The sequence below is a fragment of the Misgurnus anguillicaudatus genome, chromosome 6 (assembly GCF_027580225.2).
Source record: "Misgurnus anguillicaudatus chromosome 6, ASM2758022v2, whole genome shotgun sequence".
Lineage (NCBI taxonomy): Eukaryota > Metazoa > Chordata > Actinopteri > Cypriniformes > Cobitidae > Misgurnus > Misgurnus anguillicaudatus.
The window spans coordinates 14,211,679-14,500,036 of NC_073342.2; the positions used below are offsets into that span (position 1 = coordinate 14,211,679).

At 37.5% G+C, this 288,358-nt stretch overlaps 19 protein-coding genes and 1 long non-coding RNA gene across 30 annotated transcripts in view; 13 read left to right on the forward strand and 7 right to left on the reverse strand.

Annotated features, from left to right (window-relative positions):
- The window catches only part of ehf (ets homologous factor), a 14,128-nt gene extending 9,969 nt beyond the window's left edge, over positions 1-4,159 (forward strand). The window contains exons 6-9 of the mRNA XM_073868541.1: positions 1,269-1,337; positions 2,061-2,105; positions 2,302-2,497; positions 2,587-4,159. Of these exons, the coding sequence (XP_073724642.1) occupies positions 1,269-1,337; positions 2,061-2,105; positions 2,302-2,497; positions 2,587-2,686 (410 nt within the window). The 3' untranslated portion in view covers positions 2,687-4,159. The remainder of the gene's footprint in view (positions 1-1,268; positions 1,338-2,060; positions 2,106-2,301; positions 2,498-2,586) is intronic.
- Positions 4,160-19,032: 14,873 nt separating this feature from the next.
- On the forward strand, positions 19,033-34,367 carry ric8a (RIC8 guanine nucleotide exchange factor A). The gene is made up of 10 exons (XM_055193066.2): positions 19,033-19,259; positions 23,309-23,356; positions 26,433-27,059; positions 27,164-27,258; positions 27,505-27,655; positions 30,223-30,318; positions 30,394-30,538; positions 30,655-30,799; positions 32,953-33,072; positions 33,442-34,367. The coding sequence occupies exons 1-10, from the start codon at positions 19,170-19,172 to the stop codon at positions 33,575-33,577; spliced, it is 1,653 nt and encodes a 550-aa protein (XP_055049041.2). The 5' UTR covers positions 19,033-19,169; the 3' UTR covers positions 33,578-34,367.
- Positions 34,368-35,630: 1,263 nt separating this feature from the next.
- On the forward strand, positions 35,631-43,516 carry psmd13 (proteasome 26S subunit, non-ATPase 13). Its single transcript, XM_055192288.2, has 13 exons — positions 35,631-35,830; positions 37,713-37,791; positions 38,638-38,672; positions 39,336-39,391; positions 39,535-39,578; positions 39,668-39,754; positions 39,841-40,012; positions 41,040-41,119; positions 41,250-41,375; positions 41,477-41,539; positions 42,199-42,279; positions 43,141-43,257; positions 43,338-43,516. The coding sequence occupies exons 1-13, from the start codon at positions 35,730-35,732 to the stop codon at positions 43,431-43,433; spliced, it is 1,137 nt and encodes a 378-aa protein (XP_055048263.1). The 5' UTR covers positions 35,631-35,729; the 3' UTR covers positions 43,434-43,516.
- A 1,306-nt stretch (positions 43,517-44,822) lies between these two features.
- cox8b (cytochrome c oxidase subunit 8B) lies at positions 44,823-46,053 on the reverse strand. Its single transcript, XM_055192287.2, has 2 exons — positions 45,829-46,053; positions 44,823-44,999 (listed from the first exon to the last, which is right to left on the reverse strand). The coding sequence occupies exons 1-2, from the start codon at positions 45,937-45,939 to the stop codon at positions 44,892-44,894; spliced, it is 219 nt and encodes a 72-aa protein (XP_055048262.1). The 5' UTR covers positions 45,940-46,053; the 3' UTR covers positions 44,823-44,891.
- Positions 46,054-50,236: 4,183 nt separating this feature from the next.
- Positions 50,237-51,354, reverse strand: LOC129433635 (spexin prohormone 2-like). Of its 2 annotated transcripts, none has more exons than XM_055192286.2 (5): positions 51,217-51,354; positions 51,061-51,138; positions 50,917-50,971; positions 50,669-50,746; positions 50,237-50,576 (listed from the first exon to the last, which is right to left on the reverse strand). In XM_055192286.2, exons 1-5 carry the CDS (start codon positions 51,217-51,219, stop codon positions 50,509-50,511), a joined length of 282 nt encoding a protein of 93 aa, XP_055048261.2. In that variant the 5' UTR covers positions 51,220-51,354; the 3' UTR covers positions 50,237-50,508. The 2 variants fall into 2 exon arrangements, with proteins under 2 accessions (XP_055048261.2, XP_055048260.2); XM_055192285.2 differs by having other exon boundaries at positions 50,917-50,974.
- A 249-nt stretch (positions 51,355-51,603) lies between these two features.
- On the reverse strand, positions 51,604-63,760 carry tesmin (testis expressed metallothionein like protein). 4 transcript variants are annotated; one of them, XM_073868542.1, is made up of 11 exons: positions 63,634-63,760; positions 58,821-59,203; positions 58,643-58,741; positions 58,093-58,246; positions 55,891-55,988; positions 55,189-55,250; positions 55,040-55,099; positions 54,753-54,855; positions 54,516-54,653; positions 52,839-52,951; positions 51,604-52,199 (listed from the first exon to the last, which is right to left on the reverse strand). In XM_073868542.1, the coding sequence occupies exons 2-11, from the start codon at positions 59,175-59,177 to the stop codon at positions 51,998-52,000; spliced, it is 1,386 nt and encodes a 461-aa protein (XP_073724643.1). In that variant the 5' UTR covers positions 59,178-59,203; positions 63,634-63,760; the 3' UTR covers positions 51,604-51,997. The 4 variants fall into 4 exon arrangements, with proteins under 4 accessions (XP_073724643.1, XP_073724645.1, XP_055048253.2 ...); XM_073868544.1 differs by having other exon boundaries at positions 58,821-59,179; positions 63,634-63,713; XM_055192278.2 differs by lacking the exon at positions 63,634-63,760 and adding an exon at positions 59,425-59,584.
- LOC129433632 (C-signal) lies at positions 60,132-63,312 on the forward strand. The gene is made up of 6 exons (XM_073868545.1): positions 60,132-60,373; positions 60,466-60,517; positions 62,125-62,312; positions 62,424-62,579; positions 62,663-62,773; positions 62,958-63,312. Exons 1-6 carry the CDS (start codon positions 60,230-60,232, stop codon positions 63,069-63,071), a joined length of 765 nt encoding a protein of 254 aa, XP_073724646.1. The 5' UTR covers positions 60,132-60,229; the 3' UTR covers positions 63,072-63,312.
- A 345-nt stretch (positions 63,761-64,105) lies between the features above and the next one.
- LOC129433633 (C-signal) lies at positions 64,106-68,919 on the forward strand. The gene is made up of 6 exons (XM_055192282.2): positions 64,106-64,996; positions 65,084-65,135; positions 66,182-66,369; positions 67,918-68,073; positions 68,158-68,268; positions 68,558-68,919. Exons 1-6 carry the CDS (start codon positions 64,853-64,855, stop codon positions 68,669-68,671), a joined length of 765 nt encoding a protein of 254 aa, XP_055048257.2. The 5' UTR covers positions 64,106-64,852; the 3' UTR covers positions 68,672-68,919.
- A 2,813-nt stretch (positions 68,920-71,732) lies between these two features.
- LOC129433631 (C-signal-like) lies at positions 71,733-75,055 on the forward strand. Its single transcript, XM_055192279.2, has 6 exons — positions 71,733-71,916; positions 72,004-72,055; positions 72,741-72,928; positions 73,567-73,725; positions 73,805-73,915; positions 74,715-75,055. The coding sequence occupies exons 1-6, from the start codon at positions 71,773-71,775 to the stop codon at positions 74,826-74,828; spliced, it is 768 nt and encodes a 255-aa protein (XP_055048254.2). The 5' UTR covers positions 71,733-71,772; the 3' UTR covers positions 74,829-75,055.
- Positions 75,056-75,117: 62 nt separating this feature from the next.
- gal (galanin/GMAP prepropeptide) lies at positions 75,118-78,269 on the reverse strand. Of its 2 annotated transcripts, XM_055192283.2 has the most exons (7): positions 78,039-78,269; positions 77,884-77,964; positions 77,292-77,346; positions 76,845-76,916; positions 75,997-76,083; positions 75,845-75,916; positions 75,118-75,390 (listed from the first exon to the last, which is right to left on the reverse strand). In XM_055192283.2, the coding sequence occupies exons 2-7, from the start codon at positions 77,962-77,964 to the stop codon at positions 75,329-75,331; spliced, it is 429 nt and encodes a 142-aa protein (XP_055048258.2). In that variant the 5' UTR covers positions 78,039-78,269; the 3' UTR covers positions 75,118-75,328. The 2 variants fall into 2 exon arrangements, with proteins under 2 accessions (XP_055048258.2, XP_055048259.2); XM_055192284.2 differs by lacking the exon at positions 76,845-76,916 and having other exon boundaries at positions 78,039-78,235.
- Positions 78,270-93,866: 15,597 nt separating this feature from the next.
- ppp6r3 (protein phosphatase 6, regulatory subunit 3) lies at positions 93,867-114,535 on the reverse strand. 3 transcript variants are annotated; one of them, XM_055192459.2, is made up of 25 exons: positions 114,322-114,534; positions 111,964-112,141; positions 110,493-110,726; positions 110,057-110,243; positions 109,804-109,941; positions 109,553-109,618; positions 109,196-109,308; positions 108,949-109,062; positions 108,738-108,867; positions 104,726-104,878; positions 104,479-104,637; positions 104,325-104,389; positions 104,120-104,235; positions 103,959-104,044; positions 102,720-102,806; positions 102,416-102,462; positions 102,016-102,070; positions 100,500-100,630; positions 100,305-100,426; positions 100,035-100,215; positions 98,862-98,959; positions 98,599-98,779; positions 97,403-97,510; positions 95,023-95,109; positions 93,867-94,937 (listed from the first exon to the last, which is right to left on the reverse strand). In XM_055192459.2, the coding sequence occupies exons 3-25, from the start codon at positions 110,717-110,719 to the stop codon at positions 94,886-94,888; spliced, it is 2,703 nt and encodes a 900-aa protein (XP_055048434.1). In that variant the 5' UTR covers positions 110,720-110,726; positions 111,964-112,141; positions 114,322-114,534; the 3' UTR covers positions 93,867-94,885. The 3 variants fall into 3 exon arrangements, with proteins under 3 accessions (XP_055048434.1, XP_055048435.1, XP_073724648.1); XM_055192460.2 differs by having other exon boundaries at positions 102,416-102,495; XM_073868547.1 differs by having other exon boundaries at positions 102,416-102,513; positions 103,959-104,235; positions 114,322-114,535.
- Positions 114,536-119,498: 4,963 nt separating this feature from the next.
- Positions 119,499-194,918, reverse strand: lrp5 (low density lipoprotein receptor-related protein 5). The gene is made up of 24 exons (XM_055192036.2): positions 194,688-194,918; positions 182,938-183,138; positions 182,271-182,490; positions 175,146-175,343; positions 169,769-169,965; positions 165,946-166,077; positions 162,280-162,676; positions 161,561-161,732; positions 138,295-138,511; positions 137,913-138,202; positions 137,165-137,391; positions 136,007-136,191; positions 135,608-135,931; positions 133,255-133,451; positions 132,888-133,090; positions 129,852-130,042; positions 129,081-129,290; positions 127,812-127,937; positions 126,911-127,147; positions 126,637-126,747; positions 126,296-126,529; positions 126,082-126,224; positions 125,853-125,950; positions 119,499-121,183 (listed from the first exon to the last, which is right to left on the reverse strand). The coding sequence occupies exons 1-24, from the start codon at positions 194,767-194,769 to the stop codon at positions 120,922-120,924; spliced, it is 4,854 nt and encodes a 1,617-aa protein (XP_055048011.2). The 5' UTR covers positions 194,770-194,918; the 3' UTR covers positions 119,499-120,921.
- Positions 194,919-198,620: 3,702 nt separating this feature from the next.
- Positions 198,621-207,954, reverse strand: c6h11orf24 (chromosome 6 C11orf24 homolog). The gene is made up of 5 exons (XM_055192991.2): positions 207,725-207,954; positions 207,262-207,306; positions 205,847-206,041; positions 201,631-201,759; positions 198,621-200,069 (listed from the first exon to the last, which is right to left on the reverse strand). The coding sequence occupies exons 3-5, from the start codon at positions 206,010-206,012 to the stop codon at positions 199,267-199,269; spliced, it is 1,098 nt and encodes a 365-aa protein (XP_055048966.2). The 5' UTR covers positions 206,013-206,041; positions 207,262-207,306; positions 207,725-207,954; the 3' UTR covers positions 198,621-199,266.
- A 1,257-nt stretch (positions 207,955-209,211) lies between these two features.
- On the forward strand, positions 209,212-217,359 carry ap3s2 (adaptor related protein complex 3 subunit sigma 2). The gene is made up of 6 exons (XM_073868548.1): positions 209,212-209,376; positions 209,893-209,984; positions 210,250-210,361; positions 211,292-211,363; positions 214,667-214,772; positions 216,865-217,359. The coding sequence occupies exons 1-6, from the start codon at positions 209,308-209,310 to the stop codon at positions 216,990-216,992; spliced, it is 579 nt and encodes a 192-aa protein (XP_073724649.1). The 5' UTR covers positions 209,212-209,307; the 3' UTR covers positions 216,993-217,359.
- Positions 217,360-223,235: 5,876 nt separating this feature from the next.
- Positions 223,236-231,408, forward strand: anpepb.1 (alanyl (membrane) aminopeptidase b, tandem duplicate 1). The gene is made up of 20 exons (XM_073868549.1): positions 223,236-223,883; positions 224,236-224,378; positions 224,485-224,621; positions 224,708-224,828; positions 224,964-225,124; positions 225,665-225,778; positions 225,876-226,019; positions 226,136-226,201; positions 226,303-226,368; positions 226,590-226,757; positions 226,986-227,067; positions 227,180-227,313; positions 227,421-227,476; positions 227,561-227,708; positions 227,795-227,883; positions 227,971-228,081; positions 229,055-229,222; positions 229,300-229,440; positions 229,524-229,605; positions 231,253-231,408. The coding sequence occupies exons 1-20, from the start codon at positions 223,237-223,239 to the stop codon at positions 231,400-231,402; spliced, it is 2,928 nt and encodes a 975-aa protein (XP_073724650.1). The 5' UTR covers position 223,236; the 3' UTR covers positions 231,403-231,408.
- Positions 231,409-234,289: 2,881 nt separating this feature from the next.
- On the forward strand, positions 234,290-248,523 carry LOC129434319 (aminopeptidase N). 2 transcript variants are annotated; one of them, XM_055193251.2, is made up of 20 exons: positions 234,290-234,997; positions 236,707-236,849; positions 238,714-238,847; positions 239,028-239,154; positions 240,629-240,783; positions 241,082-241,195; positions 241,900-242,043; positions 242,159-242,224; positions 242,315-242,380; positions 243,638-243,813; positions 243,896-243,972; positions 244,061-244,194; positions 244,823-244,878; positions 244,972-245,119; positions 246,142-246,233; positions 246,356-246,466; positions 246,850-247,017; positions 247,112-247,252; positions 247,667-247,748; positions 247,923-248,523. In XM_055193251.2, exons 1-20 carry the CDS (start codon positions 234,468-234,470, stop codon positions 248,073-248,075), a joined length of 2,817 nt encoding a protein of 938 aa, XP_055049226.2. In that variant the 5' UTR covers positions 234,290-234,467; the 3' UTR covers positions 248,076-248,523. The 2 variants fall into 2 exon arrangements, with proteins under 2 accessions (XP_055049226.2, XP_073724651.1); XM_073868550.1 differs by lacking the exon at positions 234,290-234,997 and having other exon boundaries at positions 236,710-236,849; positions 238,716-238,847.
- A 1,482-nt stretch (positions 248,524-250,005) lies between these two features.
- Positions 250,006-253,339, forward strand: LOC129434176 (T-cell surface glycoprotein CD1b3-like). Its single transcript, XM_055193059.2, has 6 exons — positions 250,006-250,351; positions 251,649-251,927; positions 252,010-252,300; positions 252,408-252,524; positions 252,657-252,709; positions 252,796-253,339. Exons 1-6 carry the CDS (start codon positions 250,099-250,101, stop codon positions 252,850-252,852), a joined length of 1,050 nt encoding a protein of 349 aa, XP_055049034.2. The 5' UTR covers positions 250,006-250,098; the 3' UTR covers positions 252,853-253,339.
- A 2,763-nt stretch (positions 253,340-256,102) lies between these two features.
- On the forward strand, positions 256,103-260,184 carry LOC129434200 (major histocompatibility complex class I-related gene protein). Of its 3 annotated transcripts, none has more exons than XM_073868558.1 (4): positions 256,139-256,215; positions 256,336-256,506; positions 257,095-257,370; positions 259,487-260,184. In XM_073868558.1, the coding sequence occupies exons 2-4, from the start codon at positions 256,452-256,454 to the stop codon at positions 259,861-259,863; spliced, it is 708 nt and encodes a 235-aa protein (XP_073724659.1). In that variant the 5' UTR covers positions 256,139-256,215; positions 256,336-256,451; the 3' UTR covers positions 259,864-260,184. The 3 variants fall into 3 exon arrangements, with proteins under 3 accessions (XP_073724656.1, XP_073724659.1, XP_073724657.1); XM_073868556.1 differs by having other exon boundaries at positions 256,153-256,215; positions 256,324-256,506; XM_073868555.1 differs by having other exon boundaries at positions 256,103-256,506.
- Positions 260,185-269,797: 9,613 nt separating this feature from the next.
- Positions 269,798-281,988, forward strand: LOC129434199 (BOLA class I histocompatibility antigen, alpha chain BL3-7-like). The gene is made up of 8 exons (XM_073868554.1): positions 269,798-269,977; positions 270,692-270,757; positions 275,224-275,418; positions 275,624-275,896; positions 280,568-280,852; positions 280,929-281,039; positions 281,183-281,215; positions 281,404-281,988. Exons 1-8 carry the CDS (start codon positions 269,917-269,919, stop codon positions 281,433-281,435), a joined length of 1,056 nt encoding a protein of 351 aa, XP_073724655.1. The 5' UTR covers positions 269,798-269,916; the 3' UTR covers positions 281,436-281,988.
- Positions 270,765-274,998, forward strand: LOC129415768 (uncharacterized). The gene is made up of 5 exons (XR_012370022.1): positions 270,765-271,054; positions 271,312-271,393; positions 272,173-272,238; positions 273,220-273,396; positions 274,365-274,998. It is a non-coding gene; the product is annotated as an uncharacterized lncRNA (long non-coding RNA).
- Positions 281,989-288,358: the final 6,370 nt, after the last annotated feature.

Below are 288,358 nucleotides of genomic sequence, written 5' to 3' on the forward strand. Positions count from 1 at the left end.
GCGCTTCATTCTGGAAGTAAACAGTTTGTCTAGAGCGCTGTATACAAACTATGTATAACAACCACATGTCCACAGTGTCTGCTGTATTTTCCTCCTTTTTGTTTGCTTCGGGGGTTTCGTTGGAATTTCGCGCACGTTGATTTTGACCAATCGAGAAGCAGTTTAGGAAATACGTTCAAATACATGTGGCCAATGAGTGATGTGGATATTATCACATGACTGAATTTTGGTTCGTTTCAACGGGTGCAGACCAGAGCAATCAGTGTGGTGTGAAAAGGAAGCAAAACTTCTAAAAAAGCTACAATGAATAATTTTTTGCTTTTGGTCCGGACCAAATGAAGCGAACTACAGATGTGAAAACACCCTTAGACTGTATTAATCTGATCTATTTTAACTGAAGGTGATCACTGTCTGTTTGTAAGGAAGTGAGGAGCTGTAGCTCATTTGCATTTAAAGGTACAGACACTAAAACAGCGCATTTTTAATACAAATGCACCCAAATTGGGGCATTTTGGACATGCTATAATAAATGATCTGTGGGGTATTATGTGCTGAAACTTTACAGACACATTCTGGGCACACCTGAGACTTATATTACATATTTTAAAAAGGCCATAATAGGTGCCCTTTGAAAAACTAAGTTACCTGGTTGCCTTAAAATTTTGAGTTCATTTAACTTAAAATATTAGCTGACTAAAAAAAATGTATAAAAATAATTGTGTCGTCGGAGCCGATGGTGTAGTGGACAGTGCTCCGACATATAGTGCAGACGCACTTCCGGCAACTCGAGTTCGAATCCCGGCTCGAGGTCCTTTGCCGATCCCATACCCCTCTCTCCACCCTGTACTTTCCTGTCACCTCGTAATTACTGTCTATCAAATAAAGGCAAAATGGGCCAAAAAAATTATATTTAAAAATAGTCAATTAAAGGCGGAGTGCACAATGTTTGAAAAACGCTTTGGAAAAGGGAGTCGAGCCGACTACCAAAACACACTTGTAGCCAATCAGCAGTGAGGGGCGTGTCTACTAACCGACATCCTTGGCGGGGTTGCGTATGTGTGGGGCGGGTCAATCAAAAGAAGGTCCAGATTCTATTGGGGTTAGGGGCAACATTGTTTCAAATGATGATTTCATGATTTCAAATGTCAACATTGGCTTTTAACCATTGTGCACTCCGCCTTTAAGGCACTTTTTTCAACTTTTCTTTACAGTGTAGAGCTAATTTCCACTGACATACCAAAATTACTTTATATTATTTCTTTTTTCAGACCTGTTTGATATCAAAAGCTCATTCCAGCCCAACACCATGTTGGCCTCACCAGCACCTTCGAGCCCAGGTGAATTATCCAAACTTACACTGTAAAAACGATGAGTTGGTTCAACTCACGGTTGGATAAAATATGGAGAAACCCAACCGCTGGGTTGAATTAACCAAGAAAAATCAATATTTGCCCCAACCGTAGGTGGATGCCGGTTGGGTTTGTTCATATTTTACCAGTCACTATAGCTGTCACTGGGGCGATACCCTTTCACAAAGAACTCATTGGCACCTAAAGAGTTCATTTTAGTACCTCTGAGATACATACTGGTACCAAATGTATACGTATTTGTACCCAAATGGTAAATACTAGGACCTTTTTAAAAGGGTCCTGCGTCAGTGACAGCTAGAGACCATTTTTAAATTCTTAATTTTGTTAATTCTTTAATGCTAAATACATCAATTTTACTATAATTTAGTGATCATTGGCTTATCATCTTACTACAAATTTTCCCTTGGTACACTTTCAAAATTGATTGTATTAACATTATGAGCTTTTATTCTTTGTAATTGTCAGTGAGGGGTTGGCTTGAGGTTGGATTTACATTTAAGCATTTGGCACAACCTTTTACAAAAGTGACTTACGGTGCATTCAATCTATACATTTTTATCAGTTTGCATGTCTTAGGGATTTTCTATTGCTGATGCAATGCTCCATAAGCTGAGCTACAGAAACAAGATAAACGATGATAACAATTTTATTAATTGGCTTTATTTAATCATTCTTTTTTCTTCCTTTTAGATCCCAAGCGGCCACACAGTCGTCCTCATCAGGTTAAAAGACACAGTGAGTTGATATATTTTTCATATTTCTCCACCCTACCTTTCACCCTGTGTTACAAACCACTACATACCAAAACCCTGAAGCCTCGAAACTGCTTTAGATTCTTTCTCGCTCTTAAAATCTTCTAAACATTAAATGTTGTGTCTTTGTATAAGATCATCTGCTAAATGAATAAATGTCAATGTAAATGTTTCGTCAGACCCTCGTGGAACGCACCTGTGGGAGTTTATCCGAGACATCCTGCTGAACCCGGAACGTAACCCCGGCCTGATCAAATGGGAAGATCGTTCAGAGGGAGTTTTCCGTTTTCTCAAATCTGAAGCTGTAGCTCAGCTATGGGGAAAGAAGAAAAATAATAGCAGTATGACCTACGAAAAGCTTAGCAGAGCAATGAGGTACCTTTCTTTTTTTCATTTATTCCATAAAATAATTCCCCAAATCTGCTCAAGATCCATCATCTAAGATGTGTTTCTGTCTGTTGAAGGTATTATTATAAGCGGGAGATCCTGGAGCGAGTTGATGGACGCAGACTCGTCTATAAGTTTGGCAGGAACGCTCGAGGATGGAGAGAGTCGGAAAAGTGAAAGACTTACACATAACTTCCATGTAAAAACCTTTATTTATAACAATGTGGCCATTTGAGTTATGTTTTTTTTTTTTAAGAATTGTCTGTCAGTTTTCTGTAACTTTTGATTGTTTGAATTCATCGTCTTGTTTCTTCTGCCTGAACGGAAATGAAAATGAAGACGCTTTACCATTTTGTTTACATTACATGTTTTTGACATGTATCACTTTTATATGAATTTGACTGTGGATGCAAAATGCAAAATGTTTTTATATAAATATAAATATATACATACTGTGCAACTGTTTAATCAAACTGAAAATGTGTGGTCATCCAAAGACCACGGTTTGACTTGAACATGACCTGTTTATAGAGGAAATTAAACTTTTACATTACCGTAAACATACTGTACCTACAAACCAGACAGAGATGTTTAATGGGAGAAAGACATAGTTCTGGCTTAAAGGATCAGTCCATTTTCTTTAAAGGATACAGATGGTTTGCTCACCACCATGTCATCCAGGATGTTGTCTTTCTTTGTTCAGTCGAGAAGAAATTGTGTTTTGTGGGGAAAAACATTCCAGGATTTTTTGAATTTTAATGGACTTTAATGGACCCCAACAATTAATAGTTTTAATGCCGTTTAAAATTGCAGCTTCAAATGACTCTAAACGATCTCAGGCGAGGCATAGGGGTCTTGTCTGGCGAAACGATTGTCATTTTTGACAATAAAAATAAAAATATGCACTTTTAAACCACAACTTCTCTTCTTCCTCCGGTCCTGCGACGCACCAGCACGACCTCACACAATTGCGTAATGACGTGGAAAGGTCACATGTTACATATATGAAACGCACATTTGCCGACCATTTTAAAAAATAAACAAAGGCATTAATTAATATCATTCAACATACAACAACGTCGGAACGGTCCTCTTTTTCCACACTTGTAAACACTGTGGCATAGTTTTGCATACGTCATCTGTGACCTCTTGATGTGATGACGTATTACGTGAGGTCGTGCTGGCGCGTCGCAGGGACGGAGATAGACGGGAAGTTGTGGTTTAAAAGTGCATACTTTTTGTTTTTCTTCCCAAGGATGACGGTCGTTTCGCTGGATTGGACCCTTGTGCCTCGTTTGGGATCGTTTAGAGTCCTTTGAATAAGTGTTGGGGTCCATTGGAGTCCATTGGGATGAGAAAAATCCTGGAATGTTTTCCTCGGAAAACATAGTTTCTTCTCGGCTGAGCGGGGAGGGACATCGGCATTTTGGATGACATGGTGGTGAGTAAATTATCTGGATTTTTTTAAGAAAATTGACTAATCCTTTAAAGGAGTTCAAATGAAGGTTATTGTCTTATTTATAAATAAAAGGTTTTGATGGCCTGTCTGTAAACCTATGACGAACCACAAGCCACAAAGTTTTTTGTATGCTGTACATATGTTTGACAAGTAACATTTTAAAAGCACTAATAAAACCATTTCTAAATTCAGTTTGCTTTTTTATTTATTTTTTATGGCTTTTGATGACATTTTGAAGAAAATGACACATTTTTAAATAAAATAAATACATTTATTTTGCTTTCTGGCAACTTTTGCATTACTATTTACTAGTGATGAATTCCATGTCACAAGTTGCGTGAGATTTTTCAAACTAAGCACGAAAAATCATTTAATCCTCAAAGAAAAGTATCAGTCCGCTTGACTGAATCAGTGGTTAATATTATCCAGGAGTGATGGGGGACACAATCCTCAAAGACACGGGACAATGCCTATGTCAAGCATGTCTTTAATTTTCTTTCTTTTTGTTGCTGGGATGGCACGATAGCCAATGATTTTCAGCCGGTGTGGTCACAGATGTTGTCGGTCTTGAGTTATGTCAGATAAGACGAAATGCCAGCCAGTTAATTGTTCCACCATGTGTGTCACGTTCACAACGCTGACACCTCCGGACAACAGATAACCGGATGCCTGCTGCTCCGAGAGATAAGAGCCGGTGACACTCTCCGGCTTTGCTTTTTGTCTTGCTGTCAGATTTTTTGTAGGCAAATTATTCTCTCTATTATCTCCTGTGTCCACCTACCAAGCTTTTTGTTGCTCTCTGGAATTTTATGAAGATGATTTTACTTGATTTTTTTAATGCTTTTCTTTATTCAAAGCAACAAATTTGCCCCTCTGTTATTTACTTGTTTCCTACTGTATCCCCAGCTAGGAAAAACAGCTCCTATCGCAGTTTTTATACAGTGACCTGTATAACAAAATACAGGGCCGGAGTGGGGCCACTTTTCAGCCCGGGAGTTTCAGGCCCAAGACCGGCCCACTTTTTCCATAGTGTTATTCCAAATTAGCACTTTTTTCAAATTGGATAAATAAAGCAACAGTTCAGCTCTTACTATAGTTTTTATTAATATCATGGTTAAACAAATAAGGTAAAGGCCTGCAAATATGAGTATAAGTTAAAGGAATAGTTCAGCACAAAACGAAAAGGCAGCAGCTATTTACAATAAGTAAAAATATAGAGATATTTTCTATTTACACTAAGTGACAATATCAGCATTTTCTTAGTGATATACTATTTACAGTTCACGAGTTCGCATTAACATGTAATCGATAAGGAATTAAATAAAGCATATTATTTGGCGTGCTGTCTGATGGGAGGGCTCTGAGCTCGGAATTTTAGCCCGGACCCAAAGTATCCCCCTCTTTAAATGGGATAGATGAAACTAGATGAGAGTGAGGTGATGGGGTGGAGGAGGGATGCAGCAAAAAAAGGGACAGAAGTGAAGGACACCTCCTATACATCTGTACCTCATCATGCTGATTGGTTGGATCCAACCCAGTATCACAAAATTTTCTTTGAGTCTTTTCCGTGACACTGACACGTTTTTCCGCCTTTTTGCGTGAAGATGTCACTTACTTCTGTTTGCCTGTCATTGTCACGTGTTTGTTGCTCAACTGTTTTGTCCTATTTTCTTGCCATTGTCACTTCGGTTTAGGGTTAGATTTACATAAAATGATATTCTTACCCAAACCCAACCCCAACCCTAATGCCAGGTTACAATGGTTTAAAAATCATAAAATATATTAAAAAAAATCATCAAAAAATGTATTAACCAATACTTAAAGTGACTTCCTAACGCAAACACCAAGCAAACCCTAAACTGAAGCGAAAATGGTTTGAAAATAGAACAAAACAGTTGAGTAACAAATACGTGACAGTGACACGTAAACAAAAATGCATGACATGTTCACGCGAAAAGGCGGAAAAGCATGTCAGTGTCACCGAAAAGACTTTGCGACCTTTTGCGAGTCGACGTCACAGTTACGTCACGCGCAGAATGTGGTGGCAGAAAAACAGTGGAAATGAATGAGACACGAGTGAAATGAACAATATAACTCACTAGAAAATGTTTTGTTGTGCTGTTAAGTGTCAGAATAGGAATGCCAAAATAGATGACCTTCATTTATATAATATACTGTCGTCGAAGACACCATTTGAAGATAAACGTAGGTGTTTATGGTTGCAATAAAAGCCCTCAACCGGACAGACTGGAATGATGAAATCATCTGAAAATCTTTTAATAATTTGAATAGAAAATAATTAGAGACGATATCCGGAGTTCTGTCGAAGTCTGATCCCTCCATGTGTCTCTTATAGCGTTTTTATCACGTTATGTTTATAATTTATTTAAAAAGATTAAAGATTTAAATGAGTTCATAATATCAATAATATTACCATTTATTAAAGTTTTTAAATATTTTTTTTGTTTTCTATTACTTTTTACCTTATATCTTAGCCTATGTCTTCTTCCTGTTTGTTCTAAATTATAATGTTTACTAATAAATATATAAACATAGCACACACACACGATGTAAAGTGTTAATAATATATAAACAGGCCTTTACAAATTAATTTGTATATAAACATGATAGTTTTAGAACAAACACGTAGGCTAAAAATATAAGGAAGAAACTGAAAACAGGAAATTATGAAATATTTAATAAATGATATTATACAGAATACATGATAGTATTGCTCTTATAAGTACTTCAGCGATTCATACTGTAAAAATAATTGATTTACCAATAGAGAACAATACATATACATTACATACATGCACACATATCAGTAGCCAAGCCATTTAAACTTTTAATTTATTTAAAAAATAAACGTAACTTGGTGTAAACGTGTAAGAAACATTACACTTAAGAGAAATATAGGGGAAACAGACTTCTACAGAACACCGCATCCATAAAAATCACAGTTTAGCCCTAAAACACTTCAACCTCTATTGCAGAGCTGTCACTTTCGGCTCCGCCCACAAAAAAGTAATCTCTGTTTGCAAACAGGCAAAAGGTCTATAGGTACATAATTTCGTGATACAGGGTTGTTGGATCACATGACCATGCTTCTCCCGAACTTAGTTAAATAAACTTCATTAGTGGACTTGCGTGGAAACCTGTTGCACTAAATCATTTTAGTTTTTACACAGGGTGAAACTAAACAGGTTATGTTGTATTAACATAGAATAATTTAATCTTTTTTATAAACATGCTGTAGAAAAAGACATTACTGGTGTGTATATTGAGACAAATGCAGTGGCACTGGCATATTTTAGTATCTGTCATTGTTGAAACAGCTCAAACTTGTGTTTTTATCTAGTACTGGCCTTAAGGCTTTCCTGTAAAACTGGGGGTTGGTGTTATAAATGGTATTATAAAACAAAATTTATAAGTCAACCATTGAATAAACTTGATTCTCCACAGAAACACACAAAACTGCATGTTTGACATGCATTGTCATAAAATGTGCTGAACAGGGTTCATGTAAGTAAACACTGATCACCTGAACGTTCCCAAAATTACAGCAACAATATCAATGATATAAAAGCTTAAACCTTTTTGACATTTTATTAAAGGAACACTCGTTTTGGAACCTATTCACCCGATCTCCGGGTCTGGCGCTACCACTTTTAGCATAGCTTAGTACAATCCATTGAATCTGATTAGACCATTAGCATGATATTACGCATACGGTTGCCAACTTTCTCACTCTGAAATAAGGAACAAAATGTGGCCTGTCGCAGCAGTGCGTATATGGTTTTGTATACAGTGTATTTGAGCCATTTGTCAAAATGATAGCTAATCTCCTAATTAAATATTAATTTAAAAATCATATGCCCTGGGAACATACATTTTACAGCAGGTAGCCTACTTTTAACACAGTAGGGCTACTATTTAACCATTAAGTAAACTTTACCTGTCTAAAACAAAACACTTGTGACTCCCGCAATAAAGGTAAATAAAACCTTATCCCGTTCATTTTAATCTTGTGACAAACTAAACTAACAGAGATTCTATAAGATGTGGTCTTGCAGGGTCAACTTCAAAAACACTTAACAGTATGTGAATCAGAAGCGCCAAAATGTCCTAGTAAAGTTGAAAATGATTAAATCCTTCAGATTGATGCGTTTTAGGCAGGTCTGGATCAGCAATCTCTTCAGAATTGAGAGCAAACTTTGTAACTATGCCGATCTTATACAAACAGCTAAGCAACCGACTAATAAAAAAAGCAAACATAAAATCTTATTATTTGACCCTCTTAAATGTGTGCTGGGGATCTGTGATTGGATAAAAGGTGTCGTGATCAGCACTGCTGCTGCTTGTGGCACCGCAAGAACTGACAGTGGATGACATCAAAGTACCGCGAGAGCTTTTCGATAGTGGCTTCTGTAGGATTTGTTGAATCCCTCTCGCTGCATTTTGATGTTATCTGCCTGACATTGTTGCGCCACATGAAGTCGAAGCCTGTTGAATCAGTTAAATCAAGCGTAGCAGTCAAAAAATGGGACGCTGGTCATCCCGTATGGGACAAATAAATTAGGTTGAAAATACGGGACATCCCGGCTAATCCGGGACAGTTGGCAACCCTTATTAAGCAGCACATGAAAATAGTCCCCTTGGTAACTTTCAATAGCAGGGGACTATTTTCAGAGTTACGCCCAGAGTTAAAGTCCATTTGTACATTTGCCTGCAGGCCAAAGGAACTCCGTGCTCGTCCCTTATACTTACTGTGTTGCATACTTATCTGTGACTCCAAGTAAAATATAGGGCCTGGCCGCCTATCGAGTACACGGCCCCGTTATACTGACCTGTCTGCTCCATTGTAGATCTAGTAGTTTCCCTTCCGAAGCGCCTACCTGCACCTCTACCCGTTGACCAGTTGATACACCCACAGCGGAAATCCTCCATATACCCACCTGGATGGGCGGAGTTGGATCACGGCAGCGGAGATACTGCCTCATCGGTAGCAGAACAGTCAGGAGTGCACCCTGCGGGGCCATCTTGGAACTCGGCTCGTACGGATACAGGTACCCATTCGACGATTAGAATCTTAAAAACTTACCATCTGTCCTCCTTGCGCCCAGGAAAGGAGAGGGCCCCGGACCAGTCCCATGCAAGCCAGAACACAAAGGAGCCTTGTGAATAAGCTGATTGTCGTCGCATAGTCAGGAGACAAGAAGAGAAAGGACCCACCTGAGAATTACCTGCGACGGAGTCCGAGAGACTCGAGACTGTGCCCTCCCAGCCAGAGGGTTGGATTTAAGCCTCCCTTTCCCCTTCCCTATATTTTTTAAGTAATTTAATAAAATTTTGTTTTAATTATACTTACGCTCTTTGTGTGGTGTTCTTGGGACCTCCTTGAGGTGGAAACTAGGAAGGGGCGTGACTTACGACGTCAGTGGTCCGCTCCGACCTGTGACAATAGTTCCTAACTATATCTGCCTTGAAAATCGCAACTTTTATTTTTCTGTCGGTCTTAGTACACGATGTAACTACAGAAGAGTCAAGTTTTAAATATAGGAAAAATATTAAAACTCTTTGGTTAGTTTTGAGCGTGATGCTAATGGTCTAATCAGATTCAATGGATTATGCTAAGCTATGCTAAAAGTGGTAGCGCCAGATCCAGAGATCGGCTGAATGGATTCCAAAACTGTAAAAATCAAATGTTTAACTCTAGGGGAGCTGGTGAATTAGCATATTTTAGAAACATTTTTAAGTTCCGTTCCTATTCTGTGATAAACCATAAATAAGCAAAATATTGAGGGATGAAGGATTATGGGTATTCCTCAAGTTTGTTTTACTTACATTTTGTACGCTTAAAAGTTTAATAAACCATATTTTTTAAGCATAGGTCCAAAACACAAAATATTAAGTGACGTTTACTTCAGTGTTTAAGTAAAGACAAAATCTGGGTTAACAGTATAATATTTTGATGCTATTTATATAGATCGATACAGTTTGCACGTCAGTATTTTTATAGTTTAACGTGATGCAATAATAATAATATAATATTATTATATTTATTAAAATAATTAAATGGTTGTTGCATTATGGGGGGACTAAAAACTTTTTATATCCTAAACAACAGTTTTCTACAAAGACATTTTGTGAATTAGAAAAGTTTTTTAAGATTTAGAATTTTTTAAGAAACCATTCAGCCAAAAATAGTTTTTCTATTTTAAGTTTTTCTAAAAATAGTTCTTCTGGCATCTTTTAGCACCTTTATTTTTAAGAATGTAAGCAGTCTGAGTGATACTGATTTACTGCACCAAAACAACTATTTCCGATACTATATGATGATTATTAAATACATTACAAAATGCATGGAGCATTACACAATGACAAAATCTATAAATTGTCCAACGCGCTCTCACAACAATTTGTACATATTTTACAATTTGGCTAATTCCTATTACTTCATACGACCACATTCGTAAGTTTTGGTACGATTTGCCTTGACCTCTGTGACGTTGGGGTTAGGTGCAGGGTTAGGGATTCGGTTTCGCTGTTGTTTTTTCACGACAATCGTACGATTTTGCATGATTAACTTCGTATGAATGGATACGAATTAGCCAACTCATAAAATATGTACGATTTCTCGTGAGTTCAGGCTGAAGTTGTCATACATTTCCTTCAAACACTCATTCCAGTACAATCAAAGGTCATAACCTAGAAGCATACTGTAGACTAATGTAGATAAAATGAGTGGCATGTACAACAGAAAATGTAAAAATGAAAGACAACCTGTTGGTTTTTCACGTTGCAACATGCTCCTCCATAACGTTCACATGATGAGCCATTTGCTAAAAATGCATGCAGGGTTGGATTGAGGGTCACACCACATATCCAAATGTTTGGCCCAAAAAAACCTTGTTGTACTTACATTTTTAAGTTTAATTAATTTGAAATGACAATTCATTTGCCTAGTGAGAAGTTGCTCTAAATCAGGGGTGTCAAACTCAATTTCATCCCGGGCCACATCAGCATTACGGTTACTCTCAAAGGGCCGGTTGTTTTTGAACGACTGTATGAATGTATCAACTCTTTTATTACTGTACATTGCATAATTTTCTCTGCATTTGCTTACTATTGGTTTTGTTAATAACTCAATTAATACCTAGCTTTGAAAGTAGAAGCCCATGCAAATAATAACAAAGTGTATAGAGTACAACCATTCTACAGATTATTTAAAAATATTTGTGGTGACAAAAACACATGTAGTATGTGAGTACACTTAAAATGTTTTGTTATCCTTCATTGTGGAGGTAAGAAAATGAGAGAAATTTTAAGATAAAGAGTTTTACAATATCCATCACAATATGCATTTATTAGGCACATCATATACTCGCTTGTCATTTCTTGCCCTCTTTACAAAAAAGCTGTGATTTTTTTTACCTGGCTTTGAGTGTCTGATTGACTGACGTCTCATGAGTTCAGTGTAGGCTACAGATCAATAGTTTCAATCGTTTATTAAAAGTAATCAGTTCAGATGAGTCATTAGTTCGCATATTTATCAGGAGTAGACGCGTTTAAACTAATCCCAGCTGGACATCGCGAAACATTTCTGTAAACGAGACGGAAAACATTTTTTCGCTGGATACGCGTGTGCGTGCGCGAGAGAGGGAACGAAAGAACGAGCAGATACCTGTACTGTCCGTTTCTATATCCAAAGGCTGCAGCCTGCGGAGGTCGCATATGCAGCGTCATCAAGCCTGGTTTATTTAAGTTAACTAACCATTACATTCGCACGTCATACGCATATTACAACAATTTACTATAAACAAAGAATAATATTTAACTTTATAATTGTTAATATATTGAAACAAGACAGTCTTGATGACGTATGCAGCCTGAAAATGCGACCTCCGGATGCTGCAGCCTTCGCATTAAGACACGCCCACTCTAGTAGTGCGCGCGTGGGGGGCACTGCTCGTTCTCTGTCATGCAATCTTCAACATTATCAATATAATTATATTACAAAAAGACTTTGGCGGGACAAAAATTAGTTTTGGTGGCTGCCAAAAAAAAATCAATGTAGGAAATAACCTGCAAAAAATAAAACTTATAAAAACAATAAAATAATCTGTAAACTCTCGCGGGCCACATAATTAACATAATTTGTAAACTCTCGCGGGCCAGATGAAATGAGAGGGCGGGCCGGATTTGGCCCGCGGGCCTTGAGTTTGACACCCCTGCTCTAAATTGTAAAAAAAAATTGAAATAACTTAAGGTAATTTAACTTTATTTTTTATAATTAAAAAAACTCCTCACTAAGAAAGTTAAAATGAATTGTAAATTCAAGTTGATTAAACTTAAAAACGTAAGTACAACAAGGATTTTCTTTTTAAGTGTAGATCAGTGGTTCTTAACATTTTTTGGGCTAGCGCCCCCCTCCCCCATCCATTATTCTGGTCCCTTACCACCACCACCCCACCCCCCACCAAACATTTTCTATATTTTTTTCCTATAATGAATAATACTCTGTCTTAATAATAATAATAATATGCATGACATTGTTATTTTTCTTCTTTTTACTATTACACAGATTGATTAACAGATAAAAAGATATTTCATATAATGTATGTAATGGAGATCATAGATCAGTATGTTTTCCAATTTAGATTCAAGTGAATTATAAAGTTTATTTGTTTCCTACACCACTGGCAATGTTTTTATACTATAGTATATACTCTCACAATTTTTGCTTAAATTTTAATAAGAATTTATTTTATGTTATGGTTGTTTAAAGGGACACTCCACGTTTTTTGAAAATATGCTCAATTTCCAGCTCCCCTAGAGTTGAACATTTGATTTTTACCATTTTGGAATCTATTCAGCTGATCTCCGGGTCTGGCGGTACCACTTTTAGCATAGCTTAGCACAATCCATTGAATCTGATTAGACCATTAGCATTGCGCTAAAAAAACAAAGAGTTTTAATATTTTTCCTATGTAAAACTTGACTCTTTTGTAGTTACATTGTGTACTTATGCAAGAATGAGACTATAGTCCTAGCCATATCTGCCTAGAAAATTACAACTTTTAATTTTCTGTCGGTCTCAGTACACGATGTAACTACAGAAGACCATTTTTTTAGCATGATGCTAATGGTCTAATCAGATTCAATGGATTATGCTAATGTCACAGGGGGACGTTTTTGTGGGGGCGGAACCAAAAGTAGGGAAGATGGGTTCCGCCCGACGATGAGTTCCGCCCGGAAGACATACTGAAAACGCCGGAACTTCCGGGTTTCCCCCGAAAACAAATCAGGCCGTATTGGATGCAGGTGTGATTATAAAAGAAAGCGATCACTGATAGGATACTGAAGGAGAGGAGCTGGATATAAAAAGAGCTCTGAAAACACAAACGGGGTGCTTATTGTTGTGCTCTGTTGTGCGTTTGGTGCGCTCTGTTTTGCTGCTTTGCAGGCTGGTGTGTGACGGAACCGTTCCCTTGGGGAAAGAAGTGGAAGCTTGCAAATAGTTCTAGCTAGGAGAAACCCCTATTGAAGGCGACTGGGTGAAGGAAAGACCGATGCACTATGCGACTGGGTTGAGTAGAGAAGGATAAACAGTGTTGATTCACGGAGGTGCTGACATGTGAGTAACGTTTGGAGAACTATACAAACATTGAGAAGGAAGAATTGCTTGAAGTGTGTTGTGAGTGTTGTTATACAGTTTCGGCCACACTGGTGAGAGAAGCGTGGGCGAGCCGAACAACGTGTAATAGAAACAGACAGGAGATCCATCGACGACCTCCAAACACCTTTCCCTTTGTGCTGTAAACCACGCCCGACGAGTCACACGAGAGACCTGGGACAGAGCAGGCCAAATCCTTATTTCACGTAGTGTGTACGAGATGCTGTGGGTGAGTTTTGATCTTTATTTTGTGTGTGTACACTAAAGCTTGCAGTGTGGTGCTGTGCTTTTAGAGACAGAAGCCGCTCTCAGTCCAGTGAATCCGTGAGAGGATATCCACACTTTGGGGTCAGACCAGTGCAAGCAAAGTGGATCAAATATTAGGATCTCCAGTGTGGCAACGTTGACCCTCGCCGATCCTGAGAGAGGGCGGTGGTGAATCATACTTGTGCACCCGCGTGAGTAAGCGACTGATATCTACTGTTTGGGCCGAAGGCCACTGTTTGTGTACAGCTACTTATACTAACCATCGGCGTGCGGAGCCTCTTCAAGGAGTTCGCCCCAGTTCAGCACCCCTGGAACCAGATAGGAGGGGGGGAGCTAGGGAAGCGTTCGGCCCCGTACGCCCAGCCAGCCGTTGCCCTGTAAGTCCACTGGCCCCGGGAGAAGCGTTGGGTGAGATACGATCAAACTTATGTCTGTGATGTGTAACTTACCTCTGCTTAGAGCACGCCTGTGAAGAAGAACGAAAAGCCCCAGTCTGTGTAAAGCTTGTGTCTGTGATGTGTAACTTACCTCTGCTTAGAGCACGCCTGTGAAGAAGAACGAAAAGCCCCGGTCTGTGTAAAACTTATGTCTATGAAGTGTAACTTACCTCTGCTTTCAGAACGCCTGTGAAGACAACGAAAAGCCCCAGTCTGTGTATCACTTGTGCTTGTGAAGTGTAACTTACCTCTGCTTTCAGCACGCCTGTGAAGAGAACGAAAAGCCCCAGTCTGTGTAAAGCTTATGTCTGTGAAGTGAACTTACCTCTGCTTAGAGCACGCATGTGAAGAAGAACGAAAAGCCCCAGTCTGTGTATCACTTGTGCCGATGAAGTGTAACTTACCTCTGCTTTCAGCACGCCTGTGAGGAAGAACGAAAAAGCCCCAGTGTACGAAGAACCTCTATCTTGCAGTGAAACTCTGAAGAAGGACGAGAGGTCCTGGAACACAGATCCTCGACCCCTGCTCCAACACGATCCTGAAGAGGACCCTAAGGGCGAGAAGAGAAAACACCACCTTAGACACGACCTCCCTGAACACAAGTAGCAAGTAGCCGAAAAACACGGAACCAAATACTCATTGCATTTCCTTTGTTCTGCCTCCAGGAAAGCGGAGGGCGCCACGGATCACAGAGAGCCCCTAGACAGGAGTCCTGCCCTCTGCTCCACGCAGGGTCCAGTCCTGGGAGCAAGAAGAGAGTTGTTTTAAGTTGCCTTTTCCCCTTTCCCCTAACTTTTAAATATTTAAATAAAGATTCATTTTAAACGTAGTATACTCTGTTTGTCTGGTCATTGGGGTGGCTTTGGGAACCTCCTCGAGGTGGAAACTAGGAAGGGGCGTGACCCTTTAGCTATCTCGGGTCCGCTCCGACCTGTGTGACACTAAGGTTGTTTTCACATATGTTGGTGCGCACCGTGGTGCGGCCTCGGAGCGCACCAAAATACATTGTATCATTTTTCAGTTAGTGCGGTCCGTGTTCACATATATATATATTTTACTTTACTCGAAATGCCGCACCGTACACCACGTGACAACGGTCAGCGCTGTCATTGGTCTCTGACAGCTCTTACCGTCTCATGACCACCCCCACGTTTCCACGACAACCAGCCTGACAGAGAGAGCGAAGCTATCAAGATGTGGAGATAAACGATGCACGTCTTTGTGAAGTTTCTTTGCTTTAACGCGAAATTGCGTAGCTGTTCTATTAAAGCCTTTCTCACGGAGCCGTTTGCCAAAAAGCCCTTAATGTCACTATTTGTGTGTGGAGGACAGCTATGCATTTATAAAATCATCAGCTCAAACGTAAAGGAGACAGCGAATCTCTATGCAACGGACCAGGATTGGCTTGTTTGTTGTTAACCCACAATATAACACCCGGCTCACGTCACAACGGAAGCCCAGTGGCTCAAACATGTGGAGAACTTCCTGTATTTGGTTCGGCCCGAGGTCCAGCAGTGTTCACACCACAGGTGGGCCGCCCCAGAGTTCGGCAACAGCCGCTCCGAGACCACCTGTTTAGAGCGGTCTCGGAGCGGCCGTTTAGTGCGCACCCAAGTGCGGCTGTTGTGTTCACACTGACCCAAACGCACCGTACTCGGAGCGACACGTCATTTGGGCCGACCTAAACAGTGTATATGTGAAAACACCCTAAGCTATGCTAAAAGTGGTAGCGCCAGACCCGGAGATCAGCTGAATGGATTCCAGAAAGGTAAAACTCTAATGTTTAACCCTACGGGAGCTGGAAAATAAGTGTATGTTCAAAAAAACGGTTCAACGGTTCAACACATCTTTATCCTTACTATGAGATATGAGTTTTACATGCAACCGTTAGACCAATCACCATTGCAATATCTCCAAACACTACACTGATTATGAACCTATTTGAATGTAACATAGGTGTCGCTTTATTATTTAAAACAAGCCGATCGCAGCAATCAGATGTGTAGCTAGAACAGGGAAGAGATGCTAGATAACTGCAGCTATAAAGACATACTCAATCTATCAGCTGATCTCTGGTCAGTGCAGGCCTTATGTTTGTTCACTTCAGACTGGATCAATCTTATCTCTTTGCTCCGAAATAGCTTTAAGTGTAGCTGACTGTCAATCAAGTCGTATTATTTCAAACCTTGCCAGTGTTAATGCCATTCTCCACTAGTCCAGTTAAGTAAAAATACACCTTGTGTAATTTACGTTGGGGTATCCGGTTGGTATTGAATTAATTCTACAAAATGTTGTAAAATATGGGAAATTATTTCATTCATGGATGAGGAAAATATGGAAAAACCCAAACACTTGGTTTAAATAGGTCTATGCTGGGTTGTTTCAACCAAAAAATTTATCAACACTGTAAAAAATGCAGCATGAAGTTAAACTTTTTTACATAACTTATAAAAACAAGTAACTTAATTTGTTGAGTTAAAGTGACATATGTAAAAAGTAAAATATATGTTGATTAGAAAACATTTTGTACAGGGTTTATTCAAATTTTACCCAAACATAAAAACAACCCATCATTTTTGTGTGTGTGTGTAAAGACGGAAACCTAATAGTAAAAGTATTTGTATTGTAAACCCCCTGCCCGGACACATTTACATACAGATTATATTTACTCATGTAGTGGACAAATGTGCTTTTCAGCCATGTGTAAAACAATAATACTTCCTGCATTAGCATCATTCTTTTTAAATATTTTCTTTTTTAGCTCAAGCTTAATATGAAGTTGTAAGTTTGTTGCAAAAAGTTTGTTTTCACCTAAAACTCTACATTAAATTTTTGTAACATAAATCATGATGGCAAATGATTACACCCTAAACAGGAGTAACCTGTGCATGTTGGCAAAGAATTTTGTTTTTCTGGAAAAGACTTTGTCACATACCAATGAAAGGGATTTTCCCTTCATTCCGTACCCACACACCATGCAAATTTCAGCGGCAACACCATGTCGTACTTATTTCCTGCTCCCAAATCTTAAAATGTTAAAAAGAATATTTGTTAAATTGAAACATGTCAAAATAAAACACCAACCGGAAATGTGTCTTTTGAAATAAACACAAGGTTTGATGTTTATGTTTAGAAGGACGTTTTTTGTTATCAGGAAATGATGTTAATTTGGGCATACCATTTGGAGATGGTTTTTTTTTTCAATAGATAAATAAAATAAAAAGTAAAAAAGAGTATTATGTTAGTGGCTGACAGCTAGAGTTTATCGTTGACTTTCACTGCATATTTTCGGTGTCAAACAAGTTCAAATTAATGTTCCATATGTAACCACTAGAGGTCACTGTAACAAAATACATTGAGATGAATGAGATTACTGTAATAATCTGGTTTTTGATTGTGAGGTTTCCCTTTGACATTTTTCCTTTTTATTTTTCACCCATATTTTATTTTTAGAAAGCTTTTTTTATTTCGAATTATGCAAAAAGAACATCAAATAAGAAAATAAATTTAAGTATACAAATCACACAAAACATAAAATCATAATATTAAACAAATTATTATTTTTTTACTACATTAAATGTCCTTTGCCTATTCGAAAAGGAGTGAGAAGAAAAAAACGTATTTAATCCCACCCCTTCTCCACAACAAGCTTCTTGAAAACTTTATTATATCTGAAATACACATAAAATTGGCGTTTTGTGATTTAAGATCACATCATATGTTTAAGATTTTTAATCTGATTTTCTTTTTCATCTTTTTCACTGCAAATCTCCCATTTGGATTTACACACATTTACACTTTTAATGGTTGTTTATTTGTCGACATTTCAATATTTATAATTTCTGATCATACAGCTTCAGCCACATAAAACCAAATTCAATCCGGCAAACTGATAATGAGTCGTGTCTGCCCATGTTTAGAGGTAGATTAAACAAACACAGTTACAACTAAAAGTAAATACAGTATAAACAAATAGAGATTAAAACTACGTCACGGAATAACTTACTGTACTGCAGGTGCATCTCTTCTGAGTAGAGCGCCCTCTAGTGTACTTCATGAGCTCGTGCACACATTACACCCTTTGACTCTTACATTTATATTTTTTAATTAATCAGAGTAGTTTTTCCATAGCGATATATATTTATTCACAAAATATTTATTTACTCAATATAATATAGCTTATATTATATTTAGCTATAAGTAGGAATAATAAAGTTGATAAATATTAATAAATTATTAGCTGTGTTAAACAGTTAATGATTAGTAAAGTTTTGAAACGGTCCATAGTAAGAAATAAATTAATAGTAACTTTAGTGTTGGTTGAATGATTAGTCAAGTCTTGATTGGGTCCAGGGCGAAGAATTGTATTAAATTTATACTAGCCCATTAAAGCAATAAGCTTCTGCATGTTGACACTTTAGGATGTTTATTTAGTTTTGATGAACAAGATTTGTTTATGAATTATAATAACCGCATTTTTGTGCAATTTTGAAAAAGCGATGCGGTTTTCCAGGACTATATTTCCCATGTTTCTCTGCTGCAAGACAACTCTCACCTCTTGTTACAGTTAGCCGAGTTCTGTTATTAGACCGCAGAGACGTCATTTACACGTCCGCACCAATCAAAGCGAGATACAACGGGTCAGAGGCGGGACTTGTTCCGGACTACGTACCCCATAATTCTTTGCGGTGGTTTTTGCAATCCTCCCTTAATCGTATCATCCAGGAGCTTCTGGATCTCTAGAATAAATCTGGAGGATTCAAACTGAATGTTTACATGGTTTTTGGCTCTTCCTAAAAGCAGAAGGCCGGAATAGCGATGAAAATGGACTTAAATGCCATCATAGAAAAGATGGAAACGGGCGATCAGGACGCCGCACTGAAAGCTTTACAGATCTATAATAAAGAGGTACAATATATCTATATTTATATAACAGTTACCTCATGTGTTGGGAGGATTTTCTTGTCCATAAATGAGCGTTTACTAATTTAATAATATATGTATTTTTTAAGATTGTTGTGTTGCACATATATCTTTAAAAAAAAATGATAAACATAATTGCTCAGAACGTACATTATGTACAGAATACATTATGTTTTGTAGGGATGTTGTAAATGCAGATGTGTAATAATTGCACTTGTATCGAAAAATAAATGTGATATTATATATTTTTAGATTTTTTAGGAAACATTAATAAAATAGAAAGTAAATCTGTTTTTATGCAAGAGAAATAATTAATAATATATTAAAATATATTAATAGAATAAAATAGATATAGATAGACTAGAATTGATTTAATCTATAAAGTCATTAAAGGCGGGGTGCATGATCTCTGAAAGCCAATGGTGACATTTGAAATCACCTAAACGAACACGCCCCTACCCCAATAGAATCTGGACCTTCTTTTGATAGACCCGCCCCACACGTACGCAACCCAGGTAACAATAACAATTAGTAGACACGTCCCTGCTGATTAGCTACAAGTGTGTTTTGGTGCTCGGCCCGATTCCCTTTTCCAAAGTGTTTTTCAAAAATTATGCACCCCGCCTTTAAATGGTTTGTCAAGCATCATAATGTTTTCCTGACATTCAGAAAACAATTACATAATTTCTTTAGACTAGTAAAACAACTGCTGGTTTTATATGTCTCATCCAGTCAGGCTCATACAGTATAGGAGAGAAAACCTTTTAGTTTTAGACAATTTTACTAACAGAGTATTATTGTAATAATTTCAGCAACTACTTTAGATGTCCAAACTATCAGCTGAATTTGTCATGTACTGTTGTTATTTGGGCCTTCAGATCTTCCTCTTTCTTCATCACATCAAAGGATTTAAAATGCATGAAATTCCTAACAAATGTTATACATAGGAAACAGGTTAATGTATAATACCAGTCGGTGAGATAAAGTCTTACCGAAAAGTCATAGGTTGAAGAAGTTTGTTTGACTCAGGTGGGATTAGGACTCAAACACTAGTTGGATTTCTCAGGTTGATCTTGTTTCTTTGCAACTAAGTGCTTTAATCTTACTTTAAACAGAATTAATAATTCTATCAGTGATAAGAGAGGTTATTCATAAATTCAATAAATACAGTTTGTTGTCTTTTTTTTAATAATACAAACACACAATAGCAACATATTTGGCTGATTCTCACGAAAACTTGGTTTTAAAATTGTCACGCATGAAAATGTAAAAATTGCTTAAATTTACTTTTTTTCCCACCAGACATTGAAAAACAAAGTCTGGAGTAAATGGGAACATTAATTTAAAACTTTTACTTATCATTTAACACTTTTTGTAACATAATTTAAAAAATTAGTCCTAAAAAGTCTCATTACCGCAACAGTCAGAAAACATCAACACTGACATATTTTCAAAATGACATGACAAACCTGAAAGAACATAATTTGGAGATTCACATGCATTTAAAATCAAAGTATTATGCTTCTATTAATTAAATTAACATTTAATAAGCATCTGTTGCGGTAATGATAATCAAAATGTCGTGTAAGCATTCTGACAAGACAATATTTCAAATTAACTGTAAAAAAATGATCTTACCTGGTAGCCATCTTGAAGTAACTGGTCCATGTGCTTGGTCACTCAAAATCAAACTTTATTAAAATTCTGTATGTGTGCTTAAACTGTTCTCAAAAAGTGTTGCGGAGGATGAGAACATCAGGCATGGACACATAATTTTCCTAATTGGTCTTCATTATTATTATACATGAATCGTCAGTAAATAGTTTTTTCTGTCATCTAAAGTAGTCTAGCAAAACATCCATTTATTTATTTTTCTTAATACTTTTGTGTTAATTTGATTAAATTACAACATAACGCATGTTCAAACACAGCCGGACACATTGCGGTAATGAGAATTTCAGCAGAAAATGAGATAAAATTTCCAATTATAAATTCTTATGTTGAAATCACACATTGTGCAAGGTAGAACACAGTATTGTGTTAATTCTGATGCTTTTTAATGTTACTATATTACACATTTTAAAGCTAAAATCATTAGTGCCGTGGTGTTTCAATGGTTTCGATAGAATCACCCATTTGTCTGTGCGGGTGAATAGTCATGTTTGACTACTAAAAGATTAAATTTAAAAGTGTATTTCGTATTTGTTAAAATATTTAACACGTCCTGATCTGTATGTGATTGTGACATGGATTGATTTTAGCATAAAGTGTGATGTTTAGAAATGATGTGATCCAATAAAGTTTCCTTTAATTGAAGAGTATTCATAAATATATATATATATATATATATATACAGTCTTGTTCAAAATAATAGCAGTACAATGTGACTAACCAGAATAATCAAGGTTTTTAGTATATTTTTTATTGCTACGTGGCAAACAAGTTACCAGTAGGTTCAGTAGATTCTCAGAAAACAAACAAGACCCAGCATTCATGACATGCACGCTCCCAAGGCTGTGCAATTGGGCAATTAGTTAAAAGGGGTGTGTTCAAAAAAACAGCAGTGTCTACCTTTGACTGTACAAACTCAAAACTATTTTGTACAAACATTTTTTTTTCTGGGATTTAGCAATCCTGTGAATCACTAAACTAATATTTAGTTGTATGACCACAGTTTTTTAAAACTGCTTGACATCTGTGTGGCATGGAGTCAACCAACTTGTGGCACCTCTCAGCTGTTATTCCACTCCATGATTCTTTAACAACATTCCACAATTCATTCACATTTCTTGGTTTTGCTTCAGAAACAGCATTTTTGATATCACCCCACAAGTTCTCAATTGGATTAAGGTCTGGAGATTGGGCTGGCCACTCCATAACATTAATTTTGTTGGTTTGGAACCAAGACTTTGCCCGTTTACTAGTGTGTTTTGGGTCATTGTCTTGTTGAAACAACCATTTCAAGGGCATGTCCTCTTCAGCATAGGGCAACATGACCTCTTCAAGTATTTTAACATATGCAAACTTATCCATGATCCCTGGTATGCGATAAATAGGCCCAACACCATAGTAGGAGAAACATGCCCATATCATGATGCTTGCACCTCCATGCTTCACTGTCTTCACTGTGTACCGTGGCTTGAATTCAGAGTTTGGGGGTCTTCTCACAAACTGCCTGTGGCCCTTGGACCCAAAAAGAACAATTTTACTCTCATCAGTCCACAAAATGTTCCTCCATTTCTCTTTAGGCCAGTTGAGGTGTTCTTTGGCAAATTGTAACCTCTTCTGCACATGCCTTTTTTTTAACAGAGGGACTTTGCGGGGGATTCTTGAAAATAGATTAGCTTCACACAGACGTCTTTTAACTGTCACAGTGCTTACAGGTAACTCCAGACTGTCTTTGATCATCCTGGAGTTGATCATTGGCTGAGCCTTTGCCATTCTGGTTATTCTTCTATCCATTTTGATGGTTGTCTTCCGTTTTCTTCCACGTCTCTCTGGTTTTGCTCTCCATTTTAAGGCATTGGAGATCATTTTAGCTGAACAGCCTATCATTTTTTGCACCTCTTTATAGGTTTTCCCCTCTCCAATCAACTTTTTAATCAAAGTATGCTGTTCTTCTGAACAATGTCTTGAACGACCCATTTTCCTCAGCTTTCAAATGCATGTTCAACAAGTGTTGGCTTCATCCTTAAATAGGGGCCACCTGATTCACACCTGTTTCTTCACAAAATTGATGACCTCAGTGATTGAATGCCACACTGCTATTTTTTTGAACACACCCCTTTCAACTAATTCAACTAATTGCCCAATTGCACAGCCTTGGGAGCGTGCATGTCATGAGTGCTGGGTCTCGTTTGTTTTCTGGGAGTCTACTGAACCTGCTGGTGGCTTGTTTGCCACGTGGCAGTGGAAGATGTGCTAGAAACCTTGATTATTCTGGTTAGTCACATTGTACTGCTATTGTTTTGAACAAGACTGTACATTTCACAATTGTATTGATGAAACGCTTTTTCACTGTTTTTCTTTTTTAGAAATCCCAGTGTTTTTCGTTTAACTCCGGGGAAGAGGACGACAGAGAGGTAGGCCTTATCGACATAATGAAAGCTGTGGTTGATGTAGCCTAAAATCTTGTATTGCTTTCTTTAGCCATTATTGTGTATATAAACAATGCCCATTATTCCACATTTTTGTAATTAGTTTACAGTAAATATAAGCTTGTTTTCTCTCTTATAATGATTCGATTTTTCATAGCACTGCTATTTGTGACCATGGACCACTAAACCAGTCAAAAATCGCACTGGAAAACTTGTAGCAATACGCTTTATTTAGCCTGCCGCCATGTTGATTCCAAACCGAGGCTGAGAGGCATGGACGTCCTTAGCGTGCGCATTAAACCTGTTGTTTTGTAGTGGCATACTGGTCATTCAGCCATTAAAACACAGAAAAAACATTGTTTCACAAAATTCCACAGGAAAAAGAATCTAAATAATCATATAATTGTTAAAATGAGAAGGGGCATATGACCTCATTTTGAGATAAGAGCAGTGCAATGTGTACATAAAATCTGTTTTGTTATTAGCCTGTTGGCTAATCACTCATTTCTAATGTTGTAAGCATGCTTACTTTTCTTTAAAACACTAATATAGTCCTATAACTAAGTACATATCTCCAATGCGTACAGATTACCGAAAACGCAAGGCACTTAGATGATAATACCTATCTTTGTTCAATGCGTGCACTTAATCTTTGTACAGCGCGTTGTGAATGTGTTGGCATTTGGCCTAGCCCCATTCATTTCTTAGGATCCAAACAGAGATGAATTTAGAAGTCACCAAACACTTTCATGTTTTCCCTATTTAAAGCCTGAGTAGTTCCACGAGTAAGTATGGTGGCACAAAATAAAACTTTTGTTTGGAGCCATGGGCATGGGTGGGGCTGGGCTAAGTGCTGAGGCGTTCACAAAGCGCTGTAGAAAGATTAATTCATCTAAGTTGAGGTAAGAACATAGTAAAATATTGAAAAACAGTGGTGTTTTCCTTTAAGTTGGTCTAGCTGGACTTAGTTGGTCAGACTGGAAGACCAGCGATGTATTTCTTTAAAAAAATCTCATATTATGACCCCTTTAAACCAGCTAAAACCAGCTACTGGCTTGTGCTGGTCTTAGTTGGATTTTTCAGTAGGGCAAATACATTAAAAACTTTTCTCCTGTAAGTTTTTTAAGCACATTGAGACCGGGGTCAATAGAAGCAGGATTAATTTCTAACTAAATAACATTTGTACACAACTTTGGGGGTTCGTATGGGGTTTTACCTCTAACATCCCTACTGAAAAAAAAGCATAAGCTGGTGAGCTGGTTTTAGCTGGTCTCCCAGCTTGATTTTAGCTGGTATTGCTTGCTGGTGTTGCAAGCTGGTCTAGATATGTTTTGGTCACTTTTTTGCCAGGCTGGGAGGACCAGCTTAGACCAGCTACTGCCACCTTAAACCAGCTAAAACCAGCTATGTCAATCACGTAAATAGCTTGTTATCAAGTCAATCATAGGTTATGAGGTCAATGTTCATGTCTTAAAAAAACATAACAGAGAAAATACATGAAACAAACTGTTTTCATTTAAACTGGAGATGTGTACTTAGTTGTTGTCATAAAATATTGCATTGTTGCTCTAAATTAAAGCGTAACTAAACCCCTGGTCAGAGCCTGACTCCACCCACGGGCAATATTTGAAAAATGCAAGAAAAGTGGGCAGATCCCAACGGAAATAACGGGGAGGAACTAAGCTCGTACCAAGTGTGTGGTAAGATCGTAACAAGGACGTGGTGAGCTTGAACATGCTTACGTCACGAGGTATTTTTTGGACCCAACATTCAATAGGAAAATTCAACTGCAGTAGCCACCGTTCAACCTGAAGAGGGCAGCACTCAGACGTTTTTACACCATATATTCTAGTACTGAAACACTTTATATCCAATGTCAAAAAACTTACTAAAATCAATGAACAGCACTAATAAAGCCCCATTCTTACAGATCATTAACTAAAAAAAGTTGGTTTAGTGTTTAGTTACGCTTTAAAGAAAAGTAAACATACTTACAACATGAGAAAATAGGAATTAGCCAACAGGCTAATATCTAAAACATATTATGTACACAATGCGCTATACTCATCTCAAATTAGGTATGCCCCTTCTAATTTTAACAATCCACTTTTTTTAAGGTTTTTTGTCCTGTGGAAATTTGTAAAACAATTTATTTTCGGTGTTTTGATGGCTGAATGACTGACCAACACCCTGATACAAAGCAATAGGTTTAAAGCACTCGCTCTGAGTCCCCTGCTGAAAAAAAACAGCATACCAGCAAGACCAGCATATGTTGTGTTTTGGTGCTGGTTTGCTAGTGAACACCAGCTAAACCAGCATCACCACCAGCATTAGCACCAGCTAAACCAGCATCAAACCAGCATTTGCACCAGCATCCCATGCTGGTCATACCAGCATATGTTGTGTTTTGGTGCTGGTATGCTGGTGACCACCAGCTAAACCAGCATAGACCAGCATAATTCCCATGCTTGTTTGATGCTGTTTTTTTCAGCAGGGTCTGGACGTCCATCCCTCACAGCCTCAGTTTGGAATCAACATGGCGGCGAACTGAATAAGGCGTAAATTTCCTACCGTAAATGTATTCATCATTAGTTAGCGATATGTGTTGCTAAGTACTTAATTTGAACAACCTTAAATCCAAATAGCTGAAAGCTTACTTATTCAGCAAAAATTTACCCTTGTGACTGGTTTTGTGTTCCAGGGGAACATATGATGTGTCTTTGGTTTCACTTGATGTTCACTTGTTTTTTTGCATGCGTTTTGTAATAGGATGGACATTTGTCAAAGGTACATTTGTAGCTCAATGTTTTAGATAGCATTACATGATAACATTGCAATAGTGTTACAGTACATAGTTAGTTATCGCTCTGTGATATTGTGCCATTGGCACATACAAATTTTAAGGTTTTATTTTTTGTTTGTATATTAGCCTACTGTTGTCATTGTTGTACATCACTGGATGCTGGAATGGCATAAAGAATAAAGAAAGAAAGAAAGAAAACTGGATGTATTAGAATTGTGCTTATAAATAAAACAAACAAACATTTATCTCTCATTTCAGAGGCTGGGCGAGCTAGTGCTCGGCTTCCTGGAGCGAGACCTCCAACCGTCCTGTCAACTAGCATGCCTGGAAACCATTCGCATCCTGTCCCGCGATAAGAAGAGCCTGGCTCCATTTGCCACTCGCCAGGCCGTGCAGGTACTGATCCGACATGCCGGGCTCGGTCAGGGGGAGGGCGTGACGCCCGAGATCCCAGATTTGGAGGTAATCGTGGAGGCCCTGAAATGTCTTTGCAACATCATCTTCAACAGCGAGGCGGCACAGCAGGCGGCGGCAGAGCTTCAGCTCATCACGGGATTGGCCGAGAGACTGAAACAGTGCCGCGAGCCGCAGTGGAACCACGACGTGCGATTCTTCGACCTACGACTCATGTTTTTGATCACCGCCCTGCGCGTGGACGTCAGAGCCCAGCTCGCACGAGAGCTGCGAGGTGTCAGCCTTTTATCGGATGCTCTGGATGCCACGCTCGGCCTCTATTGGCCCGACATGTATGAGGTGGCCCGTGCGGGTTTCGATGGGTCCTCGGACCTCCCCCCGCTCGGGAGGCAGGAGACGGAGCGAGCCATGGAGATCTTAAAGATTCTCTTTAATGTCACCTTCGATTCCAACCGCCGTGATGTGGATGAGGTAAGGCGGATACGTTTGCCTGTTTGTAATTTTAAAAAGTGAAATGTTTTTGGGTGTAACAACACAAACCTTATCTTTACGTTATGCTGATGTGTACGGTACAGGAGGAGGCGGCCACTTACAGACACCTGGTTGCCATCCTAAGACATTGTATCATGAGCACTTCAGACGGGGAGGAACGCACTGATGAGATGCACAGGTGTGAGCGCACAAACATACACAGCACAGCATGGATGCAACACAGCTGTAGAAGGGATACAGTGTTTCTGTAGCTCAGTTGGATACATTAAGTTGGTCTTGCAAAGGTCGTGGTTTCAATCCACATACTGCACTGTAAATGGCTTTGGATAAAGGCTTCTGCCAAATGCAGAAATGTTTCTGTGCCCCAGTGAAAGATTTCCCATAATTCATCAATAGTTCAAACTGATATGAACTTGTGTTACAGCCACACGGTGAACCTGCTTGGGAATCTGCCTCTTCCATGTCTCGACGTCTTGCTCATGCCCAAAGTCCAGCAGGGGTCAATCGAGTACATGGGTGTCAACATGGACGCCGTTAAAGTTCTGCTGGAGTTTATGGAGAAACGGCTCGACAGGGTGAGCACACCGAACCCATTTTTTATTTAAAACCGAACTCAGTTACATAAAAATGTAAGACTAATTAGGCCCTAACTAATTGCTAGTTGGTTAGACTAGTTCTTAAAGGAATAGTCTACTCATTTTCAATATTAAAATATGTTATTACCTTAACTAAGAATTGTTGATACATCCCTCTATCATCTGTGTGTGTGCACGTAAGCGCTGGAGCGCGCTGCAACGCTTCGATAGCATTTAGCTTAGCCCCATTCATTCAATGGTATCATTTAGAGATAAAGTTAGAAGTGACCAAACACATCAACGTTTTTCCTATTTAAGACGAGTAGTTATACGAGCAAGTTTGGTGGTACAAAATAAAACGTAGCGCTTTTCTAAGCGGATTTAAAAGAGGAACTATATTTTATGGCATAATGGCACTTTTGGGAGTACTTCAACTCGGCGCAGTAACACCCTCCCTCTCCCATTATGAGAGTGAGAAGGGGAGCGGACTTTTCAGGCGAGTCAAAGTACTCCCAAAAGTGATATTACGCCATAAAATATAGTTCCTCTTTTTAAATCCGCTTTATCGCGAATCATTTTCTTGGTGCACCCCTAAACAATGTTCAATGTTACTTATATTCGACTATACTTAAGCTGGTTTTAGAGGGCCACTTTTTAGCTGGTCTTAGCTGGTCAGGCTGCAAGACCAGCTAACCCACCAGCTTGAACCAGCTTTACCAGGCTCATTAGATCACTAGCTATATTAAAATCAAAACCGTCAAGCACATTTGGTTTTGAGACACTCGATTACCAACATGTTCAATGTTACTTACATCTGACTATACTAAGTGTATGTTCACACCGCTGCCGGTAAGAGCGTCAAAAAACTCCCTGCCAACGCCGCTATAGACCAAAAGTGGTGGACACTCTGACGCTCAAATTCTCTGGAATCCTTTTTCTCATTCCGATTGGTTGCCGCCAAACATTTCCGCCTTCTGATTGGTTGCCGCCGAACCACGTCATAGCCCATTACCACAAAGTTGAGTTGATTTCAACTCTCCTCGACGCTCACGGTACATTCACACAGGGCGAAAGCGTTAACGCTTGACGGAAGGCTTGTCTGAAGTGTGCCAACTGCCAATCACAGTGGCCGCAACACATGCTCCGGTCTTGCATAAACGTAATTGGCTGGCTCTGCGCTAGGTTATTTGCATAAGGCGATCTGATTGGCTGACGCACGCGTTGGTGCTTGAAAAGTTAAGAAATGTTCAACTTAGTGCTGCACAATTAATCGCATCGCAATCGCGATGTCAGCCTGTGCAATTATATGACAGCAAAATGTTGCAATTATATTAAATAAATAAACGTGTGGACTTGTTAACACAAACTTTCTGATAACAGTTTGATGATTCCTTGCTGTTTAAAAAAAGAAAGAAAAATGAACAAAAAAGGCAGTGCACGTGTGGCATGCACGTGTGTGGTGTGCGTCGTCACTTATACCAGAGCGAAGATGGATGCAGAGGAGGTTGACGGTGATCTGGTAGCTAAAAAGAACGTCTGTTGTATGGCGGTATTTTGGATTTAGGATTACTGACACTGAGCAGTTGCTACATCACGTGGCAATACGAAAACATATCTAGTGTTACAAATACACATTTTAGCATTATCACTAAACTGTGTGTGGATTTTCCTTAAAACCCATCAAGTTGACTCATGATACCATTTTATTATAATCGCACATCGCAATATTAGCATCAATAACCGCAATGGGAAAAATTACCCAAATCGTGCAGCCCTAGTTCAACTTCTGCCGCAAGCAATGGCATCTAGAAATCAGTTTGGCAACGCATGACGTCACCCATTAAAAGTAAATGAGAAGCGCTAACGCTTACACCCCCCGCGTGAATGTACCGTCACACCGTCCAAGACACGGCGCGCCGCTGCTCGCCGTAACTCAGATCCGGCTCTCATTGAAAATTAATATCTTCTGGACACTTTGACGCTCTCGCCGGTGATGGTGTGAATGCACAGTTATAGCAGAAGACCAGCTAACCCACCAGCTTGACCAGCTAAAAAGTGGCCCTCTAAAACCAGCCTGCTATAAGAATAGTCGGATGTAAGTAACATTGAACATTGTTTGTTATCGAGTGTCTCAAAACCAAACAATGTGCATGATTGTTTTTGCAACATTTTAATAATAAAAGTGGTTTTAGTGTTGTGTTTTGAAACCGTATAATTTGTTTTGGAGCTGATAGTCAAAACAGTATAGCTCAACTTCTCCTTCGGCGACCCGAGTTGGATTTATGTATACTGTTCTGATATATAATAAAGGCATAAATAGGCCAATAAAAATATAACTTTGTTGTTTTGTTTCCAGTGAGGTTCAGATGTAACACCTGTGATTCATTTATTTGTGCTATCTCTGTTCTGGGAGCCGCTCTGCACCTGTTTTGCTGCCGATTCGTTTGTTATTGTTTTAGAAGCGCTTCAGGGAATTTCTCCGCCAGGACCCAGCTGGTGCTCAGAAGTTTAACCGTATGTCACCTTAATGTCTTCTCATGTGGCCTGGTGATGTGTTCTGGTTCTAGGGAAACAAGCTGAAGGAGACCCTGCTGCCCTCATTAAACCTCCTGACAGAGAGCGCCCGCATTCACAGAGAGACGAGGAAATTCCTACGAATGAAAGTGGGTTTCGATTAAGATTATTGTTCGGATAAATTGTTTGGATAAATGTACACTTACACTTCTGCGCGTTCCCAGGTTCTTCCTCCGTTACGTGATGTTAAAAACAGACCTGAGGTCGGTAACGCCCTGCGGAACAAACTGGTGCGTCTGATGACCCACATTGACACGGATGTTAAACACTGCGCCGCAGAGCTCTTGTTTGTGCTGTGCAAAGAAAGCGGTATGTTACTGTATATCATCATGTTATGACTTGTCATCATAATAAAACCAAGCTATTGATTTGATTCAATACGTTGGAGAGATGGAGTGTAATTGCCATTTGTTGTTATATATCAGTTTCCAGGTTTATCAAGTATACAGGTTACGGTAATGCGGCCGGACTGTTGGCTGCTCGGGGGCTCATGAGAGGGGGGCGAGACCCCGGTCACTATTCAGAAGATGAGGACAGCGATACAGAGGAATACAGAGAGGCGAAACCTCAGTATGTCACAATAAACATAGCAAAACCATTCATCTAGTGAAAAACATATACTGTGACTATAAACACATTATTTTATTAACGCTACTTTGAAGTAAACAAGTCTTTAATCAATAGATTGTGATGTGAAACAGAAGATGAGAGTTATAAATACACACAGACAGTAGGTGGCAGTATGTGGTCTTGACACCTGCATGCCTTTAAAAAATACAAGAACATCAACAGCTTCTGTTCAACCCTTTCGATATGAACCCAAGTTTAACATAACTAATGAACAATAAAAAACATACAAATGAAAGATGATCCAAAAAAAGACGATCTGAGATGGTGGGAGTGGGAAGTAAAACATTATTTCATCCCCTGGAGAGTCCGCCACCATTGGCTTAGCTTAATACTTAACTGTATACGTTACATTATTACTACGCTCGCTTTTCTATGCTTTTCCTACATCTATTAATGTAAAGCTGCTTTTAAACAATTAACAATTGTGAAAAGCGCTATATAAATAAAATTGAATTGAATTGAATTGAATTCATACATGAAAAACTATATTATAGTAAACTGTAGTAATATTTCATGACAAACATATTAAATGTGGTTCTATCAAAGGATTTTAGTAGTAGAATACAAGTATTCATAGTCGAGGTCAGTGTTGAGCTAGTTACTCAAAATTAGTAGTCCTTTCAAAAGTAACATTATTACTTTACTCATTAATCCCAGCCAACATCAATTAGTTACATTACTTTTCCATTAAACCTCAAAAAAATGTGTAATTGCACAAATTTTGCTGTCTGTAATTTAACTCATTCCCCGCCAGCATTTTTTGTGATTTTCACAAAAATGCTTTCCAGGAAAATTTTCTTCTATAAATATATAAACATACAAATATATCAAATAAACAAACAAACGAAAAAAAAAATGTTTCATCCTATCTTGTTCTCTTTTTATAACCTCTCAAATACAAAAATACCAAATTTTTTGCAAAAAGCTGAGATGGTTGCATTTTTGTAAAGGACTTTGTTAGAGGTCAGTTTCAGAACGATGATCAAAACATATATGGAGTTTACAATGTTAACTGAATTAGTTGATGCTTCAGTTTTTTATAAATTGGGTAAAAGCGCCACCTAGTGGATAATAGATTACCAAAAAAACTTGCAGAGGAAGGCAGCGAAACGTTTTCTCTTAAAGGAATATTCAATTTTCTTAAAAGAAAAATCCAGATAATTTACTCACCACCATGTCGTCCAAAATGTTGATGTCTTTCTTTGTTCAGTCGAGAAGAAATTATGTTTTTTGAGGAAAACATTCCAGGATTTTTCTCATTTTAATGGACTTTAATTGACACCAACAACCAATACTTAACTCAACACTTAACAGTTTTTTTCAAAGGACTATAAACAATCCCAAACGAGGCACAAGGGTCTTATCTAGCAAAACGATTGTCATTTTTGACAATAAAAATAAAAAATATGCTCTTTTAAACCACAACTTTTCGTCTAAGTCTGGTCCAGCGCGACCTAACGTAAATGTGTAGTGACGTAGGGAGGTCACGTGTTACATATATAAAACGCACATTTGCGGACCATTCTAAACAATAAACTGACACAAAGATATTAATTAGTATCAGTTGACATACAACATCGTAGGAACGGTCCTCTTTCAAGACGCTTGTAAACACTGGGGCGGAGTTTCGCGTTCGTCCTCTGTGACCTCTTGACGTGATGACGTATTGCGTGAGGTCACGCTGACGCTTTCAGGACCGGATCTAGACGAGAAATTGTGGTTTAAGAGTGTTTATTTGTTATTTTTGTTGTTAGAAATGACAATTGTTTTGCTGGATAGGACCCTAATGCCTCGTTTGGGATCGTTTATAGTCCTTTGAAACTCTGTTGAAAAAACTGTTACGTGTTGAGTTAAGTATTAATTGTTGGTGTCTATTAAAGTCCATTAAAATTAGAAAAATCCTGCATTGTTTTCCTCAAAAAACATAATTTCTTCTCGACTGAACAAAGAAAGACATCAACATTTTGGATGACATGGTGGTGAGTAAATTATCTGGATTTTTCTTTTAAGAAAATTGACTGTTCCTTTAATGTTTTTTAATGGCCAACTCTAAAAGTAATGTAAGAACACTGTTTGTTTTTTATGCCCTACAGTATTAATCCAGTAACCGGACGTGTGGAGGAAGAGCAGCCCAATCCTATGGATGGAATGACAGAGGAACAGAAAGAATATGAGGCCATGAAGTTAGTCAACATGTTTGATAAACTCTCCAGGTAATCATTTTACATATTACTATTCGTGTGTTATATATTTTCGTTCATACATCCATATAACACCCATGCTGATATAGAGCACTTGTGTGATACTTCCTTATTTAACAAAGATTTAAGCATTTCAGAAAACCTAATATACAAGGTGTATTACTTTAGTTTTTTATGATGTAAACACTACACTGTCCCTGTAATTTAACTAGTAAAGCATTGTGCAAAACATCTGGGTTTGACTCCCAAGGTGATAAAATTATGTGGTTACTTTGGATAAAAACGCCTACCAGTTGAATAAATGTAAGATGTCAAACATGAATTTATCATTGTGGCTTTAAAATTGTTTTGAAATGATACAAAATTTTTTTTTTTTTTCAGAGAGCAGGTGATCCAGCCAATGAAAATTGGAGCCGATGGTAAAATGACTTCAATGGAAACACATGAACTCCAATATTTAGCCCAGCAACAACTCGGAGAGTCTACAAATTCAGACAGTGATAGTGATACAAACTAGCGGGGTATCCTGGAATTTCTACGGTGGGATATTTGGAATGTTGCAGTGCATAGGGAGCACTCGAGTCCTTTAACAAGAGGGACAGGATTGCTGATTTAAATGTAAATAGAAACTTTTGCTGAATCATAATAAAGAATCAAATCATGTTAGGATTTAAGCGCTTTATTTTATGTATAAGAAAAACAGTGATTGTTCTTTTTAGTTTATTTCAGGTTTATTGTGTTACCCTGCCAGTAATGCATTATGTACAATGACAGTAAAAACATGGTTTGGTTTTACAGTGCAAGCATTTATTAAAAATAGAATTTATTTATTGAGCACAGATTTTATTTCATATAGTGGCCTAAAAACGTGTTAAACTGAATGAAGAAGAAAGTGAAAGAGTAACTGATATTTATTTCGTTGTTTATTTATTTATTCTTTGATTTGGTTTAAAGATGAACTGAAGGAAACCTTTTTGGGTTATTATTTTTTTTCTTGAGATGTTATATTTTATGAAGAATATTCTTCCTTTTATGGAAATCTTTTAGTTTGCCCAGGAGGATATGAAACCTCATGTGGTCATTTCTGTTCTGTGGAAAGATGCTTATTATTAAATCGACTCTTCAGTACCAATAGTGATTTTTGTTCAGTGTGGTAAGAAAATGAATTGCTATATATTGTCGTCAGTGGCCACAGTGCTTGTTTGTGTGGTATTTATGAAAGACTCAAGGGAAAATATTTCAAATTTCTATCGCATTGTGTTTCAAAAACTTTATTGTGAGATAAATAATAAAAGAAGTGAATTTGTCATTATGTCTTGTCTCTCTCACACATACAAGAATTTACTCTTCATATGGGCGTCGGTTTATATTTAGTGTAAATTTTTTATTTATTTGTTTGGTGTTGCTTTGCTTTGGCCCTTGATCTCTAAAAGAGTAAAAGAGAAATATGACAAAATCTGCATAGTTTTGCAGTAAGCAAAACCTGTCAATCTAATATATATATATATATATATATATATATATATATATATATATATATATATATATATATATATATATATATATATATTATTACATGATTGGGCTTTATTTTGTATCATAAAAAATTGTACAATAAAAGCAACATTGTAAGCTTAAAGGATATAACTCAAATAACATTTAAAGTAAAAAAAATACACTTTAAAGAGAAAAAATAAAATAAATAAAAAATAAAATAAAAATAAAGAGATTATAAAATACAATTCTTTCAAAATTAGGAATTTAACGCATTGTAATATGCCATATTCTTGGTAGCTTTAGGATTTGAAAGTCCTTTCAATGTTTCAAAATAAATCTTCATCTGAACCTTAAATTGGGTAATATTGGGCTTAATCCGAGCCCATTTGCATTTATGAATGTAAAATTTACCATATAAGATAATAAGATTAAAAAAAGATATGACCTTTAAAGAAATCGTTTCCTCCATAAAAGAAAACAACATATTTTTTTCTGTGTTTTGATTTTCTCTCCACAGAATAATTCTAACAAATTTTCAATATCAATCCAAAGAAATTTTTTATATATGCAATCAAAGAAAAGATGTAAATTAGTTTCATTGTTAATATTACAAAATACACAAGAGTCTGAAAGATCCTTTTTGAATTTTTGCAGAAATTGGTTCGTCGGGTAATGTATAATTTTAAAATAAACTTTGTTAGTAATACAGTACTTATTATTGTAAGTCCAAACTAAAGGTCAATTCAAATTCCCAAAAATTTTTCCCAATATTGTTTGCTTCTACATGTTACAGGATGATGAATCAAGCTTTAAAAAAATCTATTATTACATTTCAAATCTTTAAAATTAATCCCATCTAAGAGAAGTTCTTTTTGAAAGGTCAATTTCTTATCAGAATCTGTATTACCCTGTAATAGTCTTAAAAACCATCTGGAATAGCATCAAATACAATACTATATTCTTTTGGCAATATTGGGAATATATAATAACAATGACTAGCTGTGTAATGTCCCCATTGACAACCGCCTGTGTCCTCCGCTCCTCCGGGTGGCGCTAGCGCTGTGTTAGTTCTTGTATTCAGTTTACTTGTGGTGGTGAAGATAAAGTGGTGACAGCAGCGAGCATCGCTTCATTTTTCTCACTGAAACACGGAACACTGATCAGCAGTAAACATGAAAGATGTTTTGGGATATCTCAAACAGCAGCAGAGCAGGAGCCCAACACCCGAGATGGCGGCAGAGTGGCATTCGCTCGAGGATCTTTACAACAGAAAGTATGAAGCATCTCAATGTGCGCTAGCTGAGTCATGTAGCATGCTAGGCTAAAGCTGCTTTTTCATACAAACTTCACATGTCTGCTCCGCTTTATTAATGTTTAATCAAGTTTTTAGACAGCCTCGGTGTTTTGTTTGTTTAACGTTTGTGTTTTATTATTGCAGTTTAATGTTAAAATCTTCATTTTTAGTTTGTAAGTGTAACGGTTAGTTAGCAAGGCATTAATGAACTGTAACATCACTTATTCGTTCACTGTTGTTGTTCAGATTCGCTTAGTGTTCAGAAACGTATAGCATGAAGTGAGAATGTCCGGGTGTAAATGTTCGAGTCAGAAATGTTGTGGCTTTTTAAAATACAAAGGAAAACATGTCTAAACCGCTTGATTCATCTTTATTGAGGATGAAATGTCAACCATTGATAGATCTACACATAGACATATAACGTTAGAGGGATAGAACTCATACTTCAATGACAGATAGACAGACAAAGGATAGGTGGACGGACAGAGGATAGACAGATAGATAGATGGGCAGAAGAGATATTGACGGACAGACAGAGGATAGATAGACAGATAGATGGGCAGAAGAGATATTGACAGACATGCTAGATAGACAGACAGACAGACAGAAGATATATTGACAGACCGACTGACAGATAGATAGATGGGCAGAAGAGATATTGACAGACAGACAGAGGATGGATAGATGGATGGATGGATAGAAAGATGGTAGATAGATAGATGGATAGACTGACAGAGGATGATAGATAGACCGACAGAGGATGGATGGATAGACAGACAGAGGATAGATGGACAGAAGAGATATTGACAGACAGAGGATAGATACTATAGATAGATAGACAGACAGACAAAGGATAGATAGACAGACAGAGGATAGATGGACAGATAGATAGACCCACAGAGGAGCATGGATGGATAGACAGACAGACAGAAGAGATATTGACAGACAGATAGATAGATGGGCAGAAGAGATATTGACAGACAAACAGACAGAGGATGTATGGATGGATGGGTAGATAGATAGACCGACAGAGGATGGATGGATAGACAGACAGACAGACAGAGGATAGATGGACAGAAGAGATATTGACAGACAGAGGATAGATACTATAGATAGATAGACAAACAGACAAAGGATAGATAGACAGACATATAGACGGACAGATAGATAGAGGATAGATGGACAGATAGACAGATAGACAGATAGATAGATAGATAGATAGATAGACAGACAAATAGACAGAGGATAGATGGACAGATAGATAGACCCACAGAGGAGGATGGATGGATAGACAGACAGACAGAAGAGATATTGACAGACAGATGATAGATAGATAGACAGACAAACAGACAGACATACAGATAGATAGATAGATGGGCACAAGAGATATTGACAGACATGCTAGATAGATAGACATACAGACAGAAGAGATATTGACAGACAGATGATAGACAGACCAACAGATAGATCAATGGGCAGAAGAGATATTGACAGACAGACAGAGGATGGATGGATGGATAGATGGGTAGATAGATAGATGGATAGACCGACAGAGGATGGATGGGTAGACAGACAGACAGAGGATAGATACTATAGATAGATAGACAGACAGACAGAAAAAGGATGGATAGATAGATAGACAGAGGATAGAGGGACAGATAGATAGACCCACAGAGGAGGATGGATGGATCGATAGATAGATAGATTGATAGATAGATAGACCTACAGAGGATGGATGGATAGACAGACAGAGGATAGATAAATAGATAGATTCAGAAAGTGTTTTACAGGTTAAGACAGTATTAATGCGTCTTGGCCCTGATGTACAGTTTCTGTATTAAATTATTTTCTCTTTTTAAAGATTGTGGCACCAGTTGACTCTGAAGTTGACCGTCTTTGTCCAGGACCCATATTTAGCCAAAGGGGACAGTCTTATTCAGGTGTGTATCAAATCTGGATTAGACTTATGCATAACGCTGCTATACACAGGAAAGAAGACCAGAAGCCGTTTTGAAAATAAACGGATTAAAATGTAAAACTTAAATTCTGGGAAGAAACTAAAATGTAAACTGTAACTGACTGTCGTTACACTCTGAATGCCCGCAACATATATCATTGATCATCACTATTGACTGACTGAGGCGCTACACGCTAAACACTGTTGCGGGTTTTTCTAACGGAAGGTTAAAATCTTCATAATATCAGCATCTTTGCTGAAAGTACGCCGCAGGTCTAAAGCTGAGGTGACGACGGGAAAAGTGCCCTTCGTGTGCTTCTTGGATATAATTACAACAAACTGTGTATCAACGACTCAGAAAGCTAGGTGAACAAATAGTAAAATAACATTTGATGATAATATAAAACTTTTATTTTGTCATGGACGCACAGACTGTCATCCGACTGTGCGGAGTGCCCATGTGAGGTGGAGTTATACACAGTCTCTATTAGTAATTATATTTCATTACGAGATTAAATTGATGATTTTTATCAAACACAAACTACATTTACTAATTTTTCGGTCCCACTAGCATGTTATTTAGACAAAATAAAATCTTTCAATTCGCGTGAGGAAGCTCGCATTATTACACACACTTTTATGTCATTGGCTATATGCCACTGCTGTAATGGCTTATTGCACTATTACTGTTAACGATTATCCAATTGATTGATCGTTAATTTAAATGATCATCGAATATGGGAAATTGCATCATTTGACATCCCTAATATGCATGATTTAAAAATGTGATGGGATCCTTTTTGAACTCCTATTCTCCTTTATTCTGCAGCTCTATGAAAACTTCCTCAGTGACTTTGAACACAGGTGAGATGCGTCTCTTCGTAGCCTTGCCTTCGCACATAAAATCTCTCAGTCAACGTCAATAATCATGGATCTTGTAACTGCACCCATATTTTTTATTTTTGTTATGACAACAAAGCAGTTTATCAGTATATTAAAGGAATTCTCCGCTTTCATAAGCAATTTTTCTGATAATTTACTCACCCCCATGTCATCCAAGATGTTTATGTTTAAAAAAAATGTTTTTTGAGGAAAACATTCCAGGATTTTTCTCCATATAATGGACTTCAATTGTCCAAAGGTCCAAATTGCAGTTTCATTGCAGCTTCAAAGGGCTCTTAACAATCTCAACCAAAGCATAAAGGTCTAATTTAGTGAAACAATCGTTATTTTCACAAAAAAAGTGAACTTTAACAGTAGCTTCTCGCTATTTTGGGATGCGAGTGTGTTACCTTGCGTATTACATAATCACATTGAAAGGTCACTGCAATTTGAACTTTTAATTGAAGTCCACTATGTGGAGAAAATTCCTGCAATATTTTCCTCAAAAAAAGACATCTTGGATAACATGGGGTAAGAAAATTATCAGCAAATTCTCTTATGAAAGTGAAGTAATCCTTTAATGTCAGCTTGTACTCATAACTGTTATCTATCACCAGTTTCATTCAAGTTAAAACTTTTTTACAGAATCAACCCGTTGTCCTTAGTAGAAATCATTCTTCATGTTACCAGACAAATGCCAGGTAACGGTTGCTCTTGATCTTGCACATTTTCTATTTGTGGTTAGTTTGTATCTTTATATACAGTGGCCTATAAAGAGTACACAGAATTAGGCCTTACAAGTCAGTTTGGATTAAAATGTGTAATGTAATCTGTTTTTCAACAGATCCAAATACAGCCATCACCTTTCTTGAAAAAACAAAAGAGAAGGTAAGATCTTGTTCTCCTATGTTCAGAAGTTCTTGTTGAACATGAGACAAGCCATATTTAAGCCCTTGTTGTTGATTTCGACCAATCAGGTGAAAGCCAGTGAAGAGGCCGTCATCCTCTGCAAAACCTCCATTGGCAGTCTTAAGCTCGACATCAACGATCTTCCGGCAACCAAGGTATCCATTACATCCACACCACATTTATTTGAGCTGGTGGTGGTCTTTAAATGGTCAGGTTTAAAATGAAACATCTTTTTATGCAGCAATTAATAGAGGAAGTAGAGGAGATCCTGAACAATCTGCCAGGTGTGACGTCAGTACACGGGCGCTTTTATGATCTGTCGAGCAAGTATTACCGCATCATTGGGAACCATGCCCTGTACTACAGAGATGCCCTGCGGTACTTGGGTTGTGTGGAGGCTAAAGACTTGCCAGGTAAATAGTTTTGACGTTGACTGCTATATATTAATTGCATTCAATGCCATTTAAAGATGCATTGTGTAACTTTAAAAAGGATCTCTTGACAGAAATGCATTATAATAAATATAACTATATTATCAGTGGTGTATAAAGACCTTACATAATATACTGTATTCATTTTATCACCTGAAAATAAGCCATTTTTATCTACATACACCGTGGGTCTCCTTGCATATAAGTCGCCATCATGTTTCTACAGTAGCCCTAAATGGACAAACTGCTCTATAGAGCGCATTTTGTTACTATGTTGTCTAAGACGACGACATGTTTGCCCTGCACTGCAAAAAATGATTTTCAAGAAAAAGTTTTCTTAGTACTTTTGTCTTGTTTTCAGTAAAAATATCTAAAAATTCTTAAATTAAGATGCTTTTTCTTGATGAGCAAAATGACCCAAGAAAATAAGTCTAGTTTTTAGACCAAAAATATCAAATTTAAGTGATTTTGTGCATAAAACAAGCAAAAAAATCTGCCAATGAGGTAAGCTAATTTTTCTTGCATATTTCTTGAATTTAGCGTTTAAGAAAAATTTTCAAGATTTTTTTGCTTACCCCATTGGCAGTTTTTTTTCTTGTTTATGCACAAAATCACTTAAATTTGATATTTTTATTCTAAAAACTAGACTTATTTTCTTGGGTTGTTTTGCTCATCAAGAAAAAGCATCTTAATTTAAGAATTTTTAGATATTTTTACTGAAAACAAGACAAAAATACTACGATTTCATCTAAGATCGTCATACTAAGATCATTTTTTTGCAGTGTGTGGACTGTGCTATTAGTTGCAATTCACAATCTTACCACTAGATGTCACTAAAAATCTACACAGTGGATCTTTAATTTGATTTAAAAACTTAAAAATTTAAAGCATGGCTCAGCGGTGACTCAGCTCTCTCACATAAATAAATGACTGTAGGTCTAAATCAATGCATGTAGAAATATAATCAGATTCTGTTTTTTAACTCTTTGTATTTTTCCTCTCACAACAGAAGCAGAGCAACAGGAAAGAGCCTTTACACTGGGTTTGGCAGGCTTGCTTGGAGAGGGTGTGTACAACTTTGGAGAATTGGTAGGTGACTGAAGCGTGTACTGCCTTGCGGCTATATTTGTTTAATTGTTTTGAAACGGTTAACATAAACTGCCTGTTTGGCACATGACGCGGTTTTGTGTGCTGTAACAGCATTATTTGTGTTTTAAAGCTGATGCACCCTGTCCTGGAGTCTCTGAGGAAGACAGACAAACAGTGGCTTATAGACACGCTCTATGCATTTAATGCCGGCAACGTGGAGAGATTTCAAGCCCTGAAGACCGCCTGGGGCCAACAGGTTACAGAAAAATTTATATTGAACGTTCAAAAATGTCAGGTGGTGTTTAAATGTAATAGTGTGGTATGACTTTTAAAAGGTAATTTTCTTTCTGTCCAAAGCCTGATCTTGCAGCTCACGAGGCTAAACTAATGCAGAAGATCCAGTTACTTTGTGTAATGGAGGTATGAAACGCATACATTTTGAATTTGAATACATTTATTTGTTATTAAATCACAAGTTATCTAATTTCTGTGTAAATAAATATACATCAAAAACAATTTATTTGATACTGCAATTTTATGTTTATTTTTAATTTAATGAACATGTGGTTTGTCATAGATATATACACTAGATGTCGCCTTGTGGTTCTAAGCATGCGTCAAAACTGGTGCCATCTTGAAACAGGGGTCTTATCATAGGATGTAGCTAGGTAAAGCTGCTATCTCCGCCTGTACTTCGAATTCATGGATGTTGCCGGACTTTTGTGCTGCGTATGGATGTTAGGGCTACTAGCACTATGCAATATAGTTAGAAAAAAGTAGATTTTCGTAATATCAAAGCTTTAATTTTTTTTAAACAAACCAAAAGAAAACCGCATTCATGACGATTTATGGTGATTTTATTTCCGTTACACCATTGCCTACAATGACGCTGATGCGGGGTTCCCCTGTTTCAAGATGGCGGCTCTATTTGACGCATTCAGTCCAATGAACTGCCGTGTCCAAGGCGACATCTAGTGTACATATCTATGGTGGTTTGTAAGCACAGATGATAATGAACTGTTTTAGACTTTAATAAGCATCAGTAGTAACAAAAAGTGAATAATTGTCTTGACTTATAGATGACTTTCACAAGGCCGGCCAACCACAGGCAGCTGACCTTCCAGGAAATCGCTGATAGTGCCAAAATTCAAGTGAACGAGGTTTGTATCTTCTCTTTAAAGGGACATTCCACTTTTTTTTTAAATATGCTCATTTTCCAGCTCCCCTATTTTAAACATTAGATTTTTACCATTTTGGAATCCATTTAGCCGATCTCCGGGTCTGGCGGTACCACTTTTAGCATAGCTTAGCATGATGCATTGAATCTGATTAGACCATTAGCATCGTGCTAAAAAATAACCAAAGAGTTTCAATATTTTTCCCATTTAAAACTTGACTCTTCAGTCGTTACATTGTGTACTAAGACCGACAGAAAATTAAAAGTTGAGATTTTCTAGGCAGATATGTCTAGGAACTATACTCTCATTCTGCGGTAACAACCAAGGACTTTGCTGCCATAACATGGCTGCAGGAGGCGCAATGATATTACGTAGCGCTCGAAAATAGTCCCTTTGGTAACTTTTAATAGCAGGGGACTATTTTTGGGCACTGGGTAATATCATTAATAAAATATCGGAACTTTTTGGACATTTATAAGCGCGATGCTAATGGTCTAATCAGATTCAATGAATTATGCTAAGCTATGCTAAAAGTGGTACCACCAGACCCGAAGATCGGTTGAATGAATTCCAAAACGGTAAAAAATCAAATGTTTAATTCTAGGGGAGCTGGAAAATTAGCATATTTTCAAAAAAAAGTGGAGTGTCCCTTTAAACAATGTAGTTTTTTAATAAACAATTTTATACTGTATTATGGTGCACATCAGTTGCCCGTTCTTCTCTAATCATCTGATTCTAGACAGATTCAATTATTACGTATCGTGAAGGATATTTAAGTGCTGTTTAATCCTAGACTAGTCCTAATCCATGTCTAATAAATCTGTCTGGTTGTCCCATTTTCAGGTGGAGCTGTTGGTGATGAAAGCTCTCTCTGTGGGACTGATCAAGGGAAGCATCGACGAGGTGGACAAGAAAGTTCACATGACCTGGGTCCAGCCCAGAGTATTAGACTTGCAACAGGTACGTCCACCTCAACCTTGCTTAATTATAATCGCCACCTTTCATTTTTGTCTTACCGAGTGTTATTCCTGTTTCTACAGATTAAAGGCATGAAAGATCGGTTGGACACGTGGTGCGGAGATGTTAAGAACATGGCTATGCTGGTGGAACAGCAGGCACATGACGTCCTTACTTAAAAACATTAACAAGATTTGATTCTCTGTGCGTCTCGGTTATGTCTGTATCTTCATTATGCTATTAAAACAGCAGTTTGTTTATACGATCGTGTTTCGATTTTATGTGAATTCACCCATATTTTGAGTTTGATTCAATCCTCAACGAACATTTGGTACTTCTGACTATACCTGAACTACTACAGGGCTCCAGACTGCTACCAAATGTGCGACCAGTAAATTTGACCTTTTTTTGATGTGACCCTGAATTTGAAAACACATTATATTTTCTGCATCTATCATAAGTATTTATTAGTAATACAGTAGTAGAAATGTGAATATTTGCTTAGCATGTTGATTTACGGTGTGTACCCCTAAATTTTCTGGTTGCCCCCTAAAATTTTAGTTGGGGGGCCACTGTGCTCCTAGTGAAAAAAGTTAGTCTGGAGCCCTGTACTATACCTAACAGTATTGCACCAGAGTACTGCCAAAAAAATACACATTTGACAGAAAGCAGTCTTATGTGTGCTCTGCTTGATCTCCTCTTAAAATTTAATCGAAAAAGCAGTTACTCCCACTGTGGCCACATCCTGTTCTGGAAACAATGAATGCTTGCTATAAGCAAGTTTAGCTTCATTTTTGTATCTTGGCACCATATCTGGTTTCTTGGTTACAAATATTCTGCTTGGCTCACAGTATCATTCATTGGCACGCCGCAATAACAACATTTATCATTTCTTGTCTAATTGAAATATGTAACTATTTGCTTTCACAGTACTGTACCAACTTGATGCATCCTGTTGCCTCTACACTGCAAAAAATGATCTCCAAGAAGAAAAAAATCTTTGTATTTCTGTCTTGTTTTCAGCAAAAACATCCAAAGATTCCCAAATTAAGATGCTTTATCTTGATAAGCAAGAAAATAAGTCTAGTCTTTAGACCAAAAACGTCAAATTCAAGTGATCTTGTGCACAAAACAAGCAAAAAATCTGCCAATGGGGTAAGCAAATTTCTCTTGAATTTAGTGTTTAAGAAAAATGTTCAAGATTATTTTGCTTACCCCATTGGCAGATTTTTTTGCTTGTTTTATGCACAAAATCACTTAAATTTGATATTTCCGGTCCAAAAACTAGACTTATTTTCTTGGGTCGTTTTGCTCTTTAAGAAAAAGCATCTTATTTTAAGAATTTTTAGATATTTTTACTGAAAACAAGACAAAAATACTAAGAATCATTTTTTTGCAGTGTATAGAGGCTTTCTGTTTGTGCGTGCCGTCTGTCGATAGACTAAAACGATTTAAATGATTTTGGTAAAGAAGCTAAAAGTGGCAACTATAAATGCAAGAAGCTGCTATTTAATACACAACAATCATGTTTATTTTAAACACTACTAGATTGCATTGATTCAGACCAGTTGAGGCATCAAATACATTCATTTATTTATGAAAGGTTAAATAGGTTTGGTGAAGAGGAATGCTTCAGGTTATTCTGCTGCGCCGGGACCTTTCTTGTAATTCTCAAGATTTGCCAGGACCCATCCAGAAGGCACCAGGATTGTCACAAACATCGTCACCATTGCAATCGTTTTCTCCTGCATAAAAAAACTCATGGTTAGATATACACGTTGTATTGTTATTCAATGAGTGCACTTTTACATAAAACTTTTATTATTGTAAGTTGAACAGGTGTAAAGTAAGACACCTTTAAATTAGTTTTACTAACAAAACCTTGTGTCATATTTCATCCAACTTAAAATATTTGACACTACAGTGCTTTTATGTATATATGCATATGACTGAGGAATAAAGAAACAAAAACAAAGCAACAGGGTGTAGGCAAGGGTAAATATTTGGTAATACAGTCACATTTTTCATGCATTGCATATTTATAATAGATATTCCTAAAAAAAAAAATGCTGGTTATATTATTATTGGCTTTTACTGCTGAGGCTATACTGCCATTTCTACCAGTGCATGGCTATTTGACTTTATACCAACAAGGTCATAAAACTGGCTGTTCTCCAGGAAAAGCACAGGCCTTCTCATAAGGACATATAGTGTAGCTAACGCATTTATTCAAAAGTGTAAATTTCTTATTGCTTCATTATATCAGTGTATAGATAACACATAAATATTGCAAAAACCTCTACACGCGCCATATACGCATAAAAACACGCACCTTCCCTCTGTACGTGAGCGCGCAAACAGGATCAATGGCGTTAATCGTATTAGTCCCCTTTCACTTTTAATTATTACATGAACCAGCTTCACTTTATATAAAATTGATCATAAACAAATTGTTACTGTTTCATGTGAGCATTTTAGAAAAAAACAAACATTATTTGCGCAAACACACGGCGCGCGCGCTCTTCCTCAGTCACTCGGGTTAAAGTGCGCAGCAACTTGTCAGCTCATACTCACCGCAGTGGTTAACACATGTTTGGCCGGTTTCGCTGTAATGTTCGCTTTAGGTGTGATCTGGTGCCTCATCGTACCCCTCAGCAGGTTGAAAGAGCGACTTAAGCCCGACATCGTCTTTTTTGGGGTGGTTTGCGGGTTGGGTGTATCCAAAGCGCGCGGCTCGAGCGGTCTGCTGTGAAAGTATGCCAAACGGAGAAAGAGAGAGCTGCTATATCTTGATCACCTGCCAAGAGTAGCCTACTATTTAAGTTCGTGAAGTAGAAAAAAGGAAAAGAAAGAAAGGAAGGATGTGTGCGTATACCAATCCGCTGTGCCTTTGATAAGCGCACTGTATTTAATTGGCTGTCAGGAGCAGACGCGTAGCCTCGGTGGTTCTGTTAGGCTATGCCTCTCTCTTGAAATAAACACCAGCCCACCAGTCATAAAAAAGACCCTCTGTCAATGAAAAGTTTTTATCCACTTGAAAAAATACATAGTCTTTATGAATGTTATTAGTTTACAGTAAAAACTAAAGTGTTTTTGAACCTTATATTAAAGTATAATACAGCATTTATCATTCGACTACTATACTAGTAAATTTTAAAGTATACTACAGTGTTTACTATTGTTTATTAATTTAGCATACTACAGTGAACTAGTAACATTCCAAAATACTAAAAAGTTTGTGAACCTTAAAGGGGACTTATCATGAAAATGTGACTTTTTCCATATTTAAGTGCTATAATTGGGTCCCCAGTGCTTCTATCAACCTAGAAAATGTTGAAAAGATCAACCCAGTAGCTTAGTTTTGGTAAACTAAATAGGGGTTTTTTTGGACAACAAAGACAATTAAATGTTTGTGTAATAATGTGTTGATTGTAGCCAAATTTTATCTACACAAATGTAGATTTGTTAAAGTTTCTCCTTTTTTTAAGACACTTAAAAATATGACTTTATAATTTTATTTAATTCCATAAAACTACTAAAAATGAGGAGTGCCTTAAAATTCTCTAAATTACTGGCAAAAAAAAGATTAACCCCCCTGGAACTTAATTTACTCAGTTATAATATGCCTTTCATGTTTTATTTATTTTTCATAATTTTTTAGTGAATCATATATATATATGATTCAATTAAAAAAAGATTTAAAAAAACGTGCACCAAAAAAAAGTTTTGGTAAATCATTCTCTGCAAGCACGTGAAAAAATAGGTTATTGAAATTTTTTCTCCCCTTGTGATGTCATAAGGGGATCTTATTATAATAATACTGACCCTTAATCTGCACTACCCAACCACGGCACTGCCATTTGTACAGAGAGAAAAAGAAAGAGAGAGAAAGAATAATTGACAGCAACAGTTTCAATTTCAACAAACCACCATCATTGTGATCAGTGTTTGCATTTCATCCGCTCATTTGCATTTTAAAGGACACACCCAGAACGGCATTTTAACATGTTATAATAAATTATCTTATAGTATTATGGTATTTTGAGCTAAAAGTTCACATACGTACTGGGAACACCAAAGATTTATTTAGCATCTTAAAAAAGTCTTGAGAAATGGCCCCTTTAACATAGTAAATATTACAAACATTTTGATCAACTCCTTATAGTTAGTATACAGAATGTTATAGTATACAGTACATTAATAAAGTGTTGTTAAATAAAGTACAGTAGGCTACAGTTTACAGTAATACATTGTAAAGTACACTACACTACAAAATATGACACTGGAATGGTACCCTGTTAAACAGTTCCCAGCGGTTTAAAAGGTCCTAATATGAATTAGGGTACAGATATGTATAGATTTGGTACCAATATGCAGTCTTTAGGTACAATGGTGTGCTGTTTAAAAGGGTACAACTCGAGTGAATGCATGTGTACTCTTTACCGAATTTTTCATTGGCATGAAATTTGAATCACCTGCTGTTTCTTCTGCTTTGACACTAATGCACCAGAAGGTGGAGCTATTGAAATGTATCTATGTACATCTGTCAAAGTCTGTTGTCATCCTGAAAAAATGAAATTATCTAGCAGGCGTAACCCTTTAGCCATAGTTTGGCAGAATGAATGGTGGGATATGCACATTTTCTGTGCTCATTTCTGAGCCTTTTGTTGTTTAAGATGATTCACACTGAAGGGAGTGCAGAAGCTATTATTAATATGACAGATTAAACTCTCTATACATATCGATAAGTTACAATAAATTAATTAGGATAATATTTAAAGTCAGAATTTAAAAACAAGGATTTGACTCACTTTCACTTCCTGAAGTGTTATTTTAAGTGTTAAACGTTGTAAAATATTTGCTTTATAACCTGACACTTAATTTAACAAGTCATGTTAGATATTAAATTTCAAGGTTAGATGATATGCAGTGGCCATGAAGATATACTGAACTCATTTAAGCACGCGTTGTGTATGTGAGGAGACTACAGGAAGCCATTTCTCTCGGAGCAAATGACACGTCTGGCTCACATGATCTGATCTCTCCTTTTGCAGCTGTTGGACTTTGGCCGTGAGTTTCAGACATTTAAGGTCGTCTAAACCACCTCAGCTGCCTTGCACGACTTCTATATGTGCACACAATCATCTCTATTGATTAGGAAATAACCTTAAACCTTAAGATAATTTTTAGCTTTATTTATAAAACATGACTTATGCATTTTTAGAACATTAAAAAGCATCACGATACTGTATATCATCTAAACTATGAATTGCTAATACAACTTACAGGTATTACACTATAGCAGGGGTCTTCAACCTTTATGTGAGCAAGGGATACCACAATGGATAAAACAATCTGGAGGGCAAATTGTTTGATACACTGTAAAAAATACTTTGCTGCCTTAAAATTTTTTGTTAAATCAACTCGGATTTACAAGCCATTTCAACTTACTATTATTTATCTTGACTAGAGATGAGTTGTTATAACTACTGGGGAGTTGTTATAACTTATACAATTAAGTTGACTTTTCTCAACTATATTTTATAAGTTGTGACAACTCATCTCTGTTGGCATGACTTGTAAATCTGAGTTGATTTAACAAACAATTTTAAGGCAGCAAAGTTTTTTTTAGTCTACTCAAAACTTTTGTTTTACTTGTTGATTTTATTTTATGCACAATAAAAAAACTTTTTGCACTTAAATTTTTAAGTTTAATCAACTAGTATTTACAAGTCATTTCAACTATTTTGACAAGTGATGAATTGCTGTAATTTAAAAAAAATCAAGTTGAATTTGCTTTAGTTATATTAACTTTATTTTATAAGTTATAGCAACTCATCACTAGTCAATACAGTTGAAATGACTTGTAAATCCTAGTTGATTAAACTTAAAAATTTAAGTGCAAATTTTTTTTAACCCTTAATCAGTGTTCAAAAAGGATAATGTTTTTGGTGTTTGGGGTCTGATAGATAATAAACTTTTAAAGAGCGAATGTATAAGCAAATATACATTTTTCAAATATACATTTTTTAAAAATTGTATACATATGAAAACTATATATAATTTTTTAAATTTACTTAATTTTTGTCTCATAAAAAAACTTTTTTTTAAAGAAAAAATCACTTAAATGTCAATCCTAATTAAATCTAAATTGTTTTTGGACAATGTGTTAGGGATAGAATACTGACATCTGCTGGTTTGTGGAAAAACTTTAGAAATTATAATTATAGAAAGAAAGTGCAATGACCACATTCAGTATATCCAATAGAGGTCCATAGGGGCTCATTTCATTTTCACTTAATTCTTGATGCTTCAACTTCTCCTCACAACTTTATGATATATATTTTTGTAAAATAATAAAATGTTTTATTTAATAAAAGTAAACAAAACAACAGCACCAATAAACTGTTTATCTGCCTTTTATCTTTCTTTTATATGCCAATTTCCCTATCTTTTTCTGTGTGCGTGTGTGCGTGTGCGCGCACGCGTGTGAAACAGAAAGTTCATTCCGCTTTTTATTTATGCTCCAGGACCAGACCTTGGTTTATATGTAGAAATTTCAGATTTATAATGGATTTACTTAAATTTTTGACAAATTGAAAAAAGTATTTTTTTTTCATTTTCCCATTAATTTTCAATGTGGGGTCATTTTGACCCCAAACACCTTAAACAGTCATGTATTTTACACATCATGCCCAGTTTTTTGTGCATGTTTAGACAGATTATTTAGGAGTTGTACACCCCTGAGATAAAGGTAACACTTAAAAATGAAGGAGTCCCCTGGGACCCCAAACACTGATTAAGGGTTAAAGTGTATCAACAAGTAAAATAAAATAAAATCAACAAGTCGAAAAAAGTTTTAAGTAGACTATATCAAAAAAATTGCCCTCCAGATTGTTTTATTGTGGAACTCCAAGTTGATTAAACATAAAAAATTAAGTGCAAAAATATTTTTACAGTGTGTTTTATCATTGTTAAAAAGTTAACATACACAAAAAAGCCAAGCTAATATAAAATATGTAATAAATAAATATTAAATGGAGGCTATTAATAGATTGTGTTTTGGCGGGCAACTCACAGACCATTTTGGAGACCACGGCACTATAGATCACAGTCCTGTTTAAGTTAAGTTGACAACAGCTCTAATGTACACACAACAGAGAAAAAACAAATAACTTTTTTTCCCAAATATGACATAAATAAATTTATTTTAAAGCATAAACAATATACAAAAATCATACATCAGTCAACGAATTACAAGTTTTGTGTTGTGAATATTTCTGATGGTTTCCTTGCATTTAATGACTTCAGTTTCTGAAACCCTTGGACAGAACAAAACAGTCAAGATTGTTAAAAACCTCAAGGACTCAATTTAACCGTATAATTTAATTGAAACAAAAATATTAATTCGTACCTCTGAGAACTGCATACCAGCTTTTCAACCCTGAATCTGTAATAAAGTCTTCAATGTCAGGAACAAACCGCCTTCCATCTAGGGAAAAAAACAAAACATTGCATTATGTAATTATGTGTAATATTGGATCAATAATGCTCTTTAATACATTTTCAAAGTAAAGTTATCATCCAGTGAATCAAAGACACTTAAGATCGGCTATTGATTTGATTACTCTGTGTTTATGAAGGAAGCCAGACAACACTCACGTTTTCCCTTTAGGTAAAGCATTGACTGTGGTCCCCAGTTCTTAGATAACGCAGTCTGCTATTCAAACACAAGTAAACGAATATAAATGAGACATTTAACACATAATACATAACTTAGTCAGTATTATAAAAAACAAAACATACCTTTCTAATGCAATCACAGTCGATCACCAGCAAAAGTATCACAACAGAACAAGTCCATATGATCCATATTCTTGATATCTACAAAGAGAAGTATCAGTTTAGAAAAAAAATATGATAGCTTTGGTCAAAGTATTTACCGAAAATATGCATATTTACCATTTTTGTAGGATCAAGAATGTATTTTGATGAGACGAAACAAACTGAACCATCCAGTTCTCTTCTCCTCTATTTATGTCCTTCTTTAACAACAGGACCCAAGGTTCGATACAACCCCCCGCAAGACATCACTCGCTTGTACCCTGTCCTATCATGAAAACGCCCCCTAGGTTAACCTGCACCAAAAGCTTGACGTCAAGAGCACAAGTGCCATAATGAAGATCAATACGGTGAGGTTTTCCCTACAACTATTCCTAAAAATCAACGTTTGTCGAGTGCATTTCTATTTGCATTCAACCTTGAAACCGAATTGATGCCGCTTGTATGAAAGAGTGGTGATGCTAAATTGACCTTTTTACAAATTCAGACAGGTTTAAAAAGCGAGGCTTATGCAATATCAATCTTTTTATATACCATATAGCATTTAAATAGAAACACAACAAAGTCATACAGTATATACACAACTGTGTGACCCCTCCATTACTGAAAAAAACACAATGTTAAACTAAAGGCCATGTTTATAAATAAGAAAGATTTTAAACCATCCAAACATTGCAGGCCAAACAGTTGACTTTTAAGAGAAAGGGTTTTGTTAAATTATAGCTATTTATAACTTATGACCCATATAAAAACAGCTTTTGATATAAATAAATGTGTTTTCATGACTCTCAACGGAGGATATAAATAGACATCTTTAAAATACAAACACCTTTGTTGACATACCATTGACATGCATTTCAAAACAAATCTGGCGCACTACATCGAGCATGTTGTTTTTGAGCTACGCCTGCGAACTTAACTGCGCATTGGCGGATTTGAATATCGATTGGACAATTTGCGTCATACACTGGCCGAACTCCTCCAAAATCATTTTCTCAGCGTGAAGCAATATGTACCCTTCCTTCTCTGCTTCTTCAGCCCGAGTAAAGAGACAGCCGCATGTGGCTTCCACCACTTCGGGCGTGATGCCCGCCAGAGGAGACCTATCAACAGAGACATCCTAAGTGACCAGAAAGAATAACAAAAACCTTTCTAACAAAAGCTCTCATTTAGTACCATTTGATAAATAACAAACAAAGCACGCCAGAAACGAAGGCTTGTAACCTCAATCTGGTTGGGCTAGTACATAGTGGCTCTACAGATGTAACCGCGCTTGGAAATCCATATCCAATCTGACGCTGGAGACTACTGGATTCCCATGGCCTACCCAGAAACCATTTAAGGAGATCTCAAAATATAATCAGTTTGTCCCCTCACATAAATACGTATGTGTTTGCCGTGTCACTCCAGAGGTCGTGGAGATGGGAGGAAACGCCTACTAAAAAGGGGATGTTGTCAAGTGCATGTTGTCCAATAGATTATAATGTCCTTTAAGGATGCATGTTGCTTTTGTGATGAAATAGGGGATTGTGATTGGATGAGCTCCCAATACTCTGATTTAACCAAGAGCATGAATGGTTCAGGATACGCTGAGTACATTTTTATCAAATTTCAAAAGATCAATAACTTTAAGTAAGACAGCTGTGCACCAGGCAGCACTTTGTGCCAAACCATGACCGAGTGACAAGAAGGAATAATACTACTTTAGTACTGCTGTTTTTATCAAATCATCTCATGCATACCTGGTTGGGTAGTAAATGATGGAGTCAGGGACGTCCCGGATCTTTTTCTTAGGACTTTCTTCATAGTTTCGACAGCCCACACATTTACAGGTGGATGTACACATGATATTGGCCTGTGAAGGATTGCGGTGATATTAAGTATTTCAAATAACTTTAAAAGGACTTTTTTTTTAAATGCTCATTTTTCAGCTCCTATACAGTTAAACATTTGATTTTTACCATTTTGGAATCCATTCAGCTGATCTCCGGTTCTAGCGGTAGCACTTTTTGCATAGCTTAGCATAATCCATTGAATCTGATTAGACCATTAGCATCACGTTAAAAAATAACCAAAGAGTTTGGATATTTTTCCTATTTGAAGCTTGACTCTTCTGTAGTTACATCGTGTACTAAGACCGACAGAAGGTTAGAAGTTGCAGTTTTCTGGGCGGGTATGGCTGTGAACTGTGCTCTCATTCTTGCGTAATAATCAAGGACTTTACTGCTGTAACATGGCTGCAGGAGGCGCAATGATGTTGCGCAGTGCCCAAAAATAGTCCCCTTGGTTACTTTCAATTAGAGCTGTAATCGGGCCTTAAAAGTTAGGCCCGAAATGACCGAAGCCCGACAGAATTCAGCCCGAACCCGAAAGTACATTTTGATTGACAGCTTTTTAAAAGCCCGAACCCGTTAACAGCCCGACATTATTTAAATGTGCGCACAGCTTTTGTCAAGAATGAGTAATTTACACAGGTTTTAACATTATTTATTTATGACTAACTAGGCTACGCAACTTGGAAGTTAAAACAAAGAAATAAAATAAGTAATCTGTAACACCGTAACAGCTCACTCTAAATAGGCCTGTGCAATACAATATAAATAGGCCAACATGCCAATAAAAATAATTATTTCTTAACGAATTAAATAAAGATAATACATTCTGAATTAAGATGGGTATTTGGCAATAATGAAATTAAGATAAAGGCTCCGCTTCTGAACTTCTCTCCTTTAATGCCAACATTAGTCTACATCCTCTGTCTAAATTATGTATTTAAGACTCAATTAATATTTAATTATGCATTGAAAAACCTTTACTCACCAAGATTAGGCTACATGTTTTTGTTGAGGAAAATTATTAAATCCACCGTAAATGGCTTCAGTGCGGTCCTGCGCTTACTCATAGTGCATCCAGCAGCATTGAACTTGACTGCTCATTTACTACGCAAAGCCAGAGCGCAAGCCAGAGCCTGGCCCGGTCCCGTCGGGTTCGGGTAAAGATCTTCAGCTCTACTTTTAATAGCAAGGGACTATTTCTGGGCACTGAGCCATATAACCGCGCCTCCTGCAGCCATGTTACAGCAGCAAAGTCCATGATTATTACGCCAGAATGAGAGTATAGTTCATAGCCATATCTGCCTAGAAAATCGCAACTTTTAATTTTCCATCTGTCTAAGTACACGATGTAACTACAGAAGAGTCTTAAATATGAAAAATATTTAAACTTTTTGTTTATTTTTTAGATGCTAATGGTCTAATCAAATTCAATGGATTGTGCTAAGCTATGCTAAAAGTGATACCGCCAGATCCGTAAATCGGCTGAATGGATTCCAAAACCGTAAAAATCAAATGTTTAACTCTAGGGGAGCTGAAAAAAGTGGAGTGTCCCTTTAACTCAAGGTTAGGCTAAAACTAAGTTACCTCATAACACTCGCAGTAGTTCTTCAGGCAGCCCGACCTCCTGCAGTTACAACCTTTAGCGTGACGACTCTTCACATTCCCAGATTTCCTGCTTCCAATTTTGGGTCGGAAGGCTCCTGGATTCTTGTCCAAACAGGCCTTGAAAACAAAGAAAAGAAACTATTAATAATTGAACAAACGTATTAGTGGAATCTGAGTCAATGGCATTAAATTATAGGTTTACGCGACGTCTTTTACCTTTATAGCCTGACACCTCTCTGACTCATGGTCTGTGTTATTAAAGCAGTTGACACATTTGCAGTTTTTGCAGATCTCACCGTTGGCAAAACATTCACAGTAACTGTCAGAGAAATTGTTTAGTAAGAGGCGATCTGTTACGCACAGGACATGCTAGGTTTTACTGCACAGAGGCATCAGTCATCAAGTGTTAATCCAATTTAATGGCATATAAAACACAGCTATGATTAAGTAGAGGTCACCAAATCCACATTTATTTGTTTAGAAACAATAATGGAAATACGTACAGCTTCAGGCACTGAGATTTTGTGCAGTTGCAGGGTCGCTTTGATTTTTCCATGTTCACACTAAAAAAACAAAAACAGTTTGTTGTCAAAGCTGTAAAAGCTGCAGGTTAGTTGTAGGAGAGCTGGTTTAACAGTAAAGACACACATACCACTTGCTCCCTTCTGTCTGTCCTACAGTCTCAGTATATGTAGGGCGAAGAGTTTGATGAAACTGGAAAAAATATTAAATGTATTTTAACAAAAATAAAAAAAAATAATGGCAAATCACTGTAGAAAACCAGTTTATTCCTAGGGGTTCACATACTTTTTCTTGTCACTGTATATGAAAATTTGAATCACAAAAACAGACTTTTAAAGTGGGGAGCCTTTTAACAAATATTAAAATAAAAAAGATTTCTCTCATAAATGTTTATAAAAATAACATTGCATAAATTGTAATGGTTATAACGGTCCTAAAAAGGCTTTATTTTCTTTATGCAAATATAATTTCTGGTCTTTTTGGGTTTTGGGATGAGTTATTATCAAGACACTGATTTGAAATTCACCCATTTACAACTAATTTTCATGACAACTGTGAGGGGGTGTGAATTGTTTGAATAAATACGTTTTAAAGGTCTGCATATTTAAGGGCGTGGCCACTTGAGTGACAGGTGGATTGCCGCTGCTGTCACTACCGTCGAGCTAGATGGGCGTGGTTTCAGCAACCAGGCACCTCAGCTTCACCCACATTCCACCTCTTTGCCCATGTTTGGTTATCTGGGAGTGACGTGCAGTGAAACACTGCAAAGATTGCGACAGCCGGCTCCGCCCACTTAAAAAAAAAGCTCTTGAGAAACCTACGAGGTCATTACCTGTGAGGCATGAGGTCCTGGCAGAAGGTTAAATGTTACACCAGACGATGGCAGTTGGGTCTGATGGGATCCATGGGACATCGTCTCCACTCTACATCCTGATGGAAACCAGAAAGTTGATCACTGTTTTGAAAAACACTTTGGAAAAGGGAGTCGAACCGTCTACCAAAACACTTGTAGCCATTCAGCAGTAAGGGGCGTGTCTACTAACCGTCATCATTGCCTGGCTTGTGTAATTGTGGGGCGGGTCTAACAAATACAGGTCCAGATTCTATTGGGGTAGGGGGGTTTTTGTTTATATGATTTCAAATTTTAACATTGGCTTTTAGAGATCATGCACCCCGCCTTTAATCAACATTAATACATCATTGCATACAGTGGCGGGCCGGGGACTTCTCTTCCGAGGGGCGCAAATTCAAAATATGTGTTTGGAGTGTCGTGTGAATTTATGTGCATCATGTCAAAATACGTGCCGGCGGCACACTTCTTGAAAGAGTTTAGGATAAAAGAGATGTTATGTTTACAAAATACTCACAAGACACTCACTTAACACTAAACTCTGATTACACATGAGATTAAGCGAGTATCTGACAAACGCAAGTGTCTTTTTTCCAGCGTGAGAGATGTTTAGGCCAGTAAACAGTATTGTCACTGGCTGCTTTGCATTTGTCTGTATGCAGTCTTACTATCAAAACACAGTTTAAGCGTCGCAAACTACTCAGCAATATCATGATGTTTTCTTATTGGATGTTTTAGACACTGTTGCATGTGTTGAGTGTTACGTCAGCTGGTAGAGCAAAGAGACGTTGAGATGGCGGCGACACCCTCTGATTATGAGGCCAAACGAAAATATAATTATTTAACATCTTGGAAGCAGACATTTACTTGGGTAAAACACGACAAAAGAAACAATGTGATGTTATGCACAGTCTGCAGGTAAAGCAGACAAGTCGGGAGCCTTTTTCGTTGGAACAAGGCACATAGGGTGCGTGGTGTCTAAAAGGGTTGCCGATAACTCTTTATCTGGTCCACTGAACTTAATGGCGAGACGTATGAATGAAAAGAATTTTAAGCGCATCGAGAGACAACAACACAGCATATTAAAGGTATAGTTCATCTGAAATATTGAACCTGATAAGAGTTTTGTGAAATTTCAGAATTAGATTTTACATTTAAAATTGCCAGCTGTCTTAACAAATGATAAATCAAATGTATATGTATAAAATTAGATTTGACTTTTGAATTATTATTTTAAATATGTGACCTTGAAATATTTTTTGGTGGGGCCAATGAAAACCTGAACCACTGGCCCGACTGGGCCAGTATAAAAAATTCTTTGCATTGAACCCTGAGGCACGTATTTTGACCCGTGATGCACATAGGTTCACACGACAGGCCGAACACATATTTTCACATGACAAGCCACACACATGACAGGCTAAATAGGCACACCCGAAAAAGAAGTCACCAACCACCACTGATTGTATACTACTAGTGGGCAGGCATTTTCAAAAAGGTTGAAAGTATGTCATTATTTCTCATTTTTGAAGGGGCTATATTATAAAAATTAACATGCTTTCTTTAAAATAAATCATTTGATAATAAAATTGTAAAATGTTACAATTTTTTTGGGCAAAGTCTTAAAAAAGTAGGCCAAACAGAAATCTAAAAGAGCGAGTAAATGCAAAACTGGTTCCCTGCATTCCTGTTTAAACCGGTGTGACAGAAAACAGTACGTTTTAAAAAAAGGTGAGAAATGCTTTTCAAGTTGAAAGGTTTGAATGTCTGTCAGATGACAGATGTAGCAAAAAACAGTACCACAAAAACACTATTGCCAGGACTAAAAACTAGGGGTGAGCCGATCCAAACCTTTTTTGCTGGATGGGGTATCGGACTAATGGGGCCGATCCAAACCCTAAAACTGTCATGCTATACACCATATGCACCATAAAAATTTTTACTGTATACACTATATTCAAAGCCTTCCTAATATATTCAAAACCTTTATGCAAAAAACAAATATGAAGATATTTAGGGTCACAAAAACAGAATGGTGTGGTTAATGCACTGGAGTAGCGGTGAATTAAACACAGAATTTTTAGGTGTGAAGAGGGATAAAGTATGACTGTTCTGACACAAAATACCCTGACTAACGTTATTAGTATATTTGTGCACTTTTTGTGAACTATTTGTGAACTTTACCTTTATCTTCAGGTGAGCAGTGTTCGATGTTCAGTTCGGGTGCGTGAAGTAGAGATTCTGTGCTGTGATTGGCCATCACGGTGTAATTAATTTGAGTGGGGCTGCAGTGGTTCAGCATGACGACCTGTCCTCCACGATTCACGTCACACATCATCTGCACAGACCATCACATCTCAATAAACAAGGGTTTTATTTATCAATTAAAAAATTCTGTTGAATACATACATATACATAATTGAGTGCTGTCAGTGTCCTGTTAAACCAAGGGGTCAAAGTTTGGCTGGCTAGTGTGGTCCAATTGATAACTACCATATATCTGCATAAAGCATTTTTCACTGTCCTTCAAAAGAAGCCAGGTATTCTCATAAAATAACAATTAAACTATTTTAAGACATTATAATACATTTTTGCAGGGATCGATGTTTTGAACACACACACACACACACACACACACACACACACACACACACACACACACACACACACACACACATGCGCTCACAAACAAACACATATTTAGACACAAAAGAGTCTTCAAATGTGACATTACATTCTGATGTATGAACGTTTGGTGTGTCGAATAAGCCTCCAGACCGTAACCCTCGGTCCCACCAGAGCTGATGCTGGACACCGCACGGCAGATTTCTCCCTGTGAGACAAATGGAGAATTGAGCAAAGCAGAAAATAGATATAAATGTATGCATTTATCAATGCTAGTTTGCACTCACTGATGTCATCCCATAATGATAAGCTTCCTGTGATGGCCACGGGCCACTAATGGAGCCATATGACTGGCCCACTACATGTTGATAATGGCTAGATTGAGCAACCACGTATTCAGGATAGGATCTGGAGCTTAGATGAGAAACTGGAGGTAACCGATCACATGTCAATGGATGGATAAACCTGTAAGTGCCATAGTCTTCAGCCCTGAGGGATTCCTCCATCCTGGAATATTCTGTGTGCATCCCGTGATTGAATGAATCTGTCATCCTGGGACTTTCATGGGTGTGGTGTAAGGGAATGTGAGAGTTTGGGGATAAGTCTCTTCTGTAGCTGTACTCTTGCCCCTCGAGCTGACTCATTGCTTTAATATAGACAGTAGAGGGCGCTGCAGTCAGAAAGGCGTAAAGGTACAAAATTAAAACACAAATATGTACATTTTGTATGAAAAAAGCTGTTTTCTTTTTGCTAGTCAATACTGTACCTAATAACTAAGTAATAGTAATACGTTTGACATAGTACGTAGCAACTAGCTACGTAGCTACTTGTTTGTTTACCTCAAATTATTATATAAATATAGGCTATAACGAACTTTGACTAAACACTTACCAGATATCAAGAAAATTAATTAGGACGGTTTAAATAATCAAAACGAGCTATCCGAGATGGATGACGAATTGCCTGGATGTGTTATTTTAACTTTACAGATAAATGACCGCGAAAGTGGCATTTGCTCGTGACAGTTTTCACGCGCACACAGACTGACAGCGCGAGCGGTCGTCTACGTTTTTTTTACATAATAATTTTGTTTCTTGTCAAATTTATTTATGTGTTTTAACCACGCCAGTTTAAATCTACTATAATTTGAATCAAAATTCAAATATTGTGGTTTCAAACAAAATTAAACATAATATTCGCATTTGCACTGGTATTATTAAATCTGAGGGACAAACGTTAATTAATTCATTTCCTCTCCCCTTCATTTTTAATGCAGATATTAATTGCCATGCTGAAAGAATTTTTTTAAGTTTTACAAATATTCATATGAATCATCAAATGTAGCATATGTAATTTATTTTTCGTCTTATTTCAGTAATATTTAATCTGGTGGTTCCAATCCGCCAGATAACATCCCACATATAGAAATAATAAATTAATAAAATAAAACAGTACAGCTCCCATTACAATTTCAGTATTGTTTTTTTCCGGTGGGTTTTAGGTAAACTCTAGTACGGTTATCTATCAATCATCATGATGTAGTAGACCTACCCACTAGCCAGCCTACACCCAGAGTCTGGCTACACCTGCATGCCTGCATACGAAACTTTAGCCCAGCCTCCTCCAGTTGCATTGATTAGACAAACACCTTAAAAGAGTGAGCGCACAATCCGCACAAAGCTCTGGTGTGTTAAAGATGTTAAACTTCAGCAAGTGTCATTCAATACTCATCACGGGAGCGAGCAGAGGGCTCGGACTGCAGATGGTCCGGCAGTTGCTCAGTACCCCGGAAAGACCCAAAAAGATCATCGCAACCGCCCGGAATCCAGACGCCGCAGAGGTACTGTGGACTGATCTGAAGTCAGATAGCAACATTGTAACACATTACAGTTTAAGACATTAACGAGTGATTATCATTTGATTTTATTGCAGGATCTGCAAGCACTTGCCAAATCTCATCCAGAGGTCCATGTAGTAACTCTTGGTAAGTTAGTTTTCTGCTACATGTATCAGATGTGAATAAAAAGTAAGGACTTGCTTTAAACATTATTGCATTTCAAACAAAAACTTTTAAAAGGTTAAGTTCTTGGTAAAGCGCGTGCACAGTCCAGCAGGTAAAGACAAAGGACAAGAGTTTGTCATTTGTATTGATGCTAATTGGAAAAAACACTAGCAAACACGTTTTTGTTCATTTTTGTATTATTATTGTAAACTATTTTAATACAGCTGTGCCTAATATTTAAATACCAACGTGCAGTTACATTTATATCATATGACATGTATGCATTTTGTTAATCACTTTTTAATACAAGTCCAAAGGATGTCTTTAGTATGAATTTAACCCTTGTGGGTTGTTAAAATTCATTACCTTTTCGGGTTGTTCATGAACAAAAAAGGCACTAAATTAAACGGCTGTAAAAAAATATCAAATTTTATTGCATAAATCTGTTAATTCATCTCAGTACTGATCAAAACTACCAAATGTTTACAAACATTCCATGACTTTTTACACTTTAATTGCCAAGTTCATAAGTGGTGTCACTGATTTGGGGCAAAACACACAAAATGACAGATTTTCAATATAAAAATTGATTGTAGACTGGATGCAACCTTTTTAAAGTCTTGGGCATGTCAAAGATTAAAAACATTTGCTTTGATGCTTTGCTTTTTAGTTTTTGTGCGGCATCAGATTTTATTTTTTTCTCCTTAAATAGTTGTTCATGGCTATGTTTGCCTCATTGACTTTATATCAACATTTTTTTGATTGCAAAGCCATGACACAGTATAAACATGCATTCTTGATTGTTGGTGGTTTTTCCTTTTGCTAAGAGGTAAAATTTGTCATTTTTACTGTTGATCATGTGGCACCATTTACCCTTTACCAGGCCTTTGCAAAAAACAGAGCTTAATTTCTGGCTTGTACATTGAATTTAAAGGGCCGCATGGTCACAAAAATCACCAACAATCAAGAATGCATGATTATACGGTGTCGTGGCTTTAAAATAAAAAAAATTGTTATAATGGAAGTCAATGGGGCAAAAAACATCCAAGAATAAGGGAGAAAAAAATAATATTTGATGCTGCAAAAACTAAAAATGCATCAAAGTCAATGTTTTTACAAATCTTTGACCTGCCCAAGACTGTGATAAAGGAAAAAATGCAATCCACACCCACTTTTTTTATTGAAATTCGGTCATTTTGTGTTTTTTATTCCCAAATTCGTGACATCACTTATAAACTTAGCAATTAAAGAGTTAAAATTATGGAATTTGTGTAAACATTTGGTAGTTTTGATAAGTACTGAGATGAATTAACAGGTTTATGCAAAACAAATTGCCCACGGTATATTGAGTTTTGGAAAAATTTTAAAGCATTTTCTCAAAATTTATCAAATATAAGATTTGTCACCAAAATTCATTCCATTTGCTGAACGCAAAGAAAGTTGTGGCCAAATTAAGACTCTAAAAAACCAAAGATGGCCAAAAATGACCCAACAATTAATGTAATTATTAAAAACTGAATTAAGATTTTTAAATTCAAAACTGTACTAAAACACTTACACTACCCTAAAAAAAAATTTTGTATCCCCAGATGTAACCAGTGATGGAAGCGTGAATGACGCAGTTCAAGCAGTGAAGTCTATTGTGGGTGCTGATGGGTTAAATTGTTTAATTAATAATGCAGCTATTAACATCCACTGTGATTTGGACACCGTCACCCGAGATGCCATGATGAAAACATATGAGAGTAACACAGTGGCTCCTCTTTTTGTAACCAAGGTACTTTTTTTGTTTTATTATAGTCAAAGTAAAAGGTTAACTAACCAGGATTATACATGGATGTACTGAAGAAAACAGTTTTTTAATTGAATTATTTATGGGGTCTTGCAGGCTTTTCTGCCATTGTTGAGAGAGGCGGCGGGTCAGGGCAGTGGAATGGGAATTCACAGATCGGCTGTGATCAATGTGTCATCTACCTTGGCGTCTGTTCAGCTCAACTGGGGCAAGATGGGAGCATTCAAGCTTTACGCTTACAGGCCAACTAAGGTGAGTTTTTATTGTAATGCATTTATTTGGTTGCAGTTAAAAGTAGGTTTACATGCATAATTTTGTGGTTTCTTTCAATTAAGTGTGCACTAAACATGATTACAAGAAGTTTGGCAGTTGATCTGGAAGCAGAGGGGATTTTATGCGTCGCCCTGCACCCTGGTTGGGTGCGCACTGATATGGGCGGAGCAAATGTGAGTATTTTTATATATATATATATATATATAATATAAATATAGAAATGCAAATGGTTCTCAAACTTTTTTACATGCTTTTAGACAAAAGTACAGAATGTCACATTTTAATTTTACAATTTAAAGATTTTTAAAGGAAATGACTGCATTTAAACCAATCTTTCTATTTATTTATTATAAACAGGCAGATATGAGTGTAGAAGAGAGCATATCATCATTGTTGCCTGTTATTTGTGGATTAACCGAGAAAGATCATGGTGGATTTTTGAGCTACAATGGGGAAACATTGCCCTGGTGATCTCCACACAGTGTCCAAGTGCCAATTTTTGGCGACCACTGATGAAGGAATATTTGGATTAAATATTCATGAATTTCCTCTTTCCACTTGTTTCTATATACCTGTATGCGTGCGAGTCAATGGTTGTGGGAGTAGTGTTACGTAAATTAGGTTATATAGAAAACGTTATTGTTATGAGCCTATTATGAAATGTTATGGTGCGTTTAAACTGTCTTTAAAATAAATACTGTTTTCTGCTTAAGTAATAGCCTGTCACGGTTTTTACTTTTCATGAATATAATTGTAACTTCTGTAACTATATCTGTACTCTTGCCCATCCAGCTGACTCACTGCTTTAATATAGTATTGGCATGAGATGGCGCTGTAGTCACAAAGGCGTAAAGGTATAAAATTAAAACATAAATAGCCTATGTACATTTTGTATGTCTGTTTTGTGCTAGTCAAAACTGTACATAACTAACTAATAGTAATACGTTTGACAGAGTACTTAGCAGCTAATTGTTTGTTTACCTCAAAATTATTATACAAATATATGCTGTAACTTTGAGTATATTACACTTACCAGATAACTAAGAAAATTAATTAGGACGGTTTAAATGTTCAAATCGAGCTATCCGAGGTGGATGACGAATGTCCCAGATAGCAAAAAAATATCTGTATGGCTTCTTTATGCCGCCAGCCCCAAGCTGTCAGCTATGGGTGCGCCGCGCGTCCCGCTGGCGGGGATAAAACTTTTGCCGCCGAATACGTCACTCCCATTTGTTGCGAGATGCCGCCAGCATGCAGCCGGCGGACCGACTGCTTAATTTATGCAAAAGCGGTCCGCCGTCAGACCTGTTTGCGATTACACCCTTATGACGCTTACTGCCTCCAGAGCTGCTGCTATTTTAACGTTACAGATAATAGACCGCGAAAGTGGCATTTGCGCTCGTGACAACTTTCACGAGCACACCGGAAACTGACAGCGCGAGCTGTCATCTAAGTTTTATTTTTACATAATAATTTTTGCTGCTTGTAAAATTTATTTGGGTGTTTTAACCACACCAGTTTAAATGCACTATGATTCTTACTTAAACTCAAATGTTGTGGTTTCCCTCAAAATTACACGTAATATTCGCGTTTGCATGGTTTATTAACCATAAAAGTATGATTAAATATGAAGGGCAAACGTTGTTTAATCCATTTCCTTTCCTCCCCTTCTGAAAAAGTCCATAAGACCAGCATAAGCTTGTAGCTGGTTAACAGTGGCAGTAGCTGGATTAAGATGGTCCTCTCAGCCTGGCAAAACTGACCATCTAAAAAGTGACCAAAACACAGCTAAAACCAAGCTGGGAGACCAGCTAAAACCAGCTCACCAAATATGCTGGTCTTAGCTGGAGTTTTCAGTAGGGTCTTCATTTAATGCATTTATTGCCATGCTGAAAGAAAATGCAAATATCATTGTAAATTATCAGATGATTACAAAATTTCTATGTGTTTTGGGTCTTATTCCCGTAGGAGGATTTAATGGTGTTCTGATGGTTCCAATACGACCAGATAATATCCCGCATATAGAAAAAAATAAAATAAAACCAGTACAGCTCCCATGAAACCCATACTTTCAGTATTGTTTTTTCTGTGGCTTTTGTGTTAACTCTATGGTTATCTATCTCTCATCATGACATGTACTTACATGATGTTGAAATGCCATGCTTACGAAACTTTAGCCCCGCCCCCTCCAGTTGCATTAAAGTTTTTGTCTAATCAAAAGAGGGAGCGCACAACTTTCTGGTGTATTAAAGATGTTAAACTTCAGCAATTGTCATTCAATGCTCATCACGGGAGCGAGCAAAGGGCTCGGACTGCAGATGGTCCGACAGTTGCTCAGTACCACGGAAAGACCCAAAAAGATCATCGCAACCGCCCGGAATCCAGACGCTGCAGAGGTACTGTATGCCTGATCTGAAGTCAGATAGCAACATTGTAAAATATTACAGTTTAAGACATTAACGAGTGATTATTATGATTATTAGGAACTACAAGCACTTGCCAAATCCCATCCAGAGGTCCATGTATTAACTCTTGGTTAGTAAGTTTTCTGCTACATGTATCACATAAAACAATTGCTTGTTAAATTAAATATAAGGACTCGTTTTAAACATTATTGTATTTTAAACGAGAACTTTTAAAAGATCTTTTAAAAACTTAAAAGTTCACGGTAGATGTCCAGCAGATGGAGACAAAGGACAGCAGTTTTTCATTTGTAGAGAGTATGCACGTGACGTCTTCGGCGAAAGTGACTGCGGTTACGCCCACTGAGTGGCAAAAAGTCTGAGCGACAACATTAGCACAGCGTGAAAAACGCGTCTAAAATGGGAAAAGTAGTTGTGTGATCGACTTTGCTAACAGATTCAACAAAAATTTGGAGCGGTCTTTTTTCAGACTGCAAAAAAACAATAAAAGGAGAAGCAAATCAATAGCAGTAGACATTTGTCAGGTATGTACAATTTTGGAATAAAAAAATCCTATAAAAATACACCAATGAATACTCTTATTTTGTGTAATTGCAAAGTTTTGTCAGTGAACCTTCATTAAAAACATTGATTATGATGAGCCTTGTGTTCTACAATGGTGAGATGGTGTTAGGCAAGACAAACATGTCAGGAAAAGCAATGTCAATAAGCCACAGACTACTGGATGTTTGGCAAGTTGTTGGGGTCACTGTTAAGGCCAACTTAATTCAATTTAAGCTGATAATAGTCAGTTTTACTTGCATTTCTGCAGCAGCCGCTATGAAAACCAGCCAACAACAGGGCGAGCTCCGGCGTGGTCACGTGTAAAAGTGACGTCGTTGCAAAAAAGCAAACACGTTTTTCTAAATTTTTGGTGATCTATCGTAAACTATTTTTATACATCAGTGCCTTCAAATACTAGAAATTAAGACCTAATATTTAAATACCAAAGTCCAGTTACATTATATCATATGACATGTATGCCTTTTGTTAATCACTGTGTTTTTTAATATAAGTCCGAAGATGTCTTTAGTATGAATTTAATGTAATTATAAGAAAATTTAAATTCAAAACTGTACTAGGACACTTAAACTAACCTAAAATTGTTTTTATCCCCAGATGTAACCAGTGATGTAAGCGTGAATGACGCAGTTCAAGCAGTGAAGTCTATTGTGGGTGCTGATGGGTTAAATTGTTTAATTAATAATGCAGCTATTAACATCCACTGTTATTTGGACACCGTCACCCGAGATGCCATGATGAAAACATATGAGACTAACACAGTGGCTCCTCTTTTTGTGACCAAGGTACTTTTTTGTTTACAATAGTACCAATAAAGTCAAATTGTAACTAACCAGGATTATGCATGCAAGGATGGATGGATGCATGCAAGGATGGATGGATGCATGCAAGGATGGATGGATGCATGCATGGATGGATGGATGGATGCAAGGATGGATGCAAGGATGGATGGATGGATGCATGGATGGATGGATGGATGGATGCAAGGATGGATGGATGGATGCATGCAAGGATGGATGGATGGATGGATGCATGCAAGGATGGATGGATGGATGCATGCAAGAATGGATGGATGGATGGATGCATGCATGCAAGGATGGATGCAAGGATGGGAATGGATGCATGCAAGGATGGATGGATGCATGCATGCATGCATGCAAGGATGGATGGATGCATGCATGCATGGATGGATGCATGCAAGGATGGATGGATGCATGCATGCATGCAAGGATGGATGGATGGATGCATGCATGCATGCAAGGATGGATGGATGGATGCATGCATGCAAGGATGGATGGATGGATGGATGGATGGATGCATGCATGCAAGGATGGATGGATGGATGGATGGATGGATGCATGCATGCAAGGATGGATGGATGGATGGATGCATGCATGCAAGGATGGATGGATGGATGCATGCAAGTATGGATGGATGGATGGATGCATGCATGCAAGGATGGATGGATGGATGGATGCATGCATGCATGCAAGGATGGATGGATGGATGGATGCATGCATGCAAGGATGGATGGATGGATGGATGCATGCATGCAAGGATGGATGGATGGATGGATGCATGCAAGGATGGATGGATGGATGGATGCCTGCATGCAAGGATGGATGGATGGATGGATGCAAGGATGGATGGATGCAAGGATGGATGGATGCAAGGATGGATAGATGCAAGGATGGATGCAAGGAAGGATGCAAGGAAGGATGCAAGGATGGATGCACGGATGGATGGATGCAAGGATGGATGCAAGGATGGAAGGATGGATGGATGGATGGAAGGATGGATGCAAGGATGGATGGATGGATGCAAGGATGGATCGATGCAAAAATGCAAGGATGGATGGATGCAATAGTACACAATAGACACAGCAACAAAATATTGTTTGGCATCTACCAGAAGTACAAATAATAGGGCCGTGCAAATTGGCAAGTGCAATTGAATATATATGTGTAAATATGTACAATAATAAATAAATAGTAGGCTATGGCAGAGTATGTCCATGTAATGGGGTTATTATGTAGCGACTATATAAATACTAAATATGCAGGCCTACAAGGACGTATGTGCAACTGTGTGCAATAGTAACACAGTGAAGTACAGATACGCAAGCTCTGAGACTGGGGCATATTGTACATTACAATATAATACAGATTATGATAATGTCATTGTAATGATATGGAGAATGTATATTTATTAGCGTGTTTTCATTTTTTACTCATAGTGCTATGGGCAGTGCAAAAGTAAGGTGTGGACATACTGATGTGTACACATTTAAGAAAACTGATTTTTTTTATTGAATTATTTGTGGTCTCTTGCAGGCTTTTCTGCCATTGTTGAGAGAGGCTGCGGGTCAGGGCAGTGGAATGGGAATTCACAGATCCGCCGTGATCAATGTGTCATCTCTCTTGGGGTCCATTCAACTCAACTTGGGCGAGATACCATTTTTTAAGATTTACCCTTACAGGGCATCTAAGGTGACTTTTTATTGTAATGCATTTATTTGGTTGCAGTTAAAATGTAGGTTTACATGCATGATTTTGTGGTTTCTTTCAATTAAGTGTGCACTAAACATGATTACAAGATGTTTGGCAGTTGATCTGGAAGCAGAGGGAATTTTATGCGTCGCCCTGCACCCTGGTTGGGTGCGCACTGATATGGGCGGAGCAAATGTGAGTAGAATTTTTTATATGCAAATGGTTCTTAAACTTTTTTGGCATGCCCCCCCACCTTCGTGTACAGTGGATCCTTTTGCCCCCCAAAATAAATTGTATGATATAAAACATACTAAAACTTACAATTTTAATTAAACAAAACATTTAAGTATACAACAAATTGCTGTTGGTTAGTACCCTTATTCTTAAAGGTGAACTTTAGAACTAAGTACAGAATTTCACATTTTAAAGATTTTTAAAGGATAATGACTGCATTTTAACCAATCTTTTTTTTTCTTATAAACAGGCAAATATGAGTGTAGAAGAGAGCATATCATCATTGTTGCCTGTTATTTGTGGATTAACCGAGAAAGATCATGGTGGATTTTTGAGCTACAATGGGGAAACATTGCCCTGGTGATCTCCACACAGTGTGCAAGTGCCAATTTTTGGTGACAACTGATAAGCAAATATTTGGATTAAATATTCATGAATTTCCTCTTTCCACCTGTTTCTATATCCCTGTATGCATGCGAGTCAATGGTTGTGGGTACATAAATGTTATACATTTAAGGTTATATAGAAAATGTTATTGTTATGACCCTATGATGAAATGTTATGGTGCGTTTATATTGTCTTTAAAATAAATACTGTTTGCTGCTTAAGTAATAGCCTGTCACGGTTTTTGATTTTCATGAATATAAACCATGAGCCAGACAGATTGAGTCAAATGCCATTTATCAGCCATCATGTTATTCTGATATATATTAAAATCTGATATTATACTAATGGAGCCATATGACTGGCCCACTACATGTTGATAATGGCTAGATTGAGCAACCAAGTATTTAGGAACTGTACTCTTGCCCATCCAGCTGACTCACTGCATTAATATAGTATTGACATGAGAGGGCGCTGTAGTCACAAAGGCGTACAAAATTAAAACAAAAATAGCCTATGTACATTTTGTATGAGGTTTGCTAGTCAAAAATTTACCGTATAACTAAGTAATAGTAATACGTTTGACAGAGTACTTAGCAGCTATTGCTTCGCTAATTCTTGTTTGTTTACCTCAAATTATTATATAAATATGCTATAACTTTGAGTAACACTTACCAGATAACTAATTAATTAAATTAATTAGGACGGTTTAAATGTTCAAATCGACCTATCCGAGATGGATGACGAATTGCCTGGATGCGTTATTTTAACGTTACAGATAATAGACCGCGAAAGTGGCATTTGCGCTCGTGACAGCTTTCACGAGCACACCGGAAACTGACAGCGCGAGCGGTCGTCTATGTTTTATTTTTACATCATAATTTTTGCTTGTTGTAAAATTTATTTGGGTGTTTTAACCACACCAGTTTAAATGCACTATATGATTCTTACTTAAAATCAAATGTTGTGGTTTCCCTCAAAATTACGTTATTCGCGTTTGCGCTGGTTTATTAACCATAAAAGTATTATTAAATATGAAAGCAATTGTTTAGTTTTTTTTTTATTCGCTTTGGTACTATTTTCACAAGTAGCATGTGGTAAAACCTCACAACTGTTAGTACAAAACCCAAGCAGATCATCAAAAAGTCAGTTTTTTTCAAACATGTAATCACATTTTCAACTGACTTACAACACGCAAAACTATACATTCACTTTTTCACCACACCTAATCATTGTGTCATCAAATAAATACCTTTTACATTAAGCAATACACTTACATTACCCAACATTAATATAATCTATTATATCCAAAATATCCATCCTATGTGTAATCAAGTGAAGGATCAATGAAGACATCCTCTACAATCATTTGGACAAATTACATTTTGTTCAAATGTTCGTACAAACACACCTTTATATTTCTGTAGTTCTCAAAATCCATATAGGCCTACTGTTTATTGCTGAAATGAAAATATATAGGTTTACCAAATGGTTCAGATAACCATAAGATCAGTTGGATTTAGTGCTGGTCAAATCATGTATTTACGCAAATCAGATGAGAAGGAAAAGTATTTTGAACATTGCATTGTGAAAGACAATTTCTTCATATGAAAGGTATTTCTTTGATGACACAATGATTAGGTGTGGTGAAAAAGTGAATGTATAATTTTGTGTGTTGTACTAAGTCAATTGAAAATGTTATCACATGTTTGAACATCAACAGATGTTACTGACAGGGAAGAAAACTGACTATTTGATTATCTGCTTTGAGTTTTGTACTAACAGTACAAAAAATTATTCATTGGATAAACTCAATAAAATTGTGGGCAGGATTTCCATCCAGTATGAATACCCCTAACTCATAAAAAACTGCTTTACACAATAAAAATATATTGAGTTAGTCCAACTTAATTTAAAGTAAATGGCAATACTCAATTAGTTGCCTAACTCAATTTAGTGTAGTCTGAATAACTCAATTCTGTTATTTTATATAAAATAGTACCAAAGCGAATAAAAAAAAACTGTATAGTACTGTTAGCATATTAATTTCAGCACTTCTAAGGCTGATTTGAAACATGTATGTTGCATTGTTTGCTGTTGGATGAACTAATTGTTAAAAGCACTAAACTAAAAGAAGATCATACTGTTGTGTTTCAGTGATTAAACCAAATGTTCTCATTACATATTACAATAATCTTGTATTTGTGGACTGAAAACATGTGCAACTTACTGAAAGCATTACATCAGGTTTTGAAAGAATAACCAGCTGCGTTACAAGTATGATCAGTTTGGATTTTTGTACCAAGAGTTTTGAAAACGTACACCTTGAAAATAGTACCAAAGCGAATAAAAAAAAAACTGTAATCAATTTCCTTTCCTCCCCTTCAGAAAAAATCCATCTGAGACCAGCAGCTGGTTTACAGTGGCAGTAGCTAGTTTAAGATGGTCCTCCTAGCCTGGCAAAACTGGTCAGCTGGTGGGTCAGCTGGTCATCCAGCCTTACCTGCTACTTCCATAATACCATTTAAAAAAAAAAGACCAAAAGACAGCTAGACCAGCTTAAAAAGTGACAAAAACACAGCTTGCTACACCAGCAATAACAGCTAAAACCAAGCTGGGAGACCACCTAAAACCAGCTCATGCTGGTCTTAGCTGGAATTTTCAGTAGGGTTCATTTAATGCATTTAATTGCTGAAAGAAAATGCAAATATCATTGTAAATTATCAGATGTTTAGCATGACAAAATGTCTATGTGCTTTGTGTCTTATTCCTGTATACATTTAATGGTGTTCTGATGGTTTCAATACGACCATATAATATCCCACATATAGAAAATAAATAAACTAATAAAATAAAACCAGTACAGCTCCCATGAAAACCATAAGACTTTCAGAATTGATTTTTTTTTGGTGGTTTTATGTTAACTCTCTGGTTATCGTTCTCTCATCATAACATGATGTACTATATGATGTTGAAATGCCATGCTTACGAAACTTTAGCCCAGCCTCCTCCAGTTGCAGTGATTACAAACACTTTAAAAGAGTGAGCGCGCATTCCGCTCAAAGCTCTGGTGTGTTAAAGATGTTAAACTTCAGCAAGTGTCATTCAATACTCATCACTGGAGCCAACAGAGGGCTCGGACTGGAGATGGTCCGACAGTTGATTAGTACCCCAGAAAGACCCCAAAAGATCATCGCAACTGCCCGGAATCCAGACATTGCAGAGGTACTGTTACTGTATGCCTGATCTGAAGTCAAATGGTAACATATTACATTTTAAGACATTAGTGATTATTATTTGATTTTATTGCAGGAACTGCAAGCACTTTCCAAATCTCATCCAGAGGTCCATGTAGTAACTCTTGGTAAGTACCTTACCTTCTACAGTGTATCACATAAAATGTTTACGTGTTAAATTAAATATTAGGACTTATTAAACGATAACGATAACTTTTAAAAGGTCTTTAAAAAGTTTATGGTAAGTGTGTGCAGGTGGAGACAAAGGACAGGAGTTTGTCATTTGTATTGCTGCTTATCAGTGGTTTTCAAACTGGGGGCCGCGAGATGGTGCCAGGGGGGGCCTTTTCTGAAATACATTAATTTATCATGAAGTTTGTGTAATTAAACCTAAAAAATAAGGATACTAACCAAAATCACTACTTTTTTGTACAATTTAATGTGTTTTTTTTTTTAATTATTAAAATGTTGAGTTTTAGAACAGTTTTTTGTCACAAATTTTCTTTGGGGGGGCCGCACACTGAAAAAGTTTGGGAACCACTGGCTTAGATGACCACTTATGTTTACATTTTTGTTAATTTTTGGTAATTTTATCTATTTTATCTATTTTAACTATTTTAATACATATGTGCCTTTAAATGCCACACTAGAAATGAATGCCTTATATTTAAATACCAAAGTGCAGTTACATTTATATCGTATGACATGTATGTATTTGTTAATCACTGTTTTTTAATATTAGTCCTAAGGATGCGATAATTCAAAGCTGTACTAAGACAATTAAACTACCCGAAAATTGTTTTTTATCTCCAGATGTAACCAGTGATGTAAGCGTGAATGACGCAGTTCAAGCAGTGAAGTCTATTGTGGGTGCTGATGGGTTAAATTGTTTAATTAATAATGCAGCTATTAACATCCACTGTTATTTGGACACCGTCACCCGAGATGCCATGATGAAAACATATGAGACTAACACAGTGGCTCCTCTTTTTCTGACAAAGGTTCTTTTTTGTTTATTATAGTACCAATAAAGTCAAATTTAAACTGACCAGAATTATAAAAAAAACTCACCAGGATTAGATAGATGGATAGATAGATAGATAGATAGATAGATAGATAGATAGATAGATAGATAGATAGATAGATAGATAGATAGATAGATAGATAGATAGATAGATGGCATCTCAGAAGTGCAAATAGTAGGACTGTGCAAATTGGCATGTGCAATTGAATATTGAAAATATATGTGTAAATATATGTGTAAATATGTATGTATAATGAATAATGAATAAATAGCAGGCTATGGCAAAAGAGTATGTACATGTAATGGAGTAAGTATGTAAAGAAGCTGTAAGAGGATTGAATACTGCATATGTACAATGAAGTATGTGCAATATTGAAGTAGTAACGCAGTGAAGTACATGCAAGTTTAGAGACTAGAGCATATTGTACATTACAATATAATACAGGTTATGATAATGTCATTGTAATGATATGTAGAAGAATAAAAAAAGGAAAACACGCTAATAAATATGCATGGGCATGTTATGGGCAGTGCAGAAGATATGGATGGACTGATGTGTATGCATATAAGACAACGCATCGTTTTTAAAATTTAATTATTTGTGGTCTTTTGCAGGCTTTGTTGCCATTGTTGAGAGAGGCTGCGGGCCAGGGCAGTGGAATGGGAATTCACAGATCGGCCGTGATCAATGTGTCATCTCTCTTGGGGTCTGTTGAGCTCAACACGAGCCTTCAAATACCGTTCTTCAAGATTTACCCCTACAGGGCATCTAAGGTGACTTTTTATTGTAATGCAGTTATTTGTTTGCAGTTAAAATGTAGGTTTACATGCATGATTTTGTGGTTTCTTTAAGAGTGCGCTAAACATGATTACAAGAAGTTTGGCAGTTGATCTGGAAGCAGAGGGGATTTTATGCGTCGCCCTGCACCCTGGTTGGGTGCGCACTGATATGGGCGGAGAAAATGTGAGTATAAATGTGTTCGGTTGTTTTTTATGAATGCAATTGGTTCTCAAACATTTTTTTGGCATGCGCCCCCACCCTTGTGTACAGGGCATCCCTTTGCCCCCCCCAAAGAAAATGTATGACATAAAACTTATACAATGTATTGCTGTTGGTTAGTAGCCTACACAGAATTTATGATAAATTAAGGTATTTTATAAAATGTCAATAAAATGGGGCCCCCCTGGCACCATCTCGCAGCCCCCAGTTTGAGAATATATACATAAGTATTAGGACAACAAAGGCAAAATTTTGCCTTGGAGTCAAGAAATGTCTAAATGTTTAAAGGTGAATATGAGAACAAAATGTCACATTTTATTTTTACAATTTAAAGATTTTTAAAGGTGCAGTGTGTAATTTGTAGAAGGATCTCTTGACAGAAATGCTAAATATTATACAAAACTATATTATCAGGGGTGTATAAAGACCTTTCATAATGAACCGTTATTTGTTTATTACCTTAGATCGAGACCTTTTTATTTACATACGCCGAGGGTCCCCTTACATGGAAGTCGCCATTTTGTGCCGAAATGTTTCTACAGAAACCCTTAACAGATAATTTTTTTTACTAAGTTGTCTCCGACAATGACATGTTTGTCCGGTGGCTACCGTAGCTTCTCTATGCATTTCAAAAGCGAGGGGTGAGCAGCGGACTAAGCTGTTGGTTGCAATTCGCAACCTCACCACTAGATGCCGCTAAAATGTACACACTGCACCTTTAAAGGAAAATGATTGCATTTTAACCTTTTTTTTTCATAAATAGGGAGAATTAAGTGTTGAAGAGAGCATATCATCAGTGTTGTCTGTCATTTGTGGATTAACCGAGAAAGATCATGGTGGATTTGTGAGCTACAAAGGAGAAACAATGCCCTGGTGATATCCACCCGCGTGCAAGTGCCAATTTTCGGCGAAATATTTGGATTAAATATTCATGAATTTCCTCTTTCCATCTGTTTCTATATTCCTGTATGCATTTGATCAATTATTTGGGGTGTAGTGTTACATAAATTATATACATTTGTAAGGTTCTATAAAAAGATTATCATTATGATCCAACGATGAAATGTTATGGTGTCTTTTAAAATAAATACTGTTTGTGCTTTAGTACTAGCCTGTCACGGTTTTTGACTCTTCATGAATATAAAAAATGAAGCATACAGATTGAGTCAAATGCCATTTATGAATTTATTTCTGAATCCATCTCCACATCAGCCATCATGTTATTCTGATATATATATATATTTATTAAAGGTATGTGGTTATATTGACAGATTAGCATGTTGAGAACAGTGACCATGAATATAATACAGCCTTTTGGAGAGAGTTCAGCCGGACGAAGTGGAGGTCACGATGTATAAGTGCTCAATTTGGTGATGGTTAGGGTTGACTTATTTCCTCTGACGTGAAAGAGGACGGCAGACTGTCGAGAGCCCCGATTTCTGCGTAATGACACAAATTGTTACAATCAAATTAAATTAGGACAAAAAGCATTACCAATTTATTTGCCTAAACCTACATATGGTTATTACCACAGATCTAAAGCACCAATCATTTACATATTTGCACAAATTTTCCACTTTTTGTTTGCATAAGAGTGCAGTACTCCCAGCTTCCCTTAACACATTTTAGCACATTAAATTTAAATGAGCACAGTAAATGTGATAAGACTGCATATGGTTTCATTTCAAAATTGTGACCATGTCTTAGAATCAAATTAGGTGCATTAAAGTTTTAATTGACTCATTGTTAATCTTTGACATCACTTTACTTGGTCAGTATTAAAGATAGCATGTTCTTTACATTAAAGGAACAGTACCGTTCTCAATTTCCCAAGAGTCATAATTAAACTTCGATTTACATGCAAATACTCTAAAACGTTGCCATTGCACTTACCTTTTAATTTGAGATATGAAAGAAAGTCTATGATGGTATGGACAACATCTTCATCTGATATTCTTAAAGCACCTAACAACAAACAAATGCACAGCACATCTTTAGCACAACATTCGTGACTGTAAATAATGCAATGCATCATGAAGACCTACCCGTCTTGAAATCCTCTTCCATGGGCATTTCTCTCTTGCCTGCCAGTCCGTGCTTGTCGCCAAGGCTCCTGTGATTATCTATGGCATCTGATCACAAATATAATAACATCTTTTAATTATACTACAAAGTGTTAAAACACATTGACGCCTATATTCCTGCCTATGCCATTATCTGAAGAATATTATATTGATGCATTTAGCAGACGCTTTTAAAAGTGCATTCATTCTATACATTTATTAGTATGTCGAACCCATGACATTTACTTTGCTTTACCCATTGAGCCACAGAAACAATATATTTTGTTTGTTTTTGTTTTGTTTTTTCAGATTAGTGGAGCAACCTGCAGGTTTTGAGTTGTGGAATTGCTTTTTGTTGCTATGCGAAGCACAGGGTCACAGCCAATGCAAATATGAGCAAAGCAGCAATGCATAAACCAAGACAATGCAACAGTCTAGCATGATCCAGACGTACAGACAAAAAATGAAAGCAAAACACACAGGCTCTTAAAAAAGCCAAAACTTCTCTTTAAGAATTTAGATTAATATGCATTTTGCTATAGGTGAATGTCGCGTTTAAACTGACTTTAGTTTAAAAAGTATGATTATGGTAGTATGTCACCCTTTCGAAAAATGTATACTTCATGCACATACAAAGTATTTTTTCAATACAGGCATTCGACTTTTGTGGTATTACGAATCAATATATGTTTGGTAAAGAATGCCTTCCAAAATGTAAAGTAATTTAGGATGCACATCTCAAGCTGCGTTTGTAAGCAATGCAAAAAAGAAACGATACACCACAGAGCAATTCCTCATGTGACTTCAATAACCTGCAGGAGCTTTCTTACATTGACCAAGCAGATCCTCTCTCCCCCTTGCACTGGGAGTATCCTTAATCTGTATAAGGTGATCAATACGACCTGAAACACATGAGTTTATATATATGACCTACACAGTACCTTTGTGTACCTTTATGAGAGCTCAACATCAGAGCATCATCAATGCTGAAATTTCATCGAAAAGACCGAACGGGCAGGTGCACATACACACTGGCACACATTGGCTACAAAAAATCGGATTAACTGGTGAAACACAGAAATTAGGATGGGATGATTTATTTTAAGGTGGACCTGAAAGCTCTCTTTATTTTTTAAGGTAAGAAATCAATGAAATAATCTGTGGTGTTAAATATCAAACTTGTTACATCCATTGAAATGTTGTATGGAGAAATAGGCTAAAGAATGGAGTCACAAAATAAATAAGGTGAAAAGGTGACTTTGAAATGGAGGACTTACGAGGACCGAGGAGATATCCAGCGCTGTTAAGCGTCCATCCTCTTTTCTCTTTTGCCTGTTTTATAGACAGGACAGCAAAATATAGCACATACACATACAAGTAAACAGAAATATAGCAATATCTCATCTCTAAATATTAATTATTTTAGTAGTCAAGGCTTATAATTTTAGGTAACACTTTACAACATATGTTAATGCTTTAGTATAAACATTAACAAATAAGCAATATACTATTTAGCATTTATTAATCTTTGTTAATATTATTAATACATGAAGTTGTTCATTGTTTGTTTATGTTATTTATTAGCGTAATACATCTTGAAATTAGCATTAACTAAGGAAAATAAATCCTAGAAGTATTGTATATTGTTAGAAACTTATCAAAGTTAACAAACTTATGAAGAGTTAGCAAAGTTATAAAGAACATGTAAACATGAAAAAAAATGAAATTTTGAATGAGATCTTCTTTATCTTTTAGTACAGCACATTTATATTTAATATTAATATTTTAAATGTGGTTTGCACTGAATGCATTCATTGATTTATTTGCATTAAAGCACACAACAGTAAATGATTAAAATTTAAGTCTTACCGCAATGACCATACCGATTGTCTCCGTGAGAAGTGCGCAAAATATAAGAGACGCACAAACTCCGCCGATACACTTTTGCATCTGAAAAAGCATAATGTTTTTGAGGTAAAACATAGAAATCATACAGGTAAAAATCATATAAAACGAAAACTTACCCTGAGTATCAGTTTCTTCTTTGCGGAATAAACAAGAATTATAAATATATTCCGTCTTCTTGTGGCTCCTTTTCCTCTGACGCGATTCTGGAATCGGGCGCCTTTTATTGAAACTGTGGATGGTTCACCTCTACGTGTTCACGTCAACAGATGACATCAGCCCATTCATCAGTGACGTCAGAGTACAGTAAATTAGCAATGATTGGGTATATTAAGCTCATCAGTCGTCCATAAGATCGATTATCGTATTGTAATAATACTTTCAGTTTGGGATACAAATTATTGATTTTGATTTAATTCACCTGAACTTATAGTTTAAACGTTACCACTTGCATGGCATTTACACCTATTGTTCTTAAACTTAAAGAAAAGTCTTTTTTAGGTTTAACAATCATACTTTATTATAGTAAACTGTAACAAGGTTGTATATTGTATATTAATTACTATGACTTGTTGGTTTATAATAGCTTATTATAGTATTTTGTACTATTAACTGTATTGAATTAATGTAGGCTATACCATATAGTTTATTCTTATATTATTTACAATAGTAATGTTTAAAAACACAGTATCTAAATTAAACTACGATACTATATTTTTATAGGATAAGGGGGCTTATGTTTACCACTGTTTACTGAGATTTATTCATACATTACTTTGATATAACATAAGAAACTTAAGAAATATCATAGTTAGGTCAAATACATGGCATGTATTGCTTGTTTAAGTAATTGGGATCTCATCTATAGTATGGATGCCGAGGTTAATGTGTATTGATATATGAAAAACCTTTGACTGCACTTCACACGTTTTTTTCTGTGTTTATTTGTTTGAACATTATTGATATGTTAACACACATCATTAGGCTATTAACAGCCATTAACTAAGTACATTACCTGTACTGATTTTCTACAACTTGCCAATACCGTGTGGATCCTGTTACAATATTTTACCCTTAGTATGTGTCTATGGCAGTATTACTTTAAAGGTGATGATACTTTTAGTACGGTGAATGTTTGATTTAGTATATGAACATTGACGTAACACTGACAGTATAGCTCATAGTCTTTATTCCCTGTACTTTCTGTGTAACTCTATAACTAAGATTGCTGTGTTTCCACTGAAAAAAATGATTAATTCAATTTACTACATTTTTTTAAAGTAAGCGGTTGTACTTATTGTGGTCATGCATTATTGTGTCTCTGTGACCTGTACAAATTGTATGATGTCACAAGTGTACCCTGCGTTTGCTGTGTAAGTGACAAACAAATTACTATAATAATAAGCGCACATTTTGAAATGCTTTATTGAGTGCAACAACCACAGCCGTTCATATGGGTGGACTACACTTTCTGGTAAAGCGCAGTTTTGGGATCCCTAGGTCCAATGACCTTGCAATGCCCTTCAGATCCAAGTAAACGTACTGGATGCCAATCAGGATGATGTAAAATATACAAAAAATAATGAACAGGGTGATAATAAATCTGATGGCTCTTCTGAAATGGCTTTGTTCTGATTGTAAGAGAGGACTCTTAGGTTCCTTATTTTCTATATCTGTGAATTTGGTTTTAGACCGTATGGGGGTTTCAAACATCCGATTTTCAGTTTGTCGAGAGCTTTCTTGAGCATCTGTGCAACAGCTTTCCGGATGATCATGATGTTCTTCAGCAATTGGATTGATGAAAGATGAGGTTTGAACCAGAGCCCTTGATGAAATGAAACAGAATGCATACAATTCATCTTTCTTTTAATGAGATTACAATCTATGTATTGCTATACATATGAGTCTATCATTTAGGTTTTGTATTCTCCATGTATAACTTTCCGAAAATTAAAGGTTCACTCAAAAATGAAAATTCTGCCATCATTTACTCACTCTCATGTAGTTACAAACCTGTATAAATTTCTTTGTTCTGATGAACATGTAGGAAGATATTTTGAGGAATGTTTATAATCAAACCGTCCATAAGCCCTATTAACTTCCATAGTATTCTTTGATCCTACTATGGAAGTGAATGGGGCTCACGAACGGTTTGGTAACAAACATTCCTCAAAATATCTTCCTTCACGTTCATCAGATAAAAGAAATTCATACAGGTTTGTTAATTACAACATGAAAGTGAGTAAATTATGACAGAATTTTTATTTTGGGGGGAACTATCCCTTTAACCGCGTGTGTGTGTGTGTGTGTGTGTGTGTGTGTGTGTGTGTGTGTGTGTATGTGTGTGTGTATTTTCGTTTAAACATTGAAGCATATTTTAGATTGACAAACTGAAATACATGTGGACAAATAAAAAATACCGTATGATAATACACTGTAGTTTTATATACTGTAAATGTTTATGTTAATGTAATTATTATGAAGCTCACCTGTGGTCATTTGCAAAACGGTCCGGTTTCAAATCTTGTTGAGAGCTTCCGGGTAGATTAATGCGTAATCTAAAAAATGGTCGAGGACTGGAAATTGGAGGGGCAGGATTTCCTCTTTTCTCTAAATTCACAAACATTTTGGAGTTGAAGGTGGAAGGTGGGCTCTCGATGACCTGCAAAAAACCCCCATTAAATTCAATGTTTTGTCCTTCAATACAGTTAGTAAGTTTCGAATCTAAACAAAAACACGATTGAGAAACTAACCTCTTGCTTTTTAAAAACATTATCCTGCTCGTCCATTTCTGTACTCATCGCTAGAAAATTAAAAACGGTTTGATGAATGATCCTGAAGGAAATAAATTCAAAATCAAATCAAGCTCGCGGTTTTAAGTCTTCATAATAACAATAAAATCGATGCTTATTGGTTCTCCGTGAGATAAATAACCAAGTCTGACGCACGCATTTAAACCGCGTGCAAGTAAGTTAACGTTAAAAGTTCATTAGGGGGCGACATACGTCTGAATAATACCTCTTTTTAGTTCAAAGCATACGTACAATATAAAATCAAATAACATTCAGATTTTTTTGTTGTTCAAAGTAATATAATATTATGTAAATGTATAATAAATGTAAGAATAACAAAAATACCTAAGCGCTCAAGCGGATTGATGTTGCTATGGAAACCTCCTCAGATGAACTGACGTCAACAACAGTGTGTTCGCAACCGGGTAAAAATCCGATCCAAAATAAACTTCAAATCACTTGAATAAAAGTTACAATATTTAATTAAATTTAATTATATTTAATTGTTGCATTGTATATAGAACTACTGTATACACTAAAAAAAATGCTGGGTTATTTTCAAGCATTGGGGCAAAAAGGGACGATTCCAGCCTTTTGGGTTGTAATTTAACCTATATTCTGGGTTGTTTCAACACATAGGCTACTGCTGGGTTGTTTAACCCATTGTAGGGTCAAATATAAACATTTTCTGGGTTAATTCAAAGGAGCGGTGAATCAAACAACCAATTTTAACTTGATAATTTGTTATATAAGAGGTCATCATACTGAAATGAACATCCTGCAAGTTTAAAATCTGAAAACGTCCATGCTACTGAAATATAAGAGTTTTGAAATATAACCATTTCTCCAGAGAAATTCGCCAGTAATCCATGTTACAAAATAGCCTATTACTTATTGCTTTTGATGTTTTTGAATGTAAAACCCATGCAAACATCATAAGTATACCTCAGACAACAGTATAAAACAATAAAATCTACAGATTCATTGCCCCTTTAACCCAACGGCTGGGCGTGTCCCTTTTTTGACCCAATGAAAATAACCCAGCATTTTTAGAGTGTAATTATTACCGAAACATTTGAATATCCTTAAGGGGTAATGAGAGGTATCCATGTAATTTGTACACTTTTAATAATAGGCAGCCTATTTTAGTAACTAAAAAAGAATCTTATCAAAACATTTTGATGACCAACAACCAAAAAATGAACTTGCTTGAGTGGCCATCTTGTAATTTTCAGAATAATTTTCACCTTGAACTTGAGTGTTGGTTTTTTGTAAGTGCCACAAGTGGACAACGCATGTATTTTCAGTTCCCAGTCATTGTTTTTGGTTGTGTGTCTTAGTCAGTCAGCTCTATTATTACTAAACCCTAAACATCAAATAAAACCGTGTATTGGCTCATTATGACGCAGGATGTTCTGAACCATCATGATCACAGCTGACTCATGTCTACTGCACCTCTATGTTTCCCTTCAACATTTTTTCTGAATATTTCTGTGTATCCGTTTCCCTAAGTGTGTCAAATCCAACATTCATGTCCTAAGGTTACATTTAGTGCTTTAAAAATTACAACTAAACAAATTCATCATACAGTACTTGATGCTTTTGTTATGCACACTTATTGTGTATTTAGATGTGTTTCAAAGACAACCATTCTAGAGGGTACCATAAACCTTTTCTATTGTCTTTTATTTGCACCATTAAACATTACTGTTGTTGCTTTTGGATAGAGTTCGTAGTTTCACACACCTGTCCACCTCTCATCAAGGCGGCTTTAAGTAAATGTACACATTTTAGATGTAACCAGAGATACCTTCCGCTTAAATATCACCTTCGATGTGTTTTGTGCTGAAAGATGAGGAAAAATGACGTGCAAGACAAGGAAATAGGATTGTTATGTAATGCATCAAAGTAGGTGCAATTGGAGGCTAATGTAGAAGTTAGTGCTCAGGTTTTTTTAATCTTGTCCTTGCTAGATTTTAGACCACACATTCACTGAAACAAATTTCTAGATTTTTTTAAGCCAACCTTATCTATTTAATTTGTTTAGAGAGATATGCTAGTTCATTTAACCGTGGTATGTGCATTCAACAACGGTGTTGTACATTAAATAACTTCTGTGGTTTGTTTAATCTTCTGGCTCTTAAAGAGAACATGGCCCAGATTTTACTTATAACTCAAGTTTATGAAATTATAACTTCCAGATGGCTATTATAAGGCTGTATATTTCTTTACCAAATTGACTTTGATTTGATCAGGTTGGTCTGATTTGGTTCAGGGGAAGACTACCGAATTTAACGAAACAGAATAACTTGCACAATTTGGTTAACTGTGAAAAATGGCAGGTTAAGCAAAGAGCGTACTCCACCATATTTTTTCACCAAGGCAGAAGTGCTTAACAACAACAGGGGTCTTCCACTTTTTCCACAGAATGGATAACTAACAATAGTACTCATTTCTGACTTTGATAGTTTTATTGTATTCCCAGTCTCTAGTATCCTCTCAGTATCCTCCTATTAGTTTAAAGAGCACCCATTTCATTGTTAAAAAACACTATTTTGTGTATTTGGTCTAATACAATGTATTCATGTGGTTTATGGTTAAAAAACACAATATTTTCCACATACCATACATTTTGGTAGCTCCACATATCCTGATTCCTCAAACGCACTGATTTTGTACACAACTCATCGATAGGAAAAGCGATGTGTCCTTGATTGGCCAGCTAATCTGTACGTTGTGATTGGCCTGAATACCTCTGACATGAGCCGGAAATGTGACGCTCCTTACCATGTTTGAAAGATTCGCTCACAATGCAATGCTAACAGGAGTTAACTTACAGGCTGTGAGTCCGAAGTGGGAGGAATTATGATAATGTCGGTCTTGTCTACATCACCAATCCAAGGAAGTAAACTGTTGCCTACAATCCGTGTGTTTACATGTAGTCCAAGAAAAGAGATTTACATTGGAGATGATAACTCACGTCGTCATTTACTTTTTGAGGTTTGTACCTTTTGCATATCGTTGACATGTACTAATACACACTTACACACTGAAGAAAACGTAAAATCGTGAATCGGACCATTGGTGCTCTTTAATAAATAAAAACGTTCACCTGACAATCATCAAAACATAAGGTTTTTGTTTCGTATCGACTGAGAATGATGATGATAATAGGCATTTTTCAACTTATATGGAAGTATACTTTTCTCCGTTAAGATATCATGACGACCACAAAAGATCCGAGCCGTGTCAGGTCACACTATCTCACAGAATCAGATCTCACACACAGTTCTCCGATAACAAGCAAAAGCCTGCTGACTTTTAGTGCTTTTAGAGCAATCTCCACTGTCGCTACCATCAAAGGAAATAGGACACATCACAAAATATAAAATGATTAGGTCTAATATGAGGCTTAAGATCAGGAGGGGCTGGGTAGATGTACCAGCCCCATTGTCAGAAGTGAAAAACAGTGTGAAAGACAGAGACAGATCTCAAATCACTGGATTACATGAGCGTGGTGGGAGACATTACTTTAAAGCCCCATTTCACTCGGGTTCCAAGAAGAGCGTATCTTTTCTGAAGGGACATAACATCGAATTAGCATTTCAATGGTAGATTTGTGCTAATCCCTGCAGGAAGGCTATTTCAATAATGGAGTGGGATTAAATATTTGAAATATGTATTGGAAAAACTTTACCTCAGCGAATGGTTGTACTGAAACAGACAAAGAAATTCATGCAAATTGTTTTTTTTTACATTGTAGATTTCACTCTCAAATAAAATATGTTTAAAAATATAAATGATATAAAATAGATGTAAAAGAAAAACTATCTCAGTACAAACAAATATAATTTTTTAACATGAATAAACTTCCTTTCAGCTTTCTGTAAAATGTATATCATTTAAATCACTGTAAAGGGATATTTAAACTGATTCACTTCATATTTCATTAAAATCTATACAAATAGAAAGTTAAAACAGCACCTGGAAGCACCTGCTACCTTTTAACACCCTGTGAGTTAGCCTCCCTTTACGTGAGTTTTTGCTGGGCCGCCATCATAAGGATCCTACACATAATTTAACCCAATATCTAAAGGAAAACACCACAATTCTTCAACACTTTACTACGTTCTTACCTCAACTTGGATGAATAAATACATACCTATCTTTTTTCAATGCATGCACTTTATCTTTGTACAGAGCGTTGTGAATGTGTTAGCATTTAGCCGAGCCCCATTCATTCTTTAGGATCCAAACAGGGATGTTTGCAGTACTTCGACCTCGGCGCGCAGTTACATCATCACTCCTCCCCCTCTCGCTCAAACTTCCGTCAATATTACTGCACCCAAGTGCTGCAAACTAAGTGCTCTTCCGCCATACAATATAGTTCTCATTTTTATCTGCTTAAAAAATCGCCACGTTTTAGTGCCACCATTCTTACTTGTGTAACTACTCATGTAACAGTCTTTAAATAGGGAAAACATGGAAGTATTTGGTGGCTTCTAAATTCATCCCTGTTTGGATCCTAAGGAATGAATGGGGCTAGGCTAAATGCTAACACATTCACAATGCGCTGTACAAAGATTAAGTGCACACATTTAAAAAAGATAGGTATGTATTAATTCGTCTATGTTGAGGTAAGAACATAGTAAAATATTGAAAAACGGTGGTGTTTTCCTTTAAGATGCATTTTTTGCAACGTAAAAATCAGCATGCAACCAACAGTTGCAAATGCAAATGCAAGTTTATGTACAGAAAATATTTTTGCATAAATTATAATCAATCTATAGGCCTAGTTAATTTTATAATAATTATACATAGCCAGTTTTGTATAAAATACGTTTTTAAATAAAGATGAACATATGCAAATAACCTGTTTGGTGTACGTTTAAAGTTGGGGTACCATATGGCCTGAAAACAGAATATGAGGATTAAAATCTTTAGTCATACAGTCATTGACTGTATGTTGTGGAGTCACTCAATGAAATGTTTATTGTGTTTAGTTAGACAGTAATTCTGATGAATACCAAAAATGTGCTCTCTGCCTACTGTAAGTGACCTAATGTAATATAAGCTTCTGACTACATGGATTTTTAGAGGTTAAAAGTACAAGACAAACATACAAAATGAAAAAAATGAAACTTTGTTAATTCAAGATTCTACAAAACATGTCACAGATTTTCACATACTGTACAAAAGATAAAATAAATAAAATAAAAAAGACATCACAAACATATAACACATTCATTTAAAAGAGAAGTTTTTTTTTGTTCTTTACAAACTTTTTGCTGTTTGGCTGTTTGAAAACGAGCAAAATTGGGTTCTGGGTTACTCTATTTGTTCTTTGGAAAAGTCATATTCACATGAATAAAGTACCACTGAAGACAAATTTAAGATTGCAATTCAATTCAACACTTAAAAATTGTGACATCTTATACGAAATGAAGGATGAGCATGGATGCTAAAGGCCAAAGTATATTCTATTGTTTACGCAGACACAAATTTCGTCATCAGAAGCCAGATTTTTACAACCCCTTTTTACAGTGTACTAGTATGTAACCCAGAAGATGCATTGCATTTTGTCGCAATACGCATGGGTCGAACGTCTGTGTACAAATAAACAATACTTTGCAAGACTGTGCATTCGACCTTGAACGTACATTCGCGTAAACAGACTATACTCCAGCCTTTACACATAAAGGTGCTTAAAGCTCACGTATAACACACGCTGTTTCTGCATTTCTGATATTAATCTGGAGTACCTATAGAGTCGTATTGCATCCTTTATATAGAGTCTTTAGTTTAATCAGATTTATAAAAGAAAGATTAGCTTTACCGAATCTTTCCGATAACGCACAAAAACATGAAGGAGGAGTTACTACCGCGGGAGGAGTGAGTACGAGTCTTGCAACACTCTACAACACTTATAACTTGTATGATTCATTACATGTTCGTGTCATTTATATAATATGCACGCGCCTATTTCCAACATAAGACAGAAGTCTTACTTACCGCATGCAACTCAGGACCCGGTTGGGAAAATCCAAACACACACGCAAAACTCTCCTGCTACCCCGGATAATAAATTATATCCATTGTTTCCATAAGTCTGGCTTTCTTCTCCTTACATCCAAAAACACACTTCTTCTTTCGTGCCATTGTTGAGTTTTGAAATTAAACAAAGTTGTGTCGCGTAATATGATGTTTGCAAGTTCTAGCGTCTCCCGCTGATTGACGGGTGGGCGGGGTTTTCCGGGGGAAGTGTCCATATAAAGAAGTGAAACGTAAACCCCTGAAACGTCAGCTGGGTAATCGAAAAAAACTTTCCGAAACTTGTACGAACCCTGGCGAAGTGCATTCGGCACAGAAATACTCTGTAACACGCCCAACTGCTTTTTTGATACTTTGCCTACGTTTAGCATGAGGAAATAAGTCAGAATGCTTGAAATACCATTGAACCACCCCTTTAAAAGGTTGCCACAGAAGAACCACTTTTGGATCTAAAAAACTTTAGTGAAACAGAAAGGCTTTTTGGGTGTTAAAGGTTCTCTATAGAAGGTTAAATCGGACACACGCATTGCCACGGTAAAACTTCTGGCCTAAAGTTACACTGTAAAAAAATTCTGTCGAAATTACAGTATTACTGGGTATTACTGGCAACTAGCTGCCAGTAACTTAATGTAGATTTTACATTTATGTTATGGCAACAGTTTGTTCAAAGTTGAATGAACATTAAACTTTTTTAGTCTTTGTCTTCTACAGTAAGTTACTGGCAACCAGCTGCATAATTACAGCAAATTTTTTACAGTGTATTTTCCGGTCTGTGCTTGTTTATCGTGCTAGCGACTAAACTGACTTCTGTAACAAATACCTTTTGTGGCTAATTATTTTTTTTGGCTTCCAAAAGATAAGGGGAGATAGTGAGGATGGATCATCGCTGTGCAGATTTGGCAACTTGGCAAGAATTTTAGAATGTTAGATAAGTGTATGATTTGAACTAAGGTATTTTACTGGTTATGTATTTTGCTAGACTATAAGTACTCTGTTGTCATTGAATCTATGCAAACATCTGGAAGTTAAGTTTGGTCAACAAAAGCCATTTGTTAATGTTGTTGCTGCTGAAACCGTCTACTATAGAAGCATACAGCCAGACAAAAATCTTTTACGAACCTTCATTTTTAAGAGTAGCACCTTTTGCTTGCAAAAATACGAGTGTGCCAAATTTTAACCACAGAACTAATCTTTGGTTTAAATGTATCGTCTCCATTATCTCCACCTCGCACACTGAACCTCGAGTACAAGAGGAATAAATCCATTGACACGCACAAATGACACTTCATTCATCAGTTATTACAACCTTATAATAGAGCATAACAAGAGCAATTTTAAAACATTATACTGTCACACTGCAATTATGGGTTATTTGGAAAGATAAGGGATAATAGTACACACACTCTCCTAACACGTTTACGTGCCTTGTGATGTGCTTTACGCTAAGGAAATGCTGTTTTCTCTCTTATCAACTTTTCTGCGGTGACATAACTTGTATGATAGTATTATTCCTGTATAAAGGTCCGGTAGCGTTGTTCTTAATATAACCCACGTTTCTTTTCACATACACTTAATATAGATGAGTCCATTAGTAAAGATTTGCTTAGTGAACCTGATGTCCTCAAATCCTACAGTATTATAGCGTATTTAAAAAATGTGAGGATTTGAGGTGTGTTCTCATTTGATAACACACACACCGGCTTGTTCACTGACACATACATCAAAGAGATTTGGACGCCCTCCCTCGGACTTGCAGTGATGGCAGGCGGCGACTCACTCTTGAAAGGAAATAAATACGTCTTTAATGGTATCAACTCTGCGTCTTATACTGTAGAAGGCATGTCTTGTCCCTTTGATACATTTTGTGCTCTACAGGAACAGTACCAGGAAATTCGGTGCATCTACAAAAAGCAATTTCTGATGCGTGGCATGAGCTGACAGTGGAACATCATACATGTTTATGTCTAGTAAGTTTTAGTGAGAAGAAAAAGCCTTTGTTTGGAACAGGCAAAATGATTGACTTTGGATAAACTCTTTTTTTTATAATGTATCATCAGGCTTGCCACATGACTGATGTTTCACTTCAGATTATTTTTCTTATTTAAAATATTTATTACCTAACTATGCAAATTGTCACAAAATGTTTCTTCACCCTGAGGACAAATGTATTTTTCAGTTGTTAAAAGTAAAACATAAAAATAGTATGATATGTTTTTAAAGCCCGTCTAAGTCGTCAATTAAAATGATCATTATAAAATTATTATTAAATACCAAAAGAAAAGTGCATTTTAGTATCGGTACAGCTGTGTAAACAGGAAATAAATGATGACTTAAATGAGTAGACATGAAGTAACAATTGATTTCATATAATGATACCTATCTTCCTCGAAAGAAAGACGGAAAGGTTGATGGTCCCCATTATAATCAACCAATCTACACTCCATGTGCTCGATTATAATGGGAGGTGATTTAAAACATTGCTCATTTTTCTGCACGATTATCATTCATGACCAAGCTGTCCAGTGTCCACGTAAGCACCTACTTATATTTGCTGAAACTAAAACGGCCAAAACTCTCTCATAGAGTAACATTAGAAAGTACACTGGTCTAACTCCAACAAACCCCAACATTTTAAAGTCTTGTTTACTTAGATTCAACGACTGCCAACAGGGGTTTCACAATGACCCAACAGATGCATTTGTTGAGCCCTTTTCGCACAGACATTACGGAAAAAACATCTTGGATTTGTCTGGGATTGTCTGACTTTTGTTCATTCACACAGCCAACGATTTTCCGGATCTGAGTGTGCGTTCACACACACTGTTAACCCAGATATTGTCTTTACTTAAACAATCAAGTAAACATCACTTAATATTTTCTGTTTTGAAGCCAAAGCTTATAAAGTTTAGTTGATTTAACTTTTAAGCTTACAAAATCTATTAAACTAAAGCATTCAAGTAAAATAAACTTAAAATTATTAGTTCATGTTGTGAGGAATACCCATAATCCTTTACGCCTGAATATTTCGATTATTTTCTGTTTATTTACAGAATAAAAACTGATACGAACTTGCACTACTCAAATATTTGTTAATAAAATGTCATAGGTTCAAGCTCTTATATTATTGATGTTGTTTTGTTGTAAATTATAATTTTGTGATCCCGTACATGAACCATGTTCAGAACATTTTATTGTATTTCTCTCCACAGTACTGACAATGTATGTCAAAAACACAGTTTTTTTGTGTGTTTTTTTTGTGGAGAACACATTTATTTAATGATTTACTTAAAGTCAGTCATTAATTTTGTGTTATAATACCATTTATAACATCAAAAGTAATATAAAGTGATAAAAACTAAAGTTATATGCAACGTTTTCCTCACAAATTTCTAGTAAAGTCAACTAATCCGGGTTAAGAGTACAGGAATATTGGAAAAAATTCTATTCAACTTAAAATTGTTGTTAGAACAACTTATATGTTTAAGTAAACTTCACTTAAAGTTTCATTACTTAAATTTTTTAGGGCAACAACGAGTTACCTTCGTTTTTTTAAGTAAACTCAACTTATCCGGGCTTACAGTGCAGATACCGCATGATGTGTTTAAAGTCCTGCAATTGCTAGTTTTTTCTCTGCAGCATCTGAATTTTGCTGCTTATCCTTTATTTTTCTTTCCAGAAACCACTCGCGTGCATTTTTGTTTATGATATAAGACTATAAAGGAGCGTGTGATGCGCCGTTCTAGTATACTGGTGAATGATATCAGCTTCAGCGCGGATAGTGACAAGCTCCCTGATCTCTGGGGCTGTTTACACTTGGTATTAAGATGTGTTTTCATCGATCGGATCACAAGTGGACGAGAGAGACACATCACGTTTAAACCTTGTATTTAAATCTGTCTCTTCTGTCCACTTTTGACCGTTTCTGTCCTGAATACTGTGAGGGGGTGGTCTTCGAGACTGTGGTGGGTGAGTCACTCTGTTGTCATTTAAACGCAAGCGGGAGTAATGACGAGTTTATATGGACGCAAACTAATATTATGGCGGAGTCTGCTGCTTGTGTTGTAAGTAAACATGCTGCACAGTGTTTTGTACATGTATATGTTCAGCTTTCTCTGAATTTTCAGTGCAATTCATGAAATAAGTTCTTTCACAAGCTTGCAAACTGAAACCGCGGAGATCAGCCACTTTAGTTTTATCAATGAAAGGCTAAAAATAGCGCTGTACACCGTGTGTTCGCGCCAGAAGTCAGAAAAGATGTAAAACATTGTGTTCAGTACCTCAGATTAGATAAATGGGCGGAGAGAAGGCGGTCCGTGTGGCTGTTCGAACACATTCAACCACATGTGCGTTTAGTTTACACTACAAAGGCAATCCGATCGAAAGGGGTTTCGACTACCTCTGAATGTGGTAAGTGGTCGAAAGTGGACAAGCAACAAACGTTTTGAACACCGTTTACACCTGGCATTAACGTCGTCCACTTGTGATTCGTTCGACAAAAACGCATGTTAATGCCAAGTGTAAACAGCCTCTCTGAGATGCAGTCCAGTTGCCGACATTTCTCGTCGTGAATGTTTATCTGAATGTAAATCCATCCTGAACCATAACTTCATGTTGCCATGAAACACATGTCCTCAGCACGGCCTTTTTCCGGGGGCAATCACATAAAATTTATGAGAAGTGTTTGCGTTCACACAGAAGCCTGTCTGCCAATTTCACTGGTATTTTCTGGGACCAAAGTGCTGTGTGAATGAGGTTTTGGAGTCTGTTGGATCAGTGTGAATTGGCCTTTACACGTTACAGTTGACAGGGTGAAGATAAAATTTGACTAAAATGGCCAAAACTCTGCCATAGAGTAAAGTATACCTTTTACAGTAAAGTATACCTTGGATAGCCTCACCTGAAACTTGATTCTGATTGGACTGGACATCCGAGTACTGTGACTTTTGACCGTATCTACTTTAATGGCAAAATACACCCCCCCCCCGGCAGTGTGATAGAAGTCAGATTTATTTTGCGATAGCAGCTTGGCGGATGTACGTCGTTATCCCTTACACAAAGCTAGTATGTTGTTTTTCCTGGTACCTGTTACATTTTCTACATGTTTTCCCCATGAGATTTACTGAAAGTAAAAAAGTAATCCGGTTACATACATTAAACAAGCAAAAATGATTCAGTACATTGGACATACCACACTCGAGGCACCAATTTATTTCCCTGATGAAAGAAACTAGCCTACGCTGATTGGCTGGTTTGAGAGGGATTTTGGACACTTAAAGCAGGAAGACCAACTTAAACCAGCTACTTCCAACTTAAAGCAGGAAGACCAACATAAATCATCTACTTCCATCCCAAACCAGCAAAGACCACCTCATAGCCTGACCAGCTAAAAAAAGTGGCCTAAACCCAGACTCGGAGACCAGTTTTCAGTATTTCTATACAAAGGATTTTGGGTTGATCTAAAGATATAGGTTTACTGATGATTTGAACAGCATGATGCACTGCTTGTGTCCACACTAGATAGCGTGAAACCAATAAATGCCTTTCATTTCATTAGGATCAAACTACGTGAGTTAAAGTAAATAACCATGAATAGACCCATTGATATTCAATGTATACTGACAGTGTGGTTTTTAGCCTTAATCCTCAATTTTGAAACGCAAAATGAAGCTACAGTAGCTGTCACAGGAAAAACATGTCGCCATCTGAGACATTGGCCCTGTCCCAAATGGCACACTCCGAACCTGTGGACCTCCCCAGAGTCCACACCTTGATGGCAGTGGCTCAGTGGTTCATGTAGGTCAGGGTTCCCCAAATCTTACCCTGGAGGGATCTGGGAAACCCTGATTTAGGTTGTCTACAAATCGCAAGGTTGGTGGTTCAATCCATGGCTCCGCCTGACCAAGTGTCGAGGTGTCCTTGAGTAAGACACCTAACCCCAGCTGCTCCCAACGAGCTGGTTGGCGCCTTGCATGGCTGATACCGCCATCGGAGTATGAATGGGTGAATGTGAGCCAATATGTAAAGCGCTTTAAATGGCCTCAGTGGTCTATGAAAGCGCCTTATAAATGCAGTCCATATACCATTTACCATCATGTAGTGCATACCATAGGGACCCCTTCGACGAAGACCGCAACAAGGGTGCAAAGGGGGCGCTAATGAGCACATTTCGGACATAAAAAAGACAGATGGAATACCCTACGGACTCGTAGACTAAGCGAGCATGCACAATTTAAGTTTGTACATTTAGGGCTACTGTAGAAACATGGCTGCGACTTTCACGTAAGGTGCTGTCCCAAATGGCGCACTTCATGTGCCTTAAATCGCACGTGCTCACCCAGTCCACGAGTCCGTAGGGCAGGGTTCCCCAAATCCTACCCCGGAGGGCCAGAGCACCACAGAGTCCAGGTGCAACCCTAATCAAACGTTTCCCACCTGTGATTTTCTAGTGATCATGAAGACCTTGATCAGGGTTGGAGCCAAACCCTGCAGAGCTCCAGCCCTCCAAGGCAAGACCCGGGGAACCCCGCTATAGCGTGTCCCATCTGTCCCCCATGCTACAAAGTGTACTCTCATCAGCGCCCCCTTTATGCTGTATTCATCGAAGCCCGCACTGCTGCAGGCTCCACACACTTTACCAACCCCGATGTCCTTGCAAAATGGCAATCAGACAACGGATTGGAGGAGTTTACACACTTCTCTACTTATTTCCAGTGTGACGCTCAAAATACAACTCTGGTGCGCCCTCGTGGACTCGCGTCAAGGGTCCCTAAAGTCTGCATTACATCATGTCACCAAAGTGTGTGGCCTGAGGAAGTCCACAAGTCCAGAGTGTGTCATTTGGGACAGGGCCTAAGAAGACCCACAGTGTATTTACTAGATAAAAACTGCTCTCGGGTAACAAAAACCATACAGTTTAACATGTAAGGTCTTTATACAGAACTAATAATATAGTTATGTATCTTATATTGCATTTCTGTCAAGAGATCCTTCTAAAATTACACCTTTAAGATTAAAAAATGCTGTAGGAAATACTGTTGTAGATAACCAAGTAGATAAAAAAATACTTTTCTAAGGCTCTGCATCACAAGTACAAGTCATTCTCAAAAAAAAAAAAGAATTTATATTGATTCAACTTACAGAAAGAACATGTGTTACTTTTCTTAATTGCTGGCACAGGTAGCGTTTTATTACAAAAGAAAAAGTCGATGCATGATCATTGTAGCATTACCAGGAATACGTTACATTCCCATTACTTTTCAGGTAGAAAGGTTGAGGTGTGTGGAGAGGATAACAGTTACAAAAGTCGGGCTTTTCGTAATGCACGCCCACAGGTAAGAATCACTCCTAATATCTACATGCAAAATTGAGACCCATCTGTTCATTCACACTCCAGCTCTGAATTCATCAAGGGAGAGGCATGTATGGCTCGTAGTAACATACCACTATCTCTCTGAGAATAAATTAAGTTAAAAACTATAGCAAAAAAGTCCAAATCTTGCTCGATTTGTCGAAAGGATACAAGAAACATTTACAAATAATACCTGTGGCAAAATAAACCATATCTAAAATTTGTTTCCGTAACAACAAGCTCAAGAATAAAATAGACCAAATAGATGTGGGTTGCCAATTTAAGCGGTATCAGTTGCTTTTACTTGAAAATTAAATATCAGATTTTGTGCAAGAGGAAAATCCTATCAAAAAGACAAGCTTATGTTTTGGTCACACCTTGATGTTCCAATCGGTATATTTCAGTTTATCAATCCTCTTTCTCTGTATACATTTGTCTTTTTATAAAATATTTTATTCATACAATCATTATTAACTATAGCAACATTACTATTCACTTTAAGTGGCAAGATGTCACACAGATCACCTCATAAGAACAATAGTATATAAACGAATGCAAAAAAATCATTAGAGTATGTTTCTCTTCATACAGTTCAAACTTTCTGTACAACTGTCTAATATGAATATTGCTGGTCCTGATCTGGTGGCGTCAGTGCAGTGCTGGAGTAAGAAACCGCAGCAGCAGCAAAGGAGGAGGTGATGGTGGTTCTTTTCGGGCTCCGGTCGAGGCGTCGGCCTCTTCCGGTGACAGGAGCCGGATGACGGGGCTTCTCTCATCACGCTGGACCGTTCACCGTCGCCTCTGGGTTGGCAGTGCGCTGCTCTGATCTGAAAAGGGAAAGAGGAGGGGGTGGCTATATGTCGTTGAGCTCGAAAACACGAGTCAGGGAAATGTGGGCGGGGCTTCACTTACTTGGCTTCGTCCATAGTGGCCTCGTCCTCTAGAGGTCCATTTAGAGCTTCGCAAGTGGCGTTTGCTTTTTCATCTAAGTGCTTTAAACTGAAACAAAGTGCAAATAAGTGTTATAAGAGTTAGCTATTCATTTATTCCCCTCAGTGTGAGAAAAACAAAAAGCACGCACGAAAAAAATTCATATGGAAAAATACATCTGCACACCAAAGGTCCAAAGATTTAATAACAGATTTTCACACAGCGTTTGTAATTTCTCTTTCTTTCTAGCATCTATGGCTATATTCAAGGCAAGAACCTGTTAATCCATACACAAGTTGATCCGCACACAGGTTAGGGGAGGGGGGCAAACTCCACACAGAAAGGCCACCTGACCTAGCCGGGGTTCGAACGGGGACCTTCTTACTGTGATGCAGCAGTGCTACCCACTGAGCCACACCAACTTAAAGGGTTAGTTCACCCAAAAATGAAAACAATGTCACCAATGACCCACCCAAACTCGCAAGACCTCCATCCATCCTCGGGAAACAGTTTTAGATTCAGTCCGACAGCCCGCCGACCCTTCATTGAAAATCCATGTACGGTACACTGTCCATGTCCAGAAAGGCAACAAAAACACCACCAAAGTAGTCCACATGTGACATCAGTGGGTCAGCAAAACGTGTCAAAGCATCGAAAATACATTTTGGTGCAAAAATAAAAAAAATTACGACTTTGCATTGTCTTCTCTGTTGTTAAGTGCATGTGCGAGAAAAAATATTTTTTTCCAAACGTACAGCGTGCGTCTCCCTCAGACAAAAAAACAGGTGGGGTGCACCAGATAACACGTCAGCCGCGTCACTGCAGTCACGTGACTTCCGTCTTGCGCATGCGCCCCACAACAGACGCGGAAGAGAAGACAATGCAAAGTCGCAATTTTTCATTCCTGGACCAAAATGCATTCTCGATGCCTCAACACATTTTAACTGACCCACTGATGTCACATGGACTACTTTGATGATGTTTTTATTACCTTTCTGGACATGGACAGTAAACCACACACAGATTTTCAATGAAAGGGTACAGCAAGCTCTCGGACTAAATATAAAACATCTTAAAGGCGGAGTCCACGATGTTTGAAAAATGCGTTGGAAAAGGAGACGGGCCGACTACCAAAACACACTTGTAGCCAATCAAATCAAATCAAATGCCGGGTTGCGTATGTGTGGGGCGGATCTATCAACAGAAGGTCCAGATTCTATTGGGGTAAGGGCGTGTTTGTTTAGGTGATTTCAAATATCAACATTGGCTTTCAAACATCATGGACTCCGCCTTTAAACTGTGTTTCCGAAGATGAACGGAGGTCTTAAGAGTTTGGAACGACATGGTGGTGAGTCATCAATGACCTTATTTTCATCCTTGGGTGAACCATCCCCTTAACGTTTTAAGCATGCAAGCTCTTCAGAGTAGACAACGTAATGTATAATAAATACTGTTATTCAACTTTTGATGGTTTTAAAGCTATTTTCCTTTAATGTGAAGTAATTTATAACACAATGAGTGAAAATATCTACTTAAATTCTGGAATGGACACCTGGGGGTGTGCCCAAATTTTATGATAAAAAGTACCAAATACATCTAGTCTAGTCCCCGTATTGTCCCAAATATAAGACAACATTTTTCTCAAAGAATGCTGGGAACCAAACTGGTCCCCTTTTGACTTTGACCTCTTGTATTTTTAACTAAAGCATTTTCTTTATAAAAGACAAGAGTTGGTCTTTAAAAAGGGGTCTACAACTTTGATAAGGGGTGGTCATCCTGTAAGCAGGGTTGTCTTATATTCAAGCAAAGGTCTATCTAGACCAGGGGTGTCCAATCCTGCTCCTGGCGATCGACTGTCCTGCAAAGTTCAGCTCCAACCCAAATCAAATACACCTGAAGCAGCTAATCAAGGACTTCAAGATTACTTGAAAATTGAAGGCAGGTGTGTCTGATTAGAGTTGGACCTGAACTCTGCAGGATAGTCGATCGCCAGGAGCAGGATTGGACACCCCTGATCTAGACTAATATCAGGGCTACAGACTGCCACCAAAATTTGAAAGTGTGCCACTGAATTTTACATCCAGTCGCACATGTGCGACCAGTAAATTTGACCTTTTTTGTGATGTGACACTGAATTTGAAACAGATTGTACTTTCTGCATCTATCATTAAAGTATTTATTAGTAATACATTGGAAATTAGTAGAAATGTGAATATTTTGTTAGCATGTTGATTTACAGTGTGTGCCCCTGAATTTTCTGGTTGTGCCCCTAAAATTTTCAGTTGGGGGCCACTGTGCTCCTAGTGAAAAAAGTTAGTCTGGAGCCCTGAATATTATTAGTTACAAGAGATAAAAGACTCACCCTGGTTTCTGACAGTTGCTTGGACAATTGTTCTTCTCCGACTCTCCAGTCTCTGCAGCAAGGAGCTTTGCAGATGCATCTTCAGAGGTAGATAGTTTCTCTTCCTCGCTACAGGACGAGCAAAAAACACTGTATTCAAAAGCTTTCAATCCCTAAAGCTTTGAAAAGAATAAAGCCCCATTGTAAATCGCTGGACAAACATGCAGCATGGAGGAGACCACATTAAAAGCAATGGGGCGGAAAAAATTGCAATGGGGTTAGCGGACAGGACGTGAGCGTAATGACGAACAGAGACGGACGTGAATTTATAAACCACACAACAGCAGCTTGGACAATGAATTTGTTTAGTGTGAAGATGTGAAATGATGGTGTAATAGCATTGATAACTTTTGAGAGATTACCTGGCATCTATCTAGACCGTTTACTTACATTAACCATTGTTTAATAAAGTTAGTTTTTTTTTTAAAAACAGGAAGTTAAAAGCTTATTTCTAGATGATCATCCCACTTGATACTCAGATGTATTACACCCATTTAAAAAAAATTGCACAGACTGCATTTTAAAGGGGAAGCCTGTACTGATTAATTAAATCCTTTAAAAGACCCGTGAGACCAAACTGCAGCATACAACGTGGAAGGAATCCAAAAAACGCTTCTTTGCAGTGCAGCAAAGATCAGGAAACGTATATAGGCTTAAATCTTTAAGAATTGAAATGGTTTAAAGATGCATGGGCATTTCATGCCGACAACAACCATCTGATATCAACATGCAAATGGTGATGGAGACGTTACCAACATAATGAACAAACAAACATACAAACAAAACATGACCACAAATTAAAACGCAGCGGCTGACATGGAAAAAAACAAGAAGGACACGGCAGATGTCTGCCCTCCAATTGGCTGTACATACCGATACGATTTCAACACTCTGAAGCCACACGCACGCCAAAGAGAGAGAGGAAGCTTAAGTTGTAAGAATTGCAGTTTAAGAAGGACAGATTTCTGCATTCTCAAACAGACAAAACAGTCACAAAGCTCAGGAACTTAAAGAGACAGCATGTGGCTATTGGTCTGATCATCAGGGGAGGAATACATGGACAAGGTAGAGAGATAAGGTCTACATGCAGTGTGAAGTCAAGCATTTATCTTAGAGGGAGGCACAAAGCATTGTGTGTATGATATATGCGGTCTCACCTTTTGAAAACAGCAGTTTCGGTTTTGGCGTCTACAGTAAGACTGACCGTCTCCTTCATGGAGCCGTTGGTGACCGTTTCGGTAATGCGGTCGCTGGCGGGCTCTTCCTCGGGTTCTGAGGCCTCTACCTTTCCACTGGGGAATGTTGGGGTGACGTCGTTGGAAAGCCACTGATCTGTGTCTAGAAAATAGGTGGATTTATTCGAACCGCTTTGTGTGTTCATAATATACAGACAGCGTGAATGGTAATAATCTATTCTTACTTTCTTGTTGCATGGGGGCATTGACACCCAGAGGGTCCGCCGCCTCTATGCTGGTCTCCATGGCTACAGGGGAATTGCTCCTCAAAGGATCCTTGGGGCTAAATAAAGGACCGAAATGAATAGATGTATGCACGTTTGATGTGTGCTGAGCATAGTGACCTGCATCAGGTTCATATTTACTGTGACCTGATTCATGTGCAATTTTTTTGTTTTAAGGAAAAAAGTGCATTTCAAAATTGTTAAATGCATGTAAACTTTTTTTACTTGCATTAAATACGTGGCTGTCAAATATGCATAAATCGAACACATAAAACAGACATTTATGTGCAAAATAAAAATGGATAACACTTTAACTGGGTTTAAGAGAGTTTATGACCATTTAATACTTTCATAATATAAGGCACACAAGCACATTTCTTCAGTGATTATAGCTACTGCAAGTAAACACCATTATCTTACATAATGTAGCCTGTGAAAACTTCTGTGAAAGTATGCGTTTCCCCTGCAAAACTGTTTTAGAAAGCTTTATAGGGCTACAACATTTGTGCGTTTTTAAAGGTCCCCTATGTGCAAAATTCACTTTTATGTGTTAGAATACCAATCTGTGTCCGCAAGTATGCCTATAGACCATTTCAAAAGATATAAACAACACTGGTCCAGAAAAACTTCCTGTTTCAGTTTGTGACACATATATCTTTATCTTTAAGATGTTTGTTTAACTTTTTGATTCAGTTCTATGTGTTCTGTTGGTTGTATTGTATCCCAACGTTTATCTAGTGTTAAAAAACTGAAACAGGAAGTGCTTCTAGACCATTGTTGTTTACATCTTTTGAAATGGTCTATAAATGGTACAAAATTTTACTCCAGGTTTTAAATTATGCGAAATATTTAAAAAGTAGGCTAAAACGCACAAATGGAGATTGTCCCTATTGATGTCATCATCGGAGAGAATGTCCCGCCCCTCAGGGGTTACATCTACGTTTACACAAAATCAGTGTGCTTTTACAAATTTAACAAGGTATAATAATGGATCTGTGAGGTATTTTGAGCTAAAATTTCACAGACACCAGAAAATAATTTAAAGTCTTGTAAAAAAAACATAATAGGGGACCTTTAAATAATTCAGACTCATTGCACTTATGTTAACCGTGCAATCACAGCGTGTGAACTTACCTGACAGGTGTGAAGCTAGAGAAGTCGGCCCAGCCCGTCTCACCATCAGCAGCAGTGTTTGGAGAGCTCCAGCCTGAAGGTTCAGGCAAAGAAGGCCGGGAGGCTGACGTGGGTGCGTTGGGGGTCGCTGAGCTGCCCGTGTCCATTGGTATGTCATCAAAATTTGCCGTCCAGACTTGACCTGAAACGAACGCAGATGTAGAACAATCAGTAGTGACACAAGTTTAAGACTAAACAACAGATACGGTTGCTAAAAACCTCCGTTCTTACCATCCCCATTATCCACTTCCATTCTGTCATCGGATGTGGCGTTCCCAGACTCAAATGCGTCTCGTTTGCCATCTTCCTCCTCAGAATCCGTGCTCTCCTCGCTGTCTGTACTTCCTGAGCTCCTGCATGGAGAAAGAGACGTGTAAACCAAACAGTATCAAAGAATGTTTGTAATAAAAGCACACGGTATGGTACCTAGAACGTCTCTGAGCTTCCGGTGCGAACGTGACGTCTTTCTCATCCCAAATATCCTCCTCGTCAGAGCCGGCATCTTCAAACTGCTGGATCTTCTCTTTACAGCAGGCTTCGAAGAGCGCCATGTTTGCCTATGAGAACAGTGGGAAAAAACTATTAAAACACATCATAAGCTTTTAGCGTTAAACAACATGCCATGGTGAAAGCCAGATAATGACAAAAGATACATGATGAGAAACCTATAAACTTTAATAAAACCAAACTGAACTTGGTTACAAATTAGACTATTTCTAAGAGATGTAAATCACCACAATCCAATAAAATGTATTTCCGAGTCAAACTACCCTGTCAAGTAGTAGCACATATTAGGGGACAACAGTAAAAAAAAATGAAGAGTTTGGTTCCAAAACGCGATAAATGCCATTTTTGAAAAAAATAAGTTACTGCCAGAATCAGTATTATATCAGGACAGTATTTAAAAGTAAATTCTTAATTTTACGCATAATCCAATATCCGCCATGTTATTCTGTCATCTTTTCTCCATTTTCCCCAAAACGCGATAAACTTCACTCCTCCTTTTCTACAGAATGCAATAAATCCGCTCCACAAATTACAGCGCACCATTCCACGCACTGTAAACAAACAATGGCGGTGCGTTGAGTACACAGAATCCTAGTTTTCCTCATCTACTTTGTACTTCGTGATCAACGAACAAACAAAAACAAAATATTACTTTAATGGCATTGATAAACCTGTGATTGTTTTCTGTGACAGGAAAGAAACGTAAGCCATCAACATCTAATAATTTACGCGAGAAGCAATTTTGGAAAAAATAATTCGTTTTTATAATAAATCTTTGAAAATCAAGTTATGGATTTGAATTTTTTATGTTTTTATAACCTAAAAATGCTATGGGAAAGTCTGTAACAGAAAATAGTGGTTTTCATCTTGTCACTTTCTTGGTATGGAAAACACGTTTTTACCAAAATTTGTCAAAATGGATTTATTGCGTTTTGGAACCAAACTCTTCAAATATTTCTGAGGCCCTGTCCACACATACACAGGTATTTTTAAAACCGTACCTTTTCTATGCGGTTTGGTCATTCATCCACACGCAGACGCAGTATCGGGTGACTAAAACCGAATTTTATAAAAACTCCTGCTAGGATGACAATTTTAGAAACCAGAGGTTTTTTTGCTTGTGACGTTCTTGTTTGTGCTGAGAGGAGACTCTGGAATGGCATCTTATTGGCCGACATGGCTTTACGATCAGGGATATGTCGCCATCTATTGGTTTGACATGCTCTTGACAGCGCTTCATACAAGGTGTTTGCATGTTTGTGTGGAAGAGGAGATTTTTTACACAAAGGAGGAAAAAACTCAGTTTATAAAAATACCCGTGTATGTGTGGACTAAGCCTGATACACCAAAAACAGACACAGCAATACAAATCCTATTAATAAAAGATCATTTAATTAAGTCTAGCTAAATGATCACAGTAAACATGCATACTTGCACTTTCATTTGTGTTCAAGGAAAAGTTGATGTCTGATATTCTATCAAAGGGAATACTGCAAGGTTAAAGAGGACACATTTTAGTTTGGTTACATTATCCAGAAAACGACACCACACAATGACCTCTTAAACAACAAACAGCACCCGTCACCCCCAGCATGACAAAAAATAAATAAATCAATCCACTCGAGTGTTAAGATCACCAAATCCACCACACCAATTTACAGTGAATCAAATATAGTCTAGTCTGTAGAAAGATTCATGATGATTTAAACAACCCCCAACACATATATATTTCTTATAACTACTACATTCACCCTGTTAGCAATGTGTACCCGCCAAATGATTGATTAATGGAGCAAATGAGAGAGAGAGAGACGTCATGCACTGTGGTTACTTACTCCCCGACATCATCCTGATCGGCAAACTCTTCGTCATTGAAGCCAAACTGCTCAATAAAATTGGACGTCATTTGTTGCATCTGATAATCAGAAAAGGCCTGGCAAACCCAGGACCAATGATAATGATATAGTCTTGACACTATAAAGCAGCTTCATTTCACAACAGCTCATATTAATTACACGTCTCAAAAAGCACCAGAAGGACTATAAATAAATCAACAGTTTAACAAGTTACACTACTGGTGAAATTAAAGAGATTGTAATTTATATTAGGTTTTGAGGTCTCATACAGACACAGACTTACTTGCTGTAGGGAGGAGTCCTGATGGAAACCGCTGTCTTTGAAATCTACCTCATCATCACTGGATGAGTGTATGTGATGCGTGTTAACCTGAAAGCAATAAGCCAACAATAAAGCTACATTTACTGTACACAGTCTGTTAAAAATAAACTTGCTTTTATTGCATGATAATGCAAATATATTCAGACATGGTTTATATAATCTGTCTTTGTCTACATTTTCATATGCAGGTACATAGTAGTCTGTGTATTTGATGTGCATATGGGTGATTCTCGCGAAATTAGACTTATGAGGTGTTTTTGATAAAGTAAATGCAAAGTACGAGTATCACAATAAGAAGCATACAGTTACAAACATCTCTTCATGTACTATTTTGCACATAATTTCATCATACAAACCAATTAAGTTGTTTTTTCCACATTTAAGGGGGAAAATTGTCATTACCGCAACGTGTCCAAGACTGGATTTGGGTTCTTTGACATGGAAATATTTATAATAAAACAAATCTAAAAAATTAAAAGCTTTAGTGCATGTTATACTATAAACATTTACAGTAAAGAAACATGTGGTATTTGGTGATCATTGGTAAATGTAGAGACAATAATAAGGAATATTAATGTGTCCAAGACCAATTTTCTCATCCTCCGCAACAATTTTCAATCATTGTATTTAAAAAAAAAAAACAGGTAAGCAGTTCTTATTTTTTCTCTTCAGATAAAAGTTGAAATTTTGTTTGTCATAGTATCTAGACAACTTTTTAGTTCTCATTACTGAAACATGAGTTTGTAAATGCATATATTTAATGTTATATCATGTTGCGGTAATGATAATCTAAAAAATGTAAATAATTCTATAGGAAATATTTTTAAATCCTCTAAAAATAATGGTTACAGTAAGTTCAGACCTTAATCTTATATATGCAAAAAAAATTGGCTTCAAGGCCTTTTTAAAGATTCTGATGCTGGCAACCTTCTAAATCTGGATTTCGTGAGAATCACCCATCATGTAGCTGTATTGCACATACATATAAAGTATTTGCATGTAATTTGTACTCTTGACCCTCACTTACCTAGAAAAAGAATATCCATAATAAGTATACTGCCAAATGCTAAAATTGGACCAAACATTTATGTAACCCAGTTACAATTTCATACTAAGCTGCCAATATATGATTTTACTTAAGGGAGGGAGAAAATGCACAATTTGTAATTACTTAAACATGAAAGCGCCAAGCATACTTACTAAGTCTACAGTGTTTTTCTTGTTTGTATCTGCTAGCTGTCCTGAAGTGAACGCTTCCCATCTTTCTCTGTCCTCCTCTGGAAGTTCTGCAAAAAGATGAACGAGATAAGTAAAAACAGCTTGGAGGAGAAAGTGATAAAGGAATACAGACTGAGACAAACCTGAGATGAGCTGCTGAATCTGTGCTGCGTTGGGACCCTTGTCACTGTTGTGCACTATAGAGTTTGCTATTCTTGTCAGATGACCCATGTAACCTCTCCGTCGCCCGCCCTCGGCCCTGAGGAAACATGCATTTTCTTAAAACACAGAAGCACGGGTATGCAAATAAGACTAATAAACTAATCAGATTTAGGAGATTGGACTCACTGTTCCTTCTCATTTGATCCCCAGGCATCAAGAATTCTTTGTATTAACTGGCACTTCTGAAAGAGCTGCGAATCGAAACGCAACAGAACAGATTCAGACTCGACCGTGTAATCCGAACGCATGTTTTCTGCAGGATCAGGGTTGATAAACTCACATGTTTGATAAGGATGTTTTCTCTTATAGGTTCTTGGTCGGTCTCTCTGTTAATTTCAGGAGTTTCGCTTTGGGTTGAAGGCATCGCTAAGATCATCGCCGTACAGATTTCTACTTGTGTGTGTAGGAAGTTATTCCATAAGTACTTAAAGTACATATCCTACAATAAAAGTAAAAAGAAAATTTAAGGAGTGTTGGGACACACACACACACACACAAAACAAATAAACTGAATTGCATCTCCTTACTAGTATGACTCCCAGTGTGTTTAGGGCAATGAGCTCCTGGTTAATGATATGAGTATTGGTCTGCAGAAGACTGGTCACTAGTCGCACCACATTAAGGCGAGTGTTTCCCACGGGTGGATCCAGCACTCCCCACGTGGTGTTCAAGACTGTTTTCTAACAGAATCAATAAAACATGCAAAAGTTAATTTGACATATATAATGTTGCATATGTAATACAAGTCTGATCACAGTGTATACAACCATAATGTGTATATAGCTTATATATAACCAACAAGCTGCTATCTATAGGGGTTTGACAGACTTGGCAGTCTTCCTGTTGTTTCAAGCGTAATGTAATTAGGTACTGGCAGATTACAGTCTATGTGAGCTAGTGTTGGGCGATATGCCGCATTTTGAGATCGTCCTTTCGTCAGCCTGTGAGATCGCCGATACATGATAGTATCAGGGGTGGGGCAGTAGTTTACTTATTTATTTATATGTTCATGTTTTACTTATTTATGAAAAGTCACTTGATTGGTGGACAAAAAAGAAGCCAAGGGGCAACACTGTCCAGGCTTCCCACACCTTAGTTAACTATAAATTTAAGGACCTTTCAAGGACCTTCCAGGTCCAAAACCCTTAAATCCAAGGACTAAATGTGGGGACACATTTCAAGTGAGAGCAAGGTTACATCATGTTACCTTTTAAGATACATTGTTACAGTTCCCTTTCGAGGGAACTTGCGCTACGTCACTGCAGTGACACTTTGGGGACGCCTCCAGGGGTAAGTGCATCTGAATGCGTAAATCAAATTTAACCAATGGTAATGCTTAACGACAAAGACAGGGTGACGCGGGAGCCAGGAAGTATATCGCTATCTGAAATATTGCCAAATACGGCGTTACAGGGACGCAGGAAGTATGGCAAGGGAGACGCAGCGTCTCGTTCCCTTATCAGGAAACAACTGTTACGCCGGTTTATGCGTGTTTTTTTCGGCGCCCATGTTAACAAGTTAAAGCATGTACACCGCACACGTGCGCAGCGTCGCTGAAGCAGCAGTGCTGCTATCATTTCGACGTCGGCTCTATTTCTGCTGCGCTGCTCACGCTCAATTAAAGTGACAGTGCATTGTTTATGCTTTAAATCGTTGTGGATTTACGCGAAAAAGTGTAATTTTACAATAAAATCATAAATGTGACGCAAACAGTTTCAAACAGTCATGACATGCCCAGCACTAAATGAATCCTCAGCTATAATCTTCAGAGAAATAGATACATCTATAAATCTATGCTCAAACTGTTGAAGGGAAACACGATCGACTGCTTCATGATGTCAATCACTGAGTGATTTATTTTATTTTATCGTAAAACTTCAGAGAAACAGATTTAATAATGTGCCATGGGCTTTCAATGTCTATAATTGTTTATTGTGTCTATATCTGTCATTACACGGACCAGAACAGCACGAAAACAAAGTGGGTTAAACAAATCAGTTATATAAATTACACTGACCGTCAAAAAGCGTCTTAAAGATGTTTTGCTCATTAATGCATGTGAAATAAAGTAATGTGAACTTGAGATTTTTATACTGTTATTAAACTGCACAGTATGTGCTGCAAACCAGCCGGTGTGAAAGCACAATGGACACGCGCAGCAAATGCTCTCCTCCCGCGCTGCTCATGCTACGCATAACCGCTGCTCACGCTTGTGGTGTGAAACCGGCTTTACATACATAACCGGAGACGTTTTTATGTGTCAAACACAACTATGCAAAAAAGCATTTTGGTATGAATCAACATTCACATACAGGAGATATAAGCATTTAAACCGAACAGTTTAGCACATGTGCTTAAAAAGTCCAGAATTTTTATGATATAATCCTACACTACACAGGAAATAATGATTTTTTTCCAGAAAACTTCTTGCACAAAATAGATTCAAGCACTTTCAATGACCTGTATCTATGCATGTATATTATTTTTAAAAGCTTCCCAGGGCCTTGAATATCCCCCCCAGATTCACAAACTTTCAAGGATTTCAAGGACCCATGGGAACCCTGTCATAACCGCAAACTTCTTATAACTGATGCAATTACTCCATCTGCGACATTAAGTCCAGGCACTCTAAAATTTCCTGCGTGCCAGGGAGTGGTACAACAAACTTACTGGTTGTAACCCTCTTCACGCCTAAAAACCTCTCTAGTGCAAGGAAATGTCAGAGCCGCGCGTATTACAAGTTCAGGTGCTTGAAGGAGTCTATGCCACGCGCATTCAGGTCAGAGCAAGAGTCCAAGACGCGCGCATTGAGTCCATGTGTATGCACAGGGAACTACACTAACCTTTTCCACTGGTGGCACTTGAGCTACCAACTTTTTCAGTTACTGGCGCAAAATATGATTTGGTCGCACATATTTTTTTCAAGTTATATTAAGGCGCTCTGGTTAATAATGAACAATAATGAAACTGTATTGCATACAGATATGCTTTTTATTTTACTTGCCATCTTTTAAACCACATGCCGCCTTGTTTTCTTAAACGTTGCAGTGTTTCACACAGATCTGAAATTTACTTGGTGGTGGTAGCGGGTAAAAAGGGCAATCATTACCCACTGACAAATAATGGTCTACTATACATGTGACGAAGAACTAATAATGTGTGACACAACACAATACTTTGATTTATTGAAAATTAATATTAATTTCACATTTTATTTCATTAATCTAAACACTCCAAACTTTTTTTGCCATTAACAAAGCTGACACTGTTTGTCAAAGCACCACGAAAACACTTACTGTTTTTGCACTGATATATGAAGCAATTAGACCCCTTTTATCAAACTCAATATAATACAATACTATGTATAGTATAATAATAGACAGTGCAGGTCTATAGATTATAAATGTGACTGATGTTATGACTGATGTTATAATGGTAATAATTTCTATTAAATAGGCACTTTTACTGCTTCTGCTCTATCTTTCTATTTCTCTCTTGCTGATTTAAAAAGCTTAATCCACTCATTATTTCAGCTTTAAAAGTCTACTTGCTGTCCCGGTGACAGACTTTACATTGCTTTGCTCGTTCAGTGCAATGGGCTTGACATTAGCACTGCTTTTTGCTACAATCTGTGCAAACTTAATATGGATATGGTTTTAGAAAATATATGGTTTATTAATAATAAGATTATTAAAAACATGTGAGAAAGAAAACGCAGAGCGTGGTCGTAACAAGAACCATCGCCATAGAAACCGAAGGCACGCTAAACTGCACTCGAGCTTTAGCGCGGTAGCGCTCATGGCCGTTTTCCGATCGACTCGGGTTATAAACTCAATATTAATCAGACTTGGGACCCAAAGTAATTAAACTAGGACCTAACCGGACCCGACAGACCATTTAAAATATAAACCCGGAACCATACGGGTCCCGCGTCCTCAAAGACCTCTGCTCAAGTTCAGAAACATGGAAGACACTGCGCTTGCGTCGCGTCGCACCCAATTCATTTAGAAACAGCTGAGCACGCAAACGCACACTGATGGGGAGAGACACGACGTGCTTTCACGCAAAATGAAGCCAACGTGTTGATGGCTCAGAGCACGTTATAAAACGTATTCTTAAAATCCACATTTATGTTTTAATAAATGCTCATAGTAAATCATAGCATATTGTCTAAAACATTAGGTAGCACATTTGCGACCCATTAAAAATTAGGGTCGCAACGGCAGTTCAAAAGGTCGCATATGCGACCATTTTGGTCGCAGTGTAGCTCCCTGATGCATGAGAATCCGCATGCATTATAAACTCTCAAGTAAAGCCCACAAACCCTCTCATGCGAGGAAAAGCATGCAATGCGCGTTAACGTGAAACTATGATGATAATAATAATAACTATCGTCATGAAAGCCGGCTATTAGCGATATGTCTGACGTTCGTCGATACACAATAATATCGTGTATCGGCACAACCCTAATGCGAGCTGATCAGTTGATTTAATGCAGCAAAGTTTGACTGCCACACATCATCACCGCCATCGGCTCACCTTTGGGGGCTCAAGCAAAAGCTGGTGAAAATCTTTGAGTCTGGGCCTGACAGCATCTAGAATACTCTGATTGACAGAGAATGATGGGTGGTTCATACCAGGTGGACAAATCTCCAAGTGGCCTTCAAAAGCTGCAAAAGTAAAGATGTTCAGACATGGTCCCAGGATCCATTGAACAAAGGTTACCAAACAAAAAAAGTAATGCACTTACGCTGGTCTCCGTGTCTCAAAGAGGGTTAGAAGAATCTGGATAACACTGACAATAGCAGACTCGTTCTTCTCTTTGTCAAAGATGTTGGACAGCAATTGTTCTACTGTTTCTTGTCTGCAAAAAAGATGATATTGATATTTAGGTCGACAACAAAAAGTGTAGCATTGACCTTAAATCCTCTAAAATGGCACTTTTTCAAGTCACTGATTGAAGAATAAGAAAACTTTATTGACATGGACAGACTTACTTCTCCAGTGTGGCCAGCAGGGGGTCAGGTTCTGAACAGCCTTGGACTTGAAACATCTGATCCCTGCTCAGTCGAATGATCTCACAGAGCGACTGGGACGCATTTGAGTGTCTCTGTGTGAAGGGAACAAGCCATTACTGTTACACAGCTAGCAATTAAGGATGGGCCGTGATGATGTCACAGCCGACTTGGTAGTGAGGTTTTCAAGTTTAAAAATATTTGCTTTAAATAGCATGCTGTGCATTCACATAGCTTGCCTGGTAAACCAAAATAACATTTATTTATTTTAATTTTCCATCTTCATCTTATGTGCACAACATCTTTAAACTTTATTGATCCAGAGAAAGTTAAACTTACATCCTCATCCTGAGACGGCTGCACCATGTCCATTAGCCGTTGTATAACTTTCTCCTCATTCAGCCACTGTAAGACACGAAATGAAAATGTAAGATGGTATTATGATGACAGTGAGTGGATTAATGATCAATTTTCTGCTATATCCAAACAAAACATACATCTTCACATTTATGACACCTCTTCTTGATAGTATAATTTCCCTATACCAGTATCAGACACACAAAAATATAGCATATATACACATCACTCACACTTAATACATCTTGTCTAAGCTGCTGTGGCTCAATGCAGGTGAGCATCCTGAGCAGGAGGTCCATAATGGCTGAGGTCCCTATGTGTTTGATCATCAGATCCACAAAGTCTTCCCGCTTTCTGAGGAACTCCACGATCTACAGACAAACAAGGACATAATGTTATAGAATTCACCTGTTTTAGGATGACCCGAGAGGACGCTAGTTTGGCTGTCACGTCTCCCTAATGCTACCGATGGGATGATTGACCTACCTGCTCTGGTTTTCTCCCGATGAGGATGCTCAAGACCTTGCTGAAGAAACTAGCCAGCAGAGGATTGAGTGGAGGCTCGTTCTGTAGGAAGCTGTAGAGCTTCATTAGCAAGCTTTCATCTTCACCAAGTCTGTCATTGATCTGGCTAACGTCTGAGGTCAGGAGTTCACATGATATGTTGGGATACCTTAAATAGCATACACAACACATAGTCAGGCATGAAAACAGGTCAGAGGTGAAAAATAGATTCAAGCACTTTCAATGACCTTTATCTATGTATGTATATATATATATTTTTTTTTTTTAATTCCCAGGGCCTGGAATTTTCCCTGCAGATTCACAAACTTTCAAGGGTTTCAAGGACCCGTGGGAACCCTTAATGTAGAGCATTTCATTCATATACTAGAGAACACTGCAAAGCATTGAATGTTCTTACTTGTATTTGATCTTCTCCTCCACATCATCGTTGGGCTCCTGGGTGATGTACACCACGAGGTCCTCCATGCACTGCGGCCTTACCAGGAAGTCCACGAGCTTGTGGTTCTGAGCCTTGCACTCCTGGAGGACATCCTCCTCATCCATCACCTCCGTCAACGTCACGTCATCTTTCTCCAGGAGAGTGTCGATGTGGGACGTCGTGTGCAGATCAAACTTCCAAAACATGGTGCTGCTGAAAATAAATTAACAAGTTGGTGATTTTAAAGAGCATGGTTACAAGATCTACAAAATCTGATGTTTTCATCTACAAACTTAAAGGGCCCATATTATGCAAAATCCACATTTACAAGGTTTGGATCTAAATGTGTGTTGACAGTTTGTAACCATAAACCCTCCGCAATAAAATAAATCCACCCACTCCTTTTTTAATCGACATGCTGTTTTTATTCTTTTGTTAATGTGATGTCACACTGACAAAGCCCCGCCCACAGCCACTGACTGACTGGTTAATTTTAGCCAAAAGCTTTTCCAAATATGTTTGTTAGCACGTTGTAGCACTAATGCAGCTAACGATACTTATGCCCAGACTGTATTCACAGGAATCAGATTTATTTTTAACAGAAAGCAGTAGCTCATTTGCATTTAAAGACACACACATGAAAAAAACACTTTTTGGTCTACTACTTTGAGTTGAAACTTCACAGTGACAGCCTAGGCACATCTGAGACTTATAATACATCTTGTAAAAATTAGGGCTGTGCCGAATAATCGTGCAAATGCGCATTCTCAATGAATGAATTTGAATGAATTAAGGTGAAATTCCGCCACATCCAATAGCCAGAGGGCGCTCTCGTGTAGAAACACCATTTGTGCCACAGAAGAAGTAGCATTACGAACACTATTCCAGGAAATGTCTAAAGGAATATTTATATCGCTGTTCTTCAAATTATTTCAGGTATTTTCATGAAAATAAAAATATTTTGAATGATTGTGTTTGACGAATGTTGCTTTTTTAAATGCACGTTATAAACGACTCAAACTCAAAACTAAAATCAAAAAGTGATTTTAGATTGATAAGGACTTCCTACTGATCACAGAGCCGTAGGTGCTTCTGCGACTCCGCTCGCTTCCTGTACTCACGTCACTACTAGAGCAAGCTCCTGATTGGTTAACGCAGCACCTTTTTCCGCCAAAGTTACAATTTTTCAACTCGCGCGTTTCCCGCAGCAACCCTTAATTCGCGCAAACTAAACGCCTCATTCACACCACGAGACTTCCAGACGCGCGTCAATGCGTCTTTTCATTGACTTAAAATTGAAATCACTCATGCTTGACGCCACTACCGCGGCTGGTGTGAACGCAGCATAATAGTCTGTATGCACTTATGAAGATTCCACAGAATTGTGGTATTGCGTTGATACTTTCGCATTATAACATGTTCAAGAGTTTTGCAAAGAGGCAAGGCTTACCCGAGAGTAGCAGAGACCAGAGGGTAAAAACTCTGATTAAAAATAAAATAATGCTTGTGCTCTTTGGGACTTCTGGCCCATTACAGGCACCACAGGCGGTTGAAACTGGAGAGACCCTTGAGTACAGAACACATGCAGAAGAAATGTCCTCTGCCACAGCAAAACACTTAACAAACACCTGTAATAGAAAAACAGACAGATGGCATCCATCAGTAAAGAATGACATTTAAACACATTTACTTTAACTGAAGAATCTTGACTTTCAAGTTACTTTACAGACTTAGCCTTTCTGATTTTTCCATGGAAATCTTTCATTATTAAATCACACCATTAAAAACAAAAACGCATGTTATTAACAAACACAAGAGACCCGTTTCCAGTTTATCAGGTTCTTGGACTTATTTCAACCAACAACTTTCAAATGCTGAATCTTTTAAAAACGTAACATAACATTAAGCAAATATAAGTTAGTTCTGTTCAAGGGGACACAATCATGGATATCAGGTTCTTCACCTTTCATTTAAGAAAAACCAAGTTCCTTGTTGTAAGGCTGGCAACCAAGTAACACATAACAGTCCGGTCAGAGTTTAAGGGTTTACCTCCTCTGACAGGTTACCACATCAATCCACACGTATTTGCAGTTTCATTTTATAAGGTGTGTTTGTTCCAACCCCAAAATCTAGTCTTACCTACCTTCTGCTTTGATGATTTATTTTCAATTTCACCAAGTCACCTAACAACACTGACACCAATTACAACTAAAGAAATCAACACGCAGCTATGCATTATTTAGAATAGGGATGGGACAATTTTCCGGTTCACAAAGGTAGACAGACGCACGCCACCGAGGTGAAAGGTTACAAAGCAGGCAAGCGGCCATCTTGACATTCATGAATAGCTAAGAGGAAGGAAAGCTTATTAATAGACTAGGGCTAGTCTCGCCTGAAAGAGCTATGACACTATCCATCCTCCTCTGAATACTTTTGATGCTCACTGACTAGTAAGTTAATGAGCCGAGCAGCATACCTAAAAATTTTTAATTCAAAAACATCACCACTAATATGTTCTTGCATAGACATTGTACAAGTTTACATATCTGAAAACACTAAATGAAACTCTGAATGAACTTGAACTTGATTTGACTTAGACACAGCAAACTAGTTCCACCACCAGCAGAGATAAAAGTACGTTTTTCAACATGCTAACATACCTTGTTTGACAAGATCATCTCATCGCTAGCTCTGACTAACGTTAACCATTTATAACACCTTAAACAAACAACATGAGTGCATTAACAATGCTGTGCCTTACTAATTGTTCAAGTTATTTTTAGATGTGCTCTTTCAGTCAATGCACTCACCACCAGACTTACATCGCGTGAGTATTTACAGATCAAACTGAATCGCTTGCTTCAGTGGAAAACCAGTGTGTATGGTAGAAGTGCAACATACTACTGAAGTTCACCTGCACCATTCATCTCAAGTAACTCTGAGCTAAGAGAAATCCCCGGAAACTCTTGTGACTCCTTTTCAGTTACTATAAAAAGTCCTGCCAAACCTCCCCAGCATCCCACAAAAACAACAACACGGCTCCTCCGGTTGCACCTAGAATCGAGACTGAAAAGATGATCTGCCCAAGCAGACCATAAAAATGTCCTGCCATGTCAAACCAACCAGACTGTTGACAAGTGTGAGGGATGTGTTCATGTTATATCACAAGCTTTTAGATGCAATCACATCACATAGGACTACATATAAACAAAACATAGATCTGTGATCAATAAATATAACACACAAGGTGCTTAATAAACAAAACCAGAAAATAATCACAAAAGACACCTTTTAAACTATATTGCCAGTACTTTAACACAACTAAGTCAATGAAAGATTATTATAAAACTCAGGCCTGGCCTTTTTGGCATTCAAATCTAAACCTGGGTATGCTCCAAACACAAATCTGGATATGTTGGCTGTGCTTAAAAACCTAGAGAGCAGCCTACCCGGACAGCATTTTTGCCATATGCGTGCATTCAAATAGAGACCATCACGCCCACAAATGCTGTCTGTGTAGGCTGCTAACTAGGTTTTGACACACAGCCTTTTTGTCCCACTTTCCGAAGTTTTTCGGCATGTCGGGCCCGGCATTAGCAAACACTCTGCTTCCGCCACCAAAAATCACAGATTTCACTTTGTTTAACCCTTTGTTGGTTTAAATATGCTCCACGGGCACTTAATGTGAACATATTATAGTTGTAAAGAAGGAAATGTATAATAAATAAGCCCGTTCTGACTCAACAAAACAGAGAAGTGATAGCATGCTAGCGCTAAGCTAACAGAGACACATAACACAAATACGCACCGATTAAGACAGCGGAATATTGCCAAAGCCCGGCATGAAGACTGGAGAACCTTTGGCTAAAACGGCTACCGGAATGAAAAAGAAAAAACCGTGAAAGGTACGAGGTTTCTGTGGAAAATTAGGTGTTTATAACAGATTGTGACAGGCGCGAAAAGAGAGACCATCAGAGTTCACTTTTCAAGATGGCGGCGTTATCAACTTCAACAGCCCCAACCCCCATCTGAGGTACGGGAGATGTCAATCAAAATCCTCTGCTGGATCCTGATTGGCTATAGCTCTACAGCGACGCAAAGCGTGCCGTTTTGTGCGTTTCAGAAAGGAAATTGTGAATCCAAAAATTAAAAATGCAATTTTAAATAAATAGCTTTGCTATTTAAAGCGTTATTTAATGTAGTCCTAGCTATTGGATAACACAAATTAGGCATTTCTGAAATGAAACTAAACCGCTGTGCATACCGAGCACTGGCTAAGCCAATAGTATTTTAGGTCGATTTAAGATCTTTCATCTGATTGGTTCACAGAAACGTCAATCAACCACGAAGGCTGATTTTAAAAGTACAGCGACGTAAAAACGCACATATTGCTTTATCTTACCTGCTTTATGATAGCTCGTCATAGCGTCTCTTATGAAGATATCTTACATTTCAACATATCCAAAACACAAAGATTTTGTTTGGTTTCTATGGGTAAACTAACCAGTCCGCTTACAGTGTCGCTTTCAGAATTGCTTCAACCGGTTCGTTACTCGCAACGCCCTAGCAACAATAAGACGTCACAGTGATTGACATGGCGGTAGACCAATCAGCGACGAGTGCTGCGACCACACATTACTGAATGGAGCATCCAGTTTGCCTTAAGAATTAAATTGTTTACATAAAATATTAATTTGTTTGATAATAAGTCTTACAAATAAAATTGTATAAATATATTGTAATTTGACCTATTATGTATTTGTTACAAAATGTCTTCTATTTATTAAAAGCATCTTGCACCCATTCATAAAATATTTGACCCTTATGTTAAATGTAATGCATGCATCTCCAGAAATAATTCAGACAAGATCTATTTTGTGTGCTACTAATATAGTTTGTGTGTTCCTCATCATGTCATGCAGTACCATAAAGATAACAAAACCTGCAGCATATTCTTTCCATAGAGTAAAAGCAGCCAGATTTAATGTGTTTCATATGTGTCAAATTAGGCCTGTGATTGCACTGTTTCTTATTAAGGACATCCACGAGCATGTGAGTTTTTTATGAGCAAAACCATGAAACACGTGGACGTGGTTTAGACAAATCAAACATGTGTGCATACGATTGGCTAAGAAAATTTTGCCTCTTCTAATCACAGATTATGTCATGGAAATTGCATGGACTGAATGTTCAGATGTATTGTGGGCCATTTCTCTTTTACATTTCCTCATTTGTACAACAGCATAGCTGTCAGTTATCAGCTTTGGACATACTGTTCTTGTCTTCAAAAGTTACTTGAAGATGTAGGCTACATAAACAACTTCTGTGAATTATTTCTGACTAATACTAAGATATTTGTAATTAATTTAATTTATAATAAATAAATAAATAAAAGTAATAATAACATAGAAGAACCATTAATTTTTACTAAGGTGCTCTCCTCCTTCACACACACAAATTTTAGGTAGTTTAAGACCCAACATACAGGCAGTTGTGTGATTATCCTGACATGTGTAAGCACGTTCCCACGTACCTTTCATCCAAGGCTTGTTGTAGTTCCTCTACTACACATTTCATAAACAAAGAGGGACAGATGGATACATGGAGGGGTGTCGATATTCCCTTCCCCCTTTGGCCCAGTCAGGGAGCCTCATAACATGTGTTTAGTTCGGTCATGTGTGTGAACGCAGCTCCTCAAGATGAAAAATGAGAAACAGGAATGTACGTTTACATCTCAGCTGCTGTGTTTGACAAGTTTAATGGCCCCAGTCAGTTTACTCACATACTGAAAGTCATTTTTAAGCTTTTACAATATATATATATATATATATATATATATATATATATATATACACATATATATTATATATATATTCAGTGGACCAATTCATTATTTGAAATGTATGGAATTGTATAAAATGTATTCAAATGTAAATAATGATATTGCTAGAGTTGCATTAACCTGATCATTACATTATGAAACCAAAATACTATCATTATGAAAAAGAAAATATTTACATTTATGAATTCAGCAGATACTTTTATCCAAAGAGTGCATGAATATGGACGGTATACATTTTATAAATATGTGAACTATAAATGGAAAAAAATAAAATAATGAATAAAATAATCATACTGTACATTATCAAACTGAATGTTGTGTTTGATGAATTTAATGTTACTGATTTGAAAATAAATATCACTTTCTAGACCTTTTTTGTATTATGAGTAATTTTCATGAAAATAGTGCCACAATTCAAAGTGTTCGACAGACAGTTGAAGGAAGAACAAATAGCTTCTTTATGCAAAATATATATTTTTTTATGTATTTATGAGGATATAAACGTCACATGTTCCAGCTAAAAGACTGATGTATTATGGTTATGGTTATACATTAGACAAATAACAGGAGGTTATGTCATTCATGTTTGGTTCCAGTTACCACACGAGGGCAGCAAAGGACAAAATAACTTCTGCATGAAACACTGGACCTCCACACACCTTTAATTTATCATCTACGTATTTCAATAACAGGTCACAATGGAGTTTGGAGTAGTCTAAAGCAGTGGTTTTAAACATTTTTAAGCATGCACACCCAGGATGCATCCCTTCTCGCCCCCCAAAGACAATTCATGACATAAAACAATCTCAATCCTTAGAATTTGAATTAAACAAAACATATAAAATGATACAATGTCTACATTTTATCTAAAATGTAGTGCTGACAAATGATTAATCACGAGATTACTCGTATACAAAATACAAGTTTGTGTTTGCATAATATATGTTTATGTCCTGTGTGTAATTATTATGCATATATAAAACCACACACATGCATGTATAAATGTAAGAAAAATATATATACACACAGTACAGGCAAACATAAACTTTTATTTTGTATGCGATTAATCGCAATCAATTGTTTAACAGCCCGACTAAAATTATATCTTTCTGAGGAGTGATTACACAGACAGAATTCATGATAAAATAATGTATATAAAATGTTTTATAAAATGTCATAAAACATGGTCCCCTCAGCACCACCTCACACCCCCCAGTTTGAGAACCACTTATCTAAAGTGATTCTGCAATCTTAGTCATGTAATTTTGATAACCTCTGGAAAGATCAATTCAGTTAACTCTCTGAAGTCTCTGAATGTGTGGTGTAGTATTGGCTGTTGTCAATTACAAACCCCTTTGAGTAACTTGTGGTTAAATCATCAAGGGCAAAAACTAAATATGCCTCTTTGGGTTTAAACTGCATCTTTTGAAGACCCACTGAATTGACATTCTGGAATTTGATGGGAAGCTAAAGTGCAGAGTGATGTCATAAAATAATTTATCAGAATTTGTAGAAGTGACAGACTGTTAAAGGATTAGTCAAATGTCTTAAAAAAAATCCAGATAATTTACTCACTACCATGTCATCCAAAATGTTGATGTTGTTCAGTCGAGAAGAAATTATGTTTTTTTAGGAAAACATTCCAGGATTTTTCTCATTTTAATGGACTTTAATGGACCCCAACACTTAAAGCCACACTATGTAGTTTCCATGTAAAAATGATTTACAGCTCCCCCATGTGGTTGAAAAGCGCAACAGTGCCTGGTATCAGACAGTCTTCTGCAGGCAGGGGGAGAGCCGGGGCTGTGTGCTCTACCCTCCACCGCCACTTTCAGAGTGTGCTTGTAGCAGCTAGGAGGCTGTTCAGGTTGCAGCAACAGTACAATTTGTCCAGTTAAAGGTTGTTCTATCACTGAAATAATTTTAGAGACATTATTTAAAGGTAAAAAAACTACATAGTGTTGCTTTAACAGTTTTAATGCAGTTTAAAATTGCAGTTTCAAAGGACTCTAAACGATCTCAAACGAGGCATACGGTTCTTCGGTTCTTATCTAGCAAAACGATTGTCATCTTTGACAAAAAAAATGCACTTTTAAACCACAACGAGAGTCTATCTCCGGTCCTGTGAGGCGCCAGCGTGACCTCACGCAATACGTCATCACGTCAAGAGGTCACAGGAGACGTATCAAAACTATGCCCCAGTGTTCACAAGTGTGGAGAAAGAGAACCGTTCCGACGTTGTTGTATGTTGAATGATACTAATTAATGTCTTTGTGTCGGTTTATTGTTAAAAATGGTCCGCAAATGTGTGTTTCATATATGTAACATGTGACCTTTCCATGGCATTACGCAATTACGCGAGGTCGCACTGACGCGTAACAGGACCGGAGATAGATGAGAAATTGTGGTTTAAAAGTGCATATTTTTAATTTTTCTTGTAAAAAATGACAATCGTTTCGCTAGACCCTTATGCCTCGTTTGGGATCGTTTAGAGTCCTTTGAAACTCAGTTGAAACTGCAATTTTAAAGGTGCAGTGTGTAAATTTTAGTGGCATCTATCTGTAGAAAAATGGTGGCACAAAATGGTGACTTCCATGTAAGGGGACTCTTTTGTATGTAGATAAAAAGGTCTCATTCTAAGGTAATAAACACATAACGGTTCATTAAGAAAGGTCTTTATACACCACTGATAATATAGTTTTGTATATTATTTAGCATTTCTGTCAAGAGATCCTTCTAAAAATTACACACTGCACCTTTAAACTGCATTAAAACTGTTAAGTGTTGGGGTCCATTAAAGTCCATTAAAATTAGAAAAATCCTGGAATGTTTTCCTCAAAAAACATAATTTCTTCTTGACTTAACAAAGAAAGAAATCAACATTTTGGATGACATGGTAGTGAGTAAATTATCTAGATTTTTTTTTTAGAAAATGGACTAATCCTTTAAGTTTTGAATGACTGTATCTTTTAAATGCAAATTGTGTCTGTGTTGTGGAGCACACTTGTTTAGATATTCTTAAGGGAAACATTTTCAGAATAAAAACAAAAATAAGAATTTTGATTTCATGGGGACTTTAACATACAAGTTTTGATCTCTGATCAGGTGAATACATTCAAATCGATACAAAAAAGACAAAAAAGTAATATTTCTTAAAATAGAACCTTTATTATATAAAATGCTTTTGATACAAAAATTGTCACAAGTTTGCATTTGTACGGCATTTGTACATAAAACACAGACTTTGATGTTGCACTGAAGAGCAAAGAGCCTCCAGTGTGAGTGGATGGTTTGATTTATACAGGTCAAAACCAAAGTATATATAATTCAAACGCACGCAATTCAGTCACATTCAAATCGAATGACATGTTATATAGCTTAATGCTGAGTTGCATTACCTGTTACACTCATCTTTGTTATATTTTAAGAATGATTTCACTTGTGGGATTATCTAATAACGGCTTAAAAACATTGTTACATGAATTCATGTATGGCTGTAAAGATGATGTTTTTATTATTTAGCTGATCTGATCTATTAAATCTAGTTAAGTGCTTAATTTGGCAAAAATAATCAAGACCATTTTGATCAAAATGTACTCCATGACATGTTTGTATCTACTGTTCATGTAACAGGAAAATACAGATGAACACAAAACTACACTTTTCTAGGTTGCATGTGTGATGAATTACAAAGCAGAGTTTGTTACCATAGTGCTATGGTACCCCTTAATCATAGCTTACTGTAACTATTATTATTATTATTATTAGTTTTCTTAAATAGACACCAACGCTGAGTTCAGTCTGAGATCTGATGAAATCCAGGTAGTTGCTGCCTCTTTAAGACAGAAGTTTAAACCACACACAATATTGGCTCGCATAACATAAAGTACATGCACTCCTTCAAAATAATTTCACATGTATATTCATATACGACTATACACAACTGAAGATCTTTGCTATGAGAGATTAATAGCATGGCATTTATAACAATTACATAATGGTCTATGGTCAGTTTCATTATAAACATGTTTTAGCTGGCTGTTTTCATTCATTATTTACAGTTAAAGATATATGTACAATAGCAGCAGACACACTTTTGGTAAACAGGACATATAAACCAAACATATGCTTGGAATCGTATCATTTTCACATAGAACGTAAATCGAACGGACATTACAGAAAATTATTATTTACCTAATTACACATATGTACAACTCCATTGCAGGATCTTATTTTGGCGTTTTCTTGATGATTTGGTTTTTATACTACCTATAAGCATTTTAACTCATTTTAATTGCTATTAACTTAAAAAAGCATTGATAAATCCATCCTGAAACAGTAATCTGAAGATGATGACTCGCATATCGAAGAGCTCTCATTGGGGGGCGTACGAACCGTCGGCTCAATCGTCCAAGCGGTGCCGGAAATGTTCCGTTTGCGAATATCCTTGTGTTCCCCGCAGAGCTGAAACGTTTCTCGAATGAGCGTGTAAAAAAAAAAGAATAAAATAAAATCTTTGTTTCGACTATTTAAAATTATTTACAAGGCGTGGCTGCTTGCCGGGTGTCATGATGAGTCTGTGCAGGGCGAGGGAGGCGGGGGACACAGGTGAAAGTAGCTGCGCTCGGTGGAGGGCGAGGGAGGGCAGCTCTCCTCGGCTGACATGTATTGGCTCCGTGGCGTTGGGGGTGGGGGGTAGGGGTCAGAGTCTGAATTAAGGTCCATGTAGTACTTATTGCTTTTCCACCGGCTGGTGGTGTAGTCGCTGTCGCACACGTCTGTGCTGCAGGGGGTGGTGGGGGGCGCGACTCCTCGCATCACATAAGGCCTGTCGGAGGAAAATATGTTGAGGTTATTGTTTCTGTAGCAACATGATGGATTTCCTTTTGTTGTTAATTAATATACAGAAACATTCAGTAATCCTTCATTCATCCATTTATCTGTCCATCCATCCATCTATCTATCCATCCATCCATAAGTCTATCTATCCATCCATCCATCTTTACAGCTCTCTTTCTCTCTCTACATCCATCCTCTATATTAATCATAAACTTACTGTCTATCCATTCATCCACCCACCCATCTCTACACTTCTCTTTCTCTCTATATCCATCCATCCAGTCATCTGTTTATCCATTCATCCGTCCATACATCCATATGTCTATCCATCTATCCATCCACCCATTCGTCCATCGATCCATCCGTCCGTCCATATGTCCATCTATCCATATGTCCATCTATCTAGCCATCCATATGTCCATCTGTCTGTCTATCCATCCATCCATCCATCCATCCCCTTAAGCCTTATACTCTCTCTCTTTCTCTCTCTACATCCATCCATCCTCTATATTAATCATACACTTATTATCTACAGTTCTCTCTCTCAATCTATCCATCTCTATAGCCATCTCTGTCTCTTTCTCTCTCTACATCCATCCATCCTCTATATGAATCATAAACTGGTAAGACCTGGCTTGTGTCTATCCATCCATTCATCTGTTTATCCATCCATCTATCTATCATCCATCCCTTTAGCCCTACAGTCTCTCTCTTTCTCTATCTACATCCATTCATCCAATATATGAATCATAAAACGGTAAGAACTGGATTGATTCTATCCATCATCTGTCTATCCATCCATCAATACATCCTCATCTGTCTATCTATCATCTATCTATCTATCCATCCATCTATCTGTCTATCCATCCATCCCATCCATCCATCCATCCATCCATCCATCCATCCATTCCTTAAGCCTTATAGTCTCCCTCTTTCTCTCTCTACATCCATCCATCCTCTATATTAATCATACACTTATTGTCTATCTATCTATCCACCCAAACCCACCCACTTCTACAGTTCTCTCTCTCAATCTATCCATCTCTATAGCTATCTCTGTATCTTTCTCTCTCTTCATCCATCCATCCTCTATATGAATCATAAACTGGTAAGACCTGGCTTGTGTCTATCCATCAATCCATCCATTCATCTGTTTATCCATCCATCTATCTATCATCCATCCCTTTAGCCCTACAGTCTCTCTCTTTCTCTATCTACATCCATCCATCCACTATATGAATCATAAACTGGTAAGACCTGGCTTGAGTCTATCCATCATCTGTCTATCCATCCATCCATCCTCATCTGTCTATCATCTATCTGTCTATCCATTCATCTATGTGTCTATCTATCCATCCCATCCATCCATCCATCCATCCATCCATCCATCCATCCATTCCTTAAGCCTTATAGTCTCTCTCTTTCTCTCTCTACATCCATCCATCCTCTATATTAATCATACACTTATTGTCTATCTATCTATCCACCCCAAACCCACCCACTTCTACAGTTCTCTCTCTCAATCTATCCATCTCTATAGCTATCTCTGTCTCTTTCTCTCTCTACATCCATCCATCCTCTATATGAATCATAAACTGGTAAGACCTGGCTTGTGTCTATCCATCAATCCATCATTCATCTGTTTATCCATCCATCTATCTATCATCCATCCCTTTAGCCCTATAGTCTCTCTCTCTCTTTCTCTATCTACATCCATCCATCCACTATATGAATCATAAACCGGTAAGACCTGGCTTGAGTCTATCCATCATCTGTCTATCCTTCCATCCATCCTCATCTGTCTATCTATCATCTATCTGTCTATCCATCCATCTATTTGTCTATCCATCCATCCCATCCATCCATCCATCCATCCATCCATCCATCCATCCCTTAAGCCTTATAGTCTCTCTCTTTCTCTCTCTACATCCATCCATCCTCTATATTAATCATACACTTATTGTCTATCTATCTATCCACCCCAAACCCACCCACTTCTACAGTTCTCTCTCTCAATCTATCCATCTCTATAGCTATCTCTATCTCTTTCTCTCTCTACATCCATCCATCCTCTATATGAATCATAAACTGGTAAGACCTGGCTTGTGTCTATCCATCAATCCATCCATTCATCTGTTTATCCATCCATCTATCTATCATCCATCCCTTTAGCCCTATAGTCTCTCTCTTTCTCTATCTACATCCATCCATCCACTATATGAATCATAAACCGGTAAGACCTGGCTTGAGTCTATCCATCATCTGTCTATCCATCCATCCTCATCTGTCTGTCTGTCTGTCTGTCTATCTATCTATCTATCTATCTATCTATCTATCTATCTATCTATCTATCTATCTATCTATCTATCTATCTATCTATCTATCTATCTATCTATCTATCTATCTATCTATCTATCTATCTATCTATCTATCTATCTATCTATCTATCTGTCTATCTATCTGTCTATCTATCTGTCTGTCTGTCTATCTGTCCCTTCGTCTATCTGAGTCTATCTATCTGTCTGTCTGTCTATCTGTCTGTCTATCCATCTATCTATCCATCCATCCATCCATCCATCCATCCATCCATCCATCCATCCATCCATCCATCCATCCATCCATCCATCCATCCATCCATCCATCTCTCTCCCTTGGTCTCTTTTTCTCTCTATATCCATTCATCCTCTATATTATTCATACACATACTGTCTATCCATCCATAAACCCAGACACCCATCTCTACAGCTCTCTCTCTTTCTCTCTCTACATCCATCCATCCATCCATCCATCCTCTATATTAATCATAAACTTACTGTCTATCCATTCATCCACCCCCACCCACCCACCCATCTCTACACTTCTCTTTCTCTCTATATCCATCCATCCATCCATCCATCCATCTGTTTATCCATCCATCCGTCCATATGTCTATCCATCTATCCATCCACCCATTCGTCCATCCATCCATCCGTCCGTCCATATGTCCATCTATCTATCCATCCATATGTTAATCTGTCTGTCTATCTATCTATCTATCTATCTATCCATCCATCCATCTATCTATCTATCCCTTAAGCCTTATAGTCTCTCTCTTTCTCACTCTACATCCATCCATCCTCTATATTAATCATACACTTATTGTCTATCTATCTATCCACCCAAACCCACCCACTTCCACAATTCTCTCTCTCAATCTATCCATCTCTATAGCCATCTATCTCTGTCTCTTTCTCTCTCTTCATCCATCCATCCTCTATATGAATCATAAACTTGTAAGACCTGGCTTGTGTCTATCCATCAATCCACCCATTCATCTGTTTATCCATCCATCTATCTATCTATCTTCCATCCCTTTAGCCCTATAGTCTCTCTCTTTCTCTATCTACATCCATCCATCCACTATATGAATCATAAACCGGTAAGACCTGGCTTGAGTCTATCCATCCATCCATCCTCATCTGTCTATCTATCATCTATCTGTCTATCCATCAATCTATCTGTCTATGCATCCTCTATATTAATCATAAATGTACTGTCTATCTATCCATTCATCCACCCACCCACCCCCATCTCTACAGTTCTCTTTCTCTTTCTTATTCTCTCTATCTCTCTACATCCATCCATCTGTCCATCCTCTATATGAATCATAAATTGGTAAGATCTGGCTTGTGTCTATCCATCAATCCATCCATTTATCGGTTTATCCAGCCATCCATCCATCCTCCATATGTCTATCTATCCATCCATCCATCCATCCATCCAGTTCTCGTTCTCTTTCTCTCTCTCTACATCCATCCATCCATCCGTCCATCCTCTATATGAATCATAAATTGGTAATACCTGGCTTGTGTCTATCCATCAATCTATCCATTTATCTGTTTATCCAGCCATCCATCCATCTGTCTGTCTATCTATACATCCATATGTCTGTTTGTCTATCTATGTCTGTCTGTCTATCTATCTATCTATCTGCCTGTCTATTTGTCTGTCTGTTCCTATGTCTGTCTATCTATCCATCCATATGTCAGTCTGTTTATACATCCATCCATCCATCCCATTAGCACTATAGTCTCTCTTTTTCTCTCTCCATCCATCCATATTTACAGCTTTCTCTCCCTCTGTCTCTTTCTTTCTCTACCTTCATCCATCCATCCATCCTCTAAGTTAATCATAAACTTACTATCTATCCATCCACCCATCAGTGTGGCTCCCTTTCCATGTCTCTATCTCTCTACATACATCCGTCCATCATCTTAATGAATCATTAACTTCCTATCTACAGTATCTATCCATCTCTCCATTCATCCATCCAACTCTACAGCTCTCCCTGTCTGTCTATCTATTTATCAATCAGTCTCTCTTCATCCATCTACCCATTCATTCAACCATGTATGTATGTATGTATGTATGTATGTACATACATATATTCGTTACATGAATCATAAACTGGTAAGACCTGGTTTATGTCGGTCTGTCTATCTCTCTTAATCCATCCATCCGTCCATCATGAATCATGAACTGGTAATTCAATCATCCATCCATCCATCCATCCATCCATCCATCCATCCATCCATCCATCCATCTTTCATCTTTCATCTTACTGTCTCTCTCTCTCTCTCTCTCTATCCATCATATATCTATATGAATCATAAACTCACCTGTAAGACCTGGTTGTGGAAGGGCTGTTGGAGGAATAAAATACTTCTGCATTGTAAAGCGAGCGATCTGTCGCTGGCGACGGAGGAGGGTTGAGAATCTACACACAGAATAAATAAATAAAACAATATGCATCATTAACCACGCTGAACCAGATAATATCACAATGAATCTAAACCAATGCAATCACACATTGCCCTAAAATCAATAAACCAAGAAACACTGCAGTACCTGCGGGTAAAATGCTCCTTTGGTGCTGGATGAGCTACTGGACGAAGCTCCCGTCACATGGTTCCTGTCGTAAAGTGGCGCCCCGCTACTGCTACTGCCCATGAGACTCACTGAACTCATCATGGACTTCCCACAGGAGATACCTGCCAAACAGAGAGGGATTAAGCACCTGCACCTTCCTCACAGCACTCATCAACATCACATGTGTATTTACCTGTAAAAGTGGCGTGCTGTGAGTTTGTAGGCGCTATGAAGTTGAGGGGTACGTGTGGGGTCCCACTGATGTACTCATGTGGAAAGCCACCGTTGGGACCCTTGTAGTGGCGACACACGACCCTCTGACACACAAAACACATGCCTCCCATCACGAACACAGAGAGGATGATGCCGATGACGGGCCCGATGGTACTGCTGTGGCGAGGGGGATCGTTGGGGGTGGATGTGAAATCTGTCAAACGTACAAAGGTGTTAGATGATGTAATGAATTGGTGGGTTCGGATAATGTCTAGTTGATCAAATTAACTTCTGGTATGGTTTAATGTATGGTAAACGTACCACAGAAAAGCTCATCAGAGTTGTCTGCGCAGTCTGGGTAAGAGTCACATTGTTGTTTCTTCAGAATACACTGATTGTTGCCACAGCGGAACTGATTGGGCATACAAATGGCTGATGGGGAAAAAAACAAAATAGATATCAGAATGCAAATTAGTTATATATAAACTTATGTAACGCATTTCTGCTTGTGAATATCGTTGCGGGAAACCACATACAGTACAAGTGGGTGCTTGTTTTTCAATATAATATCTAGGAAATTAAAATCCTGACGTACTGTCGCAATCCTGCTCATCCGAACCGTCGGCGCAGTCAGGTTCTCCGTTGCACCGCAGTTGAGCATCCACACACTGGCCTTTGTCACACTGGAACTGGAGCTCGGAGCACATAGGGCAGTTCATTTCGTCGCTGTGGTCCGCGCATTCGGCAATGCCATCGCAGCGCCACGCCATGGGGATGCAGTCGATCTCACCGGTGGCACAAGTGAACTGATCACTAGAGCATGTAGGAGGTTCTGAAAGGGGTTGTGGGTAAATATGTCATTGAATGATTTGCACATGCCAAACATTTGAGGAGGATTATCCTAGTCCCAGACTAAAATGCATGTTTGAGCTGCCTTAATAAAAAAAAATCTTGGACTGACATTTCTTAACATATATCATTGTTTTGTCTTAAGATGCACACCAGTATTGTTTTTTTGGAAGATTTGTTTGTAAAAACGACTTAAAAGTCCTAATATAGCTAAGGTATATTTTAGTACTGGCAAAGATTATTTGCAATTAATCGCATAAAAAATAAAAGTGATTTTTGGCATAATATACGAGTGTGTGCTTTGTGTAATTATTATGTATATATAAATACATACACACATTCATATGTATTAAAGAAACATTTACATGTGCATATATATTTTTATATATTCTATATGATATATAAATAAATTAAAATTATATCAAAATAAAACATTTCTGAAATGAATATGAATATATGTATGTGTGTGTGGTTAAATATACATAATAATTACACCCAGCACACACTCATATATTATGCCAACGATGACTTTTATTTTGTATGCGATTAATCTTTGCCCAGCACTAGTATATTTCTGAATTAATCTAAAACCTATCTGGGAAATGTTTTAGGCACAGATATACATGTGTATGTGTGACATCATGTACCTCCACAGCTAAGTAGATTTTGCAGGAGGACCAGGTGCATGGGACACGAGCAGCGTGGCGTCCCATCTCCTTTAGCGATACAGATGTGAGAGCAGCCTCCGTTGTCACGGGAACACGGGTGGGATGCTGTAAATGAGATGGGCAGGGAAATTGTAATATTGATTTGAAGCTGTTGACCAATCAGCATTCAGGAAAACTGTCCCAAATGTTGAAGACAATCTCGTAAAAAAGAATAATAAACCTCATGAAAACAAATAAATTGACTTTCCTAAAACATTTAACTATAAAAATTAGTTCTCTTAATGTCTATGAATAATCTTACACTGATTATAATGGTAAAAGAATTAGTCAATTTTCTTAAAAAAAAAATCCAGATAATTTACTCACCACAATTTTATCCAAAATGTTGATGTCTTTCTTTGTTCAGTCCAGAAGAAATTATGTTTTTTGAGGAAAACATTGCAGGATTTTTCTCATTTTAGTGGACTTTAATGGACCCAATACTTAACAGTTTTAATGCAGTTTAAAATTGCAGTTTTAAAAGAGTTTCAAAGGACGATCCCAAACGAGGCATAAGGGTCTTATCTAGCGAAACGATTGTCATTTTTGATAAGAAAAACAAAAAATATGCACTTCTAAACCACAACTTCTCGTCTATTTCCGGTTCTGTGAAGCACCAGCTCGACCTCACATAATTGTGTAATGCCGTGGAAAGTTCACGTGTTACATATATGAAACGCACATTTGTTGACCATTTAAACAATAAACTGACACAAAGACATTAATTACTATCGTTCGACATACAACAACGTCAGAACGGTCCTCTTTCTCCACACTTGTAAACACTGGGGCGTAGTTTCGCATACGTCATCCTTGACGTGATGACATTGCCGGCGTGTCACAGGACCGGAGATAGACGAGAAGTTGTGGTTTAAAAGTGCATTTTTTTATTTTTCTTGTTAAAAATGACAATCGTTTTGCTAGAAAAGACCCTTATGCCTCGTTTGGGATCATTAAGAGTCCTTTGAAACTGCAATTTTAAACTGCATTAAAACTGTTACGTGTTGGGGTCCATTAAAGTGAGAAAAATCCTGGAAGGTTTTCCTCAAAAAACAATTTCTTCTCGACTGAACAAAAAAAAGACATCAACATTTTGGATGAAGTGGTGATGAGTAAATTATCAGTTTTTTTTTTTTAATTGACAAATCCTTTAAGTAAAAAAGCTGCGATTTTTTAAAAACTGCCAAACAGAAGTTGAGGTCAATTTACCAAACTCCTCTGGCTCCATGTACTCGACTGCATGAATGCCGGTCAGGTACTGGATCCGGCCCTGAATTCGGGTTCGCTTCTCGCCGGTCAGCTTGTCGACGCGTTCGATCATCTGCTGTTGTTTGTCGATCCAGTAAAGGTGATCGCCCAAGACCGTCACACCCACGGGCTGCAGGATATTGGAGTCCTGGAGAACGATCCGATTGGCTCCTGAGAACCAAACGCAGAGTCATAATTCTGTCCGAACATTCAGGTTACCCATCATAAATCTTATGTTCGGCTGCAGAGGGGGACGTTGTTGTGTAAGGAGATTAGTCGGAGCTTTAGGTGCGATGATCTGTCTCAAGCCGACATCAAACATCAGAGCTTAGCGTCTGGAGAGGCTTTGCTGCCTGGCAGCCCATTGACAACAATAAAGTAAAAGACGTCAGCCAAACCATTTTGTGTGAGGAAGAAACTCAAACAACCCCAAGAAAGTGCATTAACGGATATTGAAATGAACTGAGTTATGAATAAGTATGTTAGAAATATATAGACGTGAACGATTGTAATCCAATAAAAAAAAAATTTGCGCAATTTGCGCTTAAAAAACGAAGTTAGCGTACCGCTTAATTGTTGATCATAAATATGTTGTGTATCTGTCTTTCTCCATTAGGACTTTAGTCTTGCACAACTGAAATAACTTACTAATGTGATTTAATTAATAAGAAAATCTTAAGCCTATATAAAGTACAACCAGACATTATTAGAAATGCAAAAACTAGTACTTACCAGACAGGTCACTGCTTTCAATGCGCTTCAAGTCAGCATCCGCCCAAAACAGTTTTCCCAGCTTGTTGTCCAGAGCCAGGGCTACGGGCCGGATCAGTCCGGTCGTGAAAAGAGACTCACGCTCCGTCCCATCCAAAGACGCGCCTTCGATTTTAGCCGAGCGATCTTGTAACGTGGTAAAATACATGTACCTGTCAGGGAAAAAATGGTTTGTGGGTTAACTATATCCAATAAAAAAAGATTTTGTAAACACAATATAACTTACATAAACTACAATTCGCGAATATTTGTTATACAACAGCATTACATTATAAACATAATCTGGTTGTTTGGATAAACACTCGACTTTGAAAGACGTTGTCGTACATTTGTTTTGACTGCGTGTGAGAAAATGTTGTATATCTTTCGCATCACAAAAGCTAATGTTATGTCTCAGGCTGAGTTTGTGATAAATCTCAAAGGTGGGTTTGCTTCGCTGTTTTCAGTTTCTGTCTGGGAAACCTACTATTTGCATCTGCTAGCAATTTTCTTCAGTTCAAAGAAAAGTACGGAGATGTCAACATTTCTGCCAATACAGCGCATAAGAGTCGTCAAAAATTTGATGAAATATTACAGCACCAGAGCAGGTCACTTTAAAAGCAACACAGCTTCTGCTTATAAAAGATATATACATTATATCTACAGTTTATACGTATACGAAAATGGTGACGTAATGGTTTGGCCGATGGATTAAAACAGCCGATGTGTTATGCATTCAGCATCTGACTTCACTATACAGTATGCATCATTTTGCATACCTGCGAAGTTAAACAAAACCTTATGCTGGATGCTTTGAAGATATTGTTTTGATCTTTACCAACTGAAAACGTTTGATCACCGGGCACAAACAACAAATATATTAAATCTGATTTAAAAGAACATCAATCTTTTGATCCAGTTTCAACAGAGTTTTGGATCCAGATCCGTTAAACAGCTTATATGCGAGGTAAACATAATGCCGATGCTGTTGGCGAAGGGCTTGCACAAGATCTTGGACAGCAGCGCTAAAGCAAAACCCAGAACAGATCACGCACACCTAATCAAAAGCAGGCGTCGAAGTCCAAAATAAAAAAAGCATGAAACAACTTCTCTTTAGGCTTTTTAGACCAAGCAGATAAAACTTATTTGCCAGAAAAGTAAAACATGTTGATTATATCGACATCTTTAATATAGAAAGATGGATAAGATGAATTTAGGGATGGATAAGATGAATGCAATGCTTAAAAACATTAAATGAACGATAACAAATGAGGCAAAAAAATGGCTGCACTATAATCGGTAACACTTAAAATATTTAAGGTTTTTATCAGCTTAAATTTTCTCACTTTAACTGAAAAACGTTAAAAAACATACTTCAATGGGAAAAACCTTAAAAAAAATTAAGCTTTCTCCAATTAAAGAGGACACATTGCAAGACTTTTTAAAAATGTACACTGCAAAAAATTATTTTCAAGAAAAAAATTCTTAGTATTTTTGTCTTGTTTTCAGTAAAAATATCTAAAAAATTCTTAAATTAAGATGTTTTATGCACAAAATCTCCTAAATTTGATATTTTTGGTCTAAAAACTAGACTTATTTTCTTGGGTCGTTTTAATCGAGAAAAAGCATCTTAATTAAAGAATTTTTTTTAGATATTTTTACTGAAAACAAGACAAAAATACTAAGACATTTTTTCTTGACAATCACTTTTTGCAGTGCACACTGCCAAAAATGACTTTCTTACTATTTTTGTCTTGTTTTCAGTAAAAATATCTAAAAATTCTTAAATTAAGATGCTTTTTCTTGATGAGCAAAACGACCCAAGAAAATAAGTCTAGTTTTTAGACCAAAAAATATAAAATTTAAGTGATTTTGTGCATAAAACTTGTAAGCAAAAAATCTGCCACTGGGGTAAGCAAAAAATCTTGAACATTTTTCTTAAACACTAAATTCAAGGAAAAAAATCAAGGAAAAAATTGCTTACCCCATTGGCAGATTTTTTGCTTGTTTTATGCACAAAATCACTTAAATTTGATATTTTTGGTCTAAAAACTAGACTTATTTTCTTTAACATGGAAAAAGTCAGATTGTCATGAGAGTTCCCCTTTAAAAAAAAACTACAATTGAAGTAATTTTTAAGTTAATCCAACTTTTACTTTTTAAAGTGTGATTCCAGTGAAACATTGTTAAAACAATACGATCTACTTAGGGATAAAAAGTAAAACTATAAACACTATAAAATGGCAAAATTTGAAGCACACCGACATTACGCATCTGTTTTCATGCTGTAAAGCTATTTTTGCTCTATAGTAGCCGAGGATCCCTCTGCCTCAACCCAAGGAGTTTTCGATGGTAAGACGCAAATAGAAAAAAAACACAGTTGACAATCGCACTAACAATGGGACACACAATTACAGTGCAGGCAGCCAACGCCTGCGCACGGTCGACCCACTAGGTGTCACGGCAGTTCGGAGACCGCAGCGGGCCATCTGTTCCACATATCTGCCTGGCTGGAATTACAGTTTTCCAACAAACGAAAGCAATGGCGTAGTGCCCCGTCATTAGGGAATCCAGTTCTGCACCGTAATTTCAAGTCCACCATATATCAATGGACACTTGATAAGGTGCTGCTATGTTTATGGAACGGGGCCAAACCAAAGCTGGATAACTAAATCTGAAACCCTTTCTGGACTAAGAAAATGAAATCAAATGTTGGTTGTAATAAAAAAACATGCATTTTCGAAGTGAGATGTTTTTAAGATGTTAAGTTTCTTTCTAAATACAGGTTTCTGTGGCTATTGTGTCTTGTTTGTCATCCTTATCTTTAACCAAAATCTGGTAAGAAATCTCCACTTTAATAAAACAATAATGCTCTCTGAAATGTGTCATATTGTGAATTTAAAATGGGACAAACTAGATCTAAATCTTGTTCGTTGAACAACACGTTCATATTTATTGTGAGCCACACAAACAACCTTTCATTGCTATCGAAAACTCCATATACTATACGCTCCTTACCCTTTCTCAGCATTCACCACAATAGCTCGTGGTTTCTCCACGTCGTCTTTCAGGACCTCACCGACGACATGTCCGTCCATGCGATGGATGTTGATGGTGTTGGTGGTCTCGCATGTCCAGTAGACAGTGCGGCTGTAAGGGTCCAGACTCAGGTCGTGAGGTTGTTTCGGGTGGAGGCTATTTGGGGTCATTACAGTAGACTCCTGAAGAAATTGTAAATAAAATTATAATTTTGCCATTAGATCAAGCCAGGTGTGTGTGCAGCAAGATTGGAGAGTACCAAATGCTAAAACCCAATGGAAAACATACTGGTGTGTGGTGGTTATGGTATTGGTAACAGGTAAGATTCCCTATGTCAGTGTGTTACCTGATTGCCGTCGTCTCGAGACTTCCGGATGTTCTGGCGTCCATCCACCCAATAGACAAATCGTTCCAGGGGGTCGAAGCTGATGGCACGCAGGTTCTTCATAACGTGGATGGGCAGAATCATGTCCGGACTTTGTTCTCCCAGGACCATGCGACTGATGGAGCTCTTTTGGCTGAAGAGCAGAAAGCTAGAGGGCGCTGTAGAGCAAAGCAAGACGAGTGACCGAATTGTGAGTACATAGGTTGGTGTCTCTTATGACATGATGAAGGTAATGACTAACTTTTAATGCAATCATCAAGCTCAGAGCAATCAGACTTTCCCTGAAGGCCACGGAAGAATGTGGACAGAATGTGGGATTGCAACAGTGTTGCCAAAAACGTTTGGCCAAAGTTTCCCGGCAAACATTCTTACTGGCTCGCTCTTTGAATCAAGTTCTGTTATTTCTAAACTTATAAGGAATTAAATGCATATGCCTGAGTTTTGCATGGCATGAAGCCATTGTTTTCTAAAGGAGTGTCCATCTGCCAACTACATCCTTAACGCTTTGACTCATTTTTATGTCTGGAGAACCAGTTGAACTTTATGACTGAGAGGCCCTAGCAGCAGAAGATTTATAAACTGCATGCTAGTATGAACACTTTGTTTTATTTAATGAAATGAGCGAGTCCCATTTGCTAATAGTGCGTTCACACCAAATGCGAATGAAGTATTAAGAACGAGTGATTTACATGTTGTGTCAATGCAAAGACGCGATAGGTATCCGGGGTTAGACGCACATAATGCGTAATTTGAAAAATTTGAATGTTGGCGGATATTCACGATGCGTCAAACAATCAGAAGCTTGCTCTAGTAGGGACGTGATTACAACATAGCAAGCTGAGGCAGAAATACGAATCAACGGAGGAAAAATCATCAGTCGGAATATGGAGAGAATTTCACGCGTGAATGGAGAGAATTTCACGCGCGAATGGAGAGAAACTGTCTACTAAAAATCTTTCAAGCACAAATGACGAGAATTTCATAGGCGAATGGCGAGAATTTCAAGCGCAAATGATGAGAATTTCCTGCGCGAATGGAGATAATTTCCCGAGCGAATGGAGATAATTTCACGCGCGAATGGAGAGAATTTCACGCGCGAATGGAGAGAATTTCACGCGCGAATGGAGAGAATTTCACGCGCGAATGGAGAGAATTTCACGCGCGAATGGAGAGAATTTCACGCGCGAATGGAGAGAATTTCACGCGCGAATGGAGAGAATTTCACGCGCGAATGGAGAGAATTTCACGCGCGAATGGAGAGAATTTCACGCGCGAATGGAGAGAATTTCACGCGCAAATGGTGAGAAACTGTCTACTAAAAATCTTTCACGCGCGAATGGAGAGAATTTTATAGGCGAATGGCGAGAATTTCACGCGCGAATGGAGAGAATTTCACGCGCGAATGGAGAGAATTTCACGCGCGAATGGAGAGAATTTCCCGAGCAAATGGAGAGAATTTCACGCGCGAATGGAGAGAATTTCACGCGCGAATGGAGAGAATTTCACACGCGAATGGAGAGAATTTCACACGCGAATGGAGAGAATTTCACACGTGAATGGAGAGAATTTCACACGCGAATGGAGAGAATTTCATGGACAAATGGCAAGAAACTGTCTACTAAAAATCTTTCACGCACGAATGACGAGAATTTCACATGCAAATGGCGAGAATTTCACGCGCAAATGGCGAGAAACTGTCTACTAAAAATCTTTCACGCACGAATGACGAGAATTTCATAGGCGAATGACGAGAATTTCTCGCGCAAATTATGAGAATATCACACGCAAATGACACGAGTTAACCCAAAATGTTCACTCATCCAACTGCACGCGAATAGTTTGATTTATTCACTTCATTCGCATTTTGTCATACTCATTCATGCATTTAATGTTTCGAAAAAGTATTTTCGAAAAAACTGCTTTCAAATGAGAGCGTATTTTAGTGAGCATAAAATAGTGAATGATGAGAATTTCACGTGCAAATGACGATAATTTCATGCGCAAATGACGCAAGTTAACTCAAAATGTTCACCCAACCAACTCCACGCGAATAGCTTAATTTATTCGCTTCATTCGCATCTGGTGTGAACGCACAGTAACACAAACGTCCATGCATATAAGGTTTTCGAAAAATCTTTCTGCACCTGCTTTTAAATAAGTGTATTTTAGAGAGCATAAAATAAGAAGAAATTGCAAAAGATAAGGTTGTGGGCAAAGCATTTATATGGAAACTGTTGGGCACGTATAGTTCTCAGGAATGCCCTTATATGGCAACATACTATGCTAATTAGCACCATCATACGACAAAACTTACAGCTGCAGTTGCGTCCATTCGCCTCAAGTGTGTAGTGTGAAGCACAACGACACTGGGCCCCCGAGGGCGACGCTAGGCAGAGCTGAGCGCAGTTCCCGTTGTTTTGGGAACACTCGTTGGTGCCATCTTGTCTAGAGGAGTGAAACACCAGGATGTCCATGACATACTCCAGGTGGCTCTGCACCACCGTGCGGTTCAACCCACTGCGCTTGTCTGCTCGCTCGATGCTGCGTAGCTTCCAGTCCGTCCAGTAGATGTAGTCACGGTACTGGGTCAAACCGAAAGGATGAGGAAGATCGTCCGCCACAATTTCCCTTTGCAAACCTGAGAACGAATAAAGCAGATGTTTAATATTAAAGTACAAAGCAGAGAGGTATGCTAGGAAAACTAGTTTGTTACCTTGCATGTTTGTAGACTCGATCATGCAAGTATCCAGGTCTGTCCAGTACAGCCGCTGGTCGATGTAGTCGATGGTGAGGCCGTTGGCTCTCCCCACTTTATCCACCAATGTCACGATGTTACTGCCATCCATGTGAGCACGGGCGATCCTGGGTCGACCTCCCCATTCAGTCCAGTACATGTACCTGCAAACCCAAATCATTTACACAAGATTACCTGACCCCGTATACAACAAAACTAGCCGAACTGATGAATAAGGCACAATGTAATGAAACAAACAAATTAGGTTTAAATATAGTTACAGCAAGTAAGACCTGGTATGACCGGTTAGATCGACAGTAAGTCACTTTGTATCAAGTACCCATCACAGACAGAAGCAAAAGAAAGTCTTCTGGTCTACTTCCTGTCTGCACGAAACAATATAGATGTTATTTCTCCCCCTTATCGGGTAAAGCAAGCATTGACAAACGTGTGTCTATCCAATCCCTCAACTCAATCATTTACACCACCGGGCTAAAAGTCAACCGAGTCAACACCTTTATCTGTGAAGGTGAGAAGAAACAATGCCGAAGAATGTGTTGGCTAATAGAGAGAGTCGTGCCTCATAAGCCGCAGGAATGCCTGATGGGCGCTGGAGGACATGACTTCACTTCTTTCAGCCACACTTAGGGCTCGTGGCATGTTGCCACTTGCTTTCTGCCACACATACAACTCAATGCCCTGCAGAAACACTGTGATAGCGATGAGTGTGTCTGAGTATTGGTATGTTATGGCTTTGTATCTATTAGATATTAAAACTAGCGGTAACTGTTATGTAGCACACATCCAGAGGCTATGGCTTATCAAAGCATGAAAAAAGATCCAGTGAGGACATTGGGCTAAAAATGGCATGCAAAGGGCTAAAAATGGCATTAAAAGTGCTAAAATTAACTTTTTTGCCACACCTGCATATAAATAAAAAAAATACGGAAAACTATTTCTTACCACACTGCACTTTAAAAAGTGAAAAGTTGGATCAACTTAAAGGATTATTGCACTTTCATAAAAAAAATATTATTAGTCTTTGCTCTCTCTGCAAATCTGGACCCAGAAGTCATTTGATAAAGATTACAATCACAGTTAAACTAAATTTTTAGTTTTGAAGTAGGGGAAATGTACCCATTGGCTGGATCCAGAGCAAGAGAACGTGGGTTGTCCAGGTCCTTGCAGACCAGCACCTGTCGGTACTGGCCGTCTAAGCGAGCCACCTCAATCCGATTGGTACCCGTGTCAGCCCAGTAGAGGTTTCGACCCATCCAATCTACAGCCATGCCCTCAGGATAGTCCAGGCCAAACTCGATCACAGGTTCGATAGAACTGCCATTTATGAAGGCTCTGCTGATGGTCTGCGAGAAGAAAAATAAATGATGTTGGCTGCATAAATCCATTCACACTACAATTACTATTGCACAAATAATGTTATGAGATTGATGTGTGCATGACGCAGAAACTCGATTTGGCATTGGCAAATATTTCTCTCAACGTGTCCAAATATCTTTTACCATGACCATATTTATTGTTTTATGAGGGAAGATAATAGCACTTTAAAACCATACAAATGTTACTGTTGCAATATCTAAAAAAAAAAAAAATGGCTTGACCACATGCTGCTTAAGAGCTCTTGAGATGAATAACACTTAAATTTACTGCATTTATTCGCTTCGATTGAAGACAGTGGAATCTTTCGTTTGACGTTAAACATCAGAGATCTCTGGGTCGCAGGTGTTTTGGGTTAGGATCAGACGGATGCTTTATCATCATCCATTCCAGAGGTAAAAATCAAATATTAAACTATGCAACAACATGGCTTTGCTGGTTTCCTAGCTAGACCAGCTTGGCCTAGAAAATTCAAGATCACGAGAATCACCTTGGTGCTAATATCGGTCCAGTAAATCCTGTTCTCCAAAACATCAAAGTCCAGCGCAGATGCTTCTTTGACCCCAGTGAGAGGGATGGGGACATCGTTGCTGTTAGTGCCCAGCGAGATGCTTCGGATGTCTGCGCGGTTGGTGAAGAGCAGGAAGGCCTCTGGAACCACGCATGTGCGCAGATCGCTCAGCAGCTCGAGACCCATGGGACAGGCGCAGCTGAGACCCTGCGGTCGGTGGAAACACAGGTGACTGCAGCCGCCGTTGTACTCCGCGCAGCCGTTAGTACCTGATGACATAAGCGGAGATGCATTTTTGTTTTTATCGTTTATCAAGTTAAGAGTAATAGATCTGAATTGGTATGATAGCGGGAAATCTTACCGAAGGTCTCCGTAACTTTCGTGGCTTTAAGGCCCATGAGGTCAGGAAGCTGTTCAACGATGACCTCACGGGTGCCGTTGGCAATGTGAACTCTTTCGATGCTCCTCCGCTGCCAGTCCGTCCAGTAGATATGCTCTCCCAACAGCGTGAAACCGAAGATGTGAGGTAGTTTGTCCTCCAGGATGGTTATCCGATTAGTGCCGTCGATATTGATTACCTGCCGACAAAATGGGGCATTTGGTGAAAAGCCGGACATACATGGAAAAGCAAATTCAGCAATACAGAAATACACTTCCTGATCTAGTTTCTCTCAAATTTATAGCCTAAAAATGGACCACAAGACCACTCAAAAGGGGGAATAATATGCTTTTCATTTATTTATGGTTTGTTAGGATAGGACAATATTTGGCCAAGATACAACTATTTGAAAATCTGGAATCTAAAGGGTGCAAATTATTGGGAAAAAATATATAATTTTTAAAAAATATTTTTTATTAGATTTTTTTAATTTTCAAAAATGTTTAATATTGAAATAATAATAATAAAAACAATATACTAAATATTGGGGGGAAAAAATCGCCTTTGAATTTGTCCAAAGTCCTAAGCAACACATGATACAAATAATTTTTTATATATTTGTGGTAGGAAATGTACAAAATATCTTCATGGAACATGATATTTTACTTGATACCCTAATGATTTTTGGCTATAAAAAACACACGATAATTTTGACACATACAAATGTATTTTTGGCTATTGCTACAAATGTACCTGTGCTACTTATGAATTTTTTACGAGTGTTAAACTGTAAATGTAAAACTTTTACGTAAACATTTACGTATAACTGCATATAGGGCTGCACGATTGATTAAAAAAAAAAATCGGGATTACAATTACAGATGAAACTATTACATAATCGCCAAAAGACTCAATTACAGTAGCAATTTTGACAATTTTAAAATTTCCAAAAGAAATAAAAAAAACTTCAGCTATTCGTTTTGGATGTTTTACTAACAACATAATTCCCATAATTATTTGTTTTTTACATTATATTATTTACTTTTGAATGTTTAAAATTTACAATGCAAGCTGTTTCACAGAAAGCTATGAAACATAAAAATCTTCACTGTAAAATCTATTAATCATCAATAATCGCAATTACAATACAAAGGCGAATACTCTACAATTACAATTTTTTTGTCATAATTGTGCAGCCCTAACTGTATAATTTATAAGGCACTAAAAATAAATGCATAATGACTTTATATAATGATTTTAGTAATACTTAAAAAATGAAGTAAAATAAAATATTATTAGATTTATTCATAAGATAGTTAAAGGAAAACACCACCGTTTTTGCATATTTTACTATGTTCTTATCTCAACTTAGATTAATTAATACATACCTATCTTTTTTCAAAGAGTGCACTTTTAATCTTTGTACAACGCTTCGTGAATGTGTTAGCATTTAGCCTAGCCCCATTCATTCCTATGGCTCCAAACACAAGTTTTATTTTGTGCCATCATACTTACTGGGAAAATAGGGAAAACATGGAAGCGTTTGGTGGCTTCTAAATTCATCCCTGTTTGTAGCCATAGGAATGAATGGTGCAAGGCTAAATGCTAACACATTTACGAGGCGCTGTACAAAGATTAACTGCACGCATTGAAAAAAAAGATTAATTCGTCTAAGTTGAAGTAAGAACATAGTAAAAAATTGAAAAACGATGGTGTTTTCCTTTAAGTAACTATTGTGATAAATTAAACTGATACAATAACTCCACATTAAGTTGCTATAAAAAATCTTTGTCGATCTATATCGACACCTGTCAGATCGTAGGTGGTCAGATCAATCAATTGGGATTAACAGCCAAAAACAGGAAACAAACGAGCAAATCTGCCTGGATCGGTTTACACTTGCCAAACAGCTGTACACCACATGCACCATTGGACAGATCTACAAATGCTCAGATATTTGAACTGCCATAATTGCAGTATTCTAATCCAAACCAGCTAGGATTTCCCAATTGTGGAAAAAACCAACCAAATATGTAACTGCCAGAAGAGTAGCTATTTTAAGTCATTACAGAGTACGCAAGTTTGAGCATGACTTTGAATCTCTCTGTTCAGAATGAGGACCGTGTTTTCATTGCAGAAAGTCTACACAATAATTCTGATCCCAGCCAAGTACATTATATCTGAATGAGTGAACGTGACAAAATAAGACTCCGGTCGCAAGGGTTGCGTTACAGGGAGGAAAACACAGCAAACTGATATAGGGAAGGGAGCCAGAATTCAGAAAGAAAGAAAGAGAGAGAGAGAGAGAGAGAGAGAGAAGGAGATGAAGTAAGTGACAGACAAGAGTTTGAAAGCGAGTCGGTTGCTGGGAATCGGGTTCGTTTCTGAAAAGGTTGCAATTACCGTTTCTGGAAGGCGTCCCGACATTACAACTTCTCAAAGCACACTTTCTCTAAATAGATGCCTTCGCATTTTTCACGTTTGGTGAATGGGTGTCAGTTGCAGTAAATGCTGCCGACCTAATCAAATATATTTTGAACAAGCTGAAAGCCAGCAAAAAATAAAAAGTGCAACAACATCAAACCCACTGTCCTTTTTCGAATCCCTGCAGATGATCAATAAGAGACTGGGTACAAACACTGGCCGTATTTTGCCAACACTCACTATTCTCGGTTTGGTGGATCGAGAAAAAAAATGGGTAAAACTGGCTTGTTACAAATGACAGATAGCAGTGAAAACAATGCAAAATATAAATTATAAATGCAAGTAATCATATAATCGATTAACCAATATAATAAAAAAATGTGAAGACGCGTAATGTGCCAATGCTATCTGTACGCAATTTGTACGTATTTTACTAGGTGGCTAAATTATATCAATTTGTACAACCACATTTGAAATTTTTTGCATCATTTGTCTTTGCGCATTTGACGATTTTTTTTCATGATAATCGTATGTTTTTGCACAATTAAGTTAATCGTACGAATTCATACGAATTAGCCAATGCCTAAAATATGTACAAATTCTCGTGAGATCGGGCTGAATCTGCACAAAAGTCCTCGTGAAGTCATTCCTGGAAAGCATCCACGCTTTTAATGTTGCAAAAGCCGTTGGGAGTTTGTGTCACCCTATACCTGCGCAATTAGAAACGAAGAAATGTAGAAAGCCTCTGCGTGTTTGTTAAACTATTTTAAAAGCGCCTGCAGCCAGATGTCTTTGTTTGCTGAAAGAAACCCGTGACGGTTAACTCTATCACGTCTTCTCTCTCAATGATAAATGAGATTATAAACGCTCAAACAAGCAGGTCAGGATTGAGTGACAGGCGTATTAATGCAGCATATTGTTCCCAAGTAAAGTAGCTCGCCGAACAAAGACTTCCTGTGCGCACTCTTTCCCAACCCCAAGTCCTTCCTGTGAGGACTGGAGTGGGGGGGGGGGGGTTCCGTGGGATTGGGGCGGTTGCCAGCGACTGCCAGGGAGGGGTATCCACCTGATTTATTTTTGTAAGTCAGGCCTGCGCCTCCTACGGCTCAAGAAGTGGGTGACCCTCTGTAAAGTATGAAGACGACGAAAGAAAAATATAGGCGTGTTATTTTAAATCCACACCTTTTCTGGGAAACTTTTGGAATATTGTAGGAGGTTTGGTAAGACGGCCCCTAAGGGGGCTTTGATCAAAATTGTATAACCACACTATGCATACTTACAGTAGAGTATATAATGCAGAGCATGCAGTAAAATACCCAATTCAAAGTATACAATTACAATATTTACTTCCTCTATGAAAACCAGACACCACTTCCTGAAATTAAACATGCAACGTAATAAGGTCACATGACACTAAGGGGGCGTGTACACAAAACGTTTAAACGCTTGTGAAAATGCCAGGCGAACCCCAACTGTGGGCGCTTGCCAGCATTTCTTTAGCTAAGTGCTTTGGTTGCTATAATACTTCTTTTTTAATCAGTCGTTGACAGTGTTGGGGGTAACGCATTACAAGTAACAGGCATTACGTAATAATATTACTTTTCTGAAGTAACGAGTAAAGTAACGCATTACTTTATAAATGTACACATTAATATTTTAGTTACTTTTAAAAAAGTATTGCGAGTTACTTTTCGGTTTAATTAATTCAATTTTAAAATAAAATAATGTACTAAATTTAACTGAACATATTAGCATATAATTACGCACTCTGTGCGCCTGAGCGGGAACAGTTTGAGTCAGAAAAGGAGATGGCAGGCCAGAGCTTGACATTTTTGCGATCATAAAAAACACCTGTAAGGCCTGAAAGAGATCAAACCTCAGCCAAGCAAGAATAAGTAACACAAAAGTAACGTAAGCATTACTTTCCATAAAAAGTAACTAAGTAATGCAATTAGTTACTTTTTTGGGGAGTAACTTTATATTGTATTGCATTACTTTTAAAAGTAACTTTCCCCAACACTGGTCGTTGAATGATGCGCCAGTCGCTTGTTGTGATATTTGTCCCGCCCCTCCTCAACAGTGATTGGATGGGAAAGGGACATTGACGAACCAAGTGTTTTGCCATAAGTTGGAAAATTTGTCAACTCTGGGTGCTGAAAAATTGACAAAACTCGCAAGCTGCTGCCGTTTTTGGAAAACGCGGCGCTTCTATCGGAAACAATTGAAAGCTTACGCCGACCGCAGGCGTAAACGCCTTTGTGTACACACCCCCTAAACGTTTTCCTACAGTATGCTATTTCACATAATACTAATATGAAAAAGTAGTACTAATATGATAGTAGTTGCGCGACCATTCAGGGCTCAAAATTAACTTATTTATTTGGTAGCACTGGTGCTCCCAACTTTAAAGAGTTAGGAGCACCAGCAAAAATGTAGGCGCATCCATCCAAAAATTAATTACAATGTAAATGTTAATCGATTTATTTTATTAAAAATAAAACACCACCACCGGGCTTTACACGTCCTATGGCCAGCATTTAAAAGTTGGTCTTCTATTTTATTTTTTGCTGCATAAATTCCTAAACTAATACCCAGATGCGTTTGAAATAGTATAGCAGCAATAATAATTTAACAATTACAGGTAACATGATTAAGATTACATAGAAAATCTAGCAAACACGTAAAACACTGATTAATTGTGACATTACAAAAGTGACCCTAATATAGAAGGCTAATATATATTGGTATTGATAACTGCATTACCAGGATGCTTTTACTACTAAATAGGCAATGTTTTAAAAAATACAACAAAAACATACCATCAGCATTGTCGTATTCCACAGCAACATGGACCACAACAAGGATGTTTGTCGAATGTCCATTCACCAGCGCATGCGCACATACACCATCAAACACACTGACAGACAGGTCGGTGTCTCCATCAATAATAAACACATTTGTCATGACACGTCTTGTGTTTTTGGCACTTTCGCCATGTTTAAGCAAGGTACGTCTGGCGCTTTAAATGTTTTGATTCCGCCATTAACGCCGTTTTACAGGATTTAAAGTAAACACAGTAAGTTACATTTTCATAGCGGAGACACTCGAAATCTTTAAGCCAGCTCTCTGAAAGGTTTAACGTCAACTCGTATTTTCCGGTGGTGGAGTTATATTTGAATCCGGATCGTTGTCAAAAAATACAGTAATAACCTTGGCTGTAATCGGCTCGCTCTCATCATGCTCGCGACGCTTTCTTCTTTTCACATTTCCGCACTTCACGGCAACAAGGAATGACTGACGCTCATATTAGCCAATCTGCGGTCTTCATTAAACGCAAGAACTTAATGGTGAAATTTGATTGGTTATGTATCGTTGGAGAGAACACTGACCTGGGACAGCGCCAGCACGCAGGATCACAATCAACTCGCGTCACAACAAAATGGGCAGTCGCACAAATGCTCCCAAATATATTTTAAGGTCGCACAGATTAAATTTCGGTCGCATATGCGACCAAAATGGTCGCAATTTCGAGCCCTGCCATTGCATTCTTAACATAAGACAACGGTGTAGATGGATTAAGGTGTTAAGTGTTGGAACCACATGACCTGACACCTGAGGGGAAGGATGGGAATTGGAGGAAACTGAAGCTATTGTGATGGGTTTTCACACCTCAGACAGCAAAGGTGCTGACAATCTGAAGGAATGCCAACAAACGCAGACGTCGGGCCGAAACCGCAACGGTGCTTTTTCTTTCGACTCCAAACGCAGAAATGCCTCAAGGGTCCAAAATTGACTTTTACTGATGTTTCTCCAACCCTCTGGAAAGGTTGGATGGCTACACGAGATTTCATGATGAAGACCGGCCATAAGGAGTTGGGTCTTACAAAAATGTACCATAGTACCATCATGGCATTTTGTGAAGCGACTTGGAATACTTCAAACATACAATAGTACATGAATTTCATAACTGTGATGTACAAAGTACCACGGATTTATTAGCTAGTACAATCACTGTACTTTGGCGTAACTTACGAACATTTTCTGGACAATATGAAAGCACATCACATTTATGCTAGCAGTGCATTTATATGTGCTCCTTGGGGATTGTACCCACAATCTTTGCATTGCACTCTTTCAAAAAGGCTAGGTGATAAGAACTTGTGTTCAAAGCTGCTTTCTGTCTCAAAAAAAAAGGGATGCCTATAGACTACAAAAGTGTTTGGTTTTGTCTCACCTCTTTCACACAGCCTGGTAAACTGACTTCGCCACAATGACACAAACCAATGGGGGGTTGAGACGTCACATGACTTGCCAAAGAAAATGGTGTTTTTGTGGTGGTACAATACAATCCTGTAGACGTTTCCTAAAGGCCTGTTAGCCATCTTGAGATGTATTCAACAAGTTAATTATCCAACGTTTGACTTCAAGCTCGAGAATGTAAATATTCACCACTCCAAAGCATCATCAAAGGTCCATTATATCTGCACGACTAACACTCTGCGTCACTCCAGCGCTTAAATTTGTACGAGAAACTTTATATAGTCTTAAACATGAGAAGTATTCTTTTCCCAAGCTTTCCTTAGGCCAAGAAAACACAGGGTTTGGCCCGAAGTTCCCATGGAGGTAGGAATTTTTTTCCATTTGTGTAATCAGGAGTTTTTATTGGATGGCATACCTTGCCGACATCTGTTTCCCTTTTGCTGCTCAGCGTTGGACGTTGTTTTAACTGACCCCTTCTGTCCAGCCACAGTATCCTATCAGCATTCCTCAAATCCCCTTCTACAAAATCAAAACCTGCTTGGCTGTTTTGGGGGGAGCTGAGTGAAAGGAAAAGGGTGGAGTAGTTGCTACAAAACCGATTCTTTGTCTCAGAATTTTTGCTGAGCTCTCACAAACCCCCATACACCCATAGACAGGCACTGGTCTCTTTATGTTCTCTATTAGGGGAACAATTTTGAGACCCCCAGACTGTGGCAAGGTCTCAACAGGTCTTTCTGGCGTACAGAAGGGGGATGGGACAGAGAAAGCAAAGGGAAGCCAATAGGAGGAGGTGAGGGGTATAGAAACGCATGGCTGCCAGTGTACAGAGAGGCTTGTGTGTGCTTAAGGAGCGGCCAGCTGCCGAACCCCCTTTAGACCGCGTCAAACCCGTGCAGGTCTCGGAGGTCACCCAAAGACACAAAAGCGAACTCTGAGGGGAGTGAAAATCTGCAGTTTAGATACAGTGCTAAAAATTTGGGGGAAGACAGTTGAAAAGCCACATGTGTTATAGATAAAGTTAACAAGGGAGTAAATAAATACAAAATAAACAATGTTTGCTAGCTGCGTCAACTGTCGCAAACTGTTAAGCCTTTGGAAAAATGATATTAGCCACCAAAGTTATCAAAAAATGTATTTCTTTAAAAACACAAGAATAAAAAAATACATATAATTTTTTACATTATTGTGACCAAATTGTTGGGACTTTCTTCTAAATGGTTGCTAGGTCATTGCTATGCGGTTGCTAGGGCATTGTCGAGTGGTTTCTTGGGTTTATCCTTCAACAAGTCTATAAGGGATTTTTACAAATATTATGTTGCACAAGTAGCTACATTCAGAAGTCGGCTAATAAATCGCACCACAAAAACTTGAACTTTGATGGTCCCCTTCTCAGCAGGAGCCTTTATTCTTGCATACAAAAAAATGCTATTCATTTTTTAGAGCGACAATTAGACATGGCCATTTAAACTAAAAGAAGGGTGCGCTTTTTTCACATCGGTGAGAATTATGCGCTGTGAATATAGATTACGAGCCCTATTTTTGATGACCGAAAACGTAACAAAACTTAGACAACAAAGCCCCCTGAAGTCTCATTAATTCTGACAAAAAGTCAAAGATGCTGGGGGCTTTTTTCAAAGCCAGATTGTAAAAAATGTCCTGGCACCAGGGTGCCAAGCAGATTCACTGTGAAGGCGACCAAAGTGACAGCATAGCGGAGGAAAACGAATCAGCAGATGCAACAAAAACTAAGTCTTAGCTCATCAAAAAAGCATTTTTTCTATAGTGAAAAGATGTTAAACTCATAGAGTTCACCGTCTGTTTTATGCATCAGGTTTGCTTTCTGTATCTTTTAGCATGTGGTTGTGCTCAAAATGCAATTTTAATATAAAAAAATTGCACTGTGGTGAGATAATTTCTCACAGTGTGCAAGTACTTGCGTGCGTGCAAACCTCCAATTTCTGCTTGTCAAACTGGCGACTAGTCAGTTATTGAGTTTGGCTAGCTCATCTCAATTTATTCTAATTTTGATACGCAGTGATGCTTTAAAGTCGTTCATAGCAATTTCTCCCAGACATTGTCACGGTCACGAGATTGGATGGTGAACGTGAAACCTCGTGTATTATACATTCACACAAACATCTCCATTTGGATGCCATTGCCCTGAGGAGCTACCCGCCATATTTTTTCAATTACCCAAGTCTAGAATCCAATCCAGCGAAATAACCTCCCGTTTCTGTGCGAGCTTTGAAACATCATACGATTTCACCTGAGGTTTGGCCGGCTTTTCTGACGGGCCGACTCGGCTGTGGATGATATTGGCTTTTTATCTGTTGTTTGCTTGTGCAGGCCAAGAACAGCACTGCCTTAATTCAAACACAATGACCGGCCGTGCTGCTTTCGGCTTTACCCCCTGAGCCCGACCCTCGTGCCTCTGCGTTCAGCTCGGTGCTGCGCTTGCAGTTCCAGACTCCGATTGAACTCGGAGAGACGACCGCTGAGAAAGTTGCCGATGAGAACGCCAGAGGATCAAAAAGCGAGTGAAAGATGCGACTTGACGGTTGTGAAATTGCAAAATATTGACTCTTGTTCCTGCGAGCCATCAGCACGCTGGCGGCTCCCACGGGCGACTGAAGGCCTGAGAGAGAAGTTAACATTCCCATGGCCTTCACAGAGAGCACACAGCAGAAATCAGCAGGTTAAATAGTGGAAAAATAATCTGTATCTTAGATATACATTATATGAGCCTTCATATTCAGATGGCTTGGGAGATAAAAGCGATATTAAAATGGGCATGATGTTGATGATGCATTATGAACATTTTTGAAAATAAGCTATTTAAAAGTTTATCGAAGGACAAAATAATATAAAGGTGTTGGTACGGCAATTAAAGGAACACGCCCATATTTTGGGATTTTATCTTATTCACCATATCCCCCAGAGTTAGATAAGTCCATACATATCTTTCTCATCTCCTGCGTCCTGTAACTCTGTCTGACGCACCCACCACTAGCTTAGCTTAGCACAAAGACTGGAACTAAATGACTCCAGCTAGCAAACTACTCCCAAAAACAACTCTCTGCTCCTCACCAGTATGTATACTGGTAAAAGATGGCTGTGTCTCATATCACCTTGTTATTTGTACACAGCAGGCCCGGATTGGCCATAGGGAGAACCGGGAGGATTCCCGGTGGGCCGGTCTGTTTTTTTTGGCCACGAGGGCCGGTGTTGTCATGCCACCGGGATGACGCGTATTTGCGGGTGAGAGATGTCCCCGCCGCTTTATGCACAAGTTGATTGTGTCCCGAGTCCCGACCACTTATTGGAAGAATTCTTGCATTAGGGTTCATTGACATCTAAAACGCATGGGAAACGCAGGACGTGCTGCTGTCTTCTGGTTTTCAAAGCGCTTACTTAAACACGAGTTTTGTTTCAGACGCATATTGAGTGCGCTTGCCGGCCGCGCGTCTATTTAAAATAAACTTGAGCCCGTCTTTTGAGTGCGCTTGCCGGCCGCGCGTCTATATTTTAAATAAACTTGAGCGCGTCTTTTGAGTGCGCTTGCCGGTGTTGTGTCGAACTCAGTTCCCCCTATGTTTCCCTTTAGTGTAGTGCTTTTATAGCGTTTTCATCACGTTACATTTAGAAAGATTAAAGATTTGAATTGGTTATACTAAAAAGGCATAATATCATGTATTTTATAATAGAATTTATTAAATATTTCATGCATTTGACAGTTTTCTATTAGGGTATTTCTTTTAAAATATAGCCTGTCTTTTTCTTTTTTTTCCTTTACTGGTTGTTTTAAAAATGTAATGTTTGCATACATAATTAAATAAATATTATACATATAATATGATTCATACTGTAAAAATAATTGACTTACCATTAAGAACAATACAGATACATTACAGAAATGCACACATATACATCTCAGTAGCCATTAAAACTTTAAATATATAAATAATAAAACCTATAACGTGATAAAAACGCCATAAAAACACTACACTGAAGGGAAAATAGGGGGAACATAGGGGGAACAGACTTCGACACAACACCGCGCGTCTATTATATTTTAAATAAACTTGAGCGCGTCTTTTGAGTGCGCTTGCCGGCCGCGCGTCTATTATATTTTAAATAACTTGAGCGCGTCTTTTGAGTGCGCTTGCCGGCCGCGCGTCTATTATATTTTAAATAAACTTGAGCGAGTCTTTTGAGTGCGCTTGCCGGACGCGCGTCTATTATATTTTAAATAACTTGAGCGCGTCTTTTGAGTGCGCTTGCCGGCCGCGCGTCTATTATATTTTAAATAAACTTGAGCGGGTCTTAATACAAACGGGCTGGCCTCTTAAAGGAAAAGAATTTACAAAACGTATTTTTTTATCCAAGTCAGATGAATTCTCTATGAATAGTCTATGAATTATTGCAAGAGGAACAAACATCTATTTGATGCAAAACTCATTAGTTTATTTGAAAAAAGTAGTTTTAAAAGTATATCCATGATGTTTTCTTTTTTTTACCACAATGTAGGCCTACCTTAGCCTACGATATTTAGCAATAGACATGATCTAAGTACTAAAATACTTTTTTTTCCATTTGTTTCCAATGCATACTTGATAAATCTTGCTTGTGTATTGTATATCAGGGGTTTCCAAACGTTATCAACCCAACAGTTAATCTCAAGACTCACCATTTTTTAGAAATAGAAATATAGAGGAAAACACAAACACATTTGTTTCCTTTTTTGAATAAGTTTACTTTAGTAATATTATGGTCTTATGGTAGGGCTGCATGATTATGGCAAAAATTATAATTGTTTACTGCATTTGCACGGAATATGAAATTATATATTTGAAAAATACAGTGAATTGCAAGGCTGCAGAGAACAGTGCACTACTGCAGACTTATACTAGTACTGAGGGTTTAAAGATATTATTTTAACAGTCAGTCGTGAACTAAAGTGGGCCGGTCTAAGGCATGAAACTCCAGGGCTGAAAATGAGTCCCACTCCGGCCCTGGTACACAGTGTGACTATACAAATCACAACATATATATATATAGGTAAATGTTTGCGTTATATTGTCACTTATTGGGAGCAGTTTGCTAGCTGGAGCCATTCACTTCCAGTCTTTGTGCTAAGCTAAGCTAGCGGTGGGTGCGTCAGACAGAGTTACAGGACACACGGAGATGAAAGTTCCTTTAACACTGCCAACAAAAGAATGTTATCTTATTTAATTTATCTAATTAACTCTTTCCCCGCCATTGACGAGTTATCTCGTCAATTAAGAGAAAACATTTCCCTGCCAATGACGCTTTCCTGACGAGTTTTAACATTTTAAACTCCGTGTATGTTTTGACCTTCGTTCTGAAACTGATCTGAGCTGAAATAATAAAGCAATTATTTCAGCATTTTGCTCAAATATTTTGTATTTTTGAAGAAACCTACACTATAAAAAAATTCCGTAGAAATTTGCAGCTGGGTTGCCGGTAAATTACCGTAGATTTAAATTTATGTTATTTACTGGCAAGAGTTTGTTCAAAGTTAAATAAATTTTCAATATTAAGTCTTTATCTTTACAGAATAAAACTATACAATAAAAGCCTCAAGCAAAACATTCTGGGAAACAAAATCTGAAGCAAAAAACAGAAAAAGGTTGATGATGATTTCTGGTTCCCAGAATGCTTTGCATAAGGCTTTTATTGTATAGTTTTATTCTGTAAAGATAAAGGCTTGTTAATATTGAAAATTTATTCGACTTTGAACAAACTCTTGCCAGTGTATAGCATGGATTTAGATCTACGGTGATTTACCGGCAACCCAGCTGCAATAACGTTGTAATTTCTACAGATTTTTTTTTACAGTGTACCCATATTTAACAAACGAACGAAGGAGAACAAACGAAGATAGGAGAAACTTTTTTACCATTTTGTTTGGAAGCAGAGGGTCTGTTCTTTCATCCAATATATTTGCATGTTTATATATTTATAGAAGAAATGTTTTCTGCAAGGCATTTTGTGAAAATGCTGGCAGGAAATGAGTTAAATTGCCATTTATTCCTTTTATCCATTTATGTTGAGAAATTACAATACTTTTGTAAGATGAGTACAGCAAACAGCCTTAGAAGTAAATAGTTAATGCATTGCTTGTTTCCATATAATTGAACATAAGCCAATCCCTTACAATGAGGTCTGTTGCCTAGGGATGTGAAAGATATATGATGGGAGCATGAATACTCAAATTTTTATAAACTTTTGAATCATACAAAATTTACTTGTTCACATGACTGTACTAGTTTTATAGTTATATAATTTAAATAAATGTAAATAATCCACATGGCTAAATTTAAATAAGTTATATAGTTATAGCTATGACGAAACTTAATCACGTTTTGCACACACATCTCTTAATTTAAGCAGAGACATAGACAAACCTCTTAAAAACAAATCCCTGTGTCCTGTTTACTCTTTCATAAACAGGCTGACATAAATAAACACGTTAACATCCTGTGGATATCTCGCATGCTTTCATAAAGCCAACCCTTTTTTGGGAGAAACCTCACACGCCCAGACTTGAGGAACGGAGCTCTTGTGTTTTGACAAAGAAGGGTAAGATGAGAAGGTCAAAGTGTTTTGAGAAAAGCAGTCAATTTACCTTAACTGTCCTGAACGCTACATTTAAGTTTATATAACAGCAATAAAGCAGCGGAAACTACATTATGAATCAAATTTCGTTAATACTGTGCACACAGTACTTGCATTTCAAAGTCTGCGATGATGCACATCATATCCTTTTGCCATTATAAACAAATATGAATCATAATTTTAGGGAAAAGACCAAATGGCTCAGTGTTACAACACTACTTAAGGAAGTAACACCTAGTGAGCATGCTCAAATTAAAGCCAGCTTATCTGAACCAGCAATGTTACCGTTATTATCTGTACTGTTGATGGATCTGGATAGCCAGAGGTCTGACTAACAGGCCCAAAAAGCAACATGCTGAAATTGTATCTCAACTGGCTGTAAATTCAAAAACAATGTGTTTTCTCTGAGGTACACATGGGAGATATTGCAAGCAGATGAGTTGACAGCTGCTGGTGGTGTCTTACCCCAACACTTCTGTAAAAAAAACCTGGGGAAACCGCTGTTATGTTACGTTAAAAGTCTGCAACAGGAGCGGAGAGCTGGTGATGCCCCCCTTCACCACCCACCCGCTGACAGATGTGGGACGATGATGCGCGTCCCTGAGGAAATTAGGCAGATTGTAGTGGCAACAGCAGAGTCAAGGGACAGGAACGATTACGAAACACGAGTGAGACCAGGCGGAGAGTGCCAGAGGTCACAGAGAGAGAGAGATAGAAGTAAAAATTAAGTAAGTGACAGATGTGGGACAATGATGCGCGTCCCTGAGGAAATTAGTCAGATTGTAGTGGCAACAGCAGAGTCAAGGACCAGTAAAGATTTGGAGACACAAGTAAGACCTGGCAGAGAGTGCCAGAGGTCACAGGAAGAGAGAGAGAAATAGAGCGAGAAAGTAAGTGACAGATATGAGTGAAGGAAAATTGGAAAACCTGTAGGAAAACTTGGAGATGTTGGAGCATGGTAGCTGTTTTGCAACTGACCCAAGTTTGTCTTTAACTGGCTGACCAACTACCATGTTCCCAAACAAGCTTGACCACCTGGATGTTGGTTTGCTGCTGGACCATGAAGGTCTACAAGCCTACAGCAGGCTAATGACCATCTCAAACCTTCTAACATCTAGACCAAATAAGAAATTTCCATGCCCCACATCTCAGCTACCAGCTTAACCTGGATTGTTCAACAGGGGTTGAACTCTCCAAAGAGTGCACAGCACCGCCGAGGTCTGAAAGTAGATGCAGATGGGAATGATAGAGTCACAAGATGACTATAAAACCACATCTGAATCTAAACAAACACTAATGGCTCTACTTTGAGAAGATTTGACTTGACAGTCTTTTAAATGTAACGCAGCGTTTTACTTCCCCTCGGTTAAAGCGCACAGACTCAACATATTATCTCTCAATTTATCACGCTAGCACTTCTGCCGTAACAAACGCTCAGCTCGCCTGTTAATGTCTTACATGTCAGGGTATTTGTTTTGCCAAAGAAAATTAGCTGAAGTGCGCAAGTGAAAAGAATTGCTGTACTGGCCACAGGAGATGGAAAATGTTACGAACGTCAGGTGTCTTTTACACCCCTATAATTCAAGTCAAACCGTGTATCCTTGGAGCCTAAAACATCAAAATTTAAGACCTCATATTGAAACTGCCAGCAAAAGCAACAAACTGTTACCAGGCAATTAACTATAAGGTTGTTTGGCTTGGACTACAACTGGCTGGATTTGGCCAAACCTTTAAAAACCTGACTCCTAACAGAGCCACAAATTTGCAAGTCTCTTGTATTCAGGAGAAGTCTATTAGGAAAACAAAATCCCCCTCACCTACGCACCGGACATCAGCTCTACATTACATATATGCACGGTTTTCTGTCCAAACTTCAACTACAATGAACAAATAAGCTAAACCCATGGATTGCTTGGAAAGTTATAGCTTAGACGTCCCAATGCGAGATATAGCTTAAAATACGTTACGCATTTGACGCTTTTATTAAGTGTGTGCTCTCTGGGAATCGAACACAAGGTTTCATAAGGTTTGTTTATTTCTATTCTATCCCAGTTTCAGAATAAAACTCCAAAATGTTGGCCTTTCCCTTCCTAAGAAGGACCAGTTACTGGCCGCCATCCCGCCTGGGAAGGAAGTTTTCTGGAAGTCCCTCAAACCCACGCGAGACATCCATCACCTGTACAAACCCCATGCAAACAGACCGCAGAGCTGCATCTGAAGCTTCTAAACAGCTTATTCTAGCATTACCGTCCAAATCAAAACAGCCCTCGCTCTGACGGGCCCTAGATGTGCCGCTAACTCATAGACAAAGGAGCCATCATTAGCATGGCCAATGTTTTAGAAAGAGTTCCCCTGCTTAAAAAAGCCCTGCGCAAATCAAGTTTCACGGCTCCCGTCGGCCACAATGTGCCAAGGCCATTAGATCAGTGCTTTGGGGGGACTTTAAAGAAAAGCAGTATTGATCCTCTTCACACTTATGTTTTAGCCAGCATCCATCAGCAGACGAGCCCGGCCCACCTCGCATCGCTCCGCATGCAGATAAAAGCCCCCTTTCAGGCTGTTTTCAAGCTTTTTATTGTCATCCTGTTTGCCATACTGAAGGCGAATCAAAACGCGCTTCAGGATTCATTGTAGCCCAATGGCTTTATCGTGAAGAACATTAAGACTTCAAGGGGGATAAAAAGGAAAATGTCGCTTTTAAGACTTGACGTGCCATTTACGAAATATCAAACAGGCGAAGTGAAAACAAATGGCTGACTGGTCCATTCATCAACTATTATGAGAAATACACAAAAACAGTCAGATCAACATAAGATTTAGAATAATATTGAAATTATTTAACTTAATTTGTTAAGTTATGTCAACTATATAGTAGTTAAAAACTTAAAATAGTAGGTTTAACTGATTTGCATAACCGATTTTTATTAAATGGCACGCAGCATTGCAGTAATTTCTTTTACAGTGCAGAGATTAGGAAGTTTTATTTATTTAATTTAAATGTATTTTATCTATTAGGTACAGAGTCCGACAAAGGCTAAAGATCTTTGAAAGCGTTTGACGTTTTAAAACTAGAGCTGTCAAAAGATTAATCGCGATCAATCAAATTCAAAATAAAAGTTTGAGTTTGCATATTATAATTGTGCGTGTATATATTAATAAATACACACATACATACATGTATAAATTTAAGAATTTTTTATTTATGTATATTTGTTTTTATATATATATCGCTGTCCGATGAAACTCACGTATGTTCATTTTGCCGATTTTGAGATTTTTCGACAGATTGAATGTCCAGGTTCATTTCCATATACAGTATGCGTCACATACCTAAATAGCCAATGAAAACTTGTGAAATCATGTCATCTGATTTTCACGTACCCGTTTGGTATCAAAGCTGTCAATCACGCCGCATATCTTCCGCCTGTGAAGCATCTCGCCGTCTCGTAAAGTTTAATCGAAGCTCAGCACTGGATACAGCCGAATAAACATGACAATGACTTTCCTTCGAGGTAAACGTTTCCCCCGGACGCCAGACTAACATCTAGGAGTTACTTAATTACGGTAGGACTGTGCAAACAAAGTATCTGTCTAGCATTGGTGATATTTACGCTGGGGATTTCCCCACCACTTTTTGAAAGCATTTGGTTAAAATGTTCTGAAAAATCAAGCGATGCTTAACTGGTTTTGTGGTCTAGTGCCACATGTTGCGTTGTATGCTTATGGTGTGTTTTCTTGTACATGTGTAATGAAATTCATTGTAATCATTTATTAAACGCGCTGCTGTTTCTACGGTATGGTGCTTTGGCATTGTTCGGTTGAGCTGGTGTTGCAGGGACTGTTACATGTGTGATGTGTGCATTCGACATTGTTGAGGGTTTATAAATTTATGCTGAGTATTTTCTTGTTGTTGACTGGCCTACGCTATGCCCATTTTTGATGCGCCGTTATTCAATATTTTCCCCATCCTGCAGTAATGTTTTTATAAGATCTTTTGTCCTCACCACTTTTAAACACAAACTGACGCCCCTGTTATGTAGCATTACCATGTCAGTGTATTGATTCATTGTCCCTTAATGGTTTGCAAGAGACATTTAATACACTTATAATTAATATTAAATAAAGTAAGCGTATTTAACTAAGACGTAGGCTATTTAATAAACTGAGCGTATTCATCTGTTAATACGAAACGCAACTTGGCCATTCTAATTAATGATCGGAAGAACGCGTATCGATCAAAGTTACTGTAAAATATTCACGCATGTCCATTTAAACTCAATTTTGGTCAAATGTGGATTATATCATGACACTGGCAAGAATATGGTTACATGTAAATATGCCGTACCAAGTATGACAACGCTACATTCAACTGCTTTTGATATACGGTGTTTTTTTCACTTTCTGAAAAGTTACCGTTTTGGACATACGTGAGTTTCATCAGGCAGCGACGATATATATATATATATATATATATATATATATATATATATATATATATATATATATATATATATATATATATATATATATATATATATATATTAAAGATTAATCAAAAGTCAAAAGATTAATTGTGATTAATCACATTAACGCGCTAATCATGATCAATCTTTTGACCGCCCAACATTTTTGTTTCTCACTCTGGCACAATTTGTCTATAAACTACACAACAACACTACTTCTTTGTTTACAAAACAACAACAAAACCTAGCAAAGGTGCAACCTGACTGTTCGAACTGTTTAACAGCTTAAATGCTGTATGGTAAACTAAAAATAATAACAACAATATACAAATAAACTAGCCAACCTTACTAATCAACCAGTCGGGACATCAGTCCCATTCCAAATATTTCTAAAGCATTGGGAAAACCAACCCAATGACTTCTTCTTCAAACCAGTATACAAACCGAGACCCTCGACAACACTTGGTTCTCGCCTTGAAGCACCCCCCCCCAAAAAGAGCCCTCCTGTTTTGTGTAAGTTCTGCTTCGCTCTGTTCTACATATTTGCCTTTATGGGAACCCAGAGGGCACCATGGCACTTTCCAATCAGGGCCACAAAAGGATCTGTGAAAGCAGAATCTGCATAATTGCCCCACAAAGCAGGGGACTTTCTACACCAGGGACGGCACATCAGTCAAGCAAGTTATCTTAAGCATCTCTACACCGAGGGGGTGAATTAAGGGGGTCGGCGGCAACTTCTAAAGGGTTCAAAGGGGAGGGGTGGAAAAGGGGGCGAGCTGGATTGTTTGGAAAAGAGGTAGAAACTGAAGAGAAAAGAGAGACAGAACCAAAAAGCCCACAATTCCTGTACTGTTTCACGAAGAACCTTCCCGTGCGAGCGGTAATAATCAAGGACGCGAGATGAAAGAGGATGTTCTTGGCACACGTTCAAAACTGCGATCTTTCAGTCGCACGTTAAAGAGAACGCGCAGCGAACCTGAAACGCCAGCTGGAACTCCGTATGGCAAAGGTGAGGACATTTCAGGTGGTTAACCGCAAATTCAAAGCTCCCTGGATGTTCTTACGTGTAGTCAGATGAATGTTTGTGATTTTATTAATAAAATAACATCTTTATAGAAGAGTATACCATAGTAGAATAAATAAAGATTTAAACTGCCAATCAAAAGTTTGCAAACTTTATTTGATAAACAATCTTTAAAATCAAAATGCATATGCTTAAATGCTTGAAATTAGTTTTGTAAACAAATAAATAGTGATATACTGTAAAAAGTAAAAGTTGGATCAGCTAAAAAGTTTTTTTTAACTCTAAGTGAAATATGCAGGTTGTAAATAATTAAATATTTTAGTTACAAATTAATAGTTTTATACATTTTTTTTATAAAAACTTTTAATAATTTAAAAAAATTAATTTTTATATTTTTTTATAAAATGTCATTTTTTTAGGTGTTACCAATTGAAGTAAGTTTTTTAAGAGGAGCACCTTTACTTTTTTACAATGTATTTGGTTAATAGACAAATTGCACCGGAGTGTGAAACAAAAACATCTATGTTTGAAAAGCATCCCAGAATGCACTTCACCAAGCTGAGAGAGTGTACAGATCCTGAGTCTGCAGATACGATCTAGCCAAACAGTGGCTGCTTTCAAAGAAGTTTAAACATAAGATAAAATATAAGACTTAACTATTATTTTAAAAGGTGGAAAACAATAATAACCGTTCTGAGACATTTCCACCATCCTTACAAAAACATTCGGTCCAGAGGCAAAAGTTAAAATCACAAAAACCAGCCAAGTTAAACTGCGACCCGGTCCAACTGTTCGAAATAAACTAGCCCTTTCCTATCCCAAACATGAAAAATTAACAATGGTCCAACACACAATTTAACTTTAAGAAGGAGGGTGAAAAAGAAAAGGCGCATAACTGCCTGTGTTCAAGGGGTAAAAAAGCAAGAAGGCAAAATGAGGCAGGGAGGGGAGATGGGGGGAGCGAGGGGAGGACCCAAAGCCTCCATTCCTCTATTTATAACCATTCAGGCAGTAAGCAGCCGCATTCCAAATGCCAGAAGGCACTTTTCAAAACTCCTCATTTAAAACTTAATGTTGTTCTCCGCTCAAAAAAAAAAGGCCGCCCTCTTTCAAACCCACCCATCTCTGAAAAGGGGACCGGTAGGGTAAAAAAGGCAAACAGTAACATGTAAATGTCTCTCTGTTCTGCGTCCATCCAGCCTTTTCAAAACAAAAAGGGCAGCTGAGATGAGGTAAGCGTGGTGCATCAGCATGCATAAAGAGAAAATCTTTAATGAGAAATTACTAATGGCCGGGCTGCGCCCAAATTCTAGGCGATTAGCACTTCAAGGGCTTCGCTTTCATTGGGAGGGTAAGTGGGCCGGCTAAAGAATGCCCTCTGCCTTCATTAAGGTGAATCTGAAGAACTCTTGTGAGAAAAGAAGAAGAACAGAACGGCCTTGTCAGCGACGAAGAGTTTGGGGAATGCGGCACAGCCACCCAAAAGTGCATCTGGCGCAGGGGTGGGGTGGGGAAAGACCTCCGTGAGGTTTCGCCTCTATTCTATGCAGTTTTTTTGTTGGTGTAGGCGGGGGGGTCGAGCCTGAACATATGACCACAGGGTTTCCCGATCCTCAGCCAGGCTATTTGTCGGATAAGAGGGGGAGAGGGTGTCCCAAATCCCCTTTCTGAACACTTTCACTGGAAAGAGAATTTACAAATGAGACATTAACTGTTTAATACCGACAGAAATAAGATTAAATGGAGAACAAATAGAGCTTGTCAAATTTTTCTGTCAGCTTCTCTCACGTTTACATTTATGACTTACAGGGCAAACAGCACATCAATCTATCGATAAATCTCATTGGTTTTCGTGTATTGATAGACCGATATATTGCAGTGGCCGATATATCGGCTGATATTTTGACTACTGTAAAGTGGGGCTGGGCAATATGGCCAAAAAATTATCAAGAAAATGTTTTCCATATCAGTCGATATTGATAATTATCATGATAAATAACAAATCTTTATTACATTAAAATTTAAAAGGCAGTTTCACATGCAGACTGCTAGTAGGCAGTATCCAGGTGTGTAAGCCACAGTAGCAATGCAACAGCCAAAGAAGCAGAAGCTTGGCCAGTAAACCCATAGATATGCATAACAAATGAGAGCTGACTGTTGCAAGATGGCCGCCAGGCGCGGACCTCGACCCCCATTGGCCAACAGTGCGGACGAGACATCTAGCATTTATTATTCATATCTATGGGTTTACTGGCCTAGCTGCTGCTTCTTTGGCTGTTGCATTGCTACTGTGGCTTACACACCTGGATACTGCCTACTAGCGGTCTGCATGTGAAACTGCACATCGACGCAGACGTAGAAATATATATAAAAACCGATGGGTAGCCTACTTGATGCATATAATGCATGCTTTTCGAAGCTTTGCCATGTTAACCCCATAGAAAAGATAACATGACAGCATTTTATTATAAAATCATTTGTTTGCATTCAACTAAAGAAAGCAACTTGTATACATCTGAGATGGCATGAAGAGAAAATGTTCATATTTTGGTGAACTATTCCTTTAAAACCGGTAAAAAAAAAAATCGCCTGAGGTGAAATATTTTTTTTTCATAGGAAGTAAAGCTGTAAAGACACAACCTGCATGACATCTAAAGGGACGCTGCACGTGGACTTCAATGAACGCCTGGCTTTTAACAGAGCTCGACCTGTCAGCAGGAGACTCCTAATCCTCAACTCATTCAGCCTGGCATTAACACAGGAAAACAGCACCTCACTTTTTCCTTTAACGCCCACAGATAATCACCTCTGCATCTCAAACAGACTGTAAAGCAAGGTGCACGCAAACAGGGACTCACTGAGATTTAAAGTCGTCCGTACTCAACGGTCACCCACTGGCTTTCGCTTAAACCACCACAGAGGTGAACCGGGCAGGCTGAATAAACCCCAGGTTATAAACAGGGTAGTTGTGATGACATTTCCAAGAGACCTTTGGTGCCTATGAACATCTGCAAGCAGTCCAAAGCTGTAGGCTCGCTAGGCGTTCTGTGCATTAATAAATAAAAGCTACCCTTTACAGAGGTGCAGTTTGGGATCTCCAACCTTTACCTGCCTCTCACGTGGATCTTTACACTGTACAAAACATTGGGATAAGTTACATAAAGATGCTCTTTTATATTGAGAGAAGCATGTTGGGAAAGGCTGTCGACAGTCAGCGTGAGAAGAAAAGCAAACTGGAGAGAGAATATAAGAGGGGGAAGTTTCCTTAGCTGCCTTTGTGTTTACATGACAAGCTTTCAACTATACAGACTGAATGAAAAATGGCTTTCTTGGTATTATGACACCCGGGGACCTGTGCCTACAGGTAGCTGACTAATTACACAATGCAAAAACCTCGAAGACGCCCCGACCGCAGAAACCGCGCCACAAATGAAGCAACATTAAGAAATGACAACCGAATAAATCAAAGAATGCTGTCGGGTTTAAATGTTGATGAAGAAAAAAGTCTAAATACGAAACAGGAAATCCTCGGAAATATACAGTACTCGATGTTTCACAATGGTTGGGACAGTGAACGAAAACAGTGCTGGAACCGACCGGATGTCTGGTGTCACCAGATTCCTGAAAGTTGCACATAAAACCCAAATGCTTGATAAATCTCAGATTCTCTTATTTCTCCAAATACTCAGACTATTAAAGGGATAGTGCACCCAAAAAAGAAAGATATTTTGAGGCATGTTTGTAACCAAAGCGATCAGAAGCCCTATTGACTTTCATAGTAGGATAATAGAAAACTATGGGAATCAATGGGGCTTTAGATCGGTTTGGTTAAAAAAACATTCCTTAAAAAATATTTAAAAAATGTATACAGGTTTGTAACAACATAAAATTGAGTAAATGGCAGAAATTTCATTTTTGGGTGAACTATCCCTTTAAATCTGTACCAAATTTGAACTAAATCTCAAAGGCGCCATATTAAATGAAAACACCACCGTTTTTCAATATTTTACTATGTTCTTACGTCAACTTAGACGAATTAATACATACCCATCTTTTTTCAATGCGTGCACTTAATTTTTGTACAGCGTGTCGTGAGTGTGTTAGCATTTAGACTAGCCCCATTCAGGGTTTCCCGCAGCACATTTCAGTTCAGGCGGCCCGCCTAAGCTTAGAAACCCTACCGCCTTAACTAGGTCGTCAAAAACCTAGCGGGGATTTGTTTGGATCCTAAAGAATGAATGGGGCTAGGCTAAATGCTAACACATTCACAACGCATTGAAAAAATATAGGTTTGTATTAATTCGTCTAATTTGAGGTAAGAACATAGTAAAATATTGAAAAACGATGTAGAAATCTATAAATCTGTTTATCACACAACAAGCCCTCTTTAATATATTTCAACCCTGCAAGTCCAACCTTAAGCAAAACTTGCATTTACCTCAATCTTGTCTGTTTTAGCATCTCCCCAGTAGAGTTTTCCTGCAGCGCTGTCTATAGCTAAACCATTGGGCCATCCAAGCGAGGTATTCAGCAGAACCACGCGTTCTGTACCATCGAGGTTGGCTCGTTCGATTTTGGGTATCTCCCCCCAGTCAGTCCAGTACATGTACCTGCGTAAGTTAAAACGCAACATGTATAAATTTAAAGGTGCAGTGTGTCATTTTTAGAAGGATCTCTTGAAAGAAATGCAATATTATATACAAAACTCTATTGTCGAGGTGTAAAGACCTTTCATAATGAACCGCTATGTTTTTATTACCTTAGAATGAGATGTTTTTATCTACATACACCGAGGGTCCCCTTACGTGGAAGTCACCATTTTGTGACGCCATGTTTCTACAGAAGCCCTTAACGGACAAACTTTTTTTACTAAGTTGTCTCCCGACGATGACATGTTTTCCGGCGGTGACTACCGTAGCTTCTCTATGCATTTCAAAAGCGAGGGGTGAGCAGTGGACTACGCCATTGGTTGCAATTCGCAACCTCACCACTAGATGCCGCTAAAATGTACACACTGCACCTTTAAGTGTAATTATAATAATTCGTTACATTTATATAGCGCTTTTCTGCAGCACTCAAAGCATTTCACATATGAATGGGGGATTCTCCTCAACCACCACCTTTAGGTCAAAACTGGCATTAAAACGAAACACATACCCGTTCACAGGATCCAACGCGATGGCTCGTGGTTCCTCCAAGTCCTCGGATATGAGTATACGTCGAAAAGTGCCGTTAAGTCTGGTCACCTCGATGCGATCGGTGCCAGTGTCAGTCCAGTAAAGATTGCGCGCTACCCAGTCCACCGCGATTCCGTCGGGATGGACGACTTCGTTGGTGATTAGCGTCTGAGCGTCACTGCCGTCGATGCGAGAGCGACGGATGGCTCTGACCTCATCGTCTGTCCAGTAGACGTAGCCCTCCACTGGGTCGTAGTCAATGGCGATTGCATGGCGGATGTCTCGAACTTGGAGGACTATATCCGTGAAGTCCGGTAAGTCCAAAGAGATCCGCCGGAGGTCTGTACGACGAGCCAGTAGAAGAACCTGTTCAGCACCTGAAAACAAAAATTAAGTTACGAATTTTATACGGCTTAAGTTAGAAGTATACGCGTACAGGTTCATTTTATCAGCATGTGCGTTTTTTTCTGGGATCAAACCCATAATCTCTGCAATGCTAACAAATGAGACACAGATACGATCCACCAATATTGTGACCGAAACTGTCTGCTCTAATTTGGATTTGTGTATCTAGTCATCTGGTTAACACTGAAATTTTATAAATAGTTTACATTAACGCTGTGGCTGAGCCTGGGAAGCAATTGAACTTTGAAAAACTGACAGTAGCAATTAGCGTTGTTCTTGCAGATGGTGTATAGCAAGATCACATTGCTTCAATACAAAACCTGCACATCAGGTTTAAATACCAACTGTAGAATCTGTCCAAACCCAATCTGTTTAAGCAATTAGGTCCAACCATGTCCTCATTTAATCTCCCTTTGTAACAGACCACGCTCCAGTACCCACAACACCAGCTGCGGTTCGCGGCACTCAATAAGTAGCGACATCCATCAGCGCTGACAACAAAAAAGGACGCCTCCTCTAAGGTTTCTCGTTTTTTTCATTTTCGCTCCTTTCGCTTTTAATTTGTCCCTCGTTCAGCCTCTCATTTCATTAAAGTGAGCGGATGCCTGACAAACCAAAACAAATGCCTTCAATTTAGCCACCCAAGCTAAACAAACAAGAGGTGTGGGTACGGTATGTTAATCCTCCCCTGCCCGACAAATTTTCCCCTTCCATTGTCTCGCCGCTAATCAAAGGCCGATACAATTGGGTATTGTTTCATTGCTGTGACTGGTTGTTAACTTTTTCGGACGGGTTGCTTAATCCTGTGGTCAGACTTAGAATCCGCTACACGTTTCATCTGGCCAGACGACCTCTCCTCTTTTCCAATAATGCAACGCTGGGCGGCTTCTGTGTTTCACCAGCACCACTGGAATGAGAGTTGAAAGAATGCATCTCATTGTTTCCTGGCCTGGGAATACATTGCTTTAAATTTGAAGGAGTTTTAAATTCAAGTAGAAAGGCAGCTTGGGAAGGGGCGAATGTATTTTTTGGTAATAGAAGTAGCAGTGGGTCGTTTTCGCTGGGAGCACAGATACAATGGACAATACAATTTGGTTCTCAAATAGATGGGAAAAAAATCTAAGAAGATGAGGGAAAAGCTTAATGATTTATGTAAACAAGATTGCAATAAAACATACAAACGCATTCATTTTTAATTGGTCCAATGCATTTAAATGGCTTTTGTGAAAGAAAAATTTTGGAAAGTCTATGTCTCTTGTTTTTAACATTACACACAAATTCAATTTGATCCTAAGCCTGTTCACTCCTAGAACAATAATATAAAGATAACAATAATGGTTACTACATTAACGCCCACACCAACATACAAAAGCTTTCTTTATATTTTTAAATGTTTTTAACATGCAAGCGCTTTAACTCTTTCGCCGCCATTGACGAGTTAATATGCCACGAAAGGTATATGGCACAATGCGCATGCGTTAGCACACGTGTATGAGTCAAATGAGCTATGCTTTGGTTGACGGTTGTTGGTGTTTTAAGGCCTCAATGAAGCCTTTAAGGCAGCGCTGCCTGGAAGGCACTCCCCGCCCCCGAGCGTTTCAGCCAATCACAGCACTGGCGCTAGATATCCAGCCTTCCGCCAGCTTCTGCTTCAGTTCGAGCTTACCGTTGGTCAGGTGAGTAGCGCAGATATTGTAAGATAGGAATGTGACTGTTTTTGAATTCAGTTTGAAATGTTTTGAGCGTTTAAGTGACGCGTTTCCACGTTTTCACGTGTCCGTGGCACGCCGTTCTATTTCGTGCCAGTTTCACGTATTGGTTACTCATTTTATTTTCCTTTTTTCAAACCATTGTATCTTGGGATTGGGGTTAGATTTGTGATTTTCGTATGATTTTTAAACCGTTTTCGCGTGAGGATAAAGTTGGGTTTGGGTGTCATTTTAAGCATAGGTTTAAACGTTTATTTTAGTGCTGGGCAAAGATTAATCGCAATTAATCGCATACAAAATAAATGTGATTTTTTGCATAATATATGTGCATGTACTGTGTCTAATTATTGTGTATATTTAACCACACACACATTCATATATTCATTTCAGAATTGTTTTACTTGTATATAAATTTTTTTTCATTTATTTTTAATATAAAATATATAAAAATATAAATAAATATATATATAAACATGTAAATGTTTCTTAAATACATACATGAATGTGTGTGTATTTATTTATACATAATAATTACACACAGCACATACTCATATATTATGCCAAAAATCACTTTTATTTTGTATGCGATTAATCGCAATTAATCTTTGCCCAGCACTAGTTTATTTGTCAGAATTTTCACTTGGGGTTAGGGTTGGGTTAGGGTGAAAATGTCATTTTATGTAACAGAAAGTCGTTCTAACCCCAATCCCAAGCGACAATGGTAAGAAAATAGGAAAAACAATTGAGTAACCAATACTTGAAACTGGCACATAAAAGAACATCGTGCCACGGACACGTGAAAACGCAGAAACACGTCACTTAAACGAATTCAAATACAGTCACATTCCTATCTTACCATATCTGCAGTACTTACCTGACCAACAGGGTGCTCGAACTTCCAGAAGCTGGCGGAAGGCTCGTTATCTAGCGCCAGTGCTGTGATTGGCTTAAAGGCTCCGTTGAGGGCTTAAAACACCAACGAGCGCATTTGACTGTGCGCAAATAACAAGTGAAGTTAACCAGGACCTTAAAGATTTAATAAATTAGCCTAACTTTTCGAAGAACCTCGCTACACTACCCGACACTATACAAGCAAAGGGTCAATGCAGAATCATTCGGGAATGTACATAGACCCCAGGCTAATACAAACAATTAGGTCTGAAAACCCGAACTATATACAATCCTTGGACAAAAGTAACCTTGACACAGTAAACCACCTCCCAAATCAGTTCAACCACCTCACTCAAACGTACAAAAATGAAGAGGAGGGAATGCGTCAGATATCAGGGAAGAAGTTTATAACTCCTGTTGGTTAAATCAGAAGAGAGGGATACAGGGCGAAGTTGTTAAATCTGTCAAACACCGTTTCTTGCGTGGGGAAGGATGCCAAAACCAGCTCATGAATGGCCACAGTTAATAAAAATCTAATTGTATGCCCAAAACCTTATATTGCTCTTAATAGATTTCATAGAAAATGAAACTATATCTTTTTTCCTAATGTAAGGTGTAAAATTGATGGTTCCAGCAGTCACCTGGTTTGCAGGTCTTCCCGTCCTCTTTCAGTTTAACTCCTGTTGGACAGGCACAGCTGTAGAAGGGCGGCACGGGAGAGAGGAGACACAGATGGGAACAGCCTCCGTTTCCTTCGCTACATGGAGTTTGAACTGTGGAGCAGTGAAAGATAAGAAGGAAAGCAATTAAACTGACGGTTCACACATTACTGCGTGACCTCTCGGTTAAATTATGACCAGAAAAAACAAGGGTTTGTGAACGTTTCACTACATACTCATCCCGTTTCGACTAAGTTCATCAGATATGGCGTTTAATGATCCACTGAACTGAATGTCATTGTAAATACAGGTCTGGTTCATAAATAAGCAAGGCTTGAGCATTATTTTTGGAAATCCCCATTTGAGATTGTGCTTGCGTAACATGTTATTTGTCCCATTAAGGTCGGGATCTTTTCACCTGAGACGACAGATTTAAGGAAAGAAACAGCAAAACAGCAACCTCTGAACAATAGTAGGTGACGACAAAACAATCCATTTCCTGTAACAGGTTTTTCCATTTCCGCCAGGTCCGTCTCCGCTCGAGACGCATCTGTACGCTTGGGAAAACAACACATACGCCCCTGACCCAGCATTTGTTATCCAGTCACATGGTCGGCTTGCAGATGCGACGTCTGCTCAACACATTGTCCAAGGACACGCGAGGAAACTCAAAGAATACAGGCATTTTTTGGTAGATGAAGTGAAAAACACAGTGCTTGACTACAGATTGAAATCAGATTTTTAGAAAACACTTTCTTCATCTGCATTTTATTGTGCTTCTAGTAAAAAGTCTAAATATCCATAAAGATAAATATACTATAAGAATATAATGTATATCTAGTTAAGTTTTTCTTCTTGGTAATCTGTTTTGGTAATCCCAGAACCTAACAAATGTTTTGTTTTTTGGATTTTTAAGGAAAACACCACCGTTTTTCAATATTTGACTTTGTTCTTACCTCAACTTAGATGAATACATACATATCTTTTTTCAATGTGTGCACACAGCGCTTCTTGAAAGTGTTAGCATTTAGCCTAGCCCCATACATTCCTATGGCCCGAAACAAAAGTTTTATTTTGTGTCACCATACTTATGTAACTACTCATATAACAGTCTTTAAATAGAGAAAACATGGAAGTGTTTGGTGGCTTCTAAATTCATCCCTGTTTGGATCCTAAGGAATGAATGGGGCTAGGCTAAATGCTAACACATTCACGACACACTGTACAAAGATTAAAAGTGCACGCATTGAAAAAAGATAGAGATGTATTAATTCGTCTAAGTTGAGGTAACATAGTAAAATATTGAAAAAACGTGGTGTTTTTCTTTAAATATATTCAATTACATTCTTAAAAAATGTTTCTTAAAGGGATAGTTCACCCAAAAATGAAAACTATCTCCTGATTTTCTCACTCTCAAGCTATTCTCGATTTATATGATTATCTTTTTTCAGATGAACACCATCTGAAAGAGTTTCGTTGCAAAACGAGATAACCACCGTTTTTTTAATTGTTCAGAAATCTCGTTTTTTGGTTGCGCATTCCAATTAATTTAAATTGAACTGCAGTTGGTTTGTTTTGATTTAAACCTTCATAACTTAAAAAGTACAGCTAAGTAGCACCATAAAACAAAATAATAACATGATAACATAATAATAAACATGTTTTGACAAAAATGTAAAAAAATGGATTTATCTCGTTTTGCAATGAAACTCTTCAAATGTCCTGCCTGTTCCAAGCTTTATAATGGTAGTAAATGGTGCTTCTGATTTGAAGCCCAAAAAAATGCATCCATCCTTCACAGAAGTAATCCACATGGCTTCAGGGGGTTAATAAAGGCCTTCAAAAGAATGATAAATGTGATTTTGTAAGAAAAATATTAATATTTTAAAACTTTATTTAAACTAGATTCCAGTTACAGAGAGAAAATGTGTTTCCATCGTATGACACATTTTTTATTTATATTTTACTTCGTTTTTACTACTTTAGGTTCTTTGCAGTTGAAAAAACTACTAAAAAGTGTTTTTTAAAACCTGAAAGGATCTTTGGGACCCTAAAAATGGTTCTTAAATTGCCTCGTTGCAAAGAACCCTTTTAAACCTTTATACACTGTACAGTATACAACATTTTAATGATGTTAATAATGATCTTTTTACTACAATATAAGGAAAACACTGATAAAGAAAAATATTTTTGCAGTGCAAATGTTAAGGGTCCTTCCAAATTCTCTAGATTTTCCAATTTCCAAGTGTTTTATTATCTTAGCTTTATCATAACAAACACTTACCTAGTTGTGTTTGCAGGCTGTTAAATGTTTCGGAGTAATCCACACCCCCACAGATTAATGTGGGGGTTGCTTCAAGCTGGGACTGTTCCCTGTCTCTAGTGAGGCGCTATGTTTATTTGCTCAGAGTGGAATGCCGGACACTTGAAAAATTTCGTTCCCAGAGAACCGCTCTCTCTAGATTGCCACATGGGACAAAAGGTCCAAACTTTTACAAAGACACATTACAGTACGCACTGAAATCGGAGCCTAAAAAATTAAACGGGGAATGTGAAGGATTGCATTGGACTGCATGTCGATTCCCGAAAGTAACTTAATTATCCAAGCCTCTACACCTTGTTTTTTGTTCCTTTAAAACCTTTTTATAATAAACCACTTGGGTTTAAACATTATTCAGCGTGTATAAATTTGATTAAAGTATTTTAAAAGTCACATTCTTTCTGATCCCATTGTGTAAACCCTAGTTAGTGTGTATGTTGCTGTTTAAGCATAAATAATACCTGAAGAAAATGCTAAAGCTCAAAATTCACTGCCAGGCGATATATTTTCTTTAACAGAATTCCCCTTTTAAAGCCTACAACGAACGGCCGGTTTGCACTACAGCCCTCTACTTCCTGCTTTAATGACGTCAGCAGAACAGTTTTTTGACTAAACTCCGCCCACAGGAATACATCAGTCGCCAGCTAAGCTAACGGCAAGCTAAGCTGCTATCGAATCACAACACACTAAACAAACTACACAATCAGAACTCGATATTAGATTTTTAGGACAGTGAAAACGGCGCTATACAGATAAGTAAATTGTGTGAAAAATACCATGTGAAACATGAACACGTGTTATATTGCGCACTGTAAACCATCAAAGCTTCAAAACACAAAAAGGACGGGACCTTTTTAAAATGGTAAAATTTGTTAAATTAATCTGAATCCGTTATGCTACCTACACACCAAACGTGGGGAACCGCATTACTCGCTCTAGACTACTCGCGGGATTTAACTTCGTGTCATGCGAAATTTTCGCTCAAGTTAAATATTTTCAACTTGGGCGAAGACGCGTTTGAGGCGAATAGCGCGTGTTTTTGCGGCAGACGTGCCGCCCATATCGCGTCATTCGCATCGCCCCACACGATGACGCGTCTAATCGCGTCTCGCATTAATTTGTATGTAATCTACTCGCGCAAATTGTTAAACTCGCATCTGGTGTGAACCCACAGTTACACTTAGCTAGATGAATATTTGCTAAACACCTAGGGGTGGTTTTCCAGATGAATCGAGGATTAGGACATTTTAGTAGTTTTCACTTACAAACCTTACAAAAAACAATACTGGTGTGCACCAAACAATGACACTGATATAGGTTAAGATATGTCAGTGTGTTTTTAATTTAGGTAGCATTTTAGTCTGGGACTGGGATAACCCTACCCCCTAAAGAATGATCTGTGGAAATCTACAAAGGTGTATTTTCTCCAAAAACCAAGTTTGGTTTAAACCAGCAGAATCAGTGTCGTGTTTGTAGGGGACTTACTGTTTGGCTGTCGCTCTGAGCCGAGCACCTGGATGTCCATCGGCGCGTAAATCCCATTAAGAATTTCTCGCCGCTTCTCTCCGGTGTGCTTGTTGCAGGCGTGGATGGAGCGCGTCTGCCAGTCGGTCCAGTAAAGCGTTTCGTTGTACAGCGTGAGGGCGAACGGGTGAGTGAGAGATCCTTGAACGACAGGCTCCCTGTTTTGTACACAAAAGTAAACAAACACATACATATCAAGTGTCCACATAAAGGCAATGTGAAGCACCTTTTTGGAAGCAGACATTTTTTAAAAACCTACAAGCACTACGCAGAAAGTAAATTTAAAACCGAATAACATGCCTTCGGGAAATCTGGAGATTGTGCAATACCGAGTAACCACTATGAAAGCCTTCACGACTTCTTTCCGGGGGGTTTAGGGGGGAATTAAACAAATCAGGCTGTCATCAACCTGTAAACCGCATCTGTTTCGGCTGTTAGCAGGGAGTTGACCCCGCTACATCTGCCCTTATTAAGTGAAGTTCCCTCGAAAAGCGAGAGTCTATTTGAGGCAAGCGCATCGAGTTTGTCTGGTCGAAACAACGGCCTACTCATGCACCAGGCCGACAGCGGACATAAATAAATGTAAGTGGATCAAAGCCGTGCCGGCCGCAGAACCCTAATTCAGCACTATTCAGAAAAGGAGCGCTCATCAATCACCGAGCTATAGTGGGATGAGAGGGGATAAATTTTCCTGGGGAGGTGGCGGTGGGGGTGTGCATGAGCGTGTTTGAGGAGTTACAGTTAACATGTTGTTCACCCCTCGATCTTTAATAGCGTGTGACGAGCTACAGAACAGGGGGTCAGCGTTCTCGAAACGTAATTACAAACAGACTTTTCACAGCTTTTGACATACTCTCGGTAACGTCTGGGGCTTTGAAGGCGGCAAACGAAAACAGCCATTAAACAGAGGTGTCGCAAGAGCCAGGCTTTTATTATTTTAAAACGGCCCAGGGTAAACGTTTGAAGCGAAGCGCTTACAAATTTACATTAGGGCGACAGTAAACAGACTCATGGATAGAAAGCGTTTGTTCTTCGGCCAATTTTTGCGAAAGGACAGCGGAACCTTAAATGGCTTAATGCCACGAGCTTCATTACGAGACCGGAATAAATCACACGCACCACTTAATCACGAGAAATGCAATTACTCAAAACTGAGTCTTTTCTGAAGCCGAATAAACGATTGCGAAAATCCCTGTAGTCTATCATTGGTTTTCAGGTTATACAACGTGGGTAAAAAAGTAAAGCTAATCATTTCTTGAAAATAAACAGGAACTCCTCTGGAAGTCACTATGGCCACATCCACACAAAGGCTGAGCTTTCCCTATCCGAGTTTTTCGTTTTCCTCGTTCAAATTTTTTGTAAAAAAGAAATATCGGTGTGCACACGAAACTATGTGACGCTGTTAGGTGGCATAGTGGTAGGGTCAAGACTTGGGGTGATGATATCATCATATAACAAAATATACAGATTGGCTGTATAGACAAATCTGCAAAGGTTTGTGCTCAGATTTATCCACTTTAGTACCTGTATTTAATAAAATTGGGGTTTCAGGCTCCCAAAACGCCAGATCCAAGGAAGTCAAACATACGGCCCACAGGCCAAACATGACCCACAAATAGGGCTGTGCAAAAATATCGATACAGCTAACTATCATGATATTTTGATCTCTACTATCGATATTTTTTAAAACATCAAATCCCTCTGTGTGCGTCAAATGACGTCCCCTGCCGCTGCTGTAGTTGTCACTGTCCAGTTGTCTGCCATATACGGCCATTCGGCCAATGTCTCAGAAGTTAGAGCGAATGAGAAAATGGCAGAAAATTTAAAAACACCTGCAGCTTTCAAAGAGCTGCAGGTGTTCAGCTCTATTTTTTATTGCAATGTATCGCAACATGCAGCGAATTGTATCGTACCGTGATACGTATCGTATCGTGAGCCTTGTATTGTGATACGTATCGTATGGGGAGGAGCTTGCCAATACCCAGCCCTACCCACAAAGGTGTCCAATCTGGCGCGCATGATGATACAGTATTATTAAATATTAAGCTTACATATTTAAAAAAAAACTCAGGCGAGACACGGCAGTCGCGAGTGTCTAGTTAATTTTCTATAGGAGATATATGGAAAGCGGCTAAACAAGGACAATTTCACAGGCGGAGCATAGATGTCCGCACGCGATGCTTGTGAACCCCAAAATCCTGCCATTTCGGCAAGCGTGGCTCTTTTCACGGCAGGTGCCGAGAAAAGCAACCGTGGCGTGCCACGTACCGTGTATGAAATGCCTATGAATCAGTTTTTTAACAAGCCGCGATGGTGACAGCATAGTTTCTGTTAAATGTAGTGGCACACAGATGTCTAAAAATGAGAGTAGCGAGCAGCAACTGCCCCAAAACTGGTGATGTTGATCCGTCGAAGAAATGTAAGCAAGGTTCCCACACCTTGGTAAACTTCAAATTCAAGGACCTTTTAAGGACTTTCAAGGGCCTATACCCTCAAATTCAAGGACTAAATGTGGGGACACATTTCAAGTGAGAGCAAAGTTACATCATGTTACCTTTTAAGATACATTGTTACAGTTCCCTTTCGAGGGAACTTGCGCTGCGTCACTGCAGTGACACTTCAGGGGTAAGTGCGTCTAAATGCGTATATCAAATTCAATGGTGAGGCTTTACGAAAAACACAAGGCGACGCGGGAGCCAGGATGTATATTGCAATCTTGAAATATTGCAAAGGTTGGCGTTAAAGGGACGCAGGAAGTATGACAAGAGAGACGCAGCGTCTTGTTCCCTTCTCAGGAAACAACAGTTACATACGTAACCCGAGACGTTTTCATGTGTCAAACACAACTATGCAAAAAAGCATTTTGGTATGAACCAGAAGATATAAGCATTTAAAGCAAACAGTTTAGGATGTGTGCTTAAAAAGTCTAGAATCTTTATGATATTATCCTACACTACACAGGGAATAATATGGATTTTTTTTCCAGAAAACGTCTTGCATAAAATAGATTCAAGCAATTTCAATGACCTGTACCTATGTATGTATATTTTCAAAAACTTTCAAGGGCCTTGTATTTTTTTCCCAGATTCACAAACTTTCAAGGATTTCAAGGACCCATGGGAACCCTGATTTATGAATGATTTTGGCATTATTTGGTAATACAAAGAGGGTAAGGTATAAGCATAAGTAGGGGTGTAACGGTACGTGTATTCGAACCGGACCGTTTCGGTTCAGGGCTTTCGGCACGGTGCACACGTGCACCGAATGGCCGAATGCATTTTGTGTGCGCCTGTGCGGAACATAATACGTGCGTTTCCGCACGAACATATTAAGTGGCGGAAGTCTCCGCGTTCAGCGCAAGTCTTCTGTCAAACATATAACATAATTCGGCCCGCAGAAAGATTTTTATTTACTTAGTTGTATATCCGTTTGATTATTGATGTAAACGTTTACGTGTCGTATCTAAAAGCGCATGTTAAACGCGTGTCAACGCGCTGCTTTGTTCTTTCAAAAGTGCGTGAGAGGATGCGCGTCTTTCGTTGCTACGCATTCATGAGACGCGCTTTCTGTGACAGCGAGAATAAGGAATGCGTGATCAGATTTTTCATCTGCACATCACGTCAATCATATCATTGTGCCAATGCGATCAGCTGGTCGGGACAGAGAAGAGCTGTAACCCGGGCTTACTCAGCTGTCACTCAGCTGCGGAGGGGTTCGTTAAAGCTTACATTGACGACACAAGCAAAGATTAGGAGAAACGTGCAAAAGATCCAAGATGGCTATGTATGCACCTCACTAATCTCAAAATGAGTGTATAATAAGTATATCATCATGTTGCTTGCTATGCAGTTACACATAGAGCAGTAATAATATTTTTATACAGAGATGGTACATAGCCAATTCAATACTGTGAGTTAAACAATCCAAAATAAATCAAAACAGAATTTTTTTGGTGGCAAAAATGTAGGCTAATAGTTCATAAATGTATTCAGGAATTGAATTTGTTAGTTCAAGGTTTTAGTAGAAAAAGTTTAAGAGAAGGTTAAGAAAAGAGTTACCTTCTGTTATAAAATAATGTAAAAAAGAACTTTGCAGTAGTATTTTATTTATTATTTTTTCATTTTATATATATTTTATATGTTATATTTTAATAAAAAGTGTTTAAAAAAAGTGTAAACAAATTGTAAAAAAAAGTTTATAATAATAAACAACCTGCAGTTTAATGATTGCATTTCTCCCTTACTGTACCGAAAATGAACCGAACCGTGGCTTCAAAACCGGGGTTCGCACCGAACCGTGATTTTTGCGTACCGTTACACCCCTAAGCATAAGGTATAATTGTGTTAAGGTTCAATATAGAGGAATATAAATTAAGACCCCTGATCTGGATAAAGCTAAACGCATTTCTGTGTGGACGGCCTAAAAAATATTTTGGTCTCTGCATATAGCACAGGTTTCTCCTTCGGTGTATGAGATTTAATTTGACTGCTAAGGACAGCTATACAATCAGATAAATAACTGAATATGTGTTTTTAACAAGCTGCGTGATTTGATCTATCATACAAACCTGCAGTACAGACAAAATGGGACCTTCTTCAAACTTTTAAGTTTGTAGAGAAGCTAAAGTTTAATACTTGGGGTTTAAAATGAAAAGCATGAGGAATAGTAAACCACTAATTAAATTAAGCACCAGCAATTTGTCCACATCATTTGTGGGAGATTTGGTTGCCATTGCCCTATTTTGGCTTTCTTGCCAGTTGCAATGCATTCGCTTTTTAAGTGGGCCAAGCAGAACTCATTAAAAACTCAAAGTCAATGCACAAGACTGCATGCCAATATGAAACACAGGCAACCAACATTTTGCAACCTCTTGCACCATTTTTCACTTTAATAGTTTATCTATTAGCAAAGACTTTTCCTGGTCTCCAGGTCTGGTTAGACTATTCGCCAATCCCACAAATCGACAAGCAATGCCAATCTCATGGTTTGGACATACCATTCTTTATTGAAGCTGCTTTGAAACCCTACATACACAAAGCATTTGTAAATCTTTGGCTCGGGTGTCCGAATCACAACCTTAATGTCAGGGGGGATCATGTTACGGCGGTAAATGGCGCGGAGGTCACCTCAAGTTTAGAACGAGTGGAGCGAGAGGAAGTCGGATGGGGGTTGCGTGCTGACTCCGTACGGGGAATGTTTGCACTTTAGCTGAGCGAATATCAACTGTTTGGATTGCGCCACAAAGTCATACTATTCAACCCCAATCTGAACATAGGGAAAATAATATGAGAAAATAAATAGAGGACGAGAATGTAAAAAATCCATATAAAATACTCACCGGCCGGTTCCATCCAAATTGGCCCTGTGAATGAAGCTGAGCTTGGCATCGGCCCAGTAAAGTTTCTGCTCTTCGAGGTCGATGGTCAATCCATTGGGCCAGAATATATCCTTCTGCACGATGATTTGTCGACTGGTGCCATCCATGCCCGCCCTCTCTATTCTTGGCTCCTCCCCCCAGTCCGTCCAATACATGTACCTGAGAAAGTAAGCAAGGCATGGGTCAAACTGGTTTTAATTTGCTCAGTGGAAACAACAAGGCACGCAGTTTGAATCTAGACATTTTCAACAAGTACAGCACGCAAACAATAAGAGAGTCAAAAACAATCATTCACAGTGTAAGATAGAGCTCGCAAGGGTTTAAATATTGACCAGAAGGCACTCAAGATTCAACAACATAGATTTGGAAACAGACTAAACAAAGAGAAGTGTTTTTTTTTTAAACCAAGCTGAATAGAAGCTACATTTTCCAGAGCCTGTCTTGCTTGAAACAGTTGATGTGAGACAAGCATAACAAAGCACTTAAACCCAAGTACAAGAACACTAACTTAGCTTAACTAATCTTGTCACGCACAAAAAAGTCATACCAGCCAAATTAAGCAGCTTTTGTTAACTGTTTCAAGAAGCATTAGCTATGCTAACCTAATAATTCATGTTAAAGGTGCTCTAAGCGAATTTACGCGTTTTAGACCATAAAACGTTTTTTGTTACATACAGCAAACATCTCCTCACTATCTGCTTGCTGCCTGTCCGCTGATCAAATTGTAAAAAAGCGACCTCTGTAGACAACCTAGGCTCCACAAACTGCAATAAAAACAAAGTGGCCAAACCTACAAACAGAAACCATAACAACGTGTTCCAACCAATAAACGACAAGAAGTATTTGAGGGTGGGGGTTGGGCGCATTCATGAAAGCACAGAAGGGAGGCGGAGGAGTTAGCTACGCTCCGTTTGTTTGAAAACAGTTCAAACATCAACAAAAAGTGACATCACACAGATTCGCTTAGAGCGCCTTTAAATATAAAAAATAAGTAATCGTTTTCAAAAGGTTTTAACTAGCTTTCAAATTAGTATGAATTTTTTTTCAAGCAAATTAAAAGCTAAACAACTACTACTCTACATTAAACAAGACAATAAAAAATAAACGCTTACTTTACCTTAATTGCACTGTAGCAAAAAGAAACAAAATAATAAAAAAAATGTTTTTACTAATAATAAATAACCTAGCTGATCATTAGGGGTGTTCATTTCGATACCATACAGTATCGATTATTTCCGCCAACGATGCGATGTTTGCCAATCCATCAAACATTTCCTTGTTGCAATTACGATTCGGTTAATTTAACAATACTTTAATATTACGAGCCTAGTTAGCAACTCACAAATGCATCCAACATATATAAACGTTTAATTCTTAAAAACAATAATAATAATAATAATTCAAAGCCACGATTTGCGTCGGATAGCAGTCACAACATCTTTCAGTGTGGTTTCGCTGCTACAACCGCTTTGTTGTTGCATTGCATTTACTTGCTGACACTAGCGCACGTAAATAAACGAAAATGCCCTTTTTGGCGGAAATGCGTAGATGGACGTTACGTCAAGGAATGAGGACGCGGAGAGTGTCAAAATAAAGGTACCTCATATGGATATTTTATGTGTGGCATCGATGCATCATATCGTAAGACATGTAATTGACGCACCAATCCATAGCGATGTATTATTACACCTCTACTGATCAACTAGTCGGTTGTGGGCGTAGTCAAACAGTAAACAGACATCAATAATAAAGTAAAGGTATTTTGCAAAAGCAATCATGCATGCAAAAAACAAACACTTTTGGTGTAAAGTTAAAAGAAAGTTTCTTGTATTTTATGCAGTACTAAACTGCATACATGGCGCAACAATGTTATTTCTGCAGGGCATTAAACAGTTTCATGCCTTCTTAAACAGAAACAATGCCCTGTTCATACAGTACTGGGTCATGTGTGTGAGTGTATCCATTTACTCAGGTCATGTATAGCCTATTAGATGAATGACTGTTTGTGCTAGTAAATGACAGATCGCAGTTGGGAAAATTATGTTATGATTACGCCGCAAAACCACATCTGTAATGTGTCATATACGATCCAGCGTTGCCTAATCATCCCTAAAAGGCAAACAAAATCAAGCTCCGTGCAAATATCTTCTAACGCGGGCCTATGAGAAAGGAAAAATTAAAGATAAAAGAGGCGGCGAGGACAACTGACAGAAAGCAAAAACACAACAAGGCAATCAGCCACGATTTTGTGTGACGATGGCGAGCGCTTTGCCAATGCACGCTCTTATCGAACCTCATGCCAGCTATGAAACCAAGCGTGAAAACACCACCACCCTTTCCTCTCCTGAGATGCATCTTATCATGTCGTGCTGCATTTTTACCAATAAGCAAACATAGGATAACACCGCTGCCTGAATATGGCCACGAACAGAAACAACACAAACAGTCATTCATTGAGCTGTGTAGAAAAGCAGTAAAAAAGTGTGTTGCGACAGGTATATAACAGTCCTACTAAAAAACAGCTAAAACCTAAAATCTAAGCTGGTTAGCTGGTTTAAGCCGGTCTGCCTCCCAGAAGCCCGACTGCCTCGCAGCCGGGTTTGAAGCCCGACTGCCTCGCAGCCGGGTTTGAAGCCCGACTGCCTCGCAGCCGGGTTTGAAGCCCGACTGCCTCGCAGCCGGGTTTGAAGCCCGACTGCCTCGCAGCCGGGTTTGAAGCCCGACTGCCTCGCAGCCGGGTTTGAAGCCCGACTGCCTCGCAGCCGGGTTTGAAGCCCGACTGCCTCCCAGCCGGGTTTGAAGCCCGACTGCCTCCCAGCCGGGTTTGAAGCCCGACTGCCTCCCAGCCGGGTTTGAAGCCCGACTGCCTCCCAGCCGGGTTTTAGGCCCGACTGGCTCCCAGCCGGGTTTTAAGCCCGACTGGCTCCCGGCCGGGTTTTAGGCCCGACTGGCTCCCAGCCGGGTTTTAAGCCCGACTGGCTCCCAGACGGGTTTTAAGCCGGACTGGCTCCCAGCCTGGGTTTAAGCCCGACTGCCTCCCAGCCGGGTTTTAAGCCCGACTGCCTCCCAGCCGGGTTTTAAGCCCGACTGCCTCCCAGCCGGGTTTTAAGCCCGACTGCCTCCCAGCCGGGTTTTAGAGCGGACTGACTCCCAGACTGGTTTTAGAGCGGACTGACTCCCAGACGGGTTTTAAAGTGGCTTGGCTCCCAGCCGGTATTTAAAGTGGCTTGGCTCCCAGCCGGTATTTAAAGCGGACCCCCAGACAGGTTTTTAGTGGCCTGGCTCCCAGCCGGGTTTTAAGCCGGACTGGCTCCCAACCCGGTTTTTAAGCCGGACTGGCTCCCAGCCGGGTTTTAAGCCGGTACTGGCTACCAGCCGGGTTTTAAGCCGGTACTGGCTACCAGCCGGGTTTTAAGCCGGTACTGGCTCCCAGCCTGGGTTTAAAGCGGACTGACTCCCAGCCTGGGTTTAAAGCGGACTGACTCCCAGCCTGGGTTTAAAGCGGACTGTCTCCCAGCCTGGGTTTAAAGCGGACTGCCTCCCAGCCTGGGTTTAAAGCGGACTGTCTCCCAGCCTGGGTTTAAAGCGGACTGACTCCCAGCCTGGGTTTAAAGCGGACTGACTCCCAGCCTGGGTTTAAGGCGGACTGACTTCCAGCCTGGGTTTAAAGCGGACTGACTCCCAGCCTGGGTTTAAAGCGGACTGACTCCCAGCCTGGGTTTAAAGCGGACTGACTCCCAGCCTGGGTTTAAAGCTGACTCCCAGCCTGGGTTTAGCCAGTCAAGATAATTTTAGAGGGGTTTTGAAAACTTTTTTGGAAACTGCAACCAAAACAAATGCATAGCAGCGCTAAATTCAAAATAGTGCATATTGGTAACTTCAAATCTCATTGGTTCTTCTGTTTCTTGTTACCAAATAACTAGGGATGCACCGAATCCAGGATTCGGTTTCGGATTCGGCCGAATACTGGGCTTTTTGGCGGGGTTCGGGTTCGGCCGAATCCTAGATTTTTTTTCCACCGAACCGAACCCTAGACTTGCGCTACGCTGGTCGACGTCACGCAGCCGTTGATTACACACATCGGGTGCTGACGTGGAGATGAGCTTTTTCTTTCGGTCAGCTGGACACACCAAAACTTTTACACACGGCTGAAAATGCCTTGAGGACCCCAAATGCCAGCTGTTTTTCAGCCGAGCGCTTGGTAGCTGTGATGCTTCAGCTGTGAGCCGGTTGGTTGCTGTGGTAATGTCCCGCCCCTCCTCCACTGTAATTGGACGGCCGTGTGAAGACTGACATTGACGAGCGGAGCTTCTCACTCAAAGTTAAATATAGTTTTCAGCGCGGAGCTGCTTGCTTATTGGAAAAACGAGTGTGTCGCAACGCATCGCTTTCATTATGCATAGGCTTATGGTAATTGTCAAAATAGTTTTTCCAACTTGTCATCCTGGCATAATGTACAGTTAAAATTAAATAAAATGAAAAATACACTGCTGTGGACGTTTGTTACTTTATTAATGTGTTTTACTGTGTTGGAATAAGGATGCGAGTAGGATTCGGTATTCGGTTTCGGATTCGGCCGAATCTTAAAAGGTGGATTCGGGATTCGGCCGAACCTAAAAAATCTGGATTCGGTGCATCCCTACAAATAACATAGTCTTATGACATGAAAAAAACAACAAGATTTTAAGATATCAACATTTTCCAGTATTTAAATATCTGTCATATACACCTGGGATGGCATGAGGGTGAGTAAATAATAAGAAAAGTTTCCTTTTTGAGTGAACTGTTCCTTTAATGTAACGCTTATGGGGACTTTTTATGTCAATAATATTAAATACTAGATAAATGTGTCCTGAAAAAAAAACATTTGTCTTCACGGCAGCATTATGCTACAAAGACACACCAGAACACAAGAACACCTGTCAATCATTTTGTGCTCTGCAGATTTCTGCCATTTCTAAACAGTGGCAAGTTCAGTGCACAAAGGGGTTTAACAGAGCAAAAATACAAATGAAGCCAAGTCTGGCTTTACAGATACTACCAAAAGCAGACTAAAGACATACTATTCTCCAAAGATGGAAGTAAAGACACATGCAAGCATTTTTACATTATTCAAAGGTATAAAACTGACACTTGGCCAAGCAACAGAGAAGACGAACACGGCCTATAAACTGGAGCCACATAATGTGTCTACATTCAAACACGGAGACGGTGGAATGTCTAACATCGCCAAACTCAAAATACCAGGTTTAGCATCACTACATAACTCCAAAGAAAACTTTTTGTCAGATATTTGGATGTAATAATCATAATTTTTGTTTGAAAATTCAAGCTGGGTCAGAAAACTTAACTTGGTAATAAATTAAAAAACACCCACTCTTTTCATCGGATTGTAATTCATCTTTTCACTCCTCCCAACAGTCCCTTCGAGAACGCGAAAACAATGAATGTGTCTTGAGAACAGACAAGCGTAATTCAGGGGCCCCTGAATGCGCTCGCTCTCGCTCTCAGGGGTTCCCCCCCCTTTCTCTGATCTTAAGACGGGGCCCCGGCAGAGGTCTCGGAGCGCCATGGTAAATCACTGCTCAAAGCTCCCGCGCGGGTGAAAATAAGAAAATAAAAGCACATGAAGCTGAAATTTCTTGGTATGTCTGCTTGAAGATGCCAGACGTGAACTTTCAGAATCATACTGCAGTGTAACGGGATCTTTGCTCTGGAGAACGGATCGCTTACACAGACAAATTTTCCCAAACTCAAAGGGGCGTTGAACTCCGCTAAACAGGCTGCTAATGTTTTTTAAATAAAAAACAAGAAGTATGGATGTGTTTCTTTAGGACACAAGCCAGGAAAAAGTGTCTGGATCTGTTTTTAATGTCTTCATCATACATCGTACAAAGCGAAATGCATTCTGCGAAAAATGTCTCTCCTCTTGAGTGCCATAAGTTTAACTTACAGAAAGACGGATAATAAAAATGTGAAAAACACAGGTTACATTTACATGTATGCATCAGTATTTGTGTTTCCTGGCATCTAACACATTAACTTTTGTGCAACTGAGCTACAGGAACAATAAATATTTAAACAAAATTCATAACTGTGATCATTTCCATTTGATACTGGTATCGTAGTTATTGATTTACAATAGCACAAGTTAAAGATTGATGATAGACCAATAAACAAATCTAAATGCTTTGAAACAACATTGTTCATTGACATTTCACAACTTTTTTAAAGACGTCAAATAAATCTTTGATGTCCCCAGAGTACGCATGTGACGTTCTTACTCAAAATATATCATATAGGTAATTTATTATAACATGTTTAAACACTTTGTAGGTGTAAGCAGAAATGTGCCATTTTTGATCTGATCTCCGCACTAAATAGCAGTGCTGTGGTTGAATAGTCCAGATTGAGAGGCGGAATTAACCCCTTCTGACATCACAAGGGGAGCCAAATTTCAATTACCTATTTTTTCACATGCTTGTAGAGAATGGTTTACCAAAACTAAGTTACTGGGTTGATCCTTTTCACTTTTTTTAGGTTTGTACAAGCACTGGGGACCAAATTATAGCACTTAAGTCAGATTTTCATGATATGTCCCCTTTAAGATTCAGAATTAGCAGATATTATTCTCTACAAGTGGATAAAGCAAGAAACAGAAAATGGGTATTACCCAATATGTCTCAAGCCAAGTACGTGAGCGCACACTAAGCCGGGGCTTAAGCAATGCAAGCGAGACAGATCTCTCTGAACTCGAGTTACATGTTGCATATAAACACGCCAACTCGTCGGCAAAGTCGGAGAGGACACCCAAGTAGGATAGCTGACTCTCGGCCCGACACGGCACCCTGGGGGTAAACTGTACTGTATGCCACACGACAGGCAGGCACAGAACGAAAAACCTTTTACCAAACGCTACATTGCATCCCAAGCTTCCTTAGGAAGACGTTTTATTAGCCCGTAAATAAACAACCTGGGCACTCATTTATAAATGTCAAAGATTGACAGACACGTGCAAAGACCACCCAAAGTCCAAGGGTTGGGGAACGCACGGAAGAACAGGAAATGAATTATTTAAAAACTCACCTATGGGCAGGGTTCAGTGCTATGGCCCTGGGCTGGTCCAGATCTTGCCAAAAGAGGACCTTGCGAGAGGTGCCGTCCAGGTTCGCCACTTCTATGCGGTTGGTCTCCGAGTCGGTCCAGTAGAGTTTGCGGCCGAGCCAATCGCAGGCTAAGCCGTCGGGGGAATCTAGACCTGAAACCACCACGGTCTGCCCTCTGCCCAGTATGGGCTCCTTCATAACTGCAAGACAAGGCCTTCATTCAGTTTCACAGAAGTATTATCAGTTTAAACATTCCTCAAATGTTTTATTCGGCCTCCGGATAAACATATATGATTTCTGCAGTGCAATTAATGTCTGCAAAAGAAAGCTATACATAACATACCAGTTAATGGAGATTGGATTTAATTCGACACTGTGCTAACTAAGTTGTTTCTACTCTGATCTCTTATTAAAGTGATAACAAATGACAAGTTAAGAAGCATATCTCCAGGTTTTTATTAACTAAAAAAAACTTTTATGTTCTTATAAACATCCCATATGCACCAATTTATTAACATGTAATTTTAACTTATTTTTTTCTGATGCGGAAGAAGATTATGATTTATTTTATGATGTGAAGAACGAATTTTGAAAGGCAGTAATGCCAGTTAATAATGAAAAAAAAAAAAACAGAAAGATGATCTTACAGGGAGAAGAGACATTGTAGTATGTCTGTTTAATAGCTTCCTCGCTGACATCCGTCCAAAAAATCAGTCCCTCCGAAAAGAGGAAGTCCACTGCAGCCGCATCCTCGAGTTCGCTGACGACCACGACGGATTCCGCCCGGGCTACTTCAGCATCCACAAGTCGGACATCTCGCCGGTTGGCAAAGAGCAACAGGGGAGAACCTGAGGATGAGAACCACAAAACAACCATGAGAACATTGCTTAAAGTAGATGCATAAGAGTTGTAACTGCTTGTTTGGTTTAATGTTTAATAAAAGATTGTGATTTTACGCAATAAAGTAATGAACCAACTCGACTGTCTGCCATGATCCCGGGAGTTTTGTCATAAACTCATTGCGCTAAATGAGAGGCACATGTGAAGCTCTCTGGAGACCGTATAGCGTCGGAAACAACGGAAATGTTTGACCTTCGTTTTGGCACCCAGACATCTCCACGGGGACCGCCAGTTGGCACCTCGCAACAGTCTGCATGTGCCAGCGAGTGCCACTCACATCGCAGTCAATAACTGCCTAGGGGGAATGGGGTGGGGGGCATCCTATGATGTCACCAGTGGCATACACAAGAATGACACAATGACTATGGTGAGACTCCTGAGGGTTGGTGCGCCTTGCTGTGGTTTACCAGCATGCGGCTCTACTAAGAACCATGTCAACATCGACAAGCAAATGTGAGTTCCTGCTGCAAGGCCGGCGTTTCAACGCAATGATCCGCTACGGCGACGCTATTAATAACATTAAAACCACTCAAGATAATGGATTCGTCACAGACAAATATGCATGTCAAAGCTGTTAAAACTAAAAAGAACTTGAGGGAGGTAATCCAATTTAAGTAGCATTCAAGAAATAGCTAGCTGGCCAGAAAGACAAAACTGTGAATGCTATAGACTTATGTATGTATATATAACTGTATGTATTAGAGCTGCAATCCTTGCTAAAATGGAAATGAGATCACAATTCTCATTTTAACAAAAAAATTTTTTGCACTCAAGTAAAAAATGCGCTACACAGGACTTTCAGTTATAATAAAGTGGACTTAGGGATGCATAGCAGAATAAAAGTTTTTGTTTTTGCATCATATATGTGTGTGAACTGTGAATAATAATTATGTATATATATAAATATGCACACATGCATGTATAATTTTAAGAAAGAATATATATTTATATATTGCGTATTTATATTTATATATAATATAAATTATACATTAATATACAAATGTAAACATTTCTTAAATATATACATGCATGTGTGTGTATTTATCTATACAAAGTTATTATACACAGCTCACAGACATATATGATGCAAAAACAAAAACTTTTATTTTGCTATAGATTAATCGCGATTAATCGTTATGCATCCCTACGGACTTAAAAGAAACAGTCTCAAAACCGTCTTAAAAGTCTCTTTTCCATATTTTAGACTCCTTAAGATGAGTAACTTAAATCTGTAAGCTGTTAAACATAAACAAAATAATTTTCTGCAATGGCACTCATTTATTTCTCTTTTGTGTGAAAATCGCAGCTCCAAATCTACCAAGTAAACCAATTATGTGGGTTGTGGCTAGATGGAATACAGCTACAGCAAAACTCTTGTGAAATCTCGCTGGATGAGCATTTTTTCCATCCTAATCCTAACCCTAAACTAGGGATGGGACGATAAATGCTGATACACACTAATAATACCTGTCCGATAACGATTCTGAATCATGCATGCATCGTTACGTTAGTGATGTCATACGCCGGTCTGCGAAGCTCAACACAACATCAAACACGCGCCCCCAGTCTTTCCTACCACAGGCGCTTGTAATGCTAACCAGACATCCAAATGCCGCCATATACCACAAAAAAAATGATAACCCACATGATCATCGTTTTCGTGATCGATCACTGATGCCACGTTTAAGTACTCGAGCAATCGAGTACTCGTGTCCAATCCATCCCTATTTTGAATGTAGCGGCATTTCACCGTAATTCACTGACAACCACAGCAAACATCATTGGCCAATTTATTGGCCCAACACTACCCTAAATCCAACATTTCATGGGATTCAGGCCGTGGCTGTATCCAATCTGTAGCCAGAACCGCTGCTATTAATCCTAACCCTAAACCCAATATCTCGCGAGATTTTGCTATAGCTGTATCTCCTCTAGCCAGAACCGACTATGTGTTTAGGTCTGCCGCCTTGTTACACGTCACACGCGTGATTAGATTACTACTACGTCAATCCACATTCCGATGCATCACTATGCATTGCATCCTTAGTTTTTTACTAAGCACAGGTAAGTCTGTTCCTCACACTTTTACTCTCTCGTACCAAAAATTGGTAAACAGCAATCAAACTATCATGCCAAAAATATGGGAAGTAAACAATGTAAAACAGAACAAGATTTTCACATTTTCTAAAGTGCTTGCTCGTGCAAAAGTCACTGCCATGACGCAAGGGCATTTCACGGTTGTCAAATAAGCCACTAATAAAATGTACGTTTGAGATGGTGAAATCTCGAAAGTCCTCTAAAGTGGTATTTTCCATCACATGACCTCAGCTTTCTGCCCAGGCTGGTATCCAGCAGTCTTACGAGACTAAACAGAGAACAACTGTGATTTGGTATTATCTGAAAGTCAACACTGCAGCAATTTTTGGCTGGAGGGCTCTTTTATCAGCAACCACAAGCTAGGAAAACCGGCCTGCGAGTGTCTTTCAGAGATTCTCTGTGGAAAGAAGCTGTGCTAGGAGACAACCAGAGATCTCCAAATTTGTAGAGTCATCACAATACGTGCACAACTTTCTGAATTCATCCACCTACAGACATGACATCTATTGCGATGCACAAAGCTATAAAAATTATAGCAATGTTGACTGAACATGTAAAAAATGTATGTGTTCAATGACTGAACATTGAAAAAAATGTAAGGTTAATGTTTAAAATTGCTCTGTTTACCCATCCAAGTAACTTAAATATTTAGTTGAAAACATACATATCTAACGTATCTATTGTGTGTCGTCATGTATGGCTTTCTGAGGAACAAGATATGAATCTATTAGGGATGCTCATATCAGTTAATTTTCCCGACCGACAACCGTAGCTTCTAAACCGAACATTAACCGTTAACTGATAAGATTTTAATATGAAATTGTCATTCAGTAAAAATACAGTTGACGGTTGTCCGTGAACTAGTAAAAACAAAAGATTTAATTTGAAAGTGCAAACAGCAGCGACAGATCAACAACAGAACCAGGATTCATACATTATCAGAAATTCACGCAATATATTCACCTTATTAAAAAGCACGCGATCAGTCCAGAGGATTAATATCCAAAAAGGGCAGATTGTCTCCGTTTCATCTACCACAGTGGTCATTTCTAAAGCAGGATGCTTTTCAGAAAGTTTTGTTTTTGCGTCGTCTTTCTCTGTTTGTGCAAAAAGAGAGATGTTTATGGAACAGAGCATGTGAGCGGAGTGGTAATATTTCCATCAGAGCGCAGAGCGCATTTCCGAAGTTTCCGCTCCGGTCGCTCAATACGCAGCACTGCTCGCTCATCCCATGCCCTTTGGTAATTTGATAGTTCGAGAATCTATAGCAATAAGTTATGGAGTTCAAATATTGTTTTAATGAAGTCGCCAGCCTTATATAGAAATGAAAGAAATGAAACTAAGATGACAGTATAAATGTAGCGTCGTCTGCATCTAGATGCAGTTTTAAAGATGAAAATTACTTTAATCTAACTGATCAACACAAATACAAAGCGCCAAAATATAACTGATTGCTTACCAGCATTAAAACCACTTAAAATAAAAACCTGTATAGTTCTCCGCTCCGTGGATGAGGAAGCTTCAGCCAAAAACGCCGGTGCCTTCAGTATTAACTGACTGAACACTTGACTCTTCCATGGACATTTAGATATTAATTTTTTTCATCAACAGCATGCGATGAACATTATAAACATTGATGATAATCTGCCGACTCGACTGATTCAGCACGTCCTCTATTTTACAGAGTCCGCTTAATTAACGGCTTTTCGTTCGGTCCGCGTGAGCTAAACATTTTTGTTCTGTAATTTGCTCTCGCGTAGGCTATATTTCTACATATTTTCGACCAAGTAACACTCGGGATAAAATGTAAGTTGTTTTAGATAGCATTTAAGCTTCTGAAATGTTGACAAATCAGTCTGACTAAAATGATCTATCCAGATGAATTTAGCCAAAATAATGATTTATTCGTTTTCATACTATATTAGATACACGTTAATTTATCTACTAATATACTATTGAAAATGCCATAAATAAATACTCATGGCCTTCTGTATTGCATTCGTTTTGTACATTTACAGGTTCATAAATACTGTCTAATTTTAATTTCTTTAAGACACAGCTGTGTTCTGTATTTACTGATGCACTGTAAATTTGCACTTTGCACTTGAAATTGTTCTTCAATTTATTTTAATTTTTTCAAATAATATATTTATATAATAGTATAGTTCGTTGGGGAACGAATTATTATAATATTTCGTAATTACTTATTACATTTATTATTACTTAAATTGTGAATTAGTAAAACGTGGAGGTCGTGGAAACAATTTGTTAATTTGAATTATATCCGGAGCACCGTATCAGTTAAACTATAATAGCCAACACACAACTGTACATAACTGCGATTTATCAGCTTATACTTTAATTAAATGCAATTATCCAAGAACGTCAGTACAGAAAACAATTAGGCTTACTAAATTTTTTTTTATGTCAGAGCGGGATCTGAATGGGAATTGGTTTATTTGCTAGCGTGAGCGGAAAGTTAACGGAGCGCTTGCTTGGGCGGTGAGCGACTGAGTGGAGCGCTTGAACAGTAGAGCGGAATATTTAGGGGAGCTTCGCTTACATGTTATGGTCCGGGACACGCGCGCGTCTCCGTTCAGCTTCCAAACACGCATACAAATGATCAGACCGTCAGGGCAGCAATCATTTGTGTCATTTACAGGACATTCACAAATTAAAGATAGAAAAGTGGTGAAATGTCTGTCGGCTCATGACGACACGCACCATGTATTAACAAATATTTTTTTATTTTAACTGATAATGTTAATCGGTCATACATTCTTACCTTCGGTTAACGGTTAAACGGTCAATGTGAGCATCCCTAGAATCTATGCTTCTTTCAATGGGCCAAGTAGCTAATAATAACCATTAGCAAAGACTTACGAAAGCATTTCGGTAAAAACAAATTAATTTACTGATAAATATCACAAATCAAAACATCAAAATGACGCGCATATTGCAAAGCAACACCTGTATACACTCTATATCTCTTTCTTCTCTGGCCACAGGAAGTGTCCTGCAATTATTTGGCAAGAGTAACGTCAACATTAGCACGATTTACAGTTTGTATACGCTTCATACAAACAACATACCGCGTCCGCTAAACGGTGACAGAGGCGTGAAGTTCACATGCCGTTGAAAAGCAAACAGCCGACTCCAGACATCAAACTACAATCCCTCGCCCAAAGATCGTTCACTCGATTGCACGGTCAAAAACTTTGTCTATGTCTTTCACTCCTTTCTTTCATACAGCTTTCATACATCAAAGAAGAAAGTACTCACATCATTCGGGAAAAAAAATATGGAGGTATATTCTTTCTTTCTGTGGTGGGACACTTATCATCTAAGAGATATCGCAAAACCACTATGATCCTATTAACTTTTATTGTTAAGTCTCCATTTGAACAAAGTAAACATTTAGTTTGGTGAGACTATCTGATGCATTCAAACAGGGTTACTGCAGCATACGTATTACGTACATCTGAAAAGTAAAGGATTTTGCCGCTTTAACACTGAAATTGTCCTCCAGAGTTGCCCCCCGGGTGGACCCTGACACCTCCTTCCCAGGCGAGCGCAGAGCAGCGGGGATTAAACAGATAACCGCGTCCCAACAGCTGCACTGTTTTATGAGATCACACGTACTTCTGAGGCCCAAATGTGCACGAAAAACCCACCAGCATGATGCATAACAACCACGACCGGCCCCTCGGCACAATCTCCTACCCAGACAGATGAGCTTACTCACTGCATGTTGCTTTGGAACGTCAGCCTTTAGTTATAAACAAAACCAATGCATTAGTCAGAGGATTGCTGGACTATATTTAAAGAAAATTTAATTCACTTTTCAGTCTCAAGGGGCTAGTCTCGAGCCAACAATACATGTCTTGCATTTATTAATTAAAGCAGAATACAGGGACGTCAGAAGTTTCTAGCAGGACGTTAGCACAGAGCATCAGGGAATGTAGTAAATGATCAAATATCCCCAAAATCTCATGGAATTGAAAATATGAAAAAGTAAATCTTTACCATCAAGCTTTATAATTCTTTTAAAACGATTTATTACGCCACGCTCTGGAATGCTTGATTCCGATTGGTCATCGGCGACATTACAAACTTTGTTATTCCCAAATAACAACCGCCTGAAACTAATAACACAGCTTCATCTGGGTACTGTGTTTTATCTAGATGGGTGCAGTTTAATACTTTAAGATAAAGTCAATATAAATAAGCTAAATTAGGAACATATGAGGTTTTATTTACAAACAATTAAACCAAATGCATTTTTGTCTCGTTTCAACTTTCAACCACTAAGAACGGTTAATCCTCACAGAGGTTTGCATTTCTTACAAATGACGAATAAAAGATATCATATCAATTAGAGATATTACATTTGTCCACTGATACTCATGCCGATACCGGTGGTTATATTAAAGGGACACTCCACTGTTTTGAAAATATGCTAATTTCCAGCTCTTCTAGAGTTAAAGATTTGATTTTTACCATTTTGGAATCCATTCAGCCGATCTCCGGGTCTGGCGGTAGCACTTTTAGCATAGCTTAGCATAATCCATTAAATAAATCCATTAAACCATTGAGTAGGGCTGGACAATAATTCAATATTGATATATGTCGTGGTATATATTTTTTCAATAGTGGTGATATGGCCGTCCTGTGTCCGTTTGCATCTCAAGTCTAAAAACACGTGTTAAACGCCGGTAAATGTGCTTCTTCCTTCAGAGCGCGTGCCGTCTTTCGCAGCTAAGCAACCATGACCCGCACATTCCGGAAAACGTAATGCCTGATCAGATTGAGGCTATGTCCACACGAAGCCGGTGCATTCCCTATCCGATAATTTTTTTTCCTTGCTCTGAAAAAATAATCTGTAAACACGAAACCACTGAAACCGGCTGAAAGCGGTGTAGTATATATGCCGGACCAGTATGGGGCACTGTAATTCTGCCACAGATATACACTATACACGGAGAAGAAGACTTTGAGCATGCGCATAACCAACGTATGGTGTTGTCCATTATCGCTTGTTGCTCACCACAATTGCATAGAAGCAATAAATTTTGCTGTAATAAAGCTAGTAGGCTTTAGTAGCTTCTGTAGCACTAACACAATCACGTAGTCTGCCGTTATTGTTGTTGCTGTTACGTGTGACGCTTCCGACACGTGATGTGATGACGAAACCGCAAGGGTATCGGTTTCAGATTTATCCACTTTAGGACCCGGTTTCAAAAAAATAGCGGATTCAGTCTCCCAAAACGCCGGATCTGTGTGGATGAAACGCCAATACGATAACAAATGTATACGTATACAGTGATACGCGTCTCCGTGTGGACAGCCCCTGAAATCGCTCATTTGTGCCTCGCGCCAAATCATATCATTGTTATTATGCGATCAATTAATCTAGTGTTTGCCCAGAGAAGAGCTGTCACTCAGAATACAAGAAGGAGGTGTGGGGTTAGTTAGCGTCAAATCAAGTCTTCCAATGGTGCCACCATATAGGGAGGGAGAACGAGAGATGTAATGCAACGCAAACTGAACTACGGATGAGAAAAATCAGGTTCACGTGTTAAAAAAGGGGGAAAGAAACTTGCAATAGATAAAAGTATGTAGGCAGCTATTGGTCTCGTTATGAGTATATGATGTAGTCAGTATGCTAGTATCTAATATATGATTATGTAGCTTGCTATGCAATTACAAATACAGCTTTTAATATAAATGTGTCTGTCCAACTATCTTATGTATCATTAAATAGCCTACTACCATTCAAAAGTTTTAGGGTCACTTTCACTTTGGCTATTTAATAATATTTTTCCACATATTACTATAATAGTAAATTGATCAAAATTATGGAACTATGAAATTTGTTATTAAAATTATCCCTTATTTCTAGACCCCTAAAGTCTGATTATTTGACAGTAAGTTTACATTTAATTTTGTATGAAGGCTAAATACAAAAATGAACATCAATTTATTTATACCATTTTTTTTGTAAATATTATAATTTTACAGAAGGAGCCTTCATAGACTTGGTAAATTCAGTTGTTTAGAAGTTTGTATGTACAGACATTCTTTGCAGTTTATCCCAAGGCTTTTTTTAACATTCATACTGGTATCGGATTTATACCGTATCGACCGAAATTTAGAAGTATACCGGGGATAACAATTTTGGCCATATGGTCCAGCCCTACCATTTAGCATCGTGCTCTAAAGTTACCAAAAAGTTTCAATATTTTTCCCCATTTAAAACTTGACTGTTCTGTAGTTACATCGTGTACTAAGACTGACGAAAAATTAAAAGTTGTGATTTTCTAGGCCGATATGGCTAGGACTATACTCTCATTCTGGCGTAATAATCAAGGACTTTGCTGCCGTACCATGGTTGCATATTACGCAGTGCCTGAAAGTAGTCCCCTTGGAAACTTTCAATAGCAGGGGACTATATCTGGCACTGCGTAATATCATTGCGCCTCCTGCATTAACTAAATTCTGAAAATATTATATTTATATTTTCAAATGTTATTCGGTCACATAATGACTATAAAACTAGTGATGTTTCTTTACATTTCCTATACACAGAGCTCAAAGTCATTGCATTTTTCTTTTCTCTTTTGATTGACAGCATATATCAGCAATAACTATTGGCTGTTTTTAACTCTTTCCCCGCCAGCGTTTTTTTTTTTTTAAAGTTGCTAGCCAGCGTCAGCATTTTTTATGATTTTAATGCCTTCCAGAATGTTCTTCTTTAAATATATAAACATACAACATATCAAACAAAAAAACTCCACAACATAACCATGCACCCATACGACTTCTAAACTTCCGCTGCTTCTCTGTCTTGTATTGCCAAAAGAGGGGGTTGAGAGCACCTGGGCCTACCGGGCTCCTCCTTTGTAGAGGAAGAGCACAAAGAAACAGCTGAGGAGTCTGAGCTTGTCACCAGAATGAATAGTCCTCCAACCAGAGAGTCGTTCACATGAGGGTAGAGGTCTACAAACACGTGAAGCGGTGGCCAAAAGACCTTCAAACGAAAATATGTGCCTCTCCTTTCTGCCTCCTTTTACCTACCTGTCTGATTACGATCACTTCCTCCGTCCCTTATCAGCAAGAGACCGCACAGTTATGCAGTGAGATTGTGTCAGAGAAAACGGGCAAGTGCGCAAATATGCATTACGTTAAATAAAAAATAGGCAAACCCGACGACACCACGTATGACCTTAAAATACATCTGTTGTATGTTTACAAAATAAAAGTCTCACCTAAAATAACTGGATTGGAGGGGTTCAAGGACACAAATCAGGCTATGTGATAAACAACATTTGAGCAAATATTTGCAAGCAGAGACTGAACCATGTCGTGGTTTTATGGGCAGGAATACAAGATGGATGTTTTATTTCCTTTGCTTTCCATAAAAAAAGCAAAGCTGCAGACTTGTTCAATTAACGCATGCAAACATTTGTAGTAAAAGCTTGATTGGTCAACAATTGCAAGTTACAAAATGTGACATGCGTCATAATGTCCTCAATAAAATCGAATACTTTGGACACTACTTATTAAACAACCTTTCACCTCTCTGAAAAAAAAACCTCTCTACAGAGAATAGACTGACAATTTCACTGATGTCTATTGGCAGACAGATGACATACCAACCTGACACGGATGACATGACAACAGCGCTTGCTATTGACGTGACCTGAATAATTCCTACCGAAGCACGCGAGAAACACGACCACACACGCTGAAGAAATAACAACATGATTGTGTACTAACAACACTATTTGAAGTCTTATATCGCCAATACCAGAGTAACATTTAGCCTTATAAAATTACGGTAAAATAGGTCAACTTAAACATAACAATACCGCTTAGGTTCTCTAAACAACCAATGTTTTTCTTATTATGATTTTTTTTTAACAATTAAAGAATAAAAGTAGATTTTTAGCAGAACTTAAAAATGTTCTCCAATATAAAAACCCTTTTTGGTTCTGAATGGATTACTTATCACTTTTATATTTAAATAAATAAATAAATAAATATAATTTATAGGTATATATGCTTGTTGCTAAAATAACTTATAGTGCATAATATGCATTTTGTTTCAGTATGTGTTTTCCTTGGGTATCGAACCTATGACCTTTAGTGTCTTTAACGCAATGCAAAAAATTGAATTTAAATACTGTATTTAATGAGTGTTGCCAGATCCATCAGTTGCATACAAGCTAACACAAACTATTTAACTTTCAAAATGTACTTTACCTAGTCTGTAAATATCATATCATGTTATAATGTATTAGTAGCATACTTGCATACAACAGACGTATGTGACAGGGTATTATAGAGTAAAATTGTGAGTAAATTGAACAATGAGGACTAAAAGTAGATAAAAACTTAATTTTAGGTGTTGCACATAAAATTAGTTCAAGCCAGTGCATCCAACCTGCTTCATTTTATCAAAGGGAACAACAGCAACAAACTCTCTCTAAACGAGAATGCAAACATCCCAGCTAACCAATAATGAGAACATCATGCTAAAACTATAAATATTTATGCACAGACCTGTTTGAATGTCTGAGATTCTCACCACAGTCCACACACATAGTGTTCAGTGATGCTATTCATAACACTCAGATTATAATACTATCTGATATAATGTATGCCATAAGCTTTATAATTCATTCATTTTTTGCATTATGAAACTACAATCGTGCTTATGCTGACGTTAATACATCGTTTTACATTCTTTCTCCAGACAATTATCAGACAAAACAACATGAAATAAGAGAGTAAAACTCACTAACTTTACGCGTTATACAAAGTTATTTCAAAGTCACCAATACTTTACTCATAATGCAAAGTTGTTTAAAACGCATTAAATAATTGTACACGCTATACAGAGTTTAAAAAGTTATTTAAACGTCATTTAATAACTTAACACTTTTCTTTCTCGCTATGTTTGACATCCGACACCACCGAGGCCTCAGTAACACTTAACCGGAGTAGTTTACACGTCTCGGGATCTCAGAAACGATCCGATTAAACGTGTCAAAAACTTCTAGTAAAGCTAAATTTAGTAACTAACTTACTTAAAAAAGTTCAAATCTCGGCGAACTAACCGATAAGAAACTTTACTGCTTAACTTCACGCAGAGTTGTATCGCGACGGCTACACATGCAAAGTTGCTCCTAAACTTACGGTTACGTTTCAAAGTGTGCGAACTTTTCAAATACGTGATCGTTAAAACGTTAAAGTCGCGTAAAAAAACAACCAGGCGCAACTTGGTCGCGCGCTTTGCACCTAATATCCCACTTTGTTTCATATTGTTCGCCGAGATATGATGACTTTAACACCTCCGAGCCGTACAAAAAGCGCAACAAAAAACTGTTTTACTCACCGCGAATCACAGTCAGACTACAACAAAGCAGCAGTTCCAGTAATAAAAACTCCATCGCAAGCGCTCCGGCATTTAATAACATAATCCCAGCTCCATTTCATCGAGGTATCTGCGTTAGGAGAAAGTTTGGAGTCCGAGTTTAGGTCGATCGCTCGGTGGTTTTCCTTTTTTTTACTCTTCCAGCCCTCCGCGATAGTAGACGAGGCACGAGGAGGGGAATGACTGACAGCGGAAACCGATCGACGTCATCAAGTGGGATTGCGCGAAGCCGTGGCGCGTTCCCGACGCCAGTCAGGGGAGTCAATCATGACATTTTTACTCAAAATTATTATTTAACTTTCATAAAATAATGAAACATTGACATCAAATGCAGATATTAAGATTGATGTAATGCAATAATAAATATACATAAGTGCAGTAAAACATTCGTCATGTGTACACGTCACGTACCATGTAAATAATGCAATAAAAACGGTTTTCATTATGAAAAATACTATTGTTTACTATATTAAACTAGTAAAATTTATAGATTTTTGTTTTTGAACCCTACTAGTAATTGATATTTAAATACTACAGTTTAAATATTTCTTTAATGTGGGTTGAATGCTTCTCTATAAGACAAAATAGATAAAATAAATATTAGATAAATGTTAAAAAAAAATACAAAAAGGTAATTGGTAACACTTAGTTTGTATAAGGTTATTTGGTTATTTGTTGACATTACTGAACACAATAGCTCACACGAACTAACAATAAGCGATATAGTTAATCACCATTTATTAATCTTCGTTAATCGTTCAATTGTTCACATTCGTTCATTGTGCATTAACTAATGTCAACAGAAACAAAATAAATCTTTAGGGTCCCCACACATATGTGAAGTTTTAGCTTAAATATCATATAGGCAATTTATTATAACATGTTAAAATTGCCACTTTGTGAGCAAACATTTGTGGTTTTTGGGTGTGTCCTTTAAAATGCAAATTAGTTGACCTCTGCACTAAATTGCAGTGCTGTGGTTGGACAGTGCAGATTGGGGGGTGGAATTATCCCCTTCTGACATCACAAGGGGAGCCAAAGTTCATGTTTGCAGTGAATGGTTTACTGTAAGTTATTGGGTTGTTCTTTTATAGGTTAATCCCAAGGGACCCAATTATAGCACTTAAACATGGAAAAATTCAGATTTTCATGATATGTCTTCTTTAAAAAATGTATTAATAAATGCTTAATTTACATGAACTAAGATTAATAAATGTTCTATAGAAGTCTTGACTCATGTTAGCTAATGCATTAACAAATACAACCTTATTGTTAAGTGTTAGGTAATTATTCTCCTAATGGAATAACAAAGAACTATTAATAAAAGGACCCTAAAATGTATTTGTGCAAAATGCATTTCTGTTTTACTTATTTTTACATAAAGGTAAAGCTGTGTACTATTTGAGTAGACAGTAGTAAAATGTTATTAACATAATAAAAAATTACATTTGTTGTACCTGTAGTAACCAGATAAACATATTTTAATAGGAAAAAATAGCTAACTAGTCCTATAACATTCCATATAAAACATTCCTCACTGCAAAGTTCAATCCAGGACTGACGTATCCACAGCCAGGATGTCTCAATATGTGTGGATTTGTGAATTCTCATAAAGTCAAGCTGCTAGTTATTATGTTTGGTACAACACATCACTAATGAAAGTTAAATTAGAATAAATATGCATTTTTTTATTCAAACCACAAAGCAACCTTTCTGTATTAAAACTATTTGTATTTCATAAAACAGGAGCTAAAACATGCCAAGACTGACACAGTTTCTCTTCTTATAGTTGCAAGCCTGTTACAGTTTATTTATGCTCATAAGTGCATGTTATGACTAAATCACAATGCTGCAAATTCATTTCAGCCTCTTTTAATAGTCCAGAGGTGCACTAAACCTCAAGGATCAAACCATACCCCTGGCGGACTGAAAGCATTCGTTGGGTTGAATGGTAAAAGTTCTGCAACTGGTCCAAAGTCCAAAGTGAAACCATATGTGGCCCTTAGTGCGTGTGAGCAGAGAGCAGGCAGTAATTCCCGGGCCTGAAGAAATATGCCATAATGAAACCTGCCTTTACGATCACCTGTGCATTATTGCTCTTGGCACTCTCTTTGATCAAGCAAGCACTATGCACACAAAAAAATCACTTTTTCTATTGCCCGTTGTTACTTTTAAATATTAGACTTGGGCTAATACACCCAATACCTAATGCAAAACACATTTCTCATGTAACTGAAGCTATCTGGATGGGGTCCTTTAAAAACAAAGGGTTTATAGAGGCATCATTTCAACATGCTTTGAGCTAACCCTGTTGCTACTGACTCCTCTCCAAAAATATATAGACGGGATTGTGTTCGCAAAGCCGTCCGCCACTGTGTTACACAACGGTGGAAAACAGAGAAATTCTGATGAAATATGAATGCGTAATAGCGTAGTATCAATACCGCACCATGCCGGCGATTACAAACGAGAGGATTATTGCTTTCCTTGGAAAGCGGAGGTAACATTTTTACTGGATGTTTATTAACATTGCTCTCATGAAATGAAAACGTTGGGTATATAAATGCCAAAAAGAAAGAGATTGGGACACTTTTCCTGGGAAACTTTAGGAATTATGGAAAGTTGGAAGGAGCTACAGTATCCACATCGCAGATGACAATAGACTCAACACTTTGTACTACGCTGCTTCAAATTCCACATTTGATTAGTTTAATAGTTGTTTTACCCCAAAACAAAACCCTTCCCTGGTGTGCTTCTTGTAAAGGTTTGGGCGCACCTTCCTTCCAACTCATTATTTTGCCAGTTAAATATTCTTTAAAATAAGACAATGTGGTTTTAAAGGCACAATAATTGGCCATCACATGTGGCTTGTTTTGGCATCTTGTATACACCAAAGGATTGGTTGATATGCATTTCTCATAAAACAGTTCGGAAAAAAAATGGGGGGTGGGGGCTATACCCCCCTAACACACCCACTTCAGCTTAATCATGGCAAAACAGTGCATGTGTCTGTGCTTCTTTGGGGCAAAATGTGCAGAATTCAATTGAACTAAATTAAATGTGGTTAAAAAGGAACGAAGAGTACAAGACTTTTATTAGTTATCTGAATTAAATAAGCCAAATGTATTATAAAGGACACGCTAGGGGTTGGAAATATATGGAGAAATTTGTAAACGCGAATTTGAATTAAACGGGAGCAGATTCTGTGTGGGCCTGGTAATGGATCACGGTTAAAGGAATAGTCTACTCATTTTCAATATTAAAATATGTTATTACCTTAACTAAGAATTGTTGATACATCCCTCTATCATCTGTGTGCGTGCACGTAAGCGCCGGAGCGTGCTGCAACGCTTCGATAGCATTTAGCTTAGCCCCATTCATTCAATGCTACCATTTAGAGATAAAGTTAGAGGTGACCAAACACATCAACGTTTTTCCTATTTAAGACGAGTAGTTATACGAGCAAGTTTGGTGGTACAAAATAAAACGTAGCGCTTTTCTAAGCGGATTTAAAAGAGGAACTATATTTTATGGCGTAATAGCACTTTTGGGAGTACTTCGACTCGCCTGAAAAGTCTGCTCCCCTTCTCACTCTCATAATGGGAGAGGGAGGGTGTTACTGCGCCGAGTCGAAGTAGGAAATAGGAAAAACGTTGATGTGTTTGGTCACTTCTAACTTTATCTCTAAATGGTACAATTGAATGAATGGGGCTAAGCTAAATGCTATCGAAGCGTCGCAGCGCGCTCCAGCACTTACGTGCACGCACACAGATGATAGAGGGATGTATCAACAGTTCTAAGTTAAGGTAATAACATATTTTAATATTGAAAATGAGTAGACTATTCCTTTTAAGTAAATATCTGGTACAGGCCATAATAAAACACAATAATGGCTTTTTTAGCAAATTATCTTTTTATTATTAATATATCTTTATACAGTGCTGCTATTAAGACTTACAAAATCCATTTGGCACATATGAAATGATCATTCCTTATGCATTCCTCGGGTCTCATACAGTAATAACCTTTACTTCGTTCCAGACATCAAATACACAATGGCTAAATTATTCCCTTGGCTTGACAATGTGCTTCTGTGCCACAATTCCCAATTTGGCATTTGTTCCTCACACAAGAAAAGACAATAATTCCTAAATGAATTGAATTTACCCACACCATTTGGACCAACGTAAAAAAAAAGACAAGTTTTGCAGCAAATATTCTTTAGCTGCGTATAAACACTGGACATAACAGACATTTACAAACAAAATTTCCAAATATTGCACTATGAATTCCTGTGTAATGACATTCGTTAAGGGTTAAAGTAATACTAAGGCTTCACCCCACACGGCCCAAAATACGAGGAAGCTAAATCTGCATAGAAAGAAACACAAACGCCAACTCACTCAATACATTTTGTATTCAAGCACCTGCTGGATTTCCCAAAGTGGATGGGCTTTTGAAATGTAAGTGCTACCATTTTAAACATGAGTAGCAGTACCATGCTACCAAATCCCATAACGAAAAGTCCAAATCTCTGAAATCAGACCCCCGAATCGGAGTACATTCCGTTAATAAGATAGTCGACCTGAGTGTAATCCTTTCGCTTGTAGCTCTCATAGGCTTGTTTGAGGAACAACGCCACTGCGACCACAAAGAACAGAAGGCCAAACAGAAGCACGGCCAGAAGAGAGCTGGTGTTCAACAGGTGAACGGACAGAGGGTCACCGGCCACCTCCACCTTGGTCCGGTCTGTCCTACCTTGGGCCCCATCGGAAATGTTCTTAGGCGTTGTGGGTGGGCTTCTTGAGGTTTTTGGTGTGGTTGGCGATGGCTTTGTGGATGTTGGTACCGGAGTAGTTTGGACTGGCTTGGGGGAAGTCATGAGTGGAGTTGCTTTAGGCACTAATGGTGTGATGCTGGCGGACTTTTTGGGTTCTGATGGTGTCGTGGGTTGGTGTGTTGTAGCATTTGTGGTTGTGATGACAGTTGTTGTTGTTGTTGTGCTGGTAGCTGTTGCGTTTGACGTGATCGTTGTTGTGGTTGTAGCAGTGGATGTTGCAGGTAGCGTTGTTGGTGTTGCAGGTAGCGTCGTTGGAGAAACAATTCCTGATTCATGAACTTGCGTTAAATGAGTTGTCTGCACTTGGTTGGGCACTACAGTTGAAGATGCGGGCGGTTTTGTAGGAGTGGAAGAATTGGACGCAGAGATGTTAGTTACTTTAGGTATTGATTGTTGTGTGACATTTGGAGGATTGTCTTGAGATGGCAAGGAAGCAGTGGGTCCCGAGGAATTATGGGGAGGTGCAGATCCACTTATCTTGTTTTGGCCCACATGGACAGACTCTGCAAATTTAAAGTACATATGGTGAGATCAAGTAAACCGTTCCTCAGACATATAGGGGCAGTTTCCCAGACAGGGATTAGACTAGTCCTAGACTAAAATAAATGTAAGAGCTGTTCAAACTGAAAACAACTTGCACACATATCTTAAAATACATCAGTGCCCTTTGTTTTGCCTCAAAATGCACACCAGTAATGTTTTTAGTAAGGCATGTTTGTTTAAACTAGCTATATTTCCAAATTAAACTAAGGCCTAGTCCTGGTTTAAGCTAATTTCTGTTCGGGAAACCACCCCTTAATAAATAAATGTGCACCTGTCTGTGAAATCCATGTTAATCTAATTATGAGATTAGGAGCATCAAAGTTCAAATTGATTTCAATCTTTGACATGACTTTACTAAGTTAATATTTAAGATATCAAGGTTATATTTTCACAGAACGTTCTTTACATTATGTAGGATGATAACAGTATATCACAAAAACACTGCAATTTGTTGTATTAAAATGTAATATCAAGTTTAGACTCGCTGACCTGCTGATTTCAAAAACCCAAATACTAATCTCCATGTCCCTGAATTCACTCTGCATGCATGAGGTAATGTAATGCATGAAATAAAAGAGACAAATAGGGGCGAAGGTTACAGAACGAAAATGAATCATAAACACAGGGATAAAAATAGGACTGTTGAAAACAAACAAATGGGTGATTCTCGCAAAATTAGACTTATGAGGTGTCATGAAACATTTTGATAAAAAAAGTAAAAGCAAAGTAAGAGTTTCAAAATAAGAAGTATACTGTTACAAACATCTCTTTGTGTACTATTTTGCACATGATTTCAATTGACGTCCTGCAAACCAATTTTTTTCCACATTTAAGGGGAAAACTTTCATTACCGCAATGTGTCCATGACTGGATTTGGGTTCTTTGACATGGAAATATTTATAATTTAAAAAAATCGAAAAAATAATCAGTGCATGTTATACTAATAACATTTACAGTAAAGAAACATGTGGTATTTAGTGATCATTGGTAAATGTAGAGACAATAATAAGGAATATAAATGTGTCCAAGACCAATGTTCTCATCCTCCGCAACAATTTTCAATCATTGTTTAAGCACTCAAGTTACTAACATTAAAAAAAAAATGTTGAAAGGGACATAATTGATTGTGACACTCAAAATGGCTACCAGGTATGCAGTTCTTATTTTTTCTCTAGATAAAAGTTGAAATTTTGTTTGTCATAGTACCTAGACACCTTTTTAGTTCTCATTACCGAAACATGAGTTTGTAAATGCATATATTTAATGTAATATCATGTTGCGGTAATGATATTTTTTGATAATGATCATTTAAATAATTCTATAGGAAATATTTTTAAATCCTCTAAAAATAATGGTTATAGTAAGTTCAGACCTTAATCTTATATGTGCAAAAAAATTGGCTTCAATGGCTTTTTTAAAAAATCTGATGCTGGACACCTTCTAAGTCTGGATTTCGTGAGAATCACCCAATTTTAGGATGGTCATGCCAAAGAAAGGTATGGTGGCCATATTCACACCTACCTTGGTAAGCTAACAGGTCTGGAACATTTGTAATGTTTTCACAGGACTGGGCAGGTGGGCAGTAGATCAGAAAGCAAAGTTGTTTTTCTCCATAAATTAAAGCCTTCGTACAAGTTTCATTTTGAGGACCTGAAAATAAAGAAGAAATCGGTCAACAAAGTCCAGAACCACATAATGCTCCCTAAAGATGTGTGTTTACTTGCAAGTCATCCAGTCATTTTAGATTGTGGCTTTGTTGAAACCAAAAAGATTTGCTGCCCCCCACTATCATCCAAAGCTTGCATTGGTAGTAACATACAAGGCTTAGACTAAAACCTTAAAATAACTTATATGTGCCATTTATTTGTCTCAAGATGCACACCAGTAACATCTTTTTCCAAGACATGTTTATAAAAGATGCTTAGACATCTTAATTTAACTAAGGCCTAGTCCTGGCTTTAGTTAAGCCTCGTCTGTAAAACCAGTCCATAATCTTTTATTTTTGGTTATTCAGTCCAACACCTTCCCACCTCCCATCAAATTTTCCCAACTCGTAAACTCCCAAACCCATAAAACACGGACAATGTGTGCTACCAGAAACGTGAAATTTAAGAGGACAACTAATCCAAACTATTTAATGAAGTTTATAAAGAGTATTTTACAAAGAGCGAAATAAAAACAAGCGGTACAATCTGTGCATCATCAACCCGAGTTGTTTTTATTGGGACAGAGATGTTCCCCGAATGCATGTTACTGGATGTCGAAATGCTTATCCTGAGTTGGAGAACGAGCTGCATCTGGGAAGAAAAACAGACCTTGCCGCACTTCCCTTTGATCGTCTCCCAACAGCCCTTACTGGACACCTTGGGCTCAACATCCGTTTTCACGCACCCTGTTTTTGCCTATTCCCACTTCCCCTGATTACTTGACCAGGTGGCTGCGGCACGACGGGACCCGTTGACGGGAATCCGGGGTTGCGTGTTTGCACTGGAGCTGTGGAATGCTCCCAAATGCTTTTTTGGATGGATTCGGCCAACAACCAAGCGTTTATTTAGCATTTTAAAGCTTCAGGTGAATCAACATTTAACCGCTCTGAAGTGAAAATGTCGGATGAATCATCTCTTGGTCGGCGTCGACATGCGAAATGAAAAGGCCAGCTGGGTCGGTCTGCATGGATTTTTTGCATTAAACTTTTCCCCAGCTGTTTAAAGTCATTTCTTAGAGACTGAGACCAAAAACATACTCTATGCAAGTACGTAACGCAATGCCCTGAGAGTTGAATCAAGTCAGACCTTGTTATAAGTACAGTAAGTTTATAGCCAGCAACCTGTCTAACAACACATCTGGTCAAAAGGCGCAGGTATTTCAAGGTAACCCTATCGCGCCATATGTACTGAGGTCACTGTAATGCAAGAATGCACGCTGAATATGTACAATAGGTTTGCACGCAAAGCATTAACGTCTGCACTTGTGTACTAGCGTGGTAGTGCGCAGGACGTGTAGGCGGCAAACAGAGGCTGGTGTGAAACCGTAGAGGGCCTGGCCTAATTCCCGCCCCCCTCTGCAGTCGCCACAGGTCCCCCTATAGTGTGTTTGGTCTTTGACATGCCAAAAACACACCGTTCCCTGGGCTGGAATGTGGAATGCTTATGTATTTATAGCTCCTATCATTCCAAACATTTCAGACTTCCAGATGGCAGTGGCGATTCTGACCTTGCTTTCGATCTCCGTACCGTCAATGCGACAGTGCAGCCAGCCGAACGGAAATTCAATACAGAGTGCGTACGTGTATCGAGTGGGGGCTGGTGGAAGGCGGATGTGAAGAGGCAGGGCCAACCGCTCTATCCCGAACACAAAGACAACGTGCCCCGGGGTCATTACTGCCGTCTGTGTGCTTGTGAAGGTGCCGAGATAGTCAAGTACAATGTGTGTGGCCAAAGCGAGAAAAAAAGCGATGTGATTAAAAACGAGCGTGTCTTGACGAAGACTGCACGAGGGTCCGGCCCTCAGAAAGAGCGCCTGGCTCGTAAGCAGAACAGCCAGCCCAAGCCGCCCTGTCATCTTAAATGTGAAACACATGGCCCTCTTTGAAAGTACACATCCTTCAAGGGAAAGACGTGATGTATAAGAGAGAAAACAAAACATATGGCTTTACTTTATCGGAAAAATATTATATTCCGCAGGTATAGTGTTTTATCTCCGAAGGTAGCACGCAGATTGTATTTCAATTTTGGAGAGCTCAGAAAGCAAAGACTGCATGAATAACCTTAACCTCTTGAAAATAGAGGATTAGACTGTAGGTTTATTTACGTTTTATTTGTCTCATGTGTTTTTCTGATACTGTACACGCAAACTCTACCTAAGGTAAATCAACAATGGTATTAAATAGACCTAGCAAGTGTCATATTCCTAAAAATCCGTTGTTGTTTAAGAATATATATAAATGGCAATAGCACAAATGGTTTGCAATAACTAAATGGTTTTAACAGTTCTGTATAGTGAAAGTTTAAGGCTGACGCAGCGACTGGTGAGACAAAGAGAGTGATGCTTTCTTTTTCCCAGAAAGAACATGAAATATGTGTGTTGGTTATAAAAATATATCATAAAAAATATATATCATTTAATTTGATTTTATGAACTTAAATCATTATTAGAATTTAAATCATATATTGCATGTTTATGTTTATCACATATTGTGCAGCCCTATTAAAGAATCACATGACCATATCTAAATATTCTAACTATTTAATTAATACTGAAGAAAAATCTAAAGAATATCTTAAAGGAGATATTTAATCATTATTTCAGTGTTGTAGTTGAGTAGAGTCCGAGTCAAGACCAACACCAGAGATCAAGGGTCGAGTCAGAGTCAAGACCAAGTCTAAATAAAGCTGGATGTGTCTTGACTCTGACTCGACCTCTAGTCTTGGTCTTGACTCGGAATGGATACTCGATCTCTGGTCTTGGTCTTGACTCTGGCTGGACACTCGATCTCTGGTCTTGGTCTTGACTTGGACACTCGATCTCTGGTCTTGACTCGGACTGGACACTCAATCTCTGGTCTTGGTCTTGACTCGGACTGGACACTCAATCTCTGGTCTTGACTCGGACTGGACAATCGATCTCTGGTCTTGACTCGGACTGGACACTCGATCTCTGGTCTTAGTCTTGACTCGGACTGGACACTCGATCTCTGGTCTTGACTCGGACTGGACACACGATCTCTGGTCTTCTTGACTCGGACTCGACACATCATCTCTGGTCTTGGTCTTGACTCGAGACTGGGTCAAGACCAGAGATCGAATGTCCAGTCCGAGTCAAGACCAAGACCAGAGTTCGAGTGTCCAGCCGAGTCAAGACCAAGACCAGAGATCAAGTGTTGAGTCTGGTCTTGGTACTCGACACACTCGATCTCTGGCCTTGGTCTTGACTTGGACTGGACACTCGATCTCTGGTCTTGGTCTTGACTCGGACTGGACACTCGATCTCTGGTCTTGGTCTTGACTCTGACTCGACCTCTGGTCTTGACTTGATACTTGACGTACTCAATCTCTGGTCTGGTTTTGAAATGGACTCGACACTTGATCTCTGGTCTTGACTCAGACCGACACTTGATCTCTAGTCTTGACTCAATTCTCGATCTCTGTTCTTGACTTGATACTTGACAGACTCGATCTCTGGTCTTGACTCGACACACAATCTCTAGTATTAGACTAGACTCGGACTCGACACTCAATCTTTGGTCTTGGCCTTGACTCAACCTCTGGTCTCGACTCAGATTCAACACTCAATCTCTGGTCTTGGTTTTGACTCGGACTTGACATCTAGTATTGGACTTGACTCGGACTCAACACTCAATCTCTGGTCTTGGCTTTGACTCGACACTCAAACTCTAGTTTTGACTCGGACTCAACACTTGATCTCTGGTCTCTGTCCTGAATCGGACTCCACACTTGATCTCTGGTCTTGACTCAATACTCGATCTTTGGTCTTGGTCTAGACTCGACACACAATCTCTAGTATTACACTTGACTCGGACTCAACAGTCAATCTTTGGTCTTGGCCTTGACTCAACCTCTGGTCTCAACTCAGACTCAACACTTGATCTCTGGTCTTGGCTTTGACTCAAACTCGACACTCAAAATCTAGACTTGACCCAGACTCAACTACAACACTGCTGCTTTACATCAAACAATCTACCAAAAGTATACATAAGATGCACAATATAGCTACTTACACAATTTCAGTTCACACTTCCCTACGTCTTGCAGAGTCTTATTTAACACTATCCGGAAACCGTTATCCAAATGGATGGATGCACATGGAAGCACAAGGAACACCAGGATGGGTAGCAATACCAGGATGGGGTGGGTGGCCATGATCACATGTGTGGCTGGGATCATATAGTGAGAGAGGGTCACATCCCCAACAGCTGTGGAACACAAAAATGCAATGATTTTGAGAAATAAATAAAACTAAGTTAGCGTAACATTTTAAAATTACATTATATAATACACATCTATAAGAATAATACACTAATATAAGAATAAGTAGTTAGACCTACAATATATTTAAAAGCTGTAAGATGAGATAACAAATTGAATCCTGAAAAATAAATTTTATAAAACAGGGCTCAACATAAAGGACTGCCCGGTGGCCCGGGGCAAGCGTAAAAGACGTTCGGGCAAGTAAAAAGTATTGTCACTTGCCCGATTGGGCCAGTGCTTCACCCTCAGTCACTAAAATATATTTTCATCAATGTATATTATTTTACATCTTGGAAGCAGACATTTACTTGGGTAAAAAAACACAACGAAGAAACAATGCAATATTCTGCAAAATTTGCTGTCAGTTTACATCTAAAGCAGAAAAGTTGGGAGCCTTTTTTTGTTGGAACATGTCTGTTGTATGTATACCTTTATATTTGACTTTGAATTATTATTTTTAAATATGTGACACTGACATTTTTTTTTTATTGGGGCCAGTGAAAATTTTGCCAGGGCAAGTGAAAATTTGAACCACTGGCCCGACCGGGCCAGTATAAAAAATTATTTGCGTTGAGTCCTGTAAAATGACAAATTTAAGAAGCAACCAGCTCTGACTATTCAGATAAGTTGCAGAACATGTGTATATAAACACATATACATATATTATTCATATTTATATGTTATTTATGTATATAAACAGGTCATAATGTTCTACAATGACCTGAATGAGTAAAAGCCATTACAGACTAAACTCAAGACTGACTCAATTACGCCATCTAGTTTACATTCCAGGACACTACAAGGAAAGTGGGATTTTGGTTTTGGTTCCTGGAATTCCAATGCATTCATATCGAATGAAATTAGAGGACCTGCAACAAATTAATATTCACAAAGCTAACTTGAGATTATGCCTACAATTTTTTTGACATTTGTAAGTTATTTACAAGCACTAACCACCATTTTAAGCTTGGCTCAAGTTATGCTGGTAATAAGGAAGTTTGAAGAGTGAAATTGGCTTTGGGTGTAGCACATAAATCCCTGCCACACCCCTTTAAACAACCATTTGGTAACTACAGTGAGGGCACTGAAGCGCTCACTAAACACGTTCCAGGATCTGCAGATCATATGACTTTCATCCAAGTTTGAACAAAGGATGTAAACTTACTCAAAAGCGAAGCAGATTATTCACGGATGATTCCTCTTGAAAGAGCTGGAGTAACACAGAATGAAATAAAATCAATTTTGTAGCAATAAAAAGATGATAAAATCACATATAAATCATAAGCAAACAGTTTTGCATACCAAATAAAAAATTAAAGGGTTATTTATGTCAGACATGGACTGTTATTTTTTTAATGGGTTTATTATTAACTCTATAATGACAATTTTAGTTATTATTAAAGCTATTTAGGTCAATTATGTTGCTTACAATGGAACACGTGTCTGATAATCACAGATAATCTCACAATCAGAGAATAAACCTCTTGTACTCTTAAACTTATTAACACATAAAATATAATCACCATATAAAGATTTTAACTTAAAAAATAAGTCAAATAGTTTTCACAAATACTACACATGATTCTTCTAAGGATACTTACTGTTTATTTTCACAATGGCAAACTTACCATAAATGCAAACAGCAACGTCAGAAACAGTTATTTTCTTCACAGCAGCACGTCAAACAGTCTCTTTACTGCAGTTTTTTGCACTCCTCATGAAGCGTACGTTTAATGTCACTCCTCTGACAGATGTTTTATATTTTATTTCGGGCTGTTTATGTAAGTAGCGGGTCTCTGACACGACACGACGGTGATGCGACAGGACGAGATGCAGGACTTCCGGGTCGCTAAAATAGCAGTACGAAAGGATGTTAAAATAAAAGTCATCAGGTAGTTTATGCTCATTAATGTATGCGAATAACTTCGTACACCTGTTTACAGTTAAAACATTAGAAAAAAAGTTTACTTTAAAATAAAAATTTAAATTAATGCTTGCAATGCTTTACATACCATTTAAGTAGGATGACCAATAAAAAATTAGATAAATAAACAAACCCATGAAGGATTTTCTGAAATAAAAAATAATTTATTTAATTTAATCTGAATAATCACTTTTAATGAATTCGTTGCATTTTTAATAAGGTAATGTGATGCATTCCTAGTATGTTGACAGTGTGAAATGACACACTTGTGCCTCCTCAACTAAACACATCAGACCCTGCATCCCAAATCGCATACCACATTAAATATTAGTCAAAATTATATTTAGTATGTTCTGTCTCTTTTAATCCACTCGTCATGTCTATCTCTTATAACAAAAACAGTCCATACTTTTAGGAGTGTTTGGTATGGTTTTATTTATTTGTTGTCCAGCCATAGAATATAGTATTGTATCCCATATGGCAAAGAAATACATTTCTCTGGACAGAAAAATATTTTAAATACGTGCTAAAGTTACTAATACAAGTTAATTTTGTAAAGTGTATTTTTGAAGTTGAAAATATATTTAATTTTAACTTTTTTAAAACTGCTATGTTTATTAGTACGGTAATATAAGTTTTTCCTCCAATGCGACGTGTATTTTCCTTAGATTTAAATATGGAGAGCTAAATATATTTTAATTCTTTAAAATGTATTTATTTTTTAAATATATTTTAAAATATACGAAAAATGGCCAAAAATATATAGGTGAAAAATATATTTTTGTAAACATATTCCAAAATATATTTCAACAAATATATTTTTGGCCCTTTTTTGTATATTTAAAAATATATATTTTTTTGCCGTATGGGATATAGTACAGTGACATAGCAATTATACACCTGCACATACTAAACTGACCACAATGTAGTTACAGAAAACCCCTGCAGGCAGTGTTTGTCTTTCAAATAGAAAGTAATTTATTTAATACATTTAATAAATGTAATTTTAGCTAAATTCGTAGCGAGGAAACAAAACAATTACAAATAAAAATGTTGTGCCTTAAAAGCACTGTAAGTCTCTTTTGATAAAACCATCAAGCAAATGTATAAGTTAAGTGTATATTTTACATGATTAGATTTTACAGTTTAAAGACTTTTATAATGAAAAATCTTAAGGCACGTGACATAGAAGTAGCGGATGTCGTTTCTCATTGACGAGGAAGAGGCTTTGCTGAAAATAAATCAGTTATATTTAACTGGCAGCATAACATATAAACAAAAAGAAGAATGATAAAGGCCATCCTCATTTTTAACAATCATGGGAAACCCAGGCTCATCAGATTCTACCAATATTTTGTAAGATCGCCTCAAGAAAAGACACTTAAACTTCATCATGTTTTGCTATCGGAGCAGATCAGCTGCATATCAGCTGATGTGCTGTTGTAACTTCATTAAACGTTTATAGCTTAACTGTTACTATGTACACAGTATTATCTTTGCACGTTTCTACATAATCATGTAAACAAGAAGCCTGTCAGTGTCCTATAATGCTATTCGGCTTCTAAAGGCCACTACACACTGGTCAGACAGACTCCAACAGACTCCAACAGACGCGTCTGTTGGACTCTGTCTGACCAGTGTGAAACCCCTGTTGGCAGTTGTTGGATCAAAGTCAATGAGACTTTAGAATGTGGTTGTCTGTTGGTGTCTGTTGGGTCTGTTGGTGTCTGTTGGAGTTGGTAGTTGTCTGACCAGTGTGAACTGGCCTTAATGTGTAACTTATTATTATAAGATTCATTTTCAAATAAATGTTACCCAGTGCTAATCTGTAGAGAAAAACAACAACATTTTAGTCAATTTATAATCTTTCAGGCAGAGGACATGCAGCAACAGATCATCAGGGAGACTTTTCATCTGGTGTCCAAAAGAGATGATAATGTCTGCAATTTTCTGGAGGGTGGAAGGTAAAGTCATATACGACCCCGTAGTGTGATTTTTACTGTTTTCTGCATAAAAATATCCTGCATAATATAAAGAACATTCTGTGAAAATAACCTTGATTTCTTTAATATTGACACTAAGGTCATGTCAAAGATTCAAATCCGTGTGAAATCATGTAATCTCAGAATTAGATTGAGATTTTATGTTCTGATTTTATATTTTTTAAGTATCCAGGATCTTATAAAGCACTTTTTATTGTGGTATTGAAGTTTTTCTCCCCTATTTTAGTTTGATCGGAGGCTCAGACTACAAGCTGATCTACAGACACTACGCCACACTGTATTTTGTATTTTGTGTGGACTCATCAGAGAGTGAGCTGGGGATTTTAGATCTCATACAGGTACACATACCACCATACTATTATTCATTCTGTATCACTCATTTACAGACACATAGTAGTGTAGTATAGTGTACATTTTTATCTTCTATTCTCTTAAACACGTACCCGGAGGTTGAACATGATTTTGGAAGTCTACAAACAGCCCTTTTCTCTGTCAAATAGGCACCAAATTGTAAATGTATGTTACATTTTGACTACAAATATGATGCACTTTCAATAAAGATGAATGTATCTACGGGTGAAATGCTCCTTTAAACATTTTAGCTTTTATGATGTATTCATTACTTTGTTTGGCGTACTGTGTAAATATGGTAAATTAATGATTTTTCCTCAGTGGCATTGTCATGTGATATTACATTTACATTTATGCATTTGTCAGATGCTTTTACGCAAAGTGTCTTACAGTGCATTCAAGATATACTTTTTATCAGTATGTGTGTTTCCTGGGAATCAAATCTGTGATCTTTGTGTAGCTAGTGCAATGTTTACCAATCTATTAAATTTAATAATCGCTGTACTATAATAGCTAAATGGAAATGTGCTTTTTCTGTGATTCCAGTGTTTCCCACAGGATTTTAAGGAGACTGTGGTGCTGATGACGTCACCCGCTAATTAGCATATATGTGACGTCATCATGTCGTGTTTGCATTTGATCTAGTGTTGGCAATGGCACCTGAAATATGTTTCACTTCTATTCTTTGATCTGTATCTGTATTTGATCTGTATTATATATCAAATTATATTTAAGCTGAATTAAGCTGTTTTAAATAGTGAAATAAAAATGTAAATGGCAATCATAAAAATTCTATTTGTGGGGGCCAGTGTTGATTCTGTGGTGGGCCACCACAAATAAATCAATGTATGGGAAACACTGGATTCTGTTTAGCCTTTAAAAGGTTAATTTTATCCTGTTCAATTTCTCATTCGCAGGTCTTTGTAGAAACCCTGGACAAATGCTTTGAAAATGTTTGTGAGCTGGACTTAATCTTTCACATGGATAAGGTCAGATTTCCCATCATACCCATTTACCAAATGTTAAAGGGACAACATGTAGGATATCACCAGTAGGGGTCGCATTTTCAAAACAATAACAAAGGGGAAGCTTAAAGGAAAACACCACCGTTTTTCAATATTTTATTATGTTCTTACATTAACTTAGACTAATTAATACATACCTATCTTTATTCAATGCGTCCACTTAATCTTAGTACAGCGCGTCTTGAATGTGTTCGCATTTAGCCTAGCCCCATTCATTCCTTAGGATCCAAACAGGGATGAATTTAGAAGCCACCAAACCACTGATCTGTATAAATGACTGGATTGCACATAGAACGCTAAACTAAAAGCGAAAGGTGAAGCAGTCACAGAGTTTGAGTGGCCATCTTGGTATTCCCAACCGGCAGAGAGCGTCATTGACTTACATTCAAAATCATGATAAATTCACTCGGTTTACAGCGTATTAGTCACACAAGATTACGTTTTAGGATATGTGTACATAAATTAATAGTTACTTCTCATGTTATTTGCAATGTTCATGTTAAAATCAGGCAGGATAAGAGATTTATAGAAAACGTTAAGGTAAGTGTCTGCTGCATTCTGTTGTAATGACACGGGTGTAAATAAAGTTTTATGACATTGAAAGCCTACAAAGTCAGTGTTATTTCTCTGGAAAAAAAACATGCTTTTTATAAGCACAGCGACATCGAAATTCGGTGTTGTTTTTATATTGCTGCATCAAATGTAAGTTTAACCACATTTTAAAACGTTATCTTAACAGTTTCAAAATACGCGTTTACATGGTTAACGCATTTTACTGTACGAACAAAACAATACCGTATAACATAACATAATTACAAAACCAGCAAATTATTGCATTCACATACAGTACGGTACTTAAAGCATGATTATTTATTTCGATTTTAGAATGAACACGTTTGTGATTAATAATACATATGCTGCGTTCTGACCTCTGAGCTGATACTGTTATGAAGATGAATGTATATTAGTACTTCACTGTATAAAAATAAAATATACAACTTTAAATAAATATCTATGTACATGCTTATGACGTTTGCGTTGTAATAATAAACAGTGAGACAGAAAAGTAGTGTTTTATCATTTAAAGGTGCAGTGTGTAATTTTTAGAAGGATCTCTTGACAGAAATGCTAAATAATACACTCTAAAAAACAAACGGTGCTATATAGCACCAAAACAGTTGCTTTGGATCGTAACGATAGAAGAACCATTTTTAGTGCCATATAGCACCGGTGAAGAACCAGTGAAGCACCAGTGAAGCACCAGTGAAGCACCTGTGTAGAACCATATAGTGCTATGTAGAACCATATGTGGTGCTATATGGCCCCTATATGGTTCTACACTGGTGCTTCACTGGTGCTTCACTGGTGCTTCACTGGTGCTTCACTGGTTCTTCACCGGTGCTATATGGCACTAAAAATGGTTCTTCTATCGTTACGATCCAAAGCAATTGTTTTGGTGCTATATAGCACCATTTGTTTTTTTAGAGTGTATACAAAACTATATTATCTGGGGTGTTTAAAGACCTTTCATAATAAACCGTTATGTCTTTATTACCTTAGAACGAGACATTTTTATCTACATACAAAGAGGGTCCCCTTACATGGAAGTCACCATTTTGTGCCGCCATTTTTCTACAGAAGCCCTTAACAGATAATTTTTTTTACTAAGTTGTCTCGACGATGAAATGTTTGTCCAGTGGCAGCTTCTCTATGTGTTTCAAAAGCAAGGGGTGAGCAGTGGACTAAGCCGTTGGTTGCAATTCGCAACCTCATCACTAGATGCCGCTAAAATTTACACACTGCACCTTTAAAGCTCACGTAACACACGCTTTTCTGCATTTCTGATGTTAATTTGGAGTACCTATAGAGTAGTATTACATCCTTTATATCTCCGAAGAGTCTTTAGTTTAATCGTATTTATAAAAGAAAGATTAGCTTTACCGAATCTTTCCGATAACGTACGAAAAAATGAAGAAGGAGGAGTTACTACCGCGGGTGGAGCGAGTACGAGTCATGCAACACTATACAACACTTATAACTTATGATTCACTAAATGTTCGTGTCATTTATATAATATGCACGCGCCTATTTCCAACATAAGACAGAAGTCTTACGGGAAAATCCACTGCATCAAACACACACGCAAAACTCCGCTGTTACCCCGGATAATAAACTATATCCATTGTTTCCATAAGGCTGACTTTCTTCTCCTTACATCCAAAAACACACTTCTTCTTTCGTGCCATTGTTGAGTTTTAAAATGAAACAAAGCTGTCGCGTGATGTGAATGTTTGTAAGTTTTAGCGTCTCCCGCTGATTGACGGGTGGGCGGGTTTTCCAGGGGAAGTGCCCATATAAAAAAATGATACGTATAGAAACCCCTGAAACATCAGTTGGAACGTAATAAAAAAAAAAACTTTCCGAAACTTGTGCATTCGGCACAGAAATACTCTGTAACACGTCCAACTGCTTTTTTGACACTTTGCCTACGTTTAGCATGAGGAAACAACTCTATAACTGTGTTAATAAGTCAGAATGCTTGAAATACCATTAAACCCCCCCTTTAAATCTCATAACTCCTATTCATTTAATAGAATGTTTGGGCATACCAATATGGCGGTGCGGTGGCTTCACAACTGTGACGTCATGCACAATCCAATCATTTATATAGATCAGTGCACCAGACATTTCCATGTTTGCCTATGTAAAGACTGTTACATGAGTAGTTACACGAGTAAGTATGGTGGCACAAAATAAAACGTGGCGATTCTTTAAGCGGATAAAAAATTAGAACTATATTGTATGGCGGAAGATTGCAGCACTTCGACCTCTGGCGCAGTAATATTGACGGAAGTTTGAGCGAAAGAGGTGATGATGTCACTGCTCGCCAAGGTCGAAGTGCTGCAAACAAAGACAGAATATTCAGTGATAAAGGGCTTTTGTTTAAATTATGGCACCATTATAAAACTTAATATTGATTGAAGTGTGGTTATCTCACCAGTAATAATATTTTATGAGTGGGCATATTAGGAAGTGCATGAATTTACAGTTAATACACTAGACGATTTTAGCTATATGTTTCAGGTTTGATAAAACACACCCGTGTGTCTTTTAAGGGTTAAGGTTCACTAACGCACAGTTTGAGATGTTTTATTTATCATTTATCCATTAGGTTTCATACCCAGGTATTAATGTTTTTATAGCGATGCAAAAACTAGATTCTGATAGTCTTGAAGGTTTGCTTAAAGTGTTTGGTGAACCTTTCAGGTCCATTACATTCTCCAGGAAGTTGTCATGGGAGGGATGGTGCTGGAAACGAATATGAATGAAATAGTCGCACAGGTGGAGCTGCAAAACAAAATGGAGAAATCAGAGGGTGAGTTCAAATTTACGAAGAGAAACCAGAAGTCACTACACGTTTGGCACAGAGCCTGCGTATGTTTCGAGCACATTTTTTTGTATAACATTTTCTCATCATTAGATCGTATTAAAAATGTCTGGACTTGTTATCAGTGGTTTATGGTCAGTGTGTTCCAGATAATCTTGACAATCAATAACGTTTGAGAACATTAGACATTCTTCTACGTATAAAAGGGTTATAAAAACTCTATAAGGATTAAGGAAATGATAGCTAATACAATACATTGCACATAGCTGATAATGTCTGAGGAAAATTTTGGTAAGAGTTTAGGTTTCATGCCCATACAGTTTAAATAGCAATATCTGAGCAAAATACTAGATTGTTGAAGTTATAAACAATTGACAATCATAATAATACTTTGTTATGTGAGAAATAATGGGTAACTTACAAAATGTATTTTGGGAGTGGATCATAGATCTTTATTTTTCTAATATTTTTAGGCAGAAATTGAATACAAAAAGGGTATCATTCCTCCCTTCAGTTAGAATAGAATAACTTTTGCATAGATTATGATAAAGAAAAAAATCAATCAAAGAATCAAGCAAAACTGTCTGCAGGTTTCATGACCACTCAGGGCCAGAGTTATACACTTTTAAATACAGACTTTAGAAAAAAACCCATCAAAAAGCGCCTTTTTTGTGTTTATTAGAGGACTGACAACACATACAACCATGTTGAGCACTTTCAACAGTGTTTTATGTAATTTCAAAGGGTTTCCTGTAAAATGATACCAAACTTTTGTATGTGCACCTCTGCATGTGGGCATGGGAAGCTTTTGAAATTGGGTAGGCCAAATCCAGGCGGAAATCCCCAAAATAGCCTCAGAGTGTAAGAGGTTAAAATAAATTCATAAAAAAAATTATGAAAACTTTTTTTAAGTTTAATAAGTATAAAAGCTGTCAATGCGGCAGTGCCCTGTACATTTGTACCTAAATGGTGCATATTAGTACTTACTGGTACCTCACAGGTACATTTCTGTACCTAAATGTTGTATATTAAAGCAGTGGTTCTCAAACTTTTTCAGCGTGCGGCCCCCTTTGTGTGCGGCGCATTCCGTTGCGGCCCCCCCAAAGAAAATTTATGACAAAGAACTGTTCTAAAACTCAACTTTTAATTAAACAAAACATATTGAATGATACAAAGTTGTGCTGTTGGTTAGTAGCCTTATTTTTTTTTTAGGTTTTATTCCACAGAATTCATGATAAATTAATTTATTTTATAAAATGTTATAAAGCTGGGGCCCCCCTGGCACCATCTCGCGGCCCCCAGTTTGAGAACCACTGTATTAAAGGAATAGTCTACTCATTTTCAATATTTAAATATGTTATTACCTTAACTAACATTCAATGGTACCATTTAGAGATAAAGTTAGAAGTGACCAAACACATCAACGTTTTTCCTATTTAAGACGAGTAGTTATACGAGCAAGTTTGGTGGTACAAAATAAAACGTAGCGCTTTTTTAAGCGGATTTAAAAGAGGAACTATATTTTATGGCGTAATAGCACTTTTGGGAGTACTTCGACTCGCCTGAAAAGTCCGCTCCCCTTCTCACTCTTATAATGGGAGAGGGAGGGTGTTACTGCGCCGAGTCGAAGTACTCCCAAAAGTGCTATTACGCCATAAAATATAGTTCCTCTTTTAAATCTGCTTAGAAAGCGCTACGTTTTATTTTGTACCACCAAACTTGCTCGTATAACTACTCGTCTTAAATAGGAAAAACGTTGATGTGTTTGGTCACTTCTAACTTTATCTCTAAATGGTACCATTGCATGAATGGGGCTAAGCTAAATGCTATCGAAGCGTCGCAGCGCGCTCCAGCGCTTACGTGCACGCACACAGATGATAGAGGGATGTATCAACAATTCTTAGTTAAGGTAATAACATATTTTAATATTGAAAATGAGTAGACTATTCCTTTAAGAACTTCTATAGGGTCCTGTCCCAGTGACAGCATTTTTATTCAATGTTTGGCCTTTAAACCCCAACTCTGGTATTCTGTACTGAATGTTGTTAATATGGTTGAATATTGTTATTGTTTTTTAAGGGTGGATTGTCTGCAGCACCAGCACGAGCAGTTTCGGCGGTGAAAAACATGAACCTTCCCGAAATACCCCGTAACATCAATATCGGGGACATCAATATAAAAGTGCCCAGTCTTTCCCCCTTTTAAGGCTTAATGTTACTGATCATTGTGTTCTGTGTTGTTATTGGTGGATTCCAACATTCATTGTAATAGATATTGTCTCCCTAATGCCATTTTTGGGCTCACGACTGACAAGACAATGTTGATCTAGGCTCAACAGGTTCTCTTTATTGCAGTTAAGCACACTAAAGGGTTCAATTTATTAATTTCAAACTTTAGTTTACTGACAAAAGATGTTTTGATTGTTTTGTATTTTGTCTGTGATGTAGCAACATTCCATAATACTGATTTATGTGTTAAGATTCATGTCAATAGTCCAACCACTGTTACTGTAAATGTTTGCAATAATTATTTATACTGCATGTTAAATCCATTAAAACGGTGTTTTTGTCAACTTTCAGGTCTTGTTCTAATTTAAAATTCAACATTTTAAAGAGAATGTGGTGGTAACATTAAATAAAGTGATAAATTCATTAACATTAGTTAACAATAAGCCATTTATTTTTACAGCATTTATTCAATATAACTGTTCATTGTTTGTTTGTCTAATATAAACAGATTACTTTTGATAAAAAATAGTAAATGCAAAAATTAACTAAATTAATGCCATAAAAGTGTTGTTCACGGTTACCGTTTATTTAACTAATGTAGTTATTAATAGCGAAACTTATTATAGTGTTATCAATATTTGTGATTTACGGCGTCGTGAGCAATTCATATGATTAAGATGACACGTAACCTCATATAAAAGGTTTAAGCTATATATAGCTACACATGGGTTTGAATAATCAGGTGATGGAGGATGTAATGGTTTCGGATGGAGGGAAAGGCCATATATGGGTTAAGATAACTATTGGGTAATGTATTTTTATGGACTAATGGACAATTTAGAGAGGTTTAATTTCTGCTAGCAGGGGTTTCAAACTTTATGATAGCAGGGACCCCTCACATATGCGAGGGACCCTTTTCCTAAAATGTAATAAACATATTTTGTATAAATGAATATTTAAAGTGTTTTAGATAAATAGTAGTTTTGATATTGTAGAGACATTAAAGGGATAGTTCACTTTAAAATGAAAATTCTGTCATCATTTACTGATCCTCATGTTTTTCTAAACCTGTATGAATTACCATTGACTTCCATAGTAGGAAAAAAATATTTTGGAAGTATTGTGATAAATGATGAAGAAAATATTTAATGGTAATGGTGGTAAGCACACAGTTGACGGTACCCATTAAATTCTATCATTTTTTTTATTCCTACTATGGAAGTCTATGGTCATCTGCTGTGTGTTTTTCATCATTTCTTAAAATATCTTCTTTTGTGTTCATCAGAAAAATTTAATTAATACAGGTTTAGAACAACATGAGGATGAATAAATGATGGCAGAATTTTCATTTTAAAGTGAACTATCCCTTTAAATAGTTTACAAACTTAAATAATTGCTACACATTTTTGTACACATATTTTCTCTTAAAATTCTGTGGACCCCTTAAAACCTTCTGGGGGTCCACAGTAGGAATAAATTATTTATAATTTAATTTAATTATTTGATTTGTTCATCAGTTTGAATTTCTACAGAAATGGAAGTCACCGCTATAGTTTACAGCCCAGCCCTTGGTTTCTTGTTACTGACGTAAGTATTGCATGACTGGATGCATTAATAAAAAAGGAACAGAAAACAATGTTGTGTCATGCTCAGCACTCACATAAAAGTTACTGTTTCATTGTTTGGTGGTGTCTCATTAAGCTCTAAACATCAGAAATAGTTTAGATGGTCATTCCTTCACCTATAAATACAGTAAACTGTATTTAAAAATAGGCATTTTTTTATACTGAGTATATTTTGAATTTATATTTAAAGCTCTTCTGCATTTAATGTACTTTTATGTATGAGAAGCCCATTTACATAAAGAATAATAAATATAAAGAATTTTAATTTCGTACAATTCAACACCACAACTATAACAAAACAAGTTAACAATATTGTTGTCACTTTATCAGCAATATTTTTTCAGCTGATGAACAATAAATCCAATCAAAATCTATTTGAATTTAAAGGGCGTGTGCATTAAAAATTGTCTATGAAGTTTATGAATAATCCTGTAACCCTGGCCAAGGTGGGTACTGGCTCTATACAGCCGACAGAATAAATGCCAGGGAGAGGAACAGTATCAGCAAGTAAAAGGATTGTGCGACAGGTCCTTGGCGGCTAATATCTCAATGGTTATTTCACAAAGCCGCAGAGTCAAAATTTTACGACTTTATTCTCGTTATATATTGACTTTATTCTCAAAATTTTACGACTTTATTCTCGTTATATATTGACTTTATTCTTGAAATTTTACAACTTTATTCTCGTTAAATATTAACTTTATTCTTGAAAATGTACAACTTTATTCTTGTAAATATTGACTTTATTCTTGAAATTGTACAACTTTATTCTCGTAAATATTGACTTTATTCTTGAAATTTTACGACTTTATTCTCGTTATATATTGACTTTATTCTCAACATTTTACGATTTTACTCTCATTAAATAATGACTTTATTCTCGAAATTTTACGATTTTACTCTCGTTAAATAATGACTTTATTCTCAACATTTTATGACTTTATTCTCATTATATAGACTTTATTCTCTAAATTTTACGACTTTATTCTCGTTATATATTAACTTTATTCTTGAAATTTTACAACTTTATTCTCGTTAAATATTGACTTTACTCCTGAAATTTTACAACTTTATTCTCGTAAATATTGACTTTATTCTTGAAATTTTACGACTTTATTCTCGTTATATATTGACTTTATTCTCGAAATTTTACGATTTTACTCTCGTTAAATAATGACTTTATTCTCAACATTTTACGACTTTATTCTCATTATATAGACTTTATTCTCTAAATTTTACGACTTTATTCTCGTTATATATTGACTTTATTCTCAAAATTTTACGACTTTATTCTCGTTATATATTGACTTTATTCTTGAAATTTTACAACTTTATTCTCGTTAAATATTGACTTTATTCTTGAAATTTTACAACTTTGTTCTCGTTAAATATTGACTTTATTCTCAAAATTGTATGACTTTATTCTCATTATATATTAACTTTATTCTCTAAATTTTACGACTTTATTCTCAAAATTTTAAGACTTTATTCTCGTTATATATTGACTTTATTCTCAACATTTTACGATTTTATTCTCATTATATAGACTTTATTCTCTAAATTTTACGACTTTATTCTCGTTAAATATTAACTTCATTCTCAAAATTTTAAGATTTTACTCTCATTAAATAATGACTTTATTCTTAAAATTTTACAATTTTATTGTCGTTATATATTGACTTTATTCTCGAAATTTTACGACTTTATTCTAGTTAAATATTGACTTTATTCTCGAAATTTTACAGCGTTATTCTCGTTATATATAGCCTTTATTCTCTAAATTTTATGACTTTATTCTCGTTAAATATTGATTTTATTCTCGAAATTTTACGACTTTATTCTCGTTATATATATTTACTTTATTTTTGAAATTTTACGATTTTATTCTCGTTAAATAATAACTTTATTCTCTAACTTTTTTTTACTTTGTTCTCGTTAAATATTGACTTTATTCTCGCAATTTTACGACTTTATTCTCATTAAATAATGACTTTATTCTCAAAATTTTACGACTTTGTTCTCGTTATACATTGAACTTTATTCTCAAAATGTACAACTTTATTTTCGTTATATATTCACTTTATTATCGAAATTTATGACTTTATTCTTGTTAAATAATTACTTTATGCTCGAAATTTTACAACTTTATTCTCGTTAAATAATGTTTTTATTCTCGAAATTTTACAACTTTATTCTCGTTATATATTGACTTTATTCTCGAAATTTTATGACTTTATTCTCGTTATATATTGACTTTATTCTCGAAATTGTATGACTTTATTCTCGTTAAATAATGACTTTATTCTCAAAATTTTACGACTTTATTTTTGTTATATAATGACTTTATTCTCAAAATTATATTTATCCTGACTTTTTTCTTTGAGTTTTATGACTTTATTCTGCCATTTTTAATGACTTTAATCTCAAGATGGTTTTATTTCTTATTTTAGCTTGGCCATAATTCATTCTTGGTACTGTTTAACTGCATATGAGCAACATTATTTTTTGAACATCAACTGCATCACCATGAGTTTGCAGCATAATAAAATCTTTATTGCATAAAAATGCAACTTTGAAGCTATAGTAAAAAACTAAGTGATATCATATCTAAAATCTCTAGCTATCTATAAAGATAGGGGTTTATGAAAGGTCATAAGACATCAGATCATACACTTCAAGTCACTCTGCTTTGAATTCTGATCAAGTGACACATAATTTCCTTTCTGATTTTAAGTTTTGTTTTCTTTTTAAATACCAAACGTGTAATGGTGCAAACAACTGACAGACCTAACTGATCTATTTTGTATTATAAATTGTTTCGTATCATCAATGAAAAACCTGTATAGCTCAGTAGCGCAAAATAACATGGGTTTGAACCCAGTGAACACACATACTGATAAAAATGTATACCGTGTCACTTTAAGCATCTGCCAAATGCATAAACATAAACACAAAAAACAACAGAAATGGAAGTCACTGCTGGTTCACCAATTGGCTATTTGGTTTATCACACACAATAAATGGGCACACTGAATAATTTATTGTTTGTAATAAATTATCTTATCATCTTATAAAGGAACAGAAAACAAAGATCCAAAGTTTTTAACATCCAAAATATACGTTTTGTAACAGTCACCGATAACCCAAGGATTTCAAGTGCGTCAGTTTTGCTAATAAAACGTGATAATGTCAAAGCTTTGAGATTATGCAGTGACGTTTAGTTTTTATGAACCCTGGTGATTTTGCTGAACACCTCATACAGTTCATATATAGAGGAAGAAATACAATAAAGGCTAATAACAATACAAGTAAAAAGTCCATTTAAAAAGAGTAAAGAGCTAATGCAATGTTACTGTATTTCTTTCTTGTTTTTTTCTCTCTTCAAATAAATTCAAAAGCAAAATCTTATTATTGCATTCATTTTTTTATTTATTTTTGGAATCATCTGTCGTTCACAGGAAAATATGTTTTTACAAGTAAACTTGCTACTGATCCTGTCCTTTGCCCCTAGTATACAAGTTAAGTTAACTATACCCATGGTAAACCTGGAACTCTTTCACTTATATAAAAAATTATACTTATGTATATATGACATGTTGTGACATTTAGTTATTCTTTAACAGTTATGTTGGCAATTAGGTACCAGTTACACAATGTGTTGTATATTTGCTTTTCGAACATCGTCGTGGTCAGCAAATCCAATCGCTCTTGAATAAGTTTACAACAGCTTTCTCAGTATGACTTGTCATTACAGTAAGAGGATGCGTGATGCAAAAATTATGAAATGACTTTTGCAATACATTTTTGGAGAATAGTTCCCACAAGAACTGATCTAAACACAAAAATCTCCAATCACATTACTGATGGATTGCTGAGCATTGGGCAAAATTATTATTAAACAGATTGTAATCAATAATTCATATCAACTCAAGTTTTTACATTACTTTAAAGGGATAGTTCACCCAAAAAATAAACTTTCCTCTCATCATTTATTCTCAAGATGTTACAAACATGTATACATTTCTTTGTTCTGCTGAACACAAAAGAAGATTTTTTGACCAACCTGTTTTGGGGCACCATTGACTTCCATAGTATTCTATTCTACAATAAAACTCAATGGTGGTCCAAAACAACTTGATTATAAAACATTCCAGTTCAATAAATAAGTAAACAAAGACAATTTTTTTTTTTTTTGTTGAACTATTTCTAAGTTTAACAATTTTAACTTGTTTTTATACAGTATGTTACAGCAAATCATCACTAAACCGTAAAAAGTGAAATGTTGGATCAACTTAAAAAATTACTTTATTTGGTAACTCCAATTTGTTCAACGTAAAATTTTCAAAGTATATATTTAGGTGTACCAAATGAAGACATTTTTTACTTTTGTAGTCGAAATTTGACTTGCAGAGCCGTATGATTAAACTTTTATTATCAAAAGTTTGTACAGTGTGGTTTCAATGAGGTCTTATCACATTTGTTAACTTTTTATATCTCACTGACCGTCCGAGCACCAGAGCAGCTCTTTGTTAATAGATGACTCATAAATTTTGTGGGAGGGGAATCATTCATAACCTCAAATAAAACGTTCTTCAGATGTCAGTTCATTCCTCGCATCCTGTTGTCCGGCAACGTTCAAGCATGGCGAAGGGTTTCTTCATCAGCAAAACCATTGGGATAGTGGGAATTGTGATAGGTGCTGGAGCCGTTGCCACGATCATCGCCCTATCTGTGGTATACTCCCAAGAGAAGGCTAAGAACAACGATGTAAAACCCACAGATGAAGTGACCACCACAAAACCCCCAACAGGTCCAGCTCCGACGACCCCGCAATCCAACGAACCTTGGGACCAGTGGCGGCTTCCTAAAACGCTGATTCCAGAATCGTACAAGGTCGACCTGTGGCCAAGACTGAAGGAGGACCCTACAACCGGCTTGTACATCTTTACTGGAACCTCAAGCGTCATCTTCAAATGTGTGGAGGAGACAGACCTCATTCTCATTCATTCCAATAAGTTAAACATGACCAAAGATGCCACCTTGACTTCAATCGGCGGCAAACCAGTTCCTCCTATTAAATCCACCTGGATGCAGACGAAAACGCAGTATATGGTGATTCACCTGGAAGATAAATTAACCGCCGGGGAAAGCTATGAGCTCCATACAGAATTCGTAGGGGAGCTTGCGGACGACTTGGGTGGCTTCTACCGAAGTGTATATATTGATTCTAATGGAGTAGAAAAGTAAGATTTTGATGTATATTGTACTTCCAAATGTTTTTAAAATAAAGATGCTATATGAGGTTCTTTGCACGGATGCCATAAAAAAAGTTTTTCAGTCAAAGGTTCTTAATTTTTTAAAAATAGTTTTAAAAAGTTTTCCACTACAAATAACACAAAAGTTTTTTGGATGTTAAAGGTTCTTTATGGAACCATAAAACCAAAATGGCCTTTTTATGGCATTATGTAGCACCATTATTTTTAGGAGTGTACATCTTAAATCTATTTTCCACTTATGTGATGCATTTTGGGTATTTTGTCAGTTCCTACTTTTCTGGAAGACTTTCATATTTTAAAATTCCTTGTTGGTTTTCAGAATAGTGGCTACGACGCAGATGCAAGCGACGGATGCCAGGAAAGCTTTTCCATGCTTTGATGAACCGGCAATGAAAGCTGTTTTCAACATCACTGTTTTTCATGATCGTGGAACCACAGCCCTCTCCAACGGCATGGACAAAGGTACATTAAATATATTTAACCATTTCTGAGGAATTCAAATATTCATCTGATAGTATTATAATAAACAATTTTCATTAGTCAGTAAATCTTGATTACTTTATTTTAGAGACAACTGAGGTTACGGTGGACGGCGTTGAGCTAATCAAAACAGTGTTTGAACCCACCGAAAAAATGTCGACGTATTTGTTGGCATTTATTGTCAGTGAATTCCAAAAAATTGATCAACAAAATGGAAATGTTCTGGTAAGTATCTCTACATAAACAATCCATACATTTACCAATAAAACCAATTGCTCAAAGCTGACACTGGATTTTGTTTTACCACACAGATTCGAATTTATGCCCGTCCAGAAGCCATAAACTCAGGGCAAGGAGTGTATGCACTTTCTGTGACTGGAAAGATTTTTAAATTCTTCGAAAACTATTATAATTCACCCTATCCGTTGCCCAAATCAGATCAGAGACTGACCTGTTGACTATAGAGCTGAATAAAATTGTATGACCTTGCCAATTTGAAACTTTTTAAACAAAAAATTCAGATCGAAAACTATTTTACAATTATTAACTGTAATTTCTTCCACTGTTAATCAGATCAGATCGCCCTGCCTGACTTCAATGCCGGTGCAATGGAAAACTGGGGTTTAATCACATACAGAGAAACGGCACTGTTGTATGATGACGAAATATCCTCAAATGGAAACAAAGAGAGGGTCGCCACTATTATTGCCCATGAACTTGCTCACCAGGTATAATCGTGTGTCTCTTACGATCAGTGTTGGGGAAAGCTACTTTTAAAAGTAATGGATTACAATATTAAGTTACTCCTCCAAAAAGTAACTAATTGTGTTACTTAGTTACTTTTCATGGAAAGTAATGCTTACGTTGCTTTTAAGTTACTTACTTGGCTGAACCTTGATCTCTTTCAGCCCTTGCAGGTGTTTTTTAAGAAGTTCTGCATTCAGAAATACCATATTTCCATCACAAAAATGTCAAGCTACGTTTAGTTTAATTCAGTACATTATTTTTTTTAAATCAAATTAATTAAACTGAAAAGTAACTTGCATTACTTTTTTTAAAAAGTAACTTAAATATTAATGTGTACATTTAAAAAGTAATGCTTTACTTTACTCGTTACTTTAGAAAAGTAATATTATTACGTAATGTACGTTACTTGTAATGCTTTACCCCCAACACTGCTTACTAGTTTAAAACTCTAAGTCGCAGTGGTCTGAAGTTGTAACACTTCTCTATGCTCTCTCTCTCTCTCTCTCTCTGTTTATTATTAGTGGTTTGGAAATCTTGTGACTCTAAAGTGGTGGAATGACCTTTGGCTCAATGAAGGTTTTGCATCCTACGTCGAATATCTTGGGGCTGATGAAGCTGAGCCAACGTGGAATATTGTGAGTGTTATGGCCAAAAATGCTAAATAATTTATTTACCCTTTTGCAGATCATCACAAAGCCATTAACATGTTTGTCATGATTGTCTATCCCGCAGAAAGATCTGATAGTTCTCAATGATGTGCACCGAGTTTTTGCCATAGACGCATTGGCCTCATCTCACCCCTTGTCCTCCAAAGAAGAAGATGTCCAGAGACCTGAACAAATTAGTGAAGTCTTTGATACAATCTCCTACAGTAAGGTACACTGACAGAACTGTTTGTTTATGATGATGGTAATGTCTTTATTTGTCTATTTACTAAGATCTGTGATTATAAACTAGCTTGAAACATAGGGTAATATCATCCTCTCCTCTAGGGGGCATCGGTTCTTAGAATGCTGTCAGATTTCCTCACTGAGGCAGTGTTTACTGAAGGAGTCAAAGTAAGTTTTACACTACAAATAGTAAAGTTAAAATTGTAAATGCTTTCAAATTCAAGGGTGAAGAGTCTCATTGTATATTTATGTGTATTGTGTTTCTTTAGACTTATCTGGACCAATTCAAATTCAGCAACACAGTGTACACTGACCTTTGGGACCATCTTCAACAGGTAACATTTAACTATTAAAGATAGTATTGCAGATGCTATTTCTATTTTTGAGCATATAATCATAAGCACACATCAAGGCTTTTAAGGTCACTTTAAATTTCAGTAAACTTTTCATTGGCAGTGTACTTTAAACAAGTTAGCTTTCTACTGTTATTTAACACACTATTCAATTTTGTCTGTTCAAATGTGACACACATTCACTCATGCTAAACATATTATAGGCTGTGGATAAAACCGACACCAATCTCCCCAAAACTGTGCATGAGATTATGGACCGTTGGGTTCTTCAGATGGGCTTCCCGGTGGTCACTATCAACACTGCAACTGGACAAATCACACAAAAGCATTTTCTACTGGACCCCGACTCTGTTGTGGAAAGACCATCAGAATTCAAGTACGCCAAAATGAGAAATATGATTATATGCACACTGTTAGGTAAAGGGTTTATATGGGGTGGTACCCTTTTAAAAAGGACCTAATGTACCATTAGGTATTTGGTACCAATATATACCAATAATTTTTAAAAGGGCACCACCCTGGTGACAGCTGGGGTACATATTTTTACATTTTTTTCTGCCTTTGCAATGCATATATAATTATTGTTAAATTAATTGTTTTTCAATTATGAGTGGTTTGTACCAATTAAATGGATGAAGAAAGATGTAGCACAAGAGCCATACTGGCTTTTAGAGAAAACTGGTCAGTTCTGAAAGATTTCAACTAAGTTCATTTGCCATAGTGTTGCACATTATTCCTGTTTCATTGTGAACAAATGTGTTACATTTCTTTAACCTAATTTTTTGTTATTTAGCTACAAATGATAAAATGAAGACAAATACAGATGAGTGGATTCTGGCCAATATCAATGTGGTAGGATACTACAGGGTTAACTATGACAATGAAAACTGGAACCGTCTACTTAACGCTCTCCAGACATCCAAAGCGGTATGAAGAATACTTTAATATTTAATGGACAGTATAATAAACATACGAATCAATATACTATAGTTGAATTATGTATTAATACAAGCTTTATATTTGTTTTCGATCAGAGCATTCCTGTTATAAACCGGGCACAGATAATTGACGATGCATTCAACCTGGCTAAGTAAGATTTATAAACCGCTTCTTACATATCATATAAAATTCATTGGTCTTTGCGAATGCTCAAATTCATCTCTATCTTCAACAGAGCAGGAATCATTGACACAACATTGGCTCTAGACACCACAAAATATCTTTTAACCGAAAAGGAGTACATGCCTTGGGAAGCAGCTTTGGATAACCTGGACTACTTTTATCTAATGTTCGATCGCACCGAGGTTTACGGCCACATGCAGGTAAACTTGGATAACTATGGATATTTCGCAACATCAAAAAATGGGAATTAAAACGGTGGCTAACATTGCATATGTCATACCGCTAGGCATACGTTGGTAAACAGGTTAAACCTTTGTTTGACCATTTCACGGAACTTACAAACTGGACAGATGTCGCCGAAGGACATACAGACCAGTAAGACAGATGAGTCTTTAATTTTTTAATATGTGGTTTGTTTTTACAACAGTTTCTTTCATATCAAATGCATTTCTGTGTCTACAGATATAATCAGGTGAATGCACTCCGAGTTGCCTGCAGCACTGGGTTAAAAAATTGTACAGATTTAGTCCAAGCATTGTTCAAAGAGTGGATGAATAATCCAAATGTCAACCCGTGAGTAGTTTAGTTAAATCATATTAAAACACTCCACTTTTTTGAAAATATGCTCATTTTCTAGCTCCCGTTGAGTTAAACATTTGATTTTTAGCGCTTTGGAATCTATTTAGCTGATTTCCGGGTTTGATTGTACCATTTTAGCATATTTTAGCATAATTCATTGAATCTGATTAGACCATTAGCATCGAGCTAAAAAATATCCAAAGAGTTTTATTTTTTTTAATGGTAAAAATCGAATGTGTAACTCTAATGCTGCGTTTACACCAGACGTCAAGCACGAGTGATTTCAATGTTAAGTCAATGTGGGGACGCGTCGGCGCGCGTCTGGAGGTCTCGCGGCGCGGCACGGTAGACACAGTTCCGCCTCATTCGCACGTCTAGTACTGGCGAATGATGCGAATTGAGCGCCTGGCGCAGTACGCTTTTGTGCATTTTGAGTTTGACGCGAATTTGCGGCTGACGCCCGAGTTGAAACTTTGGCGGATTTTCGCGCTGCGTTAATCAATCAGGAGCCTGCTTGCTTGCTGCATCAGCCATCTTGCAAACAGACAACCCCAAATCACTTCCCCCTCCTACAAGAAGCGGATTATGCCTCTGATGTGCGGAAAAAGCAAGCATTGGACGTGCGTCAGAGGCAAAATCCGCTTCTTGTGGGAGGGGCAAGTGCTATTCGTGCGCGAATAAGGTGGAATTTCGTCTACTGTGCCGCGCCAAACACCTCATCTGCGCCGCGAGACCTCCAGACGCGCGTCGACATCTTCACATTGACTTTACATTGAAACTCTAGACGCGCGAATGCATTCAAACTGTTCAAGCGGCAAACTAGGCGCGGTAGACGCGATTTTGATGCCTCAAACGCGGTTGGTGTAAACGCAGCATAAGGGAGCAAGAAAATTAGCATTTTTTTTCTAAAAAGTGGAGTTTAATTTGTAATCATTTTTAATAATGTTGCTGTAATTTTCTGCATCAGTATTAAAGCCAACTTGAGGTCGACAGTTTACTGCAGCGCCATCGCTGCAGGTGGCGCTGCTGAGTGGGACTTTGCCTGGGAAAGGTTTAAAAGTGCCACTATTGCATCAGAGGCCGACAAACTGCGGGGCGCGATGGCATGCGCCACCCAACCCTGGTTACTGAACAGGTGAGGTCACTCAAAGCTAAAGACGGCAAGATCATAGTTTTCTTGAGTTTTCATAATTTTCTTTGATTGTGTTGTAGGTATCTGGAATACACTTTAGACGCCGACAAAATTCGAAAGCAAGACGCCACTTCTACCATCATCAACATCGCAAGCAATGTGGTCGGCCAGCCTTTGGCATGGGATTTCGTCAGGGCCAACTGGGAATACATTTTCAATCAGTGAGTGTAGGGGTAATGCTATTATTTGCTTGAATATTTCGATAGCTGTGTTTTGTAATGTACTCTTTCTACGGCATTTTTAGATATGGAGGTGGATCTTTCTCTTTCGCCAATCTGGTCAATGGTGTCACAAAGAGGTTCTCAACAGAATATGAACTGAAACAGGTAAGTAATCTTTTCCAGGACTGCATTTGGCGGTTTAAACTCTAGTAAACTGTTTATATACCATGAGTTACCTTTTAAGACAGATCCGTGTTCAATTTGTAACACTTTGAGAAACTCAACTAATTCTAATCAACACGATCGCACAAAGTTCCGTGGTATAGTCACAGAAAATTTTGCTCATTTATCCGTGTCATTGTCACGGATCTCCAAATTTTTCCGTGTCCGTACCATGGGCTTTCTTTTCCATGTCGGTTTCACATATTGGTTACATAATTGTTTTTCCCATTTTTAAACCATTTTCGTGTGGGTTTGGGGTTAGAAGTCACTTTAACTATTGGTTTATACTATTTTTTCTGGATTTTTAAACAATTGTCGCCTGATGTTAGGGTTAGATTTGGGTTTGGGTTTGGATGTCATTTTATGTTACAGAAAGTCGTTCTAACCCCAAACCCACACGAAAATGGTAAGAATATAGGAAAAAACATTATACTATGATATATACGATACTAATGTTGATAGTTATAATAGTAATTTATTTTTGTTTACTTGCTTGAAATCTTGAAATTTGTTTACTGAACTTGTCAAGCCTGATCTCACTGGAATTTGTACATATTTTGCACGTTTGCTAGTTCTTATAAATTCGTATGAAGTGAAATTAAACAATTAAAAAACCCCACCCCAACCTCAACTTCACAAGCGAAATCAAATCGTAAGAAAACATATGAATGTGGTCGTACGAATTAGACACCTTGTAAAATACATACCAATTGCCATGAGATTATGTTGGTTTGAAGCAATGCATTCTGGGGTATATACAATGTTTAGTTTGGCTAAAAACAAATCCTTTGAATAATTAAATGCTTTTTTAAACAGCATTTGTACCACAAGCCCACTTTCAATGCCTTGGCACCAAGGTGTTTTCACCTGCGGCTGGCATAAGTTTTTAATTGTTTCCAATGAAAGCGTCGCATATTACAAAAATGCCAGCAGCTTCCGTTTTTTTTGTGTTTTAAAGCACCCAGAATTAAAATATGTTCAATTTTGGGTGAAATGCTCAGCTCATCAATGGGCTTGTTCGACTTCGTGTGGCATCGCAGGAACCGACAGGTTGATAACATCAAAATATCGCGAAATCATACAGAGGAGTCTGCTGTCGAATAGTTCTCGCGGTACTGTGATGTTATCCAGATGTCGGTTCTTGCGGCGCCACATGAAGTCGAACAAGCCTAATGTCACTTTTCACTCAGCCGTCCAATCACAGTGGAGGAGGGGCGGGACAAATACCACAACAACCAACCGGCGCATCGTACAATGACTAATAAACAAAACAGAATTATTATAGCCAACAAAGCACTTAGCAGAAGAAATGCTGGAAAACGCCCACTCTTGGCGTCCGCCTGGGGTTTTCAGTCGCTTGTACACGAATGTTTACGAAGTATTCTCTAATAGTTTACTTATAATTTACAAATATTAAATAATTGAACTGAAGATAAAAGTTATATAAATTTGAGTAAATTGTGACATTTTTCATATTTTGGTACCCTTCATAGTGAACCCACTAAGTTTTGAAACACAGCGAATGATTTACAACCATTGTAAAATTCTCATATACGATTCTTAATCCACTTGTCTGTTTTAACAACACAGCTGCAGCAGTTCAAAGATGATAATGCTGACATTGGTTTTGGATCGGGCACCCTTGCCATTGAGCAGTCTATCGAGAGGACTGCAGCCAACATCAAATGGGTCAAACAGAACAAGGATGCAGTGCTTGATTGGTTCAAGAAAGCGATTTAAAGTGAATGATGCACTGACTGTAGTTTGTTAGTAGAATCTGAGGAGGAGAGAAACTCTGGTGTGGTGGGGTCTAGATGGTTCGAGCATTAAAAGAAATGGTTATTTATTGTTCATGATGTTCTAGATGTATATGCAGTATCAATGTAATATTATGAAGAAGTTTCACATGATTATTTTTGTAAAAAGTGATTTTTATAATGAAAATAAAAAGTTTATTCTTAAATAAAATGAAAAGGTTCCAGAACTTTTGCTATTTATAATATTTGGTGTTTTGTTCAATAAAACTAACAAAGGTTTTGAAATGAGTTTTCAATCTGTGTGTATGAATGAATAAAAGTAAAAAAATGTTCTAATAAAATGCAATTAAAACATTTGTTTATTTGTTACATTGATATCCCCAACAATTTAAACTTAACTCTGATTAAGTAACAAATAACTTCGCAACTACATGTCAACTCTCAGACTGTGTAGGTCTCAGACGTATAGACTGTGTGCTATATTTCAAAACAGTAATTAAATTTGTTACAATGTTACATTTTTTTCTTGGTTCAGTTCACTTGCATGGCAAAGTTTTAAAATGGACCAAAATTTGTTAATAAAACTCACGTGAGCATCTCATTGCGTATATTCCAGGATTTCGCTCGTAGCTATCATCTGTCAGACAACAGCTGTAGGCAGTGTTGGGGTAACGCATTACAAGTAACATGCATTACGTAATATTACTACTTTTCTGAAGTAACGAGTAAAGTAACCAGTCCCTCCAGAAAAACCTGATTATGCGATCGCATGATTCAATGCATAATCAGCCAAAGTCCGCATAGTATGCGGTGGCCGCATTTTTTAAAAATACGCAGCACTTTCGGCGCATAAATTGCAGATTTCCGCACACAAAATACATGGGGCTTGCATGATTTCATAATCCCTGCATTTTCATAGCAAAAAGTTACATATATATTAGCAGAAAGCTGAAAAATTTTGCATTTACTTCACACAATCGCAGCCATATCCCTATTACCATGGGAACGTTATGAAGTGTCGTAATTATGCGACGTGAACATCAACGAAAAGCTGCAAAAGCTGCAAACAGTTTGCAAGTTCCCGCAAATTTTTCCAAGTTCCCGCAATTTCATTGCATAAAATTGCATAAATATCCTGCAAATTCCATCGCATTTTTTAAGAAAACGTGCCGCAAGATCAAGGATTTTTGCCCGCAATAATCACACACAAAAAAAAGATTTTTCTAGAAGGACTGAGTAGGCCTAACGCATTACTTTATAAATGTACACATTAATAATTGAGTAAAAAAAAAAAAAAAGGTAATGGGTGTTACTTTTCAGTTTAATAAAAAATAATGTACTAAATTAAACTGAACGTGTTAACGCAGAATTATGCACTCTATGCGTGCGCACAACAGTTTGAGTTAGAAACGGAGATGGCAGACCAGAGCTTAAAATTTTTGCGATGGAAATATGCAATTTCTGAATGCAGAACTTCTCAGTCATAAAAACACCTGCAAGGTCTGAAAGAGATCAAGTAACGCAAAAGTAACTTTAGAGTAAAATAAGTAATTACTTTTAATGAAAATTTGTTACTTTTTTTGGGAAATAAATTAATATTGTAATGCACTACTTCTAAAAGTAACTTTCCCCAACATTGGCTGTGGGTTTATTGTGTGTGTGTGTTTTGTAGCTATCCTTATATTATTTAATCATTTTGATACCTGCACTGTATCACTGAGTGATTAAAGTCAATTTTTTTTAGATGCTCCCTAAACACCTTGTAAATTTTTTTTATTTTTATGCGTTTTGTACAGTTGGTCTGAAATATGTTTGTCCAAACATACTTGCAAAACATGTTGCCACTTGTACACCATTACCCATCATATTCGGCCTGGTTTGTTGATCCGTGGGTTAGATTTCTTTCTTACCTCAAGCGAACCCCTTCAAAGTTTGTGTTAAATCGGGCTGAGCCCACCTTTTAAGGCGATGTCAGACCGATTGTTTTGGTGCTGATCCAAGCAGGATTGCCATCTTCACATATGCCTAAACAAACCGAACCGAAAGAGAAAACGCATTAGGTTCTGAAACAAACACTCACTTAGGCCCTATCCCAAATGGCACCCCCCGGATTTGTGGACTTCCTCAGAGTCCAAACTTTGCTGACATCATGTAGTGCAGACCTTAAGAACCCTTGACGCAAGTCCACGAGGGTGCACCAGAGTCGTATTTTGGGACAGACTTGAGCGTCACGCCGGAAATAAGAAGAGAAGTTGGCTATCAGTGTGAACTCCTCCCATCTGATTGCTCTTTTGCAAGGACTCATGGGTTGGTAAAGTGTATGAATCCTGCAGCAAGTTAACCCATCAAGGGTGCAAAGAGCGTAAAAATAACAGATGGGACACCCTACGGACTCGTAGACTAAGCGAGCATGTGCAATATAAGGCCACGAGACTGAAAGTCCACATCAAGTGCGCCATTTAGGACAGGACATTAGTTGACCATTAGGGGTAGGGAAGGGACTGGGGTTAAAATATGTAGTTGCAAACTATCTCATATTCAGTTAAAAGACTGTTGAGGCATAATCACAATAAAGTGTTAGTAGATATTAATCAGACAGTCTACTAATAATCTGACTGATAGGTGGGAAGAAGTTGCAAAGTTACTTTTTCTTAGTAAAATGTCTAAAGTGGGCTTTTAAAATAAAGTAAGCAATGCAATTACAGCATGCAGTAAAAACATTTTGCCCATAAATAATTCAACCTTTAAAAATCCACATTAATCTGAACGACCTTGCCGTGTTTGTTCTTCGCACAAAAACACAAACTTCCCACGATTCTCAGCAGCACATTCTGGTTAAGAGTAATGGCTGCGTAAACATGTCAGGAAAGATACATGCTATAATAATATATTATCTCAGGGCACTTTATTACCAAATTCTTTCACTGGCTTGTCTACATGTTAATAGATAAGCCATTATGACCTTTGGGAGGAGAGAAAGACTTAAATAAAATACTCTTCACAATTTGGTCCGATCTTTGCTGACCTGTTGTGAATGTTTTAGGCAACATGAAGAGAATCCGTTTCACCCCGATGTGCACTGGGTGCACTCTTCTCGGGGTTGCATCGATTGCCACCATAGTTGGGTTGTGGACAGTTCAGCTTCTTCCCTCTCCAAAACCTGCTGTTGAACCGTGGGACAGCTACCGTCTGCCAGACACACTGGTACCAGACTACTACAACATCACTTTATGGCCCAGACTCCAGCCGAACACAGATGGCCTCTTTGTCTTCACCGGAAATTCTAGCGTTGTCTTTAAATGCGTTGGAGAGACGGATCTCATCCTTATTCATACCAATAAACTAAACCTGTCCTCAGTGGATGGACATCTGGCTAAACTCTCTACACTCGGTACCACAGCGGTGCCCTCGATAAAGAAGACATGGCTGCAGAAGACGATGCAATATCTTGTCATACAATTGAACGGCAAACTGAACGCAGGAGAGTTTTATGTGCTTTACACAGAGTTTGTGGGTGAACTTGCAGATGACCTGGCGGGCTTCTACAGGAGTGAGTATTATGAAAATGGAGACCTAAAGTAAGTCCTACTCTCATTTTTAAAAAGTCAACATATATCTGCAATAAAAGCAGTGAAAAGCTCAAAGTTTTAACTCTCAGGTGACATATGGGGAATAAAGCTATTAAGGCCACTTGGCAGGTCATGTGTTTGTTTGATGAGAGACTCAATAGCTTCATGTCAGTGTACCTTCGTACCATGAAATAAAAGAGGAAGATTACTTACTGGCAGTGATTGTGCACACAAGGGATTACATGATATATATATATATATATATATATATGTGTGTGTGTGTGTGTGTGTACTTTGACACGCTTCATTTTTTATGGATGGGAAATAGTTGCTGTCTGTGTACCAAATTGGCATACTAATAACCCATAGGCTATTTTTAGTCCAAATCCGATTTTTTATATCCAATTTGAAAGGCTGACTGTCCACACTCCAGAAAAACGCGATTGTGCGATCACATGATTTAACGCAAAATTAGCCAAAGTCTGCATATTTATGTGGGGGACGCATTTTTTACAATACGCTACACTTTCGCAGCATAAATTGCAGATTTCTGTGCGCAAAATATGCGGGGCTTTCATGATTTCATAATCCTCGCATTTTCGTAGCAAAAATCACATATATCTTAGCAGAAAGTTGAAAAATGTTGCATTTACCTCACGCAAGCGCAGCCATGCCGCCTGTTGCCATGGGAACGTTATGAAGTGACGTGATTATGTGACGTGGATATCATTGAAAAGCTGCAAAAGCTGAAACAGCAGTTTTTGAAAGTTCCCGCAGTTTTTGCAAGTTCCCGCAATTTAATTGCATAAAATTGCATAAATATCGCGCATATTCCATCGCATGTTTTAAGAAAACTTGCCGCAAGATCAAGGATTTTTGCTCGCAACAATCACAAAAACTCTGTGTTTTTCTGGAAGGAGGCGGTCTTTACTGGCGCATCGACAACAATACAACAACCTTGCTTTTGCAATGACATGTGTTTACGTTTTGAGTGGCGTGAGAACGTGAAATTTCCGAACGTGGAGTTCCTGAAATGCGATTTTCAAACTGGATTTCAAACTGCATATGAATGCATTTGTAAAAATCTGAGTTTATTAGATTTTTTGCTGTTCATACTTGCTAAATGATTGGATATGCACAAAACTTGTATTTAGACTGACATTGTAAACCTAACCTTATGTTATACAGCATACCATTCTACTACAAAATCTTACAATCTTAAAAATAAAGTTTTTTTGCAGTGATTGATGCCATTAAAGCTCTCATTTTGGTTCTCCTACACTGTAAAAAATACTTTGCTGCTTTAAAAATTTTTGTTGAATCAACTCGGATTTACAAGTCATTTTAACTTACTATTTAATTATCTTGACTAGAGATGAGTTGTTATAAGTACAGGTGAGTTGTAATAACTTATCAAATTAAGTTGACTTTTCTCAGCTATATTTTATAAGTTGTGACAACTCATCTCTGTTGACATGACTTGTAAATCTTAGTTGATTTACCAAAAAAATTTAAGTCAGCAAAGTATTTTTTACAGTGTAATAACGTTTTAGTCAATGGTTTTTCTTTTTACCTTTTTATAGTCGGTGTAACTTTATTACAACCTTATCATAAAGTTTCTGTGGATGTTAAAGGTGTTTTATGGAACCATACACCCAACAAAGAAACTTAAAGGGACCTTTATTTTTAATAATGCTGTGTATAATAACTTTTTGCAGGATTGTAGCCACTAGTCAGATGCACCCCACACATGCCCGCAAAACCTTCCCATGTTTCGATGAACCTGCAATGAGAGCTGTTTTCTACATCACTCTCATCCATACAAAAGGAACGGTGGCTCTGTCCAATGGCATGGAAATCGGTCAGTTCTACTAAACATCTTATCATAAGATACACTATAAAATGCTGGGTTGTTTTAACCCATGGTTGGATAAAGTTTGTAAGTTAATTTAACTCTTTCACCGCCATTGACGAGAATTTTATGTGAACTTGGGCTTGATGCGAACTTAAAATTGGAACAGTACTTGGGCCGTGACTGATGACGTTTCACAAGTCCACAAAAACGCAAGTACAGACAAGAACGCATATTGAGAAACGGCTCGTGTATGTTTTAAAGATCGCTCTGCATCTGATCTCTATCAAAAGTCCTTCACAAAAATTTAATTATCTCAGCTTTTTGCTCAAAATTGGGTGTTTTTGAAGAAACCTACCCATGTTTGAGAGGTGATTACAAGAGAACTAATGAAGGTAGGATGAAACTTTTTTTTTTTTTTGAAAGCAGAGGCCCTGTTCTTTCATCTGATATATTGTTTGTTTATATATTTAAAGAAGAACATTTTCTGGAAGGCATTAAACTTTTGTGAAAATCATGAAAAATGCTGGTGCTGGCTGGCAACTTTTTTAAAAACGCTGGTGGGGAAAGAGTTAAACACAACACTTGGGTTTGTCATATTTTATCCAACCAGTATTTTTACTTTAAGTACTTTCATCTATCATTGTAACATCTATACCAGGGGTTTTCAAAATTGTTTAGTCAGCTGAACCTTCTTAACCTAAATTTATACTTGGAGTACCCCTGACATTTTAGGTGAATATTTAAGTCATTTAGCACATTTGCATGTTTAACTTCAAAAACATTTATTTTTCATTTGTTTTAAAGTTTTTATCAGTAGTATTTTATATTATCAGTAGTATTTTATATAGGAATTGTTATTATTAAGTGTTATTAGACCTTCATCTAATTATTTTCTTTTATTGGTACATACAGTGGCGGCTAGTGACTTCTTTTTCGAGGGCGCATGATGTGAAGCTTGTCAAAACATGTATTTAGCCCGTCATATGTGTGGCTTGTCATGTCAAAATATGTGTTCGGCGCGTCACGTAAACTTATGTGCATCATGTGTGATGTCAAAATACATGCCTGCTGCACACGCATCTAAAGGGTTTATGATAAAAGAGACGCTATAGCTTTGGCCAGATAATCACTTAATATCATGTGTAATCAGAGTTTAGTGTTAAGTTAGTGTCTTGCGTGTATTTTGTGAATGTGAGCGTCTCTTTTATCATAAACCCTTTCGACGCGTGTGCAGCAGGCACATATTTTCACATGACGCATGATGCACATAGATTACATGATGCACCGAACACAAATTTTGACATAACGAGGAACACACGACACTCCAATTACATATTGAATTTGCGCCCCTTGGAAGAGAAGTCATCGGCTGCCACTGGGTACATAACTTGATGACATCTAGATTAAATGTTTTTTTAAGTACGTGTTTATTTATTTTAGAATGATTTATTTACATTTCATGATTTGTATTGTAATTAATTGTTTTATCAATTCACAAACCCCCTGCAATAGGCTTTATGCCCAGCTGCACTACTTCCTGAACTTCAGCCAGCTCCTTGTTTCCTGTCTGCCATTATTGGACAAACTGATTAATACAGGTGTGCCTGACCTCAGTAGTCACAACAACAATAATCAGACACACCTGGATTAATCAGTTTGTCCAAAAATGGCAGACAGGAAACAAGGAGCTGGCTGAAGTTCAGGAAGTAGTGCAGCTGGGCATAAAGCCTATTCCCCCGCGAACCACCAGGGGTTCACTAACCCTAGTTTGGGAAACCCTCATGCTAAGATAGAGTTAAATAAATAAATGAATGACAGAATTAAAGTATTAAGCAAAAATTTACATTCAAGGTTGTACTTTCCTATTTAGAGAAAGTGGACACCATTCTCGATGACCAAGCTGTTACAGTGACAACATTCGAACCAACAAAGAATATGTCCTCCTATCTGTTGGCGCTGGTTGTCTGTGACTACGCAAATATTACATCAGAGGACGACACTTTGGTATTGCCTGCAATTGCCTTCCATATTTAACAAATGTTTAGAGCTTTAATGACCAATAAAACGTTCAAATGCGCTTGTACAGCTTTGCACAAGATAACAATCTCAGATTTATGGACCACAGAATGCACAGAGTAATATTTTCCTTGCAGTTCATGTGACTTTATTATGTTTGCTGAACAGATACGGATATGGGCTCGTAACAAAGCCATCGTCGACGGCCACGGTGATTATGCCCTAAATAAAACTGGGCCGATTCTCAAGTTTTTTGAAAAATATTACAGCGTATCATATCCACTCTCTAAATCAGGTATGTTTAAACATCCAAACCATCTCATGAAGTTCATTCAGATTATTGCGCAATGTCAGAAAAATGGCCAAAAAATGATCACCTGCTGTCACTAGGACACACAGTATCCTTTGAAAAAGACTTTTTAAAGATGTCAAATAAATCTTTGGTGTTACTGGGTTGTTTTTTATCACATTTTCTAGGTTGATAGAAGCACTGGGGACCCAATTATAGCACTTGAACATGGAAAAAGTCAGATTTTCATGATATGTACCATTTAGGTACAGATAAGTATACATTTGGTACCAATATGTACACAAAAAATTCAGCATGAAGTTAAAACAACCAACTATTTTAAGTTTTGACTTGTGGAGGTTGACTTAATTTTATACAAACAAATTGAAATTGTTTAACTTAATTTGAAATGTTAAAGTAACATACAAATATATGTTGATTTGATATATATATATTTTTTTAATTTTACAGTGCTAAGGTATTAATATGAACTCTTTAGATGCAAATGTGCACTTTTTAAAAGGGTACCTACCGTCTCAGTGACAGCCATTTTAGACAATTTTTTTGACAGTGCAGTATGAGTAAGACAACATATATAATTACCACCTAAAGTATTATTAGGAACACCTGTTCAATTTCTCATTCATGCAATTATCTAATCAACCAATCACATGGCAGTTGGTTCAATGCATTTAGGTGTGTGGTCCTGGTCAAGACAATCTCCTGAACTCTAAACTGAATGTCAGAATGGGAAAGGAAGGGGATTTAAGCAATTTTGCCTTTGTGGGTACCACTCATCTCCATTACAAATAGAAAAAAGAGGCTACAATTTGCACAAGCTCACCAAAATTGGACAGTTGAAGACTGGAAAAATGTTGCCTGATCTGATCAGTCTCGTTGAGACATTCAGATGGTAGAGTCAGAATTAGGCATAAACAGAATGAGAACATGGATCATCATGCCTTGTTACCACTGTGCAGGCTGTTGGTGGTGGTGTAATGGTGTGGGGGATGTTTTCTTGGCACACTTTAGGCCCCTTAGTGCCAATTGGGTATCGTTTAAATGCCACGGCCTACCTGAGCATTGTTTCTGACCATGTCCATCCCTTTATGACCACCATGTACTCATCCTCTGATGGCTACTTCCAGCAGGATAATGCACCATGTCACAAAGCTCGAATCCTTGTTGAATCAATGCCACATTGAATGAAGGCAGTTCTGAAGGTGAAAGAGGGTCAAACACAAGTTTTAGTGTTCCTAATAATCCTTTAGGCGAGTGTATGTCGAGGTTTAAGTTAATATGATACCCACATTAAATCCATGCATTAAATAAATCCAATATAAACATAATCAAATTCGATTAAACCTGCTGAATAATTGTCAAGCAAAGATCCATATTAGTCAGTTTCCATTCATCGCACACATTTGGTGTAACCAAACATTTACATACACCAACACCATTTACAATGTTGTCTTTGAAGACCAGATTGCTTTGCCTGATTTCTATTTTGGGGCAATGGAGAACTGGGGTCTGGTGACCTACAGGGAGACAAACCTTCTGTACGATCCAGTCATATCCTCAAATGCAAACAAGGAGAGAACAGCCACCATCATAGCCCATGAACTGGCTCACATGGTACATGCATATGGGTTATATTTGTATTTTACACTGTCAAAAATGGTCCCTAGCTGTCACTGGGGGACTACCCTTAAAAAAAGTTATGGTATGCACCATTTAGGTACAGATTTATACATTGGGTACCATACAAGGGAACCTCTGAGGTACTAATATAAACTCTTTAGGTGCAAAGGTGTACTTTAAAAGGGTGACAGCTATATGGACCATTTTTGACATTTTTTTCCTGATGTGTGGAGTTTCACTCACCTTGTTACCTGTGTAACCATGTAATATTATGGCTTATGGTTATGGTCAGTGGTTTGGGAACCTTGTGACTCTGCGCTGGTGGAATGAAGTGTGGCTGAATGAAGGTTTTGCCTCTTACGTATCATATCTTGGTGCAGATTTTGCCGAACCATCCTGGAATGTGGTAAGTGTTTATTAACATTTTAAGGAAAATTTACTTTTGTCACGCCAATTGCTGGACAATAATTTTGAATATTAAATAACCATAAATGTTTCTTGCCATCTTTAAGCTGAAAATACTGTATTGTATTATTTCATTTAAATAGTTTAACTTTTATAGGACAAGCCCTGCTGAAACAAACAACAGAACCATAATAGAAATCGTAATGGAGGGATTTATTGGTTGTAATGGGTTGTTGTATAAAAGTATTGCTTGTTAATGAAGACTATAATGGTCTCTTTGGGTTTCTTCTGGTAATGTAATTAGCTTTTATTGCTGTGATGTCACCTGACAGATGGAAAAGAATAGAAACCTATTAAATCCAACCCAGAAAACACATGAATATACTTAAAGGAATTTTATAATGGCTTTAACGGTAAACAGCTGATGGTTCATATTGACATCTATAATGGAAACCAATAGCAGTTTTGGTTTTCTTCTCTACACCTTCAGAAGAAATTGTCAAATGGTCCCTGCTGTCACTGGAGAAATTACACATGTGCACCTAAACTGTTCACATTATCTGTAACTAAATGGTACATATTGGGACCTTCTAAAGGGTTCTGTGCCAGTGACAGCTATAAGGACCATTTCTTTAGCTGTTTCAGCATTTGTATTTTCATTCTGTTGGCTTGGATACTTATGTGTCTCTCTTACCGTTTTCCCAGAAGGATCTGATCATCCTCAAAGATGTACATCGCGTTTTTGCCGTGGATGCTTTGGCGTCCTCGCACCCTCTGTCCTCTAAGGAAGAAGACATTAAAAAACCAGAACAGATCACTGAGCAGTTTGACGTCGTCTCCTACAGCAAGGTTTACAATGTTTGATAATACATTGTTGATATTTTTTATGATGGCCTTGTTTCTGTGAAGAGCAGTGATAGGGTCTAGTCATAAAGTCAGTGTTGTACTCTGTTTTTATCTGTAGGGGGCGTCAGTTCTGAGAATGCTGTCAGACTTTCTTACCGAACCTGTGTTTGTCCAAGGACTAAATGTGAGGTTTTTTTATTATATGATTATTGCATCAGATATTTCAATGACGAGGAATACCTAAGCTAACACATTTTTTCTAATTTACCAAAAGACATATCTTACCAACTTTGCCTATCAAAACACAGTAGCCGAAGACCTGTGGGAACACCTACAAACTGTGAGTATATTTTATCCAGTATTGAATTTTTAATAACTACTATTATAGCTTAGGTCTGGGGGGTATAGTATATCGAGTTTTGGTAATATATGGTTACTGTTTAACAGCAAGATATGGGATGAGACCAGGGGCGTCATGCACCAATTTTTTAAGGGGGCAGTGTGCACAGCTCACAGAAATGTGTGCATACACAGACATCAAACGAAATAATATAGAGCTTTCAGTCTTTTCCATGGCACTTACATTTCTAACAATTTAAGCACTTCCTTCATGCAAAAACCTTCAAAATAAAAGTGTTGACTAACTTTCATATCAAATACCATTCACTCGTATTACCTATTGGCATCATATTTACATCTGAAACGCCATGTTTTATTTATTTGTTTTGTTTAATGACTTGTTTAATTGTGTTATTAATGCATTATGCACAACAACTGCATTATCCTATAAAATTAATGTAATTTTAAATCCATAAAGTATATAAATAACGAAAATGACATAAGATTGATGTATAATGTTCAATAATGATAAAATAATATGTTTAGATAAAATTATTAGAGGAACGTATTTTTGCATTCAATTTTACCTCATATGTGAGCATGTGTGATTCCGCGCCCCTGAGAACTCTGGCGAACTTGTTGTACCAAGAAGATGAATCTAGAAATCTCTACTAATATAACGTCGAGACGGTCACATTTTAAACCATACATTTTCTACACAGACTAGGTTAACTGCACATCACCGTAATGGGGTTTGAAAATGTTGTGAGCGTTACTTACACGTTTTAATTCCTCAGATAGCAAAATGCAGCAGCAACAGCTTACAGCAAAGAGGCCGTGAGCGCGCCGCGCTCAGACGCTGATGACGTCTGCGGCTGCCCTGACTGCAGCGCCTGCCGCCAAAATAATGTAATGTAACACGATCAAAACACTACCAAAATGGCAAAAATCTCTGAAAAGTGACAAGGATGTAGCACAGAATTAATAATATTTTGCATATTAAACATAATAAAAGACAATTAACAGATTAATGGACGCTTCTTTGATTTTGAGGTTGCATGCAAAATGCATTTGGCTAAAAAAAATCCGAGGGGGCCTCAGTTTGACTTTGAATGGGCATGACGCCTCTAGATGAGACAATACATCAACAATATACCAAAATTAATTTATTGTCTATCACCACTCATATAGTTTGTTAGTGCTGCTCTCTAGTGGTTGAGTGACACACCATACTGAATAATAATTTTCTCACTTATAGGCAGTTAATAAGACTGGAGTAGTTCTTCCCTCAAGTGTCAAAGCCATAATGGACCGCTGGGTATTTCAGATGGGTTTCCCAGTGGTCACGGTCAACACTTTGACAGGTCAGGTGTCTCAGGAACACTTCCTGCTGGATCCAGAATCTATAGTGGAGAGGCCATCATCTCCATTTAAGTAGGCCTGATCTTCTCTACCCGACTATAAGTGTTTAATCTTTTAATCTTTTATCGACATTGTCGTTTGATGATCTTTATAGTTACGAATGGATCGTGCCTATTAACTGGATGAAGTTGGGGACGAAGCACTCACGGATCTGGCTGTTGGGAAAAACTGGTACGAAGCAAAAAATTTGTTGCTAAAGCGTGTCTTTACACATTTTTTTAACACTGTATATTTAAAATGTCCATCTTTCTATATGCAGCCTTTTACAGTGAAATGATGACTAATGGCAGTGAGTGGGTTCTGGTCAATCTGAACGTCACTGGATATTACAGAGTCAACTATGATACTGTGAACTGGGAGCGTCTGCTGAATCAAATGAATGAGAATCATGAGGTCTGTAAACTACACACTGTAAAAAATGATTTTTTTGGTTCAAGTTAAAAAGTAAGTTACATGGTTGCATTAAAATGTCAACCGTAAGTTTCTGAAGAGCGTTTTTGGCAAACGCGTCACCGCTTGTCACTCCTGGATAACCGAAAATTGCCAAATAGGCGGAATGTGGGTGAGAGGACAGCAGCAGCAATCCACCTATCACTTAAGTGGCCACACCCTTAATTATGCAGAACTTTAAGGCTTAATATAATTTAGTAAGTTACAAAAAAATTCACCCCCCTCACAGTTGTTATGAATGGCAAAATTAGCTATATAGACCACAAACACTTTTGCACCAGGCTGCTATTATTTGGGCATTTTAACATGGGGGTCTATGGGAATTGACTCCCTTTTGGAGCCATAGCTGTCCTTAAATGAATTGCAGTTTAAGTCACTTTTGTGTTGGCTTCATCTGAGAGATTGGAAGGTTGCTCCTTGGTAAAAATGTTGTGTCAACTAATATTTTTAAGTTGAATTAAGATTTTAAGGCTACCCTGTAACTTAATTTTTTAAGTTCAACCAACTTTTTTTGAAATCACAGAGAATCACAATGGCTTTGTTTAGCTCTATTTTATTATTTTATTCACAGGTAATCCCAGTTATCAACAGGGCTCAGATAGTGGATGATGCTTTCAACCTCGCAAGGTATAAAGACATGATTTATTATTCATTTTAATCTAAATTGTAATCTTTTAATGAGTTGCATAGAGGATCTAAACAAAACTTTATCTTTTTAAGGGCCAAGATAGTTTCTGTCACTTTAGCACTAAGATCTACAAAATACTTAATTCAAGAAAGAGAATATATTCCATGGGAGTCGGCTCTCAACAACCTGGATTATTTCTACGTCATGTTTACACAGACAGATGTCTATAAGCTTTTACAGGTCTGTTCTTCATTCTTAATCCCCAAACTGTTTTTAAAACATTTTTCAAAACATGTTTATTTATTATCATTTATGTTATCATGTTATTATACACTCACCTAAAGGATTATTAGGAACACCATACTAATACTGTGTTCGTCCCCCTTTCATCTTCAGAACTGCCTTAATTCTACGTGGCATTGCTTGAACAAGGTGCTGAAAGCATTCTTTATAAATGTTGGCCCATATTGATAGGACAGCAGCTTGCAGTTGATGGAGATTTCTGGGATGCACATCCAGGGCACGAAGCTCCCGTTCCACCACATCCCAAAGATGCTCTATTGGGTTGAGATCTGGTGACTGTTGGGGCCATTTTAGTACAGTGAACTCATTGTCATGTTCAAGAAACCAATTTGAAATAATTTGAGTTTTGTGACATGGTGCATTATCCTGCTGGAAGTAGCCATCAGATGATGGGTACATGGTGGTCATAAAGGGATGGACATGGTCAGAAACTATGAGCGTAATGGTGTGGGGGATGTTTTCTTGGCACGCTTTAGGCCCCTTAGTGCCAATTGGGCATCATTTAAATGCCACAGCCTACCTGAGCATTTTTCCTATCAATATGAGCCAACATTTCTAAATGCTTTCAGCACCTTGTTGAATCAATGCCACGTGGAATTAAGGCAGTTCTGCAGGCGAAAGGGGGTCAAACACAGTATTAGTATGGTGTTCCTAGTGATCCTTTGGGTGAGTGTATATGCAGTACATATATACATATATATAACCCAGTAATATTTTGTGATTTACTGTTTTCTACATAAAATCAGTTAATATAATGTAAAGAAAATTCTGTAAAGGTATAACAAAGTAAAGTGAAAGTGAAATGAAAGTGACCTTGATATCTTTAATATTGGCTGAGTAAGGTCATGTCAGGTGACTGAAATCAAACTTTGATCCTCTTAATCTCATAATTAGATTATAAGACTTTACCCTAGATTTGACAGACAGGGTCACTTGTGTTTTACACTTTTGTGTTGTAGGACTACCTCAGAAAGCAAGTGACGCCCCTTTTTACACATTTTAAAAATATTACTGAGGATTGGTCACATGTACCCGTAGGGCATACAGACCAGTAAGTCATGCATAACTTTATTTTTGTTCGTAATACAATATAAACTTTTCATATCTGCATAATTTATGTCAAGTCATAAATATTTAGCATTACATAGCATTTAACATTATTGTTTTCTGTAGGTACAACCAGGTAAACGCCATTAGAGTTGCCTGCAGTACTGGAGTAGATGGGTGTCAAAGTCTCACCTCAGGGTGGTACAAACAGTGGATGGATAAACCGGACCATAACCCGTGAGTTTTTTTTTAATGTAATGTTTAGTGAACATGCTATAAAAAAAGAGTCAGAAAAAAAACACAAGTTTTTCCCCTTTCAGAGCAGCTATGTCTTGCAGTAATTTTTTAAAGAAGAGAAAATAGACAACAGACTTCAGGTTTCAAACTATAGACAGAATCTTAAAGGGACACTCCACTTTTTTGAAAATATACTCATTTTCCAGCTCCCATTCAGCCAATCTCCGGGTCTGGCGCCAGTAGTGCCTGGAGAAGTGGGTATATTCTTAATTTTGCCCCCATTCTTTTTTAAAGCGTAAAAAGTGGAGTGTCCCTATAAGGCCTATACTGTATATGGTCATGCATTATATTTCATGGATCTAATTTAAGTATCTGTTATGAAGGATTCATCCTAACCTGAGGTCTACAGTGTACTGCAGTGCCATTGCAGCTGGTGGGACTGAAGAGTGGGACTTTGGTTGGAAGATGTTTAAGAACGCCACCATCGCTACCGAAGGCGATAAACTTATGACTTCTCTGGCTTGTACTAAAAATAACATGCTTTTAGAAAGGTTTGCATTCTTTGTTTTAGTTAAAAGATTTTTAACTAAAATAAACATCAATACACACATGCAATTACAAAATAATATTTTTATTTCTATAAAGGTACCTTGGATACACACTTAATGCATCAATGATCCGTAAACAGGACGCCACTTCTGTTATTGTGTATATTGCCAACAATCCAGATGGTCAAATGCTGGCTTGGGAATTTGTCAGAAATAATTGGAAGTACATGTTCACAGAGTGAGTTTTTACTGTGACACTTTTTTGGTAACTATAATACATTTGAAGTACTGTAATGCAGGGGTTTTCAAACTGTGGGTTGAGACCCACTTGTGGGATAAGGTGGGTCGTGCAAAGTAACACAGTTTAGTCCAATTAATGACTAGCAATGACAAGGATTTTGATATGATATACCATAAATTATTTTGATATTTCAATTAAAATGACTTTTCATTAATAAAATGAGAAAAAACAGACTCCATTATAAAAGAGGTATGTGTATTTTTCTCATATTTGCATTTAAAAATATGTTGATAAGTCCAGAAATATATTATAGCTATTTGAGTGAGTGCCAAAATAAAAGGTTTGTGAATCACTGCTGCAATGTAAACAAGAGAACATGATGAACATGATGGACCTGATTTCTTTCCTTAGATACGGCGTGGGTTCATTTAACTTTGCCAGTCTTATAAGTGGCATAACCAAAACATTTTCGACTGATTCACAACATCAGCAGGTGTGGGTTCTCTAACATTTACAGTCACATGTACATATTACTGTATTGATGTTTCTTGTTCAGCTGTTTAGTTAATGTTTAGTTAATGTTCAGCTCATTTGAGCTCATGTTAAATACAGTACAGTATGTTAACAAGTGATTTGTCTAATCCATTTCGGTTTCTTATGTGAAAAGCTCCTGAAGTTTCAGAGTGATAATTCAGAGACGGGCTTTGGATCAGCGACAGCAGCTTTGGAGCAGGCCATTGAGACAACAAAAGCCAATATAAGATGGGTGTCTGAAAACCAGAGAGAAATCAAAGACTGGCTTTCGGCTGAAACTGGTTAAACACAACAGATACTTTACAAACAACATTAGTTTACAATCTGTTCTGCAGCTGACAGGAAAACTTTTGGTTAACTATAAAGGCTCTATTTTTGTATATAGTGACAAAATTACAGTAGTTTGTTCAAGAAATTGTTTATGATATGTCATGTGTATTGATTGTTAAGTTGTACTTAACATGAAGTACAGAAATGGGTTGTAATGCTCTAAAACATTATGGGGTAATTATAACACTTTCACATTTTAATCATTTTCAGAAACCCTCTTTTAAGAGGTTTCATTCATTGCAACTGATACCAATGCTGCCCTTATGAACTTTGGATACAGTATATGCACACTGTACACATAGTCAATGTTGTAGCTAAAAACATCAATCTGATTGGTCTGTGTGTGCTGCTGAACTTTCAATATTAAAAACAATATCTTAAACCGTATATAACTGTGGAAAATATTTTTTTATAAAAACATTGTTTTATTTATTTATGGTAACACTTTGCAATAATGTTGTATTTGTAAACGCATCGGTTTGCATGAACTAACACTGAGCAATATAGTTTATCAGCATATATCAGCAAAAATAAATCATGTTAGTTGCATTTACTAATGTTAACAGATCCAACTTTTAATTAAAAAAATGTATAAGTAAATGCTAAAGTTAACATGAACTAAAATTAATAATAGCTGTAGAAGTATTCATCATTGTAGTTCATGTTAGCTAATATGTTAAATGTTAACAAATACCTTATTGTAAAGTGTTACCTTCTTTTTTTTTATAAATTATTTACCAAATCAAAATTTATTCATGAGTATGAATAGCTGTTTCCAACAACATCATGGAGGAGGGTCAAACACTATAAAAGTCCGGAGTTTCCAGTTTGGCATCTGCATACAAACACAGTGTAACTTTCAGTAACATGAACAAAATTTTTCTTTTGCTTCTCTTTGCACTTTCCACAGTGACTCCGAAGGGTAAGACTGATACATTAAAACTTTTATTGTTGAATTGTATGAGCTAAATCAACTTCAAAAGCCATTCGGATAAGTATATTCATCATTTTTAAATATGACGTCTGCGTAAAGCTTTTTTTATAGCACACACTAGAAAATGGTACAAAAGCTGTCCATGGGGCAGTACTCTTTTACAAAGTACACATGTGTATTTGCACTGTTGGGGAAAGTTACTTTTAAACGTAATGCATTACAATATTTAGTTACTCCCCAAAAAAGTAACTAATTGCGTTACTTAGTTACTTTTCATGGAAAGTAATGCTTACGTTACTTTTAAGTTACTTTTGCATTACTTTTTCTCACTTGGTTGAGGCTTGATCTCTTTTAGGCCTTGCAGGTGTTTTTTATGATCGCAAAAATGTCAAGCTCTGGCCTGCCATCCCTGTTTCTGACTCAAACTGTTCCCGCTCAGGAGCACAGAGTTCGTAATTTTACGTTAATTAGTAATTCAGTTCAGTTTAATTTAGTAATTTTTTTTTTTTTAATTGAATTAATTAAACTGAAAAGTAACTCGCATTACTTTTTTTAAAAGTAACTCAAATATTAATGTGTACATTTATAAAGTAATGCGTTACTTTACTCGTTACTTCAGAAAAGTAATATTATTATGTGCGTTACTTGTAATGCGTTACCCCCAACACTGTGTATTTGCATATTAGTACCTCAAAAATATCGTACATTTTGGTACCAAATGTACAAATCCAGAATCTGTACCTAAATGGTACATATTAGGACTTTTGGAAAGATATCTCTTTTGCACCATATTTTCTGAGTGTGTGTTGAATTAGCTTTTAAACTGTGGTGTGCAAAAAACCTACTGTGTGAAAAGAGACTTTAAATGTATTTCTTTGTAATTAAATGCCATATGAACTTTTATAGCACTACAATTATTGTTAAATTTATACTGAATAAAAATGATGTTTGATTCCAATACCATATTCTCATTAAAGTAACTTGTTTCAGTAATAGCTGATATATTAAAATAATTTGGTATTTTCCAGGTTCTCACTCTTTGTGGATGCTTTTGACTTACGTTGATGAAAAAACACCATTTTCTTTTTTTAACGGCACACTCATGTTGGATGACATAACCGTAGGATACATTGATTCGGAGAAATTTACCTTCATTCCCAGAGGAAATACTATAAATGAAAATGACGTGGTGAATTCAGATAACCTCAATGTCATAATTGAATATATTTTGGATTACATTGCTCCACAAATATTGTCAAATGAAATCAAAACAATGAGTATTTACACCCAAACAGAAAGTAAGTTTGGGATTGGCTTTTTACATTTTGCATCTACACTCACCTAAAGGATTATTAGGAACACCATACTAATACTGTGTTTGACCCCCTTTCGCCTTCAGAACTGCTTTAATTCTACATGACTTGAATCAACAAGGTGCTGAAAGCATTCTTTAGAAATGTTGGCCCATATGGAGATTGGATGGAGATTTGTGGGATGCACATCCAAGGCACAAAGCTCCCATTCCACCACATCCCAAAGATGCTCCATTGGGTTGAGATCTGGTGACTGTGGGGGCCATTTTAGTACAGTGAACTCATTGTCATGTTCAAGAAACCAATTTGAAATGATTTGAGCTTTGTGACATGGTGCATTATCCTGCTGGAAGTAGCCATCAGAGGATGTGTACATGATGGTCATAAAGGGATGGACATGGTCAGAAACAATGCTCAGGTAGGCCGTGGCATTTAAATGATGCCCAATTGGCACTAAGGGGCCTAAAGTGTGCCAAGAAAACATCGCCCACACCATTACACCACCACCACCAGCCTGCACAGTGGTAACAAGGCATGATGGATCCACGTTCTCATTCTGTTTACGCCAAATTCTGACTCTACCATCTGAATGTCTCAGAAATCGAGACTCATCAGACCACGCAACATTTTTCTAGTCTTCAACTGTCCAATTTTGGTGAGCTTGTGCAAATTGTAGCCTCTTTTTTCCATTTGTAGTGGAGATGAGTTGTACCCGGTGGGGTCTTCTGCTGTTGTAGCCCATCCGCATCAAGGTTGTGTGTGTTGTGGCTTCAGAAATGCTTTGCTGCATACCTTGGTTGTAACGAGTGGTTATTTCAGTCAAAGTTGCTCTTGTATCAGCTTGAATCAGTCGGCTCTTTCTCCTCTGACCTCTAGCATCAACAAGGCATTTTCGCCCACAGGACTGCCGCATACTGGATGTTTTTACCTTTTCACACCATTCTTTGTAAACCCTAGAAATGGTTATGCGTGAAAATCCCAGTAACTGAGCAGATTGTGAAACACTCAGACCGGCCCGTCTGGCAACAACAACCATGCCACGCTCAAAATTGCTTAAATCATCTTTCTTTCTCATTCTGACATTCAGTTTGGAGTTCAGGAGATTGTCTTGACCAGGACCACACCCCTAAATGCATTGAAGCAACTGCCATGTGATTGGTTGTTAAGATAATTGCGTTAATGAGAAATCAAACAGGTGTTCCTAATAATCCTTTAGGTGAGTGTATATTGTCATTGCATGACTTGATCTTTAATAAAAGATTTGTCTCTTATGTCCTAACAGGCCCTAAGGTTTTTCAGGCTATAGCTCTTTGTGAAGTGGGGGAAAATGGCAAGCCCGGGCAAATGATATTTGCCATTGCTTTTAGAGGTTGCACTATAGAAAAACAGCATTTTCTTGACAATATGTTTACATGTCAGGGTATCAGGCATGAACAAATGAAACGACACAGGCCGGAAGTAAACGGTGCCATGCTCGAATATGCCTCCAAATACTATCCAACCTGCATCACACTGCTCAAGAATTACCTTAAGAAAAGAGATACTCAGATAAATAGAACAGGTAAGTTTACTTCTCAGTCACAGCCGTCTATTCATTGTTGTAAGAAAAAAAATACTAAGAAACTAAACTAAATTCCTTGTAGTGAAACCCAGAATTAGTCTCATACAGAAAGCAAACCCAGATTGTGGAGGGTCTCGGGTGATGTGTCTGGCAACAGGATTTTACCCTCGACACATTAATCTGACCCTGTTTAGAGATGGACAGCCTGTATCTGATGATGAGATCATAGGAGGAGATCTGCTGCCCAATGATGATGGGACGTACCAGATGAGGAAGACTCTGGAGATCAGTGAAGAAGAAAAGAAAGAGAAACACAAATACACCTGCACTGCCACACATCTCAGTCTGGACAACAAACTGGACTTCAAACTAGGTAATGCTTTCTTGTTGAAAAACCATAAAGCTAGGCAAATATGATAATTTTTGTATGACAACATCTGACTCTTTTTTGTGATATTTATGGTTTGGTTCATGTTTCAGACTATCCGGGAAGAACATTGACATCAGACCCAGATTCAGTGCTTTGTGTTTTTATAATCTCACACATTGTCTGTATTGTGTGCATTATAATTGTATATTATACTCAATCGCGTGCAGGTATGTATAACAGTTATGATACAAATTGTTTGTTTAGAATACACTTGATGATAAGAAATTGGTTACTCATTTAAACAAATGTAATAATGATGTGATGTTGCTTACTAGTATTAACTTTTTGTGCTTTTATAGGGTTTTGGATATTTATAGTAATTTGTAAAATACTGTTCATTTCTCAGCTTCCTGTAAGTGGATTCATTTAATACATGTATAAAAAATATGGATTAAAAAGTTTTTTTGCATATTGCTAATTAAGGAATATCAATTTCAGGTTTATCGGCTAATGTACAAAGCACTGTATAAAATTTACACAACATCATGGGATTAAAGTGTGAAACTTGAAGAAGTGAAGAGGTTTTCCGAAGTAATTCCGAAGATTTTCTTAGTAATAGACTCCTGAGGCCTTGATCTTGAAAAAAATCTGTATTTTACTACAATAACTGCCATATATTCACAGTCATCATAATTAGTCATAATGTCACAAAATCTATTGAGATCACAAACAGATTTTTTCATATGCCTACATTTCTAATTGTTTCCATTCATGGTTTTAGTTCACTTCTTGATGTCATTTGCAACCTGTCTTGCTAATATTTGCTATTAGGATTAACTTAAGTCCTGGTTTTTGTTCCTGCTGGTCTTTATTTAATACTGATCTGTATTCCCCAACACTAACTTTTTCAGAATAATCAAACTATAGAATGGATCTTAATGTTTATTAAAGTATGAAAATGCACTTTAGATTTAAAGATGTAATTGATTATGCCTGCTATTAAATTTACACTTGTGAAAAATTTATCTTTAATGCAACTGATTAAATAAAAAATGAGACTCTTCTTGTTTATAATATGTAAACCAAACCTACCAGTTTCAGTTATCAAAGACATACATGAGTCATAAAAAAACTCAAAATGCTTTTCCATGGGGTTCTCTCAATACCAAAGCTGTTTATTTTCTTAATCGTTTCTGCCATAACTGGTAACCCAAAATGTAATCAGTGTCTTGGCGACATCTAGTGGTCAACATGCGAATGTGACATGTGATTGACAGGAAAGCATTAAAGGTGCTCTAAGCGAATTCACGGGGTTTAGACCATAAAACATTTTTTGTTTACATACAGGAAACATCTCACTTTCTGCTTGCTGCCTGTCCGCTGATCAAACTGTAAAAAAATGCGATCTCTGTGGACAGCCCAGGCTCCACAAACTGCAATAAAAACACAGTGGCCAAACCTACCACCAGAAAACATAACAAAGTGTTCCAGCCAATAAACGACAAGAAGGATTTGGGGGTGGGGGTTGGGCGCGTTCATGAAAGCACGGAAGGGAGGGGGAGAGTTAGCTACGCTCAGTTTGTTTGAAAACAGTTCAAACATCAACAAAAAAGTGACGTCACAAAGATTTGCTTAGAGCGCCTTTAAAGTCGCAATGAAATTAAAATGAAAAACAGTAACATGTTTTGGAATACTGTAGCATTTTTTTTTTTACAAATGACTTATCTGTGAGCCTTATTATTATTTTTAATTCATGTGCCCTCATAATCTTAAATCAAAAACGCAAAGCTTGTTCCCTCCTCAAAACGATCTCTCTTTACTTCTTGTGATATGGTATGGCAGGTGGGCGGGGTTCGGGAAAAGATCTCAGCAATTAGCAACACTGCCCAACTTCAAACGATCCACAGTTCTCTGTGGACAAATTCAAATCTAGCCCTGCCTTATTTCATTTCAGAAGCTGGAATCACTCGGATATACGTCACAATGGGGAAAATAAGACCATTGATACTTCCGTTTCATGCCGACTTTAAGATTGGAAGTGAGACACTTCCACTCAGATATGCATCATTAATAGTACACGATTAACTGAATATTGCAAAGCTACAGAATTTTCCCCCAACATGACCGCACAATTTTTTTCTTTCAACAATGTTAAAGGTCACATTCTTTCTGATCCCATTTTTAAACCCTAGTTAGTGTGTAATGTTGCTCAAAGTTCACTGCCAGGCGATATATTTTCTTTAACAGAATTCACCTTTCAAAGCCTACAGCGAACGGCCGGTTTAGACTACAGCCCTCTACTTCCTGCTTTAATGACGTCACTAGAAGAGTTTTTTGACTAAACTCCACCCACAGGAATACGTCAGTCGCCAGCTAAGCTAACGGCAAGCTAAGCTGCTATCGAATTACAACATACTAAACAAACTACACAATCAGAACTCGCTACGAATTTCTGAAGGAGGGACAGTGAAAACAGCGCTATACAGATAAGTAAATTGCGCTTTTTATGTGTGAAACATGAACAGGTTATATTGCGCAAAGTTTTTTTTGCAGATTTAAATAAAAACACTTCAAGCCAGCGTAAAAAATTTTCTGCGAATTAAAGGACTTTTAATTGAATTTGGTGTTTCCATCACTCGTATTAATGCGAAACTTCAAAATGTGCATAAAATCATGGTGATGGAAACATGACGAATGTTAGCAACAACTTTTCTCTGCCCGAGGTATGCAATAAATATGACATGCAACCAGTCAACAAATAAAATCATGATTCTATTAGATCAGGGTACCACATTCAGCAATCAAATATTTTACAGTCAATCATTGGATACCTATTTGAAAGTTGAAAACAATTTTAGTATTTCAACTATTATTAAATGATCAATATGTTTTTTAAACTTATATTTTTGGGCCATTTTTGCCTTTATTGATAGATAGAAGTAATTGAAAGGCGACAGGAAAGCACAGGGAGAGAGGGGCATGGGATCGGCAAAGGCCCCAGAGCCAGGACTCAAACCCGGGTCGCTGGAAGCGCGCATGCACCACACGTCGGAGCTACTGTCCGCTACACCATCGGCTCTGACAATATGTTAATATTTTAAATGTAGCCAGAAACGTAATCAGAAAGTAGCAACAGAACTTGTCAACCCAACTCAACCACTGTATGTATTCAGTCATAGAAGTATACGACACATACTATGAAGTGTAGTAAGAACATTTTCTTTCACAAAGAAAGAGTAGGTATTTCAAAACATTCAAAACAAAAACAGTCAAACCCATATGTGTGAATGTAATGTAGGTGAGAGAGTAAATTAGTGATAGAGTGGGTGTGTGTATGTGGGTGTGAAAGTAGCAAGCTTATGTTACAGCTGTGGGACTGCTGCTCGATATAATAGTTTTCAAGAACATTATGAATATTGGTAAACTATATTTAGCCTATTACTTGAACAACAAAACTTAATTGTTAAAAATTATAGCAAAGCTAGCATCCTGCCTGTTTTTTTATATTTACCACATTCTTTCATATAGACTGATTTTCTGTTCTGATCTCTCTACAAGTTTGGGCAAACTACCAAGCAGCCACCGATCAGAGGATGCATTTTTATGACGTCATCGTGTTGACTTCCTACAAAGTATTTTACAAAACTACAAAGATACAAAACAATAAAGTTTTTTGATACAAAATATAAAGCCATTTTCATCAACCCTATAAAAATACAAATTACAAAATCCTATTTCATATTTAATATTAATTTATTCGAAATACCAACCCAGAAATACTGCCCATCCCCCCATCCCTGCTTACTGGTTATGCATAACTGAAATAGTTTGGCAAACCTATCAAAACCAGTAAACCAGAAGTTCTGGTTTAACAGTTTTAACAACGAGTAACACTCTGTAACTCGATCGATCCATACTGTAGATAGATAGATGGATAGATGGATAGATAGATAGATAGATAGATAGATAGATAGATAGATAGATAGATAGATAGATAGATAGATAGATAGATAGATAGATAGATAGATAGATAGATAGATAGATAGATAGATAGATAGATAGATAGATAGATAGATAGATAGATAGATAGATAGATAGATAGAAAATGTGTACGTAAATTAATTACAACAAATTGGAAGGTACATACAGCGTACATGGACAACATTTTCATCTTGCTTGTACTTTCACTTCCAACATGTGCTTCAAATGGTAAGTTTTAATAAAATGTTTTATCTGTTTACCTAGTTAAATTAAAATCTAACTGTCTGTCTGTCTGTCTGTCTGTCTATTTAAAGGGGTGATTTCAAATTGCTCTATTGGTACCTTGTAGTCATGAACTGATCAATCTGTGCAACGTTGCGTGAAGTCAGAACTTACAATTTGACAAAACTTGACAATTCCAATGAGGATTTTTGTTGTTTGTTTTGTTCCTCAGGTTACTCTTTAACGTTACTTTCGGCATACATTCCGGGAGAAAAACAATTCCCTAAATTTAGTTTAGTTACAGCTTTGGATGACATCATAGTGGGATACTACAATTCAACAGTTTATATTCCAAGAGGAAATACTACAAATGAAGATGATGTTATTGAATCAGAACACATAGAGGATATAATAGACTATATGCATTACTCCTTTAAAAAAAGATCAGGTTTATTAACACAAAACAACAGTGAGTATACTGTATATGCAATACCGCATTCAATAACTATGATTTTGTTTTAACACTAAAATGTGTTGTTACATTAGTGTAGATGTATTTGTGTTTCTACAGTCTCACTCCTGTTGCCCTCACAGGTTATGGAGTTTACCAGACGCTGGTTCAATGTGAGCTGCTGAATACTCAATCTGGAAAGATGATCATCAAAGATGCTGCTGGAGGCTTCACAACAGATGAGCTGACTTACATTAACAACAACTTTACTTATTTTGTTAATAAGAGTCATTCACAGGAGCTGCTCAAACCCCACTTGGACAAATTCAAGGACAATGTCAAGAATATTTATTACCCAACATGCATAAAAACTCTCGAAAATTATCTTAAAACAAGAGCAGATCAAATCAGAAGTCTGAGTAAGTGCTTAAGGCATTTTCTGTTTTCCCTTATAAACACAACAAACAAGCCAGAATTGCTTTAAGAAACTGTTTAGCTGCTGTGAAGGTGTTTTGTGTTTTATAGTGAGGAAAATAAGTATTTGAACACCCTGCTATTTTGCAAGTTCTCCCACTTAGAAATCATGGAGGGGTCTGAAATTGTCACTGAAATTGTGCATGTCCACTGTGAGAGACATAATCTATAAAAAAATCCAGAAATCACAATGTATGATTTTTAGACTGTTTATTTGTATGATACAGCTGCATATAAGTATTCGAACACCTGAGAAAGTCAATGTTAATATTTGGTACAGTAGCCTTTGTTTGCAATTACAGATGTCAAGCGTTTCCTGTAGTTTTTCACCAGGTTTGCACCCACTGCAGGAGGGATTTTGGCCCACTCCTCCACACAGATCTTCTCTAGATCAGTCAGGTTTCTGGGCTGTCGCTGAGAAACATTTAGGTCTGGAGACTGGCTAGGCCACGGCAGAACCTTGATATGCTTCTTACTTCTTACACTCCTTGGTTATCATGGCTGTGTGTTTCGGGTCATTGTCATATTGGAAGACCCATCTTCAATGCTCTAACTAAGGGAAGGAGGTTGTTCCCCAAAATTTCGCAATACATGGCCCCAGCTCTACAGTCTACACAGTGCAGTCGCCCTGTCCAATGTTAAAAAAAAAAACAAACAACATTCAACTTACTCCAAACAACTTTAGTGGAATTATTAACAAAAAATTCTATTTTGGTCTCAACTGACCACATGACTTTCTCCCATGACTCATCTGAATCATTCAAATGGTCATTGGCAAACTTAAGACGGGCCTGGACATGTGCAGGTTTAAGCAGGGGAACCTTCCGTGCCATGCATGATTTCAAACCATGACGTCTTAGTGTATTTCCAACAATACCTTGGAAACGGTGGTCCCAGCTCTTTTCAGGTCATTAACCAGCTCCTCCCATGTAGTTCTGGGCTGATTTCTCACCTTTCTTAGGATCATTGAGACCCCACGAGGTGAGATCTTGCATGGAGCCCCAGTCCGAGGGAGATTGACAGTCATGTTTAGCTTCTTCCATTTTCTACATTTTTTAATGATTGTTCCAACAGTGGATCTTTTTTCACCAAGCTGCTTGACAATTTCCCCGTAGCCCTTTCCAGCCTTGTGGAGGTGTACAATTTTGTCTCTAGTGTCTTTGGACAGCTCTTTGGTCTTGGCCATGTTAGTAGTTGGATTCTTACTGATTGTATGGGGTGGACAGGTGTCTTTATGCAGCTAATGACCTCAAACAGATGCATCTAATGTAGGATAATAAACGGAGTGGAGCTGGACATTTTAAAGGCAGACTAACAGTGTCAGGTTATGCAGAACACGAACCCAAATGTGGACAAGGAAAAATACTAGACTTTATTAACAAAAACAGAAAAACAAAACCCACGAGGGGGCAAAATGGAACACCAACAAGATAAACAAAACACTGAATAAACTAGACTAGACTCAAAACATAACACTAACTTTAAAAGTACAAAACTAGACTAGGTATATCAAGGGACAAATGGACGAGCAACGAACACCAAACACACTGACATTAAATAGGAGAACTAATGAGGGGAACAGGTGAAAATAATAACAGGTAAGGGAGCGGGTAAAAAGTGACGGGACAAGGAAAACAAGTGGCCTGATAATGAATAATCCCTAGCCATGTGTTCCCACACAAAACATGGTACTGTCAGAACCCTGTCACAATGAACTAAATGTAATACAAGACAAGATCCTGACAGGATCCTGACAAACAGGTCTTTGAGGGTCAGAATTCTAGCTGATAGACATGAAATACTTATTTGCAGCTGTATCATACAAATAAATAGTTTAAAAATCATATATTGTGATTTCTGGATTTTTTTTAGATTATGTCTCTCACAGTGGACATGCACCTACGATGACAATTTCAGACCCCTCCATGATTTCTAACTAAGTGGGAGAACTTGCAAAATAGCAGAGTGTTCAAATACTTATTTTCCTCACTGTATATATATAGAAAAGTCTTAAAAAGTTATCTTATGTAAAATACCCTCTTTTTTCATGGTTGTGTACAGAAAAACCCAATGTCAAGTTTGTTCGCAAAGCAAACACAGCATCTGGAAGTTTTCAGGCAATTTGTCTGGCAACAGGATTTTACCCTCGACACATCAACCTGACCCTGTTCAGAGATGGACAGCCTGTATCTGATGATAAGATCACTGGAGTAGATCTGCTGCCCAATGATGATGGGACGTACCAGATGAGGAAGATTCTGGAGATCAGTGAAGAAGAAAAGAAAGAGAAACACAAATATACAGTGGCGGTCCTGGCTAGATTTACGCCCTGGGCGAACCATCCCTTGGCCGCCCCCAGAAAAAAAAAGAATTACCCCCAAACCCCGCCACCAACATGTATTATTTTGTTATATATAATCTTAAATACAAAAAGGTAGCAAGAACAGAGAAAAACATGTAATACAGTATAAACACCCACTCATGCACGCACACACACGCACACACACACACACACACACACACACACACACACACACACACACACACACACACACACACACACACACAGTTGTTGCTTTGGAAGTATCTGACTCCTCATTTTGGCCAGTGGGTGCTCTAGCTCTAAAATATTTCAGAAGTGCCCCTGAATTAACAATTAAGATACAATTATGTAAGTTACTTATTTCACACATGCATCAGTTACTCAATTAAAATGACCTTAACACACATTTTATTAGTATTTGTTAACATCCTATAAACTAGGCATACACTGCAAATTATTTAAAAAGCTATATCACTGTAGCTTACACAATGCCATGTCAATGTATATTAGAAGTTATTTAAGTTGACACATATAGCGTAAAGCAATAAAAAATTACAGTCAGGAGGTCTGTGTGAATTTGCACTTTTTGTGTTGCACACACAAACTAGACTGTGTTGCCTATAGAGTGAATTTAGTTGCATGGCATGATGCCTCAATTCTAATAGTTGCTAGTTCAGCAAAACTAAAACCAAATACAATCGTATTCTGTGGCTAATAGCAACATATTAGCAAGAGTGCGAGGCTAATATAAATAGCCTATTTCCTACTGTCACGTCACTCACGTTGTCACTCATAGAAATCGGCATACCTTTATCTTTTGCCCGTTTCTCCTCATCTTCTTTCTGAACCGGGCAACTGAGATGGCTACTTTGGTCTTTTAATTTGATCCATGATGATGAAGATGAAGCCTCGACATCATTAACTTTGCATTACATTTTGCCAACAACAACGTCCGTTTTACCCGTCAATCAACCGGAGTCACGTGACGTGAGTCACGTAAGTTAGATGACTCTACAGAATTTTTTTCACATAACCCAATTAATTACATGTTCGTAGGTATATGTCTATGTTAATTTTAGGAATGAAAAATACAATTTATTTGGAACCAGACGCAGCAGTTTGTGTTGTGTGGCCTCTGGCCTGGGATCAGTCAATCCCTCACTCGCCCCCCTTAAGGCGAGCGAGCGATTTGCAGTCGCAAGTTGATTCCCCGCCCCCCTCACCCGTGCCTTTTCTGAGACGCACACAACTGTGTTTCTCATGGTACGAGCACTAACTTGACATAGAAATGAGCGGTTTTGATTTTTTTTTTTAGGGCGCTCGTGCGCCCTCACATAGATTGCGCCCTGGGCGTTCGCCCACATTGCCCATAGCAAAAACCGGCCCTGCAAATATACCTGCACTGCCACACATCTCAGTCTGGACAACAAACTGGATGTCAATTTGGGTAATTAACAATGCAGTATACCAAAATCATTTATGTATGATGGTCTCTCAGTCTGGACAACAAACTGGATGCTAAGCTGACTGATAATTTAAAGGATAATTCCGGTATTTAACACTTTGAGTCTCATTTCTGGTTTGTTTTGGATGAGCTGCAGTGATGGACACACAAGTTTTGACGGTGGGTCGTGTCTTGGGTTTTTGGCTCGTTTGGAGGCGTCTCTTGACAGCTTCAGAGTGGAAGTCAGTGGCCATGCACAAACATCTCATTAAAACAACACTTAACCTTCATTTTCGAAACTGTGCTGCTCACCGAGTGGTTCGTGGTGTTCGTTGATAATTAAAAACAAGTTGATTAGCGAAATACAGTTTCTGTCGTGTTTTATTTGGCATTTTGAAAAATTCCATTGACTTCTCTTGGAAGACTCATTGCTCGCTGATATATCACTCTGCCGCCGGGAAACAGAAAAGGGGCTGTTTACTCTCAGAAGAAATTTTTCCCATATTTGTAGGGCTGACATTCGATTCGTGGGTTGACATTCGATTTTCAGTTTTGAGATTCGAATATATATATTTTTTTACAGCGTTAATGCAGAGCTTTTGCCAAGCAGGAAGTGCGCTTCACGCTCCCACTCTATAGGTGGCGCAGAGAGACCAACATCCAGAGCCAACAGCACTAGTGGAAGAGATGACCTCAAACGGAAAGCACGCTTCCTGCTTTGGCATTCACGCTAATAGTGTTGTAAATAACGTTCAGTTTCTTGCAAAAACTGATTGATTTGCTTCATAAGACGTCAATATGTCACACGGAGTTATGGGGGATTACTGTTGTCTTGGATATATATGCTTTAGCTCTTAAAGTGTGCGGATCTGTTGACTTGTATGACGGAGCACTGGGGTTTCTGCAAAATATTTTCTTTATTGTTTTGCTGATGAAAAAACGAGTATTCGATGGTGTAAGTGTTATAAATAAACTTGATTTTAAAGTATACTACCGTTTTATTACAGTTTGTTGGACTACGTTCATTCATGCTTCAGACTCAAATATAGAGCGGAAGTATATACGCGGTTGTGAGGTATCTGAAAAAATAGTTCCACTATAGCAAACAACACGGATTGAAATCATACATTGCGCCAATTTATTTGTTTTTAATCATCAACGAACACCACGAACCACTCGGTGAGTAGTACAGTTTTGAAAATGAACGTTAAGTGTTGTTTTAATGACATGTTTGTGCATGGTCATTGACTTCCATTCTGAAGCAGTCAAGAGACGCTTCTAAATCAGTCGAAAAGTCAAGACACGACCCATTGTCAAAATTTCTGTGTCCATCACTGTAGTTCATCCAAAACAAACCAGAAATGAGACTCAAAGTGTTAAATACCGGAATTATCCTTTAAGTAATAAGTTCTTATAGAAACTAAAAAGTTAAATAAAAAGTTAATATAAAGCAAATGTTTTGATTTCATTGTCAGGTTTCTATTTGCTTATTTTAAGTTTTGTTGTTTTAGATAATGACCATTATCTATTTTACATCATTGGAGCTGTTTGTGTTGTTATGCTATTGACGTTTGGCATTATTTTGGCAATCTGGTTGAAACGGAGACAGAGAGGTAACTTAATGTTGTATTTTTTCAACAAAAATATGATTTTTTTTTCAATTTTAAATATACTTGCAATAGTTAATATTAATGTCACATACTGTATATTTTTATTCTTTTTGCAATTTCAGGTGTATATTATTCAGCTGAAGGTAAGTACTTTTTCACTGTAAAAACTGATTTGTAAGGTTTTTACAAACCCAATAATAGCACCATAACAGTGTCCCTTGCACATAAATCTAAAACCTAAATTATTTTAACATTGACATCACTGTTAAAATGTGTTATATTCTATGTTATTAGTTTATTCTATGTTAAGTAGGCTATATACTAAAATGGGTATTTATTTAATCAACAGCTGAAGAATACAGTTCTGATGACGAAGAACTATAATTCAACATCTTCATCAACAAAATTCTTTCACCAATTAGGACTGCCATAAAAAAACGGACCTATACACAGAATGACTTAAAGATAGTTTAATATATGAATGTGCTAGTTATAGTCCTAAATGCAGATGGTCAATAGCGATGATTTATTAACATTAAATCACAATAAACCAGGTATGTGACTGCTTCAGTGAGCCAATTCTGAGGCAACAGCATTCTGTTCATGTTTACATGTCAGGGACTATATCTTCTGACAGAAAGTTGGCATTTAATGACACTTAAATGGTTAAAAGGACAACAAGTACAGTGTAAGTATGCAGAAACCAATTTCAGAATAGTATACAACTGTTTGAAAACAACAGTGGATGGGTGGCTGTAATTGTTTGTTTGTTTTTTTCAAAATAAATGATTACATGGATTGTGTTACCGAATGCTAAAACTGTTGTTTGCATATTTTATCCATATCATGAGGCTTTACATGTTTTTGTTGTGTACAACTGTCCGAATGTCATAAAATGCTGCATTCAGAAGATGCATTTCAAGGCACGCCAGAAAGTTTGTTTTACTTCCTGTCTCCATCTGATTTTGAACGCAGAATATAAGTATCTTTTAAATGCCTCCGATATCCCATAATCCTGTGCATGTATGTGGGGAAGGTGATTCGATTGAAAATTCAAATAATGTCTGAGAGAGTGAAAATGTATGTTTCATTTTTACTTTCATAAACTTTGATTTAATTTCTAGCGGGAATTTAGTACTTTAGTTTTAAAATATTTGACTGGTTAAAGGCACTCTCTATATGTTAAATATATTTGTGTTACGTTGCTCTGTCTTGTTTCTGGAGGTACTTTCATGCGAAAATGCTGAATGCGCAAAGTCACTGCTTGATAGGGAGCAAGGCAACACTTACTCATTGTTTTATGTACATTCTACAGTTGTTTGTAGGTGTTTTAGTTCATATCATATACAATTTTTTAATTATTGCTTGAATGAGAAACACGGGGGCATTGAACGAGCATCCATACAAAGATTCATACAGATCTATACAGGTGGAGAGAGTAAGCAGCTTCAAGTTCTATGATGTCCACTTCACAGAGGAACTCACATGGTCAGTCCACATTAAGCCCATAGTGAAAAAGGCTCATCACTGGCTCTTTTTCCTGAGACGACTGAGGAAGTTTGAAATAAGCCACCATCACACCTTAAACAGTTCTACACCAGCACTGTAAAGAGCACCTTAACTGGCTGCATGACTGCATGGTACTGCATGGCAACCTTTAATCATAAAGCCCTTAAAATTGTAAAACCTCTAAATATATTATCATGAGCTAATAGGAAGCTTCCCTTCCTCCAGGATATATATGCAAGCCAGTGTGTGAAGAAAGCTCTGAAGATCCTCAGAAACTCCAACTATCCAAGCCATGAGCTGCTGTCACTGTTACCATCGGGTAGGCGGTATCACAGCATTAGGACCCATACCAGCCAACTACATGACAGCATTTCCCCCCTAGCTGTCATACTTTTGAACTCTTGATTTCTCACGATCAACACTGGCATCGCAACTCTACCCTACTACCAAGTTTCAACATTACTCTTCCTTCAACACACCCACAATTTCACCATCATTGACAATCTAGTAGAGTCCCTTACGAAAAAGAAGTACACTTCAAGTTCATTTTATTAAGTATACTTAAGTAATGTTGGAGTATAGTTTTAAGTATACTTTATGTAGTAAGTGTACTAACATTTATGTTCTAGTAGTAAACTTGTAAGTGTACTGCTTGAATACCGCTTGGGACTAAATTGGCACACTTTTAGTATATAAAAGTATACTTCTAAGTGTACTATAAGTGTAAGAGTAGTCAACTTTAAGTGTACAACTAGTGCACAATTAGTTCTTCATTTGTACTGCATGTGAACTCATGAGTATACTAGTAGTTTTCTAGACTTATACTTCAAGTGTACATGCAAATGTTTGTTAGATTACTCTTAGTAAACTAGTAGGTTACTTATTGTGTGCTGCAGGTATACTTCCAAGTGTTCTTTTAATATACTTTTAGTTAACTAGTAGTTTACTAGTCATATACTTCAAGTGTACATGCAAGTGTTCTGTTAGTGTACTCTTAGTAAACTAGTAGGTTACTTATTGTATACTGCTTGTGTAACAAAGCACTTTGACACTGAGGATCCATCTGCAGGTTTTTATTAAACACTCATATTCCAACAGGCAAGGTCAAACAACAGCAATGTCAGGCAGGCAAACCGCTCAGCAATGACAGCCGGTACAAATCAAGACTTTGCACTAACTGAATGTTTCCAGAGAGTTTATATAGGCTGTCCAATGAGTTTCAGGTGGCAGAGTAATCAGTCCAGGTATGCGGGATTATGGGAAATGGAGTCCAGAACGAAAGTAAATATTCAGGGGATTCAGCCATATATATAGATATATATATACAACCTCAAATCAGAAAAAGTTGGGACACTGTAGAAATTGTGAGTAAAAAGGAATGGAATAATTTACAAATCTCATAAACTTATATTTTATTCACAATAGAATATAGATAACATATCAAATGTTGAAAGTGAGTATATAATATATAAATAATATATTTATAATTTTTTTATTTATTATTTTTGTTTGATTAGCTCACTGATAGCATACGAAAGATTTAGCTTCAAATTGAAAGTACAATTAAAAGGTATATGTCAAGTATAAAAATTAATACACAGGAACATTGTATATTTAAGTGCAATATATATATATTTATAGTATGATGTTAAGTTCACTTAAAGTAAAGTTGAGTAGTAAACTATAGTTAACTAAAAGTATAGTAAAAGAATACTTGCAAGTATACCTGCAGCACACAATTAGTAACTTACTAGTTTACTAAGAGTACACTAACAAAACACTTGCATGTACACTTTCAGTATGAGTACACTAGTTAACTAAAAGTTTACACTGTAAAAATACTTTGCTGCCTTACAATTTTTTGTTAAATCAACTCAGATTTACAAGTCATGTCAACAAAGATGAGTTGTCACAACTTATAAAATATAGTTGAGTCAGCTTAATTTTATAAGTTATAACAACTCACCTGTAGTTATAACAACTGATCTCTAGTCAAGATAAATAACAGTAAGTTGAAATGACTTGTAAATCCGAGTTGATTCAACAAAAAAATCCAAGGCAGCAAAGCACCTTTTACAGTGCAGTAAAAGAATACTTGCAAGTATACCTGCAGCACAAAATTAATAACCTACTAGTTTACTAACACTAAAGATTCTCCATAAAGATAATATACATTTGTACACTACACATACTTTCAAAATTTACTTAAAATATACTGTATCTAAAGGATGCTAAATAATGTATTTTATAACTATGCTGTCAGTGCATTATAATGATAACATTAACAGATAAAGTATACTTTAAAATAAGTTCAAATTAGTATACTTTAAAAATTGCACAGAACTTTAACTCCAAGTATATATTTTTTTAAAGTATACTTTTAGAAAATATACTAAATTATAATTATTTTGAAATATGTTAAAAGTTTAATTGTAAACAAATATGTTGTAAGCATACTTTCAATATATTCAAAGATGGTTTCTTTCTAAGTATATTTGTAATGTACTATTGCAAAGTTAAATATACTTGAAATACAATAAAGTATATTTATTTTTCACCAGGGCTATTCATATGACTTTTTGCTTTTTTTGTAGCTTTTGTTGTTGCATTTTTACTTAATACTTTTAAGTATATGTCAGTAAACAAGTATAGGCCAAATATACTTAGACATTTCGGTCAGTATAGGTCAAGTATCTGTAATAACCATTAAGGAATTATATATGGGAAATGGCTACGAAAGACAACATTTCGCACCTCGACTGTCATGAAAAGAGACGCTACTTGTTAGGTTGTGATGCCTACTTGATCCCTGATACGTTCTTCCAGACTCTGTCCACTGCTACCGAACTACCACTATTTTTACAACACTAAGAAGGGTCGACACCACCTGAAACTTTGCTCGAAGTATCACCTGAGTCTCTACAAATGAACACGAGCATTGAGAACATTGTTTGTGTACACAGAGTTTACTAAAAAGAAGGTTTTAAACAACTGACTTTGGCTGGTGTCCACTTGCCATCTTTGCCATACATAAAGAATCGATCTCCAAATGCGAATGAATAAATCTCATATGAGGCTTCTTTTTCAACTAGAAGGTCAATATTGTTTTTCACTTGCGACAAAACAACAAATTATCCATGCATTTATATGGAACTATGCTTTAGGAGCTATCCATCTTTACTCTCCTCCCTTTTTATGTCGCATTCTGAGATTGATACATTTTGACTGGTAAGATGGCAGCGAGTGGACACCAAAACAACCAAAGGCAGTTGTTCAAAACCTTAATTTTAGTAAACTCTGTGTACACAAACAATGTTTTCAATGTTCGAGTTCACGTGTAGAGACACAGGTGATACTTCGAGCAATCTTAGTGTTGTAAAAATAGCAATTTTGATGCTCACAACATATTAAAGGCATAGCTTCTAGTTCTTTTGCGATCACTTCAGATACTCAAAATGGCAGATGACAAGTTTGAGATGTGAGTGACATGAGATTAGCAGAAACACTGTGTGTTGTGTGAGCTTTATGAGTCTGATAAAAAAAATGCTAATTAATAAGAAATCATGCCAGATGCACTTAAAGGGTTGTGAATCTGAACCCTTTATTTGTTCTCACATACTGCTGATAGCTGCCGATTTACTCCTTTACTGTTTAGTTCTTGGCTGTTTGGGTGTCACATATCAGCATCTAGCTAAGGCGGTTAGGCAGGTTAATGGAATGTGTTTCTTTCAAACGTAAAGCTTACAAAAACTACCCTGCAAGGAGGCCTACGATGGCCCTTTATGGGCCCACTTAGGGCTAGTCTAAGGGCCCCGCGCAGGTTTGCTCATTGGCAAAACGTTGGCCCTTTAGCGCTGGCCCTGCATGGGCAGCCCTCACTCAGAAAAATCCCCAGAGTTAAATGAACACTGCTGGATGTATATATTGTCACAATCTTACAGAGTGTTAAAAAGTAACACTGAAGCAGAATTAAAAGCGCTGTTATCCTTTTTCTCGACATCTCTGTCTGAAACCTAAAATTGCTTTTTACATCAAACTTGTAGAGTCATTTTTTTAACTTAGGTTTAGAAGTTGGCTGTTTCATTTAAAGTCACCATTATTGTGATCAGTGGTTGTTTTAGTTGGACTTGACTCTTGACCGTGAGCTTGTTAGTGTTTTCTGTCTGCTGTATCTAAGTGTGTTTAAAACACATATTAATGCAAAGAAAAGGCAATTGTCTAATATAATATTGATGGTTGATACATAAACCTTGTCAAACATAATCATTTAATGAACAGGTTTATTAATATAGTTCACCCCCCCACACACATCAAAAGCATCCTTTGCTGTTAATTATGAAATACTACAGTGTAAGGTCCAGAACTCTCATAGCAGTTTATCATTCTAAAGGATTTTGATAGTGTGCACATAAACATTAACCACTGCATAATGTAGATGCACAGACATCAAGAATCAGAGTATGAATCTCAAAAATGGTGACAAAGAAAATGGTAAAAAAGGTCATTATTTATTCATGCTGCAGTGCATTCTGGGAGTCCTGGATGAGATTTGTAATTTGTTGATAACCAGCATGCATTGCAGCATGAAGCTTTTCATTTTATTGTCACCATCATTGTGATTCATACTCTGATTCTTGATATTTGTGTGTCTACATTATACAGCAGTTAATTTTAAGTGTCAGTGTTTCAAAATTCTCCAGAAAGACAAACTGCTAAGAGAGAGCTGGATCTCATACTATAGTATCACATTGTCAGAGAAAGATCCTTCTCATAAGTGTGCATACAATGAATGAATACACAAGTTTTTATATGTTGATGTTTAGACTTTATTTACTGAACTGACCACCACCAAAGGATCACACTCTGCCATAACAAACATGTCTTAAACACACAAAGTTATAACAAGACTGAACAAGGCAAGAGTCAAGTGTCAAGTTTAACTAAATCAAACACTGATCACAATAATTGTGACTTTAAATGAAACAAAATCTAAACCTAAAGTAAGAAAATGACTCTACAAGGAAGATGTAAAATGCAATTTCAGATTTCAGACAGAGATGGTGAGAGAGAGGATAACAGCGCTTTTAATTCTGCTTCATTGTTACTTTTTAACACTCTGTAAGATTGGGACAATATATACATCCAGCAGTGTTCATTTAACTCTGGGGATTTCTCTATGTGAGGGCTTTCTGGGGCTAAGTGAGGGCTGCCCATGCAGGGCCAGCGCTAAGAGGCCAACGTTTCGCCAGTGAGCAAACCTGTGCGGTGCCCTTAGGCTATGCCCATACAGGCCCATCGTAAGCTTACTTGCAGGGTAAGGAGAAAGATTTTAATAAGAAATGCCCACTCCGAAATCCAGTCTGCATTATTGTAAAAAAAACACAAGAGCTAAACCGACTGAGAACTACTTCTAAGTGGGAGTGGAAATGTACTGTAATTTGTGGAAACTCCCTGTTGTGCTACAGGACACAGACACACACTTTTCATTTTTCTCACCACCGGTGTAAAAATTTCAGGCGAAATTAATCAAAACTACCCACAAAGAGTGAACAGAGATGACCTGTCAATTTTTTGATTGTTTACGTGAGGTTTTAATATCAGCAATATGTACACAAATCTTCTGTTGTATTTATTTTCACTTTTACTTTCAACAGCTACTCCAAAAGGTAAGATTTCAAAAGAAATCTTTAAGACAAACTTTATCAAATGGAATATTTTGATTAATTTTAATAACATTTATATCTCTGAAGAGTCTTATTTAAAAAAAAACATCTTTGATTGCTTCTTGGCCAAATGTAGTAATACTGCAATAGCCTACAGTAGATTAAATGAATGTTGCAATAAATAAACAAATCAAATATATAAGATGTATGATCACAGTTACAAAGTAATCACAATTTTAAAAATGTGACTTCTATAAAGAGATTAAATGAATCCCTGTATTTAACCTCTGGATTTTCTACTGACATAGCAACTGCTGATTCTAAATTTTTGAGAGGAAACAAAAAAGTGGAAAACATGAATATGAAACCAGAAGCTGTTTTAGATAAGACCTCTTTATAATGATGTTTTTGACATAAAACTTACCACAGAGGAGAAATATGACACATACATGAAACATATCATTGCAAAATAAATACTCTTGTTAGAATTTATTTCAAAGTTATATTTAAAGCTCTTTAAATAGAATAATTTGTTTTATTTGAGACTTTAAACTTTGTAACTTTGCAGATCGTATACATGCACAAACATATAGCTACATAACATAGCATGCTATAAAGAAGGAGACATGAAATCGCAACATGACTCTTTTAAATGTTTTTATGTTTCTTCATTTTAGTTTGGGGTAAATGTTAATGTTGTTTACAATGTTTTTACAGGCTCCCATTCTTTGTGGTTTCTTTCGACTTACATTAAAGGACAAACACCTTTTCCTAAATTGAGTGGTGCACTGTAACAAATTGCTGTAGTTTCTACAGCAAAATTTTACAGGAAATTCCTGTTTTAACATTTTACAAGATTTTAGTGTTGTTCACAATGCATTATGGGTAAAAGAAGGTATTACAGCTGTTAACAGTATATTTTCATTTAAACTGTAATTGAATTTACAGGCAGAAGGTGTTGCCACTGTATATCATATGTTTTTACAAAAATTAATTGTGAAATGGCATCATGGGATTGCGTGGGTGTATTTACATTTGAAATGGACATGAACACTGAAGAGTCATCATTCAAAATTGTTGGTAAGTTCACGTAAATCATTCAAATATAGTACAGTATTAAACTAAGTACTATTATGGTCATTTAAATAGTGATATTTGGTATGCGACCGCTATACCAGATATTATTAACATAACAGATGTTAATAATTTGTATTTCACAAAAGCGTGTCATTAAGACATGTAGCAAAATATAAAATTAAATTCTTTACATTATTTTAAATGTTACATTTGGTAGTTATGTGTCATTAACTTTATAACGTTTCAGATGTTTGTTTCAGGCATGAGCGAGGCAGCAAAAAGCGCGAGGGGTCTCGTAACGGCTGGACTGCAAGGTGGAGAGACGAATCTTCAAACTTAAAGGTAAAAAACATTGTACATGCTGTGCATTTTATCATGGATGCGTGCTAAAGTGTTTTTAGACCATTGCTGTTAATTAAACGCGACACTGAATTGCTTGTTAAAGAAAACTACGTTATAAACGCGTACGTTATTTGCTGCCAGTTTAAAAATTAGATATGGTTGGATATCGTGCAAATTTCTAGTTTATTTCGCCAGCTTATACTCCTTACTAAGGGCACGTCAACATGTTTAACATAATACCCGCGTTATATCTAAGTTGAATGTGCAGTAGTTTTGAATTCAGGCGCAAGGCAGCAAAGATGTCACGTCATACGGGTCAACTTCAGGGTGGTGACACTAAGAAGCACCAAAAACATCATACAGGACGTTTTATTTTTGCATACGGCTGTAGTTTGTTGCCATTTTGTTAAAGTATTTTGGATTGCTGTTAAATGAACGTGACATTTAAAGGTTACACGATAAATGCGTATTTGCTCTTATCTTAGAAAATATGGTTGGATGCTGCGATTTTCTATTCTAGTTTATTTCGTCAGTTTATTTTCCTTACTTAAGGTAGTGTTTAACATATTAATTGTGTCATACTTAAGTTAATGTGAAGCAATTTGATGCCTGTTATTTCGACCAGAAATATTTTATAACATTAGCCAACATAGTCAGATGTAATTAATTTTCCAGTTTGTTGTTCACTTTTTACATGTTAGTATAGGTGCTTGCAGTGTTGTTTTAAACGTGAAATTTGGTTAGGTTGGAGTGTAATTAAGTTTAACATTGTTTTTCAGGCACGAGACAGCAGAGATTGCAACTCTAACCTGATAGGACTGGTGGTGTGAGACAAATGAGAAAAGGTGAAAAACCCACTGTGTACACTGCCCTTTTTCATGGATGGATGCTATACTTCACTGTTGACTTTGCTATTTTATAAAGTATTTTTAGACATGTATCACTGCAAGTTGTGTCAGCATGAGAGCAATGCTATTATAGGCTTTACTCAGCATATGAAAGTACACAGTAATGTTCGTAACTTGTTCCTTTACATGTGGAGTACTTGAATGCTCCCGTGCATTCAAAACATTTCAGCATTCAAGTCTCATTTAAACAGAGACCTAAGAGGGTATCGTAGAAGTGTCAGATTTGACCAAACAGGCACCACAATGACTTGACAAATTTAAGTTTGTAATTTCACATGTACAAGCCTAAAGGACTTTATTGGACATTTAAAGGAACACGCCCAGATTTTGGGAATTTAGTTTATTCACCGTATCCCCCAGAGTTAGATAAGTCCATACATACCTTTCTCATCTCTGTGCGTGCTGTAACTCTGTCTGACGAGTATATTGTATACTGTTAAAAGATAGTTGTGTCTCATATCACCTTGTTATTTGTACACGGTGTGACTATACAAATCACAACACATAAATAGGAAAATGTTTGTGTTATTTTGTCACTTATTAGGAGCAGTATACTAGCTGGAGCCATTCACTTCCAGTCTTTGTGCTAAGCTTAGCTAACGGGGGCTGCGTCAAACAGAGTTACAGCACGCATGAAGATGAGAAAGGTATGTATGGACTTATCTAACTCTGGGGGATACGGTGAATAAGCTTAATTCCCAAAATCTGGGCGTGTTCCTTTAAAAGACCATATAGAAGAAGGCAGGAAGATAAAATGCCCTTTTAAGAGCTGTGAGAGGACATTTAGTGTTAACTTCACATTTGCTTCTCATGTCTCAAGAATACATAAAAACAGCAATGTTTTGAAATCTGTTGTATTTGTTCAATAAATGTTGACTGTTATATTTTCTCTTACATTTTATATTTCTTGTTTTTAAGATTATCTTTAGGTGAAATCCTCAATGCAACTCAGTGGATGCTGAGTATGGACGGTCAGGTGGTTGTGAATCCACACCCCAACCTTGTGGCTGGATTTGCAGCTTTGTTCGCATCATACTACAACTTCAACCTGGTTTACCAGAGGGAGGCATCCTCCACACTTGAATTTGTTCAAAGGTAATTATATTCACATAGGGAGCTATTTGTTTTATAGCAGTGTTTCTCAACCAGGGGGATGGGACCCCCCAAGTAGGCCTTAAGACTTTTAAATGACAGTTATTCAAAATACAACAAAACAAGCATGATAAGCTAAAACAATCTAAAATCAAGATTTCTTATTGTTTGGATGTTTTTTTAACAAATTTACATTGTGTAGACATGCCAAGCTCTAGTACAGGGGTGCCCAACCCTGCTCCTGGAGGGCTACCATCCTGCAGACTTCAGTTCCAACCCAGCTCCAACACCAATACCTGTCTGTAATTATTAAGCAACCCTGAACACCTTGATTAGCTGCTTCAGCTGTGTTTGATTGGGGTTGGAGCTAAAATCTGCAGAGTGGTAGCCCTCCAGGAACAGGGTTGGGCACCCCTGCTCTAGTATATTTTATTTGGTAGAAATAAGGCTTTTGACATTGTTTTGGACAATAGGTTGAAAAGAAAAAAGGTTGACAACCACTTTTTTAAAATGTGTACTTTCCTGGTGTATATGTTGTATTTATAGATAAATATGGTAACATAAGGTTCTTACTTTAGAGTATGGACAGGTTAATTAAAAGAGACCATTCTTGTCCTCAGATAATCAAAACAGTGCTGTGGCTGCGTTTGTAATTATTTTTGTTGGTGAAAAAACAGGAATTATGCTGTCTAAAATGTAAGCCTTTTAATACTAACTTCTTCACAATTTTTGTTTAATTTTTTCTTACTGGATTTCATCACGTAACGTAAGGTTATGTGGGCACTCTGTAGATGTGTTTTTTTTCCTGCATTATACTATTTTCATTTGAAAAATAAAATTATATATACACACACACCAGGAAAGTACCCATGCTACCATATGATATTTAAGTGTTTATATGTACATTTGTATGTAAATGTACATATATACATGTATATTCTAAAATTTATTTTTGTTTGTTCTTTGTGCAGATGTTTTGTTGGAATCACAGCTACCACTGGCATCAAGACAGCATCAAGAGGCAAAAAAGTGGAAACGCCTCTGAGAAGAGAAACAACACCATCAACCCTCATGTGTGTACTCTTTTCAGAAAATTATTGGACTTTGAATGGTTACGCATGTAAGTTCTTGTTCATGTATAAAGACCAAAACATGTTGTAAATAGGCCAGTTCTGTGATTGAACACTTGTGTTTCTAGACATACAAGTTATGTCATGTTCTAACACAGATTCAACAAGATCTTAAATGTAACACAAACCGTGTTTAGATGTTTTATAGATGCCATTGTTTTAGAATATTCAGGATTGAGTGGAATAGTTGCTGAAACAACATCTTTTTTTTGAAAGTACTTTGCTGTCAGTTTTAATAAATGTTGTTCTTGAAGCACCTCTGACTTTGGTTGCATTATTCTGTAAATTACATTTAATTCAGTTTTCATTCTCCTGTATTTACAGGAATAGATTTGGTAAATATATTAGTGTAATGATGTAGTAAAAATTCTTTACAGCATTTGAATGTAAACCTATTACAATATCATCTTGGGTTTTGGGGAATTTACAGGATTTTATTGGCAACTCTAGTTGCCAACTATATACTGTAATTTATTGGAATTACAAAAAAATACTGTAACTCATAATACAAGTGTAATTCATTATAACTGTAAATTAAACAACAAAGTACTGTATTTTACAAACAACAATTAGCTGTAAATTGCTTTACAGTATAATGCTGCAGTCCATTTTACAGCAATTAATAATTTTTTTACAGAACTTTATTGGCAACTTTTTTGCCAGCTAAATCCTGTAAATTCTACAGTCAATTTTTTACAGTGTGTGTTGATGCTGGATGATCTGAGAGTTCTGTATTTTAATGGCGACACAAGGACCTTCATTCGAAGAGGAAACACAACAAATGAAGATGATGTGCTAGATCCAAATAATGTCCGCATCATAATTGACAATATGCTATCAGGTTTTAGGAGACAAGAATCCTGGCTGACATCAGAAAACTTAAATACAACTGATAGTAGGATCTATCTATCTATCTGTCTATCTATCTATCTATCTATCTATCTATCTATCTATCTATCTATCTATCTATCTATCTATCTATCTATCTATCTATCTATCTATCTATCTATCTATCTATCTATCTATCTATCTATCTATCTATCTAATAATTGTGTGTTTTTATTTAGTACTTTTATTTATTTTTCCACTCTCAATTAAAGGTGCTGTTGTCTTTCAAAGACTTTTTCTGTGTGAGCTGAAGGATGGTGAACCAATACAAACGATTGCACGAAATGCTCTCGGAGGCATTACTATAGATGAGCTGAGATATATTGACAAGCAGTTGACCTATGAGAGTACCTTTAATGTCACAGCTGAGATGAAATTTTATTTGGACATACATATGTTGCGCTATGAACATTTTTATCACCCAAGCTGCATAACATTTCTGAAGGGTTACCTTAAAAAAAGAGGAAACCAAGTAAACAGAAAAGGTAAGATGACCTCAAACGAGTAAGAAATTTTAATGTTAAAATTTTTTCTCAGTCATTTTGGTACAGTTCTCAAATCATCCTCAACATTATGAATTAGACAGTTTTATGAATTACATGCATTTTGATTTTGGTCAAGATGTATACTAAAGCAATAAGCCCCAAGAAGCAGTGGGTTACTCCGCTTCGCGTCGTGCCTAACAACGCCCCTTAACTGTTATAAAATGCACTGCAACCCCACTGCTTTGCGGGGCTTATTACTTTTATAAAATGGTTACTTCATATGCATAGCAGGGTTTCATAAAATAAAATACAAATAAGTTGTAATTATATTAGTACAAATATTACTCTTTCGCCAAACAAAGTAGTTCCTCAGAATCAAGTGTGGCTGCAACAGAGCGCAGTTCCCAACCAACACAGACCCAGCAAAGACACAATGAAAGTATGATTAAGGTGTTTATTTTCTTAAATCAACATTTATCTGATTTATACATTAACATTTATACTGTGCAACTGTAAAAGTGATGATCAAATATGGTTGGAAGCATGCTTAACTCTTTCCCCGTCAGCGTTTTTTTAAGCGGAAATATGAACGTGAGTTAGAAACTCCTCAGGGAACGTTTTCTCTTTATACATTTATCTGGATATCGCCATTAATTGCGCAATTGTAGACAAATTAAAAATATGATAAAAGACGGTATAGATATAGATTAATTGTTGGTCAAAATTATTGCTAGGGACAATTCTGTGTTCCCTGGATATTGGTAGGGACATGTCCCTAGCGTACCCAAATCAATGCCTTTGCATCCAGTTATCAAACGCTGAGTGCTGCTCCATTTTGCATCTTGTCTTACGTAAGCGGTAGGTAAGTTTATTATGAAAAATGTAAAAAAAGATGTTTACAAAATTGTGAACATCATACTGTCATAGTGTGAATAATATGTTATCATGTAATGCATAAAAAAAGTAACAGTAGTCTGATTACGAGTATTTTAAAATGTAGTTTAATCTAATTACAAGTACTTTATTTTTGGAATCTGATTACGTTATCTAGATTACATGTAATCCGTTACTACCCAGCTCTGTGTATATCACTATATGGTTTTGTACTGTTTACTGTGAGGTACAGTTGCTGCATGCTCATACATGTTTTACCTGTACATACTGGTAGCGCAGCTCTTTCACCATTTCTTTCTAATGGAGTGTGTACAGTGTACAGCTGCTTCATATTCATTTTGTGTCTTTTTAGCACCCTATCAGTGGTTGAAATGCTGACTGTTTGGATGTTTTCAAAGATGTTGTTGCCCTCTATGCACTTTTTATCACCTTTAGTCTTATGCCATTGTTTTCTACAACCATTGTGCAAATAGCCTCTTCCTGTTCAGTTGTGGAAAGGGGCCCTCTGCCACCCCTGTGAAGTTGCCTTGCAGTCCTATGTGGGAAAAAAATGAGTAATGAAAGTACAGTGTAAAGTGCCTATTGTTTGATTACATACCACACAACGTCTTCAAAGGAATGAGAAAGTGTTTTTTTGATATGCACAAGTGACACAATGATGTGAAGATTGAACAGGTTGTTTTGAGAATTTCAATTCTGATCTGAGAAATGTACTAAAGCGACCGAGAAAAACTGTAATATGAACAAGCTACAAGGTGAATTAATTTTTTAGATTCTGTATTCTTTTGTGAAAAACCCTTATGTTTTCCAGATATGATATTTATTTTGTGTAACACAAGAAGTGAATTCTTGCTTAAAGCTTAAAGCCAAAAAGCATTTAAACAAGTTCATGTTCAAACAAAACAAACATTGCATTTGGTTTAATTCAAGGCTTTGAACCGGTTCACGGAATGAAAACAAAAAACAGAAACTTTTTATGTTTTGCAAGGAACAAAAACGAAACCAGAAACTTTCAAAAAATATATAATCTGGAACAGAATAGTTTATTTAAAATAATGGTAATCGGTTAATACCGTTATAATTTGTTCTTTGACAAGATTTCTGTGCAATACTTGGTGAGTCAACTCGTCGCCGTTGACTCATGGGAGAAATTAGAAGCTTGCCTCCAGCAAGTAGCCAAGCCAAAGTCTTTAATGCTTAATCATAAAAGGTAAATATCTACCAAGTATCTCAAGATGTTTGTATTTTTAATACTAATTAGTGGTGTACGATTCGCAGTTGATCCGTGATCCGTACAGATCACGACTCACAGTTCGGCTCGCATGCGATCCGTTGAATAATATGCAAATTTGAATAGGGTGAAATGGATCATTTGCATGTGTTTCAAAGGCTTGCAAATGTTAACACTTAAGTGACTTTAAACAATTTAACTGCAAAATCGGGCTAATGTGAGCAGTTTTCTGTAAGCACAGGCGCACATGTGGTTAAATGTGTCCGGTCCAACTCCAATCAAAATTGATTATCCCTATGCCTTTCAAAGATCAGAACTCTTGATGTATAAACTTGAGAGAGGAGTTGCGCTACTGTGTCTCATACTGTAGTCCAATAAAATAAATTTGGCAAATAAAGCACTGAAAACAACGTAATCTTCACTTTATGTGGAGCGACTGTTTATGCTGAATCTTATTCCTGAAGTGCCGTTTGGAATTCGTCCTCCGTCTGTGTGTGTGCGCGTGTTTAAGTGCACTCAAAAGTGCATACACAGAGAGACGCGTTTCAAAAAGCAAGTGAACAACCTTTCTGTTCCTAACAGGACACATACAAACAAAATGATCTTGAAATACCACAGTATTCTTTTTTCTAATAAAAACATTTGTTTATGTCTTAAGTGTATGCATAGATTAGTGGCAAAAACCAGGTCCTTATCTTAAAGAGAAAGTAACCTCAATTAACATACAGTATGTAGACTAATAATTTAAGTTTAATTTCCTAATGATCAGGATACTTATTTGTATATTCCACAGCTGACTAAGGAACATTATTAAACGGTTCCAGAACTTAATTATTTTATACTAACCGCTTCAGGAACGTCAATTTTACGGTTGAACTGAAAACCGGAAACGTAAAAATACTGTTTCTGTTCGTAACAAACCAATTGGGAAAAAAAACCCGGTTTAATTATTACTAAATAAATTCTCATATACATATTTTACATTGAAAGTAATAAATTACACCTGTAAAGATGACTCGTAGTATCAGTATGAGGCTGTTTAAGTAGTTTCATCTGGGAATAACAAACTTCGGAATGTTGCCACTGGCACTGACAAATCAGAATCAAGCATTCAAGAGAGCTGTTCAATATTAGCTCATTTGTAAGAAATGCAAGCCTTCTGCAGGGACCATGTAAATTAATTAGTATATACATGCATGGCCGTAGCCAGCTATGAGGTCACAGAGGTCCGGACCTCGGTAATTTTTCATATAAAAAAAATTTAAGTTCTTTGAATGACTAATTAGTTTTTCAAAACGAATCCGCATATATAATTAAGTTTGTATAGTTTATTGTAAAATGACGAAGATTGGCTTAAGCTGCGACAGCGCGGGTACAGAATTTGCAGTGTTGCCAGATCCCATTGTTACGTCTTTAGACGTAGTGTTTTAGCAATTAATGTGACACTTTGACATTATCTATAAAGTGATTGTTAGGTGTAGGTTATTATTAGTGATTTCTCTGATTTATTTCTGAAATACAAGGCTTGGACGAACTTTGTTTTTAAAGCCAATTATTTTTTCTTGTTTTTCGTACTAATATCTGGCAACATAGAAACTAAAAGTTATCAAATAAGACGCATCATTCAGCGCGAGCAGGTTATTGCTGATGCTACATTCAGTAAGATAAAAGCAGTAATCATCATAATTGTGTCTGTAAGGGTATCAACAGTATCAACAACACTATCGAAAAACATAAAATAACTCTGGTACAAGATGTAGAAGAATTGGGTTTAAATTAAATATGCCAAATATTTTAAAACACGTAGCGTAAAACTGTAAAGCTAATCTCAACAACACATAAGCATTAAGAATTCTTTAACAAACTCATGCTGAAAACAATAAGAGCACTAAACAAGTTCTTGTTTAAAATCTTGTAACGTTTTTGTTATATAATATTGCTTATTAAAATTACAAAGATAAACATTGCTGCATGAAAAAGTAATAAATAATCCAGCAGTTCAAAGTCCATCCCCGAAAACAGAGTTTGTACCTCAAGTGTAAAAAGGTTAAGACAGATTATTTTAGATCCCAGGTAAAAATAAAGTATGCTTCAATGTACTTAAACCCCTTAAATACTAGCAAGTACATTTGTAAGTTATGTAAAGTTATGCCACAAATATACTTATTAAAAGTAAAGTTCTACTTGAGCAGTACTTCAGTTTACCTGAAAAAGTAAGAATATCAGTACAAACTAGATTTTTATTGAAATAAATGATCTCTCAAAATAACACTTAGATGTTCTTAACTTAATTTTAAGAAGTACCAAAAACAAATGTGATATATAGCTAAGCCACAAAATGAGTGCACGAAAATAGTACATTTACTAAGTGTACTTAAAAAGTGTATTTTATTTAAGTGCACTTTTTTCACCTGGGATAGCATTTGTTAACTCTTAACACCCCACCCTAGACCTCAGTAATTTTCAAACCCTGGCTACGGCCATGTATACATGTATATAAATATTTACTAAATGCAGTGCATCTTTCTGCTACCTCTCCTGAACAGTGAAACCTAAAGTCAGGCTCTTCCAGACAGATCTTTCTCCTGGGTCTTGGGTGTGTTGTCTGGCAACAGGGTTTTACCCTCGATACATTAACCTGACCATGTATAGAGATGGACAGCCTGTATCTGATAATGAGATTACTGGAGGAGATCTGCTGCCCAATGATGATGGGACATACCAGATGAGGAAAAACCTAAAGATCAGTGAAGAAGAACAGAGAGAGAAACACAAATACACCTGCACCGCCACACATCTCAGTTTGGACAACAAACTGGACATGACTTTGGGTAGTTCGTACAGAAAAACAAACAAAAATACTCTCAGTCTAAATGTGAACTTTGCTGCTGGGTTGTTTTGTTTCAGAGTTTGATCATGGGACACCACTAAAGCCAGTACTCTCCTCAGTGCTATCAGTTTTGGCATTGGTTATTGTGACTGTAGCTGCAGTAATTATATGGAGAAAGATACATTCAGGTAAGAGAGGAGTTGAAAGGAATAAAAAAGCCATAGCTTAGTAGAGCTTGTTGTGACAAATCAAGACGTTATCATTATTTATGATGTAGAACTTGGCTGTCATTATTAACAGCTATGCTTTTTTATTTCCCTTGATGCTGTAGCTTCTTCAAAAAGGGAATATTCTTCTGCATCTAGTGAGTAAGATCCTATAACCTTTTAAAAAATATGTTTCAGTCTTTATTTTTGACTTAAGGTAACTTGCACATAATAAGGATTTTTATTCATTACTGGATAATGATTATGATCTACAGATTCTAAGTTTTCTGGCATATTTATATATTTTAAATGATTAACCATTTATTTTATTTTATTTTATTTTCAGCTTCTGAAGAACTTGTGTACACAGCATCATAAACAGGGCGGATCTAGAAAATTATTTATGGGGTGGCATGAGAACTACGAGGGGTGGCAATGAAGTAAGCATCCTTGCATGGTTGTCGTGGAATCAAGAAGTTATATACTGTATATACTATATTCGGTGTATACACAAGACCTCAAATATTTAAAACATAAAAAAAAATGTAACAACAAACGTTCCTATAAGTACCCAAGCAGCTACCTTTAGCATCTTTACTGTAGCAACCTTTGTCTTAAAACTAAGTTAATACATACATCTTACCAATATCTAATAACACTGGCTGTAACAATGATGAGCAAGGTTGAACATAATGTAATAAAGACTTTTATATAAATAAAATAGGTTTGTCTGTAAAATATGACCGTATTCAGTACTCTGATTTGCTGATGTGATGCTCAACTTAATCACTTAAAGACACTAAAAAGAAACCACTAATGTTTTACCAGCATGTGATGATGTGAGGTGCTTTATTAGATCAAAATTACTTGCTACAGACGTGAAGAGACTCTTTCTTCATGTGCATAAATTACACATACATAAACCTTCTTGCCTTTCACCTCAACGATGGAAATGTAACGTTAGTGCTTTTTATACTTTGTGTTTGCGTCCGCTACCTTTGTTTTGAGCTTGTTGTACAGTAATTGCCATCGCTCTGTTGTTGCGGGTTTGTGCGACTTGGATCAGGGATGGACTGCAACGGGAGATCGGGCTGTATGTGAGTGCCTTGGATGGGGCGATGCATGCTTTCACGTCAGTTTCCAAAAGTCTCCAACCACGCCAGAAAAGATCCCTAGATTTGTCCTATAGTCGCTTTTTAATAAAGTCGCTAAAGGGGGCTAAACAGTTGCCTAATCTAGCGAAAAAGTCATCAAGTTGGCAAGACTGCGCATACTTTTTTTTACACTGTTAAGACTTTATGCTCGGACTGACTGTGTGTGCGTGCTTGTGTATGAACTCTGCTGCCTCTGGTTGGCTAACGATAGAAATTAAGCCAATCATCATCAGCTATGTGGTTGTCCCACCCTCTCTAAAGTACTATTCGGACGGGATTAGTTTTACATAGGAAGGTGGGGTAAAGCAATTTTTTCAGAGCTTCTCAGTGATTTTAGTCCTGTCCGAATGCTTCATGTCAGTAATCATTACGGACAATGTCAGTAAAGATTACGGCGACTTTTACCTTCTGTAAAAAGGTCCGGAGAAATTACCTCAGGTAATACTAATCCAGTGCGAAAAGACCAGCTGTAAATATACACGTAAATTGCATAATTTCCTTTTAATTTGCGGGTTTCTTTAAATATAAAAGCGCTTAAAGAAGCATTTACTTGCGTTCTACGCGGAAAAACAAGTCAGGGGCAAGTCAGTTTCTGAATAACACAAACTTTAAAAAAAAGTCAAATTTACTTCTCAGAGGCACTTAACTGTTTCTGAAACTGATGTTCTGCCCAAACTGAAATTAATCACAGTGTTTCGCGTTTTCCTTGTCTGTTTCATGTTGTTTGCACATCTGATATCAGGAAGCAAGGTAACGTGCAGGTGAAGATGAGAGGTGACGCGCTGCGCAAACGAGTTACCCCTCCCACTTCTGAATGTTTTACTGAGATTTCTAATCCCAAATTGACAATTAAAAATTAGTTTCTATTAGAGATAATATTTTATGCAAAAGATAGGTTCTGTGGATATAAAAGGATATAGGATATATATTATATTTAGTGAATATATTAATTATTTTTATTAGAATACAAGCAGTAAATACAGGAAATTTAAATGTAGTATTAAACAGTCTAAAAGTATAAGCTGAAGTGTCACTAGGGTAAACACTTAAGCAATAGCATTAAACTGCAGTATCTATTAAACCTAAATGAAATTTAATCCTAATTTCTCAAAAATGCTCAAGATGTGTTTAGATATATATCATACCATAAAGAATATGAGAGCCTGTGAATAAAACAAAATAATAAAATCACAATATTTTTGAAAAACCAAAGTAAATGACAGGTTGTATAGATTCAAAGTGATAAGCAAGTATATCCTTTTAAGGATTATACTTTTAAATGATTAAGTTTTAAAACCGCCCCATTTGGGTCAAAATATAATCACTTCCTGATATTACAAAACTTTCAAAACTTTAACTACACGAATGAGAATATTTCAATATTGCCAAAATGATTCAATGTCCCTATGTTTAATTATTGTGATTAAAGAAAACTGAATTAGCCTATAATTAATAGAAAATCTGAAGGTTATAAAGAGAGATCAATAAACAAAAACATGTGAATACAGTAAGCATTTTACATAATGTAATTCTTTTTAGTTAAAGTCTAATGCTGCATTTACACCAACCGCGGTAGGCGTGAAGCGCGAGTGATTTCAATGTTAAGTCAATGTGAAGACGCGTTGACGCGCGTCAGGAGGTCCCGCGGCGCGGAAGAGGCGTTCGGCGCAGTGCGGAAGATGCGTTTCCGCCTCCCGCCCGGAGTCACTCACTCAACCAACGCTTGATATTGTCCGTAAGCAGTCACCCGGAGCTATACGACATAAGTTCTTATTTCTATAGAGGAGACAGGAATAAAAAGGACCTCGCTTGGAAGAGTGTCAGTGAGGACTTTAGTAAGTTGTACACATTTCACTTTTGAGTCACGTGACCTTTATCGACCCACGCAGTTTATTTTCCCCCTGTAGTAAGGTTACCAAATACAAACTGGTAACATTCAAAGTGTTCAAGCGCCAAACTAGGTGCGGTAGACGCGATTTTGACGCCTGAAATGTGCATAATGTTGCGTTTACACCAACCGCGGTAGAGCCGTGAAGTGCGAGTGATTTCAATGTTAAGTCAATGTGAAGACGCTTTGACGCCGCGTCAGGAGGTCCCGCGGCGAGGAAGAAGCGACGCCGCAGCAAACTCGTTTCCGCCTCTTTCGCGCAAGCTTGCGCGAATTGATCGTTGTGCGCGGTACGCGCGAATAGTGCTTTTTTGTGCATTTTGCGCTTCACGCGAATTTGCGGCTGGCGCCCGAGTTGAAATTTTTTTACTTTGGCGGAATTTCGTGCCGCGTTAACCAATCAGGAGCCTGCTTGCTACTGTGGTGGCAGCCCCGCCCGGAGTCACTCAACCAACGCTTGATATTGTCTGTAAGCAGTCACCCGGAGCTGTATGACACAAGTTCTTATTTCTATAGAGGAGACAGGAATAAAAAGGACCTCGCCTGGAAGAGTGTCAGTGAGGACATTGGGCAACCTGGTACCTTGTAATACACACTTCACTTTTGAATCACGTGACGTTTATCGACCCGCGCCGTTTATTTTCCCCCTATAGTAAGGTTCCCAAATACAAACTGGTAGCTCTCTTGATAAATGCACAATCAACATAAGTCATCTTGCAAACAGACAACGTGTCACGGAGTGACTTTGGGCGGAACCAAAAGCAAGAGAAGAGGTTCCGCCCGGACCGAATTCGGCAAACACCGGCACTTCCGGTATCCCTGGGGAAGCCCAAAATCACCGAAATCCGTGACAGGTGTGGGAAACGATGCAGCGAGTGCTGATTGGATGGATCGGAAGGTGAAGAGGAGTATAAAAAGGGTGTGGAAATGCAGGAAGAGAGCGCGTTTTTGGGGGAGAAATTGCTAAGAGTGAGTAGTGAGTCGGAACGCGGAAGTGGAGTAAAAGCAGGCCGAAGCTATTGTGGATACGAGTACTAGCCGAAGGAAGAGGACGACAACGAACGTCACAGGGGTGAGAGAAATCCTATGTGGAAGAACTAATACTTACCGGTTGTGTGTGTGTTGCACCGAAGGATTGGCTGAAGTACACGGTTAGGCGAAACCCTGGCTGTCTCTCCGCATGCGGTGAAGACCTGCGGTAGAAGGAAAGACAAAGGGAGAGAGCATTAACACGGACACAGTGAGTACCAAGGCTTTCACATCATTGATGTTGGATGCCAATGCGATTGTGGACTAACCAGCTGTTGTTTACGTGGCCCCGCCGTTCATGCTCAAGTGGGCGGGCGAGCCGAAGTCAAGGTAGCCGGCGTTATCTGCAGGATTAATACGACCTAGGTGGGACATCGTTGGGGCAACGTATCCAAGTCTCCCGCTGGGGTGAATCTCGTCCGGGTGCAAAGTGTGGACCTTATTCAATTCACCAAAGTGTGTGTCGTGCTGTGAGAAGTTGTTTGTGACATGTGTGCACCTGAGGCTTTGCAGTGTCGTGCCGTGTCTCTTGTTGTCTGCACTCGCCCCCAGATACAGAAGGCCCTGTGGAGACGGACGTGAGCTGTTACCACGGTGATCCTCCCCCTCAACTGCTATCACTGCCCGTTATAACCCCGGCCCGACGAATGTGGACTGTGTCGTCCAGTGAGGTATTGTGCTTAGCACTTTAATAGGCTATTTAAAAAAGTATAAGGTTTTTTGGGGTTCATTTATATTTCTTGTCACTGTGTGCAGGTTCTTTTTTTGTAGGCTTTTTACCAAAAAGGCTTAATTAATGTCACGTTGCATTACAATTTAAAATATCAATAATGTCAAAATTGTGACGTGCAGTTCGGGTCTGTGTGTATGCTGTTTAAATTAGTGTTCTGAAGTCTTGACGAATTTTATAGACTTGTTATAGTTTCTTATTCAAAAGTGACACCCATAGATTCAGGCCCACCCGGACTTAATCCATGCCCACCCATATGTCACGTTCTGCATCCGCCACTGCTGCCCACCCCTACGGTTTAGATCTTCACCAGCCTCTAGGAGGAAGGGAAGAGGACGTGTCCGCTACGAGGATGGGCCCAGGTCAGCTGCCTTTCCCCTAAGTTAACCCTCGTTGTGATGCTGGTAGCAAACTCCGCTCTTCTATCTGTCCCATGGAGGCTAGAGGTGATGTATAATTCTGAGTCTTTACCATCATCAGTGATACTTACCACACCCCTAGCCAAAGCTATACTCACCTCGAAGAACCTGTAAAGTGAAATTAAGAGCTTGTGAATGTCAGTGATATTTACCGCACCCCTAGCTAAGCTACACTCACTTCGAAGAACCTATAACTGAATTAAGAGCCTGTGAACGCCAGCGATACTTACCACACCCCCAGCTAAAGCTATACTCACCTCGAAGAACCTATAAACATAGCAAGTGGCAGCACGCTTGTTTCGTCGCTCCGAGAGATTGTTTGAATGAATGAGTGAGTTTGCGGATATTTGGCATCACTTTTACAAATTAACTCTCCTTTTTAATTCATATTGAACCCCTTTGAATGACGATTCTGGGGTTCATTGGACTGTTTAACTGGCTGTTAAACTAATTTTGTATGCTTTCCGGCGATCAGCTAACGTTGCAGGCACGTTCGGCTTAACGCAAGTGTGCAGTTAAGTCTAAACATTGTGTGGCTGTGTGCATCCCGGGAGTTATTTTCTACTCACTCAATCTGCGTTATGTGAACTTTTTTCTGGATTGACGCAGGGAGGAGCAACTTCGACATAAATTTCCATCTTTGTACTGCTGTGATAGCGGGTGGCGTCGCGGTGAAGAAGTGGTGATCTGTTCCAGTCGTGGTGGATCCATGGACAGTATTATATTGGGATAAACATTGTTGTCGCATTTTCTCTGCATTGTTTATCCGTGGAGGATATTTTGTTTGGTTTTGCTTCCTGCTTCATGGCACTGGCGCTTTGAAGGGGGCGGGGCTGTGGTGAAATCACTCTACTCGAAAAAGAGACTTGACTTGATTTTTATTTTATTTTATTTTATATACTTATTTATTTATGATATTGATTAATCTCCTTGAATCAAAAATGGATTTAAAGCAGCGGATGTTTCTTGCTGTGCTGTATTTAATAGCGATGTGTGCCTCCATTGGATTCTCCCTTCGTTGCCAAGGGGATGCGTTGCACTCATTCTCGGATTGTTTATTCGGTGGAAGGAGTGAAACAAACCATCAGTTGGCTGCGGTCATTCAACCCCAGCCTTTGCTCTTCACCTCTGACACACTAGAAGTGCAACGTTTAAGTTCTATTATGACTCTGCAAAATTATTTGGGGTGTAATGGAGCAGCTCTTTTAAACTTGGCAGTATTTCAAAACCACCATCATCGTAATCTGCCTAAACAGAGACTTTTGCTTATTTTGTTGCTATTAATGTCAGGAAATGTCCATCCAAATCCAGGCCCGGAGCAAAATATGTCATATGACACACCTGAAAGTTTTAAGGATAGAAAGGGCCTGGGTTTCTGTCATTTGAATGTTCGTAGTCTGGTTGGCAAAATAGACATGATTCGTATTTGGGCACTTTCAACCAATGTTGATGTTTTTGTTTTAAGTGAAACTTGGCTCAACAAATCTATTTCTGATAAAGATGTGACTATAGATGGGTACAATTTATTTAGAACAGACCGACCTAAAAAGGGCGGAGGTGTTGTAATATATGTGAAAAAGTCATTTGTTGTGAATGTAATTGTCTCAAAGTCAATAAGTAGACAATGTGAATTGTTGGCCCTTGACTTAGAAGTTTCCAAAAGTCTTCACATCACAGTTGTTGGTTGTTATAGACCCCCCTCAGCTGACAGTAGTACTCTTTCTTCTTTGAGAGAGTTTATAACAAGTTTAAATTATAATGAAATTGTCTTTTTAGGAGATCTTAATTGGAACTGGCTTTTGCCAGTGTCTGATCATTTTAAATCATTTTGTGATTCTGTTAATCTTTTTCAGATTGTGAATAGCCCCACCAGACCAAATATAAAACATCCAGAAAAATCATCTCTAATTGATCTAATTCTTACAAATGCCCCGCACAAATACTCCGGAGCCTCTGTTTTTGCAAATGATATAAGTGATCATTGTCTTATAGCATCTGTAAGGGACACAAAAATTCCAAAAACAAGGCCGCGCATAGTTTTTAAGAGAGCAATGAAGCATTTCTCAATGCAGGGCTTTTTA

Coding starts and splice junctions, on each gene's coding strand:
- ric8a (XM_055193066.2), top strand. CDS start 19,170: ATGAAAATGGACTTAAATGCCATCATAGAAAAGATGGAAACGGGCGAT. Junction 30,800..32,952: donor TACAGAGAGGCGAAACCTCA/GTATGTCACAAT, acceptor TATGCCCTACAG/TATTAATCCAGTAACCGGAC. Junction 33,073..33,441: donor ATGTTTGATAAACTCTCCAG/GTAATCATTTTA, acceptor TTTTTTTTTCAG/AGAGCAGGTGATCCAGCCAA.
- psmd13 (XM_055192288.2), top strand. CDS start 35,730: ATGAAAGATGTTTTGGGATATCTCAAACAGCAGCAGAGCAGGAGCCCA. Junction 41,120..41,249: donor TGTACAACTTTGGAGAATTG/GTAGGTGACTGA, acceptor TGTGTTTTAAAG/CTGATGCACCCTGTCCTGGA. Junction 43,258..43,337: donor GAGTATTAGACTTGCAACAG/GTACGTCCACCT, acceptor CTGTTTCTACAG/ATTAAAGGCATGAAAGATCG.
- cox8b (XM_055192287.2), bottom strand. CDS start 45,939: ATGTCGGGCTTAAGTCGCTCTTTCAACCTGCTGAGGGGTACGATGAGG. Junction 45,000..45,828: donor AACATGTGTTAACCACTGCG/GTGAGTATGAGC, acceptor TTTTTTATGCAG/GAGAAAACGATTGCAATGGT.
- LOC129433635 (XM_055192285.2), bottom strand. Junction 50,747..50,916: donor GCTTTACCTAAAGGGAAAAC/GTGAGTGTTGTC, acceptor TTTTTTCCCTAG/ATGGAAGGCGGTTTGTTCCT. Junction 50,577..50,668: donor CTGGTATGCAGTTCTCAGAG/GTACGAATTAAT, acceptor GTTCTGTCCAAG/GGTTTCAGAAACTGAAGTCA.
- tesmin (XM_073868542.1), bottom strand. CDS start 59,177: ATGAGTCAGCTCGAGGGGCAAGAGTACAGCTACAGAAGAGACTTATCC. Junction 58,742..58,820: donor ATCATTATGGGATGACATCA/GTGAGTGCAAAC, acceptor TTTGTCTCACAG/GGAGAAATCTGCCGTGCGGT. Junction 54,856..55,039: donor AAATCTCAGTGCCTGAAGCT/GTACGTATTTCC, acceptor TTTCTCTGACAG/TTACTGTGAATGTTTTGCCA.
- LOC129433632 (XM_073868545.1), top strand. CDS start 60,230: ATGTTAAACTTCAGCAAGTGTCATTCAATACTCATCACGGGAGCGAGC. Junction 62,313..62,423: donor CTCCTCTTTTTGTAACCAAG/GTACTTTTTTTG, acceptor GGGGTCTTGCAG/GCTTTTCTGCCATTGTTGAG. Junction 62,580..62,662: donor ACGCTTACAGGCCAACTAAG/GTGAGTTTTTAT, acceptor CTTTCAATTAAG/TGTGCACTAAACATGATTAC.
- LOC129433633 (XM_055192282.2), top strand. CDS start 64,853: ATGTTAAACTTCAGCAATTGTCATTCAATGCTCATCACGGGAGCGAGC. Junction 68,074..68,157: donor ACCCTTACAGGGCATCTAAG/GTGACTTTTTAT, acceptor CTTTCAATTAAG/TGTGCACTAAACATGATTAC. Junction 68,269..68,557: donor CTGATATGGGCGGAGCAAAT/GTGAGTAGAATT, acceptor TCTTATAAACAG/GCAAATATGAGTGTAGAAGA.
- LOC129433631 (XM_055192279.2), top strand. CDS start 71,773: ATGTTAAACTTCAGCAAGTGTCATTCAATACTCATCACTGGAGCCAAC. Junction 72,056..72,740: donor GGTCCATGTAGTAACTCTTG/GTAAGTACCTTA, acceptor TTTTATCTCCAG/ATGTAACCAGTGATGTAAGC. Junction 72,929..73,566: donor CTCCTCTTTTTCTGACAAAG/GTTCTTTTTTGT, acceptor GGTCTTTTGCAG/GCTTTGTTGCCATTGTTGAG.
- gal (XM_055192283.2), bottom strand. CDS start 77,964: ATGCAAAAGTGTATCGGCGGAGTTTGTGCGTCTCTTATATTTTGCGCA. Junction 76,917..77,291: donor TGGATATCTCCTCGGTCCTC/GTAAGTCCTCCA, acceptor CATGTGTTTCAG/GTCGTATTGATCACCTTATA. Junction 75,917..75,996: donor GGAAGAGGATTTCAAGACGG/GTAGGTCTTCAT, acceptor GTTTGTTGTTAG/GTGCTTTAAGAATATCAGAT.
- ppp6r3 (XM_073868547.1), bottom strand. CDS start 110,719: ATGTTTTGGAAGTTTGATCTGCACACGACGTCCCACATCGACACTCTC. Junction 109,063..109,195: donor CTGCTGGCCACACTGGAGAA/GTAAGTCTGTCC, acceptor TCTTTTTTGCAG/ACAAGAAACAGTAGAACAAT. Junction 102,807..103,958: donor AGAAAAACACTGTAGACTTA/GTAAGTATGCTT, acceptor TATTGCTTTCAG/GTTAACACGCATCACATACA.
- lrp5 (XM_055192036.2), bottom strand. CDS start 194,769: ATGTTATTAAATGCCGGAGCGCTTGCGATGGAGTTTTTATTACTGGAA. Junction 166,078..169,768: donor CTCAGAGCGACAGCCAAACA/GTAAGTCCCCTA, acceptor ACTGCTCCACAG/TTCAAACTCCATGTAGCGAA. Junction 126,225..126,295: donor ACAGCACGCCACTTTTACAG/GTAAATACACAT, acceptor TCTGTTTGGCAG/GTATCTCCTGTGGGAAGTCC.
- c6h11orf24 (XM_055192991.2), bottom strand. CDS start 206,012: ATGATCCCAGCCACACATGTGATCATGGCCACCCACCCCATCCTGGTA. Junction 201,760..205,846: donor GAAGTGTGAACTGAAATTGT/GTAAGTAGCTAT, acceptor CTTTATTTTCAG/GTCCTCAAAATGAAACTTGT. Junction 200,070..201,630: donor AGACCTGTTAGCTTACCAAG/GTAGGTGTGAAT, acceptor TTAAATTTGCAG/AGTCTGTCCATGTGGGCCAA.
- ap3s2 (XM_073868548.1), top strand. CDS start 209,308: ATGATAAAGGCCATCCTCATTTTTAACAATCATGGGAAACCCAGGCTC. Junction 209,377..209,892: donor TCAGATTCTACCAATATTTT/GTAAGATCGCCT, acceptor ATAATCTTTCAG/GCAGAGGACATGCAGCAACA. Junction 211,364..214,666: donor TAATCTTTCACATGGATAAG/GTCAGATTTCCC, acceptor TGAACCTTTCAG/GTCCATTACATTCTCCAGGA.
- anpepb.1 (XM_073868549.1), top strand. CDS start 223,237: ATGTCAGTTCATTCCTCGCATCCTGTTGTCCGGCAACGTTCAAGCATG. Junction 226,020..226,135: donor ATACAATCTCCTACAGTAAG/GTACACTGACAG, acceptor CCTCTCCTCTAG/GGGGCATCGGTTCTTAGAAT. Junction 227,068..227,179: donor CTGGCTTTTAGAGAAAACTG/GTCAGTTCTGAA, acceptor TTTGTTATTTAG/CTACAAATGATAAAATGAAG.
- LOC129434319 (XM_055193251.2), top strand. CDS start 234,468: ATGAAGAGAATCCGTTTCACCCCGATGTGCACTGGGTGCACTCTTCTC. Junction 240,784..241,081: donor CCCATGAACTGGCTCACATG/GTACATGCATAT, acceptor GGTTATGGTCAG/TGGTTTGGGAACCTTGTGAC. Junction 246,234..246,355: donor CCCGTAGGGCATACAGACCA/GTAAGTCATGCA, acceptor TGTTTTCTGTAG/GTACAACCAGGTAAACGCCA.
- LOC129434176 (XM_055193059.2), top strand. CDS start 250,099: ATGCTTTTGACTTACGTTGATGAAAAAACACCATTTTCTTTTTTTAAC. Junction 250,352..251,648: donor TATTTACACCCAAACAGAAA/GTAAGTTTGGGA, acceptor ATGTCCTAACAG/GCCCTAAGGTTTTTCAGGCT. Junction 252,301..252,407: donor CAAACTGGACTTCAAACTAG/GTAATGCTTTCT, acceptor TTCATGTTTCAG/ACTATCCGGGAAGAACATTG.
- LOC129434200 (XM_073868555.1), top strand. CDS start 256,452: ATGGACAACATTTTCATCTTGCTTGTACTTTCACTTCCAACATGTGCT. Junction 256,507..257,094: donor TCCAACATGTGCTTCAAATG/GTAAGTTTTAAT, acceptor TTGCCCTCACAG/GTTATGGAGTTTACCAGACG. Junction 257,371..259,486: donor AGATCAAATCAGAAGTCTGA/GTAAGTGCTTAA, acceptor GGTTGTGTACAG/AAAAACCCAATGTCAAGTTT.
- LOC129434199 (XM_073868554.1), top strand. CDS start 269,917: ATGTACACAAATCTTCTGTTGTATTTATTTTCACTTTTACTTTCAACA. Junction 270,758..275,223: donor ACCTTTTCCTAAATTGAGTG/GTGCACTGTAAC, acceptor ATTTTTTACAGT/GTGTGTTGATGCTGGATGAT. Junction 275,419..275,623: donor AAACTTAAATACAACTGATA/GTAGGATCTATC, acceptor TCTCAATTAAAG/GTGCTGTTGTCTTTCAAAGA.